Source organism: Myxine glutinosa, chromosome 3 (assembly GCF_964187855.1).
Source record: "Myxine glutinosa chromosome 3, kmMyxGlut1.1, whole genome shotgun sequence".
Classification (NCBI taxonomy): domain Eukaryota; kingdom Metazoa; phylum Chordata; class Myxini; order Myxiniformes; family Myxinidae; genus Myxine; species Myxine glutinosa.
Genome location: NC_136263.1, coordinates 101,714,752 through 102,003,109, shown reverse-complemented (window position 1 = coordinate 102,003,109; position 288,358 = coordinate 101,714,752). Strand labels below are relative to the sequence as shown.

Sequence of the window (288,358 nt, the reverse complement as noted above, 5' to 3'; positions counted from 1 at the left end):
GCCTGTTCGTCTTCCAAAGTCATGTCAGGGAAGGGAATTATTTAATGTTGCAATAAAGAGCCTAACTAAGTGTCTAAATGGGTGCATTGCCAAAAGGGACAAAGGTTTGGCTACCAGGTGTGACATACAGGGGCTTTATCTTTTAATCCCTATACTACTTAACACCCGAACATCCTGGTATGTTCACAGGTATACGTAGTGTGTTCAAAAAGTATCCGACCTTTATTTTTCGTGCGTAAAAAAAAAAGAAGCTAGGGAGGCATTGATTGGTGCACGTATGTAGGCGATCCTAATGCACACGCGTGAATTTTTTCCCACCTGCAGAAGCTGTCATTCGACGGCAGACCGCCGATGAGTGAGGACATGTAAGTGAGCGCCGTCGGATTTTCGTTTTTGACAAAATGATGGAAAAACTTGAACAACGCTACTGCATCAAATTTTTTGTTTTTTGGCCTCGGGGATGTTGGATGCTTCCATTGTGATGACTGCAACTTGGTTTCTGGGTCGTACCCATAAACCCAGGACTCATCGCCAGTGATCACTGTGTTGAGGAAGCTGGGATCGCTGTTCACAGTCTCCAGCATGTCCTGTGCGATCTCCAAATGGAGTTGCTTCTGCTCAATCGTTAGCAGCTTTGGTACGAACTTCGCTGAGATTCTCCTGAAGCCCAAATCCTCCTACATAATGGAATGAACGGTGTTGAATCTTGCGGATCGTTTCCACTTGGGAATCGCCAAGCTTTACACAAAATTTGATGCAGTAGCGTTGTTCAAGTTTTTCCGTCATTTTGTCAAAAACGAAAATCCGATGGCGCTCACTTACATGTCCTCACTCATCGGCGGTCTGCCGTCGAATGACAGCTTCTGCAGGTGGGAAAAAATTCACGCGTGTGCATTAGGATCGCCTACATATGTGCACCAATCAACGCCTCCCTAGCTTCTTTTTTTTTACGCACGAAAAATAAAGGTCGGATACTTTTTGAACACAATAGTACTCTTACCCGACAAAACGCCTACACATGAAACTTATTACAGGGCAGATTCCTTACCGCGACAGATGAAGCACGTTACCTATTCAGATCTAGCTGGCTCTACATATCACTACCCCACCCGACATAACAATATCTTATTCCCCATGGGGAGTGGTTGACAATAATAAGCCAGGTTTCAATTTTTTTCCATGTAGTGATTTCAGATAGAGGTGTGAAGTTTTTCCAAGATGGTGCCTGTACCACGTGACCTATGACGTCATAATTATCATTAAAAGATTCTACAGGATGTGGCGCTCCTATGGTGAAAATTTAGTATCAATCGGACCAAGAATTGTAGAGAAAAAAAAAATTCATGCTGATCGAATCAAGCGTTGTGCTTGTCGAATTATGACGTCATAATTAAGGTACCGATGACATCATTAACATATCTTATTCACCAAGGGGAGTACTTGACAATGAGCCATGTTTCAAGTTTCCCATGAGGGGTTTTGGAGATACAGAGGTGCAACCTTTTTCGATTTTTTCCAAGATGGCACCTGTACCACGTGACCTATGACGTCATAATTATCAATTTTAAAATTCTGCAGGAGGAGCCGCTCATATTCTGAAAATTTCGTGTCCATCGGATTAACAGGAGCAGAGGGAAAAAAAATTTTATACTGATCAGATCAAGCATTGTACTTGTCAAATTATGATGTCATACTGAAGACACTTCCCCTAGCCGCTAGCCCAACACCAGGGATGGTTTTTACTGAAGACACCAATGACATCATCATCAACATATCATATTCCCCATGGTGAGTACTTGACAATGAGCCATGTTTCAATTATTTTCATTGAGCCATTTGGGAGATATAGAGGTGTAACCTTTTTCCAAGATGGCGAACATACCACGTGACCTATGACGTCATAATTATGAATAAAAAAATTTACACAGGCGGAGGCGCTCCTATGGTAAAATTTCGTTTCAATCGGACCAATGGTTGCCGAGGAAATGAATTTTAAAAATGCAGACACATGTTCGCCACACCTACACACGTACGCAACCCAATGCCTAACCCTGCTTTTCACTTTGCGAGCGCAGGGTAAAAATCTATACGATAAGAGAGCCGGTTGTGTGTCTGTCTGTCGCCTTTTTATGCCTCCGCCGACAAAGTCGCCGGAGGCATGTTTTCGAGTTGTCTGTCCGTCCGTCCGGGCTAAACCTCGTTTTTCTCAGCAACCATATCTGATTGAGGTGAAACTTTCAGGGTAGGAGTGACACCCATGCAGAATGTTTTTTTTGATAATCGTGACATCACATATCACGTGGTATGGCAGCCATCTTTGATTAAAAGCAAATAATTAAAAATATTTCTCTGAAACTGCTGAATGGAGAAATTTGAAACTTGGCACATTGTCAAGTACTCCCAATGGGGAACAAAAGTATGATAATGATGACATCATTGGTGAAGTGGTATACCAGCCAAAAATGTTTTAATCAAATTCCTTGTCCTAAAAATCTGAAATTGCCTGCACATGATCTATGACCCATTTGTGTTGAAATATTAAATTTATGACATCATAGGTCACATGGTTTGGCAGCCATATTGGATTGAAAGAAAATATTAAATAATTATATCTCTGAAACCGCTCACCCTATCGATGCTAAATTTTACAAATATCATCTCACAGCACTGTTGCATATAGTTTGAAAATGATGATGGCATAGGTCACGTAGTTTGGCAGCCATCTTGGATAGAAAAACGAACCTTACCCGATCAACACGAAACTTCACAAACGTGATCCCCTACCCATACATATGCAGAATGATGGCATCTACCCGTTGTGGGACTATGAGGAGGCATATTGGCGACACAGTCGCATTGTTCTAGTTTCTCATATGGTCAGACAGATCTTGGTCAAGCTTTCAGAGGTTCATCAGTGAGTGTCGGGCAGTGTTTTAGGCAAAACAAATAATAATAATAAAATTTTAAAATGTTTTTTGGAGATTTTTTTAAAAATCGCTCGATAGTGCCTAAGCCTTTGTAAATATGTCAAAGATAATATTAAATGATCCCCAACCCCATTCATTAATGGGTGTAGGGAAGTGCTTTAGGCCCTCACAAAAACAAATATATATATTGATTTCTTCAAAATGCCAACAAGATTAGAACACCACCGGGCACCGCTGGGTACCCCTGCTCGTGTTTAATAAATCGCAGTTTGAGTTTCTTCTTCCAAGTGACAATATTGGGTAACCTATTGTCGGGCATGCTGATATCGCTCCGTACTTATTCTCATCCTTGTCACGGAAGTTGTTGGTGAACCGTTACTGTTTGACATTCAGTTTAGCTTCTTGCATCAGGAACCACACTTAAGACGTTTGCATTCAGTTTCCTCGGCAACCACAATATGCTGTCTCGCGCTCCACATTGTTCTTCTTGCCCTTGGGCGTTGCTGCTTTTCTCCAGATCATCTCAGCACTAGATGCATGCGTTTATTTTTGCCTCTTTTTTTTGCCTATGCCTCTTGGGTTGTTCAAGCTTGAATCAGAGGCCATCTTGGCTTCCTTCCCATGTGACTGCTGTTGCTCAGTCTGAAGAGTCGGCAAGCTATCGCCGGCATCATGGCCAAATTCCATCATGGCCAAATTCCATCATGGCCAAATTCCATCATGGCCAAATTCCATCATGGCCAAATTCCATCATGGCCAAGTTCCATCATGGCCAAGTTCCATCATGGCTAATACAAGAGGTTAACTGTTCAGCCTACTGCAGGTAAGTGCTCTATCGAGTGCCGTTCTCGTGTAGCTGTTGTTTGCATTTTCAGGTGTTTTCCAGTTTGAATGATAACATCCTGAAACATCTCCAGCGTCCAAAAGGTTGACGAGATCGATCAGTTTTGAGAATCCGATTGATCCCATCACGACGAAGGACTCGTTCTTTTAAGGTGACCGGGGGAGGTTTTTGGCCCAAGGCTTTTACGAACCGGATGGCCAGGCTTGACGTTCGACGAAGTATTAAGGCAGGAATTTGTGATTGTTCATGGTGTTGGCGATAGCTCGTCTACTCTTCAGGAAGGACACCGTGAGGTCTTTCGTGTACACAAACTAATGCTGGAAGACCAGTTTAATGTCTGTCCGGACTCTGGAGGACAGCGCTTGCATTTTCTTTGCGCCGCATCTCATGATTGTAGAGACAGAATGATTAGGCCATGCTCCCTGACAGAATTCCTCCGCAGCTCAACAACAGGAGGTCCAAGTTACCTTCAATCAGTTTTGGAAGGATAACTATGGGAAGTCTGAGAAAAGTAACAGAAAATACAGTTGCAAAGACGCTTGTGTCTTGAGAATGGAAGAGGAGAACTTGCTGCACTAGATGAAGATGCGAATGTTGAGTGGGTTCATTGGGATTCCTTTGAGGGAAAGAAAGGCCTCATAGGATAACCAAGAAGTAGGCAAACCTCATCCCAGTGTTTCGCAGGCAGGATGATTCATCAATGGGTGTGTCGTCCTTCGGATGGATGTTAAACTGGGCGTCCCGTCTGTCAGCATTAGTTGTTGGACGTTAAAGATCTCACGGTGTCCTTCGCTAAGAGTCGGCGATCTGTCTTGAACAAATTCCTGCCCTGACTACTGCTCGACAGGCAACGGAAAACCACCCATTACAACTCTTGCCAGGTACTGAACCTGCCTTCTGGCAGAGCAGGAGAAGGAATGAAGGGTAATGAGGATATCAGGAGGTGGGCATCAGGTAAGGGACATTAGTGAAAAGGCAAGGGAAGGATATCTGCATTATTTAGGAATTGGGTGCTGACGAAGGAGGACAATGTTGTTAGGCAGGTGTTTGATATGCATGCAGCTTACAGGACGATAAGAGGCTGGGCAATATTGAGTTGGTGGAGACGTAGAAAGAGGATGCTCGGGATAGAGAGGTGTGGAGAGGAAAGACTTGTGTGACCGACCCCACAAGAAGGTGGGATCAATTTAGGGAGTATTGAGAGTATCTTTTTAACATATCAATAGAGGAAGGTTTTACGGTAGCAGCTCCTTTGTCACAATTTATTTTTCCGTTGAAACTTCCAGGATTCTTATCCCAACATCCTTTTGACAGCACAACCAAAATATTCAATCAAGGAAGGAGGAGAGAGGCTGTTTTTGCTCATCAATGCGGTGCTCTGTATTCTCAATTATTTATGTTTCCCCCAATAATTTCCTTCCCCACTAACTCATTTTAACATTTACAGCAGGAGTGAAGTTATAACTTCACCGGCTTTATTAGGTTGTGTTTGTGACGAGGAAGATTCGATTCGATTTTGGTGAAGATCTGAATATGGATTCGGATATGAGAATTATTTAATTTTTTAAGTGATTCTTCACCATTGGGAGATAGGGCCAACCAGGTGGAGGTATGCTCTCCACTGAGTGCCGTTCTAGTTACCTATGCAGTATCAGAAGGGCAACCACAGCACACCATGGCTAATTAGTTTTGAGAGATATACCATGAGATATTTCACATCCACAACCTAAAATGCAAACGATACAGACGCAACTGGATTTAAGTCAACGACTGATGGAGACTCCACGACGTAACGCTATAAATCATCAGATTCCACTGAATGGGAGAGAAACTTCATGTATGACAAGTGTACATGTACAATCATCAGATCCCCACACCTCCTCCCCCCAAGCCCTCTCCCTTCCACACATCTCCCTGCTCTCAAATGTTGTGTATGTGTGCTTCCCCTTCTCTCCCCATCTTGTCTTCCGCTCCCTCTTTTTATATATTTTGTTTGTCCGGTTGATTTGTTTGTGAAGTAAATGTTAGCTCTTTCACGAGCCTCGATTCTGTATACAAAAAAAAAAAAAAAAAAAAAAAAAAAAAGTGCTCTGAAGTGAGCACACTACACTAACGGAGCTGCCTGCTCTCCTCCTGTATGCGCAACACAAAGTCTTCCATAGAGGTATTTGACCACAAACTGGGGCTCGACTCTGCTCTGCTTATTTTTGCAAAATAAAAAAGCACAAAAAAGTGATAAAGCATCAGGATCTAGAGTGGGAACGAGGGCGGTTTGGGAGCTATTGTGAAAGAAGATGCACGAGGCGTGCACAGAGGCGTGACTCCCACAAAGGCAACTATAAGCACCGATGCCAGGCAAGGCAGCCATCAACTGGTCTGGTGGAGGGGCTAAAGGTGCTCAGAACGAGACCATCACTCCTGTGGCTTAAAGAAAAAGGTACGGTGCTTTATATCGATGGTATGCATTGTGTGCTGGAAAGACGTAATTTCATCATACCTGCATACCTGTAATATATATTTGCTAGGCAATGTATTTTTTTTATGGAATGTTGTGTTTGTGGTGTCTCATATCATATCCATTTCTGAGTGAGAACTTCTTGGTGGAGGGTGAGACACTTGTTGATGAAATAAAATGATTTAGATGAATCTACCTACAATTGCACTCACAAAATAACTTTGTTGGTGTCGTTGTAATTTAGCTTCTTTCCGCAAGTTTAAAAAAAAAAACTTTTGTCTTGCTGATGAAGCCCAGAAAAGAGAAACGGGTGCTGTCCAGCACTGGTATTTCTACAAACTCGTGGAAATACACAAAACCACTGCGGATTTGATAACGGTTAGAGTACGCAATGGCCTATGAAGATGACCCCTTTACATATCATTGCACGGACATCACCACAGCTCTTGACTAGCAATGCTGCAAACAAAGGAGAGGGAAACAATCATTTGGAGTTCATGCAAAATTGTACCGTCCAGAAGACCAGGTAGTTTTGAGATCCTTTTAGTCCATAAGCCAGCAAAAAGCAGACTCCGAGCGCATTGAACCGCACCTCAGCAAAGGATGGCGTATGTACTTGGGGCATTTAAAATGTTCTCAGAATGAGATGAAATGTCGTTTTTATTTTTCAATATGCAGTATATGTACATGCGTAATGCGTAATAGTAAGGCTTGATGCTGAGCATGGACAAACAATGCTGGGAAGGCAATGGCAAACCACCCAGAATAACCCTTACAATTATTTATATATATATATATATACACATATAGATGTGCAGTATACAAAGTGTGGCCGAAAAATCTGGAGCCAAAGGATTAATTATAAACCTTGGAATCTGTGAACATCTCTTTCCGAGAACTTCTTATTGAACTCCCATTGATTGATATAATGTCTTTGTTTGTGAACTATTTTGACTTGTGAATTATTTGGTTTAAGAAATGTATTTGTTCTGTTTTCTCACTTAGAAATTGACAACATATGCGAGAACACCACCATTTGTCATTACTTCTGCCACCAAAGGTGCCTGGAGGTTATTTTCACCCCCGTCTGTTTGTTTGTCTGTTGATTTGTTTGTTTGTGAACAAGATATCTCAAAAAGTTGTGGACGAATTCGGGCTAAACTTGGTGGACAGGTTGTGTGTGTGACAAGGACGAATCGATTCGATTTTGGTGAAGATCGGAATCTGTATCCGGATAAAATAATTATTTAATTTTAACGTTCTTTTTCACCATGGAGTGTTCGGCCAAAAACTATATATAGCATATTTCAAAAAGTTGTGGACGATTTATGACAACTTGGTGGACGAGTTGATTCGGTGACAAGAACGGGCCGATCAGATTTTGGTTCAGGTCCGAATCCAGATCTGACCTATCAATGGCGGACGTATGCTCGCTACCAGGTTTCATTCTTGTTTTGTGCCAGTTTTCAAATCAAGGGAATACTTACGGCTTATGGACAAATCGATTCTGTGAATACTTTTTCTTCTTCGATCAAATCAACCAATGATTTGTTTTTCAAAACTCTTCAACTATATTTTTTCTTCCTTTCTGCAAATAGACTTTTCTCTTCTTCAATTCTCTTTTCACTCTCCAAAGAATACATAAAAATTAAATAAAGAAGAAATTCTGGCAGTATATCAGAAAATACAAATCACTTTTGCCTGTTTGCCTGTTTGCGGTCTTTTCTCTGTTATCCATTCAGTTTGTCACGTATCATTTCAGGTACGTTATGTCCTGGGTTTCTACCTGATATTGTCAGCATTTTCTTGTTTTTCTAGTGTTTTTAAATGGCCTCCACTACAGTGTGCTATACCAGAATGCACATTACTGCCGGTGATAAAAAATAGTATTATTTCCGTGGAATGTGCTTGCTGTAATGACTTACATTTGCAAGTGACATTCTGCACTGAGAGTGGTCCCATGAAACAAGACTCGACTGAAAGTTCCAGTCAACACAAAGTTCAGGATAATATTTTCGAGCTCATTATATTCTATGTTGCCTATAATGCCACAAAGGCAGTAATTGTGCCACACCGCTGACATGCCACGTATGAAAGAGGTTAGAGATGGTGCAAGCCTGATTTTCTTAAACCTAAGCTGGGAAAAGTTTCAAACAAGTAAAACCAAGCTAGTGTTTCTTCCCGGTAAATCGTTTCTTGGGAATTCCTGGAAAATTGGTTTGGGATTCCTGCCTTTTGCCGGTTTTTTCGGTTCGGCCATCAAATCCATCTGCCAACCAAGTTGATTAAATAATAAATGTGTGCAATAATAAAAGCTATCTTCATACAAAGTTACATGTTGATTGGATGGAAATGCGGCTAACATTCCAAAAAATCCCTTTTTTGCAGGCATGGGTTCCAGGGTAATTCATGGAGCAGGAACGTTTCTTCTCTCGCTTTTTTTCCTTCCGCCCTCACTTTTTCACCTTTATTCTCTCCACAACTGATTGAGCGATTGACACAACGCTTTCAACGTAGGAGTGCCTACCCATGGAGATTTTTTAAAAACAAAGTTACATGAAGATTGGATGGAAAACGTGGTCGGCGTTCCAAAAAGTCTGTTTTCTACAGGCACGGGTTGCAGTGTTTTACATACCAGGAATAAACGATTGTGATTTGGTCTTGTCATTTATATGTTGACTGCTATTGGCATTTCACATGATACATGTTTGGTGCCGGTGGTGTGCATTTCTGTCTACGCTGTCGCTGATGATTTGCCAATAAGTGATGAAACTGGTCCGGCGGCTGAGAGAGGCGTGTAGCATTGACATTCTCATGTGTGTACTACCTATGAAGTCTGCAGATGTAGAGGAACCCAGATAAGGTTTGAAACAGCAAAGGGCTTACCTTGTGTAGCTTTTCTTAGACGTTGCTTTTTTTTTTGGCTCAAAGAGCATTGGCGTCAATTTATATAATCCTTAATATTTATATTCTTGCAATGCACATGATGCTGTAAACATTGTCAAATGGTTTAAAATTCGCTTTAACATTTTGATTTGAATAGATGCATCACCTTTTCTGCCATAATAATTGCTACATTGCCTTCAGAAAGTATTCACACCCCTCGACTTTTTCACATTTTGTTGTTACAGCCTGGATTTAAAATGGGTTACATTGAGATTTTTATTCACTCATCTACACACAATACCCCCAAAATGTCAAAGCGGAATTTTTTTCCGAAATTTTTACAAAAAAATTTAAAATGAAATACAGAAATATCTAATTCGCATAAGTATTCAACCCCGAGTCAATACTTCGTACAGGCGCCTTCGACAGCGATTATAGCTTAAAGTCTTCTTGGGTATGTCTGTATCAGCTTTGCACATTTGGATTTGGGGAGTTTCTCCCATTCTTCCTTGCAGATTTGATCAAACTCTGTGAAGTTGGATGGGGAGCGTTGGTGAACAGCAATCTTCAAGTCTTTCCACAGATTCTCAATGGGATTCAAGTCTGAGCTTTGGCTGGGCCACACAATGACTTTCACGTTCTTGTTCTGAAGCCATTCCAGTGTTGCTTTGGCTGTATGCTTGGGATCACTGTCCTGTTGGAACATAAATCGTCGCCACAGTCTAAGGTCTTTTGCACTCTGAAGCAGGTTTTCCTCAAGGAATTGCCTATATTTGGCTCCATTCATAGTCTCCCAGTCCCTGCCGCTGAAAGGTATCCCCATAGCATAATGCTGCCACCACCATGCTTCATGGTACGGATGGTGTTAGATGGGCGATGAGCTGTGCTCGGTTTCTGACATATGTAGCTCTTTGCTTTCAGGCCAGAGTTCAATTTTCGTCTCATCAGACCACAGAATATTTTACCTCATGCTCTCAGTCTTTCACGTGCCTTTTTGTAAACTCCAGGTGTGCTGTCATGTGCGTTTTTCTCCTGAATGGTTTCCGTCTGGCCACTCTCCCATAAAGCCTAGATTTGTGAAGTCCTGTAGAGACTGTTGTCCTTCCGGCAGGTTCTCCCATCTCAGCCAAGGGACTCTCTAGTATGTCATAGTGGTCATTGGGTTATTGGTCACCTGCCTCACCAAGGTTCTTCTTGCCTGTTGCTTAGTTTGGTCAGACCGCCAGCTCGATGAAGAGTCTGGGTTGTTCCCTATTCTTTCCATTTCCTAATGATGGAGCTCAGTGCTCTTCAGACCTTTCAACACTCTATAAATGGTTTAATTGCCTTCCCCAGATCTATGCCTCCTCACAATTATATCTCTGAGTTAGTTATATGGACAATTCCTTGGACTTCATGGTAGAGTTTCTGCTCTGACATTGACTGTCATCTGTGGTACCTAATACCTTATATAGAAAGGTGTGTGTCTTTCTAAATCCTGTCCAATCAATTTCATTGGCCGACACAAATCAAGTTGCAGAGACATCTCAAGGATGAACAAAGGAAATTTGATGCACCTGAGCTGAATTTGGAGTGTCATAGCTAAGGGGTTGAATACTTATTGACTCAAAACATTTCAGCTTTTCATTTCTAATCATTTTGTAAAAAATTCCACTTTGACATTATGGTATATTATGGTTTACTTGGGAGGTACCCGTGCTAGGGGAGGCCAGAAGCAAACAGACAATGCAGAAACGGCGAATGCTAAAGCATGAAACCAATAAATTCCACATTCCTGTAGCACCTTCAGTCGCACGTCAGACATGGACAGCAAGTTCGTGAATGACTTCCATTTAAAACGTACCCGTTCACAAACAAACAGGTACATGTGTTCCATTCCCAGTCAATGGTAAATCTGCATATGGCGATCCGCGAATATCACGCTTAGAACGTAGAAACCATCACGGCATTCCGTCATTCACTTGAACTCGATATCTCTTTTTTCATTCCAAACAGCATAACTCCAATCACAAATTAACTAACATTACTATGAATTCTTATTTAATTTAATTATCTTAAAATTTATTTAATTTAACTCTTAAATCCTGGTGTTGGCTTAGCGGTTAGGGTGCCGGCTTGGGATCCTAGGATCCTGGGTTCGAATCCCGGTCAATCGCTAAATTAATGCCAGGGGGGTTGACTCAGCCTGTCATCCTTCCGAGTTCGGCAAATTGAGTACCAGCTTGCTGGGATGAATGATCACAGTGTGTACCCCGATTTAGAATAGGTACACCGTATCCCTGCGCATCGTAAGAGCGTGACCAAAGGTTGGCGTCAGGAAGGGCATCCGGCCATAAAAACATTGCCTCGAACAGGGAACCATGATTGTCATGGGTCCGCAAGGCTAACCCCCGCTGTAGCGGGGAACATGGCCTTAAAACGATCATTCATTCATTCATTTTCACTATGAAAAATGAACTTTTAACATTCCTCCCCTTCCCCCCCCCCTTCCCCTCCCCCCTCTCCCTCCCTCCCCCTCCCCTCCCCCCTCTCCCTCCCCCTCCCCTCCCCCCCTCCCTCCTCCCCCCCTCCCCCCTCCTCTCCCCCCTCCATCCTCCCCTTCCCCCCTTCCCTTCCCCCTCCACCCTCCCCTCCCCCACCTCCATCCTCCCCTTCCCCCGACAACATTCCTGACATAAACAAATATTTAAATACTGATGTGAAGTTCCATATGTTTGGGTGAACACAATTACGAATTCAAAATCGTAATTGTATTCACTCAATTCCAATCATCAATTGATACTTTAACAAAACGATTAACGTTTAACGATTTAACATTACGATTGAATGGCGGTTGTATCGAGATATTATAAAACCCGCACATTGCCGTCATCTGTCTACTTCCGCATTCGCAGCAGGTTCATAATTCTCATCAAAATCCAAACAGTATTTGTAGAATTTAAATAAAAGCCACATCACTGTTCATATCTGTAAATATTATTCCATCGTGTTTGGAAAAACTGGAAAATTGGAAAAATTGGAAAAACAATATCCCCTATTTTACTCCAGGGAGTCCCAGGATTACCCACACAAAATGTTGTTGCGATCGGTTCAGCCGTTTTTGCGGTACCTGGGAACGGACAAACAGACAGACAGACGGACATTTGGTGAATTAATTATAGTAAGATATCAGTGGTAAAAAAAAATCTCGATTGAACCCATTTCAAATTCAGACTGCAACACAACAAAATGTGAAAAAAGTCAAGGGGTGTGAATACTTTCTGAATACTGTATCAGTGATGATGATGACCATTCCTTTTTGCACCCTGACGATGCATAGGGCTGCCGAAGCAGTTTCCTTGGCTATGGCGCACAGTCCTGGACGGGTCGCCACTCCGACGCAGACAATGTATCAATAGTATACATTTATCACACATAATGTAACTTTTAAATAACTGTACTCGTACAAATATTGGCTTTTTATAATGCACAAATTAATAATCTTAATTTAGTGTATTGATATAAAACTAATTTAGCTGAATAAAATCACGTCACGTTATTTGTAATTCATGTTGGAGTAAGGTTGTGAAGAACAACAACACCTAATGACAACTTTATGAAGTTAGCCTATCTGCATCAGTCTTGTTCTGAATACCGTTGTTGAAAATTATATTATTCAAAGTTGAAATGTTGTTGTGTCTATCGAGTTGTTGTTGAAATTGAATTGAATTGAATTTTTTTTAAATTGAAAGTTGTTGAAAAATCAAAGTTGAGAATGTCTATCGAGAAACTCCTTTTAACACTATAATGTAATATCAAAAGAAAGCTAGTAAGACAATGCAGTACCTGCCCAACTTTACAGATGGTCCATAATTTGTAGGCAATACTTCTGTTAGAATTCAGGTGTTTTATCAGGACTTCATATAAAACCGAGTTTTCATATAAAACCTCATATAAAACCGAGTTGTACTGTGACCACGGTGTTTATAGTTGAAGATGAATATTCTATTTCATTGCAAAAATTTCATTTTGCTTTTTAGGTTTTTTAGGACAGATGTATGAATGAAAAAATAGGGTATTTGTGTTTGAATATTTTTACACTTATGGGACAGTTAACAACAATTCAAAGGTGCACTTGAAGCTGACCAAAACGGGACAAAGGGGTGGAAAGCCTAGATTTGGAGAAATTGACAAGAAGTTGGTGAGTTGACAGCAGTTTGTCAAATTAAGAATGAATAACAAGATTTGAATAAGAAAGTCATATATTATACTCTTCACAAAGAAATTAAGCAACAGCTTTTTTTTTCTTTTTGTATACAGAGTCGAGGCTCGTGAAAGAGCTAACATTTATCAAACAAACAAAACAAGCAAACAAAGTATATAAAAAGGGGAGCGGTCGACAAGATGGGGAGAGAAGGGGAGGAAGCACACAAACACAACATTTGAGAGCAGGGACATCGGGAGATGTTTTTGGAGGGAGAGGGCCTGGGGGGGGGGGGGCAGGATAGGTATAAAACGCAAGGAATTCACTTGATTTCACTCAAATGACAAAATTTTAAACATTCAAATAAAACCATTGGTACTCAGTTCAGAATTTTCTTCGGCACGTGTGTGCAACACTTGAGTATTGAAAAAAATTAACCCAATCAGGACGAGTCAATATGCAATACGCATATTGAAAAAAATTAACCCAATCAGGACGAGTCCATATGCAATACGCATATTGAAAAAAATTAACCCAATCAGGACGAGTCCATATGCAATACGCATATTGAAAAAAATTAACCCAATCAGGACGAGTCCATATGCAATACGCATATTGAAAAAAATTAACCCAATCAGGACGAGTCAATATGCAATACGCATATTGAAAAAAATTAACCCAATCAGGACGAGTCCATATGCAATACGCATATTGAAAAAAATTAACCCAATCAGGACGAGTCAATATGCAATACGCATATTGAAAAAAATTAACCCAATCAGGACGAGTCAATATGCAATACGCATATTGAAAAAAATTAACCCAATCAGGACGAGTCAATATGCAATACGCATATTGAAAAAAATTAACCCAATCAGGACGAGTCCATATGCAATACGCATATTGAAAAAAATTAACCCAATCAGGACGCATATTGAAAATACGCATATTGAAATACGCATATTGAAAAAAATTAACCCAATCAGGACGAGTCCATATGCAATACGCATATTGAAAAAAATTAACCCAATCAGGACGAGTCAATATGCAATACGCATATTGAAAAGAATTAACCCAATCAGGACGAGTCAATATGCAATATGCAACACGAGTAAAAAGCCCGTCAAAAATGACGGGGTGGAACAGTTTATTCGACTGTGCAGCTTCGTGAGCGTGCCAAATCTGAAGCCTCGGCCTAATGTCAGGTGTGCTTAATTATATCCTTTATTTATTCGACATCCTACAGGTGTAAATGAACAGTCGTTTTACTTGTGCACATTGCACATCACGTGCAGCGAATTTCACCTCCCTGTGCCTTGTATTTATTGTTATTTTTAAAACGCTTCTGTACACCACCCTTGAGGCTCGGTTTGCAAGCCACCATCTACAATTCCAATAGAAGAGACATAATTGCTCTTTTATTATGGAAAATGTTTTTCGAGCTTGTTTTATCCTCAAAAATAGGCCATTGTGAACACAAATTCGTGTTAAAAGATTGGCCTCCAAATCCTACCATCTGTAAATCTGTACAAACAGAAGGGGGACAGACATCTGTACAAACACACAAACTAAATGTGTTTTATATGGTCGATTACAATAATTATCAATTACCTTCCCCTTAACTGATTCATTCTGGAAATCAACATGGAAAATACGTCGACCACAACATCTAGGAATATATCTGCACATGGCCCATCCAGGTTGTGTAAGTCGATTTATGAATGTTTCGCATTATTTAGCACAAAATGAGTTGCCTCACGCCATCGGAATGGTTCAAAGAAGAAGACTCAAACAGCCATTGCTTCCCAGCACAATGTTCATCAAGATGTCATTTCTGGGGACCACCTATCTGAAAAGTTCAGTGAGAGATCTCTTTCAGGTCACTCAAGGATTACAACCCCTCATGAGGATTGTTATCTTGTTATTCGGAAATAGCCAGAATTGTCCAAGATGAGTGTTGACTAAAAGTTTTCACCCTTGGATGCAGTGATTGGGCCTCGGAGGCCCACAAGGTTTTTTTTTTGTTGCAAAAACTATGCTGTACAATTGTTTTGGGGAATGAGCCTCATTTTCATCGACTTTCATGTTGTTACACAAAATTCAGTGACATTAAAAAAAAAATCAATTCAGGCTCGTGGGAAAATCTTCATTCTTCACTTATAACCCGAAAATCTGACATGAATGCAGGCCTGGGGCCTTCGAGGCCCTGCATAAATGTTGTACGACTATGTTATATCATTATTTTCTTGATATGAGCCTCATTATATGCTCCTATACGTTGGTTACAAATAATTCAGTGACAAAAATATGAAAATTTCATTCAGGTTATTGGGAAAATCTTCATTCTTCACTCATAACACGAACGCAGGCCAGGGGCTTAGAGACCAGGCATAAATGTTGTTCTACTATGTTATATCATTATTTTCTTATGAGCCTCATTATATGCTCTGATAACTTGGTTACAAATAATTCAGTGACAGAAATTTGAAAATTTAAAAACTTTACACGAATACATTCGTGGGGCCTCCGAGGCCCAATGGCTGCATTGGTGTAGGATTTTTGACAGTTGTGGACATATACATTCGAAATAAAAGGATTAGTGAATCATATTTTTTGAGCAAATAATCCTCCATGACCCTCAACTTTTTAGAGAGAAAAAGTTGAAAAACCAAGAATTTTTTTTTTTGCCAAAAAAAAAAAAAAGATTCATTACTTGTATGGGATTCTTCCAACTAATAGGATCAATGATTCACATTTTCTGAACAAATACACATCCATGAGCATTGACTTGGATTGAAAAACGATATGAAAGAAAAAAATCTATAAAAAAGAAAAAGATGAAAAAAACATTACACGAATACATCCGTTGGGCCTCCGAGGCCCAATGGCTGCGTTTATGTAGGATTTTTGACGCCTGCATCTCAGAGTTAAACACATTTTAAAAAAAATTAGAAACGGAAATGCACAACAATGCAAGACACCAACAACGGTATTTAGTGTACCCTACTCTATTGAGCTATGGGTAAAGGTCTTGTAGGCTGTTGTGATAAAGAAGCAAGGGGTTGGCACAATGTTGGATGCCACGTCTTCGGCTGACTTTGAAAGCCAAGTAAAAGACATTAGCTCTGATATATGGTCTACCCAGAAGTTGTAGCTGGTAGTGAGGGCCCACTAGTTTAAGAGACTGAACTCCAGTGTTTGATTGAGGAAATAGATAGCTTTGGATAAAACCCACAAGAAACAACTGGTTTTCAGGACTAATATAGTGGTGGGAATTAAATCCAAGGGGCCATCGATTAACTACGTACATGCAAATGGAGCCCCCCCCCCCCCCCCCCGACACCACTGTAATTCATTGATGGTTCCCCATAATGAACTCTCACCCTCTTTTTTTTTTTTTTTTAAGCTCTTACACGAGCCTCGATCTTGTACACAAAAGAAAAATGAACTTTCTCACCCGATAATACCGGTCAAGAATGTGCAGCTACAAATCACATTATAAGGTGTGGTTTATTGATTGTTATTGACTTATCAAACGTTTATTTGTCAATTTAAAGGGTGGTGAGAACGCAGAAGGTTTACTCACCACCATCTCCATGAATAAAACCACCGTATGTCACGTGTTGCTCTTGTATCACTCCTCTACCAATAGTCCATTGCCAGGTAAACAAAAAGTTATTGTTGCCTTCGCCAATGAAGGTGTTGCAGAGGTTATGTTTTCACCCCTGTTTGTCTGTCTGTTTGTGAACGGGATATCTCAAAAACTTGTGGACAGATTCGAACACAATTTGGTGGAGAGGTAGTGTATGTGACAAGGACGAAATTATTAGATTTTGGTGAAGATTTGAATCTGGATCCGGCTAGTAGAATTTTTAAAGTGATTCTTCACTTTTGGAGATAGGGCTAAAACCGATATGCAACAACAACAACAGGCATTTTAAGGCCATTTTCCCTGCGAGAGCGGGGGTTAGCCTTGCGGTCCCCATGACAATCTTCTCCATTTTATCCTATTTTCTGCATCTCCCCTTGTCAACCCCCTTGCCCGCATTTCTTCTTCCACCATCTTTAGCTAAGTCTTTCTCAGTCTTCCCCGTTCTCTACTTCCTTCTACATTCATTTCCATCACTCTTCTCAACCAGCCACTTTCATCCTTCCTCAACACATGACCAAACCATCTCAACCTGTTTCTCTTCACAGTATCAATCACAGGCTCTATTCCCATCATCTTTCGCAATTCATCATTTGTCTTCCTCTCTCTCAATGATACTCCGCACATCCACCGAACCATTCGCATTTCCACCCTTTCCAGCCTTCGTTGCTGCTCTACGTTCATTACCCATGTCTCGCTCCCATAAATCAGAACAAGTAGAGAAAGCAGACTTTTGTGAAAGTATTTCCAGGTTGTCAGTATCGGATGCAGAGATTGAAAACCAGTCTTATTTGTCAGAGGGCAGATTTCAGTCCCTGCCAGTCAGCCTGCCAAAACAGTCAGCTGGACATTGCGGTACTGCGGCAGTTCTCTAACTACAGTACAGTCAAAGGCATTTAGGCATTACCAAGAACATGGGAAGAAAAACCAAGTGGTCATGAAAGGAGGAACAGGAGAGATGGGAGGGAGGGAATGTTAGTCATTACCAGGTCCAGGAGGAATGATTTACCCTTTAAAGGGACATCTGCATTGGGAAGTACATAGATGGGATCAGATACATATGCTTCAATCTAGACGTAATAACATCCAGTATTGTGGTAGTGTTTCAAATTGTGCTAGATTATTAAAATAACAACCCAATGAAAACAGCCCCCTCTACCCCTCCTCCGTACTTCCTCTGTCTCGGTCTCTCCCCGTGCCTGACGAGTAATCTTTTGGACATAAAGGAATTATTGAACAGTAATTTCTCTCTCCTTCTCCCTCTTTCCTCTTATCCTTCAAGCGAAGCATACCCAAATTAATGGTAACCATAGGTAGTTTTCGTAAGGCAAGCAACTCTACAATATTCCCATCTTTAGGTGAATTATGAAATATAATCTGGATTATGATAAGGATGATCTCTCCAACAAGTCCTCCTCCAAAACCACCCACAGATATATATATATATATATATATATACAGACTTGGCATTTAATATGGAATATTTTTATTGTGGGGGTGAACGTACTTTTCAAGATGTCTTAGAACCAAAAGTTCATTGGAATTATGTTGAAATTATTCTAGATTTTGTTAATGTGACCTTTAAAAGAAACAAAAACCACATTTGACATTTCGAAACAAATAAATTGATCCTTGAAAGTGATGTAAACTGATATCGAACTCAATTCATGGACAGTACTGTGTTAAACTTCTGTACGTTTTCCAGAAGTATCTCTTTGTTTTGCCCATTAGCCAAAATTTTTTTTAACAAAAACAAAAGTTAAATTACGACCGTGATTACGGACAGTAAAATTACAGTTCAGTACTTCGTGTAACCCCCACGAGCATTCAGGAGAGCACGTACATGTTGAGGCATGCTGTTCACGAGATTTGCCAAGGTTTGGACAGGAATCGCTTGCCATGCAGTGACAATAGTCGGCTGCAATTCACGCACAGAGGTAGGCTGCTGGTCCAAGTGGTCGATTTGATGCATTAATTCTGCCCACAAGTTCTCTATCAGATTCATATCCGGGAACATGGCAGGCCACTCCATATGCTCTACCCCACGGTCAGCAAGAAAGTGTTGGATCATGCGAGCACGATGAGGCCGTGCATTGTCATCTTGGAAGACAAAGTTTCCTCGAAAGGCTGCACGAGCAAATGGAAGCAATGTTTCTTCCAGAATGGCCCTGTACTTGAACTTGTTCAGGTTTCCATTCAGAACAACAAGGTCAGTTTTGCCCCCTGCATGAAAAGCAGCCCAAACGGTCACCCCACCACCTCCAGCTTGGACTCTTGGCACTATACAATCTTTGTTGTAGGCTTCATGCACTTGTCTGCGCACTCGGACGCAGCCATCTTGACGATAGACCAGAAATCTAGACTCCTCACTGAAGGTCACGTGATTCCAGTGTCCTGGCTGCCATTGACGGTGCTCTCTGGCCCACTGCAATCAGTGCTGGCGGTGTTGTCTGGTCAGGCGTGGCTTTCTCAGGGGACGCCTGGCACGATAGCCTGCTTGAACCAGTCGTTGGTTGACTAGCCTTCTGGATACAGGCACATTTGTCAGTTGCTGCCACTCAGCCCTAAGCCGATTAGCTGACTTGGTACGGCCATTGTGGACTAACCGGTGCAGCTGGCGATCATCCCTCCTTGTGGTTCTGCGGGGACGTCCTGGCCTCTGTATTGGAGTAGGGACACCCCTCTGAGCATTTCGTTTCAGGATCTTTGACACCTGACCTTGAGTGATGCCATACTGCCGAGCAATAGCACGCTGTTTCATGCCGTAATTTCATAAAGCCACCACTAAATGACAAACAGCATTGTCGAGTTGACGGACCATCTCCAGAGGAAGCGGCAATAACTTTTGGAGACGTGCAGCAGTTGTTTTCCACTAATACAGAACGCAACAACCCTTGTATACCCGAATGTGAAGCCAATCATGAAATGCACCTGTCCGTACATTTTGCCATGCTCCCTGTGATATAATCCTGTTGTTGACTTCTTGCTGCGACAGACAATCAGTGACATGGTTCTTTTAACAAATAAATCACCAAAGTGTAAAAGAAACTCACCAGATTGTTATACTGAGTAAAGAAAGTAAACCCAAGTCAAGAAAAAAAAATATTCCATATTAAATGCCAAGTCTGTATATATATATATATATATATATATATATATATATATACAGACTTGGCATTTAATATGAAATAATATTTTCATATTGTGTTGTGTGTTGCTTGGCATTTGGCATTTAATATGTCTTGTGTTGTGTTGTGTTGTCACTGAACTACTTTCTCAAACTTTTGTGAAATCGTACCAAACTTCTGGTATGCACATATCTCTCCCGTCGGTATGTCCTAAGGGTATTTTTTTTTTTAAACAATTGCATTTATTTTTTTTGTTTTTTTGGGAATTTCTTTGGGAAATATTTTTTTTTTCAACTTCAATTGTTTATAAAATGTGATATCACGTATATTACAAATATATTTGTGCAAAATAATTGTTTGAATTATGATTGGTTTAAACCGTGACAAAACGGCAACTCGGGTACAGTCATTTATCTATATATCTACACATCTGGGCAGTGTCTGTGTTGTCACTTAACGACTCCCTCAGACTTTTGTTTCCGTGGTTGTGAAATGTTTTTAATAACGTTGTGGTGGTTTTGAATCACGTGGTGGTGAGGTGTTTTGAATTACGTGGTGGTATGTAATCGTCCCAAATTTCCAGTCTGCACCTACCCCTCCCCGATGTATGTGCTGAGGGGTTCTTTCTTTAAAAAAAAACATTCAACCTAAATCTTCAACCTAAATTGCCTATAAAAATGTAATATCACAAACACAGCAAATAAATTTGTGCAAAATAATTGTTTGTATTATGATTCGTGTAAATCATGACAACACAGCAACTCAGGTACAGTCATTATCCTCAGCTAAAATAAGCCCGTTCCTCAGTGACGACGCTTGGTGAGGCGAGTGCAGCGAGCCTCACCAAGCTAGTATATATATATATATGTATATATATATATATATATATATATATATATATATATACAGTATATATATATATATATATATATATATATATATATATATATATATATATATATATATTTATATATCTATATATATCTCTATATATATATATATATATCTCTATATATATATATATATATATATATATATATATATATATATATATATATCTCTCTATATATATATATATATATATATATATATATATATATATATATATATATATATATATATATATATATATATATCTCTATATATAAAGGAGGAGTGTCTGTGTGTGTGTGTGTGTGTCTGTCTGGATGTCCGCTTATAACTCAAGAACTACACATCGGAGAAAAGTTTTAGACACAGATTCGGAATCAGCATAAAATCCCGGTGGTTTTAGGCTACGCTTTATTTTAATATCCATGGTTTTAAAAAAACCGCGCCAGCTACTAGCTGGCGCTAGACATTCGGGATGTATTGCAATGGTTTGTCGGGTTTGGCTGTGGGTCCAGAATAGCTCCCATTTCCTTATGTTCTGCCACTTTTATTTTGATTCTTCTGTTACAACGTCTTCCTTATCTACCTTATATCCCCCCGACGAGGCCTCTACATAATTTCATGCAGCAGAATTTCGTGCATTTTGAGTGAAAGAAGTGAGACGAAGTTGTAGGAGGAAGAAGAGGCGCGGTCACTGTGGAGGCCTCGATCGTGAGTGGAAATGGCGAATTGCGTTTGTATCGCAAAGTAAAGGATCTGCATTCATTTCTGAACTTGCATTGGTGGATTGTTATACATCTGCATTATTTTTCATTAAAAAATTTTATGTTGAACTTGAAGGCTCCAAGCACGGACTATATATATAGCCCTCATTAAGGTAAAAATAAAAGTAAAAAGCCTGCTATCGCTTGCCAAGCTAGCCGTTCCCCCCTCCCCCTGCCCCCTCTCCCTCCCCTCCCCCCTCTCCCTCCCTTCCCCCCTCCCACTCCCCTCCTCCCTCCCCCTCCCTCCTCTCCCTCCCCCCTCCCCCTCCCCCTCCCCTCCCCCCTCCCCCTCACCTCCCCCTCCCCTCCCCCCTCCCCCTCACCTCCCCTCCCCCTCCCCCTCCACTCCCCCTCCCCTCTCCCCCCTCACCTCCCCCCCTCCCCTCCTCCCCCTCCCTCCTCTTCTCCCCTCTCCTCCTCCCCCTCCCTCCTCCCCTCCCTCCTCCCCTCCCTCCTCTTCTCCCCTCCCCCCCTCTTCTCCCCTCCCCCCTCTTCTCCCCTCCCCCACTCTTCTCCCCTCCCCACCCGTTCCCCTCCCCTCCCCTCCCCCACTCTTCTCCCCTCCCCACCCGTTCCCCTCCCCTCCCCTCCCCACCCGTTCCCCTCCCCTCCCCACCCGTTCCCCTCCCCTCCCCTTCCTCCTCCCCTCCCTTCCCCTGCCCGGCAATGCTGGGTACTTCCCATGGCCAGCTGTACGTGGGCTGCTCGAGGGTTGGAAAACCAAGCAATCTTTATGTCTTGGCACCAAGTAAGAAAACCAGAAATGTTATATACCCAGAGGTTTTGAGAAATTGAAAATTGACAAAATGTCATGTAGGAAATGTACTGTGATATTGGTCTAAAATATACATGTTCTTTTCATCATATATTTGTATTAATCTTATTCAACCCAGGCGAAGCCGGGTACCTCAGCTAGTATATATATATATATGTCGGATCGGGACTTAGAACTTGGGACTCAGAAGACTCAGAGAAAGGAGCAACGGATATATTTATTAGAACTCGATACACAAGCTTGCGGAGAAGCGGAAGTTGCAGGAAGCTCACATGAAATGACCAACACTACAACAAGATGCTCTGAAATAATTCGATTTAAACTTGCTTTATATAAGGAATATCGGGTGTGGTTTTAGCTCACAAGATACAGAGACAGAATGGGCTCATTGGCCCTCCCACCATAGTCCCATCCTGTTGTTCAGTTAGTTAGAGGAAGCTCATCAAGGCCACTCATAGGTTAACTCAGATAAGGAGATGGTCAGCCATATGTGGCAACATGTTTACAACTTTCTGTATAGAAACCTTGGTTGGGAAAGTACAAAAGGAGGGGGCACTCGTAAATGTGTCAGCCCACAGGATATTGGCAAAGTCTAGAGGGAGGCTGAGAGATAACAGCTGCAACCAAGGCCAGGGAAGGGGAACAAGAGATTGTGCCCACACAGGCCAAGAGCTCACAAGCACAGAACTCCTTATTAGGATATTACACATCCTCAATGCACAAGAAAGGACTAAGTATTATAAAAGAGTACAGCAATCAGTCAAAACAAAACATATAATTGGTTATACTTGGTAATTGGTAAAGCAGCAAGGATATACAAAGGGGGAGGGGCATTACAGCTCCCTATATATATATATATATATATATATATATATATATATATATATATATATATATATATATATATACAGTGAACCCTCGTTTATCGCGGGGGTTACGTTCCAGAACCCCCCGCGATAAACGAAAATCCGCGAAGTAGCGACCATATTATTTTATTTTTTTTATATATATTTTAAAGCATTATGAACTCCCCACACTCTTATTAACCTTTCCCATACTCTTATAAACACTTCCTATACTCTTAAACACTTTTTACACTCTTAAACATACGTAATTTTAACAACATATAAAATTCTAATGGGTACTCACCATTGAAGATACTGTAGCTACCCATGGGTTCCCCAAGCAAGACCAGCATCAGAATCTCCTTGCTCCAGCCGGTGACGTCACCGGCGGGGATTCCCGGCGCGAGAGTGGCTGGTCACGTGACCGCTAAAGCGTGCCGCGCTTTGCGGGTATAATCAGCTACACCTGTTGATCACGTGACCACCGATTCACCGAAGCACGCCACGCTTGAGAGGCGTGGCTTTCGGTTTCTGGTTGTGCTTTATAATGCAGCCCGATAAATGGGCTTTTCAGTGTTCCCGAGTTGGTTTTGAGAATAAATATCTTCTCGGACGAGTTTGTGTCTTGCCCGTCATTTCGTCCGTATCAAGCAAGAGCCCCGGCTCTTCAATACTACAACTTGCGTGATGAAGATGATGATGAATTAGCTGTGCAGTACTGATGACGATGAAGGTGATGACGATGATGAATGTACTGGCGTTTTCCATACGCACGACTCTTTGTCTACCCTTCTACTGTACACTATGTACAGTATTTTATTTCTTGTAATATGTTTTAAATACTGTATTTTTCTTATTTCTTTACGTTATTTAATTTTTTAGGCTAGAAAATGCTTATTTTACCACAAAAATATTTAAAATAATAGTATATAAAAATACATTTATACCGCAAAATCCCGCGATATAGCGAAAAATCCGCGATATAATTTTACATATACTAGCGAGAAAAAACCGCGATGTACCGAATCCGCAAAAAGTGAACCGCGATATAGCGAGGGATGACTGTATATATATATACAGACTTGGCATTTAATATGGAATCATTTTTTTTTCTTGAATTGGGTTTACTTTCTTAACTCATTATATCAATCTGGTGAGTTTCTTTTACACTTTGGTGATTTATTTGTTAAAAGAACCATGTCACTGATTGTCTGTCGCAGCAAGAAGTCAACAACAGGATTATATCACAGGTGGCATGGCAAAATGTACGGACAGGTGCATTTGATGATTGGCTTCACATTCGGGTATACAAGGGTTGTTGCATTCTGTATTAGTGTAAAACAACTGCTGCATGTCTCCAAAAGTTATTGCCGCATCCTCTGGAGATGGTCCGTCAAGTCGATAATGCTGTTTGTCATGGAGTGGTGGCTTTACGAAATTACGGCATGAAACAGCGTGCTATTGCTCGGCAGTATGGCATCACTCAAGGTCAGGTGCCAAAGATCCTGAAACGAAATGCTCAGAGAGGTGTCCCTACTCCAATAACGAGGCCAGGGCGTCCCCGCAGAACCACAAGGAGGGATGATCGCCAGCTGCACCGGTTAGTCCGCAATGGCCGTACCAAGTCAGCTAATCGGCTTAGGGCTGAGTGGCAACAACTGACAAATGTGCCTGTATCCAGAAGGCTAGTCAACCAACGACTGGTTCAAGCAGGCTATCGTGCCAGGCGTCCCCTGAGAAAGCCACGCCTGACCAGACGACACAGCCAGCGCCGATTGCAGTGGGCCAGAGAGCACCGTCATTGGCAGCCAGGACACTGGAATCACGTGACCTTCAGTGACGAGTCTAGATTTCTGGTCTATCGTCAAGATGGCCGCGTCCGAGTGCGCAGACAAGTGCACGAAGCCTACAACGAAGATTGTATAGTGCCAAGAGTCCAAGCTGGAGGTGGTGGGGTGACCGTTTGGGCTGCTTTTCATGCAGGGGGCAAAACTGACCTGGTTGTTCTGAATGGAAACCTGAACCAGTTCAAGTACAGGGCCATTCTGGAAGAAACATTGCTTCCATTTGCTCATGCAGCCTTTCGAGGAAACTTTGTCTTCCAAGATGACAATGCACGGCCTCATCGTGCTCGCATGATCCAACACTTTCTTGCGGACCGTGGTGTAGTGTACATGGAGTGGCCTGCCATGTCCCCGGATATGAATCCGATAGAGAACTTGTGGGCAGAATTAACGCGTCAAATCGACCACTTGGACCAGCAGCCGACCTCTGTGCGTGAACTGCAGCAGGCTATTGTCACTGCATGGCAAGCGATTCCTGTCCAAACCTTGGCAAATCTCGCGAACAGCATGCCTCAACGTGTACGTGCTCTCCTGAATGCTCGTGGGAGTTACACGAAGTACTGAACTGTAATTTTACTGTCCGTAATCCCAGTCGTATTTTAACTTTTGTTTTTGTTAAAAAAAAATTTGGCTAATGTGCAAAATAAAGAGAGACTTCTGGAAAACGTACAGAAGTTTAACACAGTACTGTCCATGAATTGAGTTCGATATCAGTTTACATCACTTTCAAGCATCAATTTATTTGTTTCGAAATGTCAAATGTGGTTTTTGTTTCTTTTAAAGGTCACATGAACAAAATCTAGAATAATTTCAACATAATTCCAATGAACTTTTGGTTCTAAGACATCTTGAAAAGTAAGTTCACCCCCACAAAAAAATATTCCATATTAAATGCCAAGTCTGTATATATATATATATATATATATATATATATATATATATATATATATATATATATATATATATATATATATATATATATATACACACACACACACACACACACACACACACACACACACACACACACACATACAGTCATGTGAAAAAGTAAATACACCCCATGTAAAGTTTTGACTTTTTCAACATATTTCAACATACAGCTATTTGATCTTCATTTCAACAATATTGACAGATAAAGGTGATATCATAAAACAAATATCATGAAACATTTACATTTTGTAGTCCATTGTATAATTTAAATAAACATAAATGCAAATTTCGCATGTGGAAAAAGTAAGTACACCCCATGAAGTTTTATTTATCTTTTTAACATATGTGGACAGATCAATATTTGATCTTCATTTAAACAGTGTCTATAGATAAAGGTGATCTAATTGAACAAACAACAATGAAAAATTGATTTTGCAAGAATTTATTCAACAAAAAATTGTTGCACAGCATGCACAATTGCATGCACAGCTCGTTTCAAATCGCCCCACAACATCTCGATGGGATTTAGATCCGGGCTTTGACTTGGCCATTCCAGAACCCTCCATTTCTTTATATTCAGCCATTCCTTGGTGGGTTTACTGGTATGTTTAGGGTCATTGTCATGTTGCAATGTCCACCCTCGGTTGAGCTTCAACTTTCCGACAGATGGCTTCACATTATCCTCAAGCACCCTCTGGTACAATGAAGAATTCATAGTGGATTCTCTGATGGTGAGCTGCCCAGGCCCTGATGCAGCAAAGCTGCCCCAAACCATAATATTTCCACCACCATGCTTTACAGTTGGTATCAGGTTCTTGTGGTCAAATGCTGTCTTTGGTTTTCACCAAACATGTCTTCTGGTGCTGTGGCCAAATAGCTCTAGACTCATCTGTCCAGAGCACATTGTTCCAGAAGTGCTGGTCTTTGCCTTGGTGTTCATTGGCAAACTTTTGTCTTGCCCTGATGTTCTTTCTGGACAGCAAAGGTTTCCTCCTGGCACACCTCCCATGTAGATCAAATTTGTGCAGCCTCTTTCTCATGGTAGACTCGTGCACTTTGACATCAACAGTGGCAAGAGCTACCTGTAGGTCCCGTGATGACATTCTGGGGTTCTCAGAGACTTCTTTCAGCATCTTGCGGTCTGCTCTCGGGCTGATCTTGCTGGGGCGGCCTGGCCTTAACAAGTTGGCAGTTGTTTGGAATCTTCTCCACTTGTAGATGATCTTCCGGACAGTCGAATGATTGATTTCGAATTGTTTGAAGATCTTTTTAAATCCCTTCCCAGACTCGTAGGCATCTATAACCTTCTTTCTGAAGGCCTCAGAGAGCTCTTTTGTTCTCGGCATGGTGACACTGCACACTTCAACAACAAAGAGCAAACCAAACTAAATGTCTGAGGTTTAAATAAGACAGGTTCATCCAAGATCCTCTCTAACAATGTTCTAATCATTTGCACCTGAGCTGGTGCACCTGATTCTAATTTTAGGTATTTGAAGTAGTGATAAATGTAGGGGTGTATTTACTTTTTCCACATGCGAAATTTGCATTGATGTTTATTTAAATTATACAATGGACTATAAAATGTAAATGTTTCATGATATTTGTTATATTATATCACCTTTATCTATCAATATTGCTGAAATGAAGATCAAATAGCTGTATGTTGAAATATGTTGAAAAAGTCAAAACTTTACATGGGGTGTACTTACTTTTTCACGTGACTGTATGGATGATTTAAAACACTTTGCACCAAACGACAAAAAAATGTCAGAACAACTCAAATTAATGAAACAGTACTCCACCAACATTCAAATGGAATTTGGCCTGGATAAGTGTGCCAAGTGCACATTCATACAAGGTAGACCAACAAAAACAGACAGCATAAAATTGATGCAAAGTGAACAATACAGTAGCTAGATGACGGAGCATCATATAAATACCTTGGAGTCGCAGAGGGCCACCAAATATGTCACAAATAAATACGCGAAGCAATTACCAAAGAATACCTGGTAAAACGAGGCTGATCCTGAAAACATACCTTTCTTCAAGGAACAAAATCAAAGCCATAAACCATCTCGCAATATCAGTATTACAGTAGAGCTGCGGGATAATATACTCGCCACAATCAGAAATCAATAAACAGGATATCAAAATAAGGAAACTCCTCCACAAAATATTTTACAAAAATCAATGTATCCTGGGAATGTACCTGCCGGGACGAGAAGAAGGTAGCAGCCTGATTGAGATCAACCAAGTGCACAGAATAACAACTGCAGGATTGGCAGGATATATACAAAGTGCAACAGACTACTGAATCCAATTTGTAAGCAAACACAAAATCAACAAACCAGAGAAGGTATCCCTAACCCACCCAGCAAAATTTTTCCAAAGACAGATGCAAATGGAAAGTGTGTGATACAAGCAACCGAAACAACGAGTACAGCCCCAAGAATTGCAAAAAAGAAGAAAGGAAAATATAAAACGAAATATCAACAGATGCACACTTACAGACGTTCTGTCGAACGATTTGCAGTTATGAACATTGTCCACATTTGACTGAATGTGTATCAATTTGTTATGGCCCTAAAACACACCAGCTACACAACCAAACACAACGTACAAACACACCTCCACTGTCGATCTGCGAATGTAAGCATCACTGTTCCAATGTGTTTTCATTCTGTAATGGTACTTACTGGAAGCTGTTTTGAGATTTTCACCTTCCCCTCCCTGTTCCTTGCAGGTCGTTGTTTGCTGAACAGCATGACGTGCAGCACCACAATGCGACTTGTCGAGTTGTGTGCACTCGCAATCTTATTGTGGCTGCTACAAACGGCCGTGGCTAAGACAGACGAGCCACGACACCCTCAAGAGAGTCCGGCACGGCACATCACAGGACAGAGCGTCGTCAAAACAAGGGGCTCCTTCCGTGGGCGCGGACACGACCGATGCCGCTGGAGAGCAAAAGGTGCGCGGAAGGTTTCGCTCCGGGTGATGTGCAGTGGACGCGATGGTGCATACTGGTGCGAGTACACGGCAAGGCCAAGAAAGTGCACTTCCTACAGGCAGAAGATGGAGAGGTTTTGGTACCAGGTGGTCAGGAGGCTGAAGTACAAGTTGAACGCATGTCGAGGCCGGAATGTGCTGTACGCTGGTGTGTGCAGGGATGCACCGCAAAAGGTTCACTTCACACGCACATCTGAAATGACCACACAAGCGAAGTCGTCAATAAACACTCGAGAACGTGAGGCCAAGCAGGGTCGGGCACAGGGCAATGCCAACGGTGAGGGTAACAAAAGAAGAAAGGGCAAAGAAGAGAAAAATTTGATTTTGAAGAAGTCTAAGAAGAACAGTAAAAAGATCAATGTTCCAGACGCTGTGAAATCAGTCGCTTCCAGCTCCAGCAGCTCCTTATCGACAATTTCAACCACCATGACTCCACTTATCACAGAACGCGACTTGACCCCTGAAGAGCTGGCAAGGAAAAATTGCCAGGAGTCGTGGCAGGTCTTCTGTACTTTCCTCGCCGCTGCTTGGGAAGGATAGGTGCCTGGGGTGAAGAGTATGAACCCCATGAGTGGAGCACAAGCTATATCCATGAAGTCCATACTCTCTCGCCAAATCAAGGACTCAATAACCTCTCACGCTCAATACTAACTTGATTGAATTATTGTTAACGACTCCTAATATTTGCCTCTCATAATGTTGCAGTTACACTTACAAGTGCATTTGGTTTGACCAGACTCGTCTGTTCTTTTATCTGACCCGTGCCCATTATTGTAGGAGAAAGTGCTTACACGGGTCCTCGCTTACTCGAGTGTTTTCTTTTCTACCTGCTCCCTGTTCATCCTGAAGGTCTACGTCCTTTTATTTTAATCGTTTTAAACAAACATAGATGCAATTTGTGAAGGGCAATTTATATAATCAACAGGTGCAGCATTCGCTGATGCAGCCGACATCCAAGAATGAACAATATTGGACACTTGATGTAAAATATTTCTGAAACAATAATATAAAAGTGGTCAGCTGTTCGTTTTGTGAACAATGCTGAGTAATAGTGAAATTGGCAGTTTATATGTAGCTCGAAAAGCACATGTCAACATTCATAGTCTCTGTTTTCATGAAACCTCTAATGTGCGTTTATTAACACAAGAAACATCTTCTCACTTCGGGAGCAGCCTGGGGATGCGGATGGGGGATAGAAAGGGAGATGGGATAAATATATTTCGTGCCGTGATTAATGATCCCCCCCCTGTCTGCAACAGGGGTCAGTAAACCACTTGCATTGTGGCACGTGCATAGGCCAAAATCATAGGTGGTCTCCCTCCTCCCTCCTCTCTCCTCTCACGGGGGAGGAAATAAGATTTTTTTTGTGCCCATGACCTGACCCTGGGTACTACCAACATGGATGTACACTTTGGTGGAAATCGCCTAGCCCTGTTTTCTTTCTATGATTTTCAAACGTACACACACACACACACTCACTTGATTTATTCAATATAATAGGATATAGGGGGGGGGGGGGGCTGTGAGCAGCCGGACGATTCAGCAAACTGTCTCTGTTAGTGTTTGTTTGTCTTCCTGTTTAGGGTGTGCACCACCGACTTATCTACTATATAAGAGAGCCATTGGTCTGTCACCATTTTTCTCAGAGATGGCTGAAGCTTTCAGAGGTTCATCAGTGAATGCTTGGGAGTGTATTCGGCAAAAAAAAAAGTTCAGGTTTTTTGGATTTAAAAAAGAAATCGCTCTATAGTGCCTAAGCCTTTTTGATTAATGACAGTTATATACAAGTACACATTCGCATAAATATAGGCAAAACAATTACCAGACATTTGAACACGAATAATAAAACAATTCCAGAAGCGGTCAAAGTTTGTGGTAAGGCTTCTTCTTCTTCTTCCTGAACGTCATCATACTTAACTCAGAAACGTGATCAATGGCACATTCACCAGCATATATTCAACGAAAAGGTAAAATGATGATTTGACATTTGTGATGGATTCTGATTTGGATGTAATTGCTTTTCCATTATATTTTCCCTCATTTCAAATATGTTAATGTTTCTTTTTCGCTTGAGCAATGCCGGGTACTCCAGCTATAAACGCTTTTATACTTTACTCGGGGTACAAATACAAATACAACTTTATCTGGGGGGTAACATAGGCGATGTGGCCGTGACCTCATTTGGGGGCTTGGGGGACTGGGGGAGGGACGTAAATGCTCTATGTTATACCCCGTTCTCACTTGAACGATTTTCTACGCGAATGCTGTGCGACTACCAAATCGCACAGGGCGTACGGGAGTCGCACGGCAGTCTGTTGATTATTCGCACAGCTTGCAGGGGTGTCGTGTGTAATCACTGGTAATTCGGATGGGTCGCATGCCCGTGCGAGTTTTTTCAACTGTTGAAAATTTCCATACGGCTGTCGCACGTTTCGCATTGGTCGCATCCATTTTATGCGATTCGCGCGGATCGAACGGCGCTTGTACGGCGGACGCACGGCTCTCTGATTGGTTGTACGGCGGTTGTACCGCATGCGCACAGGTCGCACGCGACTTGAACAAAAATCGCACGGCGCTTGCGCGGGACTCGTTGAGGTTGTACGGCAGTCGCACGGCAGTCACACACAACTTGAACCGAAACAGTCGCACAAGAGTTTAACGGCAGTCGCACGGCAGTTGTACAAGTGAGACTGCGTGGGAAAAAAACGGAAATTCGTACGGAAATCGCATGGCTGTACGATTTTTTAGTCGCACCGCAGTTGTACAAAAAAATCGTTCAAGTGAGAACGGGCCTTAAATGTGTACCGTGTAGCGCCACCTGGTGATGGTGGCAGAGGGTATTACAATTTCGTTTTTTACCTAGGCAACACTGAGGTTAAAGCAATCCCTGCAGTGGTAAATTTTTCCTCCTTCCCTTCCTCCCCTCCCCCAAAACAGAGGGGCCTGTCAAAGCCACCCCCCCCCCCACCCCCAAAAGATATATATGTCGTATATCTTTCCTCTCCCTCTCCCCTCTCCCAAAACGGAGGGGCCACCGTCCCCCCATCCCCACCCCAAAAGATGTATATGTAGTACATCTTTGCCGTCCCTCTCCCCTCACCTTCCCCTCCCCTTCCCCACCCCTCCCACTCTCCCCACTCCCTGCCTCAATCCTCCATCTCCCCCCCCCCCTCCCCCCAGCAACGCCGGGTACTCCTGCTAGTGTGAAATACATAAACAGAATTCCGAAAATGGCAATTGAACGGAACAAGGGACCTTTCACATATTATAAGTTTTTGATTTCCTTTTTGATTTTGATTTCCTGTTCCGGGTCTGTTCCGGTTTCACACATTATAATTATTTGATTTCCTGTTATGGGTCCCGAGATGTCTCCTTTGGGCCATGCGTGCTCTGCATACACGATCCCACTTGTCCCGTGGTACGCAAAGAGATACCAGAGCTCCCAGACTCCCGAGTATCTCAAACCCCATTTATCCCATAAGTTTCACAGTCCCTTCTTTCCACCTCCAACAGACCTTTCTCCTTTTCCCCTGAACTCCCGACCTTTTGTTACCTCCACCACCGAAGGTGGACGAACATTATGTTTTCACCCCCTGTCTGTTTGTTTGTGAACAGGATATCTCAAAACGTTGTGGACGGATTCGGGCGAAATTTGGTGGAGAGGTTGGGTACGTGACAAGGATGAAATGGTTAGATTTTGGTGAAGATCCGGATCTGGATCTGAGAATTTTAAAGTGATTTTTCACCATTGAGAGATAGGACCAAAGAAAAGAACAAGCCATTAGATTTTGGTTCAGGTCCAAATCCAGTTCTGGCCTCATTATCAGTGGGATACAAAACGTAGACTGTTCAGCCTGGCGGAGGTATGCGCCCTTCCGAGTGTCATTCTAGTTACCCTCACCAAGTTACCCTCACCATACGTCTGTCTGTCTGTTTGTCCGTACAGAATAAATATGATTTTTTCTGCAACTGTTGATCTGATTGATAGGAATTTTTCACCATATGTGCACCTACCTCCTCCTGCATAATGTTTAATGATAATTATGACGTCATAGGCACGTGGTAGAGCGCCATCTTGGAAAAACCGAAAAACTTTGCACCTCTATATCTCCGAAAGCGCTGCATAAAAAAAAGAGACATGGCTCATTGTAAATAACTCTCCATGGGGAATAACATATGTTAATGATGATGTCATAGTTGCCTCCATTATGACGTCATAATTTAACAAGTACAAAACTTCATCCGATCAAGATGAAATTTATTGAGCATAATCTAGGAATAAATTAGTTTAGAAAACAAATAATGATGACGTCATCAGTCACGTGGTTTGGCCGCCATATTTGTTTTGACACAAAAACCACTAAAAACACATCCTGGTGAGGGTCTGCAATCTCTGATTGCTCTTTTGTGTTTTTTCTGTTTTCTGTTTCTCAATTTACTCCTCTCCTTCCCCCCTTCATTCCTTATCCATAAAAGATGGGCAGCATAGCATATTTTAATGAGATATTAACACATCTAAAGTAAGTGTTTCAGAACTTATATCATGTAATGAAATGTGCATGATGATTTTTGTGAAAGTTGAGTTGGACAAAATAAACATGAACATCCAAGGACTTGGTGCATGGATATAAATGTGTTTAATGAAAGTTTTTCTTCCCATATGTATGAAATATGAAATGTATATGTCGAAATGTCTGGGAAGATTGAAATGTCGAGCAGCTGGCTTGGAGAGATACGTGCAGTTGATTTGTACATCGAGCAAGTGCTCTTGGGGGCCTTTCCTTCCAGTGCATCAGTGTTGCTGAATCACTCACTATGCATAGAATACTCAGGTTCGTTTGCTCTTGCCCAGTGTGAAAGATATTGCCCAGTGTGAAAAAATTGAAATTTGGCCCTTAAAGATTTACAATCTTTGGAATGCTAATATGAGATATTTAACCTTCCCCACCAAATGATATCAGTGGGATACAAAGCGTAAACAGTTTCAGCCTGGTGGAGGTATTGTGCTCCTCTACCTATATATCCCCTTGGCACAGTTGTTAAAGGGAAATCCAAACGTTCATACCACCTGAACAGCCATCGCTCAAAACTGTAAGACCATCCAGCACCAACCACTCCCCTCTTCTCAATCCCATATCAACTGTCACCTTATTTAGCTAACAATACTCACGTCCACCCCACACCTGCCCTCCACCATACACTCACAACCCCTCCATCCACTGGGGCACGGAACATCAACACGGCACGACCACAGACACAAATGGCTCTTCTGGGAATGTATGAAACCCTATAGAACCCTTTAGAATTACCCCATAGAACCAATTACAATTACCCTTTAGAACCCTTTAGAATTACCCTATATAACCCATTACAACTGTCCTTTAGAACCCATTACATTTACCCTATAGAACCCATTACAATTACCCTATAAACCCATTACATTTACCCTTTAGAACCCATTACATTTACCCTATAGAACCCATTACATTTACTCTATATAACTCATTGCATTTACCCTATAGAATCTATTACATTTACCCTTTATAACCCATTACAATTACCCTTTAGAACCCTTTAGAATTACCCTATAGAACCCATTACAACAACTGCCCTTTAGAACCCAATAGAATTACCCTTTAAAACCCATTAGAATTACTCTTTAGAACCCATTAGAATTACCCTATATAATCCATTACAATTACCCTATAGAACCCATTACATTTACCGTTTAGAACCCATTACATTTACCCTTTAGAACCCATTATATTTACCCGATATAACCCTTTAGAATTACCCCATAGAACCCATTACAATTACTCTTTAGAACCATTTAGAATTACCCTATAGAACCCATTACAAATGCCCTTTAGAACCCATTACATTTACCCTTTATAACCCATTACATTTACCCTTTAGAACCCATTATATTTAACCTATAGAACCCTTTAAAATTACCCCATATAACCCATTACAATTGCCCTTTATAACCCTTTAGAATTACCCTGTAGAACCCATTACAACTGCCCTTTAGAACCCATTATATTTACCCTTTATAACCCATTACATTTACCCTATATAATCCATTACAATTACCCTATAGAACCCATTACATTTACCGTTTAGAACCCATTACATTTACCCTTTAGAACCCATTATATTTACCCGATATAACCCTTTAGAATTACCCCATAGAACCCATTACAATTACTCTTTAGAACCATTTAGAATTACCGTATAGAACCCATTACAAATGCCCTTTAGAACCCATTACATTTACCCTTTATAACCCATTACATTTACCCTTTAGAACCCATTATATTTAACCTATAGAACCCTTTAAAATTACCCCATATAACCCATTACAATTGCCCTTTATAACCCTTTAGAATTACCCTGTAGAACCCATTACAACTGCCCTTTAGAACCCATTATATTTACCCTTTATAACCCATTACATTTACCCGATATAACCCATTGCATTTACCCTAAATAACCCATTACATTTACCCTTTAGAACCCATTACATTTACCCGATAGAACCCATTACATTTACCCTTTAGAACCCATTAGAATTACCCTCTAGAACCCATTATAATCCTGGTGGTCCAGGGTGGATGGAGGGGACATCATAAAAGTTTGGGAATTATCCCGCGTCCATCGGGTCATTCGATCAAATAGATAATTATCAGCACCATATGTACATGTTATACTTGGTGTCACATTTCTGACAATAGTTGTTGGACGTTAAAGATTCCACGGTGTCCTTCGCCAAGAGTACGTGAGTTGTCTTCCCACCCTGAACAAATTCCAAAACGCTGCCCGAACCAGGACATTGTGACAATGGCGCAGTTTGTAAAATGATCAGAGGTATAAAAAATGAATAATTTATCCGAGCTGATAAACAACTTGGTAACAGCTCGGTGGTTATAGCAAATAAATCACAATGTGTTTGGAACAAACTTGATACAAATGGGGGTCAAACCGACATTAATTCCTTGTATATGTAGTTACCCTGCGCTCGCGAAGCGAAAAGCAGGGTTAGGCATTCGTCTGAGTCCGTGCGTGTGGTGTACCTACGTACCTGTCTGCATTTTAAAAATTCATCTTCTCGGCAACCGTTGGTCCGATTGACACGAAAGTTTACCATAGGAGCGCCTCCGCCTGTAGAATTTATAAAATTCATAATTATGTCGTCATAGGTCACGTGGTAAGGACGCCATCTCGGAAAAATTTACACCTCTATGTCTCCCAAACCACTCAATGGAAAAAATTAAAACATGGCTCATTGTCATGTACTCTCCATGGGGAATAAGATATGTTGATGGTGATGTCATCGTGGCCTTCATTATGACTTCATAATTGGACAAGTACAACGCCTGAACTGATCAGTATGAAAAAAAAAAAATTCCTCCAACTATTAGTCCGATGGACACGACATTTTCAGAATATGAGCGGATGCTCCTGGAGAATTTTTCAAATGATAAATTGTAATGTCAGGTCACGTGGTACAGGCGCCATCTTGGAAAAATTGAAAAAGGTTGCACCTCTATATCTCCGAAACCGCTCCATGGAATTTTTTTTAAACATGGCTCATTGTCAAGTACTCCCCTTGGGAGATAAGATATGTTAATGATGATGTCATCGGTACATGAATTATGACGTCATAATTCGACAAGTACAATGCTTGATTCGATCAGGATGAATTTTTTTTTCTCTGCAATTCTTGGTCAGATTGACACGAAATTTTCACCATAGGAGTGCCACCTCCTGTAGAATCTTGAAATGATAATTATGACGTCATATGTCACGTGGTACAGGCACCATCTTGGAAAAACGTCACACCTCTATCTGAAACCACTCCATGGAAAAAACATTAAGACCTGGCTTATTATTGTCAACTACTCCCCATGGGGAATAAGATATGTTAATGATGATGTCATGGGTGCCTTCATTATGACATCATTATTCGACAAGTAAAACACTTATCCCATCATTATGAATTTTATTTTCTCAGCAACTGTTGGTCTGATGGACACGAAATTTTCACCATATGAGCGCCTCCTCCTGTAGAATATTGTCATGATTATGACGTCATAGGTCACGTGGTATGGGGGCTGTCTTGGAAAACCGAAAACGTTTGCACCTCTATATCTCCAAAACCGCTCCATGGAAAAAATTTAAACGTGGCTCATTGTGAAGAACTCCATATAGGGAATAGGTGTTGTTAACGATGACGTCATTGGTGTCGTAATGATGACGTCATAATTCAACAGGGGTAACACTTAGTCTGATCAGTTTGAAATTTATTGAGCGTGATCTAAGCAACAATTATATTCGAGAATATAAATTTATGATGTCATCGCTCACGTGGTCTGGCAGCCATATTGGATCAAAGGGGAAAAAAACGTTCAAAAACAGAAGAGTTGTCTCGCACCATGTTGACTGTGCAGGGTAAGTATTCTATGAATACCATCTAGTTTCTTAATAGTTCAATGTTTCAGACACAAGGGTAACCTACCAATTTGTGAATTTGTCTGTCCTTTCTTATAATGTCCCTTTTTCTGAATGGTAATTATTACGCAATTTAATTATCTTACAATGTACTACGTTGCAGCCAAGCCTGATGTTGGCTTAGCGGTTAGGGTGCTGGCTTGGGATCCTAGGACCTTCCGAGGTCAGCAAATTGAGTACCAGCTTGCTGGGATGAATGATCCCGGTGTGTACCCCAATCTAGAATAGGTACACCGTATCCCTGCGCATTGTAAGAGGCGAGGAAGGGCTGGCATCAGGAAGGGCATCTGGCCATAAAAACATTGCCTCAAACAGGGAACCATGATTGTCATGGGGCCCGCAAGGCTAACCCCCGCTCTAGTGGGGAAAAATAGCCCTAAAACGATCATTCATTCATTCATTCATTAATTCGTACTATTTTGCAGCCATTTCTGTTTTCCCTGTTTAAACGATTATGTTGGTTGAATAAAACCTTTACTACCACTACTACTAGTACAGCTTAGAAAGACTATTACTGACTGATACAGTGGTGCCCTCAGCCAATGATGTTACCCCGCAGCCTCGTGCTGCATACAAAAGAAGAAGAAGAATCTGAGCATCAAGCAAGAAGCAGCAGGTGGCAAGTACCATTTTAAAAGTCTTTGGAATGACTCGGCTGGGGCTATGAACCACCGACCTCCAGACTCAGAGCAAACACTCCAACCATTACACCAGTTAATGGTGAAACAAAATAACTTCAACAAGAGGGACAATTGCTTAGCAACACATGGCCGCTACCTGTCGCAATAAATGTTCTTGTTTCAAGCAAAAATGGCATAACTCCGTGAATAATTGGCGAAACGCCCCAAAACTCGAACTTCTTCTCTAACTTATCATAATAAAGGCATGGATCAAGTTTCAGTTGCATATGTTACAAGGTATGGGGAAAAATGCGGAAAAGCACAGGTGGGGCGGACGGAAGGACGCACAGCAAACTTATAGACCCTCCAGGTAGGGGACTAATAAGGTTGCCATCTCAAATGAGTGACCCATTTAAAACAGTTCACACCATCGATACACATTATTATTTTTTCTGTGTTGCAGGTTCGTGGAATAAAATGCTAAGTAATTTTAATAGCACGTGCTTTCCGCAATCTGGAGAAAAATTAAGTTGAATATTCGTTTGTAGCGTTTTCTTCAAGCGAAGTTGAAAAAGTCTCAAAAACCAGGGTCGGTGCATGCACAATATATTAGGAGAGAAAGTAGAAGTTTGCATGAAGTTCCGCGTCTATTTGTCATTTTACTCTTTTTTTTATACAATGATCTCCCGCACACTCATATCGTGGGAACTTTCACGCCTCGCGGTTGCCACGGTCTTGTCATCGTCAGGACAATCTGTGTTTTTTATCCTCATTGGCTCCGGACAAAACAGCCGAGCCGCCGCTGTGCGTACCATTGATGCTCATTTAGAAAGTTTGCTTTTGAGCCATGCAAGTTGTCACATTGCTTGTAAAGGCAGAGTCGTTGCGATAAAAGAGCCATTTTAATACATACTGTTGCTGCAACAAAGCACTTTTGTTTCAGAAAAGTGTAAAAAGCAGTGTTTTTTTTTTCACCTTCACATCATGCGTGCGTTGACAAATGTCGCATCGAAACCGAGAACCTGCACACTGTTCATCCAGCAGATAATTCATCTCGTTTTTCATGAAGCTCGCCCGTCAGCCTCAGTTTCTTTGGAATCCCCAATAAAAGTATCCTGAATCCTCGGTCACACTGCAGCGAAATCACTAGAAATTGACAATATATCCTTTTGTCGTGATCGCACTTGACCTATTTAAAATAGGTGACCATATATACCAACATAGGGGCAATACCCCTGGGCGCTCACCTGGTAGAATAAACGGTATACTGCACTGACTAAAGGTATTTTACACCAATTTCAATGGTTGCTAGAAGACAGGACAGCATGTAGAATCATACTAACATAATCATAAGACTTTAATAATAATAATAATAATTCATTTATTTTGTATAGCGCTTTTCCAGAAGCCCAAAGGCGCTTTGACAGAGTGGCAAACATAATGCATAACAATACATGAAAACAACAATTGCAAAAAGACAAGAATCAATAGGGAAATATTTAAAGCAAAAGGAGGGAGAAGGAGAAGAGATAGTCAGGGGTTAAATGCTGTGGGTTGAATGTTGAATGCAGTGTTGAACAGGTGGGTCTTTAGTGATGTTTTGAATGTGGTGAGTGAGGAGGAGTCTCTGATGGTGTGAGGTAGTGAGTTCCAGAGGGTGGGAGCAGCGATGGAGAAGGCCCTGTCCCCCCAGGATCTGAATTTGGTCCAGATGGAGGGGGTCAGGAGGTTGGTACCAGCAGAGCGGAGGTTGCGGGTGGGAGTGTGTCTGGAGAGGAGGTCAGCCAGGTAGGATGGGGCCAGGTTATGGAGGGCTTTGTATGTCAAGAGGAGGATTTTGTACTGGATTCTCTGGGGGATGGGGAGCCAGTGAAGCTTGTAAAGGACGGGGGTGATGTGGTCACGGGTCCGGGAATGGGTGAGTAGACGGGCAGCGGAGTTCTGAATGTATTGGAGTTTATTGGTGATTTTTGAGGGTGAACCATAGAGGAGGCTATTGCAGTAGTCCAGACGGGAGGTGATGAAGGCGTGGATGAGGGTTTCTGCAGCCATGGAGGAGAGGGATGAGCGGAGACGGGCAATCTTTTTCAGGTGAAAGAAGGCTGACTTTGTGATCTGTTAAGTGTATTTGTCGAAGGAGAGGGTTTGGTCAAAGATGACGCCAAGATTCCGGATGTGAGGGGAGGTGGATACTGGGATACCGTCGATGTTGAGGGCAAAGTTATGGGTGGATTTTGTGAGCGTTTTTGGGCCAATGATGATTATTTCAGATTTATCACAGTTAAGCTTGAGGAAGTTGATTTGAAGCCAGGATTTTATTTCAGTGATGCAGTTTGTCAGGATAGAGTGGGTGGCGGTGGAGATGGACTTGGTGGAGATGAAAAGCTGGATGTCATCGGCGAAGCAGTGGAATTGGAGACCATGACGGCGGATTAAGTGACCGAGCGGGGACAGGTAAAGGATGAAGAGGAGGGGGCCAAGAACTGAACCTTGGGGGACACCTTGGGGGAGGGGAGCAGTGGGGGATTTGCAGTTATTGATGGAGATGAACTGGCATCTGTCAGAGAGGTATGATTTAATCCAAGAGAGGGCAGTGCCGGTAACGTTAAAGGTGGATTCAAGTCGGGTGAGGAGGATAGTGTGATCGATGGTGTCAAAGGCAGCGCTGAGGTCGAGACTTGGTGGAGATGTTTAAACAAACAAAGAAAAAAATACCTATTTTGGGGGGCAACCCCCTCACTCCCAACCACATATACCTCCTAAGACCCCAATTTTTCTAATGCCTTGAACAAACATTGGCACATAATGGGTGATTAAGGTTGTGGTGAAAGTTTCATCGAAATTGTGTATTTAGTTTCTGAGAAGAAGGCAAATGTCTATTTTGGGGGGAATCCCCCCAGTATACCCCTCACGGCCCGATTTTGTTTCTGCTGTGAACAAACTTTGGTACAACACGAGTGATTAAGGTTGTGGTCAAGTTTCATCAGAATTGCGTGTGTATATTCTGAGAAAAAAGCAAATACCTATTTTGGGGGACAACCCCCTCAGGTTCGATTCTATCGGAATGACAGGACAACCCCCACAGTTCAAAAGCAAATATCGATTTTGGGGGGTCAAACCAGGACCCACTTTGACAAATTTCAGTACGTCACAGGAACTTCAGTAAAGAACAAACTTCAGAACATCACGGGTGATGAAGGTTGTGGTGAAGTTTCATCGAAATATTGTGTGTAGTTTCAGAGAAAAAAGCAAATACCTATTTTGGGGGGTCAAACCTGGATCCACTTTGACCCCCGGACCCCTTAGACCTCAATTTTTTTTAATGCTGTGAATAAACTTTAGTCACAACACAACAAATATCATTTGTGCCAAATTTGGTCACAATCCCATCAGCGGTTTCGGAGAAGAAGTTCCAAGTGTTTTCAGACGGACTGATGGATGGACGGACAGACTGACAGACTGACCATCGCATAAGCACCCCTGAACTTCATTCCAGGTGAGCTAAAAAGATAACACATTAAGCGAAGACATTAGGAGACTAATTCTGGTCACGGTTGGGGGAATTCAACACGCCCCCCAAGTGAAATGATTCTGAATGTATTTGTAAAGTTTGCCAGATTTATCAGAAAACATCTTTCGTTGCTTTGTATCAAAATATGTGCCTGGTCGTGACGTCACGGCCTCAGCGATAATTGGTTAAAAACATTTATCTCGTCGAATCAGTAGCAAAATTCACTCTGGGAGCGATTAGACCATTTGATGTCGTTCATGATAACCTTATTGGTGAAGTGTGACCAGGGCTCACATCAACCAGGTACATTCAAGTTCATCTGCTAACCTCCTATGTGGCACTGAGCAGACACTTTTCGCCTTAAATTATGAAATTCCATGTAGAACAAGAGAGATGACTTTTGAATGTTAATTTGTATCATAATGATAATCAGATAGTCATTATTTTCTGATTGAGTAATGATCAAAATAATTTTTTAAAATATATTATAGATAAACATCCAGGTCTACCTATATCATTTCAGGTGAGTGAATGAGTTTTTCTTTAAAATTGCACAAAGAAGATGACATAACATAATTACTGTTTCTCAAATTATTGTATGAACAGCGAAGTTAATGCCGTCCTTACGGTCGGAATCATTCCCCCAGAATTATGGGCAAGTGAATTTTCCCAAAATCGTGGATGGGTTAATTCCCCCAAATTTACCGATAGATTAATTTCCCAGGTATTACGGGTGGATTAATGCACCCAGAATTACGGACAGTTTGATTTCACTCACTCACCGCAGGCAGGTTGGTGGTCTTTCTGTCTTCTACCGACTCCTCTCCAGCCTTGCTCCCCCAGCTCTATCTGGTCTCTGTCCCCCAAATATTCCTACAGGTCGCACAAGACCTGCCAGCAATCCTCTTTGGTGAAACTGCCAAAATCAAGACTCTCTGTTCACCTTCACTCTTTCATCCCTCTTTTCCCCCGCCTCTGGAACAAACTCCCTCACTCTCTTCAATTGCACTCCTCCCTCCAGGTCTTTAAAACAGCTGTTCACCACCATCTCTTATCTTCCCCCATCCAAAACCTTGATCTTTTCTACCCCCGTCAATTCACCCCAAATCCACTTTCTTGAAATACCAACCTCTTTCCTTGAAGTCCGAGCAGTGTCCATGTGTTTTATACTTCTCCCACCCCCCCTCCCCCTTCCCATGCCTCCCCCCCAATCCCTCTCCCTTCCACAGATCTCCCGATGTCCCTGCTCTCAAATGTTGTACTTGTGTGCTTCCCCCTCTCTCCCCATATTGTCTACCGCTCCCCTTATTATATGCTTTATGTGTCCATTTGTTTATTTGTGATTAATGTTAGCTCTTACACGAGCCTCGATGTTGTATACCAAAAAAAAAAAAAATTCTCCCATAATTACGGACAGGATAATTCCCCAAGGATTTTTTTTGTTTGTTTTTTTGTTTACTGAATCGAGGCTCGTGAAAGAGCTAAAAAGATGAATTCCCCCAAAATTACAGATGTGTTAATTCCCCTAAGAATTACCAATATATGAATTTCCCTAAAATTATGGATAGATTACCTTCAAAATTACAGATGGTTAATTCTCCCAGAATTATGGATGGATTAATTTCCACCAAATTTACAGACGGGTTAATTACCCGGCAAGAGGGAGTCGCACCGTGGGAGGGATGTCCAAAAAGGAAGTCATCCTCAGTGGGAGGGTCAAGGTACACAAACCTGCATGACTAAGCTGCGTCCCAAATGCATGTCGATCAGCGCATCATCGGACGCAACGTGCACGGCGCTCAGGTGTGTGTGCGTGTGTGTGTGTGTGTGTGTGTGTGTGTGTGTGTTTGTCTTCGTCTATATATTTTCACTTTAAAAATGTATCTCTGCAACTGCTTGTCTGATCCATGCAAAACTCTAAACGCAGGAGGGACTCCACATGGTATGGAGAAAGCGCTGAGGACTGTCGTGATTACAGAGGGCTCGCTGGCAATGGGATTCCAAAGCATGACATTGGAGAGGGGGCGTTTGGCGCGAGTAGTGCACAAAGTACGTACGCAGTATACCAGCTCCCCCCCCCCACCCCCCCCCCCCATCATTATAAGTGTCCGCTCGCGTTACGCTATACGAAGAGCTGCCTGCCGGGTTTTCCATCACCTGGACCGGAGCCGGACTGGAGCCTGGACGTGCTGGTGACCTTCCACCCGACCATCTGCAATCCCCGTGTGAGTGTCTGTATGTGAGACGGGCCTGTTTGTCCAGGGAATAAGATAAGACTGTAATTAAGGCTGCCCTGTGTGCTTTTCCTTCCTCTTTCTTTCATGTACATTTCTTTCGTTTCCTCTTCTTTCTTTGTACATAATTAATGAACCCATCTGTTCTTCCTATTTTCCTGGTTTCCTCTCCATCCGATCGCATCAGTCTTTTCTCTAATTGGGTAAGCGTGGCACGATTCAGAACCGCTACAATCGGGTCTAGTCACTGGTTAACAGCTCGGATCGCGGATTGCTATCCGCTCGGCATGTCCTATCAATATCCGTGGTTCGAGCGGGAGTTATTCCCTTGCTTTACGGTCGGTGGTAGTAATTAGGTAATAGGACTAAAAATCGACCAACAACCCTATTTACCACCGACCGGAAGGAACGTTATAACTTCCAGGAATCGCGTCGGCCAGATAAAAGGACAAGGGGATTGACCCCCCTTGGTAAGAGGAGAGCCGACGTCGGAGATCCGTAACAATATTATATTGATAACTCCGACATCATAGGTCACATGGTATGGTAGCCATATTGGATTAAAGGAAAAAAATTGGACATATTCTCTGAAACCACTCAACGAAAAAACAAGTTAAAATCGTATCCATGTCCGAAGGAAGCGGTTCATTTTTCCATTTTAATATGAAATAGGCAGAGCCTAGAAACACACAAAACCCATTAGAATTACCCTTTAAACCCTATAGCATTACCCTTGAGAACTGTTTAGAATTACCCTTTAGAATGATCCTTTAAACCCCTTTAGAATTACCCTTTACAATCCTTTATAATTACTATTTAGAACCCTTTATTTTTACCCTTTACAACCCTTTAGAACTCATTACAATTACCCTCTAGAACCCCTTTGAATTACCCTTTAGAACCTTTTAGAATTACCCTTCATGATTTCCCTTTAGAACCCTTTAAAATTACCCTTGAGAACCAATTAGAATTACCCTTTAGAACCTTTTACAATTACCCTTTAGAACCCTTTACAATTACCCTTTAGAAACTTTTACAATTACTCTTTAGAACCCTTTACAATTACTCTTTAGAAACCGTTACAATGACTCTTTAGAACCCTTTGCAATTACTCTTTGGAACCCTCTATAATTACCCTTTAGAACCTTTTTGAATTCCACTTTATAACCCTTTAGTTTTAAACACGGTGGGTTAGCAAGGTTCTTCTTCATTTTTAGCTCACCTGGAACGAAGTTCTGGGGAACTTATGTGATAGTGCATTGTCCGTCCGTCAGTCAATCCATAAACACTTGAAACTTCTTCTCCGAAACTGCTGAGGGGATTGCGACCAAATTTGGCAAAAATAATATTTGTTGTGTTGTGACTAGAGTTTGTTCACGGCATTAAAAAAATTGGGGTTTAAAGGGGTCTACCAGGGGTCAAAGTGGATATCTAGGATTGACCCCCAAAATAGGTATTTGCTTTTTTTCTTAGAATCTACACAAGCAATTCTGATAAAACTTGACCACAACCTTAATCACTCGTGTTGTACCAATGTTTGTTCAAGGCATTTTAAAAAAAATCGGGCCGTGAGGGGGTCTACTGGTTGGTTGCCCCCAAAAATAGGTATTTGCTTTCTTCTAAGAAACTACACATACAATTCCGATTAGACTTGACCACAACGTTCCGTTCATTAGCAGTGATGTACCAACGTTTGTTGCCGGCATTAAAAATATCGGGGTCTAAGGCGGTCTATGGGGGGAGGGCATGTTGCCCCCCCCCCCCCCCAAAGTAGGTATTTGCTCTTTTCTCTGAAACTACATATAGTGGGTGGGGGTAATATGGACCCCGGGGGAATATGGACCCTACTGAATTTCCCATGATGCACTGCATCAAGCCTCATCTCCATATCACGGGATAAACAAGTATGGCCGACCAGCAAGTGAACAACTGCAGTTGATTCAAACTCTTTAATGACGGTAAGTGCAAACCTCCAAAAGTTTTCATCTCAAATTTTACAATTCATAAGCATGCAGTACTGTGTATGTACATGTAGTCACTAGCTTGTTTGATGAGTGGTGTCCCTGGCTGAGTGCACGTGAGAGCTGTCTCCAGCACCACTGTGTGTAGAAAACTCCATCCCAGCCCATATGTACTGGGCATGCTGACATGATCGAGAGGCATGGTGTGGGGAATATGGACCCTTTGGTCGTGTCTAATATGGACCCATGTCCATATTCCCCGCGGTCGATGTCCATATTCCCCACACAGGAAGCTTATCGAATAAGTCCACAAAACAGCATGTTCTCTGTCAAAATTTGAATCAAATAAATTTTTCTGCACCGAAATATGTGACTAAGCAAAACTAGGTATGGTCCAAGTAGCCGTCAAGTATCGGCTGTTTGTTAACAGCCGATAACATGTACACTTGATTCTGTATAAAAATCCGACAGTGACTATGACTGTCGGAGATTTAACTCGCCCCGAAAAAGCGTAATCATCACATCCTCTCCTTATGAAAGACGTTTGATTGTGGAACATCAAGAACAAGAGAGAAGGGCATTGAATAAAGGGCCAACACGCGAGAAGCAGAATCCTATATCCCCAACTAATTTGAAAGCGAAAAAAGGCAACAGACCACGAACAAAGCGCGGTCCTCCAGTTCAAAAGCAGGTTACCAAGTCTGCAAAGCAACACAGAAAAGGTAATTTCTACTGCATATATTGCAATGAGTTATTTGTTGATCCACCTGAATTTTCTTGGATCCAATGCAGTGAATGCAAGCAATGGGCCCACGAAAACGAAACTGACTCTGAGGGTAAAGGTGCTTTCGTCTGTGACGAGTGTCGCGAAGGTTGTTGTTCACTGAAAAATCGGAAAGCAACATTTGTCCAAGGGAACATTTGACGAAAAGAAACTGGACTTACCCCATTGAGGGATATGGACCCGAGGTCCATATTACCCCATAGGGGGGGGGGGGTCCATATTCCCCACGTTGTTTGGAATATGGACACTGATGGCATATTTTTATTTGTCCCCTCAATCATATGTCTTTGATTTTATTCAACCCAAACTGCATGGGGATGTAGTCTGTCTGGTTGTCTAAATAAACCATTATTTGGAAATTTTCCTTGTCTATTTGTATAGCCTCTATCGGGACTTTGGCTTAGGGGGTCCATATTACCCCCACCTACCCTATAGCACGATATATCAAAAAGAGGTGCATGGATGCGGACGAAACTTGGTGTACAGGTTGGGTGTGTGACAAGAACAATTTGATTAGATTTTGTTGAAACTCCAAATCCGGATCCAGATATGAGAAATTTTAAATCATTAAAATGATTATATTCACCATTGAGGGAAGGGTTCCAAAACGATATATAGCACGATATTTCCAGTAGTTCATCTTCTTCAATGACGTCCGCATTTTCATCCTCTTCAGTGCCGTCCTCATTTTCATCCTCTTCAGTGCCGTCCTCATTTTCATCCTCTTCAGTGCCGTCCGCATTTTCATCCTCTTCAGTGCCGTCCTCATTTTCATCCTCTTCAGTGCCGACCGCATTTTCATCCTCTTCAGTGCCGTCCACATTTTCATCCTCTTCAGTGCCGTCCGCATTTTCATCCTCTTCAGTGCCGTCCTCATTTTCATCCTCTTCAGTGCCGTCTGCATTTTCATCCTCTTCAGTGCCGTCCTCATTTTCATCCTCTTCAGTGCCGTCCACATTTTCATTCTCTTCAGTGCCGTCCTCATATTCATCCTCTTCAGTGCCGTTCTCATTTTCATCCTCTTCAGTGCCGTCCTCATTTTCATCCTCTTCAGTGCGGTCCTCATTTTCATCCTCTTCAGTGCCGACCGCATTTTCATCCTCTTCAGTGCCGACCGCATTTTCATCCTCTTCAGTGCCGACCGCATTTTCATCCTCTTCAGTGCCGACCGCATTTTCATCCTCTTCAGTGCCGTCCTCATTTTCATCCTCTTCAGTGCCGTCCGTGTTTTCATCCTCTTCAGTGCCGTCCGCATTTTCATTCTCTTCAGTGCCATGCCGTCCGTTTCTAAAATCCTCAATTTTCATCCGATTCACTTGAAATTTGAATAGGATTTGCATATCAGCTTACTGAAACCAACCACTAACTATTTTTGAGATCAACATAGGCCAAAAAGTCAACATATGCCAAAGGTCAACCACTTTTCATCAAATTTCTAAAATCCTCAATTTTCGTCTGATGGACTTGAAATTTGAATGGGATTTTCATATCAGCTAACTGAATTCAACCACCAACTATTTTTGAGATCAGCATCAGCCAAAAGGTCAACATAGGCCAAACGTCAAACATTTGGTGTCCACAGAGAAAACTGAATAATTCTCACCTTCGACTGTGGTAGCACCTGATGTGCTGTTGGTTAAATGAAGCATGCGATCAGTTGGCTCTGCGTTGTCATTGTCGACATCGACATGGTGAGTGGAAGAGGTGGGTCTGGGACATCGGGCTTGCAGATTCCCCCTCCTCCCACAGGTGTGGCACGTGAATTGTTTATAACAACATTGAATGCACTTTGTCCACCACCGCAACGCCAGCAGGTCATGCCGCCAGTCTTCTTGGGACGGTACATCTCGCGGGCAGTTGGAGGTGGAGAAATCCGACACTTCTTTTTGTAAGTTGTGACTTAACTCTATGCACGTCCAGCGTTGACCTTGTGATGACCTGTAGACTCTTATCAGCTTGCATACACGCAGTGGCAATGTCGGTAACCTCCTTGAGGCCTGGATCTGTCTCCAAGAGCAGTTTACGCAAGATGGAATCGCTGTTAATTCCAATCACAAAAAAGTCTCTCAGCATCTCGTCCAGTCTTGCGCCAAACTCACAGTGTTGAGCCAGACGTCTGAGATCGGCTACAAACTCACTCGCCGATTGGCCCTCACTTCTTTGGTGTGTATAAAACTTGTACCTTGACACGATTTTCCCCTGCTTGGGTTTGTAGTGTCTCTGCACCAACTCAACCAGTGCAACGTATGACTTGTCGCGGGGTTTTTCGGGTGATAGGAGATCCTTCATCAACCTGCAGGTCTGGGATCCGCACACAGTCAGCAATATAGCACGACGTTGAGGTGCATAAGCAGTGCCATCAATTCCGTTGGCAACAAAATACTCGTCCAGTCTCTCGCAAAAATCAACCCAGTCATCTGAGCTCAGATTTCATTCACTCAAAATCCTTATCCCGGCGACTGCCATCGTGAAAATAAAACACCACACGTGAGCTCGAACACACAGTCCAGCTCCTCGTCACTACTGTAAAGTCCTTACAAGATTGATGGCATCACAAATCGAGGGATTCAGGGACACAAGGCAAGTGTCCAAACAGCAGTTTATTTCCGTAAGTGATGACAGTTGACACCGGAAAAAGCCCTCGGGGCGCCCAACAAGTGGCGGAGCCCGGAAGAGAATATGACATCACAGTATGTTACACCCCTTAAAAATTCCCCCCCCCCCCCTCAGGGGAGAATTACCCAAACCCCTCCCCCAGGGGAGAATTCTACCACCCCTCCACTTCCCCCACCCCCCCCCCCTGCTTGGGAACATCAGGTCTAAAGGGTCGAGGGGTGGAAAGGGTGTATGGAGATATAAAATGTCTTAAAAGGTCCAGAGGGTCTTAAAGGTATGAAATGGTCTACATAGGTCTAAATCGTTTAAGGAGTCGTGGTCAGGTTAGCCATCCAGGAAGAGAATGCAAGTTGTTTCAGAGCAACTGCCTCACCACAGGACTCGGTATACCATGGGGATGTCGTGTTGTGATCCCGGAAAATCTCCGTTCCAGGGTCATGGATGAAATCCATGACTGTCACCCCGGGATTGTGAGGATGAAGTCTCTCGCTAGAAACTATGTGTGGTGGCCGAATCTTGATGCTGATATCGAACATCATGTTCCACATTGTTACCCCTGCCAGAGCACCCGGAATACACCTGCGAAAGCGCCACTGCATCCCTGGGAACGGCCCAGCGAACCGTGGCATCGCCTACATCTCGATTATGCCAGGCCTATTAACGGCAGCATGACTCTCATCATCACGGACGCGCACACAAAATGGATCGACGCCTATGTGACCGGGAGGCAAGAGTTTTTTGAGGTGTGCAATGAAGTCTGCGATCGACTGACCTTGCTGCTGTCTGCACATGTAAAAATTAAACCGACACAGGATGACTGAAGGAGATGGGTTGCAATGTTCCTTCAAAGCGGCCTTGAGCTCTGCATACGTGAGCTCCAGGATTGTCCGAGGACGAATCAGGTTTTTAACGAGTGTGAACGTCTCACCTCCGCAAACGGACAGGAAGACGGCCTTCATCCGGAAACGGAAATAAACCCGCGGTCACGGTGTCCGGATAAAACGGGCAATATTTGCACCTTCATACATGACAGGCTGGAAGACGGGTTGGATAATTTAAGACGAGATGGGATGAATCTGTGCATGAGAGAGATAGAGCAGGTTTCTGGTGGAAGAATTCCCAGGTTGAGTACATGCTTTGGACCTTTTGAGTACATCAGGGGCAGTAGATAATGTGGGAGACCAATCCTGAGGAGACATGTCTCCTTGCAATCCCTGCCAATCTGCCTAGGTGCACTGCCTGACCCGCTGGCATTGAAGCGGCTCTCTGAGAATAGCCAGAGAGATGTTGACTTTCACGAGCATATGATCAATGATGAGATGAACCAGAAGACATTTGAGGAAAAGCAGGAGCAGGAAAAGCAGGTGCAGAGGAAAAGCAGAAGCAGGAAAAGCAGGAAAAGCAGGTGCAGAGGAAAAGCAGGAGCAGGAAAAGCAGGTGCAGAGGAAAAGCAGGAGCAGGAAAAGCAGGAAAAGCAGGTGCAGAGGAAAAGCAGGAGCAGGAAAAGCAGGAAAAGCAGGTGCAGAGGAAAAGCAGGAAAAGCAGGAAAGCAGGTGCAGAGGAAAAGCAGGAGCAGGAAAAGCAGGAAAAGCAGGTGCAGAGGAAAAGCAGGAGCAGGAAAAGCAGGAAAAGCAGGTGCAGAGGAAAAGCAGGAGCAGGAAAAGCAGGTGCAGAGGAAAAGCAGGAAAAGCAGGTGCAGAGGAAAAGCAGGTGCAGAGGAAAAGCAGGAGCAGAAAAAGCAGGAAAAGCAGGTGCAGAGGAAAAGCAGGAGCAGGAAAAGCAGGAAAAGCAGGTGCAGAGGAAAAGCAGGAGCAGGAAAAGCAGGAAAAGCAGGTGCAGAGGAAAAGCAGGAAAAGCAGGAAAGCAGGTGCAGAGGAAAAGCAGGAGCAGGAAAAGCAGGAAAAGCAGGTGCAGAGGAAAAGCAGGAGCAGGAAAAGCAGGAAAAGCAGGTGCAGAGGAAAAGCAGGAGCAGGAAAAGCAGGTGCAGAGGAAAAGCAGGAAAAGCAGGTGCAGAGGAAAAGCAGGAAAAGCAGGTGCAGAGGAAAAGCAGGAGACATTTGCGGGAAAGTTAGTCATCTCTAAGTCCAGAAGGGAGGATTTGCCATTGGGAGTAATCCGAATTGGAAAATTCACGGATTGAGTCAGTCGCATGGGGTCACAGAAGACTTTTGCCGAAGTGCCATGGCTGGTGAGAGTCACTAACATCCAATGAATTTGCATGCTTGAAAATTTTGACAATTGAAATCACCACATATGAGGTAGAGAGAGTTAGGAAGAGTTGTTAAATGTTTGTCCATGTTGGCTGAGCGATGTCGATGGCGTTGTCACTGTTGCGAGGATGGTACAACACACAGGCAAACAAGAAGTGGGAGCGGAGGGGAAGTCGTAGCCAGAGGTACTCCTGGGGAATGGGAGGTGTAAGATTAGTATATGGAGAGTGAGAAATTGAGTTATTGATGGAAAGTGCAACTCTGCTAGCAGACATGGTTCAGGCCTATCAAATCGGAGGAGGCAATAACCGGGGAGCTTATGTATGGGGAAATTACATTTTGGGGATGAAATGTGACACGAGATTGTCATCACATGATCCATAACGTTTTGTCCAATTTGCATCAAATTGGTATCAAAAAATGTGCAAAACTCCAAAGAAAAAGCCATGAAACAGTATTTGGCCATTCGTGCGGGTAACGGAGAAATTCCAGGATTCTTTAGAGGGCAGCGTCATTTTGACCTCAACCTCCCTTGCCCTACCCTCCCCCCACCCCCGCCTCCCCCACAGCCTCAATGGTGTTGTGTTTTTGATCTTTCAAAGTAATTATTTCATTTTACTTGATTCAGTTATTTTGGATGCGTGTTTGTTGAAACCCCTATATGCTATACGCAGTACTTATCTGCTGCTTAAAATGGATGTAATCGATATATAAATTAACTTTCTCCCCACAAATTTAATAACATAAGGGCAGGTCATGTGTTCAAGGCTCTCATGCCCATGCCTTGTTAACCTTATCTTACCTCATTAGGGTTAGGGTTAGGGTTAGGGTTAGGGTTAGGGTTAGGGTTAGGGTTGTATTAGGAAAACACATCACATGGTCACATGGGGAAAGACCTCATTAACCTTATCTATCAGTTTAAACGTTATCTATGTGAGGGTCATTCTGTAAAAAGTTGCCAATTCCCTTGTAATTCAATCATCTGAGACCTGCATTGCACAAAGAAGTCCAGATATTCTGAACGATGCCATCCTCCTCCATGAGCCATGACAAATCCGTGCTGTATGCAAAATGCAACTTCTACCAGCTGCTTCAGAGTGGGCAGTCATCCCTCACTTAAGCAGCCAATTTCACAGGGTGTAATTCCAAGCGTCTTCCACTTATTTTCCAGGTTAACACAGCCACGTCCAATGCGTTAAGGACAATTCCAAAGGAAGGTTTCTGTGCTGGGATGCAAAGGTTGGTTGGTCGTCGGATGAAATGCATTTGAAGAGGACGGAGATTATGTAGAGTAATATGTGACATGAACAAACATGGTCATTAGTATCGAAGTCTATTACATACATAGGTTTAGAGTACAACATTGGTCTTCTCTTTCTCAACTCTGAGAAGGAGCTGAGAAAGAGAAAACAAAGGTGGTTTTGGGCATGTGGCGAGAAGGAGAGAATCTGAGTTTGACAAGAAAGTCACGAGTTTAGTAGTTGAGGGGAAAAGACCAATAGGTAGACAGAAAAAGAACAAGAGGTAGACAGAAAAAGACCAAGAGGTAGACAAAAGGACCAAGAGGTAGACAGAAAAAGACCCAGACGTGGACAGAAAAAGACCAAGACGTGGACAGAAAAAGACCAAGGTGTAGACCGAAAAAGAACAAGAGGTAGACAGAAAAATACCAAGATGTAGACAGAAAAAGACCAAGAGGTAGACAGAAAAAGACTACGAGGTAGACAGAAAAAGACCACGGGGTAGACAGAAAAAGACTAAAGTGTAGACAGAAAAAGAACAAGAGGCACACAGAAAAAGAACAAGAGGTACACAGAAAAAGACCAAGGTGTAGACAGAAAAATACCAAGAGGTAGACCCAAAAACACCAGGAGGTTGACACAAAAAGACCAAGAGGTAGACAGAAAAAGAACAAGAGGTAGACAGAAAAAGAACAAGAGGTAGCCAGAAAAAGAATAAGAGGTAGACAGAAAAAGACCAAGGTGTAGACAGAAAAAGACCAAGAGGTAAGACAGAAAAAGACCAAGACATAGACAGAAATAGAACAAGAGGTAGACAGAAAAAGACCAAGATGTAGACAGAAAAAGACCAAGGTGTAGACAGAAAAAGACCAAGAGGTAGACCCAAAAACACCAGGAGGTTGACACAAAAAGACCAAGAAGTAGACAGAAAAAGAACAAGAGGTAGACAGAAAAAGAACAAGAGGTAGACAGAAAAAGAACAAGAGGTAGACAGAAAAAGAACAAGAGGTAGACAGAAAAAGAACAAGAGGTAGACAGAAAAAGAATAAGAGGTAGACAGAAAAAGACCAAGAAGTAGACAGAAAAAGAACAAGAGGTAGACAGAAAAAGAACAAGAGGTAGACAGAAAAAGAACAAGAGGTAGACAGAAAAAGACCAAGAAGTAGACAGAAAAAGAACAAGAGGTAGACAGAAAAAGAACAAGAGGTAGACAGAAAAAGAACAAGGTGTAGACCGAAAAAGAACAAGAGGTAGACAGAAAAATACCAGGATGTAGACAGAAAAAGAACAAGAGGCACACAGAAAAAGAACAAGAGGTACACAGAAAAAGACCAAGGTGTAGACAGAAAAATACCAAGAGGTAGACCCAAAAACACCAGGAGGTTGACACAAAAAGACCAAGAGGTAGACAGAAAAAGAACAAGAGGTAGACAGAAAAAGAACAAGAGGTAGCCAGAAAAAGAATAAGAGGTAGACAGAAAAAGACCAAGGTGTAGACAGAAAAAGACCAAGAGGTAGACCCAAAAACACCAGGAGGTTGACACAAAAAGACCAAGAAGTAGACAGAAAAAGAACAAGAGGTAGACAGAAAAAGAACAAGAGGTAGACAGAAAAAGAACAAGAGGTAGACAGAAAAAGAACAAGACGTAGACAGAAATAGACCAAGAGGTAAGATAGAAAAAGACCAAGACATAGACAGAAATAAAACAAGAGGTAGACAGAAAAAGACCAAGAGGTAGACAGAAAAAGACCAATGTGTAGACAGAAAAAGACCTAGAGGTAGACCAAAAAAGACCAGGAGGTAGACAGAAAAAGACCAAGAGGTAGACAGAAAAAGAACAAGAGGTAGCCAGAAAAAGAATAAGAGGTAGACAGAAAAAGACCAAGGTGTAGACAGAAAAAGACCAAGAGGTAAGACAGAAAAAGACCAAGACATAGACAGAAATAGAACAAGAGGTAGACAGAAAAAGACCAAGATGTAGACAGAAAAAGACCAAGGTGTAGACAGAAAAAGACCAAGAGGTAGACCCAAAAACACCAGGAGGTTGACACAAAAAGACCAAGAAGTAGACAGAAAAAGAACAAGAGGTAGACAGAAAAAGAACAAGAGGTAGACAGAAAAAGAACAAGAGGTAGACAGAAAAAGAACAAGAGGTAGACAGAAAAAGAACAAGAGGTAGACAGAAAAAGAATAAGAGGTAGACAGAAAAAGACCAAGAAGTAGACAGAAAAAGAACAAGAGGTAGACAGAAAAAGAACAAGAGGTAGACAGAAAAAGAACAAGAGGTAGACAGAAAAAGACCAAGAAGTAGACAGAAAAAGAACAAGAGGTAGACAGAAAAAGAACAAGAGGTAGACAGAAAAAGAACAAGGTGTAGACCGAAAAAGAACAAGAGGTAGACAGAAAAATACCAGGATGTAGACAGAAAAAGAACAAGAGGCACACAGAAAAAGAACAAGAGGTACACAGAAAAAGACCAAGGTGTAGACAGAAAAATACCAAGAGGTAGACCCAAAAACACCAGGAGGTTGACACAAAAAGACCAAGAGGTAGACAGAAAAAGAACAAGAGGTAGACAGAAAAAGAACAAGAGGTAGCCAGAAAAAGAATAAGAGGTAGACAGAAAAAGACCAAGGTGTAGACAGAAAAAGACCAAGAGGTAGACCCAAAAACACCAGGAGGTTGACACAAAAAGACCAAGAAGTAGACAGAAAAAGAACAAGAGGTAGACAGAAAAAGAACAAGAGGTAGACAGAAAAAGAACAAGAGGTAGACAGAAAAAGAACAAGACGTAGACAGAAATAGACCAAGAGGTAAGATAGAAAAAGACCAAGACATAGACAGAAATAAAACAAGAGGTAGACAGAAAAAGACCAAGAGGTAGACAGAAAAAGACCAATGTGTAGACAGAAAAAGACCTAGAGGTAGACCAAAAAAGACCAGGAGGTAGACAGAAAAAGACCAAGAGGTAGACAGAAAAAGAACAAGAGGTAGCCAGAAAAAGAATAAGAGGTAGACAGAAAAAGAACAAGAGGTAGACAGAAATAGACCAAGAGGTAAGACAGAAAAAGACCAAGACATAGACAGAAATAGAACAAGAGGTAGACAGAAAAAGACCAAGAGGTAGACAGAAAAAGACCAATGTGTAGACAGAAAAAGACCTAGAGGTAGACCAAAAAAGACCAGGAGGTAGACAGAAAAAGACCAAGAGGTAGACAGAAAAAGACCAAAGTGTAGACAGAAAAAGACCAAGAGGTAGACCAAAAAAGACCAGGAGGTAGACAGAAAAAGAACAAGAGGTAGACAGAAAAAGACCAAGAGGTAAACAGAAAAAGACCAAGAGGTAGACAGAAAAAGAACAAGAGGTATACAGAAAAAGAACAAGAGGTAGACAGAAAAAAACCAAGACGTGGACAGAAAAAGACCAAGGTGTAGACAGATAAAGACCAAGAGGTAGACAGATAAAGACCAAGAGGTAGACAGAAAAAGACCAAGAGGTAGACAGAAAAAGACCAAGAGGTAGACAGAAAAAGACCAAGAGATAAAAAGACAAGTTATGTGTTCACATGAAACAAGTATACCAACCAGAAGGGCACTCGGTAGAGCGCTCACCTCCGCCAGGTTGAACAGTTTTATATCCTACTGATAGGCCGGATTTGGATTCGGACCTGAACCAAAATCGAATTTGTTTGTTCTGGTCACCGAACCAACTCATCCACCAAGTTTTGTCACAATCTGTCCACAACTTTTTGAGATATCCTGTTCACAAACAGACAGGTGTGAAAACAATCTCCATCCAGCTTCAGTGGCGGAGGTAATCATGATTAATTTGGCTTCCCTTTTTATTTTTTTGCGAATGTTTCATTATTTCGTATTTTTCTTCTTCTTCAATGAATGCTTAAAACAAGTTTTAAAGGTTATTTTTCGAGAAAAGAAAAGAAAACGTATCTTCGACCGTTTTGGAGAATTCAACACACGTCTCCTGTTTTGCTGCTGCTGCTGCTGCTGACAATTTTCGGTTAACCATGTAATGGAATGCTGCAAAGAGTGACTCGTGATGGAAAAATGAATTGGCAATATGGAATGATGCCGATGACGAAGTGACAGCGAAAATGCGGATATCTGGGCAAACATAGCGAAGAGGTTGAATAACATTGAGAGATTAATGTCATGGAGAGAGCATGAGGGAGGCATCCGCTTAGAAGCACGACAGATTATTTATTTATTAAAATGCAATACAATCCAATTTTTAAAATCCCACAAGATAGGAATCAGGATGGTAGAACTTCATTTCGTTTTGGGCTCTGTAATGGTAATCTTACGCCAAAGAAGAGTCCACGCGGTGAATCGTGTGGAACTCATCAGGAATAATTTACAGCACTCAAACCGGAGGCAGTAAAACAGAATGGAATCCTGCAAAACAATTAGCGGTGGTATTGAGCAAATTTGTTAAATGGACTGTCACATGACTGCAAGAGCTGAGTGCTGCCGACTTATCGTCGTGGGAAGGGGCTGGCAAGCTAAGGCTGGTGGTGCATTCTTTCCGACACACCAGTAGTTCCTGGCAACTGGGGTGGGATCCAGGGGTGAAAGAGAAGGAAAAGGGGTGGGAACTTGGCTTGCTTCCCAACATCTCACTCAGGGATAGTCATTTTCAATCATGGAATCTGGGTGTGGGCACCGCCAATCTGATCATTGGTATTTAGCCTGTGTGGATGGGCACCTCGGTACTCTTTATCAGCTCTGTTGCTCGCCATTATTTATTTAAAACTTGGCACTTTGTTTATCTTCAGTTAATGAACATCCTGGAACACACGCACATTTGAAAGGGTGCTGTCTGGATAATGGCTTCACTCAGGTCAGTTGAAAAGTCATTTCTCCGTTTCAGTGGAATACTGGTTTCTCTGAAAGATATTGTCACTCTATTTGCTGACAACATGAAAAAATGACTTAAACTTTGCCAAATGCTGCCTGACATTTGTCATCTCGCACACATTTTTCCTTTTTCTTGAGCAGATTAGTCAAAGGGACAACAACATCAGAGAAATGCTTGCAAAATGTCTGCGACCATCTAGCCATACCTAGGAGTCTCACGAGCTCCTTGTTACCTTCAGGTGCTGTCAAGGCATCAATTGCTCTGACTTTTACGGGTTGAACCTGACCTTGACCCACAACATAACCTAAAAACACAACTTGTGGTTTAGAAAATTCAGATTTTACCACATTCATGCTCAGTTTGGCAATAGTAAGTCTCATAAAGAAAGCAGGAATTTCGCTAAAGTTGATCGTTCCAGGTCAGGGAGTGGACGATGACATCATCAACGTATGTCTCTACCCACTCAAGATTCATGGTAAGATCATTGATGAGGCGTTGAAGGGTAGCGGGGCCGTTCTTTAGGCCGAAAAGAATAACTTTATGCTTCTAAGTCCAATCGGTGTAACCAAAGCAGAGATTTTCTTTGCTCGTTCAGTAAGAGGAATCTGCCAGTAACCCTTAAAACAACTCAAACGTGCTCATCGATTTGGCTTGACCAATCCTGTCGATGCAATCATCAAACCTTGGGATTGGATAAGACTCCGTTCTTGTCTCTGCATTGACCCATTTTAAATCGGTGCAACAAGGGAAACTGCCATCTGGCTTGGGTGTCAGGACGCAGAGAGAACTTCACTCACTGTGATTACTGTTACGGATTCGTCACTTCCGTTGTTGTGGTTTTCATCCACTATAAACATTTTGGATTCCATGTACTATTATTGTTGTCGTTTAAGGGAGATAGAGATTACTATTTTCAAAAGGTAAAAAAGTTAATGTTTTAAATGAAACCGGAACCGGACGACGACGAAGAGAAGGAGGAGGAGGAGAAGGCGGAGCGAGTGAGTCGGACAAGAAGCCGAGCTGCTTCGAGGTCTGGAGCGAACGATTGGCGAACGAGGGTCATGAGTGAACTTTGGGTTTCCCGGGAAAGGAATTCCTGCGACAGAGTTGTTATCGCTGTGACAGATCAACCTGCGTGTCAGGTTTTGCGGTCGATTCCGAAGAGAATCATTGGAGTGCCGTTACGCCACGAGAACGGGCCGGCGGCCATTTTGACTCGCGCGCTTTGCGCATCGCTCAAGGTTTTTCACTTCGTTTCAACCATTTTCGCCGCATTCAGACGTTAATCTGGTGTGCGTGTGTCATGTGACTTTTGAGTGGGAAATCTGCTGTTCACCGATTTGGAGCCGTGGAAATCCATACCCAAGGGTGTGATTTCCCAGTCGCCTTGAGGGCACCTTTGCGCAGCTTTGGCAGCGGGACTGTGACTGTCATCTGAACGGGATTCTGGTCTCGATTGGACATCGTTCTGACGATCGCTGGAGCGGATCGACTTTGGCTTGATGCCGGAATAGACATTGGGGAATGTTCTTCTTTTCGCTCACTTGGAGCACAGTGAGTTATATTGTACGAACCTGATGGTACCATCATAGGAAATATATATTGGTTGTACAATTGATTACTATTGTTGTTGTACTGTTATTCTTGTGTGATCTTAATACAATATTTGTTTGTTGGTAACAATTGGTGTGGCTTCACCATTGATCTTTGACATACAGAATAACACATCTTTCTGCCGTGACTCCTCTCGGGGCTCGGAGGTACACCATGACCGGGGTTTGGGGAGGAGCACATAACAGAAATTGGGGGCTCGTCTTTGCTGACAAAAATATCGTCCGGGATAGAATTCCCTAACATTCCCAAAATTCCCAAATTTGGAATTTTTCTAACATTCCCCCCCAAAAAAAAAAAAAAAATTGAACATTTTTGTGTGAAGGTTAACAGGTGCTAACTAATAGTCACCATGGTGTTTGACGCAGAAAAGTTTGCGGCGTCCCCTAATGAGGCACAGTTCCATGCGTTAAAAAGATTGGAACTCTTGATATTGGCCAAATATTTTAACTTGGAGGTCCGAGTTAATATGAAGAAAGCAGAGATGCAGACATTGGTGGTAGAATCTCTGGTGGGACAAGGACCATGGAAAGAGGTAGCCTTGGATTGGTTACCCGAGGAAAAAGAAAATGTGGAGCTCCGGAAAATGGAGATGCAACTGCAGAGCCAGGAAAGGTTAAAAGCAGAGGAAAGGAGAGCTGAAAAAGAACTCGAGGAGAGAAGAGCAGAGGAAAGGAGAGCTGAAGAAGAAAGAAGAGCAGAGGAAAGAGCAGAGGAAAGGAGAGCTGAAAAAGAACTCGAGGAGAGAAGAGCAGAGGAAAGGAGAGCTGAAAAGGAACTCGAAGAAAGAAGAGCAGAACAGGAACGAGAACTCGAGGAGAGAAGAGCAGAGGAAAGGAGAGCTGAAGAAGAAAGAAGAGCAGAGGAAAGAGCAGAGGAAAGGAGAGCCGAAAGGGAGTTAAAGGAACGTGATATTGAGTATCAGAAGGAACTTAAACTCAAGGAGTTGGAATTAATGGGAGAACGGAGAGAAGTAGTATCCATGTTGGCTAGTTCGACAACTAGTCAGAACACTTGGGATGTTGGTAGACATGTGAGGCTGGATCCACCTTTCAATGAAAAGGAGGTAGCTAAGTTTTTTTTACACTTTGAGAAAGTGGCTCAAATGCTAAAATGGCCTGTGGGGTCCTGGACTATGTTAGTGCAAAGTGGTCTGGTGGGTAAAGCTCAAGATATCTATTCGGCTTTACCGATTGACCAATGTGCAGATTATGAGATAGTAAAGAAAACCATTCTCAAAGCCTATGAATTGGTCCCTGAAGCTTACCGGCAAAAATTCAGGAATGCCAGGAAGATGGAGAGTGAGACCCATGTGGAGTTTGCCAGAATGAAGGAAACCATGTTTGATCGGTGGTGTGACTCGAAGGGGATTGGGAAAGACTTCAACCTGTTGCGACAATTGATCTTGGTGGAGGAATTCAAACATTGTGTCCACGCGGACCTTAAAGTACATCTGGATGAAAAGAAAGTACGAGAGTTGTATGAGGCAGCAGCCGTGGCAGATGACTATGCCTTGACACACAGGATGGGGTTCCACAAACCTAACTTCCCGCCTCGAGTTAGCCAGGGGAGTTATGGGAAATCAGGTGCGGAGAACAAATATTCATGGAGGCGGCCTAGAGATGACTATGGGGACAAATCTGATAGCGCGACTTTTAGGGATCAGAGGACTACAGTTCCAAGACAGACTTATCTTCCGGGGGGCCCAAGGCAGACCTCGAGTTTTTCCTATGGGCCTACTTGCGCTTTTTGCAAGAAACCTGGGCATTTGATGTCCCAATGTTATGCCCTGAAAAGGAAAAATCAGGAGTGGAGTCAGACTAGTACAACTCCGAATGCATTGGCAAATGCGAGAAATCGTCCTTGGAGGACAGTGCCTTGTGAAGGTTCCCATGCCAAAGTGACAGCATCACAGAATGACCTTGTTCAAGAGGGTTACAAACCTTTTATTTCAGAGGGGGTTGTGTCACTGGATGGAGACTTAACGAACCAGAGACCTGTTCGGGTATTGATGGACACAGGAGCACATCAATCTTTGATGCTTGAGGGCATTTTGCCATTGTCAGAGAAGACGGCAACTGGTGTTAGTGTTCTGTTACAGGGGGTTGGTGGCTTTGTTAAAGCTCCACTTCATGTCATCCATTTGAAGTCTGATTTGGTGTCAGGACTGGTCACCGTAGGTTTACAAGCCACTCTTCCTGTAGAGGGAATCTCTTTTATTATCGGGAATGATTTGGCCGGTGGTCGAGTTTCTGGTAATCCAATGTTGGTTGAAAAGCCCAGTGTGGAAAATAACACCGCACAGTTAGAACAGGAGATTCCGGGTGTCTTTCCATCCTGTGCAGTGACTCGTGCTATGGGTAGGAAGCGCTCTGAAGAGAAGGAGAAGAGAGGCGATGTGGATTTGGGTTCCTTAGAGGTATTGGAGGAAAATTCTGAAAGAGGTAATAGTAGTGTAATAATGTTGCTTCTGGGACACCTCCGTTTAACATGGGAAATCCCTATCTAATGTCATTTACCCCCTTGTCTTTTTCAAAAATCATAAACACCTCTATTTCTCCCACCCTCATCTTTATGAACCTTTTGTCTGTAGTACCTATCCTTAATGTTGTTCATTAGACCACTCAAACACTACAAATATTTGTTTTCTCTTATAGACCTATCATCCTTCTTCTACATATCATCTGGCAGATTAATCTTTGACCCATTCACTTCCATATTGACCCTAAACACCTATATTTCTCTCACCCTGTTCTTTACGAACCTTCTAACCTTTTGACATGTTATCCTTATTCATTAGACCACTTAAACACCTGTGATCCTTCTGACCTTATGGACCTTTTAACCTTTTACTCTTAATATCATCTGGTGAATATAACCCACTCAAATATCGACCCTACAAATATTTGTTTATGTGTGGGAAATAATTTAATTCTCCTACAACTCTCTTCACCATCTAATATATTAACAAAAAATATGTTTGAGTTTGGTTCTTTATTAAGATATTTTAACTGAGCTAAGATAAAATGGTAAACCTCCCTCAATGTTCTTGTTTGAGCGCCTCCAGTGCCACATACCATTTTAAAATTAAAGTATATATTTTCCTGACAACCATCAAAGTTTTCCGTCCACTCAAAAATATTTCCATCTTTTTTACCCAATTCACCGGTATTTAAATTAATTCTCTTATTTGTTTTGTGAACTTTTTTACCAGTTGCCTTTTCAATTATACCTATTTGATATTTTTCACATTCATTATGTTTTCCATTTATATACCAAGATTGATTACACCTCCACTCTTTAGTCTGGTTGATACTTGGTTCTATCATTTATATAATAGTAAAAAAGGCGGCGGTAGCCCGTTAAAATCCCCAACCCCCCCTTTTTAACTTATCACTTATATATATCCTATCACTTATATATATCTTATCACTTATATACTTATATAACCATAAGGGAGACTATCAATTCCATTTTCTAAAATAAACCTCTTATCATCAAAGGCCCCCAATGCTTTCTTATTTATCTCTTCTGAATATAATTTATGTTTATAACTTCTTATTCCATTAATCTTTCTAAACTCTTCTTTCTTTGTTGTTAAACAGTTATAATAATCCTTAAAGTTTATTGTTTCTTTAATAACATTTTTCTTTACACCTTTTAACTTCTTATCAGTCTTTTCAACGTTATTCACAATGTATTTATAAGCATAAGCCTTTGACCTCAATCCCACAAATTCACTCATAACATTTCCTCCTAATTCATCCTTGAACTTTCCAATCACCTTTTTATTTTTAGAAGAGAACAACTCACTCTCTGGACTGTAATTACTCGTGTCATAGATATTAATGTCTCTTTTCATGTCTGAATAAACATCGTTGGTATTAATTTTCAAAATAAAACTATCTGTATCCATATAAAGTAGATTAACATCATTTTGATATTTCTTCCTCAAGTTATTATAAAAGTAATCATACATTAATGACTTTGATAAATCAAGAATTGTTGTCCCAATATAAATAGGTTTGTTCATTTCAATACTCTCTTTAATCAAATGGATCGCACAAAAGTTCTCAGTAAAGACCTCAGCTCGAGTAAAACTCGGTCTATTAATTAATTTTGATGCTTGTTCCCAAGATGTTGATAGTCTGATATTTTGTCTTTTCCTCACATTCTCCATAGTCTTACCAAAGACCGCATTATTCATCAATTTATAAAAGTCTTTCTCAAAATCTGTTTTTGACTCTGTTCTTCTTTGTGTATTAAAATCAATGTACCCCTTTAACCAATGACTTTGATTGAACTTTAGAACCCTATGGATCTTCTCTACTCTTAGACCTTTTGATAAATATTGTCGCAAATTTCTTTGGTGTAGAACATAATTTTTCTTGTTATATAATGTAGTAAGTAATTTTTCTGTTGATTCACCTATATCAAACGATCGTTGATAATCACTCAACCATTCTTTCTTTGGACTTTCTTTCTCACAAGCAAATGGGAGATCTTTGTGTAGGTTATGGAGTTCCTCTGGATATTTTAAATCAATTTCAAAATAATAACCAACTTTTTCTTCATCCAATTCTTTTTGTGTAGAGATACATACATCTTGTAAAACGTTTTTGTAGTCTTTTTCCTTTACCCATCTAAGTTTTCCATAAGGAAGAGCCTGAGACATTGCCCAGCCATACAGGTTGTTCGCGTCATAGTACATCAAGTAAGAACTCTCTTTCGTTGGATCATAATTTGGAAGATATTTGTTATTTGCTTTTGCGTATCTACTCGAGCAGACTTGTGAAATTCCACCTCTTTTTGCCTTTTCAATCATCAAAAGCATATCAACATCGGTTATCAAATCCAAATCTTGTTTTGTCATTTTCAACATCGCACTCCAGGCCAATCCAGGTGCTGTGTAGTAGTGAGCAGGATCCAATCCATATCCAGTGCGACAAACAGATCTAAAGGCTTCAAATACATCGGCCAATAAAAGCACATCAGTTTTGAGATACAAATCGTGATACTCGCCAAGATTCTTGATGTTATATTTTTCCCAAACATTTTGTGCGTGTACATAATCTTTATCAGATATATGACTATTATTTAATTTGTTATAGAAATTTTCTTTTGAAGGAAGTTGTGTTTCATTGAATCTCTCAAATGAGTCCATATAGTCATAGGGGTAAATTCCCTTTTGTGTTAGAAAATCTTTATCTAAAAAATACTCTGAAAGACATGGAAACTCTTTTAGATTTTGAACCAAGTTAACCAATGGACTTGCCATGAATTTAAATGTATCAAGAAATCTGATATGAGTAATAGGAGATGTGTGAATTGTTTTTGTGAATGAAATGTATTTCTGATCCGTGTTTGGAATTGCTGAGATACTTCCAGAAGTCTTTGAGAGTTCCTTGATAAATAGTGGGGGGGCCAATGTAGCAGATTGAAATGCCCGGTGAAATTGCTTGTTAATTTTTGGACACTGGTTGGGCTGTCTTTAGGGATGATATAAGTTCTAGAAAAAATATGTCTCCAATTGTTTCAAGTTCTTTATGGCGGCCATTTTGGATTTTCAAAATGGCGGATGTCGAAAACGTAAAATTCCATTATCTTGGCTTCTAAATGACCTAGAGTTTCGATTCTGGTGTCCAGTTGTACATTTTTGGGGATAGAGAATTGAATGAAACCTTCTTTAATAACCTACAAGGGATAAAAATAGGTTTTTATGGCACAGCCGAACCAGTGTCCAAAATCTAACTTAATGCACATCTATCTTAATTGTTATTTGTTATTTGTATGTTCCAGATTCGTGACCCTGAGCTATGATGGAGCCAAAAAGCAAGAAAACCAAGAAAGAAACTGATTTCACACTTTGCATTCAGTGCCAGGATCCCCAAGGTGCACTAGTGACTGAGCCAGCACTGGGCTCATATGCAAAGTTTCTCCAGTTCATCCAGGAGAGGGCACGATATGGTGATGCCGACTTCAAACAGATCAGCGAACGATTAAGCTGTTTCACTGCCACTGACTTGAGGAACAATAAAGCAAAGTGGCACCGGGCATGTTATGGATCTACATGCAACACTGCTCACCTGGAGCGTGCTAGAGTTCGCCACCAGAAAGCCTGCGAACATGGCGACACCCAGCATCTTCATAAGAGGTGTGGACGTCCTTCTTCTGCACCTGCCGCTGCAAGTACCTCAGGTTCTACGCAAGACGAGACTCTTCGCTTCACACGTTCATCATCAACTCCATTCAACAGAGACCTTTGTTTCTTCTGTCAAGAGGTCACTAAGGAAAGTGTACATGTTGTATGCACGTTCAACGCAGGTAAACAGCTGAAGAAAGCTGTTGAAGAAGGCAGCAACCACAAGTGGAAAGTTCAGCTGAGTGCTGCCATCAGTGCACATGATGCTCATGCGATCGACGTCAAGTATCATCTCCCATGCTGGGTGCAGAATGTCCAACGTGCTCCCAAGAGTGGGACATCAAGTGATGACAAAGAACACATACTGCAAGAAACTAATGTTATCAAAATAGCCGCAGACATTGAGTTTGTCAGCCTTGTTCGCTCTCTACTCCAAGCTGGTGAAATTCTCAACATGTCTGACCTGAAGTCGGTTTACTCCAGGATTCTTGACAATAATGGTGTGCACAATGTCCCATCACCTACTACCCAAGGCATGAAGGAGAAAATCAACTCTCACATTGATGACGTTCACTTCATGAAACCAAAACGTCGAAACGAGTCAGACTGTGTATTCTCCACTGCCGTGCGTGATGCAGCTGTCGAAGATGCAATGACGAAGACAAATGAAAAAAACATCGAACAACTGTTTGAGAGTGCCTCTGTTCTCCGCAGTGCCATTGCTTGTCAGAACAAGCACCCATGGCAATTTGAAGGAGAAATGAACACTGATGATGCTGAAAAGCATGTACCCAAAGTACTCTATGCTTTCCTCCGCTGGCTACTGGAAGGACCAGCCACGAGCATTGAGCCAGAGACTATGCGCTCAGCCACTATTCATCGAGATGTTATAACCATCAGTCAGAACATCATGTACGGCTACAAGTCAAAACGCCAAGTCACGTACAAGCCCAAAGAGCCAGATGCACCATTCCGCCATCGCTTAGAATGGCCACAGCAGCTTGCCGTTGCCATTGTAGTCCATCAGTCCACCAGAAACAAGAAGCTTCTGGATTTCCTGCATGGGTTCGGTCTGTCTGTTGATTATAGTCGGATCTTGCGGTTGGAGACACAGCTGGCCAACTCAGTCATAGAGTCTACGACAGAACAGGGTGTATACTTTCCAAGAACCATGCGCATAGGGACGTTTGTCTTCTTTGCAGTGGACAACAGTGACTTCAATGAAGACACACCTGATGGGAAGCGGACACTCCATGCTACAGCCTGGGCACTCTACCAACGACGGGAACATGCACCCTCCACAGATGAACATAGAACACTGACACTACATGACCGAAAGGCCAGACACCGCTCACTCAAGGTTCTGACTGCTCCAGACTTTGTTCCTTGCCAAGCACCAAACAAACAATCTGCCACAGGTACCACGTATAGCTTGAAGACACGGTCAAACCCAGATGTCACCAAGCCGTACTCTGCGACGGACACAGTGTGGCTACTTTCACGCACAATCATGCGAACAGCTGAAGCTGAGGACGTACAAGACGACATCATCCCACCAGATGACCAGCTGCAAGCTGCAGAACCCCAGCATGCTGACCCTGTTGGGTCACTCGTCCACGATCCAAAACAACCACCTGGCAGTAGGATCAAGCATCACGATATCCCAACTTGGACAGCCTACAACTCACTGCTCTCCTCTTCGAAGCCTCTGACAGAGGTCAACGCCCTGCCATTGGTAGCAGCACCAGCCCATGAATGGCAAACACTGATAACAGTCTTGAAACAGACACAGCAAATCAACTGCATGGTCATGGGTCCCGATAGGAAGACAGTGATCACCTTAGACATGGCCCTGTATGAGCGAGCCAAACAGCTGGAGATGACCAGAGATGACTGCAAAGGCAAGTGGGTACTGCGACTAGGGGAGATGCACACTGTGATGGCTGCACTGAGGGCTGCTGGGAATGCCATAGAGGACAGTGGTCTTGACGAGGCTTGGTCTGAGGCTGATATCTATGGCCCAACAACGACCAGACAAATACTGGAAGCCAAGCACATGAAGAGGGCTTTGGAGGCCCACATCACCACTGTCCAAGCCCTCTTCGACCTCTATGTGGACGAATTCTTCCAAGAGCATCCCCATCTGAGGGGCCCATGTACCCAGTCAGCACAACAGGTTGCCCAGAGCTGTCATCTACACAACCGAGAGGAGATGACAAGCGCGCAGAACAACATGCTAGCTGTCCTCGAGTCAAACGAAGTCCTGGAGGCCATGGCAAAGTTTGATGAGAGGAAAGAAGCCAAGAGTCCACTGTTCAAGTTTGTGCGACGCTACATGCGGATGATAATGCTGATATACACATTCATCCGTGCCACCCGTGATGGACAATTTGAGCTTCACCTGTCTTCACTGGATGAGATGTGCATATACTTCTTTGCACATGACAAACAGAAATATGCCAGGCTGACTCCCCGGTACCTTGCAGAGATGAAGGCCCTGAAGATGACAGATCCAGGGATCTACCAAGAGTTCATGGATGGGAACTTCAGTGTCCATAAGAATGAAATCCCCTTCTGTGCTGTAGGTGTGGACCATGCACTGGAGCACATCAACAGGATCATGAAGGTGACAGGGGGTATTGTGGGCATTACCCAGAATGCCAGTGCCCGCGAAAGGTTCTTTCTGACAGCACCAGAGCTGAGTAGGCTTGCTGAAGAAGCCCGTCAGATGGCTGGCTCACAATCAGCTACACGCAAGGAGCACCACGACCTATCAACCACAGTCTGGGCTCGGCAGGAAGACAGCATTCGTCGACTGAAGAATGTGATCAGAGAGTCCATGAATCCCATGACGCATGAGGGTGAAGACCTGACGACTATCATCACCAAGGTGGTGATGCCAGCTGAAGTACAGAAGGATGTGTTGGCATAAGTGCGTGAAAATCCAAGATGGCTGCCATAAGAACCCTTTTGATCATATGTAGGTGTATAAATGTGTGTTTATTGGATTAAGTATCCGCAAATATGTACATTTGGACACCAAAATTAACACTCTAGGTCATTTAGAAGCCAAGATAATGACAATTTCGGTTTTCAACAAACGCCATTTTGATAATCCAAAATGGCCGCTATAAAGAACTTGAAAAAAATGGAGACATATTTTTTCTACAACTTCTATCATCCCTAAAGACAACCCAACCAGTGTCCACAAATTAACATTTGAATTCAACGGGAAAACATTGGCCCCCCCACTAAAATAGATGTGTATCATAATGAGCGTTGTTATGAAGAAAGACAGGAATGAAAGAGGGGAGTTGATAATTAATATTACAACTTTGATGAGCCGGACCTCTATATTTACCAGTGAGATGACAATGGTCTCTAACCTTTAGACCTTTACCAATTTTCTCCTCACAAATATGACAGACATTGTTTTTTATAAATTCCCTTTTTTCTTTACTTGTTAAGGACATTGGTTTATTGGTTTCTCTCATTATCTTGGTTAATCGAACACAGTCTTTTTCTAGTCGTTTCACAAACTCCTCTGGGGTATTTGAGCCTCTATACATCTCTAACTTGTTATATTTATCACCAACGGATGATTTGATATAATAACAAAAACCACAAGGAGTATGTTTTTGATATTTATTTGTGTATGATTCTTTTGGATCTTGAGAAGCAGTATCAATTTTTTCTAAAATACTTTCAAAATCAGCATATATAACAAATGGATGTTTGATCTTTTTATTTTCATCTTTGAATGTGATCTTTGAGCCTTCTTTAGGCATATTGATTACCGTTGATTTATGTTCGCCACAATAATTTGAATGTTTATCTAATCTTTCTTGTGAATTGAAGAAGTTAAGACAACGCAAACAAATATATATTTTATTTGTTCTCTTACAGACTTGTGGTTTTATTAATTTAGCAATATCTTTGATGTATGTATAATGTGAATTTTCGTCTGAATTAAAATATAGAAGATTAATATGAGTTTGTTTACAATTGTCAGAAAGCTTTAAAACCTGAATGTTGTTTGTTTCTGTTAGACCATAAACATTAACTGATAAATTATTCATCTTTTCAAATTTAGGAATATCATTTAAAGTCATCGGAAACTTTAGATCTTTCGTATTTAATGTATTCTCATATTTTTTATAATGAGATACTCTTTCATCATGAAAATGTGGAGGATGTAAGTGTGCTAAAATAGACCAGAGAAAACATTTATTGTCTTTATTTTTGATATTGATAACTGCTTTTCTATTTTTGATAACACTGGGTAAATCAATGTAAGAAGAAGCTTTTAGAGGATCTGATTTAAGAATATGAATGTCTATGTAAATAATTTTTCCTATATTGAATCCACTTCCTACGATTGAATTATCCACATCTTGCTCTTGTTTAATAAGTTCATCATAGACTCCTGATGTTTTAAAATCTTGATATGAAGATATAAAGTGTGGCTCAGTTCTCATGTATGGTGCATCTATAACTCCTTCATCCTTTGTCATTTCTAATTTTACTCCCATATAAAATTTAAGTGGTTTCATTTCCTTTAGTGTTTTTTCAATCAACGTTTGAACAGCAGGTTTAACTATTTCTACAGCATCAACTATAGACTCTGGTTCAGGAGGTTTGAAGTTAAAGACTCTTATTTTAATATGTCCTTTGAATGCTCCATCAGAGTTTTTAGTTGTGATAAAATTTGATAAATGTAGATTTGTTTTAAGATGTATTTTGAAGCCTTTCTTGAGGATATTTTTATTACATGTAGAACAGTGTTTTGTTTCAGGTGGAAGAGGGGAAAGTTTGTTTAAAATGTTGTATGTATGTTTTGCGGTGAGAATATGTTGTTTATAATATTTTACTTCCTTCTCGCAAGTATCACAATAAACCATATTTATAGCGTGAGAAAACGTGGTGTTTTATATATATCACTGTGCTTAAAATAAAACACTTTTGAGCTTTACAGCTCCGTTTTATATATATCACTGTGCTTAAACTAAAACACTTTTTCACTCAGAATCATCTAAGTCATAACTATCACATGAATACTCAGAATCATACTCAGAGTCATCAATAAAGCTACTCTCATAACTATCATTTGAGCACAAACTATTAGTATCATAACTATCATCTGTGTTCAATGAAATACTATCATCACCATCGTCCAAGTTCAATGAAATACTATCATCACTATCGTCCGAGTTCAATGAAATAGTAAAATCTTCACTGCTGTATTGACTCATATTTAATTAGCAAGAAAAATATTCCCATCAATATCTATATACTTTCTTTCATTAACAGATTCAATCTCTACAATTTTTATATCAAAAGTTATCTTTAAATAATCTCTAACTATCATAGAACGAAATGACATTTCACCAGAAATATTAACATCATTCATTTTACTTAGATCTACACCCTTTGGATTATTAAAGAAAATACAAATGTCTCCTCTAGAATTATTAATGGTCTTATCATTCTTTTTCAAAGTATCGTGGTCAATCACTTTTTCAAGCTTTGAATAAATTGCCAGGAGTAGAGGAGAAACTTTTGTTAGATTTACTTTAATGGATGTCTTTCCAGGTATAGTTAGAGCTCTTCCTTTAAATGAAATAGAGGGGCTCATGTTATTTTCCATAACTGGTTTTACCCAAAAATTTCCATATTTATCTTTGTTCAATTTAACATCTTTGACATATTTTTCTATATCTTCCACCGAAGTAGAGATTGATTGAAATTTGTCTTTTGTGCTTTGAAACATTGTATTTATTAATGAATAAACTTGCGTTTAGTTTAAGTAAAAATTTACCACATAAATATGATAAGTTCTGAAGGATATTTAGAATTTCCAGACTCTCCATATGATAAATTAGAGAATTGTCCGGCTTGTGATAGAGTGGGGCTTAATGATGAGGATTCATATAAACAATGTTTATTCTGTGATTATATTCTAATTAATGATAATAAGAAATATAAACAAACATATAACTCTTTTAAATTAGAACCAAAAATGAATTACTTTACAAGATTAATAAGAGAGATGAATGTTAAGCATTATGGTGATAATACACCATTTCTTACAAGGAAAGAGACTCTTTGTATTGAGGAAATGTATAAGGGTTTAATGATATTTATTATTCAAAATAATTTTAATGGAAATGTTAATACAAGATACTACATAAATAAAATAATGAATTATTTTGAAATTAAACCCGAACTCAGGATAAAATATAGAGTTTCTAAAATAGCTCAAAAAAAGTTGGATGACTTGTTTTCCAAATATATAAATGAATGATTTTTTACCCGTTTGGGAAAATAAGATAAAATTTAATAACCATAAAAACATTCCAAATTCATTGAGATGTCTAATAGTTGGTTCAAGCGGATGTGGGAAAACCTGTTTACTTTTAAAGATGCTCCTTGGTCCTAATTTTTTAGATTATGATAATTTAATAATTTTTACAAAGTCAAGTTTTCAACCCGAGTATCAACTACTCTCACAGGGTTTTAATGCAGGTCTTAAAAAGGAAGACATTATCGGTTTATTTAAACTTCAAAACAAACTGAATGATTATAATATTGAAGATATAATACAATTATTTTGTGATACACAGAAATCAAAATCGAAACCCATAACTTGTATTCTCAGTGATAATACGGATGATATACCTTCACCTCAAGATTTAGATAAATCAAAAAAGAACCTCGTCATCTTTGATGATTGTGTTAATGAGAGAAACCAAACAGTAATGGATAGCTACTATACAAGAGGGAGACATTCTTCTTGTAATTGTATATATCTTAGTCAATCATATTTTCAACTCCCTCGACGCTCAATAAGAAACAATGCCAATACTTTTATTTTATTTAAGTTAAATTCAATAGATGTAAATAATTTTTGGAGAGATAATTGCTCTACGTTATGTAGTAAAAAAGAATTTGAAAATTATATGAAACACACGATTGGAAAATATAAATATATTGTTGTGAAACAAGATGAGATACTAAATGATATTTTTCAATAAATAAATACAGAAAATGAATACCGAAGAAAGAGAAAGAAAGTTTAAGGAACATCAACAATTAGTTTCAAAAGTTGTTAAACAACAGGAAGAGATAAAGAAGAAACGGAGACAGAAACTAACTGGTGAAGAAGCCTTTGAAAGAAAACAAGAGAAATTCTTTAAACCACTTTTGAAAACTCAACACTCACCTACAGTTCCCACGGTAGAATTTACTCCGAAAAAACTTCAAATGCTCAAAGATTTTAGTCAGATAACAAAACAAGAACTTGGTGAATTAGAATATGATGACGAGGGATTATTTCGGAAACTTGAGGAGGTAAATCAACCCCCTAATTATGTTGTGGAAGCTCTTCAAAACAATGAATATTCGGCGGGTTCAAAAACCAGAGCAGGTCTCATTCCAACAGAAGAACCAGCAGTGTTTCATCTTGTGGAAGAAAAGGTATTGATATTTAATGATGAATTGATGTTCTTGAGTTCTACTCAACCAAATGTTAAATTAACTCCAAGATTAATGTTTCTTCTAACAAACCCCGGATTCAGCGGTTCAAAATATTTTGAGGAACCACTTGATATGGAAAGAGAGGAAGATAGGGTATATATTGAGTTGCTAAATGCACTTGATTATGGAGTTTCTGTTGCTGGTAAAAGTAAGAAGAATGAGAAGGAGAAACATATTATTGATGCTTTAAGTAAGCTTGGTTCGGGTGTTAGTTTTCTTCCAAATGACCCATCACAATTAGTTAATAGGCTATTATTGTTGTTAGGTAGTAAGAAGGCTGGAAACAACAATTGTTTTAATGAATCCTCAGCCATTTTAGATCAGTTGATGAACATGAAAATAATTAATAAATGTCAATACAAAGATATTTTATTAGATATTAAATAAGATGAGAAGCACAATTCTTAGTTTTAATTTCACAACGAGCGATTACACAGCTTCATTCCCTTACCCACTACAACTTGACCCCCTTACCTCATATGAGGCATCTTTGTTGTCAATGGAAACTTACAATACCCTTTTTAATATCACAGAGAAAAACAACAAGTTTAGTTATAATCCAGGAAGTGGATATAAAACTATAACCGTTTCACCTGGAGCTTACGAGATTTCTCAAATATCTTCAGAAGTCTCTCGCCTTATGAAAGAAAAAGGTGATGAACCAAAAAATATTGTAATAGATATTCAAAAACACACTTCAAAATCAACTATTAAACTTAAAAATAATTATAAAGTTGATTTCACGATTGAAAATTCGTTTAGAGAGCTATTGGGTTTCTCTTCAAAAAAGATTGAAAATAACGGGACGTTTTACAGTGATAATGTTATCCAAATATCCTCCGGTATAAATTCAGTATTAATTCATTGTGATTTGATTGATGGTGCTTATAACGATGGAATAAGAACAAATACAATATTTTCATTCAGTGCATACTCAACCCCGATTGGTTATAAATTTAATATGGAACCAAAAAATCTTGTCTATTTACCTGTGTCAGGAAAAACCATATACAGAGTAAATTTTAGGATAACCGACCAAGATAATCGTATGATATCCTTTAATGATGAAATTATATCCATCAGAATTCACCTACGTGAAGTTTTTCAATAAATAAATAATGGTTATTGTGAGAAAACACGAGTTGGGAAAATATAAAATAATTACAGGGGAGGGCATGTTCCTTTCACCAGACTATACAAGGTATGTGGGTAGAGGATACTATAAACCTAAGAGACAACGAGGTGTAGGTCATCAATTTCGAAATAAAGGAGATGGGATAATTGATACTCTAATGGGTATTGGTTCAACCATCCTTAAACATAAAGACCTAATTGGTTCAACTGCTTCTGCCGTGGGCTCCGTTGCGGGTGCTATAAAGAGTATAAAAGATGCTCAAAAGGAGTCTCATAAATTACAAGCAATCAAAGAAATAAAAAAAGGTAAAACTCAACTATCTTCACAAGAACGACAAAAAATCATTAAAATACTTGGGTCAGGGTTTCAACAATTTTAATGCTATATAAATACAAGTATGGAAGCGATTGATAGTATCTATGATTTGGATGATACGATTATCATTTCAAACTCCACTAAAAAGGAAGACTATTTTAAGGTAAATGCTATAACAGGAACAGACTGGAATTCAAACGGAACAAAAAGTTTTGAAATAAATAATCAACAAACTTACTTGAATATAGCTGATAGTTTCTTGCTGTGTAAATTTAAATTCACTAAGGCTGCGAATAATACTAATGCTACACTCGTAAATGATTTCTTCTGGAAAATGTTTGACAGTGTCCGCCTGTATATTGGAACACAAGAGGTTGAAGCGGTTGATTTATGTCTCTGCTACATCTGAAATGATGAAATTTACACTATATTCGTTTAGTGATAGAATGGGTAAGGGAGCTGTTGAGGGTTTTATTCCTGATATGTCAACGGGTACAAACGCAGACCCTGGTTATAGTCAAAGGAAGTCAATGTATAATGATGACGCAAAAGCTGAGAATAGTTTTACCGTAGCAGTACCTCTGAAAGGTATATTTGGATTTTGTGATTATGATAAAGTTTTGTATGGGCTTAAAATTAGATTTCAACTACAAAGGAATGATAATGTAAATAGATTGCTTTTTGGGGATGAAAATGCTTTTGGAGAAAATAATAAATTTGTTATTAATGATTTGTGTTGGTATATCAGTGAATATACTCCTAATCTTAAAACGGAAGAGATGTTAAATAGAAGACTTAACTCAAAGAAACCGCTAAATGTATCATACCTTAAAAGAAGATGTCAACACGTTAAACTGGAACACACTACCTACACTTGGAATTTAGGTGTTCTTCAAGGAAAGCCACGATACCTCTGGCTCATTTTTAAAAAACCAGATGGAGAGGACGGTACTAATAAGAATAATGCCCTGAGTGATAATGCAAAGGTGAAACAACTTCGGGTTTCTCTTGATGGCACATTTTATCCGCGAGATAGATTGGAAATTGATTGGGAAAAAAATGATTATGCGGAAGCCTACAAGTCCTACCAAAAGGTGTGTGAAAGTAATGGTAATAATGATCCTATTTTGGATATGGTTGCGTTTCAAAAACTTTATACAATCTACGCAATTGACCTGAGTTCTCAAAAGGAAACTATAAAGTCTAATCGAGTGGATACTTCTCTATACATTGAAAGAGGGGAGAGTGAAGAGGTTAATGCATATTGTTTGCTTTTGGAGGAAACAGAATTACAGATTAATACAGATAATGGTGTTATGATTAATATCACATAGGTTTTTTCTCATAAATAAATGGTTGGGGTATATGTTAATCAAATCAATCTTAATAAATTAACATCTTGTATTCAAAATCAAAAGCCTTGTATTATTAATGTTAATACAATTCAAAGAAAAGGAGCTGTAAGAATTGATGTTTTACTCACACACACACAAGTAAAAACACTAAATGATGTTGGATCACTTAAAATTAAAATGACGAAACCTATGTTAAAGAAATATTCAATAGACGAGTCAAGAGGAGGATTTCTCCCGTTTCTAATTCCTTTATTTGCTGGTTTAAGTGCGGCGGGAGCATTGACTGGTGGTATTTCAGCAGCGGTAAAAACTGCTAACGAAAGGAAGGCACAACTAAAAGCTCAAAAAGAATTGGAAAGACATAACAAGGAGTTGGAGAAACAAATTAGTGGAAGTGGTGTAATTGTAGATTTTGCTCAAAAACTTGAAAGTCTACCTGATAAAGCTAGATTGTTGGTTGGAGATATGCTTTCCTCTATCGCTCAAGCGGGTGTTAAACTAACTAAACGGGGTAATGGATTGTATCTTTCTCATAAATAAATGGATAAATGGTTTAAACAATTTGGAAAGAATACAACGTCAAATATAGAACTAGCTAAGTATTGTAAAACACTAAAAATTGATAATGTGGTTATTTGTATGAGAGATGAATTAACACATATAAATAAGAATACAAAGAATATTATTATGAATTTAGACACACAGAATGGTTCTCATTGGGTTTGTATTCATAATAGTCAGGATAAATATTATTTTGATAGTTATGGTATGCCACCACCTGTTGAAGTAATACAATTCTTACAGAATGGTGTTTATCAAACATTCCAAGTTCAAGAAATTAATTCTAAATGTTGTGGCCAATTATGTTTATATGTATTATTTCAACTCAACAATAATGAAAATTTTTATGATATCATTTTTTATCTAATATAAATGACCTATGTTGGAAAAGATGGTTCTATCTTTGGAAAATCCTCTCAGGATATTGATTTATCAAATTATTATACAAAGGCACAGGCTGAACGACAAAAATATAGTGTAAGTAAAAATATTAATATGAAGAATACTTATAAATTAATCAATTATCCAAACCCTACAGATGCGAATGACTTGATTAGATTCAGTGATTTATCACAATATATATCTTTAAAGAAAACAGCACGTTTTGTGAAACAAGTAAAATTTACAACCACAACACCTGGTTATACTGACCATACACCTTTCCTCATTGAATTTAACTACCTGCTTACAATTAAATTTTATAAAGAAGGACATTTAGTTAATATGCGAATTAATAAATGGGGGTATGATATGCCTGATTTAGGGTATAATTGGTCTTTTTCAATAAACATAGAAGACCTACATGATTTAAATCAGTCTCGTAAAGAAGAATATTATCCACTTGGTGAAGATAAGGATTTATGTGGAAGTACAATTAGTAAACAACAAATACGTGATTTTAAGAAAATAAAAATATATGATAGTATAGCGATGGTTCGCATGACAAAGAAGGAAGGTAATGAGATAAGGATAGAAAGCCGAGGAATACAAACCGATTTGGTAGTGGGAAGATGGGGTGGTATTACCTGTCATAATATTAATCTCACATATATTTCTGATACATAAATGGCAGGAAGAAGACTACAAGAGAATTATAATTTTTGTATTCAAGGATACCTACAAGAAAAGGGTGCTCGGTATTACATACCTTATGATTTGGAGCATATACATGGGAATTTTGTCATAAAAAACTGGCCTTATACTGATATTGTTAAACCCACAAATAGAGACTTGTTTAAAATATTAAATAAAAATGAACTTCTCAAAGTTATGAAATATAAAACTCTTTTAGAAATCGTCAACAAATCTTATTGGTATCCTATTATGAGAAAAATAATTATAGATACAAGAATATCTCAAAATCCAGATGAGTATATGTATAATATTCTTTGGGGTTCAAACTCAAGGGTAGCAAGGGATGAGGAAGGAGTTGAAGAAGAGAAGGAGGAAAGAGAGAAAAAGGAGAAGGAGGAAAGGGAGAGGGAGGAGAAGGAGGAGAGGGAGAAAAAGGAGGAGAAGGAGGAGAGGGAGAAAAAGGAGAAGGAGGAAAGGGAGAAAAGGGAGAAAAAGGAGAAGGAGGAGAGGGAGAAAATGGAGGAGGAGGAGAGGGAGAAAATGGAGGAGGAGGAGAGGGAGAAAATGGAGGAGGAGGAGAGGGAGCAAAGAGAGAGGGAGGAAAAATATAAAAAGATGGAAATCATTGAGATTCATAAAAGATTGAGTGTATTAAAGCAAATAAATCAATCTCAACGCACCGAAGAGGAAATTAAAGAATTAACAACTCTTATGAAGATAATGGTTTCAAAAATAAGAACGTCAATGTCTTCAATTTCAGGGAGGAGATTTAAACGAGAAAGTGGTGAAGAAGAAGAAGAAGAAGAAGGAAAAGATTATGTGATTGATGATGTTGGTGTCATTGACTTTAGTTAGTTTTTATTTGTAAATAAATGGAGGAGAGAGTGAAGGCATTCCTTAGGATTCTTTATGTTTTAAAAATAAAGATTGAAATGTATATGTTGAAAACCAAAAAGGTTTTGATACTCTGTCGGAATTTTTCTGATAAATAAATATGAGTTATTGTCTCAAATGTAAAAAGAAAACTAAATCTAAAAATATCTCTTATGTTAAAGCTAAAAATAATAGAGTTTATCAAAAAGGAATATGTCAAGTATGTGGCTCTAAAAAGTGCCAATTCATCTCTCCTAAAAGAGGAGGAGACATACAAAAGTTTCTGTCAGGAAGTAAATTTACAACAACTGGAATTCCAGGGGAATTACACCTTCCAGGGTATTCTTTCTGTGGTCCAGGAACAAACTTGGATAAAAGATTAGATGAGGCTGACAATCCTAAACCTTGGTCTAAACCTACAAATAGGGTTGACGAAGTGTGTATGAAGCATGATATTGCTTATGGGAAAACCACTACGTTGACTGAAAAACATAAAGCCGACAGCGAAATGTTGTATAATTTGTCTTTGATACAAAATCCAACGTTGAGAGAGAAAGTTGATAGGTTTATTGTGAGAAATTTGATAAATGCTAAATTGAAACTTGGTCTTGGTTATTCCTCAAAAAACTATTAGGCTCTAATGATGTCATCAAGACTGAGGAGCTTTTGGCTGAAGAATTACACAAACCTATAATCACAAAGTTTAAAAGAAGGAAGGTTTATTCTAAATACACCGACCACATATGGTCCGCTGATTTAATTGAATTGAATAATGACAGGGGATACAGGTATGCTTTAACCGTTATTGATTTGAGGAGTAGATTTGCCTGGGTTGTCCCTTTAAAAAATAAAAGGGGTGATACTTTAATGTTAGCCTTTAAGCTAATATTTGATCGGGATAAAAGGAAACCAAAGAAGTTATGGACTGATGAGGGAACAGAGTTCTATAACAAAATATTCATGAAATTTCTTAAGGGGAAGGGTATTAAATTATACAGCACCTTTAATGAAGGAAAGGCAGTTGTTATTGAGCGTTTTAATCGTACTTTGAAAGAGAAATTATATAAAAAATTCACACAACTCGGTTCTCAAAAATGGGTGTATTTAATTCAGGATATTGTAGATAATTACAATAATACAGTTCATTCATCAACAAAATCAAAACCATCAGAAACATTTACAAAATTAGAATATGAAAAGGAGATTAATTTGAGAAAGCCCAAGTTCAAAGTTGGTGATATGGTAAGGATATACAAATGGAAAAGCCATTTTGAGAAAGGTTATACACAAAAATGGACTCGTGAATTATTTAAAATCATTGATGTAATGGATACAGTCCCTTGGACCTACAAATTATATGATTTAAATGGAGAAGAAATCTTGGGTTCATTTTACTCACAAGAATTACAAAAAACACAAGTAAGCAGATAATACCCTTGAAAATAATAAATAAATAAATAAAATGTAATGGGGATACGTTTTTAAATCTGTGAACCCCAAACACAGAATCCCACAACTTTTTAGTTGGGGCTTAACTTTTGTGTGTGTATAATGGGGATACGTTTTTAAATCTGTGAACCCCAAACACAGAATCCAACAACTTTTTAGTTGGGGCTTAACTTTTGTGTGTGTATAATGGGGATACGTTTTTAAATCTGTGAACCCCAAACACAGAATCCCACAACTTTTTAGTTGGGGCTTAACTTTTGTGTGTGTATAATGGGGATACGTTTTTAAATCTGTGAACCCCAAACACAGAATCCCACAACTTTTTAGTTGGGGCTTAACTTTTGTGTGTGTGTGTATGTGCGAGTGAGTCATAATAATATACAAACCCTAACCCAACCCAAGCCCTAACCCAACCCCATCCCTAACCCAAACCCATCCCTAACCCAACCCATCCCTAACCCAACCCCATCCCTAACCCAACCCCATCCCTAACCCAACCCCATCCCTAACCCAACCCCATCCCTAACCCAACCCCATCCCTAACCCAACCCCAACCCTAACCCAACCCCATCCCTAACCCAACCCCATCCCTAACCCAACCCATCCCTAACCCTCACATTCAAAATCCCAACCCTAACCCAATCCCATCCCTAACCCAACCCCAACCCTAACCCTCACATTCAAAATCCCAACCCTAACCCAACCCATCCCTAACCCAACCCCATCCCTAACCCAACCCCATCCCTAACCCAACCCCAACCCTAACCCTCACATTCAAAATCCCAACCCTAACCCAACCCCATCCCTAACCCTCACATTCAAAATCCCACCCAAACCCTAACATAATCTTTCTTTTCTTCTTTTTTAAATACGTATTTCTTTTTTTTTTTTTCCTCTTCCTCCAATTCTGTCTTTCAAGGCTTTTAAGTTTGAAGAAGTAGAAATGGGAAGAAAGAATTTTCCAGCATTTTCTTCCTCGAACTTTCTTGATATTGCTTAAATCAAGCGTCATTAAATAAAGAACATTGTTCATTGCTTTAGAATCCAAAGAGTCTCCAAGAGGAACCCCACAGGTAGAGTCTCCAAAATAAAACCAACTTTCCAAGTTCCCAAGGTATAACCACATTCCTGTTGAGCCTCCAAGATAGGTATCACATTCCGAGTCATCAAAACAAAACCCCCATTCCGAGTCTCCAAAAATATAACCATCTTTCCAAGTCCCCAAGGTAAAACCACAATTTTCAGAAATATTGGGGGTTTCCGTGATAAGTCTCACATAGTATAACTGCGGACCATCAGGGAAAACTTCCCTTTCCCAATTTTTTAGGGTTTCTATGATGTGTCTCACATAGTATAACTGCGGACCATCAGGGAGAATTCCCATTTCACAATTTTTTAGGGTTTCTATGATGTGTCTCACATAGTATAACTGCGGACCATCAGGGAGAACTCTCCTTGCCCAATTTTTTAGGGTTTCTATGATGTGTCTCACATAGTATAACTGCGGACCATCAGGGAGAACTCTCCTTGCCCAATTTTTTAGGGTTTCTATGATGTGTCTCACATAGTATAACTGCGGACCATCAGGGAGAACTCTCCTTGCCCAATTTTTTAGGGTTTCTATGATGTGTCTCACATAGTATAACTGCGGACCATCAGGGAGAACTCTCCTTGCCCAATTTTTTAGGGTTTCTATGATGTGTCTCACATAGTATAACTGCGGACCATCAGGGAGAACTCTCCTTTCCCAATTTTCAGAAATTTGTGGGTCTCCAATGTATGACTTGTATTCTGGCTCATCAAGGTAGAACTTGTTCAGTGGGTTTTGTTTTGATAACTCACAACAAGTATCATCATGGTAAAACTCTTTTTCAGGATTTTGTGGATCTCCAAGGTATAACTCTTTGGCTGGGTCATCAAGGTAGAACTCGTTCTGGGGGTCTTGGTTGTTCAAAATGTCTTCAAACAAAAAAATAACTTCATCCCAAGTTGTGTTAAAAGCAGAATTTTCATTTCGTATCTCAGATACAATTTCCTGTGAAAGAAAATAACAATGTATTAATTTAATACAATATTTTTTATTTGTATAAATCAAGCTCTATGAATATTAAAATAAACTTTGTTAACTCTTACACGAGTCTCATCTTAAAAAAAAAAAAAAAAAAAAAAAAAAAAAAATTAAATAAATAAATAAATAAATAAACAAACTTACCTCCATTGATAAGAGGTTCGAGTCCAGTTCATCAATCTGAAGGTTGAGTTCTACACAGGTAGTAGGACTCCATGGAATAGCAAAGTTATCCCATTCCATTTCGGCATAGTAGTCCATTCTCAAGTGAAGCAGAAAGCGTGTTTGAAAAAGCCTGTGTGGTCGGTGCCTTTTATAAGGACTGGGTGTGTCTTCCTGTGGAAATTCCCTGGGCGTGTCTTAACTGGAAATGATGTGATGGAAATTCCCTGAAAATGATGTAATGTATTACCTGGAAATGATACAATGCTGAAGAGTTTATAAAGTGGGTGGGACTTAGCAAAAGTGGGCGGGGCTTAGTAAAAAGTGGGCGTGGCTTAACAAAAAGTGGGCGGGGCTTAGTAAAAAATGGGCGTGGTTTACCAAAAAGTGGGCGGAGCTTACCAAAAAATGGTATGTGGCACTGGAGGCGCTCAAACAAGAACATTGAGGGAGGTTTACCATTTTATCTTAGCTCAGTTAAAATATCTTAATAAAGAACCAAACTCAAACATATTTTTTGTTAATGTATTAGACGGTGAGGAGAGTTGTAGGAGAATTAAATTATTTCCCACACATAAACAAATATTTGTAGGGTCGTTGTTTGAGTGGGTTATATTCACCAGATGATATTAAGAGTAAAAGGTTAAAAGGTTCATAAGGTCAGAAGGATCACAGGTGTTTAAGTGGTCTAATGAATAAGGATAACATGTCAAAAGGTTAGAAGGTTCGTAAAGAACAGGGTGAGAGAAATAGAGGTCTTTAGGGGCAATATGGAAGTGAATGGGTCAAAGATTAATCTGCCAGATGATATGTAGAAGAAGGATGATAGGTCTATAAGAGAAAACAAATATTTGTAGTGTTTGAGTGGTCTAATGAACAACATTAAGGATAGGTACTACAGACAAAAGGTTCATAAAGATGAGGGTGGGAGAAATAGAGGTGTTTATGATTTTTGAAAAAGACAAGGGGGTAAATGACATTAGATAGGGATTTCCCATGTTAAACGGAGGTGTCCCAGAAGCAACATTATTACACTACTGGTAATAGGAAAGGGGTGACATCAAGGAACTTAAGGAAAAGGTGGCATCTGGAACCAAAGAGGAAATAGGAGTGTCCGTCGGAGACATCTGGGAACGAGGTTGAGCAAACGGTGCTGGTCCGAAAGAGACTTGTTGAAGAACAACACGGAGATTCGGAGAGCCGGAGTTTAATTGGTAAAGCTGTCACAGAGGAAGAGGCTATGAAGATACCTGTTGGTTACTTCATGAAAGGGGAAATACTCATGAGGAAATGGAGACCACCGGAGGTGCCAGCAAACGATGAGTGGAAAGTTCATTACCAAATTGTGGTGCCACCGCCGTACCGGAAGGAGATATTGAGTTTGGCGCATGAGACACCTTTTCCCGGGCACCTTGGAGTGAACAAGACCTGTGACAGAATATTGGTACATTTTTTCTGGCCAGGATTGCGACGTGATGTAGTGGATTTCTGTAAATCTTGCCATTCTTGCCAGTTGTTGGGAAAACCTTATCAGAAAGTCCCATCTGCACCTTTAAAACCCATTCTAGCATTTGAAGAGCCATTCAGCCGTGTCATTATTGACTGTGTAGGCCCTTTCCCTAAAACTAAGGCTGGACATCAGTATTTGTTGACCATCATGTGCGCTTCCACAAGGTTCCCAGAGGCAGTACCTCTTAGAAAAATTACTGCGGCAGTTATTGCGAAGGCCTTGATTAAATTTTTCACTTTGGTTGGCCTACCTAAGGTCATCCAGTCTGATCAGGGTTCCAATTTCATGTCAACACTTTTTCAGCAAGTGGTACACCTGTTGGGAGTGGAGCAAGTAAGATCAAATACTTACCATCCCGAGAGCCAAGGGGCCTTGGAAAGGTTTCGCCAGACATTGACGAATATGATCAGAACGTATTGTTTTGAATGTGACAAGGATTGGGATGAAGGAATACCCTTATTGTTGTTTGCTACGAGGGAATCTGTTCAGGAGTCATTGGGGTTCAGTCCTTTTGAACTTGTGTTTGGACACGCAGTGCAAGGACAGTTGAAATTGGTGAAAGAACAGTGGCTACAGGAGGAGTCACAGCCAACAGTGGTAGAGTATGTGTCAACGGTTAGGCACAGATTGGCAAAGGCTTGTGAAGTTGCGAGAAGGAACTTGAAAGTGGCACAGGATAAAATGACAGTGAGACATGACAAGAAATCTCAGATAAGAAATTTCAGTCCTGAGGACCGAGTGTTAGTGTTGCTTCCTGTTCCAGGTCAGCTACTACAGGCTAGATATTTTGGTCCCTATGCAATCGAAAGGAGGGTTAATGAAACAGATTACGTGGTGACAACTCCCGACCGACGGAAAAAGCGTCAGCTTTGTCATGTCAACCGACTGAAGAAATATTATGAGAGGAAGTCTGTGGAAGAAAGGGTTCCTGTCTCACCTGTCGTGCCTGAAGTCGGGGTGCAAGAGAATCCAGAGGTTGACGCCGGTGTGAAGTTTGATAACTTTGATGACCAGGCTTGTCCCAGATTGACGAACACAGAAGTGTTGAGTCATTTAGATGAGAAATTAGGTCATTTGACGAGGGAACAACAAGGACAACTATCCAGCCTAATTTTTGAGTTTGCACATTTGTTCACAGATGTACCTGGTCGTACTGACCTGGTATATCATGATATTGAGGTGGGGGAAGCCACTCCTGTGAAACAACTCCCCTATCGGATGAACCCTGTGAAGATGGAGTATCTTCGGAAGGAGGTTCAGTATATGTTGGAGAATGACATCATCGAACCAAGCAGCAGTGAATGGAGCTCACCATGTGTGTTGGTTCCAAAACCCGATTGCAGTTTCCGCTGTTGTACGGATTTAAAACCGGTTAATGCAGTGACCAAGACCGACTCATATCCCATCCCGAGGATTTATGACTGTATTGATAGAATAGGCCCAGCTAAATTTCTAACTAAGTTTGACTTGCTGAAAGGGTATTGGCAGATTCCTCTTACTGATAGAGCCAAGGAAATCTCGGCTTTAGTCACACCAAATGGGTTGTATCAGTACAAGGTTCTTCCCTTTGGATTGAAAAACGGGCCTGCTACATTTCAACGGCTGATTAATAAGCTTATTGCAGACCTTGAGGGGGTGGAGGCTTATCTGGATGATGTCATCATCCACACTATGACCATGGAAGATCATATTAAACAGATTCAGGCATTTTTCAAGAAACTGACCGAGGCAGGGTTGACCATCAACTTGTCTAAGAGTGAGTTTGTAAAGGCACAGGTGGTGTTCCTAGGCCATGTAGTAGGTCATGGTCAGGTGCAACCGGTGACAGCCAAGATAGAAGCCGTTGATCGCTTCCAAGTTCCAAAAGGGAAGAAGGAGCTTATGAGATTCTTGGGTATGGCTGGTTGGTACCGGCGGTTCTGCAGGAAAATTTTTGATGTGGTGGCCCCTTTAACAAATTTGCTGAGCAAAGAGACCAAGTTTGTTTGGGATGACAAATGTCAGGCTGCCTTTGCCCACGTCAAAGCAATATTAATGAGCTCTCCTGTCCTTGCAGCCCCGGATTTTCAAGCACCTTTCAAATTGGCCATTGATGCAAGTGATGTGGGGGCTGGGGCAGTTCTATTACAGGAAGATGAGGATGGAGTGGATCACCCGGTGTGCTACTACTCCAAAAAGTTTAACAAACATCAGGCAAACTATGCCACTGTAGAAAAAGAGACCCTTGCTCTCCTGCAAGCGCTTCAGCATTATGAGGTGTACCTGGGAACTACTACCTTTCCTATAAAAGTCTTCACTGATCACAACCCCTTAACCTTCATTCAAAAAATGAAAAATAAAAACCAAAGGTTGATGAGATGGAGTTTGGCTTTGCAGGAGTTCAACTTGGAAATTGAGCATGTAAAGGGCAGGGACAATGTCGTTGCTGATGCTTTGTCCAGAGTGAACTAACTTTGGAAATTCCTGTCGGTGGTTTGGAAGTTTTGTTGCTTTATTTTGGGGAATATTAATTATTGTTGTTCACGTGAATTGATTATTTGGGTGTGCGTTTTACTTTTGTTTGTTAAAAGAGTTTTTGCCTGCAAAGAAAGTTTTCACGATGTTCAAACTTTCTTTCTTGAGGGGGGGAAGTGTTACGGATTCGTCACTTCCGTTGTTGTGGTTTTCATCCACTGTAAACATTTTTGAATCCATGTACTATTATTGTTGTCGTTTAAGGGAGATAGAGATTACTATTTTCAAAAGGTAAAAAAGTTAATGTTTTAAATGAAACCGGAACTGGACGACGACGAAGAGGAGGAGGAGGAGGAGAAGGCAGAGCGAGTGAGTCGGACAAGAAGCCGAGCTGCTTCGAGGTCTGGAGCGAACGATTGGCGAACGAGGGTCATGAGTGAACTTTGGGTTTCCAGGGAAAGGGATTCCTGCGACAGAGTTGTTATCGCTGTGACAGATCAACCTGCATGTCAGGTTTTGCGGTCGATTCCGTAGAGAATCGTTGGAGTGCCGTTACGCCACGAGAATGGGCCGTCAGCCATTTTGACTCACGCGCTTTGCGCATCGCTCAAGGTTTTTCACTTAGTTTCAACCATTTTCACCGCATTCAGACGTTAATCTGGTGTGCGTGTGTCACGTGACTTTTGAGTGGGAAATCTGCGGTTCGCCGATTTGGAGCCGTGGAACGTCCATACCCGAAGGTGTGATTTCCCAGTCGCATCTTGAGGACACCTTTGCCCATCTTTGGCAGTGTGACTGTCAACCGAACGGGATTCTGGTCTCGATTGGACATCGTTCTGACGATCGCTGGAGCGGATCGACTTTGGCTTGATGCCGGAATAGAGACATTGGGGAATGTTCTTCTTTTCGCTCACTTGGAGCACAGTGAGTTATATTGTACGAACCTGATGGTACCATCATATGAAATATATATTGGTTGTACAATTGATTACTATTGTTGTTGTACTGTTATTCTTGTGTGATCTTAATACAATATTTGTTTGTTGGTAACAATTGGTGTGGCTACACCATTGATCTTTGACATGCAGAATAACACATCTTTCTGCCGTGACTCCTCTCGGGGCTCGGAGGTACACCGTGACTGGGGTTTGGGGAGGATCACGTAACACTACGTTCGATGATGAAATTCTCAAGCATGTATTCAACCTCCTCATGAAGATGTTCCAACTTGACAGGGTTCATCCTGTACGCGTGCTGTTTTACTGACATGGCTTGACCTGCCTCTGCAGCATGATTCACTAAGTTGGTAAGGCCAGGACCATCCGTAAACAAGTGGGCAAGCTCATACATTAGGTCTGACACTTGACCCTGCTGCTCTGACGCAAAATTACCTAATTTCTGATCTAAATGTACTAACACCTCAGAATTGGTCAGTTGTCACTAAGATGGTCAAGTTTCACCTCGTCACAAATACCGTTTTGCTCCTGTGCACCAAGTACAGGCAAATCAGGTGAGACTGAGACCACACTTTCTGGTTGCTTTCTGTGATGATATTATTTCATCATTGATGTGACACATTAGTCTCCGTTTGCGTCGACCAGGAGTTTGGACCATGAAGTCGGTTTTACTGACTTTTCCTTCCATGAATTAAGAGCCTGGAATGGCTGATCAGGAATTGGAAGCAATACTAAAATCTTTTCACCAGGACCGAATTCCCTGCCCTTGGACCGAATTCCCTACCGATCAAGCCGAGCTTTAATTACTCCCGCCAGGGAGTAATGCATTCGATCGTGTCTGTGTGTGTGTGTGTGTGTGTGTGTGTGTGTGTGTGTGTGTGTGTGTGTGTGTGTGTGTGTGTGTGTGTGTGTGTGCGTGTGTGTTCGTGTGTTTGTGAACAAGATATCTGGAAAAGTTCTGAACGGATTTGGATGAAAGTTGGTGGGATGATTGCCCGTGGGATAAGGGAGAATTGATTAGTTTTTGGTGAAGCTCAGGATATTATTCCGGATCCAGGAATTTTTTGAAGGATTTTTTTACCATTGGAAGATAGGGCTCATTTTTTTTAACATTATCTTCTATATATTCTATATTTAACATTGTGATATGAAAATAGTTTTCATATTTGTTATAAATTTAGTTTAAACTCGTGGTTATGCGTTAGAGCGGTGTATTTTGTTAGCAGTATCGTCTTCAAGGTTTTTTTTTTTCTTTCTAATAAAGACATATTCTGTCATTTTAAAACCACAACGTGTGTATTAGGTTTCCCCGTTTCATAAAATGTATCGTTTGATACGTATAATGCTTTAAAACTGTTTTTGTTTTTTTTGTTTTTTTAACCTCAGAAGAGATATCAACATTTACCTCAATGAATGTCAATCGCGGTGTCAGTATTTGATGAACCTATAAAGACTAAGGTGAGTTATAAGTGTGACAAGCATGTGCACGGGATTCTTCCCAGAAGAATGAGTGGTCGTATTAGCTTGTACCACTTAAAATGAACGAGTTTTGTTTTCACGTTTGGGCCTGTTTTACATGTTGATGTTGTATCCCTACGGAATGAAACGAACGTTTTTCCTTGCTTACAATAATTTTATTTGAAGTCACACATGCCTCAAAAGAGGCCTTACAGTCAAACATGCCTTACAGTCACCTACAGTCACATCTCAAAAGAGGCCTTAAAGTCACACATGCCTTACAGTCACACATCCCACTGAAGGAGCTGCGCTCCAACGCGAATCGAAAGAATTGCCACGACCAAAGACGGAATTCGTCCGAGTTGCTTTATTGAAACAAAACAGCTCAGGTATTCTGACAAGCCCGTTTATCGGGCAGCAATATATATACACATTTATGCCCGGGCGTTTGCCCGGGAAAACCGAGACCGGGCATGCCCGGGTGTCAAGGGCGAGTCCTGGAAAGGCGAGTCTGGACATGCCCGGGCGTCCTGGACGCGGCCTGGCAAGTCGAGGCTGGGCGTGCCCGAGCGCTCTGGGCGAGCCCTGGAAAGGCGAGAGCGGGCATGCCCGGACGCTCTGGGCGAGCCCTGGAAAGGCGAGTCTGGACATGCCCGGGCGTCCTGGACGCGGCCTGGCAAGTCGAGGCTGGGCGTGCCCGGGCGCTCTGGGCGAGCCCTGGAAAGGCGAGAGCGGGCATGCCCAGGAAAGACGAGACCGGGCATGCCCGGGAGGTTCGGGCGTGCCCGGGAACAGCGAGTCCGGGCATGCCCAGGAGAGGCGCGTCTGGGCCCGTCCGGACGAGCCCGGCATGGTGATCGCGCCCTGGCCGCGTCCTTGCAGGTGCAAGGCGATTGTGTACATTCAGCGGGAACCGCTACACACGCCCCTCCAGAATCGACCTGCACCGGCAGGGTCAATTTAAGGGGGGTCCGGATGACCCGGCCGAAGCGACCCCTGGAGGGTCGTGGGGGGGGGGGGGGGGTCCGGTCCGGTGGTGGGTGGTAGAGCGGGGGGAACTGTAGACGGGGGGCGGCCTCGCCACGGAGGAAGGGCCAACCGTGGTGGTCGGTCGACGTCCACATGCGCAGGTTTGAGGCGGTCCACAGAGATCCGGTCCGACCGGCCGCCGACGTCGACGACGAAGGACTTGTCGCCCCGTCGCAGGACCTGGAAGGGCCCATCGTACGGCGGCCGGAGTGGCCCCCGGTGCGCCTCATGACGCACAAAGACGTACTCCGCTGTGCGAAACGCCGGGGGGACGGAGGACTGGGGGCCACCGTGGCGGGACGTTGGCACGGGGGCAAATCGGCGGGCGGCCTCCTGGAGGTCAGAGCGCTGGTGTGCGGCGGACCAGGGACTGGTAGCGTCGGGCACGAACTCGCCCGGGACGTGGAGCGGCTGGCCGTAGACGAGCTCGGCGCCGGACGCCCGGAAGTCCTCCTTGGGGGCCGTGCGGAGGCCCAAAAGGACCCACGGCAGCCGGTCGGTCCAACCGTCGTCCTGTAGGCCGGCCATGAGTGCGGCCTTCATGGAGCGGTGAAACCGCTCGCACAACCCGTTGGCTTGGGGGTGGTAGGCCGTGGTGCGGTGCAGCGTGACCCCCAACGAGCGGGCGACCGCACCCCAAAGTTCGGACATGAACTGTGGGCCGCGGTCGGACGAGATGTCCGCCGGTGCGCCGAAGCGCGCGACCCAGGTGGCGATGAACGCCTGCGCCACGTCGGCGGTGGTGGTGGAGGTGAGGGGCACGGCCTCCGGCCACCTGGTGGTCCTGTCCACCATGGTGAGCAGGTGGGTGAACCCCCGCGATGGGGGCAGGGGACCCACCAGGTCCACGTGGACATTGGTCGAAACGCCGTGCAGGCACGGTGAAAGGTGCTAGCGGGGCCTGGATGTGGCGGTGGACCTTGGCCCGCTGGCAGGCCGTGCAGGCGTTGGCCCAGTCGCGGACGTTCCGTCGAAGGCCGTGCCAGACGAAACGCGCCGACACCAGCTTCTGAGAAGCTTTCCGGCCCGGGTGAGAAAGGCCGTGGATGGAGGCGAAGATGCGGCGCTGCCAGGAAACGGGCACGATGGGGCGAGGTTGGCCCTGGGAGACGTCGCAGAGCAGGACGGTGCCCGCGAAGGGGATGTCGGCCAGGCGGAGGCCCATGTCCGCCGCCCGGAGGGCCTGCACCGAGGTGTCGGTGGTCTGGTCGGCCGCCATGAGCGCGAAGTCCACACCGAGGTGGACCGCGTTCGCGCTGGCCCGAGAAAGACAGTCGGCCACGGCGTTGTCTTTGCCGGCGACGTGCCGGATGTCCGTGGTGAATTCCGACACGGCGGAGAGGTGGCGCTGCTGGCGGGCCGACCACTGCTCCGTGACTTTGGCCATTGCGTAGACCAACGGCTTGTGGTCGACGAAAGCCGTGAACGGGCGGCCCTCCAGGAGGTGTCGGAAATGGCGAACGGCCAGGAATAGACCGCGCAGCTCGCGGTCGAACATGCTGTATTTTAACTCGTTCGGCCGGAGCTGCAGGCTGAAAAAAGCGAGTGGCTGCCAAACCCCGTCCACCCATTGTTCATGGACGGCGCCCACCGCGTAGTTGGAGGCGTCCATAGTGAGGGCGATGGGCGCGTTGAGCACCGGGTGAGCCAGCAGCGTTGCGTCGGCGAGGGCCCGTTTTGCGCTCGCGAAGGCCGCGTCCATGGCCGCGGACCAAACGATGTCATGCTTGGCCGGCTTGCCCCGGAGGGCCTCGTAAAGGGGCCGCATGAGCTGAGCAGCGCGGGGCACGAATCGGTGATAAAAATTCACCATGCCGAGGAACTCTTGTCGGGCCTTGATGGAATGGGGATGCGGGAACGTGGTGATGGCCTCGACCTTGGTCGGCAGCGGCACGGCCCCGGTCTTGGTGATGCGGTGGCCCAAAAAGTCAACGGTCGTCGTGCCGAAGTGGCATTTGGCCGGGTTGACAATTAAGCCGTGCTCGCTGAGGCGACCGAACAGTGTTCGGAGGTGGAGGAGGTGCTCGGCGCGGGACGTGCTGGCGACGAGGATGTCGTCCAGATAGACGAAAAGAAATGGCAGGTCGCGCAGCACGCCGTCCATTCAGCGCTGGAATGCCTGGGCCGTGTTCTTGAGGCCAAACGGCATCCTCAAAAATTCGAACAGGCCGAACGGCGTGATGACGGCCGTCTTCGGGACGTCGGCCGCCCGGACAGGTACCTGGTGGTATCCCCGTATCAGGTCAATTTTGGAAAATATGACCCGTCCCGTCAAACGGGCGGAAAAGTCCTGGATGTGCGGGATCGGGTACCTGTCGGGGGTGGTAGCGTCGTTGAGGCGGCGGTAGTCGCCACACGGGCGCCATCTGCCCCCCGGCTTTGGCACGATGTGCAGTGGTGAGGCCGCGCTATTGGAGCGCCGCACGATGCCGAGGTGCTCCAACGCGTCGAACTCGGCCTTTGCCACGGCGAGCTTGGCCAGGTCGAGGCGGCGGGCCCTGGCGTAGACCGGCGGGCCCGTAGTGGGTATGTGGTGCTCGTTCCCATGCCGCACTGCGACGGCCGAAAACGTCGGCCGCGTGAGGGCCGGGAATTCCGCGAGCAGGCGAGCGAACTCGTTTGCCGTCGGGAGGGCGCACGCCAGTTCGGTCGGCGCGGAGCTGCTCATCGTGCACGCCAGGGAGCTGAAGGTCTCGGCGTTGACAAGGCGACGACGTTTGACGTCGACCAGCAGCCCGTGCGCGCAGAGGAAGTCGGCGCCCAGCAAAGCCATGGGGACGCAGGCGGTCACAAAGGTCCACTGAAAGCGCTGGCTGCCGAAGCAGAGGGTGACGTCGCGCGGGCCGAAAGTGCGTATGGCCGAGCCATTAGCAGCGACCAAAGAGGGGCCGCAAACGGCGTCCCGCCTGTCCTGCTCGGAGGCGGGTATGACGCTCAGTTGGGCGCCGGTGTCACAAAGGAAACGCCGCCCGGACGCTTTGTCCCGAATAAAAAGCAAGTTGCCCGAGTGGCCGGCGCTCATGGCTGGGAATGAACGCCGGCCCGGCCGTTTCCCGACTTGCCGAAAGTGCACGGGGGTCGGCACGTCCGAGCCTCGTGTCCGAACCTGGCATGGTAATAACACCACGCCTGGTCAGGTGGAGGCCCCGGCCGTCGTGTCAGAACTGGTCGGCGCGGCGTGGCGGCCGCCAGTTGCACCGGCAGTTCGGCCTCCAACCGCGCAGGGCGTCGTGGGCGTCACCTCGGACGGCGGCAGGCTCCAGGTAGCCGCACCGATGTGTTGGCCCGCCGAGGAGATCTTATCGGCTTCCCTGGCGAGGGCGCGGGGATCGGTGATCGACATGCCAGCCAGGGCAAGGCGTACCGGGTGAGGCAGCTGGCGAAGGAACAGCTCGCGTAACAGAAAATCCGGAGAGTGCTCACCGAGCAACGAGAGCATATAGTCCATGCGCTCGGACGGGCGCGTGTCGCCGAGCTCGGGCAGGTCGAGCAGGCGCCGTGCGCGTGCCGCCGGTGAGAGGGCGAAAGCGTCGAAGAGGAGCGTCTTCAGCGCGTCATACTTGTCGGCAGCCGGCGGGTGCTCGAGGAGGCTCAGGGCGCGGGCCGCGGTGGCGGAACCGAGCGCTGCCACGACGTGGTGGAAGCGGGTGTCGTCCGCGGTGATGCCTCGCAGGGCGAACTGGGAGTCCGCCTGGGCGAACCAAACAGCCGCGTGAGCCTCCCAGAAGGTAGTAGTCAGAGAGCCTACTACACTCTATTTCAACCCATAGCATACAAAAGGTTTGACCCCCTAGAGTTGTTGGGGGTATCAAGCTGAGTAAAAAAAAGTATGTAAGATTGACCCCCCCTGCTGGAACTAGTCACCAGACCCCCCTAAAATGACCCCAATAATGGGTTATTTCAACCCATCTCATACATGGACCAAATTTGGTTACAATATAGTGTCATGTTAGGACATTACAAAAACATCAAATCTAACAACTTACCCTGCTGGAAAGGTGATGTTAGACCCCCCGCAAAGTACCCCCCAAAATGGGTTATTTCAACCCATCTCATACATGGACCAAATTTGGTCACAATATAGTGTCATGTTAGGACATTACAAAAACATCAAATCTAACAACTTACCCTGCTGGAAAGGTGATGTTAGACCCCCCGCAAAGTGCCCCCCCCTAAAAACGGGTTATTTCAACCCATCTCATACATGGACCAAATTTGGTCACAATATAGTGTCATGTCAGGACATTGCAAAAACATCAAATCTAACAACTTACCCTGCTGGGTAGGTGATGTTAGACCCCCCCCCCCCCCCGGCCCCAAAGTACCCCTGTTTCAAGCCATCGTTTACATGAACCAACTTCGGTCACAATCATGTCATCAGGATATTACAAATTATCAAATGTAACAACTTAACAGCTTAAGACATGTCTGTACATTGACATACATCATCATTTAATGCCCCTAGTTTAGTAAAAGTATGCAAATGACCTTGCTAGGCCCTCCTTGGTAATATTTTTTGTAAACTACGGAAGCCAATAGAGGACAACCAATAAAATATTGTTGATGCACTTATAATAGCATGACATGATCAAATATAATATAATAATAGAAGCCTGAATGAAACCAATCAGAGATGATTGACTTGTAGGCATACTATCCTAAATTTCATGAGCATTATATGGTCAAATAGCAAATACATTTTGTATTTAACTTTCACAGATACTGAACGAGCCCCTCCTTGAGGAACTGCATATTCTAGATTTTCCAGTTTTTAAGCAACATGCTTTCATATAGTAAGTATGGAAACTTAATCTGAAGAATTTATGTTTTCCTCTTGACATTCCCCTCTTCTTTTGGTTAATAATGATAACAAAGTTGATATTTGTTCCACATTAGAGGATATTAAAATGTTTAACAATCAAACATTATTTGAAATGCATTGGTTTGATAATTTAAAATGTTTAATCTTATTACAAAGATTAACTAATAAAGCTCAGAAGCCTCTTACAATGGAGATTAATAGTTAAATCAAACTTCTATACTTGTAGTTGTAACTTGTAGTGTGTATGCTGATTTCATTAACCAACACTTGTAGTGTATGCTGACTTTATTTGATTTGTGATATTAATTTTCAGATACAGATGGACTCTGACAGAGATACCACAATGGATTGTGGTATAATATATATATAATTGTGTGTAGATTGTTTTGAGGAAGGGTCTAACATCACCCACCTTTTCCAGAAGGGTAACGTTAGATTTGTTATATTTGTACATCGTGACCAAATTTGGTTCGTATATGCAATAGGAGATTGCGGGGGGTCTAACATCACCTACCCAGCAGGGTAAGTTGTTAGATTTGATGTTTGTGTAATGTCCTGACATGACACTATATTGTAACCAAATTTGGTCCATGTATGAGATGGGTTGAAATAACCCGTTTTTAGGGGGGGGGGGCACTTTGCAGGGGGTCTAACATCACCTTTCCAGCAGGGTAAGTTGTTAGATTTGATGTTTTTGTAATGTCCTAACATGACACTATATTGTGACCAAATTTGGTCCATGTATGAGATGGGTTGAAATAACCCATTTTGGGGGGTACTTTGCGGGGGGTCTAACATCACCTTTCCAGCAGGGTAAGTTGTTAGATTTGACATTTTTGTAATGTCCTGACATGACACTATATTGTAACCAAATTTGGTCCATGTATGAGATGGGTTGAAATAACCCATTATTGGGGTCATTTTAGGGGGGTCTGGTGACTAGTTCCAGCAGGGGGGGTCAATCTTACATACTTTTTTTTACTCAGCTTGATACCCCCAACAACTCTAGGGGGTCAAACCTTTTGTATGCTATGGGTTGAAATAGAGTGTAGTAGGCTCTCTGACTATAGGCAGTTTAAGAGTCACTGCCGTGTCCATGTCGGTAGGTCACCAGTGAAGGAGCTGCGCTCCAACGCGAGTCGAAAGAATTGACGCGACCAAAGACGGAATTCGTCCGAGTTGCTTTATTGAAACAAAACAGCTCAGGTATTCTGACAAGCCCGTTTATCGGGCAGCAATATATATACACATTTTTGCCCGGGCGTTTGCCCGGGAAAACCGAGACCGGGCATGCCCGGGTGTCAAGGGCGAGTCCTGGAAAGGCGAGTCTGGACATGCCCGGGCGTCCTGGACGTGGCCTGGCAAGTCGAGGCTGGGCGTGCCCGAGCGCTCTGGGCGAGCCCTGGAAAGGCGAGAGCGGGCATGCCCGGACGCTCTGGGCGAGCCCTGGAAAGGCGAGTCTGGACGTGCCCGGGCATCCTGGACGCAGCCTGGCAAGTCGAGGCTGGGCGTGCCCGGGCACTCTGGGCGAGCCCTGGAAAGGCGAGAGCGGGCATGCCCAGGAAAGGCCAGACCGGGCGTGCCCGGGAGGTTCGGGCGTGCCCGGGAACAGCGAGTCCGGGCATGCCCAGGAGAGGCGCGTTTGGGCCCGTCCGGACGAGCCCGGCATGGCGATCGCGCCCTGGCCGCGTCCTGGCAGGTGCAAGGCGATTGTGTACATTCAGCGGGAACCGCTACACCACTCACATATTGAATTGAACGCTGAATCCGAAAATGTAAGTGAAATTGCCTTGTTTTTTTTAACATTATCTTCTATATATTCTAAATACTAGGGCATTGCCCGTACTATATCTATATCTAAAATTATATCCCCCCCCTCTATTTACATGAAATGGTTTGGTCCAAAGCGAACGGCTTGCGAGTACGGTGACAATCCCCCCCCTCTATTTACATGCAATGGTTTGGTCCAAAGCGAACGGCTTCCGGAGTTTGGTAAAGAAATCGCCATCGCGTGCACAAACGCGCAGGAAAGCGAATGAATCGCAAATTCGGTTTTATTAGTTTTAAAACATAGTTTAACGCCAACATAGTTTGCAAACGTGAAATAAATGAATACGCTCTCAAATGTGCCATCCGAGGCAGAGTGTGTCCTCCACGTTCGGCACACGCGATCGTTCGCTGCTCTCTGATTGGTTGAATCGTTTTTTGGACATAGCTCGGTAAGTAATTGTCCGATTAATATGAAACCTTGAAAAGGCACATCCTCGGGTCCCCAGCAATATACCTGGCAAGTTAAAAGTATATCGGACCCGTGGTTGTCGAGAAACAGCGGTCACAGACAAACAGACGTACAGACGTACAAACGTACAGAGATTACTGGAATTATAGATAGATATATCTGTGCAGTGTCTGTCTTGAGTTGTCTTGTCTTGTGTTGTCACTGAACTACTCCCTCAAACTTTTGTGAAATCGTACTATTCCAACTTGACCCACGGCGGGAGTATGCGCTCTACTGAGTGGCGGTCTAGTTTTGTCCTGTGATACTTTAAAGTTCTCTCTTGCTATGCCACATGCCTTTCCAGCCAATATCTGAAATCAGACACACAATCCAGCAAATTTAACTGTGACTTCTCATTGAGCCACTTTTCCTTCAAAAGCTTCAATTGTCCTCGCACAGTGTGTCCAAAACCTAGTTCAAAGGGACTGAATCCCAATGACCCCTGAACTGACTCCCTGGTGGCAAACAACACTGAGTGTACACCTTCATCCCAATCCTTGCGACACCCTGAACAGTAAGTTCTGATCATGTTTTTTCAAAGTCTGGTGGAACCTATCTAAGGCACCTTGTGATTCAGGATGGTATAAGCACTTGAATTAACCTTCCACCTCAACTGATGCACAATGAGTTGAAAAAGTTTTTACGTGAAATTTGATCCCTGATCATATGGTATGAGCTGAGGTAGGTCACAAGGGTGAAATAAAATATTCACAAGGGTGAATAACTTGTCTAACACATTGGTAATGTTTGGGGTGACAATTTTCCTGAAAGGTGTCGTCTCTGGGAATCTGGTGAAGGCACCCATAATAGTCAACATGTATTGCTTGCATACCTTAGTCTTGGGCAAGGGGCCTACACAATCAATAATATAATAACCCAACTGAAGGGTTAAAAAAAAGCCAGAATGGGTTTTAACGGTGTTGAAGGAATATTTTGATTGGGTTTCCCTACCATCTGGCATGAGCGTCAGGATTTACAAAACTCTGCAACATCACTTCACAAACATTTTGTCACAAAAAATGGTGTCAACATTTTGTCAAATGTTTTGTTCACCCCTAGGTGACCGACCCATGGTGTCGCATGCACCAAACTCAAGATCTCTTTCCGTTGAGGTTGCGTAACAACAACTTGATAATGTGCCTTCCAGTCATTATCCGTTGGTACATCAAGCCAAGTACAGGTCCTCATTAAGACACCATATTTCTAAAATTAACAAACTGGGACTTTGGTAACATCCTCCTCTGTGAGGACTCAATTAACTACAACTCTGAGCTCAGCATCTTTCCATTGATCTTCTACAAGTCTCGCTTGTGTGAGGTCAGACTGTTGTAATGCCTTCCCAGACTTTTCTGATTGGTTACCAGATTTGTCTTCTGGTCTCGGAAGATGACTATCATCATTAGTTTCACTTGTGTCAAAGTCATGACTGACCTGGCCCATAAAGGTATTCTCTAAAGTGCACTTGCGTTCTGAGTCCAAATCCTTTTTCACTCTACTCTCTTCAGCATGCTTACTAGACTTGGATGGAGTCACTCCACATGATGGAAAAAAATATCAGGAATATCCTGCTCTAGCTGCTCTGTGTTACACTGAACACTCAGTTTTTCCATGAACTGTGGGTTAACCAAGACTCGACCACCTGCAAAGTCATTTCCGATAATAAAAGAAACTCCAACAGGAAGAGTAGACTAGTCTATAAGCCTACAGTAACAGGTCCTGATGTGCATTAACAAAGCCACCAACACCTTGTAACTACACTGGCACCTGGCAATGTCTTCTCAGATAGTGGCAAGATGCCCTCTAGCATCAAAGACCCGTGTCTCTCAATATTTTAACAGTTTGCTGATTGGGGGTGTCGCCTACAGCTGATACAAAACCCTCTGTAATGAAAGGTTTGTATCCCTCATTAATAATGTCTAAATCTGGCATCACATCCTTTTTGGGTGACCAAAAGCCACTGCCCACAAAGGGCATTTTTGAATATTCCCCAGCTCGAGACATCTCCAGTCGTTGGCACTTTAACCACCAAGATGCAAGCAAGCACTGTTGTTTTGGAACCTAGTAAAGTGACTATGGAAGAGTTAGTTGATAAAAACTTGTTGGAACTCGGGAACAACGAGCCCAAGGAAACAGCAGCAGATATGAATGAGATTTTGTCAGCAGCCCACCTGGACTTAAAGTAAGGCGTTAAGGTCCCCAATCCGTGAGTATCAAGCTGATTTTACATACCATGTTGTCAATTTGTCATCACATTGAACTTGATGCTAAATATCCTGTTTGGTCAAAGCAGGTTGCAGTACCGTACAGTGTTAGGGAGCTTGTACAAGGAAGTACAAGAGATGAACAATGGGGATTATTCTGCAATCAAATCCTCAGTATGCATCACCATATGTTGTAGTTCATAAGAAGGGAGGGACAAAATGTGTTGACTACCGCAAGCTTAATAAGATTCCAATATTTAATCTGGAGGCAAAAGTTACACTTTATGATGCTTAGTGGAGGGGTGAGAGCGGGACAGGTATTTTACCAAGGCTGACCTGAGTAAGTGATATTGGCAGGTAGCGTTGGTTAATTTTGAAGATGCCTTTCAGGATGGTAGTCAGGGGCTAGGATGGAAGATGTTACCATTTTATTACATTGGTGGCATTCGTATTCATACCTGTAATGAGCACGTCGGCCGAGGTCATCACTCTTGTTTTCTTCTGCCCTCATTTTTCCACCCTTATTCACTTCTAAATTCGTTTTTTCTGCAACCACGTGGAACGATTGACACAAAACATTCAACACATGAGCGCCTACCCATGGAGAATTGTTTTTAACAAAGTTCCATGATCATTTCATGGAAAATGTGGCCGGCGTTCCAAAAAGTCTGTTTTCTGTAGGTATGCATGTGTTACAGGGTGCTTCACATATCAAGAATGAACGGTGTCTACCTCGCTTCGCTCGGCCATGACCGAGTTATTTTGTATATAAACTAAGGTGAGACCCATTGAAGAGCTAGAGCACAGTAGGAAGTCGGGGGAAACATACCATCAGCAAGGTAGTGGGACACTTGGAGAAAGAATGAGTGAGGGGTCAGACTAAGTAGACAGGGGGAAGAAAGAGGGTGAACAAGCTCAAGATAAAGTAAGGGGCTGAAAGAAGAGTGAGGCAAATCCGGGGATGAAACTGCAATATAATAAACAGGCACACACAGCAAATTACATCAAACAGACTCGTCTGAACAGCACCGGGGACCATGTACAAACTGCAATGGAGCGCCCCCTAATGGCCACAGGTGGAGACACCAAAGAGAGCAATCCAACAGGCAGCGATTTAACACTGATCATGGATTTTATTCCCCATTTTAGGGTTTATTGTTGTTTTTAAAAGTAACATTTGTACTCCCTGTGGATGGATTGCGTGTGCCACATTCCATTCCACAATAACACAATTTATTTTCCTCCAAAGAGTTTTTAACTGATGAAAGGTCTGTTCTGTCAATAATTAGGTTCTTTGTAAAGCTCACATAGTTATTTTGTCTTGGATTATTCCAAGTTTATTAGCCAGTCCGCTGCGCAGCAGGAGACGTAGTTTTGTACTCACGTGTGTGTGTGTGTGTGTGTGTGTGTGTGTGTGTGTGTGTGTGTGTGTGTGTGTGTGTGTGTGTGTGTGTGTGTGTGTGTGTGTGTAAAAAAAATATTAAAAATCCCCTTTTCAGGCCATTTTCCCTGCTAGAGCGGGGGTTCACCTTGTGGGCCCCATGACAATCATCATGGTTCCCTTTTTGAGGCAATGTTTTTATGGCCGGATGCCCTTTCTGACGCCAACCCTTTAGTCACCTCTTATGACATGAAGGGATACGGTGTACCTATTCTAAACCGGGGCACACACGGGCACATTCATCCCAGAAAGCTGGTACTCAATTTGCCGACCTCGGAAGGATGACAGGCTGAGTTAACCCCCATGGCGTTAATTCAACGATCACCAGGATTCAAACTCAGGATCCTAGGATCCCATGCCGGGTCCCTAACGGCTAAGCCAACACCCGGCTACTGTGTATGTGTATGTGTATTTGTATTGTCTGTGCCGTAACTTTTTTAACCATTTAAGTTATTGTCATCAAATTTTCACCAAATCTTTATTATGTTAATATGGAGAAGACAAATTAATAATTTTGTTGAAAGGTCAAAAGGTTAAAGGTCAGCATCACCTAAAGTCATCAATTTTCATCCAATTGACCTGAAAATAAAAATCTACCATTTGAGTTTTTCATCAAATTTTCAACAAAGCTTCATTATGAGAATATGGAGAAGGCAAATTAATAATTTGGTCAAAAGTTCAAAGGTCAAAAGGTCTAACATTCACATCCCTTGACTTTTTTCACATTTTGTTGTTTTTTTTCACATTTTTCACATTTCACATTTCACATTTTGCCTGAACTTTTCCACTGATCTAAACAAAATACCCCATAATATCAAAGTGGATTTTTTTATTTTTTTTTCACAAAATAATAAAAAATAAAATACAGAAATATCTAATTTACATAAGTCTGAATCCGTCCACAACTTTTGATATATCGTGCTATATATCGTTTATTGCCCTATCTCTCAGTGGTGAAGAATCACTTTTAGTAAGGGCATTTTATGAGATATTTCACAAATCTGTTAACTAAATTGTTACCAAAAAATTTCTTCACCAATATGTTTGTAAAGGTGTGTAATAACATGTGTTAAAATGTTGAAGTTCAACTCCCGTGGGAAACCCAGAAAAAAAGCTGTTGAATTCGGGTACCGAAAAATTATTTTCGAGAATTTTTATTTTTTAAAATCGGCCCTTAAGTAACTTATGAGGGGTCAAATAAGGGTTTTTCATGATTCTGAGTTGATTGTTAACATTTATATTTTCACTTTTACATTTACACACAAAGTTGCTTTTATTTCACATACATATATAATACTCAAGAGTTATTTCTCATTCACAATGTCAGAAGTTTCAACAGTCATTGTCTATGTCTTCTTCAGACTCAACAACATCATGACTGCAGTTTCTGCATGTAATGCCATTGCAGACTCCACAGGCCGAGATGCACGTGACCCCATTCTTCTTGCAGCTGCATCGCCGGTTGCTGCAATCTCCATGACAATTACAGCTCGTGAACTGCAATAGCTCCTCAGGAGCCGTGGGGTCCAGTGTTGGAACTGGCTCATACCCATGCACACCTATTGTCCATCCATAGTCACTGGGGTTCAGAGACATGCTCTGTAGAAGGCAGGCCTTTGTAAGCAGGCAAAGTTTCTAGTTCCTTCATGAGTTGACAGTACAGCCGTGCGCCCTTGGCATACTGATGATGGCCTGCAGCGGCAAAGATGTGAAGCATCTTGGTAACAATGCAGGACAGATGCCCATTGTGGTCTGCAAGTCGCTCGGTTCTGATAAAGACCTTGATCACATCTACCATGTGGTGGTACTCCACCCAGAGTGCAGGTGTTCTTCCTCCTTTTGCGAGTCATTTGAAGGTTTCTTCAAACCTTTGCTCAAACACTGGCACTACTGGGTCTGAGTGTCTGGCTCCCATCTTCCCATCAGCCACCTTCTCCATGAAGGTCTTCATGTCACCACGCTCCTCCTCAGTGAAGGCAAGTTTCATGATGTGTTGATAGATGGCTGCATCGATGAGGAGGTGAACACGGATTGCCTTGTCAAAACATCCTCCATCCATGATGTGGTTGGCTGTCGTACTTCCAGGATAGATCAACTGGATCACATCTAGTAGTCCAGAATCTTCCATGATGTTACCCATTGATCCAAGATAAGACTTCAGCAGGTGAAAACCACCCAACCTTGGAATGACGGGTAGATTTGCCTGCTTTATTATATTCACAGCCTTCAGCCAAATCGGAAGATCAAAGGTCACTATAGCGACCCCAGCGCGCCGTATGCACTCTTTCAGAGTGGTGAAGATGGTGTTGAGGTCATTAGGGTCTCCTTCAATAACTGGGAGGAACTCGATCTGTGTGCTCTGCTTTGCATCATTAGCATGGATTCTCTTCATCCAGCCATTCCAGTTGGAGTGTGGGAACTCAGGATCGTTGGCTTTGATCACCCACCCCGCTGCCCAGAGTGTGTCACCTGGAGTGAGGAGTGGCTGATCATGAGCCAGGGAGGAGGAAAGCTCAGCGAGGGGGAGAAACATGATCGCGTTCGTTCCTATCTGTTTCCTGTTCGTAAATGGAATAATCTCTACTTCAGTTCCTCTCAGGATCTTAGCTTTGTCGAGTGCCTTCAACTTCACCCGGGGGAAAGCTGCTGTTGTCTGTGGATCTGGCAAAGGTGGTGCCGGAGAGGTGACTTCGATCCAACCCATTGAGTGAAAGGGAGTGTTTCCGTGAATAGAGACAATGTTTAAATCTATATTGTCTCCAACAAACTGAGTGACTGCATTGTTTGTTTCCCCAACCTCCATAAAGACCACCTGATCATTACTTGACAATTCACTTTCACTGGCTGGCACTTTGGCTGTCATCACTGATTGATCCTCAAGCGCAGCATCAACCGCAACCTCATCATTGATCTGTTCATCGGTTTCCTCCACAATGGTGTCAAGAGTGCCAGAAGTATCTGGAACATCATCTCCACTCCTACTATTAAGGAAGCAGTATTTGTAGTTTTGTGTCTCCGTGTAAGACTCAGTGTATCCCAGCCGGTGGAACTTGTTGAGCATCCATTTTGACCCAAATCTATGATCAAGTTGTATGGCAAGCCCCATTTGGTGTGGCAATACTCCAGACCGAGGTCGACAGGCCTTAATAAAATTCTGCCCCCAAACGGCAACTCTTTCGTCTGTCTTGACAATCGGTCTTAAGAACATCTGAAGGCTTGCAGGAACAAGTGTCAGCTGACTATCGATGTCAGTCATACTGTGTGTGGTGGGGTATGACTTTGGACCTAAATCAATCAAGGCAATATCATTGGATATGAACTTGAGTGCCGTCTTTATGATCTGAGTCTTCTCATCTCCATGGTCAAGATTAGCATGATGCTCTCGCAGAATATTGTCGGTGCCATCTTTGAGACAGAGTACATCTGCCCTTCTTTCCTGTGTTGTGAAATACAAGGTGTCTTCGTATTTCTCTAGAAGTTTTATCTTTAGCCAATGCTTTGAATAAGAAAGGCTCTTCTCTGGTGACTGATCAAACTCCTGCAGCTTTTCATGGACTTGGTCCATGTTCATTACCCCATGCTCTAATTCTGAGTCTAACCATTCGCAGAATTCAATAAAAACTGCCTCTCGCTCCTCATCAATACTCCTCTGTCCTCTCTTCCTTTTTCCTTCCTCATCAGTCTTGGACAAACTGTCACCTCTCGCAAACATAAGTTTGCATCGCAAATGGTACAGTGTTTCTTCTGCTACCAAGTCGTTGATCCCTTCCAGGCGTCCAGTGACTTCAGTGCCCCAGTCATCCCCGTGACTCCGTGCTGTCTTCAGCAAGCTTGCCTTCAGTGTATCTGCAGTCAAATTATCTGGCACTCTGTATTTCTTTCTAGCTTGTGCTGGATTATTTTTGTAGAGCTGGGCTGGTTGGTTGCAAAGAATGCATACATCCTTATACAGGAGGTCAACTGACTGTGATCTTCTAGAACTGCAGCCAGTTGATGAACTGAACTCACAAGTAGTGCGTCTTCTCTTCAACTTTGATGACTCTTTCTCTGCCTTTGATGCTTGAGCTGACTTCTTGGTGGTTGCAACAAAGTTGTTGTACAGATCATTTTTACACTTCTGGTGGTACCTCAGTTTTCCTTCCTTTTGAGCCTCCTTCATACGTTCCACAACAGTAACATTTTCGACAGTTTCTGCTTGTTTCAATAAAGTTGAGTATCCCTTTGGAGTTGCCTGTATGAGCCTTTCAGCTGGTGTATCCGAGCGTGCACAGATGAAGCAATTGAGCACAGGTGGAGTAACGTCTTCATCCATATTGCTAGACTCCATGTCCTGCAAAGTAGAAAATGAGATATATTTAGAAATTATTTTTCCACAAAGGAGTGTCTGTGGTGAAATATAAATGTTAACAATCAACTCAGAATCATGAAAAACCCTTATTTGACCCCTCATAAGTTACTTAAGGGCCGATTAAAAAAAATACAAATTCTCGAAAATAATTTTTCGGTACCCGAATTCAACAGCTTTTTTCTGGGTTTCCCACGGGAGTTGACCTTCAACATTTTAACACATGTTATTACACACCTTTACAAACATATTGGTGAAGAAATTTTTTGGTAACAATTTAGTTAACAGATTTTCATATGTTTCCCTTACTATTTACAAATTTTCAGATACACATCTGGATCCAGATCTTCACCAACATCTAATCATTTCATCCTTGTCACATACCCAAACTATCCACGATATTTCAGCCAAATCCATCCACAACTTTATGAGATGACCTGTTCACAGACAGACAGACAGACAGACAGACAGACAAACAGACAAACAGACAAACAGACAAACAGGGGTGAAAACAAAACCTCCATCCACTTTCGCTGGTGGAGGTAAAAATAATGTGTAGCCAACTGTGAAATTATTATTTATTTATTAATTGTTCCTTGCTATGCATTTCAGAAAAGCAGATCACTCAGAAATAACCATGTGTACGTCATATGAATTATAATGTATGTTTATTAATAATCTCTATCATGAACATCAATGTTGCATTATAACAACAATTTACAGAAACACTGCCACAGAATTATATTTGGCATTCAAACAGATCATATCACGCAAGCAGGACCATAGTAGTGAGGAAGGATATCGCTGCCATCGAGAGGGTGCAGCATTGAGCTATTATATTGATTCCAGGCGTAGCTAGATTAAGCTATGAGGAACGGTTTAAAGAGACAGGACTCGATACATTAGGAGGTGATTATTAGGAGGCTTGATACATACACCTGAAAGGAGGTGATTATGAGGGGATTTCATCGAAAGGTTCAAAATAATGAAGGATGTGGACAAGATGGGTAGGCCTACATTGGAGATTTTCAGCAGAGTGGACAGTGTTAGGACCAGGGGCCATATAGTTTGAGGTTGAAGAAGATGAGCCTTAGGACAGTCTTAAAGGAGGGTCTTTCAGATGGAGAGGGGTTCATGCTTGAAATAGTCTCCCCAGAAAGGGAGCGACAGTGGAGGGTGCGGATAGATCTAAATGTGAACTTGATAGGTACCTGAATGCATTCGAGATAGGGGGTTAGGAGGATGTTAGCAGGGCTTGTAGATAGCTTGTGTGTGGATGGGCGATAGGTTCTGGGATTGGTGTAGCACACTCATGATGGGCAAAATGGCCTCCTCATGTGCCAAATTCCTTGTGTTTATCTTTATGTGTAAAGCTAATAATCACCAACTCACAAAAAAAATCCTGTTCAGCTGGAAGTTGTTTAAAACTTTTCAACTGAAAAAGTACACTTGCTCTCTAAAAAACAAAAAACAAAAAACAAAAAAAACACTGAACAACTTACAGTTTACAAATATTGAGTCATATTCATGCATCAATCCCACTGGAAATTATTGTTATTTGCCAAATGTTATGCCATATGTTTGGCCTTTTGACTATGGGTGTTTATTTGGCTTTTTCTTTTCAAGTGCATTGTGGCACATCCATTCCAGGACTCCAACTATGAAACCCAATATGAGGCCAATGCACAGCAGGTAGAAGATACCCTCGGTATCCCTGACCTCAACAGCCTTCTCGCTGTCTGTGTCGCCACCTTCGCAACGCGACGAGTCGATCTCCAACCAATGGTTTTCCAGCTCCTCCAGACGCCCAGTGACTTGCAGTTTTTGCAACATCGCAGAGATCTCATCCACATAAACAGAGCCCCGGGGAAACATCAGGGCTGTCCTTGACTTAAAAAATATCTCTCCAACCACCTGAAGAGGTAATGCGTAAATTGGAGAATGATCCACACAAATTTTGTTTTTAGAAATTACTTGGAAGAAACAACAAGCTCAAGTTCTGAAAAGTGAATAAACAGATTTAGACAAATTTGGTGCATTTGGTTAGTGTTTCTTGCACTATTACTTGCATTGATGACCTACAAAAAAACAGAAATGGTCAATTTGTTATCATGAGTAATATATGAATTTTTCGCACTGGTTGAGCAAATAAAAAAAGGACTTACTGTTAGGTTGCAGACTTTGGATTTAACGTCGAAAACCTTTGCACTAGATGCAAGGAACACAAAGTTGTTCGTGCTAGCTTGGTCAAGGCCCGATATTTCAGAGGTGACCAGGCGTTTATCAATTTCCTTCTCAATGTGCTCCCAGATGTCCTGAAAAGGTCCCACACTGGATGCTTTCAGGAACTTAACGAGTGGGTATTCCTTATACGTGCCATACACGTACTCATTTTGGTCGACGAGGTCTGATAAAGATTCCAGCTTCAGTGAGTTCTGCGACTGGAAGATTGCCGCAAGGTTGGCAGTGTACGTGGAGATGGTCACCAAGACGAAAAACCACCAGGAGAACGCCACGATCTTGCCCGAGTAGGAGAGCGGGAGCACGCTTACTCCCTGCTGAACCATGCTCACAAGTGTGAAGCCCAAGCAATTTAGGAGGTCCATGCTGTTACCTTCTTCACGTGAGACTTTCCCTCGCTTTGCCAAATTCTTCCATTCGTATGGGTGCATGCGGTTGATGGTGGAGAGGATGAAGGCGACAACGATGCAAGCAAGCAGGATGGACAGCCAGACACTGACGTGGAATGGATGCAAGAACTCAAAGACACCGTCAATCCCACGTTCTTGTTTCCGCACAATCATTTGGTAGCCACGGTCCATTAGTGGGAAGGAAAATTCAACATACTTGTTGTTGTGGTTTCCATGCAGGGAGCAGAGGCACAGTGCGAAATCTGCCTGCGGAAGAGACAGTGGTGGATGGCACTTCTACAAACCTTACAACATCGAATGCTTGGATTTTAAAATGTTCTATTCACTCGAATTACAGTTGGTGTCATTCCTGTAATTATTGCTTTTATAAATGTAGCAATTGTTATTATATCAGTTGTTGTTCTTTCATAAGCAGCCTATGGCTGCTGGTTGCATCATTTTTTCTGGAAGCTGTGCCACTGTTACCAGTAAGCTGGTACTCATTTTGCCAACCTCGGAAGGTTGACGGGCTTAGTCAACCCACTTCAAACTCAAGACCCTAAGACCATAAGCCAGCCACCTTAACAGTTAAACCAACACCAGGCTTGTTATATCAGTAGCATGGTCACTATATTGATTATACATTTATTTTATTTGGTGTCATATAGATTGGTCTATAGATTATATAGATTACTGTAGCGGTTGCTGCTGAACATACACAATCGCCTTACACCTGCCGAGGACGCAACCACGGAGCGATCGCTGTGCCGGGCTCGCCCAGACCGCCCGGAGACGCTCAGTCTCGCCTTTCCCGGGCATGCCCGGACTCGCCTTTCCCGGGCTCGCCCGGCCCGTCCGGCGACACCCAGTCTTGCCGTTTCCGGGCATGTCCAGGCACGCCCGGCCCGTCCGGCGACGCGACACTCAGTCTTGCCGTTCCCGGGCATGTCCAGGCACGCCCGGCCCGTCCGGCGACGCGACACCCAGTCTTGCCGTTCCCGGGCATGTCCAGGCTCGCCCGGCCCGTCCGGCGACACCCAGTCGCGCCTTTTAAGGGCAAACGCTCCGGCATGAGATATTCGAGTGCTTGTATATAATGCTGCCCGATAAACGGGCTTTTCAGAGTACCCGAGTTGATTTGATGCAATAAAGAAACTCGGACGAATTCCAGCTTTTTGTCGCGTCCATTCTTTCGATTCGAGTTGGAGCACAGCTCCTTCATTACTATAGTTTACTATCTATACTACAGTATATTATCTATAGTATAATATATCTATAGTATATCTATAGTATTTATAGTATATAGATTACTATAGATTATATAGATTGTTATATAGATTGGTGATTATATAGATTGTTACTAACATGCCATCTGTAAACTCCCAACTTTAAAAAAAAAGTCTTTATTTTCAGGTTTACCATCTCACCTTTTGATTTGCTTGTAGAAATTACAGACCCCAAGGTAATTTTATAACAAAGGCACCATTTATTGTCAATCCTCTTGTAAACGACCAAAATATTATTGGGGTTGATTTGATGCTTTTGGCTAGATTTAGTAAATGCACTTTTTCAATTAACATGGATTAAAGAATACACAAATGTGACTGAAATGCAAATGTTAAAATTGTGTGCTGGTTACATAATTATTTCTGCACATACAGTGGGCACTTGCACATACAGTGCATTCAGAAAGTATTCAGACCCCTTCACTTTTTTCACATTTTGTTATGTTGCAGCCTTATGCTGAAATCGTTTAAATCCATTTTTCCCCCCCCTCATCAATCTACACTCGATACCCCATAATGACAAAGAGAAAACAGGATTTTAGAAAGTTTTGCAAATTTATTAAAAAGAAAAAACTGAAATATCACATTGACATAAGTATTCGTACCCTTTGCAGGATTTGAAATTTAGCTCAGGTGCCTGGCCACTCTGCCATAAAGCCCAGATCGGTGGAGTGTTGCAGTAATGGTTGTCCTTCTGGAAGTTTCTCCCATCTCCACACAGGATCTTTGGAGCTCAGCCAGAGTGACCATCGGGTTCTTGGTCACCTCTGACGAAGGCCCTTCTCCCCCGATTGCTCAGTTTGGCCGGGCGGCCAGCTCTAGGAAGAGTCCTGGTTGTTCCCAACTTCTTCCATTTAAGAATTATGGAGGCCACTGTGCTCTTGGAAACCTTCACTGCAGCAGACATTTTTTGTAGGCTTCCCCAGATCTGTGCCTCGACATAATCCTGTCTCTGAGTTCTGCAGGCAGTTCCTTCGACCTCATGGCTTGGTTTTTGCTCTGATATGCATCGTCAGCTGTGAGACCTTATATAGACAGGTGTGTGCCTTTCCAAATCATGTCCAATCAATTGAATTTAACACAGGTGTACTCCATTCAAGGTGTAGAAACATCTCAAAGATGATCAAGAGAAATGGGAGGCACCTGAGGTAAATTTCAAGTGTCATAGCAAAGGGTCTGAATACTTATGTAAATGTGATATTTCAGTTTTTTCTTTTTAATAAATTTGCAAAACTTTCTAAAATCCTGTTTTCTCTTTGTCATTATGGGGGTATCGAGTGTAGATTGATGAGGGGGAAAAAAAAGAATTTAAACGATTTCAGCATAAGGCTGCAACATAACAAAATGTGAAAAAAGTGAAGGGGTCTGAATACTTTCTGAATGCACTGTATGCCTCCGCCAACGATTCAGTGACCCATGGCTGTGCGGGTCACTATAGAGTATAGACATTTAAGAAATACAAAATTTGGGCAGAATATCTGTCCCAAGGCCTAAATTTTTTGAGAAGCACCATAAGATATTTCATATCAATAAGTGAAACAATAACTCAGCTGGTCCTTATAATGTACTTAGGATGGCATGCATACATGTGTTTCATTTATATGATGCAGTGCCTCAATATTGAGGTTTTAAATAAACAAGGGCAATAACAAAAAAAGAAACAAGTGGTTTTAAAGAAATAAGTGATTCAAATAACTGACAACACCAAGCAACCCTCACCCAACCTCCATAAAAATAAAATATTTAAATATTTATATCCTGCAGCTCAGATTCAATTGTCCTGCAGCTCAGATTCAATTGTCCTGCAGCTCAGATTCAATTGTCCTGCAGCTCAGATTCAATTGTCCTGCAGCTCAGATTCAATTGTCCTGCAGCTCAGATTCAATTGTCCTGCAGCTCAGATTCAATTGTCCTGCAGCTCAGATTCAATTGTCCTGCAGCTCAGATTCAATGGTCCTGCAGCTCAGATTCAATGGTCCTGCAGCTCAGATTCAATTGTCCTGAAGCTCAGATTCAATGGTCCTGCAGCTCAGATTCAATTGTCCTGCAGCTCAGATGCAATTGTCCTGAAGCTCAGATTCAATGGTCCTGCAGCTCAGATTCAATTGTCCTGAAGCTCAGATTCAATGGTCCTGCAGCTCAGATTCAATTGTCCTGCAGCTCAGATTCAATTGTCCTGCAGCTCAGATTCAATTGTCCTGAAGCTCAGATTCAATGGTCCTGCAGCTCAGATTCAATTGTCCTGAAGCTCAGATTCAATTGTCCTGAAGCTCAGATTCAATGGTCCTGCAGCTCAGATTCAATTGTCCTAAAGCTCAGATTCAATGGTCCTGCAGCTCAGATTCAATTGTTCTGAAGCTCAGATTCAATTGTCCTGCAGCTCAGATTCAATTGTCCTGCAGCTCAGATTAAATAGAGTGATTAATTGTTAAATTTTACCTTCCCATTATACCTCATTATTGCCGAGACTCTGCTGTACATCAAGAATCCGAGATCTGTCTGTGATGTTCACCACAGTGTAGTTGAAGTGTAGGTTCATTGCCAGCTCTTGAAGCACATCGTACAAGAAGCCTGAGAAATTATTACATTCTGATGTGCATCCTTCACTGCAATTGCACATGAAAAGTGGTTCCTCCTGCAGAATAATAATTTACCTTCATCAACAGCTTTATCCATAAAAATGCTTCATTTGTAATTACAAACGTGGTTCAAGGTCAACCCGAAAATTTTGCCTCGTACGTTATTTGCCCAAATACAGTATATGTTAAACATTTGTTTTTTTAACATTTCACTGCATGGTTGTTTGAGGTTTTGCAGAAAAAACTCAGTATCACCGTTGGAAGTGTGGAAACCATCATCCATTTAATACTCTAATGCTTGGCCATCGTTTCTGGTAGTTAAGATGTGTTACTATATGTGATTCCCAGCTCTTTGGACTACTCAAGGAGCATTCGAGTGGCATCACCAAGATGCTCCTTCAAAGTTGGATGTGAAATGTGAAAACAGATGTCCTGAAAAGGATGTATACCTGTCCTAAAGGTTGTCCTGAAAAGAATGCATACCTGTCCTAAAGGATGTCCTGAAAAGGATGAATACCTGTCCTACAGGATGTCCTGAAAAGGATGCATACCTGTCTTAAAGGATGTCCTGAAAAGGATGTATACCTGTCCTAAAGGATACCTGAAAAGGATGCATACATGTCCTAAAGGAAGTCCTGAAAAGGATGCATACCTGTCCTAAAGGATGTCCTGAAAAGGATGCATACCTGTCCTAAAGGATGCATACCTGTCCTAAAGGATGCCTGAAAAGGCTGCATACCTGTCCTAAAGGATGTCCTGAAAAGGATGCATACCTGTCCTAAAGGATGTCCTGAAAAGGATGCATACCTGTCCTAAAGGATGCATACCTGTCCTAAAGGATGCCTGAAAAGGCTGCATACCTGTCCTAAAGGATGTCCTGAAAAGGATGCATACCTGTCCTAAAGGAAGTCCTGAAAAGGATGCATACCTGTCCTAAAGGAAGTCCTGAAAAGGATGCATACCTGTCATAAAGGATGTCCTGAAAAGGATGCATACCTGTCCTAAAGGATGCATACCTGTCCTAAAGGATGTCCTGAAAAGGCTGCATACCTGTCTGAAAGGATGTCATGAAAAGGATGCATACCTGTCCTAAAGGATGTCCTGAAAAGGCTGCATACCTGTCCTAAAGGATGTCCTGAAAAGGATGCATACCTGTCCTAAAGGATGTCCTGGAAAGGATGCATACCTGTCCTAAAGGATGTCCTGAAAAGGATGTATACTTGTCCTAAAGGATGTCCTGAAAAGGATGCATACCTGTCCTAAAGGATGTCCTGAAAAGGATGCATACCTGTCCTAAAGGATGTCCTGAAAAGGATGCATACCTGTCCGAAAGGATGTCCTGAAAAGGATGCATACCTGTCCAAAAGAATGTCCTGAAAAGGCTGCATACCTGTCCTAAAGGATGCATACCTGTCCTAAAGGATGCATACCTGTCCTAAAGGTTGCATACCTGTCCTAAAGGATGCCTGGAAAGGCTGCATACCTGTCCTAAAGGATGCATACCTGTCCTAAAGGATGTCCTGAAAAGGCTGCATACCTGTCCTAAAGGATGCATACCTGTCCTAAAGGATGCATACCTGTCCTAAAGGATGCCCGAAAAGGATGCATACCTGTCCTAAAGGATGTCCTGAAAAGGCTGCATACCTGTTCTAAAGGCTGCATACCTGTTCTAAAGGCTGCATACCTGTTCTAAAGGCTGCATACCTGTCCTAAAGAAGCAGCTGTAAAAGGCTACATTTCTGTTCTGTACTGCCATAAAGGCTACAATGATGGGGGAAATGCATGCGTGGAGGGTGAAGGCCTTGAAATATAATAAATATGAAACTTTAATTTACTGTATTTAACTTTAAAATTTGAGAAATAGGGCAGGTTAACCTTGAACCATCCATCATTTAATGTACTTACATCTGCATGTCATTAATGAATGAATGAATGAATGCTCGTTTTAAGGCCATTTTCCCCGCTAAAGCGGGGGTTAGCTAAAGCGGGGATATTAATATAATATCAAAATCTTTTTTCAATGTTAAAAGCAAACTACTTAATGAGTATTAGTTAAAATTGATAAAGCCTTCCATTCAGAAAAATTTCATTCAAATGACCATTGTGTCCAACAAATTCTGAGTTCTAAAATTCAAGCTACAGCTGTATCACAGCAACTTTGCTACTAACTTGAGATTTGCAAGTTTGTGCTTCTGACAAATTCAATGGCATAAATTTCAATTTTCTTTTAAATTTTCATGACAAATTTAGCTTTGACCATTATTTGTTTTTCGGAATATCCACTTTTAATTGGAGCGTATAATTACTACAAAGTGCAATTCCAAAGTACCAAAGTATAATTGAGAGATTTTAAATGAATTTTGGTATTATTTAATATCGATATTTAATATTTAAATATTTCAATTTAAATTTTATTTAAATAATATTTAAATGAATAGTACCATCGACATTTGGTATTATTTAAGGAGGCATGATGAATCATTTTTTTGAGCTGAGCAAACTTCACATTTTTAATCATCATAATCAATGTGCCATTCTCTTTACAGATGAACGGAGCGGGTGCTGCCGAAGCAATTCCTGGGCAAGGGTTATGCCGAGTCCTTTACCATTGCCTTCCCACGAGTCAGTTAGGGCAGGAATCTGGAACTCGGCCAAAGTATTGGCAATAATTCACTTACTCTTCACGAAGGACACCGTGAATTTTGAATAGCCATCAACTAATGCTTGCAGATGGGACACCCAGTTTGACATCCATCCAAGGTATGACACACACATTGATATTGCTGATTTGGAGAAACACCAGGGCGACAGATTTAGGTGGGTTGAGATTTAAATCCAGGTTAGACAGCTCAGGAGCATGTGCATACACTTCTCGGCTATCCTGCCAGGCAACATTTTCAATAAAGTTCAGATGGGTGAACGAAGGAGTGGAGAACATTGTGACAGGCATAGGTGTGTGTGTGTGTGTGTGCATACTTTGAGTACCTAGTTATTATGTTACCTGTACTGCGATGATTTTAATTCTCTTGCCTGCAATGGCTGACCATTTATTTTTTGGGGATTCCTGTAAAGACACATTTATATGCTTGTAAAACGTTATTGCAAAAAAATTGCTGCTCTGATTTTCACCAGGTATAAAACTAATTGATGTGATTCCTCATCATAATAACCTCAGCATCATCCGTAAGTAATGACCAGCAGACATAAAGGCTTAATAAAACAAGAAGTAAAATGTTTACCTGATCTTTTTGCCCAGTAAAGATAGACTTGGTTATAAAGTTGAATTTCCTCCGAAATCCATCTGATCTGTATTTCAGTGGGCCAGACAAGCCATACAGCTGGCTCTAATAGATATGCAAGCAAAAATGTTAAATAAATACAAAATATTCATTTAAAGCATCAATATCTATGAATAATAAATAAATAAAAATGAAATGAAAAAAAATGAAAAAAAATGAAAAAATGAAATGAAAATGAAATGAAAAATGAAATGAAAAAATGAAAAATGAAAATGAAATGAAAATGAAAAAAATGAAATGAAAAATGAAATGAAAAAATGAATGAATGAATGAAATGAAATGAAAATGAAATGAATGAAAAAATGAAAAATGAAAAATGAAATGAAAAAAAATGAAAAAATGAAATGAAATGAAAATGAAATGAAAATGAAATGAAATGAAAATGAAATGAAAAAATGAAATGAAAATGAAATGAAAAAAAAAAAAATCTATGAATAAGGATTCATAATGTCATTTCAAAAAATTGCAATAAGCTGATCAGAGAAAACACTTTAACAAGCACCAAAGTTTCTTAGTTTGTTAAAAACGACAAAAGGCTCAGGCTCAGCTATAAAGTTTCATCCAAAAGGTAGCTTTCATTAGGGACTATGCAAACCATGTGTATGCAATATCACGCAAAAATGACAGAGGGACTATGAATTACAATAATCTTCAAAACTCACAAAATACTTTGCACAATCCTGAAAAGACATTGAACAAGGTTGGAGAAATTGCAAACAATATCTATTAAAGACTTAGACAAAGCAATACTGCACGAAGAAAGCATATAGGAAAAGAAATTTATTGCCAGTTTCAGAGACATCCTACCGAATAACCTCAAATATTCACGCCATAAAAACCCAAAACCAAATGGGCCCAATCTCTGGTCTCATAATATCTAAATATCTATAAAGCTCAGTTGACTTTTTGCTCCACCAAATAACAGCGAAACGGAGTTGAGTAAAAGGGTGAAAATTCTACAGATGCTGTGATAAATAACTACCTCTGTCGGTTTGAATGTTTGAAAGAGAATAGACGTCTGGATCAATTATTGAATTAAATTTAAATCCCGATTTGTATATGTATATATACACAAAGAATTAAGTTAAGCACCCCCCCCGTTTTTTTACAACCTCGCACATTACAAGTTTGTTGTCGTCAAAACAGTGTAATATACCCATGATATTGCTATATTTTCTGGAGAAGTGATATTATGGTCACATAAAAACATAACAATCATGCCGTTTTCAATATTTTATTCTGAATAATTTAAGGTGAAATTTTTTGGGAATTTTAGGCATATTTTCACCTCAATTTAAGTATGGAGCTATAGGTCCATCACGGACAGTGTGGATGACGTTTATGTTTTCTAACGTACAGTCATTGTTCTGAGAAGACCTCTAGCGATCTTTGCGTCAATAACGTGTGTAGGACCCACGTGGTCGGATCACTGACTCAACCAATCACTTTTTTTCACTTTGATCACTCAATTTCATCAATGGATAATTGCTAATGTCATACCAATCATTATTTGATCTCACATACCTTAGAATATATGCCAATGTATACATATACACAAAGAATATATATTAGGGGGTGCTTACCTTAATTCGTTGTGTAGGGGTGCTTAACTTAATTCTTTGTGTATATATAAACGCGAGTTGTCTGTGTGTGTGTCCGCGTTTTATTCAGAGATCGCTGAACGGATCTTCATCAAACTTTCAGAGGTTCATCAGTGAGTGCCTGGGAGTGTTTTAGGCAAAAAAAAAATGTGAAAAAAAAAAGTTCGTTTTTTTGGAGTTAAAAAAAAAAAATCGCTCGAAAGTGCCGAAGCCTTTTTAAATGAAGACAGTTATACACAAGTGCACATTCGCATAAATAAATACAAAACAATTACCAGACATTTGAATACAAATAAATCAAACAATTCCGGAAGTGTACGAATTTGGTAGTATGGCTTCTTCTTCTTCTTCCTGATCGGCATCACACTTAACTCAGAAACGTGAGCCACATTCACTCAGAAACGTGAGCCACATTCACTCAAACGTGAGCCACTCCCCTTCCTCTCCTGCCTCCCTCCTCCCCTCCACTTCCCACCTCCTCCCCCCTCTCTCCCCCTTCCCTCCTCCTTCCCCCTCCCCCTCCCCCTCCGATTTAGTTTATCGTGTGATATTGCGTGATTTAGTTTGATATCGCGTGATTTCATTTCTCGTGTGATATCGCGTGATTTAGTTTATCGTGTGATATTGCGTGATTTAGTTTGATATCGTGTGATTTCGTTTATCACGTGATATCATGTAATTTCTTTCGATATCGCGTGATTTCATTTATTGTATGATATCATCTGATTTAGTTTGATATCGCAGGATTTAATTTATATTGTGATATCACGTGATTTAGTTTGATATCATGTGATTTCGTTAGTTATCATATGATATCATGTGATTTAGTTTGATATTGCGTGATTTTGTTTGTTATCATGTGATTTCGTTTGTTATCATGTGATATCATGTGATTTAGTTTGATATCGTGTGATTTTGTTTGCTATTGTGTGATATCATATGATTTTGTTTGATATTGCGTGATTTCGTTTATCATGTGATATCACGTGATTTCGTTTGTTATGGTGTGATATCAGGTGATTTAGTTTGATACCACATTATTTAGTTTATTTTGATGATATCGCGTGATTTATTTTGATATTGTGTGATTTTGTTTGCTATCGTGTTATATCATGTGATTTAGTTTGATATAGTGTGATTTCGTTTGTTATCGTGTGATATCATGTGATTTAGTTTTATATATGTGTGATTTCGTTTGTTATAGTGTGATATCATGTGATTTAGTTTGATATTGTGTGATTTTGTTTGCTATCATGTAATATCATGTGATTTAGTTTTATATCGCATGATTTTGTTTGATATCGTGATTTCGTTTGATATCGCGTGATTTCGGTTATTGTCTGGTATCATGCGATTTCGTTTGTTATAGTGTGATATTATGTTATTTCGTTTGATATCGTGTGATTTCATTTATAATGTGATATCGCATGATTTAGTTTTATATCGTGTGATTTTGTGTGCTATCGTGTGATATCATGTGATTTAGTTTGATATGGCGTGATTTATTTTGATATCGTGTGATTTTGTTTGTTATGCGATATCATGTGATTTAGTTTATTATCATGTGATATCGTGTGATTTAGTTTGATATCGCGTGATTTAGTTTATCGTGTGATATCGCGTGATTTTGTTTGATATCACGTGATTTAGCTTATCGTGTGATATCATGTGATTTAGTTTGATATCACGTGATGTAATTTAGCGTGTGATATCGTGTGATTTAGTTTATAATGTGATATCGCAGGATTTCGTTTTATATCATGTGATTTTATGTGCTATCGTGTGATATCATGTGATTTAGTTTGATATCACGTGATTTAGCTTGTTATCATGTGATATCATGTGATTTAGTTTGATATCACGTGATTTAACTTGTTATCGTGTGATATGTGATTTAGTTTGATATCACGTGATTTAGTTTATCGTGTGATTTAGTTTGATATCGCGTGATTTAACTTGTTATCGTGTGATATCATGTGATTTAGTTTGATATCACGTGATTTAGTTTATCATGTGATATCGTGTGATTTAGTTTGATATCACGTGATTTAACTTGTTATCGTGTGATATCATGTGATTTAGTTTGATATCACGTGATTTCGTTGATCGTGTGATATCATGTGATTTAGTTTGATAGCACGTGATTTAGTTTATCGTGTGATATCATGTGATTTAGTTTAATATCACATGATTTAACTTGTTATCGTGTGATATCATGTGATTTAGTTTGATATCACGTGATTTAGCTTGTTATCGTGTGATATCATGTGATTTCGTTTGATATCACGTGATTTAGTTTATCGTGTGATATCGTGTGATTTAGTTTATAATGTGATATCGCATGATTTAGTTTTATATCGTGTGATTTTATGTGCTATCGTGTGATATCATGTGATTTAGTTTGATATCACGTGATTTAGCTTGTTATCGTGTGATATCATGTGATTTAGTTTGATATCACGTGATTTAGCTTGTTATCGTGTGATATCATGTGATTTAGTTTGATATCACGTGATTTAGCTTGTTATCGTGTGATATCATGTGATTTAGTTTGATATCACGTGATTTAGTTTATCGTGTGATATCATGTGATTTAGTTTGATATCACGTGATTTAGCTTGTTATCGTGTGATATCATGTGATTTAGTTTGATATCACGTGATTTAACTTGTTATCGTGTGATATCATGTGATTTAGTTTGATATCACGTGATTTAGCTTGTTATCGTGTGATATGTGATTTAGTTTGATATCACGTGATTTAGTTTATCGTGTGATATCGTGTGATTTAGTTTGATATCGCGTGATTTATTTTGTTATCATGTCATATCGCGTGATTTAGTTTGATACCACTTGATTTAGTTTGTTATCGTGTGATATTGCATGATTTACTTTTCGCCAGACTTTTAATTGCATTATGTCTACTAAGCATGATTCAGATGCTGGTGAAATGCCTGAGAAAAAAAGGCAAAGGAAAGTGATGTCACTTTTAGAGAAAGGGGACATGTTGGACAAGTTGGCAGGCAGCATGAATGCTGCTGTGGTCAGATCTCATTATGGCGTTAACGAATCGTTACATTTTGAAACTACAAAGGCACTCAGTAGAGAGCATACCTCTGCCTGGTTGGCCATATCGCTCAATGGTGAAGAATCACTTAAAAATTAAATAATTCTCATATCCGAATCCATATTCATATCTTCACCAAAATCGAATCGATTCTTCCTTGTCACACACACAACCTCTCCACCACGTTTCGTCAAAATCCATCCTAACTTTTTGAGATGTCCTGCTATGTATTTGTCAGGTTCACTATGTTAACAAATATAATTTCGTTCAAAATTTTGGTAGATTAGCAAAACTATACATTTTTGGAATATTCAGAGCATGAGGAATCCAAAAATTAATGTTTACATTTGCGTAGACACCTTTGCGAAAATGACACTCAGGACAGTGATGAAGATAGTCAGGTTCACTATGTTAACAAATATAATTTCTTTCAAAATTTTGGGATTAGCAAACCTGTACATTTTTGGAATCTTCAGAGCATGGAGAATCTGAAAATCAATGTTGGCATTTGCACAGACACCTGCATGGCCGCCATTTTGGATTTTGAAAATGGCCGCCATAAAATACATATTTTGCGCGATCTCGGCTTCTAGTCAACCTAGAGACTTAATTAACTATGCTAATCCTATGTTTTCTGGGTCAAGGAATCCAATAAAGGCCTCAAAATAGTGCTCAGGATTATAGAAAACAACAAACAAAGGTAATTGAAAACCATTGTCTTTATATTTGTGATATAACTGTATTACATAATACATGATATTGCAAGTCCTTTGAAGTTATAGGTTGTTATAAGAAGTTATAGGTAGTATCAGATTGAACTATAAGTCCTATACACAGGATCTACGAGGTCTATACCGTTCAGGAATATGCTTTTACAGATCTTCATCACTGTCCTGAGTGTCATTTTCGCAAAGGTGTCTACGCAAATGTAAACATTAATTTTTGGATTCCTCATGCTCTGAATATTCCAAAAATGTCTAGTTTTGCTAATCTACCAAAATTTTGAACGAAAAAACATAGTGAACCTGACTATATCGTTTTTGGCCCTATTTCCCAATGGTGAAGAATCACTTACAAACTAAAATAATTCTCATATCCGAATCCATATTCAGATCTTCACCAAAATCGACTCTATTTGTCCTTGTCGGACACCCAACCTCTCCACCAAGTTTCGGCCAAATCTGTCTGCACCTTTTTGAGATATCCTGCTATGTATAGTTTTTGGCCCTATTTCCCAATGGTAAAGAATCACTAACAAAATTATAGTAGCCGAATCCGAATCCGGATTTTCACCAAAACCTAATCATTTCGTCCGTGTCACGTGCGCTACATCTCTGCCAAATTTCGTCCCAATCCGTCCACAACTTTTTGAGATATTTTGTTCACAAACAAACAGACAGAAAACAGACATGGGTGAGTGAGTGAAAGAGTTAGTGAAAACATAACCTCCATCCACCTTTGGTGGCGGAGGTAACAATATGTCTTCTGCCTTTCACTACATCAGTATTTTCACCTGCATTTCTTACAATGAAGTAAACGTGAAAAGAAGCATGAATGCAAATCCCATTAAGACAAAAAGATCATAAAATACCTTTATAAAATAATACCCGAATATAGAAATGGAGTAAATCAAAGTTTGCAATAAAAATATTTATATCTTTCAGAGATTAGACTGTGCCTATTACTGTTCCTGTAGTAATAAAAAGCACCCATATTATTATTTTGGTGCAGCTGGAGAGCTTGAAAGAAACTTTTATATCGAGAACAAAAAATAGTCATCCCACCTTGCTAGAAGAAGGAACAGAACAATTCTTCATGACTTTCTGGAGGAATATGTTCAGATCATGGAGAAGGATACACGTTATGGTGCAGTTACCATATACGTGTTGTATGTATGGTTGGATTGCACTCAACACAAACAATGAGAAATGTGCACAGCTTGATTGTGGTAGCAACTGCTCAAAGTGCTGTGTTTCAGAGTGCTGCAACATATCGACAGACAACACATGCTTGGTTGAGCTCCCTTTGCCATCTGGCTCATTGGAAACCAGTTTAACTTTTAATAACTGACACTGAATGAAATTTTATTTCATTTAATTTCCATTTAATTATGCTCAAGACTCTGCAAAGACTTTTGGAATATAATTATATGAAGATATTTTAATAAAACGTTTTGTATAGAAAACATTGGTTGCATAAACTTTTTCTTAATCTCAATTTCACAAAACATTTTAAACTTTCTTATTCCGAGGTTTATGTAGTTACCTCTTATCTTTATTTACAATTTTATCCTCTAATTTAGTTGAAATTCTTTATGATTTGCAAGGAGTCATAAAATAATTTATTCCTTCAATCTAGAATATGCAGTATCACCACCCAAACGTGAGAACACTTTTGTATCAATTCTATCATAAGACACGCATGTATATTTGTACCGGCGAAACAAACACAACAACCAAATATCTCAATTAATGCTCTTCAAGTATTTTTACGGCCTAGCCCATCGAGTCAGGTTCACTATGTTAACAAATATAATTTCTTTCAAAATTTGGGATTAGCAAACCTGTACATTTTTGGAATCTTCAGAGCATGGAGAATCTGAAAATCAATGTTGGCATTTGCACAGACACCTGCATGGCCGCCATTTTGGATTTTGAAAATGGCCGCCATAAAATACATATTTTGCGCGATCTCGGCTTCTAGTCAACCTAGAGACTTAATTAAATATGCTAATCCTATGTTTTCTGGGTCAAGGAATCCAATAAAGGCCTCAAAATAGTGCTCAGGATTATAGAAAAGCAACAAACAAAGGTAATTGAAAACCATTGTCTTTATATTTGTGATATAACTGTATTACATAATACATGATATTGCAAGTCCTTTGAAGTTATAGGAAGTTATAGGTAGTATCAGATTGAACTATAAGTCCTATACACAGGATCTACGAGGTCTATACCATTCAGGAATATGCTTTTACACATCTTCATCACTGTCCTGAGTGTCATTTTCGCAAAGGTGTCTACGCAAATGTAAACATTAATTTTTGGATTCCTCATGCTCTGAATATTCCAAAAATGTATAGTTTTGCTAATCTACCAAAATTTTGAACGAAAAAACATAGTGAACCTGACTAATCGGGCGAAGCCGTCCAGAACATTGTTTATCTGTCCGTATGTATATCCCCTCAAACATATACCAATCAGAGCTGAGGATCACATGGCAGGGTGATGTGATTACGTCTGATGTCATTACTGCGTAGTGCATACGCGGCTGACTCTCCACACTCTGCCATTTTGATTTATATGCCGTTCATGCCGAACATATCGTCGAACCTGTCACATATCACAATCGCCATGCTCTACCATAACGTTTTTCATTCAGTGTGAAACACAAACAAACCGATTGTTAAAATGACCATCACATATCGAAAGCATCGGCGTTACGGCTCTTCCAACAATACGGTACGTATAGGCCTTATATTAGGCATTATGACTCATCTTCGGACCGCTTTGGACAAATTAAGCCCAGGTTTCTTAATACAGTAGTGTATCGTTTCAGTAGTATCGTTTTCGTAATAATAATATTAATATAGTTAATATGACCATAACACTTTAATCCCAATGTCGTAAATGGAAAGTTAATGGATTGAAGCGGTGTATGGTTCATTATCAATGAAGAGCGGTGCTCGCCACTAATATTAATAACCGAGGAAGTAGGGAATTAGCCGTAGGTTTTTTATGGTAATATAATTTTCGAAATAATGATAATGTAACGTTAATATTACAGTAAATCTAATCGTAACACTAATCCCTTAGTAGTGACTGCAAACGTACAGGAAGTTAAAATATATCAGTTTTGTGTCCGTTACGTCATTACGTGTATGATGTCATTACGACGGCTGAGTCCACCGACCAACATTTGAATTTACAAGTATACCCGCTCACTACGGGAGGGGCAGGAAGTGTCATTCCTCTTCGGCGTATATAGATTACAGCTGATCTATAGATGGGTCTCAAGAACATTGGGTGTGTGTTCATTTCCCAAGTTTCTTGTGGAGAGATCGCCAAGTGGTTTCAACATTCGAGCAAGCACTCCATTCAAAACCCTTAAGGAACTGTTGGCTTGGCAAGCACTAGCTAGCTGCTTGGTAAATGAGCACACCTCCAACCTTTGTGGGGTATATCGATTACAGTAGATCTTTGCTCAGTTCTGTAAGTAAAACTTACCTCATGGATGTCGGGATTCCTCCAAATTTCTTTTTTTAATGTTATGAGCTGCATTACCGACTGTTTAAAAAGCTAATCATACGTGTTTGTGGTTTATCATATTTTACAAGCCTGGCTACGCCGCTGTTAGACTTTTGGTCTTGTTTTTAATATATAGTGAGGAAGAGGATAGCTCTTGCAGTAACTTTCTTTCGTTGATCCAGAATGGAACTTTCTTTTCTTCTCCTCATTTCTTTCTTTTCATGGGTATGTTATGAAACTGATTTTCATCTTATATCTCCCCAGTGACCTGCTATCTTAGGTGGGCCTATTAGGAGCATATGTCCCTGCTAGAATAGCTCTCTGGGTCACCGATAATGGATAGGTAATGAACTCTAATTCTGTATACATAAAACATGTAGATCACTCGACGAGTACGTGAAAATTAATAGGTCTTTCCATTCTGAATGGTAAGGCATATCTATGTTATTTGGAATACTATTATTATTATTATTATTATTATTATTATTATTATTCCAAGGCATTTTGTGTCACAACAACATGAAAATATCTATAGCACAAGTACGAAATCTGGCAACTAGATAATGAATGGACTGAAGTTAATCCAAAATGTCTTCATTTTTGACCTTGACTTTTAATTCAAGAGTTATTGCCCTTTAAGTATTCTCATCGATTTTTCTTTGAACACCGATTATTTATCGGTGTCGCAAGTGCGCAATCAATAAATAATTAGAATATATTAATGAAATAAATTAGAATGAATAAAATTTGGTGCAGTATTTAACTCAGCACAGTTTTTATGTTCTATTTTACACATTCCTGTTATGCAATAAAGCATAGCTCATTGATCCATACATGTGCTCATTTGGGGAGCAAGAGGAAGAAGATTCACGTCCTGGTGTTGAGCACACAATGCTGATTCTTTGGTTTATAACACATTTTACAGTTCTTGGCCTCCAGATAATAATCTCTCATTATCATTAAAAAATAATACTTTAAAGCGCGGCGTTACGCGCGCTGCTTGCGAGCAAGGAGGAAGCGGACAAGCGGTAACTTATAAGCGTCTTTATTTCAGGAGCTCACTGTAACACTGGCCCGCTCCGGGCTGCGCGCCCGGTGTATATCATGAGGCCACGCCTACCCCTCAGGTGTGGCCACCGCCCACTTGGTGCGCGGAATGATGTCACCACGCCAGTGGGCTTTTGTGTCCGCCACACGCGCCCCCCCAGAATTCCCGCGCACCTGGAGGGCCAGTTTGCGGGGCAGACGAATGACCCGGCCGAAGCGCCCCCTGGCGATCGGCGGCGTCCGGGGTGCAGGGATGCCAGGTGGGATGCCCCTGGCTGCCCCTGGGATGGGTGCAGGACCGGGGGGCGGTGTGGCGGCGGGGCTGGGCGGTGCCGGGGGTCCGCCCGCAGGGGGGCGGCCCCGACGTGGGGGTCGGGCCACTGGCGGTGGATGGTCCACGTCGAGGTGGGCCGGCTTGAGGCGGTCCAACGAAACGCGGTCAGGAGTACCGCCGATGTCCAGGGTGAAGTGCTTCGCCCCGGTCTCCAGCACGCGGAAAGGCCCGTCGTACGGGGGCCGCAGTGGTGTCCGGTGGGCATCGTGGCGGACGAAGACGTACTCCGCCGTGCGAAGCTCCGGGGCGACGTGCGTCGGTGGGTGCCCGTGGCATGCCGTTGGCACCGGGGCGAACCTCTGGGCGGTCTCTTGCAGAGTGGAGCGCTGCTGTGCCGCGGACCATGGTGCCGTGGAGTCGGGGAAGAACTCGCCCGGCACCCGCAGCGGTTGCCCGAAGACCAACTCCACCGCGGATGCGTGCAGGTCCTCCTTGGGCGCCGTCCGGAGGCCCAGCAGGACCCAGGGGAGCCTGTCGACCCAGCCGCCGTCGCGGAGGGTGGCCCGGAGCGCGGCCTTCAATGAGCGGTGAAATCGCTCACACAGTCCGTCAGCCTGGGGGTGGTAGGCCGTGGTTCGGTGCAGCCAGACCCCGAGCCCCTGCGCGACCGCCCCCCAGAGCTCCGAGGTGAACTGGGGGCCGCGGTCGGACGAGATGTCTGAGGGGGCACCGAACCGGGCGACCCAGGTGGCGATGAAAGCCTGCGCGACATCGGCCGCCGTTGTCGACGCCAAGGGCACGGCCTCCGGCCACCGGGTGGTGCGGTCCACCATGGTGAGGACGTAGGTGAAACCCCGCGAGGGGGGCAGAGGTCCCACCAGGTCCATGTGGACGTGGTCAAACCGGCGTTCCGGCACCGTGAACGGGGCCAACGGGGCCTGGGTGTGCCGGTGCACCTTGGCGCGCTGGCACGCGAGGCACGTCCTGGCCCAGCCGCGGACGGCCTTCCGGAGGCCATGCCAGACGAACTTGTCGGCGATCAGCCTTTGGGAGGCCCTCGCGCCCGGGTGGGACAGGCCGTGGATGGCGTCAAACACCTGGCGCTGCCAGCCCGCGGGCACGATGGGGCGAGGACGCCCGAGGGAGACGTCGCACAAGAGGGCCGCGCCCGCGCCGTCGAACGGCACCTCGGTGACGCGGAGGCCCGTGACGGCGGTCCGCAAGGCCTGGACGTCGGGGTCAGCGGCCTGGTCTCGGTCCATCTGCTCGGTCCAAACAACGTCACCTTTGCCCGGCTTCCCCCGGAGGGCCTCGTGCAGGGGGTGCAGAAGCTGGGCGACGCGGGGCAGGAAATGGTGGTAAAAGTTTACCATGCCCAGGAACTCCTGGAGTCCCCTGATCGTGCGGGGGTGCGGAAACCCCTTGACCGCCTCCACCTTTGCCGGCAAGGGGGTGGCCCCGTGCCTGGTGATGCGGTGCCCCAAAAAGTCGATTTCGGCGACGCCGAACCAGCACTTGGCGGGGTTTACGATCAGGCCATGCTGGCCCAGGCATTCGAAGAGCGTGCGGAGGTGGCGGAGGTGCTCTTCACTGGACGCGCTTGCGATGAGGATGTCGTCCAGGTAGACGTACACGCAATCCAAGTCACGCAAGACGCTGTCCATCAATCGTTGGAACGCCTGAGCCGCATTCTTCAAACCGAAGGGCATCCGAAGAAACTCGAAGAGGCCGATGGTGTAATGACAGCCGTCTTCGGTACGTCCTCCGGCCTGACGGGGACCTGGTGGTACCCGCGGATGAGGTCCACCTTAGAAAAGAAGGACATTTTCGCCAACCGAGCGGCAAAGTCCTGAATGTGAGGGACTGGGTAGCGGTCGGGGGTGGTGGCATCGTTGAGGCGGCGGTAGTCCCCGCACGGCCGCCATCCCCCGCCGGGCTTCGGCACGATGTGCAGTGGCGACGCCCAAGCGCTCTTGGAGCGCCGTACGATGCCCAGCCGCTCCAGCGTAGCGAACTCCGCCTTTGCCACCGCGAGCTTCGTCGGCTCGAGGCGGCATGCCCGGGCATAGACCAGTGGCCCGACGGTGGGGATGTGATGTTCCACCCCGTGCTTGACGGCCACCACCGAGAAGGTGGGCCACATGAGGGCCGGGAAGCTGGCGAGGAGGCGGGTGAACTCGTCCGCTGCCGGAAGCGTACAGACCAACCTCGCCGGGATCGAACCGCTCAGCAAGCTGCTTGGCGAGCCGCTCGGTGAGCCGCTCAGGGAGCTGCCCAACAAACTGCTCAGTGTGCAAGCAAGCGAGCTGAACATTTCCACCTGGACGAGGCGTCTGTTCTTCACATCCACCAACAGCCCATTCGCACATAGGAAATCCGCACCGAGCAATGCCATGGGCACACTGGCGGTGACGAACGTCCATTGAAAGCGTTTCCCTCCGAACCGCAGGGAGAGGCAGCGCTTCCCGAATGTGCGTATGGGTGTACCGTTGGCTGCAAGCAACGCGGGGCCCCACCCGTGGTTCGCTTGTCGGACGTGGAGGCGGGGATAACGCTCACCTGTGCGCCTGTGTCGCAGAGGAAGCGACACCCGGACAAGGTGTCCGTGACAAAAAGGAGGCTGCCGGAATGGCCGACGCTCAGGGCCGCTACCGAGCGCCGGCTTGGTAGTTTCCCGACTTGCCAAACGAGCACGGCGGGCAACAATTCCTAGCCTTGTGGCCAAACCTGGCGTGGAAACGGCACCAGGCTTGCGGCGAAGGCGGAGGCCGCGGTTTTCGCGGTGGTGGTGGGCGGGGCGTGGCGGTGGCCACGCGGTGTGCATCGGCATCAGCCTTGGGAACCACGAGGTGTGCATGCGCATCAGCCTCGAGATCCACGACGGCCGCACCGAAGCTCGCCCGCGTCTCACAAGCCTCGAAAAACTTGTCGGCCTCGACGGCCAGCGCGTGGGGTTCCTTTATTTTGGAACCGGCCAACGCAAGGCGTACCTGTGCCGGCAGCTGGTGTAGAAAGAGCGCCCGGAATAAAAAATCCGGGGCTTTGTCACCCAGTAGCGAAAGCATGTGGTCCATCCGGACCGATGGTCGTGTGTCGCCGAGTTCGGGAAGGTCCAGGAGGCGGTCGGCCCGCTCGCACTCCGTGAGGCTGAACGTGGCGATGAGGAGGCGCTTGAGCGCCTCGTACCTGTGGTCGGCCGGTGGGTTCCGCAGGACGGACATGACTCGGGCGGCTGTGCCGGGCCCGAGGGCGGCGATGACGTGGTAATACCGCATCTCATCTGCCGTTATGCCTCGAAGTCGGAACTGTGCCTCGGCCTGCACGAACCATACTTCGGCCTGAGCTTGCCAAAACTCGGGGAGCTTCACCGCTACCGCGTTGTTGGCCATGGCGCGTTCTGTTGGTCAGCGGCGGCTGAACCAGCGTCGAGGTCACCAGTGAAGTGCGGTGCTATGCGCACGACTTGTTAGCCAAGATGAGAAGCAACAACGCAGGTAACCAAAAAAGAGTCTTTATTACAAAGCTCAACTATAGCACTGAGGTGCTTGGGGCTGCGCGCCCCGTGTATATCCCGAGGCCACGCCTACCCCTCGGGCGTGGCCGACACCCTCTTGGTGCGCGGAATGATGTCACCGCGTCAGCGCCATCGTGTCCGCCACACTACTTATTAAATAAGGCAATTATATGTATGTATGTATATCTGAAAGATCATATTATTTTCATATCATATCTGAAATCTGAAATCATATCTGATTTCAGATATCATATCAGCATATCATATCATATCATAGATATCATATCATAGCATATCAGATCTGAAATCATATCTGATTTCAGATCATATCTGAAAGATCGGTTATGTATATCTGAAAGATCATAGAAAAAAAACAGGGCTGGTCAGATTTCCACCAAATTTTGCAAACGTGTTCGTAGTACCCAGGGTCAGGTCAAAGGCACAAGAGGGGGAAAATCACCCCCCCCCCTCCGCTGTGAGGGGGTGGGATGTGGAGTGGACTTCCGATTTTCACTCGATCTCCACCAAATTTTGCATACGTGTTGGTAGTACCCAAGGTCAGGTCATGGGTGCAACTCCCCCCACTCCCTACCTCGCGGGAAGGAGGGGGACGAGATTTGCCAATGCTCCTTAAAGGAGCGGGTGTTTCTCCTACTATTTACATCCTCTGATCATAAAGGTAATGTACATCAGAAAATAGCATTGACAAGCTACAAAGTAACAGTACCAGTCGTTATACGTGCTGCTGAAATAGTTTAGAAACCAAGTCGAAAAGAGCCCTTTCCATATGACAATGAAAAAAGGTATGATATTGTTGCGGTTTTAAGTTTGTACAATAAAGGTTAATTTTAAACCTCATAGTTTAGTCACATTACAACACGTACCCTCGCGATAGTTCAGTTATGTCTTAGTAAATGTAAGCATAGTCCTTTTCCTGTGTTAGTCTTGCGTTGAGTAGAAAAATGAGAATTAGGTCATTTCTTGTCTTACGCCACCTTATGCCGCTTTTGACTTTTGGCACAAATTAACATGAGGCAGGCCTGGCAAATCGAGGCAAGACCGAAGGCAGGGCGGAGAAGCTGACGGTAAGCGCGAGCCGCCAATCAGGGCTCGAAGGGAGTGGCTGCGGCACTGCGTCACAGGGTGTGGTTGGAACATTCGAGAGGGCTAAGGGTGTGGCAATAAAACCCATTGCGCGAAGCCCCCACGAGCAGTTTGGGGTGAGTTATGAGCTCGGGGTGAGCAGTTCTGCGGGGTGATGAGCTTGAGAAGTTGTGAGAAGGGCATGCGCTGGGTGTTGAGCTTGAGTTGTTCTGAGAGAAGACGCGCATGAACCAAGCTATAAGCGCTCTTACAAATTAAACGCTCGGTTGAGCTTGAGGCAGAGCCTCTATTGGGTTACGTGAGTGATAGCGCACTGGTAACTAAACGCGCTGTGGAAAACCGCCAAGCCGGCGAGAGATGCGTACATTTCCCTCCTGCCTGCTGTGCCCTTTGTTTGAGAGACGTGCTACAAGGATCCCTTCCACCGCCTGCTTGCCTTCATCACGGGACGTGCTGTGACCGGGGAGAGCCACGCCGGGCGGGGCCGTTTCTGGACGACCAAGGCAGCGCGTGATCATCCTACCTGCATTTCCCCTTTGTGAGTGTGATTGGGCCCGTGTCTGGGGAATAAGTATAAGACTGCTCTGTGTCCCTGTGCTTCTACCGATCATTGTACATAATAGTAATTAAACCTGTGTTCTTCCTTTATTCGACCGTCTCGTCCCTTCCATCATTGACTAAGCGTGGTACGAATAGAACCGCTCGAATCGGGTTCCAATACCAGAGGTAACTGCACGGACCCACGTGGTACGCAATCCGCTCGGTGTACTCAAATTACACGTGGCTCGTGCGAGGCTTGATGCCCCGCTTCCGTGGCGGCGCAGGTATTTGGGTACGTGCGAGAATTGTCCCGAAACCCTACCTTGCGTTTGCCCGGGAGGGGCGCTTCAAGTCTCTCAGTTGCGCCGGCCCAAAAATAACAAGGGGCTTAATCTCCCCTTGGTAAGGGCAGGAAGGACGGCGAAAGCCGTAACAATATTAATACTTCAAAGGTTCATATTTTAGGCCTAATCTTGAAATACATCATAGCTCGGTTCAAATGAAAAAAAAACTTTTTTGAGATAATTACACCTCGCACATTTATTATATTACAAATAAAAGAATGTGTGAGGTATAATTATCTCAAGAAGCTGAAAATTACCTCCACTCTTCATGTTAAATTACATGATAGTTATGTTACATGACATGGTCAAAAATATGTAAATGTTGCAAGATGATCATTAGCTTGTGCAAATCAAGCATGAGCATTATATTATATTATAAATCTGACATTGTAAACCAACTCTCATGGATTGCATAGTTTGAGCAAGAATAGGGGGTAAAAGCACACATAAAAATTAAGAAGTGACCTACCAGTGTAGGGATGATCCAGTGGTACACCTTGCTGAGCAAGCCATGCTTTTCTGACTGTCATACCAGATGCAGATGCATGTTAGGAAGATGTTTTTTCCAACCGAAAATCATAAAATTTATCAATTTCGTTATGTTCCATAAAGTAAGGACACCAACCTCATTAAATACCGTCTTCAGCCATGACCCACGGCATTTCAGGATGATGTTTCGTACCTGTAATAAAATGTAGCTACAATTACCATTTACTTTATAACACCAACAAAAACGTTTAATTCTTTACACTCAAAATTCATACGCGCGTCCTTTGAATATCGAGAAGAACAATATCTTCACCTTTTCTTGGCGGATCCGCTTGAGAATAAACCACAGTGCAGTCTCGTTTATTTTCCCATTTGCTTGACCCTTCAACTTCACTGCAATCACCTTCATCCTCTTCTGTAGGTTGTCCAAGAAATCTACATCTATATTCTTACCTGTCAAGATCTCACAGTGGATAATGAAAGCATGTTTTTTATTTACGATATTTAATTGGCTAAGGATACCAATTATCATTTTTCGAAAATGAAAGCTTTTTTTTTTAAGGTAACAGGTATGGTTGCAATGCATGATCTAACGTGTTTTTGTCAGGTAGTAAAAATTTTGTGACATCATTTATTTCATTTTAACAGTTGACTATGCAAGAAATGTCATAAACACAACCGTGGTCATAGAGGTAAACTGCTGCGGTCCAGTTGTACTGCTCAACGGCTAGATGTCTCGCAGTGTCAAATAAGTGTGATGCATTGGGCATCAACTGTTGGCCTTGATGTGACACGTCACGGAATGAGTTCTGGTTCACATAGAACACAGGTGGGGCATTCAGAGGCAGTCTTGGCAGCAATGGCTCCTCGGTACCATCTACAATCAGTATGGGTTGTTCCTGCGGCCAAAAAACTGAGAGAAGAGACTTTCTATGCAAGAGTTGCTATTAAAAAAAATGAAGGTTTTGAAGATTATGCTATTTATTTGCAGTTGCTGTACCTGGAAACTGTACCTCTCCATGGGTGATTGTGACAGGTATGAAACGTAGTTCACAGCAAAGTAGAAGGTGCGTCATTTTGTATTCATCAACCGGCTGTGTGTTCAGGAATGCAACGCCTGCACAGGTGGTACACACATAATGCAAAAATGGTTGATATGTATGTAACGCTGAAGGCAAAGTACTCTTTCTTAATCAGAAGCTAAGTAACTTTATGCAGCAAGTTCGTGAGTGATATGAAAAAGTTAATTAACTTAAAGTAGCATCTTGAGAAAAAGGCAAACTTTTGCCCATTCCGTTTATTTGAACAATAGATTATGCTTTATAGAATTTCCTTTGTGTGCTCCTGTGTAAACTTATTAGCCTGCGCTCGCGAAGCGAAAAGCGGGGTTAAGCATTTCATGTGCGTACATGTGCCGTACGTGTCTGCATTAAAAAAATTCATTTTCTCGGCAATCGTTGGTCCGATTGACACGAAATTTTCACCACAGAAGCGCCTCCTCCTGTAGAATATTTTAATGATTACTATGATGTCATAGGTCACGTGGTACAGGCGCCATCTTGGAAAAACGTCGCACCTCTATATCTCTGAAACCACTCCATGGAAAAATTGAGACCTGGCTCATTGTCAACTACTCCCCATGGGGAATAAGAGTTGTTAATGATGATGTCATCGGTGACATAATTATGACGTCATAATTCGACAGGGACAACGCTTAGTCCGATCAGTTTGAAATGTATTGAGCGTGATCTCTGCAACAATTATATTAGAGTAAAGTGCGGTGTTACGCGCGCTGCTTGTAAGCAAGGAGGAAGTGGACAACGCGGTAATTTGTAAGAGTCTTTATTCAAGAGCTCACTGTAACACTGAGCTGCTCAGGGCTGCGCGCCCCGTGTATATCGTGAGGCCACGCCTCTCTCCCGGGCGTGGCCCACCCCCACTTGGTGTGCGGGGTGATGTCACCACGTCAGTGCTTTCGTGTCCGCCACACGCGCCCCCCCAGAATCCCCGCGCACCTGAAGGGACAGTTTGCGGGGCAAACGGATGACCCGGCCGAAGCGCCCCCTGGCGACTGGCGGCGTCTGGGATGCAGGGATGCCATCTGGGATGCCTCCGGCTGCCCCTGGGATGGGTGCAGGACCGGGGGGCGGCGGGGCTGGGCGGTGCCGGGTGTCCGCCCGCAGGGGGGCGGCCCCGCCGCGGGGGTCGGGCCACTGGCGGTGGATGGTCCACGTCGAGGTGGGCCGGCTTGAGGCGGTCCACAGAAACGCGGTCAGGAGTACCGCCGATGTCCAGGGTGAAGTGCTTCACCCCGGTCTCCAGCACGCCGAAAGGCCCGTCGTACGGGGGCCGCAGTGGTGTCCGGTGGGCATCGTGGCGGACGAAGACGTACTCCGCCGTGCGAAGCTCCGGGGCGACGTGCGTCGGTGGGTGCCCGTGGCGTGCCGTTGGCACCGGGGCGAACCTCTGGGCGGTCTCCTGCAGAGCGGAGCGCTGCTGTGCCCCGGACCATGGTGCCGTGGAGTCGGGGAGGAACTCGCCCGGCACCCGCAGTGGTTGCCCGAAGACCAACTCCGCCGCGGATGCGCGCAGGTCCTCCATGGGCGCCGTCCGGAGGCCCAGCAGGACCCAGGGGAGCCTGTCGACCCAGCCGCCGTCGCGGAGGGTGGCCCGGAGCGCGGCCTTCAATGAGCGGTGAAATCGCTCACACAGGCCGTTAGCCTGGGGGTGGTAGGCCGTGGTTCGGTGCAGCCGGACCCCGAGCCCCTGCACAACCGCCCCCCAGAGCTCCGAGGTGAACTGGGGGCCGCGGTCGGACGAGATGTCTGAGGGGGCGCCGAACCGGGCGACCCAGGTGGCGATGAAAGCCTGCGCGATGTCCGCCGCCATCGTCGACGCCAAGGGCACGGCCTCCGGCCACCGGGTGGTGCGGTCCACCATGGTGAGGACGTGGGTGAAACCCCGCAAGGGGGGCAGAGGTTCCACCAGGTCCACGTGGACGTGGTCAAACCGGCGTTCCGGCACCATAAACGGGGCCAACGGGGCCTGGGTGTGCCGGTGCACCTTGGCGCGCTAGCACGCGAGGCACGTCCTGGCCCAGCCGCGGACGGCCTTCCGGAGGCCATGCCAGACGAATTTGTCGGCGATCAACCTTTGGGAGGCCCTCGCGCCCGGGTGGGACAGGCCGTGGATGGCGTCAAACACCTGGCGCTGCCAGCCCGCGGGCACGATGGGGCGAGGCCGCCCGAGGGAGACGTCGCACAAGAGGGCCGCGCCCGCGCCGTCGAACGGCACCTCGGTGATGCGGAGGCCCGTGACGGCGGTCCGCAAGGCCTGGACGTCGGGGTCAGCGGCCTGGTCCGCTGCCATCCGGGCATAGTCGATGCCGAGGTGGACTGCGTGGGCGACGGCCCGGGAAAGGCAATCCGCCACCGGGTTGTCCTTCCCCGCGACATGCCGGATGTCCGTCGTGTACTCGGACATGGCCGAGAGGTGATGCTGCTGCCGGGCCGACCACGGCTCGGTGACCTTGCCGATCGTGAAGATCAGCGGCTTGTGGTCGACGAAGGCCGTGAACGCACGGCCCTCGAGCAGATGGCGGAAGTGCCTGACCGCCAAGTGAAGCCCGAGCAACTCGCGGTCGAAGGTACTGTAACGGCGTTCGGGCGGGCGAAGCTGCCGGCTAAAGAACGCCAGCGGTTGCCAAGCTCCACGCACCCATTGCTCGTGCACCGCGCCCACCGCGTAGTCTGAGGCATCGGTGGTGAGGGCGATCGGTGCATCGGGCGCCGGGTGCGCGAGCATGGTGGCGTTAGCCAAGACGAGCTTCGCGCCCGTGAACACCGCGTCCATCTGCTCGGTCCAAGTAACGTCGCCTTTGCCCGGCTTACCTCGGAGAGCTTCGTGCAGGGGGCGCAGGAGCTGGGCAATACGGGGCAGGAACCGATGGTAAAAGTTCACCATGCCCAGGAACTCCTGCAGCCCCCTGATCGTGCGGGGGCGCGGAAACCCCTTCACCGCCTCCAACTTGGCCGGCAGGGGGACGGCTCCGTGCCTGGTGACGCGGTGCCCCAGAAAATCGATTTCAGCGATGCCGAACCAGCACTTTGCGGGGTTCACAATCAGGCCATGCTGGCCCAGGCGTTCGAAGAGCATGCGGAGGTGGTGTAGGTGCTCTTCGCGGGACGTGCTGGCGACGAGGATATCGTCCAGGTAGACGTATACAAAATCCAAGTCGCGCAGGACGCTGTCCATCAGCCGCTGGAACGCCTGAGCCGCATTCTTCAGACCGAAGGGCATCCGCAGGAATTCGAAGAGTCCGAACGGCGTGATGACCGCCGTCTTCGGGACGTCCTCCGGCCTGACGGGGACCTGATGGTAGCCGCGTATGAGGTCCACCTTCGAGAAGAAGGACATGCCCGCCAAACGGGCGGAAAAGTCCTGAATGTGGGGGACGGGGTAGCGGTCGGGGGTGGTGGTGTCATTGAGACGGCGATAGTCCCCGCACGGTCGCCATCCCCCGCCGGGCTTCGGCACGATGTGCAGCGGCGACGCCCAAGCACTCTCCGAGCACCGAACGATGCCGAGTCGCTCCAGGGTAGCGAACACCACTTTTGCTACCGCCAGCTTTGTCGGCTCGAGGCGGCGTGCCCGGGCGTAGACCGGTTGCCCGACGGTGGGGATGTGATGGGCCACCCCGTGCTTGACGGCCCCCGCCGAGAAGGTGGGCCGTGTGAGGGCCGGGAAGCCGGTGAGGAGGCGGGTGAATTCGTCCGCTGCCGGAAGCGTACAGATCAACGTGGCCGGAACCGAACCGTTCGGCAAGCCGCTTGGTGAGCCGCTCAGTGAGCTGCTCGACGAGCTGGGCAGCGCACAAGCGAGCGAGCTGAACGTCTCGGCCTGGACAAGACGTCTGTGCTTTACGTTGACCAGGAGCCCATTGGCGCACAGGAAGTCCGCGCCAAGCAATGCCATGGGCACGTCGGCCGTGACGAACGACCATCGGAAAACCTGCCCTCCGAACCGCAGAGAGAGGCAGCGTTTTCCGTACGTACGGATGGGCGTCCCGTTCGCGGCAAGCAGCGCGGGGCCCCCGCCGGCGGCGTGCTTCTCCGACGTACCGGCAGGAACGACCCTCACCTGCGCTCCCGTGTCACACAGGTAACGGCACCCGGATAAGGTGTCCGTTATGAACAGTAGGCTGCTCGAACGGCCGGCGCTCATTGCCACTATCGAGCGCCGGCCCGGGCGTTTCCCGACCTGTTGAAGGAGCATGGCGGATGACACTGTCGAGCCTCGTGGCCGAACTTGGCGTGGAACCAGCACCAGGTGGTGGAGCTGGAGGAGTGCAGCTGGCTCCGCCAGGCCGGTGGAGCCGGCGGCTTTCCCGCGGTGGCGGTTTTCGCTGCGGCGGTGGGCGGGGCGTGGCGGCGGCCACGAGGTGCGTATCAGCATGCTGCGTATGCTGTGTAAGCTGATGCTGTGAATCAGCATCAGCCTCGGGATCCACGAGGTGGGCAGCAGCATCAGCCTCGAGGTCCGCGACGGCCGCACCGACTCTCGCCCGCGTGTCCGAAGCCGCTAAGTACCTGTCCGCCTCGGCGGCCAATGCTCGGGGTTCCGTTAGCACGGTCCCGGCCAACGCGAGGCATACCTGTGCTGGAAGTTGGCGACGGGAAAGCGCCCGGAATAGAGAACCAGGGGCTTCGTCGCCCAACAGCGACAGCATATGGTCCATTCAGACCGACGGGCGCGTGTCGCCGAGCTCGGGGAGATCCAGGAGGCGGTCGGCCCGTACGTCCTCCGTGAGGCCGAACGTGGCTAGGCGCAGCCGCTTGAGTGCCTCGTACTTGTGGCCGTCCGGTGGGTGGCGAAGGACGGACACAACTCGAGCGGCCATGCCGGGCCCGAGGGAGGCGACGACGTGGCAGTAGCGCCTGTCATTGCCGGTGAGGCGCCGAAGCTGAAACTGGGCTTCGGCTTGGACGAACCAAACTTCGGCCTGGTCCTCCCAAAATTCGGGAAGTTTAACCGACATCGCGTTGTTGGCCATGGCAATGGCGTCGTGTTTGGAAGGATCGCTACGGCAGATCCAACGTCGAGGTCACCAGTAAAGCGCGGTGTTACGCGCGCTGCTTGTAAGCAAGGAGGAAGCGGACAACGCGGTAATTTGTAAGAGTCTTTATTCAAGAGCTCACTGTAACACTGAGCTGCTCAGGGTTGCGCGCCCCGTGTATATCGTGAGGCCACGCTTCTCTCCCGGGCGTGGCCCACCCCCACTTGGTGTGCGGGGTGATGTCACCACGTCAGTGCTTTCGTGTCCGCCACAAGAGAATATAAATTTATGATGTCATCGCTCACCTGGTCTGGCAACCATATTGGATCAAAGAAAAAAAATGTTCAAAAACAGAAGAGTTGGCTCGCAACAAGTTGACTGTGCAGGGAAAGTATTCTATGAATACCATCGAGTTTGGTATGTATTGTCTTTCACCTGCATCTTACCATTGAGAAACTAAAAGAGAATATATATGATGCAGCACTGCATTCAATATTTCCTTACAAAGTACATGTCGAACTGATTTTAAGCCTCCGCTCCGAAGGTGGCCGGAGGCATTATGTTTTCGGGTTGTCGGGCCATCCATCCGTCTGTCAATACATATGTCCGTACGGGCTAAACGTCAGTCGTTTTGCTCAGCAACAGCAACCACATGTCCGATTGAGAAGAAACTTTCAGGGTAGGAGCGACACACATGTAGAATGTTTTTGTGATCATTGTGACGTCATGGGTCACGTGGTATGGCAGCCATCTTGGATTAAACACAAATAATTTTAAAAATATTTCTCGGAAACCGCTGAATGGAAAAATTTGAAACTTGGCATATTGTCAAGCACTCCAACTGGGGGAACAAATGCATTATAATGATGACATCATTGGTGAAGTAGTATACCAGCCATAAATGTTTTAATTGAATGCTTTATCCTAAAAATCTGAAATTGCATGCACATGATCTGTGACCCATTTGTATTGAAATATTAAATTTATGACATCATAGGTTGCATGGTTTGGCAGCCATATTGGATTCAACATAAACCCTTGAAAAAACATCTTCTCCCAAACCATCGAATCGATTGACTCAAAACTTTACATGTGTCATTGACTAGGTATGGCAATTATAAGTTGATCACGAAAACATCATTGGTCACATGGTGTGGCAGCCATATTGTATTGAAGGAAAATATTAAATAATTCTATCTCAGAAACCGCTTACCCTATCGATGCGAGATTTTTAAAATGTCAGCTACACGATTGCTGCATATAGTTTGAAAATGATGTCGTAGGTCACGTGGTTTAGCAGCCATCTTGGATAGAAAAGCAAACCTTATCCCATCAACACGAAACTTCACAAACGTAATCCCCTACTCATACATATGCAGAGTGTACATTTTTGATGTCATATGTCATGTTTTTTGGCTGCCATATTAGCTTGAAAGCCGATATTTAAAAAAAATCCCTTCTCCGAAACAGATTCACCAATCGATGTAAAACCTGTCCTGTCTGGTAAAAATGTGATGCTTGAAAACAGCTGAAGGGATTTAAATCAAACTTGTTTATTTTTAGGACAGTGAATGAGGGCATCTACCTATTGTCACACGTGCAGGGACTACGCAGAAGCATATTGATGACTCAGTCGCATTACTCGAGTTTTTTCTTCAAAGTGGAGCCTCTTAGGACTTGTCTTTAGCGGCATGGAATGGCCAGGCAGAAAATGTGATGCAATGCTCTGGAAAATTCTGGCAATGTGGAAACTTCTGATTGGCTGATTTATTTTAAAAGAGAGTCTCCACAATAGAGATCTTGGGTAGTGGGAAGGACAGAGCTACAGTGAGCTACATCACAAAGCAGTCTGGTTCAAAATGAGCTACAGTGAGCTGGACGTGGTTGAGAGTAAGCACAGGTGTGACCCTAGTAACTCGAAAGCTGACTCAGGCAGTCATGGACATAGACAATGACATCATGTAACAAATGTGTTGCCTTTGCACTATAGGTATAACAGAAAAGTATGCATGGGCCAGCGCAGAAAATGAAAATGAAACTATGTTTCGTCAAGGAAACTGTGAGCTGTCATTCCTCACTCTTCCTCCCATCCCCTTCCTTCCCAATGGCTATGACCTCGTTGCATAAACCATCCTTAAGGACAGATTTGAGGATTCACTAAAGTATTTCCTTAACTTTTCCCTTAAGGACATCCTTAAGTTGAGGATGGTTACATATATGAATATCCTTACGTTTTTCCTTAAAGATAAGGGGGCCCCCTCCCCACCCTCCGTCAACGGCTTTTCTCCACCAATTAGAAGCAAGCCTTCATAAGTTATCGGGGTATTATACATTGTAAGAAAGGTCATGATTTGCTGTTTGAAATGACGTCAGTTTAAACTCATTTGCATACACGTATCGACCATGATTGTGGCTCGACGCGCTTGATGGGTTAAAGAAAGTTTTACCTGAAGGTAGTTTTTTTTTTTACCTCAGCTAGGCATTTCCTTTAGAGGTCAAGGAAATCCTTAGGAGCCATTGCTATTCCAGGCAACCAATCAGATTAGAGATAGGATGCCTCGTCCGAAAGCAAGAACACGGAATGAACACGTGGTTTTAAATTATGCTTGTTATATGTTGCATGGGGAACACATGCTTGCAGATGAAGGAGGAATAAAATAATTCGTGCGTAAAATTCATTCGATTCGCATTGAGAATTTTATTGTAAATGTGTTAATGTGTGCAGTAAATGTTTGGAAACCTTCCAGGAATGATGACAGTATGAAATTATGAAAGCGAAATATGGGTGCGAAACTACCAGGAAAATATTCTGGATGTCATGAAAGCGTGAAAATTGTGGAAGCATTGTTATATCGATCTCTGGCATTGCGCTGCAATAATCGACCTCTTCGTGACCAACTTCCATGAGGAGCGCCTTTTGGAAACTCAAAGGTTAGTGGTTAAGTATGGGTAGGGGCTCCCTTTACTTTAAGGAAGGATTCAAGGAAAACCTTAATAATTATTCGTATATGCAACCATCCTCAACTTAAGGATGTCCTCAAGGGAAAGGTTAGGGAAATCCTCAAATGTGTCCTGAAGGATGCAATTATGCAAATGAACCCACAACCTCCACCTGCCTTCGGTGGAAGAAGTAATAAAACGCTTTCATAAGTTACTAAGCTGTATTATTCTGCTTTCAAAAATGCTATATTATTCTGCTCTCATAAATGCTGTATTATTCTGCCTTCATAAATGCTGTATTATTCTGCTTTCATAAATGCTGTATTATTCTGCTTTTGTAGCGGTTACCGCTGGATGCACACAATCGCCTTGCACCGGCCAGAACACGGCCAGACGCGCCTCTCCCGGGCATGCCTGGATTCACTGTTCCCGGGCACGCCCGAACCTCCCGGGCACGCCCGGTCTCGTCTTTCCCGGGCATGCCCGCTCTCGCCTTTCCAGGGCTCGCCCAGAGCGTCCGGGCATGCCCGCTATCGCCTTTCCAGGGCTCGCCCAGAGCGTCCGGGCATGCCCGCTATCGCCTTTCCAGGGCTCGCCCAGAGCGTCCGGGCATGCCCGCTATCGCCTTTCCAGGGCTCGCCCAGAGCGTCCGGGCATGCCCGCTATCGCCTTTTCAGGGCTCGCCCAGAGCATCCGGGCATGCCCGCTATCGCCTTTCCAGGGCTCGTCCAGAGCGCCCGGGCACGCCCAGCCTCGACTTGCCAGGCCGCAGCCAAACACGCCCGGGCAGGTCCAGACTCGCCTTTCCAAGGCTCGCCCTTGACACCCGGGCATGCCCGGTATAGCTTTTGCCGGGCAAACTTCCCGACATAAATGTGTATATATATTGCTGCCCGATAAACGGGCTTGTCAGAATACCTGAGCTGTTTTGTTTCAATAAAGCAACTCGGACGAATTCCGTCTTTGGTCGCGTCAATTCTTTCGACTCGCGTTGGAGCGCAGTTCCTTCACTTTCATAAATTCTGTATTATTCTGCTTTCATAAATGCTGTATTATTCTGCTTTCATAAATGCTGTATTATTCTGCTTTCATAAAAGCTGTATTATTCTGCCTTCATAAATGCTGTATTATTCTGCTTTCATAAATGCTGTATTATTCTGCCTTCATAAATGCTGTATTATTCTGCTTTCATAAATTCTGTATTATTCTGCTTTCATAAATGCGATATTATTCTGCTTTCATAAATGCTGTATTATTCGGCTTTCATAAAAGCTGTATTATTCTGCTTTCATAAATGCTGTATTATTCTGCTTTCATAAATGCTGTATTATTCTGCTTTCATAAATGCGGTATTATTCTGCTTTCATAAATGCTGTATTATTCTGCTTTCATAAATGCGGTATTATTCTGCTTTCATAAATGCTGTATTATTCTGCCTTCATAAATGCTGTATTATTCTGCTTTCATAAATGCTGTATTATTCTGCTTTCATAAATGCTGTATTATTCTGCTTTCATAAATGCTGTATTATTCTGCTTTCATAAATGCTGTATTATTCTGCTTTCATAAATGCTGTATTATTCTGCTTTCTTAAATGCTGTATTATTCTGCTTTTATAAATGCTGTATTATTCTGCCTTCATAAATGCTGTATTATTCTGCTTTCATAAATGCTGTATTATTCTGCTTTCATAAATGCTGTATTATTCTGCTTTCATAAATGCTGTATTATTCTGCTTTCATAAATGCAATATTATTCTGCTTTCATAAATGCTGTATTATTCTGCCTTCATAAATGCAATATTATTCTGCCTTCATAAATGCTGTATTATTCTGCCTTCATAAATGCTGTATTATTCTGCTTTCATAAATGCTGTATTATTCTGCTTTCATAAATGCTGCATTATTCTGCCTTCATAAATGCAATATTGTTCTGCCTTCATAAATGCTGCATTATTCTGCCTTCATAAATGCTGTATTATTCTGCTTTCATAAATGCTGTATTATTCTGCCTTCATAAATGCTGTATTATTCTGCCTTCATAAATGCTGTATTATTCTGCCTTCATAAATGCTGTATTATTCTGCTTTCATAAATGCTGTATTATTCTGCTTTCATAAATTCTGTATTATTCTGCTTTCATAAATGCTGTATTATTCTGCTTTCATAAATGCTGTATTATTCTGCTTTCATAAATGCTGTATTATTCTGCTTTCATAAATGCTGTATTATTCTGCTTTCATAAATGCTGTATTATTCTGCTTTCATAAATGCTGTATTATTCTGCTTTCATAAACGCTGTATTATTCTGCTTTCATAAACGCTGTATTATTCTGCTTTCATAAATGCTGTATTATTCTGCCTTCATAAATGCTGTATTATTCTGCCTTCATAAATGCTGTATTATTCTGCTTTCATAAATGCTGTATTATTCTGCTTTCATAAATGCTGTATTATTCTGCTTTCATAAATGCTGTATTATTCTGCTTTCATAAATGCTGTATTATTCTGCTTTCATAAATGCTGTATTATTCTGCTTTCATAAATGCTGTATTATTCTGCTTTCATAAATGCTGTATTATTCTGCTTTCATAAACGCTGTATTATTCTGCTTTCATAAATGCTGTATTATTCTGCTTTCATAAATGCTGTATTATTCTGCTTTCATAAATGCTGTATTATTCTGCTTTCATAAATGCTGTATTATTCTGCTTTCATAAAAGCTGTATTATTCTGCCTTCATAAATGCTGTATTATTCTGCTTTCATAAATGCTGTATTATTCTGCCTTCATAAATGCTGTATTATTCTGCTTTCATAAATTCTGTATTATTCTGCTTTCATAAATGCGATATTATTCTGCTTTCATAAATGCTGTATTATTCTGCTTTCATAAAAGCTGTATTATTCTGCTTTCATAAACGCTGTATTATTCTGCTTTCATAAATGCTGTATTATTCTGCTTTCATAAATGCTGTATTATTCTGCTTTCATAAATGCGGTATTATTCTGCTTTCATAAATGCTGTATTATTCTGCCTTCATAAATGCTGTATTATTCTGCTTTCATAAATGCTGTATTATTCTGCTTTCATAAATGCTGTATTATTCTGCTTTCATAAATGCTGTATTATTCTGCTTTCATAAATGCTGTATTATTCTGCTTTCATAAATGCTGTATTATTCTGCTTTCTTAAATGCTGTATTATTCTGCTTTTATAAATGCTGTATTATTCTGCCTTCATAAATGCTGTATTATTCTGCTTTCATAAATGCTGTATTATTCTGCTTTCATAAATGCTGTATTATTCTGCTTTCATAAATGCTGTATTATTCTGCTTTCATAAATGCAATATTATTCTGCTTTCATAAATGCTGTATTATTCTGCCTTCATAAATGCAATATTATTCTGCCTTCATAAATGCTGTATTATTCTGCTTTCATAAATGCTGTATTATTCTGCTTTCATAAATGCTGCATTATTCTGCCTTCATAAATGCTGCATTATTCTGCCTTCATAAATGCTGCATTATTCTGCCTTCATAAATGCTGTATTATTCTGCTTTCATAAATGCTGTATTTTTCGGCCTTCATAAATGCTGTATTATTCTGCCTTCATAAATGCTGTATTATTCTGCCTTCATAAATGCTGTATTATTCTGCTTTCATAAATGCTGTATTATTCTGCTTTCATAAATTCTGTATTATTCTGCTTTCATAAATGCTGTATTATTCTGCTTTCATAAATGCTGTATTATTCTGCTTTCATAAATGCTGTATTATTCTGCTTTCATAAATGCTGTATTATTCTGCCTTCATAAATGCTGTATTATTCTGCCTTCATAAATGCTGTATTATTCTGCTTTCATAAATGCTGTATTATTCTGCTTTCATAAATGCTGTATTATTCTGCTTTCATAAATGCTGTATTATTCTACTTTCATAAATGCTGTATTATTCTGCTTTCATAAATGCTGTATTATTCTGCTTTCATAAATGCTGTATTATTCTGCTTTCATAAATGCTGTATTATTCTGCTTTCATAAACGCTGTATTATTCTGCTTTCATAAATGCTGTATTATTCTGCTTTCATAAATGCTGTATTATTCTGCTTTCATAAATGCTGTATTATTCTGCTTTCATAAATGCTATATTATTCTGCTTTCATAAATGCTGTATTATTCTGCTTTCATAAATGCTGTATTATTCTGCTTTCATAAATGCTGTATTATTCTGCTTTCATAAATGCTGTATTATTCTGCCTTCATAAATGCTGTATTATTCTGCTTTCATAAACGCTGTATTATTCTGCTTTCATAAATGCTGTATTATTCTGCTTTCATAAATGCTGTATTATTCTGCTTTCATAAATGCTGTATTATTCTGCTTTCATAAATGCTGTATTATTCTGCTTTCATAAATGCTGTATTATTCTGCTTTCATAAATGCTGTATTATTCTGCTTTCATAAATGCTGTATTATTCTGCTTTCATAAACGCTGTATTATTCTGCTTTCATAAATGCTGTATTATTCTGCTTTCATAAATGCTGTATTATTCTGCTTTCATAAATGCTATATTATTCTGCTTTCATAAATGCTGTATTATTCTGCTTTCATAAATGCTGTATTATTCTGCTTTCATAAATTCTGTATTATTCTGCTTTCATAAATGCTGTATTATTCTGCTTTCATAAATGCTGTATTATTCTGCTTTCATAAATGCTATATTATTCTGCTTTCATAAATGCTGTATTATTCTGCTTTCATAAATGCTGTATTATTCTGCTTTCATAAATGCTGTATTATTCTGCTTTCATAAATGCTGTATTATTCTGCTTTCATAAATGCTATATTATTCTGCTTTCATAAATGCTGTATTATTCTGCTTTCATAAATGCTGTATTATTCTGCTTTCATAAATGCTGTATTATTCTGCTTTCATAAATGCTGTATTATTCTGCTTTCATAAATGCTATATTATTCTGCTTTCATAAATGCTGTATTATTCTGCTTTCATAAATGCTGTATTATTCTGCTTTCATAAATGCTATATTATTCTGCTTTCATAAATGCTATATTATTCTGCTTTCATAAATGCTATATTATTCTGCTTTCATAAATGCTGTATTATTCTGCTTTCATAAATGCTGTATTATTCTGCTTTCATAAATGCTGTATTATTCTGCTTCCATAAATGCTGTATTATTCTGCTTTCATAAATGCTGTATTATTCTGCTTTCATAAATGCTATATTATTCTGCTTTCATAAATGCTGTATTATTCTGCTTTCATAAATGCTGTATTATTCTGCTTTCATAAATGCTGTATTATTCTGCTTTCATAAATGCTATATTATTCTGCTTTCATAAATGCTGTATTATTCTGCTTTCATAAATGCTATATTATTCTGCCTTCATAAATGCTGTATTATTCTGCATTCATAAATGCTGTAATGTTCTGCTTTCATAAATGCTGTATTATTCTGCTTTCATAAATGCTGTATTATTCTGCTTTCATAAATGCTGTATTATTCTGCATTCATAAATGCTGTATTATTCTGCTTTCATAAATGCTGTATTATTCTGCTTTCATAAATGCTGTATTATTCTGCTTTCATAAATGCTGTATTATTCTGCTTTCATAAATGCTGTATTATTCTGCCTTCATAAATGCTGTATTATTCTGCCTTCATAAATGCTGTATTATTCTGCTTTCATAAATGCTGTATTATTCTGCTTTCATAAATGCTGTATTATTCTGTGCAGAGATATAATTTTTTTTTTGTTGTCGGCTTCCCCAGATCTGTGCCTCGACACAATCCTTTCTCTGAGCTCTGCAGGCAATTCCTTCGACCTCATGGCTTGGTTTTTGCTCTGATATGCATTGTCAGCTGTGAGACCTTATATAGACAGGTGTGAGCCTTTCCAAATCATGTCCAATCAATTGAATTTACCACAGGTGGACTCCATTCAAGGTGTGACATCAAAGATGAGACATCTCAAAGATGATCAAGAGAAATGGGAGGCACCTGAGCTAAATTTCAAGTGTCATAGCAAAGGGTCTGAATACTTATGTAAATGTGATATTTCAGATTTTTCTTTTTAATTAATTTGCAAAACTTTCTAAAATCCGGTTTTCTCTTTGTCATTATGGGGTATTGGGTGTAGATTGATGAGGGAAAAAATGAATTTAAACGATTTCTGCATAAGGCTGCAACATAACAAAATGTGAAAAAAGTGAAGGGGTCTGAATACTTTCTGAATGCACTGTGTAAGAGATTGTGTTGAGATCTGAGCCAAATTTCAGGGTTTTTTTTGTTGTTTTTTTGCGTCACCGAGCTTCACTCTCCCAAAATCAAGACTCAGCAGGCTTGATTTAACCAACCTGAAACAAGTCTCACCTGGTTAGCTTCATTCAAACAAGCCAATAAGACCATCGGCTAGTTTTATTTAACCAAACCTCAGCTAGCTTCATTCAATGAAGCCGAGCCCAGGCACAGCAAATTTCATTGAACGATGGTCTCGGTTCAGCAAGATTCATTTAACCAAGCCAAGCTTCATTTGAACAAATAGAGCAGAGCTTCATCTGGCTGGCCAAATTTAACAAAGCCAAGCTTCATTGAAACAAATAGAGCAGAGCTTCATCTGGCTGGCCAAATTTAACAAAGCCAAGCTTCATTTAAACAAAAAGAGCAGAGCTTCATCTGGCTGGCCAAATTTAACAAAGCCAAGCTTCATTTAAACAAAAAGAGCAGAGCTTCATCTGGCTGGCCAAATTTAACAAAGCCAAGCTTCATTTAAACAAATAGAGCAGAGCTTCATCTGGATGGCTGAAATTAAACAAGCCAAGCTTCATTTGAACAAATAGAGCAGAGCTTCATCTGGCTGGCCAAATTTAACAAAGCCAAGCTTCATTGAAACAAATAGAGCAGAGCTTCATCTGGCTGGCCAAATTTAACAAAGCCAAGCTTCATTTAAACAAAAAGAGCAGAGCTTCATCTGGCTGGCCAAATTTAACAAATCCAAGCTTCATTTAAACAAATAGAGCAGAGCGTCATCTGGATGGCCAAATTTAACAAAGCCAAGCTTCATTGAAACAAATAGAGCAGAGCTTCATCTGGCTGGCCAAATTTAACAAAGCCAAGCTTCATTGAAACAAATAGAGCAGAGCGTCATCTGGATGGCCAAATTTAACAAAGCCAAGCTTCATTTAAACAAATAGAGCAGAGCGTCATCTGGATGGCCAAATTTAACAAAGCCAAGCTTCATTTAAACAAAAAGAGCAGAGCTTCATCTGGCTGGCCAAATTTAACAAAGCCAAGCTTCATTTAAACAAATAGAGCAGAGCGTCATCTGGATGGCCAAATTTAACAAAGCCAAGCTTCATTTAAACAAATAGAGCAGAGCGTCATCTGGATGGCTGAAATCAAACAAGCCAAGCTTCATTTGAACAAATAGAGCAGAGCTTCATTTGGCTGGCCAAACCTAAACAAGCCAAGCTTCATTTGAACAAATAGAGCAGAGCTTCATCTGGCTGGCCAAACTTAAACAAGCCAAGCTTCATTTAAACAAATAGAGCAGAGCTTCATCTGGCTGGCCAAACTTAAACAAGCCAAGCTTCATTAAAACAAATAGAGCAGAGTGTCATCTGGCTGGCCAAACTTAATCAAGCCAAGCTTCATTTAAACAAATAGAGCAGAGCTTCATCTGGCTGGCCAAACTTAAACAAGCCAAGCTTCATTTAAACAAATAGAGCAGAGCTTCATCTGGCTGGCCAAACTTAAACAAGCCAAGCTTCATTTAAACAAATAGAGCAGAGTGTCATCTGGCTGGCCAAACTTAATCAAGCCAAGCTTCATCTATCTATAATTCCAGCAATCTCTGTGTGTCTGTCTGTGTGTCTGTGTGTCTGTGTGTCTGTGTGTTTGTCTGTGACCGCTGTTTCTCGACAACCACGGGTCCGATATACTTGAAACTTGCCAGGTATATTGCTGGGGACCCGAGGATGTGCCTTTTCAAGGTTTGTAATTAATCGGACAAGTACCTACCGAGCTATGTCCAAAAAACGCTTCAACCAATCAGAGAGCAGCGAGCTATCACGTGTGCCGAACCGTTAATGCAATGCAAGCGTTAATGCGTTAATGCAAGGCTTTTCTTTTTTTCCCTCTTCTCTTTCTACTTTTCCTTGCGATTAAATTGCAAACAGCCAAAATACGTTGGCGCTAATTGAATAATTGGCCATTAACACTAAAATAATCGTAACTGCGATATGCCAACTTCCGGACAGTGCAGCCTTCCATGCTGTTGTTGTTTGCAGCAGCTGTTTGCAGCAAGGCAAGGCTTTTCTTTTTTTCCCTCTTCTCTTTCTACTTTGCCTTGCGATTAAATTGCAAACAGCCAAAATACGTTGGCGATAATTGAATAATTGGGCATTATGTTTTACAACTAATAAAAACGAATTTGCGATTCATTCGCTTTCCTGCGCGTTTGTGTACGCGATGGCGATTTCTTTACCAAACTCCGGAAGCCGTTCGCTTTGGACCGAACCATTGCATGTAAATAGAGGGGGGGGATTGTCACCACTCGCAAGCCGTTCGCTTTGGACCAAACCATTTCATGTAAATAGGGGGGGGGATATAATTTTAGATATATATATAGTACGGGCATGCCCTAGTTTAAACAAATAGAGCAGAGCTTCATCTGGCTGGCCAAACTTAAACAAGCCAAGCTTCATTTAAACAAATAGAGCAGAGCTTCATCTGGCTGGCCAAACTTAAACAAGCCAAGCTTCATTCAAACAAATAGAGCAGAGTGTCATCTGGCTGGCCAAACTTAAACAAGCCAAGCTTCATTCAAACAAAAAGAGCAGAGCTTCATCTGGCTGGCCAAACTTATACAAGCCAAGCTTCATTTAAACAAATATAGCAGAGCTTCATCTGGCTGGCCAAACTTAAACAAGCCAAGCTTCATTTAAACAAATAGAGCAGAGTGTCATCTGGCTGGCCAAACTTAAACAAGCCAAGCTTCATTCAAACAAAAAGAGCAGAGCTTCATCTGGCTGGCCAAACTTAAACAAGCCAAGCTTCATTTAAACAAATATAGCAGAGCTTCATCTGGCTGGCCAAACTTAAACAAGCCAAGCTTCATTTAAACAAATAGAGCAGAGCGTAATCTGGCTGGCCAAACTTAAACAAGCCAAGCTTCATTCAAACAAAAAGAGCAAAGCTTCATCTGGCTGGCCAAACTTAAACAAGCCAAGCTTCATTTAAACAAATATAGCAGAGCTTCATCTGGCTGGCCAAATTTAAACAAGCCAAGCTTCATTTAAACAAATATATCAGAGCTTCATCTGGCTGGCCAAACTTAAACAAGCCAAGCTTCATTTAAACAAATATAGCAGAGCGTAATCTGGCTGGCCAAACTTAAACAAGCCAAGCTTCATTCAAACAAAAAGAGCAAAGCTTCATCTGGCTGGCCAAACTTAAACAAGCCAAGCTTCATTTAAACAAATATAGCAGAGCTTCATCTGGCTGGCCAAATTTAAACAAGCCAAGCTTCATTCAAACAAAAAGAGCAGAGCTTTATCTGGCTGGCCAAACTTAAACAAGCCAAGCTTCATTCAAACAAATAGAGCAGAGCTTCATCTGGCTGGCCAAACTTAAACAAGCCAAGCTTCATTCAAACAAACTAGGGCATGCCCGTACTATATATATATCTAAAATTATATCCCCCCCCCCCTATTTACATGAAATGGTTTGGTCCAAAGCGAACGGCTTGCGAGTGGTGACAATCCCCCCCCTCTATTTACATGCAATGGTTCGGTCCAAAGCGAACGGCTTCCGGAGTTTGGTAAAGAAATCGCCATCGCGTACACAAACGCGCAGGAAAGCGAATGAATCGCAAATTCGTTTTTATTAGTTGTAAAACATAATGCCCAATTATTCAATTAGCGCCAACGTATTTTGGCTGTTTGCAATTTAATCGCAAGGCAAAGTAGAAAGAGAAGAGGGAAAAAAAGAAAAGCCTTGCCTTGCTGCAAACAGCTGCTGCAAACAACAACAACATGGAAGGCTGCACTGTCCGGAAGTTGGCATATCGCAGTTACGATTATTTTAGTGTTAATGGCCAATTATTCAATTAGCGCCAACGTATTTTGGCTGTTTGCAATTTAATCGCAAGGAAAAGTAGAAAGAGAAGAGGGAAAAAAAGAAAAGCCTTGCATTAACGCATTAACGCTTGCATTGCATTAACGGTTCGGCACACGTGATAGCTCGCTGCTCTCTGATTGGTTGAAGCGTTTTTTGGACATAGCTCGGTAGGTACTTGTCCGATTAATTACAAACCTTGAAAAGGCACATCCTCGGGTCCCCAGCAATATACCTGGCAAGTTTCAAGTATATCGGACCCGTGGTTGTCGAGAAACAGCGGTCACAGACAAACACACAGACACACAGACACACAGACACACAGACACACAGACACACAGACACACAGACACACAGACACACAGAGATTGCTGGAATTATAGATAGATAGAGCAGAGCTTCATCTGGCTGGCCAAAGCTAAACAAGCGAAGCTTCATTTAAACAAATAGAGCAGAGCTTCATATGGCTGGCCAAACTTAAACAAGCGAAGCTTCATTGAAACAAATAGAGCAGAGCTTCGTATGGCTGGCCAAACTTAAACAAGCCAAGCTTCATTTAAACAAATAGAGCAGAGCTTCATCTGGCTGGCCAAACTTAAACAAGCCAAGTGTAGAAGTTGTGCTCCAACGTAAATCGGAAGAATGGACGCGACAAAAAGCTGGAATTCGTCCGAGTTTCTTTATTTTGTCAAATCAACTCGGGTACTCTGAAAAGCCCGTTTATCGGGCAGCAATATATATACACATTATCCCGGAGCGTTTGCCCGGGAAAGGCGAGACCGGGCGTGCCCGGGCGTCGTGGGCGAACCCTGGAAAGGCGAGTCTGGACGTGCCCGGGCGTCCTGGACGAGGCCTGGCAAGTCGAGAGCGGGCATGCCCGGGCGTCCTGGACGAGCCCTGGAAAGGCGAGGCTGGGCGTGCCCGGGCGTCCTGGGCGAACCCTGGAAAGGCGAGGCTGGGCGTGCCCGGGCGTCCTGGGCGAGCCCGGCATGGTGATCGCTCCGCGTCCTCGGTAGGTGCAAGGCGATTGTGTATACCCAGCGGTAGCCGCTACACACGTCCCCCCAGAATCGACTTGCACCGGCAGGGTCAATTTAAGGGGGGTCCTGATGACCCGGCCGAAGCGACCCCTGGCGGGTCGTGGGGGGGGGGGGGGGGGTCCGGTGTGGTGGGGGGCGGTCGAGTGGGGGGCACCGTGGATGGGGGCCGGCCTCGCCGTGGCGGAAGGGCCAACCGTGGCGGTTGGTCGATGTCCACGTGCGCCGGCTTGAGGCGGTCCACCGCAATCCGGTCCGACCTGCCGCCGATGTCGATGACGAACGACTTGTCGTCCCATCGCAGGACCCGGAAGGGCCCGTCGTACGGCGGCCGGAGTGGCCCCCGATGTGCGTCATGACGCACAAAAACGTACTCCGCTGTGCGAAGCGCTGGGGGGACGTAGGACTGGGGGTCACCGTGGTGGGACGTTGGCACGGGGGCAAACCGTCGGGCGGTCTCCTGGAGGTCCGAGCGCTGGTGAGCTGCGGACCAGGGACTGGTAGCGTCGGGCACGAATTCGCCTGGGACGCGTAATGCCTGGCCGTAGACAAGCTCGGCGGTGGACGCCCGGAGGTCCTCCTTGGGGGCCGTGCAGAGGCCCAAAAGGACCCACTGCAGCCGGTCGGCCCAACCGCCGTCATGAAGGCCGGCCATGAGCGCGGCCTTCATGGAGCGGTGGAACCGCTCGCACAACCCGTTGGCTTGGGGGTGGTAGGCCATAGTACGGTGGAGCTTGACCCCCAGGTTGCGGGTGACCGCGCCCCACAGCTCGGAGGTGAACTGCGGTCCGCGGTCCGACGAGATGTCCGCCGGTGCGCCGAAGCGGGCGACCCAGGTGGCGATGAAAGCCTGCGCCACGTCGGCGGTGGTGGTGGAGACGATGGGAACGGCCTCCGGCCACCTGGTGGTCCTGTCCACCATGGTGAGCAGGTGTGTGAAACCCCGTGATGGGGGGAGGGGGCCCACCAGGTCCACGTTGACGTGGTCGAAACGTCGTTCGGGCACGGTGAAAGGTGCCAGCAGGGCCTGGGTGTGTCGGTGGACCTTGGCCTGTTGGCAGGCTGTGCAGGTGCTGGTCCAATCGCGGACGTCCCGTCGAAGGCCGCGCCAGACGAATCGCGCCGACACCAGCTTCTGGGAAGCTTTCCGGCCCGGGTGAGAAAGGCCGTGGAGGGAGGCGAAGATGCGGCGTTGCCAGGTAACGGGCACGATGGGGCGAGGCTGGCCTTGGGAGACGTCGCATAGCAGGACAGTGTCCGCGAAGGGGATGTCGGCCAGGCGGAGGCCCGTGTCCGCCGCCCGGAGGGCTTGCACCGTGGTGTCGGTGGTTTGGTCAGCCGCCATAAGCGCGAAGTCCACGCCGAGGTGGACCGCGTTCGCGCTGGCCCGAGAAAGACAGTCGGCCACGGCGTTGTCTTTGCCGGCGACGTGCCGGATGTCCGTGGTAAATTCCGACACGGCGGAGAGGTGGTGCTGTTGGCGGGCCGACCACGGCTCCATGACCTTGGCCATTGCGTAAACCAACGGCTTGTGGTCGACGAACGCCGTGAAGGGTCGGCCCTCCAGGAGGTGGCGGAAATGGCGAACTGCCAGGTGTAGACCGAGGAGCTCACGGTCAAACGTGCTATATTTGAGCTCGTTCGGCCGGAGTTGCCGGCTGAAAAAAGCAAGTGGCTGCCAAACCCCGTTCACCCATTGCTCATGTACGGCGCCCACCGCGTAGTCGGAGGCATCCGTGGTGAGGGCGATGGGAGCGTTGAGCACCGGGTGAGCGAGCAGTGTTGCGTCGGCGAGGGCCCGCTTCGAGTTTTTAAAGGCCGCGTCCATGGCTGCGGACCAGACGACGTCGTGCTTGGCCGGCTTGCCCCGGAGGGCTTCGTAGAGGGGCCGCATGAGTTGAGCAGCGCGGGGCACGAAGCGGTGATAGAAATTCACCATTCCAAGGAATTCTTGCAGGGCCTTTATGGAGCGGGGACGCGGAAACGTGGTGATGGCCTCGACCTTGGTTGGCAGCGGCACGGCCCCGTTCTTGGTGATGTGGTGGCCCAAAAAATCAACGGCCGTCGTGCCGAAGTGGCATTTGGCCGGGTTGACGATGAGGCCGTGCTCGCTGAGGCGCCCGAACAGTGTTCGGAGGTGGAGGAGGTGCTCGGCCCGGGACGTGCTGGCGACGAGGATGTCGTCCAGGTAAACGAAGAGGAACGGCAGGTCGCGCAGCTCGCCGTCCATCAAGCGCTGGAACGCCTGAGCCGCGTTCTTGAGGCCAAACGGCATTCACAGGAATTCGAATAGGCCGAACGGCATGATGACGGCCGTTTTTGGGACGTCGGCCGCCCTGACAGGTACCTGGTGGTATCCCCGTATTAATTTGATCTTCGAAAAAATGACCCGTCCTGCCAAACGGGCGGAGAAGTCTTGGATGTGCGGGATCGGATACCTGTCGGGGGTGGTAGCGTCGTTAAGGCGGCAGTAGTCGCCACATGGGCGCCAGCCGCCCCCTGGTTTTGGGACGATGTGTAGTGGCGAAGCCCACGCGCTATCGGAGCGCCGCACGATGCCGAGGTGTTCCAAAGCGTCGAACTCGGCTTTGGCCACGGCGAGCTTGGCTGGGTCGAGGCGGCGGGCTCTGGCGTAGACCGGCGGGCCCGTAGTTGGTATGTGGAGCTCGATCCGATGTCGTACTGCGACGGCCGAAAACGTCGGCCACGTGAAGGCCGGGAACTCCGTGAGCAGGCGAGCAAACTCGTTCGCCGCCGGGAGGGCGCATGCCAGCTCGGTCGGAGCGGAGCTGCTCAATGTGCATGCCAGGGAGCTGAAGGTCTCGGCGTTGACGAGGTGACGCCGTTTGACATCAACCAGCAGTCCATGTGCGCAGAGGAAGTCGGCGCCTAGCAAGCCATGGGCACGCTTGCGGTTACAAAAGTCCAATTAAAGTGTTGGCTGCCGAAGCAGAGGGTGACGTTGCGTGGGCCGAAGGTGCGGATGGCCGATCCGTTGGCCGCCACCAAGGAGGGGCCACAAACCGCGGACTGCCTGCCCTGATCGGAGGCGGGTATGACGCTCAGTTGGGCGCCGGTGTCACACAGGAAGCGCCGTCCGGACGCTTTGTCCCTGATGAAAAGTAAGTTGCCCATGTGGCCGGCGCTCATGGCTGGTAATGAATGCCGGCCCGGCCGTTTCCCGGCTTGCCGAAGGTGCACTGGGGTTGGCATGTCCGGGCCTTCTGTCCGAACCTGGCATGATAATAACACCACGCCTGGTCAGGTGGAGGCCCCGGTCGTCGTGCTGGAGGTGGTCGGTGCGGCGTAGCGGCCGCCAATTGCGTCGGCAGTTCGGTCGTCGACCGTGCCGGGTGCTCGGGCGCCATGGGCGTTGCTTCGGACGGCGGTGGGCTCCAGGTCGCTGCTCCAATGCGTTGGCCTGCCGCGGAGATCTTGTCGGCTTCCCTGGCGAGGGCGCGGGGATCCGTGATCGTCGTGCTTGCCAGGGCGAGGCGTACCTGGCTAGGCAGCTGACGGAGGAACAGCTCCCGGAACAGGAAAGCTGGAGAGTGCTCGCCGAGCAATGAGAGCATGTAGTCCATTCGCTCGGACGGGCGCGTGTCGCCGAGCTCGGGCAGGTCGAGCAGGCGCCGTGCACGTTCCGCCGATGAGAGGGCGAAAGCGTCGAGGAGGAGCTTTTTAATCGCGTCGTATTTGTCAGCGGCTGGCGGGCTCTCGAGGAGGCTCAGGGCGCGGGCCGCAGTGGCTGAGCCGAGTGCTGCTACCACATGGTGGAAGTGGGTGTCGTCAGCCGTGATGCCTCGCAGGGCGAACAGGGAGTCCGCCTGGGCGGACCAAACCGCCGCATGAGCCTCCCAGAAGGTAGGCAGTTTGAGGGCAACTGCCGTGTCCATGTCGGGTCACCAATGTAGGAGCTGTGCTCCAACGCAAATCGGAAGAATGTACGCGACAAAAAGCTGGAATTCGTCCGAGTTTCTTTATTGTGTCAAATCAACTCAGGTACTCTGAAAAGCCCATTTATCGGGCAGCAATATATATACACATTATCCTGGAGCGTTTGCCTGGGAAAGGCGAGACCGGGCGTGCTCGGGCGTCCTGGGCGAACCCTGGAAAGGCGAGTCTGGACGTGCCCGGGCGTCCTGGACGAGGCCTGGCAAGTCGAGAGCGGGCATGCCCGGGCGTCCTGGACGAGCCCTGGAAAGGCGAGGCTGGGCGTGCCCGGGCGTCCTGGGCGAACCCTGGAAAGGCGAGTCTGGACGTGCCCGGGCGTCCTGGACAAGGCCTGGCAAGTCGAGAGCGGGCATGCCCGGGCGTCCTGGACGAGCCCTGGAAAGGCGAGGCTGGGCGTGCCCGGGCGTCCTGGGCGAACCCGGCATGGTGATCGCTCCGCGTCCTCGGTAGGTGCAAGGCGATTGTGTATACCCAGCGGTAGCCGCTACACAAGCTTCATTTAAACAAATAGAGCAGAGCTTCATCTGGCTGGCCAAACTTAAACAAGCCAAGCCTCATTTAAACAAATAGAGCAAAGCTTCATCTGACTGGCCAAAATTCACCAAGCCAAGCTTCATCATACTAAAATATGCAATTTGGTGTCTGTCTGTCTCATGATTTTTGACCGTGATACATTCCGTCGTTGCATATCCAATCTCAATGAAACTTGACAGGATGACTAAGGGTTACATAATGAAGGTTGTCGCACATTAATTTGCCCCCCTCCCCAAGGGGGTTTTCTCCACCAAACGGGTGTTCCCCACCATTGCCGCCAATGGGGATGTGTGTTGAGGAGTATATCCATCTTAAGTTAGCTTTATCGTGTCGTTTTTCCAAGGCCGCTTCAAATAACAAAACTAATGATAATAGCATAATATTAATGTTATTACAAAATAATATAATACTAATAATATCCCACCTCCACAAGTGCTTTCTCCTGCCATGTTCACGTGTATAAATAGCTCATCGTGCCGTTTTTGTGGGAGCAACAGCCTCGACAGGAAGTCAAAATTATTATGAACCACAAACACATTTGATTACCTTTATAAATAGTCGATAATGCTGTTTAACCAAGAACTGAAATAAATTTGGAGAAATCCGGAAATTAGTCCATGCTTATCACGTTGAAGACTGCGCCTGATCGTAGATCTACTGCAGTCTATATACCCCCAAAAGGGTTAATAACACGACCCTTGCTGCCACTTCCGTGGAGTTCTTCCAAAGGATGTTTGTGTTTCATTAATCCGTCCTTTTGTACATCCTCAGTATCTGTTCCCTCCCCTCCTTCTACTTGCCCCAATCCAACAAACCATATCCCATCCCAGCATCCCCACTCCATGTCCCCTTCATCTACTCCTTCTTACGCCAATTCCTTCACGACCTCTCCCCCTATCCCCCGTTCAAAACTCCCGCCTCGCCCTCCCCTTCAAAACTCCCTCCCCCCTCATCCCTCCCTTCAAATCTCCCTCCCCTTCAAATCTCCCCCCTCACCCCCCCCCCCCCCCCCCGCCCCCCGTTCAAAACTAATCTCTTCGGGATTTGATTATGACTAACTTCCCTGCAAATGTCTGCTGCTCTTCTTCTGCTTCAATCGGTTCATCTGATCATGTGCTGGTTAAAGTGGACATCTCTCTGGCCAATCCCAGACAGCCTCCTCAATGTCGATGAGTCTGGCATTTCACTCAGGCCGATTGGCACGGTCTGCAAGCAGCCATCAATCATCTGGACTGGTCTCCAATTTCTACTGTCTCCGACATCAACTCATCCTGGGAATTATTCGAAAGAAATATGCTCTCTCTCATACACATATTTATCCCATGTCATCTTCAGTTGTCATACGTCATACCACAACTTCAGACCAATCAGCCTGCTCCCAATCAGCAGCAAGGTCATAGAATCCATCATCGCTTCCGACATTAAATCCTTCCTCTTCTCGAATGGCTTGATCTCAGATCATCAATTTGGCTTCAGACCAGGTCACTCCACTCTGGACATGCTGCTTCTGCTTCCTCAACAATGCATGGAGGTCCTCAATGCCAAACAGGAGATCAGAGCCGTCTCCCTTGACATATCTCATGCCTTCGATACGGTCTGGCACCCCATTCTGCTCACCAAACTCTCCTCTTATGGTATCCATGGAAATCTCCACACATGGCTTGCGGACTTCCTCTCCGGTCGCAGTCAACATGTGGCTCAAGATGGAATTCTCTAATCTCCTCTTCCTGTCCAGGCTGGAGTTCCTCAAGGCAGTGTTCTGGGCCCAGTGCTTTTTCTAATCTTGATCTCTCTGACTCTCTGGAAAATCCGATATCTTTTTGCTGATGACTCCACCGTCTGCCGCTCCATCTCTCATCCCTCCGATCGGCACGCGGCAGCCTCTTCACTCTCTGCAGACCTGGATTAAATTACAAACTGGTCAAGCAAGTGGAACATGTCTTTCAATCCTGACAAATCTCACACTCTTACCTATCTCTCCAAAATAAACGTATGGAAAACCCTTCCATCTACTTTGTCAACAATCCTCTCGAAGAAGTTCTGTCACTCAAGCTTTTGGATCTCACTATCTGCCGTGATCTTTCCTGGGAAAACCACATTTCCAAAGTGGCCTCCAAAGCCAGTCGCCGACTGGGCATCCTCCATCGTGTGAAGTTCTTTCTTAGCACTACTGAGCTCCTCACCACATACAAGGCTTTTATCCGCAGTTCAATGGAATACTGCTCTCCCCTCTGGGCCGGTGCTCCTGCCTCACACCTAATTTGGCTCCACGCTGTAGAAACCAAGGATTTTAGAATCATTGGAATCTCCTGCGATTAAGCTGATTCTGAGGGCCTTTCACTCTCTCACCGCAGGCAAGTTGGTGGTCTTTGTCTTCTACCGACTCCTCTCTGGCCTTGCAGCACCTGCTCTGTCTGTGCTTTGTCCCCAAAATATTCCTACAGGATGCACAAGGTCTGCCAGCAACTCTCTTCTGGTGAAACTGCGAAATCAAGACTCACTGCTCACCTTCGCTGTGTCATTCCTCTTTTTCCACCTCTGGAACAAATTCCCACATTCTCTTCAATCCCACGACTCCCTCCAGATCTTCAAAACAGCTGTTCACCACTATCTCTTATCTTTCCTCATCCAAAACCTTGATCTTCTCCACCCGTTAATCCACCCTAAATCCACCTCCTTCAAATTGTGTTTTCTTTCCTGAAAGCCCTTGTAGTGTGCATTTGTTTATCCCGTGTATCCACCCCAGCCCTCTCTCTGCCACAGATCTCCCGATGTCCCTGTTCTCCACTGTTGTGCTTCCCTCTCTCTCTCCCCCTTGTCTCCCGCTCCCTTTATTATATGTTCTCTGTGCTAGCTCTTACATGAGCCTCGACTTAGTATATAAAAATAGAGCAGAGCTTCATCTGGTTGGCTGAATTTAACCAAGCCAAGTCACGGTTCACTTAACTTCATTTAATGGAGCCAATCGATGCCAATCCTCAGGGAGGAAAATTAATTTCATGAAGCATGCAGAGCCAGACTCAGCTGGGCCAAGCGTGACCATCTGTCATTTTCGCGTCACAAAGTGAATTCTCTATCTGCCCATTCACGCCCTAATCATAACACATAACACACACACACACACACACACACAACACTCACAACACACACAGACACACAACAGACACACAACACACACACAACACACACACAACACACACATCACACACAACACACACACAACACACACACACAACACACACAACACTCACAACACACACAGACACACAACACTCACAATACTCACAATACTCACAACACACACACAACACACACACACACAACACACACAACACACAAAACACTCACAACACACACACACACACAACACACACAACACTCACAATACTCACAACACACACACAACACACACACACAACACTCACAATACTCACAACACACACACAACACACACACACAACACACACACACAAACACACAATTTTTATTTATTTATCAGGATTGGCCCCAGGTACGTTTTTGTTTTTGAAGAGGTAGTTGATGTACCTTAAGCTGAAAACATCTTTATATGCATCTCCATATATTTATCTCTGTATAATATATGACATGAAAAATGTTGTTACGAAACGATATAGCAATCCCATTTGCCTTCATGCCGAAAGCCTGGGCGAGGTTATAATTCAAACTTGACACTAGACTGAGCAATACAACCGAGCGTCCGTCCGCCTTTACGTACCCAAAGTAGAATTCCTGCAATGACCGCCGCCCGGGGAAGCATATAGGTGCAAAATAAGCAGATGCAGCAGAGCAGTGCAACCTGTGCGTCCCATAAGTCCCATAATTGCTTCAAATTCACGGTTTAGCAGGCTGATAACGAGCAGTGGCAAGAGCAAGGGAATTCAATTCAGTCCCTGCGTCAGGTTAGTGCTCACCCTAAGTACACGTCACTGTCCATCCGCCCATGATAATCAATATCCGATGAAGAGCAATACTCCATACAGCCAGTGCTCAGGCAGTATTGCACTTAATTGTAGCTTGTCAGTGTCCCTCTCATTACAACGGGTTTGCAAGGAAAATACGATTTGCTCAAAATATCCCTACACACTGTGTACACAGGTTGCAGCAGAGCTTGAACAAAGATGTCTCCTTCACGAGAATGATCCATCGTCTACAAGCCTCCCTCACAAACAATAGCAAATGGCACCACTTAGCAGAAGATCAAGCACCATTGTCTGTGGGATATACGTATATATGTATACACAAAGAATTAAGTTAAGCACCCCCCCCCGTTTTTTTACAACCTCGCACATTACAAGTTTGTTGTCGTCAAAACAGTGTAATATACCCATGATATTGCTATATTTTCTGGAGAAGTGATATTATGGTCACATAAAAACATAACAATCATGCCGTTTTCAATATTTTATTCTGAATAATTTAAGGTGAAATTTTTTGGGAATTTTAGGCATATTTTCACCTCAATTTAAGTATGGAGCTATAGGTCCATCACGGACAGTGTGGATGACGTTTATGTTTTCTAACGTACAGTCATTGTTCTGAGAAGACCTCTAGCGATCTTTGCGTCAATAACGTGTGTAGGACCCACGTGATCGGATCACTGACTCAACCCTACGTCTCATAGACCCTGTAAGCCGTCGTATGCGTTGCTGTGGCAGGTTGTTCCATTCCCGATGTAATGCACGTTCCAATTCATCCAGATTGGCTATTGGAGGGACCATCTTCGCAATTTGTCGTCCCAACATGTCCCAAACGTGCTCGAGGGGGTTCAGGTTCAGGACAGGATTAGGGGGTGCTTAACTTAATTCTTTGTGTATATATGTATATATACATAGAATATAAAAATGATATATATATATATATGTATGTATATAAATAACATATATATGTGTAAAAAAAATTATATGTATATATAATATATATATATACTAGCTTGGCTTGGCTCGCTGCGCTCGCCTCACCACGCGACGATACTGAGGAACGGGCTTATTTTAGCTGAGGATAATGACTGTACCTGAGTTGCTGTGTTGTCATGATTTACACCAATCATAATACAAACAATTATTTTGCACAAATGTATTTGTTGTGTTTGTGATATTACATTTTTATAGGCAATTTATGTTGAAGAAAGCGGGAATGGTGGATGTATTGGTTGAATGTTTTTTTTTCAAGAAAGAACCCCTCAGCACACACATCCGGGAGGGGTAGGTGCAGACTGGAAATTTGGAACGATTACACCTCACCACCACGTAATTCAAAACACCTCACCACCACGTAATTCAAAACACCTCACCACCACGTAATTCAAAACACCTCACCACCACGTAATTCAAAACACCTCACCACCACATAATTCAAAACACCTCTCCACCACGTAATTCAAAACACCTCACCACCACATAATTCAAAACACCTCTCCACCACGTAATTCAAAACACCTCTCCACCACATAATTCAAAACACCTCACCACCAAGTAATTCAAAACACCTCACCACCACATAATTCAAAACACCTCACCACCAAGTAATTTAAAACACCTCCCCACCACATAATTCAAAACACCTCACCACCAAGTAATTTAAAACACCTCACAGCCATAAAACACGGAATAAAAACACCTCACCACCACGAAATGAAAAACACCTCACCACCACGACATTAAAAACACCTCACAGCCATAAAACACGTAATAAAAATACCTCACCACCACAAAATTAAAAACACCCCACAGCCATAAAACACATACTAAAAACACCTCACAACCACGAAATTAAAAACACCTCACCACCACATAATTAAAACACCTCACCACCGTAATTATAAATACCTCACCACCACATAATTCAAAACACCTCACCACCATGTGATTTAAAACACCTCACCACCACGTAATTCAAAACACCTCACCACCACGTAATTCAAAACACCTCACCACCACGTAATTCAAAACACCTCACCACCACGTAATTCAAAACACCTCACCACCACATAATTCAAAACACCTCACCACCAAGTAATTTAAAACACCTCACAGCCATAAAACACGAAATAAAAACACCTCACAGCCATAAAACACATAATAAAAACACCTCACCACCACGAAATTAAAAACACCTCACAACCACGAAATTAAAAACACCTCACCACCACATAATTAAAACACCTCACCACCGTAATTATAAATACCTCACCACCACATAATTCAAAACACCTCACCACCATGTGATTTAAAACACCTCACCACCACGTAATTCAAAACACCTCACCACCACGTAATTCCAAACACCTCACCACCACGTAATTCCAAACACCTCACCACCACGTAATTCAAAACACCTCACCACCACGTAATTCAAAACACCTCACCACCACATAATTCAAAACACCTCACCACCAAGTAATTTAAAACACCTCACAGCCATAAAACACGAAATAAAAACACCTCACAGCCATAAAACACATAATAAAAACACCTCACCACCACGAAATTAAAAACACCTCACCACCACGAAATAAAAACACCTCACCACCATGACATTAAAAACACCTCACAGCCATAAAACACGTAATAAAAACACCTCACCACCATTAAATTAAAAACACCTCAGCCATAAAACACGTACTAAAAACACCTCACAGCCACGAAATTAAAAACACCTCACCACCACATAATTAAAACACCTCACCACCATAATTATAAATACCTCACCACCACATAATTCAAAACACCTCACCACCATGTGATTTAAAAACACCTCACCACCACGTAATTATAAATACCTCATCACCATGTAATTATAAATACCTCACCACCACGTAATTCAAAACACCTCACCATGACGTAATTCAAAACACCTCACCACCATTTGATTTAAAAACACCTCGCCACCACGTCATTTAAAAACACTGCACCACCACATAATTCAAAATACCTCACCACCACGTGATTCAAAACCACCACAACGTTATTAAAAACACTCCACAACCACGGAAACAAAAGTTTGAGGGAGTCGTTAAGTGACAACACAGACACTGCCCAGATGTGTAGATATATAGATAAATGACTGTACCCAAGTTGCCGTTTTGTCATGGTTTAAAGCAATCATAATTCAAACAATTATTTTGCACAGATGTAGTTGTAATATACATGATATCACATTTTATAAACCATTGAAGTTGAAGACAAGTTGAAAAAAAAAATTTTTCCCGACAAAATTCCAACAACAAAAAATATATATATATTGGGAAATTTTTCAAAAAAATACCCTTAGGACATACCGACGGGAGAGATATGTGCATACCAGAAGTTTGGGTAGATTTCACAAAAGTTTGAGAAAGTTAGTTCAGTGACTAGACAAGACAAGACAAGACAACACAAATATACATATTGTTGTGGATATGAGAATGGTTTTTTTTTTTTGTTGTTGTAGTGCAAATTGTTGTAAAGATCACCCTTTGTAAATGTCATGATCCTTGTAAATACCTCCATAGTGTAAAGGTCAAAGGGCGTCTCGGTAGTTATTCCATAAACACCACATTGCAGGACACGATAAAACCCTTGTTCAGTAGCTTATATCTTATTATGTGTCTTAGGGTAAGGCTGTGTCTCCCATTAATTTAAATACTCCATTGCACCAAGTGAAATAAGAGTAGATCCCCTTTCATTTCATTTCAATGGCCAACTGCATTTTGGGCGGTTTTCTTCAACCACCATTGGCCACGAGGCAGGGTTGGTGAAGAAAGGCGTGTCTCCACCTCGTCATAGAGGGGAGGAGTGAGCCAGCCCCGAACAACCAACCGAGCACGAGGGGTTTGGTTTGAGAGGGCGGAGGAAGAGCGATCGGGGAGGTTCGCAAAGGTTCAAGGGTGGGGCTATATATAACCCATGAGAGACGCCCCCAGGAGAGATGCGCTTTTACTGAGACAAGGAGATGAGTCTGAAAAGAGAGGTCCATGACAAGAGCTGAGTTGATCGTCAGGGGTGGTCAGTGGTTGCGTTGAGTGGTTGCGTTGGAGAAAGAGTGGTTGGACAAAAGAAAGAGAGAGGAGAGAACCCGTCATGCCAGACCCCCCCACCAGCGCGTCGGCTCCGACCGTGATCCGACCCGTGATCCCGCGCACACGACAGGATCGGTGGCATCAGCGGCCGTCGAGGTCCAGCCCGACGTCCCGTGCGGGATCAAGCTCCAGCCAGCTCCGTGCCGTCCTCCCCCTCCAGCCACACACCTCCTTCCAGCCAATCCACTCTGCAATTCCCCGTGTGAGTCATCTTTGTTTGTTCTGTCCTGGGTAGTAACTAAGTCTGTATAAGCTAGTAATTTTCACTGTGTCACCTGCGTCTCATGTCCCCTGTAAATAATCGTGACTGCTCTTTTTGCTTATGTGTGTAAATAGTAATAAATCCCGTTACTCTTCTGTACGTCTTCTTCCTCTTTGCATTCGGTTGCTTTAGAGTTTTCCAGATTGAGTAGCTGTGGCGCGATACGGCCAACGTTGGGTGAATCGGGTTTAGTGGGGAACAACTGTTCGGCCGCGGTTATACCTCCGCTCGGTAAAATAACATCTAATCCGCGGACCGTAACAATATATTGTTGGGGTTTTGAGAACCCTGCACTGTGTAACTTGTTGTAAATATACCCCTTTGTAAATAATTATATTTGTAAATACCTCCATTTCTTGTAAAGGTCAAAGGTCGTCCCCTAGTTAGTCCACATCGCAACACGTAGCGAACCATAGGCCCTCTTCATAGTTATTTCATTATTATGTGTTTCAGGTAAGGCTGTGTTTCCAATAGTTTGACTCTTCGTTGCATTAATCAAATAAGATAGGTCCCTTTCTTTCCCTTCAAAAGCAGTACGAATGGTTTTCTATCCCGCAAGATGCCATTGCCCATGTGCTCATCTCGGAGAAGAAGGGGGAAGGAGCTGCCAAATCACGGGCGTGGCGCGTGTCATGATCGGAGGTGGAGTCAGCGAGCCCTTACCGACCAACCAGCACCGAGGTGAGCCAACTGGTAGGCGTGTCATCGGAGCTAGCGGCTTGATTTCGGAGAGGGCAATAAAAGCAACTGAAAGGGACTGCTTGTAGGAGTCGGTGAGAAGGCACGAGAAGGAGAGGAGTGATCCAGCCGAACCAGAGAAGAGAGAGAGAGACGAGAGGGGGTGCTCGTATTGCGGCAATAGACCGAGACCCTCTAGGGCCCTATTGTCGCCGGCTGTTGAGACGCGGAGCTGCCGGCTGCTGTTGGCTTCGAGCCCGGAGCGTGAACCTCAACGCTTACCCTGCCTGGACCCTTCTCTCCCTGGCGCACCCTTACCATCGGCCTGAACCATCCTCTCCCTGGCGCATCCCTGCCTGCAATTTCCCCTTTGTCGTGTAAGTCCGTGGTCTGTCCTGTGTGTTGTCTGGGATTTCAATAATTAAGACTGTTTAAGGCTGCCCTGTGTATCTTCTTCTTCTTCACTGTAAATTACTTTCGTTTCTCTTTCTTTGGTTTTGTGTAAATCTATATATAAAGTAGGAGTGTCTGTGTGTGTGTGTGTGTGTGTGTGTGTGTCTGTCTGGATGTCCGCTTATAACTCAAGAACTACACATCGGAGAAAAGTTTTAGACACAGATTCGGAATCAGCATAAAATCCCGGTGGTTTTAGGCTACGTTTTATTTTAATATCAATGGTTTAAAAAAACCGCGCCAGCTGCAATTCCATGGTGTAGTTTGTGGCGGCGCTAGACGTTCGGGGTGTATTGCAATGGTTTGTCGGGTTTGGCTGTGGGTCCAGAATAGCTCCCATTTCCTTATGTTCCTCCACTTTTATTTTGATTCTTCTGTTACAACGCCTTCCTTATCTACCTTATATCCCCCCGACGAGGCCTCTACATAATTTCATGCGGCAGAATTTCGTGCATTTTGAGTGAAATAAGTGAGACGAAGTTCAAGGAGGAAGAAGAGGCACGGCCACTGTGGAGGCCTCGATCGTGAGTGGAAATGGCGGGAATTGCGTTTGTATCGCAAAGTAAAGGATCTGCATTCATTTCTGAACTTGCATTGGTGGATTGTTATACATCTGCATTATTTTTCATTAAAAAAACTTTATGTTGAACTTGAAGGCTCCAAGCACGGACTATATATATAGCCCTCATTGAGGTAAAAATAAAAGTAAAAAGCCTGCTATCGCTTGCCAAGCTAGCCGTTCCCCCCTCCCCTCCCCCCTCCCTCCTCCCCCCTCACCTCCCCCCTCCCCCTCCCTCCTCTCCCTCACCCCCTCCCCCTCCCCCCTCACCTCCCCTCCACCCCTCCCCCTCCCCTCCACCCAGCCCCTCCCCTCCCCCTCCCCCCTCCACTCCCCCTCCCCTCCCCCCTCACCTCCCCCACTCCCCCCTCCCCTCTCCTCCTCCCCCTCCCTCTTCTTCTCCCCTCTCCTCCTCCCCCTCCGTCCTCTTCTCCCCTCCCCCCCTCTTCTCCCCTCCCCCCCTCTTCTCCCCTCCCCACCCTCTCCTCCCCCCCCCCCCCATTCCCCTCCCCTACCCCTTCCTCCTCCCCTCCCTTCCCCCGCCCGGCAATGCCGGGTACTTCCCATGGCCAGCTGTACGTGGGCTGCTCAAGGGTTGGAAAACCAAGCAATCTTTATGTCTTGGCACCAAGTAAGAAAACCAGAAATGTTGTATACCAAGAGGTTTTGAGAAATAAAAAATTGACAAAACGTCATATAGGAAATGTACTGTGATATTGCTCTAAAATATACATGTTCTTTTCATCATATATTTGTATTATTCTTATTCAACCCGGGCGAAGCCGGGTACCTCAGCTAGTAGTTAATAAATACCTGTTCCTCCTTATTCTTTGGTTTCATTCTCGTCCGATCGCTTTCGTGATTTCTGTCAATTGAGTACCTGTGGCGCGATTTTGGCTGAACCGCTTTTAATCGGGTTTAGTCCATTGATAACGTCTCGAACCGTGGATTGCTAAACCGCTCGGCAAATACCATCTTGTCCGTGGTTCGAGCGGTACTTGTCTCCCTGTTTTGCGGAGGGATTGATAAAGGTATTCGGGATAATACCTGGACCAATAACCCTGATCAATCCCACCCTGCAAAAGAGCGTTACAAGTACCAGGACCGGTCGGACGGCCAGCTTAACAGGACAAGGGGATTAACCCCCCCTTGCTAACGGGAGTGCCGTCCCCCGGATCCGTAACAATATATACACATATATATATATATATATATATATATATATATATATATATATATATATATATATATATATATATGTATATATCTATCTATAATTCCAGCAATCTCTGTGTGTATGTCTGTGTGTCTGTGTGTCTGTGTGTCTGTGTGTCTGTGTGTTTGTCTGTGACCGCTGTTTCTCGACAACCACGGGTCCGATATACTTGAAACTTGCCAGGTATATTGCTGGGGACCCGAGGATGTGCCTTTTCAAGGTTTGTAATTAATCGGACAAGTACCTACCGAGCTATGTCCAAAAAACGCTTCAACCAATCAGAGAGCAGCGAGCTATCACGTGTGCCGAACCGTTAATGCAATGCAAGCGTTAATGCGTTAATGCAAGGCTTTTCTTTTTTTCCCTCTTCTCTTTCTACTTTTCCTTGCGATTAAATTGCAAACAGCCAAAATACGTTGGCGCTAATTGAATAATTGGCCATTAACACTAAAATAATCGTAACTGCGATATGCCAACTTCCGGACAGTGCAGCCTTCCATGTTGTTGTTGTTTGCAGCAGCTGTTTGCAGCAAGGCAAGGCTTTTCTTTTTTTCCCTCTTCTCTTTCTACTTTGCCTTGCGATTAAATTGCAAACAGCCAAAATACGTTGGCGCTAATTGAATAATTGGGCATTATGTTTTACAACTAATAAAAACGAATTTGCGATTCATTCGCTTTCCTGCGCGTTTGTGTACGCGATGGCGATTTCTTTACCAAACTCCGGAAGCCGTTCGCTTTGGACCGAACCATTGCATGTAAATAGAGGGGGGGGATTGTCACCACTCGCAAGCCGTTCGCTTTGGACCAAACCATTTCATGTAAATAGGGGGGGGGATATAATTTTAGATATATATATAGTACGGGCATGCCCTAGTATATATAATGAGAAGTGTTATGATTTATGGGAGTGAGACATGGGTAATGAACGCAGCGCAGCAAGCAAGGCTGGAAAGGGTGGAAATGCGAATGGTTCGGTGGATGTGTGGAGTATCGTTGAGAGAGAGGAAGACAAATGATGAATTGCGAAAGATGATGGGAATAGAGCCTGTGATGGATGCTGCGAAGGGAAACAGGTTGAGATGGTTTGGTCATGTGTTGAGGGAGGATTAAAGTGACTGGTTGAGAAGAGTGATGGAAATGAATGTAGAAGGAAGTAGAGGACGGGGAAGACCGAGAAAGATGGTGGAAGAAGAAATGTGGGCAATGGGGTTATCAAGGGGAGATGCAGAATATCGGTCAAAATGGAGAAGATTGTCATGGGTACCGCAAGGCTAACCCCCACTCTGGCAGGGAAAATGGCCTTAAAATGCCTGTTGTTGTATATATATATGTATATAGATAATATATACACATGTAAAAAAAATTATATATATATATATGTATATATACATATATATACAGTATATATATGTATATAAATAATATATACATATGTAAAAAAAAAAAAAAAAAAAAAATTGCGGTTTTGAGAATAAAGAATGACCCCCCTTGTACGTAGTTGCACCACAACATGTAGCCTCGCTTTAGTTCAGTTATGTTTTATTAAATGTAAGCATAGTCTCCTTAACTGTGTTAGTATGCGTTGAGCAGGCCAGTGAGTTAGGTGTTCTTTGGGCTAGAATGCCACGTGCTAGGCCTGGAACAAGTCTGGCAGGCCGAAGGGAGGAGCTGCAGGGGAGTGGCCGGTAAGCGGTGAGCAGCCAATCGGAGCTCAAGGGGAGTGGCTAACAACGGCAGCGAGAGGAAGGGCTTGGAACATTCGGGTAAGGCTGGGGAGGGGCTATATATAACCGTGCCCCGGTGACCCAGCGGAGAGAGTTGGTTCGTGGTTGGTTCGCGTTGTGAGAGAGTGCAACAGTGACCAAGTCCCAGTGAGAAAGAGACGATGTAGCCATGAGTGAATTCAGTTGCTTGTTATAAGCCCTCTCTTTACATGAACTCTCCCTGTGCCCTGCCCTCTGCGGCTGTGAATAACGCGCTTGTGAAGACGATCCATCCCGGGCCACCGACGCACGATCTCCCTGCCTGTGCTCCCAGCACACGTGCCGCGAACATCCGAGGGCCACGCCCGGCAAGCTGTCCGGGAGCGACCGGCGCCAAGGCGCGTTTGGAGCGCGAACTTGTCCTTCCTTCCTTTCCCTGCGCGAGTGAGTGGGCCCTTGTCTGGGGGATAAGTTAAGACTGATTAAGCATCTGCTCTGTGTCCCTTCGCTTTATCCTGTTCCTTGTATAGTTATAAATAAACCTGTGTTCTTCCTTCTATTTGATCGTGCCCGTCATTTCACCATTGGCCTAGCATCGCACGAATAAAACCGTTCAATCGGGTTCAATAAAAGTAACGGCACAAGTCACATGACACGCAAACCGCTCGGCGTATCCGATTAGCGTGGCTTGTGCGAGGTCCAGTCCCCATTCTCGTGGCGGCATGGGTACCGAAGGTACGTGTGGAGTCGACCCGATACCCTTCCGCATGCTCGCTACAGGAGTGGCGGCTCGGCCTCGTGGACTCGAAGGGCCGAGGGGGAAAAGGGAATAATCCCCCCTCTGTACGTCGACGGGCTCCGGCAGATCCGCAACAATATATATATCTATAAATAAATAAATATATATATATATATATATATATATATATATACTGAAACGCAAAAGAAACTTACCACCTTTGAAACCTTTAAATATCAACAATAACACTGCGTGTAGTAAATGTGTGAACTTATTTGTGGACAATAGTGTCCTCACTGTCAGACAAAATGGTCACGGATGGTCACTTGAACCTTCAATGGTCACTTCATAGCACAGCTGTTGAACAGCCGTTTTGACTGTCAGTGATTAGCCAAGGGGTACGGGATGATTTTAATGAGCTGCACGTGATGTCTTGATATTGGCTTTAAAAAGGCCAGTGCAAAATGGGCATTTTGACCGAAAAATTTGACCATTTTGACCAACTTCAAAAAGACCGAAAACGCAAAAGAAACTTACCACCTTTGAAACCTTTAAATATCAACAATAACACTGCGTGTAGAAAATGTGTGAACTTATTTGTGGACAATAGTGTCCTCACTGTCAGACAAAACGGTCACGGATGGTCACTTGAACCTTCAATGGTCACTTCATAGCACAGCTGTTGAACAGCCGTTTTGACTGTCAGTGATTAGCCAAGGGGTACGGGATGATTTTAATGAGCTGCACGTGATGTCTTGATATTGGCTTTAAAAAGGCCAGTGCAAAATGGGCATTTCAATCAACATGCCACGATTGTCAAGGGATAAACGGCAGCGTGCCCTGGGCATGCTGCAAGGCGGACTGAGCTACCGTGAGGTGGCACGTCGCCTTGGCTGTTCACACCAGACGATATCGGCCCTGGTGGACAGAGACACCCTCCACAACTCTGCAGATGACAGACCTCGATCAGGGAGACCAAGAGTCACCACTGCAAGGCAGGACAGGCAGATGGTCTGAAGTCACCTGCGGGATCGATTCCGTCCAGCATCCCGCACTGCGGCAGAAACTCCGGGGCATGCAAACCACGGATCTCCAATGATACTGCACGAAGACGACTGCATGACTATGGTCTGACTGCCAGAAGACCATACAGAGGCCCCGTGATGATGGCTGCCCATCGCCGCAACCGACAGAGATGGTGCCAGCAGCATCAGCGGTGGACCTTGGCGCAGTGGAACGAGGTCGCTTTCAGCGATGAGTCAAGGTTCTGTGTGGACAGTCCTGATTGGAGTGAGCGTGTCTGGAGAAGAACTGGCGAGCGATATGCCGATTGTTGCGTGCGTCAAGCCAACAGGTGGGGTGGCCCAAGTGTGATGGTGTGGGCCGCCATATCAGGCCGGTACAGGACGCCACTGGTGGTTGTGGATGGGAATCTTAACACCCAGCGGTATGTGGATAGCATCCTGCGACCTCATCTGCTGCCATTCCTGCTAGACCACCCAGAACTGAGAACCTTTCAGCATGACAACGCTCGTCCCCATGCTGCTCGCTTTACCACTGCATTTCTCCAAGGCGAGAACATCAACACCATGCAGTGGCCTGCATTCTCCCCTGACCTGAATCCCATAGAGCACCTGTGGGATGAGCTTGGGAGACACGTAGTTGGCAGGGCTAGGACATGGGCAGAGCTGCTTCAGACATTGAGGACTGAGTGGGACAGAATCCAGCAGCAATCCATCCAAAGACTGGTAGGCAGTATACGCCGACGATGCACTGCCTGTATCCAAAACAATGGTGGCCACACACGCTATTGAAAGGGGACTGACATTGCACCCTGTGCTGTTCTGTACTGTAGAACAAACTGATGAAATGGTGTATCTTGGTCAAAAACTTGACATGTCATCAATAAAATGCCAATGTTTCAATTAGCAATTGTTGGTTTGTTTTATTTTGAACTGTTACAATTTTATTACATTACAAACAAGTGATAAGTTTCTTTTGCGTTTTCGGTCTTTTTGAAGTTGGTCAAAATGGTCAAATGTTTTGGTCAAAATGCCCATTTTGCACTGGCCTTTTTAAAGCCAATATCAAGACATCACGTGCAGCTCATTAAAATCATCCCGTACCCCTTGGCTAATCACTGACCGTCAAAACGGCTGTTCAACAGCTGTGCTATGAAGTGACCATTGAAGGTTCAAGTGACCATCCATGACCGTTTTGTCTGACAGTGAGGACACTATTGTCCACAAATAAGTTCACACATTTACTACACGCAGTGTTATTGTTGATATTTAAAGGTTTCAAAGGTGGTAAGTTTCTTTTGCGTTTCAGTATATATATACATACATACATACATACATACATACATACATACATACATACATACATACATACATACATACATACATACATACATACATATATATATATATACAGGGTGAATCAAAAGTAGCGCGCGCATCCGATTTCTGTTTTTTCGGCTGTCAGATTCTTTCTGGGATGTCATTTTGTTAATAATTGTCTTGCAGATTATTAATTTTCTTCATTTATTTATTTTTGTTTTTGTTTTGCAGGTTATTGCTGAGAGTTTGGAAAGTTACTGAATTTGCACCAAATTGAACCATGAATTACCTTTAAATGAATCAATGCATTGCGGCCGTGAAACATTACTCTGCCGCTCCATTCCTCTTCCCTCAGATCGGCAGTCTGCAGCCTCCTCACTCTCTGAAGACCTGGACAAAATCACAGACTGGTCAAACAAGTGGAACATGTCTTTCAATCCTGACAAATCTCACACTCTTACTATGTCTCTCCGAAAAGATCGACTGGACAACCCTCCCATCTACTTTCTCAACAATCCTCTCCAAGAAGTTCTGTCGCTCAAGCTTTTGGGTCTCACTATCTGCCATGATCTTTCTTGGGAAAACCACATTTCCAAGCTGGCCTCCAAAGCCAGTCGCCGACTGGGCATCCTCCGTCGTGCGAAGTCCTTCCTAGGCACACCTGAGCTCCTCACCACATACAAGGCTTTCATCCGCAGCTCAATGGAATACTGTTCTCCCCTATGGGCTGGTGCTCCTGCCTCACACCTGGCTCGGCTTCACGCTGTTGAATCCAAAGCTTTCAGAATCATTGGAATCTCCCGCAATGAAGCTATCTCTGAGGGCCTTTCACTCACTCACAGCAGGCAGGTAGGTGGTCTTTCTGTCTTCTACCGACTCCTCTCCGGCCTTGCTCCCCCAGCTCTCTCTGTGCTCTGTCCCCCAAATATTCCTACAGGTCGCACAAGATCTGCCAGCCACCCTCTGATGGTTAAACTGCCGAAATCTCGGCTCTCTGCTCACCTTCACTCATTCATTCCTCTTTTCTCCCGCCTCTGGAACAAACTCCCACACTCACTTCAATCACACTCCTCCCTCCAGTTCTTTAAAACAGCTGTACACCACCATCTCTTATCTTCCCCCATCCAAAACCTTGATCTTTTCTACCCCCACTAATTCACCCCAGATCCACCTTGTTTGAAATTCCAACTTCTTTCCTGGAAGTCCTGGCAGTGTCCATATGTTTTATACCTCTCCCACCCCCCCCCTTCCCATGCCTCCCCCCCCAAAGCCCTCTCCCTCCCACAGTTCTCTCGATGTCTCCATGTCTCTCGGTCCCTGCTCTCAAATGTTGTGTTTGTGTCCTTCCCCCTCTCTCCCCATCTTGTCTACCGCTCCCGATGTTATTTGTTTTATGTGTCTGTCTTTCTGTGTGATTAATGTTCGCTCTTTGACGAGCCTCGATCTTGTATACAAAAAAAAAAAAAAAAAAAAAAAATGTAATGAACAACCAACGATGGCGGCACGCCGTTTGGCACAGGAATTCGATATTAACCCACCCCAGGGAAGAAACATACAGTTTTGAGAATTGATTGTCGAGAAATTTGAAGCAACAGGGTCGGTAGCCACTGCAAAGAAGTCCGGTCGTCCGAAAACGGCAACGAATGTAGCTAAGGCTGAAGAAGCCATCCGGAGACTGGAACAAAGTCCGCAAAAGTCAACTCGCCGTTTATCTGCAGAGTTGGAAGTGAGCCAATCAAGTTTTATCCGTATCCTTCACCAGAAAAACTGGAAACCTTACATTCCACGCTTACTGCATGCCCTTCATGATGGAGATGACGACCGGCGTCTTCAATTTTGCGAAAAGTTCTTAGCTAAACTTGATGAAGAGGACACAATGCTAGACAACATCTGGTGGTCAGATGAGGCATGTTTTAAGCTTAACGGCACAATTAACAGACAGAATTATGTCTACTGGGCTGTGGAGAACCCAAGAGTGACAGTTGAGAAGGAGGTAAATTTACCTGGCGTGACAGTTTGGGCAGCCATATCTCCATTAGGGATAATTGGACCCTTTTTCTTTGAGGGATCTGTCACTGCAGAAATTTACCTGGATATGCTGCAAACCTTCTTTTGGCCCAGGGTACAAGATCAGGACTGTTATTTCCAGCAAGATGGAGCTCCACCTCATTATGGACGTCATGTTCGTCAGTGGCTTGATGAAAACTTTGTTTTTGCTCAAAATAGAGAGATAGAGAGATAAAGAGATAGAGAAGAGAGAGAGAAGAATGGAGAAGGAGACCAATGGGGGAGAGGTGTTGTTTGTCAAAGAGGGCCAAGTGGTAAGAGGTGGAAAGAGGAGGAGGTGGAAAGCAAGAGGGCTGTCAGATGCTTGTGATTGGCAGGTGGTGGCAGACCTAAAGCCACAATTGGTATTCCCAGAGGAGATCTGTGTGACAAGGTTGCGGCCTAACATTGTCATCTGGCCAGGTGCAACAAAACAGGTCATCTTAGAGGAGTTGTCTGAACCTTGGGAAGAGAACATGGAGGAGGTGCACGAGAGGAAGAGAGGAAAGTACAGTGAACTGGAGGCAGAGTGTCGGGAGAAGGGTTGGCGAGTTTCATGTCAGCCATTTGAGGTGGGGTATAGATGATGTTGAGTACATGATTGACAATTCATTTTCCGCATTTCTTGCTCGGCTTGGAGTGTGTGGGACAGAAAGAAGGAGGATGTGTGACAGAGTGGCCCAGGTTGCCTTGAAAGGCTCACTTTTGTATTTGGAGGAAGTTTATGGAGGCACGTCGAACGGTGTAGGTTGAGGTTGTGGGTGGTGGTTCATTTCATCCTAAAAGAGTAGTGACTGAGCGTGGAAGAAAAATGGAGATGTGTGAATGGTGTGAATGGTGTGTGTGGTGTGTGCATGTGTGCGTGTTGCAGAAGTGGGTGTGGTTTTGCATGAATGTTGAATGTGTTCTTGTTTGAGTGGTGCATGTTGTAAGGGTAGGTGGTCGGTTGGTTAGGTGTGGATTTTTGGTGTGAGTGAGTGGGTGAGGGGCTGTGGATTCTGGGAGTGGAGGGGGTTTTGTTGTTGGAGTCTGTGTTCGCACTGGCTGGGCGTGGGGGTATGTACGCATCCAGGTGTAGCTGCTGCATGTGGAGACGTATGTGCCCCTGCTGGCCCACCTTAGCTGACCGTATCGAGGTTGAAGGGCCGAAACGGGATGATGCTGAGGACCTTAACTGAGCACCCGGTCAGTAAGGCATACTTGTGACCAGGTGCGTTTTGAAATTATATATAAATATATATTTATATATATACAGTACTAATAAGAAGCCCATCAAATATGACTGGTTGGAACAATTTATTTGACGGTACAGCTTCGTGAGCGTGCCAAGTCTGAAGCCTTAGCTTTTCACCATGTGTGCTTTTATCTTCCTTATTTATTAGACATCCTACGGACATAAATGAACACTCGTTTTACTCTGCTCACGTTGCACATCACGTGCAGCTAATTTCACTTCCATGGGCCTTGTATTTATTGTTATTTTAAAAAAAGCTTCTGTACACCGCCCTTGAGGCTCAGTTTGTAAGCCACAATCTACAATTCCAATATAAAAGACAGAATTACTTTTTTATGGAAAATGATTTCGAGTTTGTTTTGTCCTCAAAAAATAGATCGTAGTGAACATATATTCGTGTTAAAAGATTGGCCTTTAAAACCAGCCAGACATCTGTACAAACACACAAACTGATTATTGGGTTTTATAATTTGTTCGATATATCTCTCGATCAGACCACATGACTATAGTGGTTACCAGGAAGCAAGTGCCACACCTGCTATGTCTGCATGCATCCTGACCAACATGAAATGCCTACCATACATTAATTGGTTTGTGGTACACAAACTTAAAGGCCCTTAATCTAAATTTGAAAGGCTCTAAATCCATCTAAACAGTTGCATAGACCCCACCTATTAGGCATGAGCTGAGCAGAGCTACAGTACCCTACATCCCTGTAGGATTGTGCCGCAGCCAACACCTGGAAGAGAATTGAATTCTCAATTTTATAGACCAGTCTACCCCACTGATCTAAATATAACTGGATCACTGGTTTGCTGAAAAAACTGAAGCCACCGACCACCATATTGGTACTCAGGACAATATGAAAAAGCCATTAAAAAAAAAAAAAAACTCGGTTAATTTTAAAACCTGCAAATCTGTGATTTTTTTCCACGTTGTTTACTATGGAACTTTTAGTCGGTAGGAAATCTAAATATGGCGGCCGCATGGCCTCATTGGCAAACACACTCTCATCGGGCAGTTGTTCCTCCATATTATAGAGCTCAGTGGTCCAACCATAAGGAACATCCAGACATGGGTTTCGGGCTTGTTGGCCCTCGTCAGTGTGGAGCAGACACTGAAGAGGGCCAACAAGTGTGTTTCGCAAAGAGTAGGTGAGCTAGCGCCGTCCGCATGGCCAAATTCTAAATTGCAGCCCGAACCAACAGGGGGCACTGCATCAGCAATGCAGCCTCGCCCTCAGCCAATGAAGCTACCCCGCAGCTTTATGCTGCATACGAAAGAAGAATGATAAGTATCAGTCTGCATTCAAACTTTCTTCACTCCTTCTTGGATATGGCATTATATGACGCAGGGCAAATCGAAGGTCTCTTGAATATTTCTATTGATGGTTATGAAAATTAGATGCACCTGTGGAGACTTCTCTCAACTGGAAAAGTTAGGTGGAGGCTCATGATATTTGCAAGTAAATATTGCCAGATCGTAATTAAGACAAAATGAAGCCTTTTCCAGTGCTGTAGCCTGTCGGCCATGTGTTCTTTATTGCCTTCAGTTAATGTTTCAGTCCCATGTTTACACCGGGTAGACTGATGGTAATAACCTGAAAGATCAGAGGTACCGTCTAGCATGTACGGTGTACTCACCTTTGAGCTGTTGAGCCTGGGTTTGTTGCCTGGCTCGAGTTGAAAATTTTGTTTTATTGCTTCAAAAGCAAGGCCTTGTATATACACACACACACACACACACACACACACACACACACACACACACACACACACACACACACACACACACACACACACACACACACACACACACACACACACACACACACACACACACACACACACACACACACACACACACACACACACACACACACACACACTTCTCTCCTCTAATTACGTGTATAATCTCCCAAACCTCTTTCCTGTCCCCCATACTCCTCAACCCTCCACCATTCCGTTCTCCATGTTATTTCATCTAACTTATTTTCATTTTCCACTTTTTATCGATCACCTTACCTTCCCCTCCCTCCTCCCCCACCCCCCCCCCCTTCCGTGTTGTTGCGTACATAATAAATAAATGCCCTTTTGCATGTTTCTTTCCATTTAAAACCCCTGTTCTACTTGTCCTCTCTACTTTCACCGCTTCTCCTCTATTCCTTTTCATAAGGAACAATATAAAACTCGACTGCTCATGCGAATGGAGGCGACATGACACTTTCCCCACAAAACGGTCTCATATGGTCTCCGGAACTTTCGGTCACCCTCGACCCCCTGGGGGTCTCCACGATGTTTGAAACACATTGATCCACTCTGAGGAATGAACGCATTTTCCCTCACTCGCCCATCCTCGTCGCTTTCCTCCATTTTACCTGCATTAACCTCCCTTAACCCCTCCTTCCCTCCTCCCCTCTCTCCTCACGCCACCACCCCACCCTCCTCTCTCAGCAAGAGTTGACCCAGCTTTACCTGCTTGTCCTGCGTGGCACCGGGTTTAGCGTCCTCGCCATGACCCTGACTGGCCTCTCCTTGGCCCTCCATGTATACGCCTTCATCATTTGTCTGCTCCTCGTGTTCCTTTTGCTGCCGTCTGTTCTTGGCGTCTCCGTGGGTCTGAGGGAACTCTACGTGCGAACTTTACTCAGGATATTTCAGGTGCTTTCTTCATATGTGCATGTGTTTCTTCTTCTTCTTCTTCTTTTCGGACTCATTGATTCCTCTTCTTGGAAAACAAATGTATTTTGATGTCATTATTCGTAGGAATGCTGTTCGAGTCCTGGTTTTCAGTGAAATGCTGGAGAACGATTATAATTCGATCCGCGATTGGTTCTTGTTATTTATTTAAATAATCTTGACACCTTGATGTCAATGATATTCATTGTTTAAATCTTGAACAGGTGCAAACTTTTCGCCGAGTTATGTGACTTTTTGTTTTTAATTTCTGCGCTTTTCCGCTACAACCGCTCCTTGTACTTTGTCCGCTGCGTGCAAAGTCCGCCACATGTGGTGCAATATCAGTCCATGATGTACAGTTTATGTCTGCCGTGTGTACTTTCGTGCAGTGGGCGACAGGCAGCATCGAGCGAGGCAGTCAGGAGACCAAGCAACCACTTTACAAGTCAACCACTTATGGTGAATTGATTTGTACATGCACAAACGGCACGGTTTGTACCTTCCAAATCCGGGCTGTTGCTGCAGTTATGACGTCATTTTGTTTCACATGGATGTGGTGGCCGAGATAAAAGTAAAAATACATATTCCATCAACTGTGATAAAACAAGTTTTATTTTATTTTATTTTATTTTACGTTGCCTTGCGCTTGAAAATGCTTTGCACAGATGTTTTTTTTCTTCTTTTTTTGGTGAACAATGGTCAAGTCATCAAAGGACAATAACACAGACATTACTTAGAGTGGGGTAAGAGTTAGAGCGACCACTCTGAGTCTGGGAGGTCATTGGTTCCAATCCCAGTAAGGTCTTGCCAAAAGCTTTTAAAACGGTATTTGCCGCTTCCTTCCTTGATGCTCAACATTAAAATCTTAAAAGGATAGAGCATGGACAAACATTGCTGGGAAAGCAATGGCAAACCACCCAGTATACGTTTTACCAAGAAACTGCTTCCTCAGCACCAACACTGTAAAGAGTATGATATATCCAATCAAATAAAAAATCCATCTATTTATTACGTATACACTGGAGGATGGAGGAGGTGGTCTTGTGTGTAAAGGAGAGAGATATGCATGGGGGATATACATTTTCATTAATATATATATAATACTATAATATATATATATATATATAATAATATATATAATATATAATATATATATATATATATATATAATATAATATATATATATATAATATAATATATAATATATATATATATATATAATATATATATATAATAATATAATATATAATTAATATATATAATATATATATACCTCCCATATTATATTATCCCCATATTATATACATACAGTCACGTGAAAAAGTAAGTACACCCCATGTAAAGTTTTCACTTTTCCAACATATTTCAACATACAGCTATTTGATCTTCATTTCAACGATATTGATAGATAAAAGTGATATAATCTATCTATAATTCCAGTAATCTCTGTATGTCTGTGTGTATGTCTGTGTGTATGTCTGTGTGTCTGTGACCGCTGTTTCTCGACAACCACGGGTCCGATATACTTTAAACTTGCCAGGTATATTGCTGGGGACCTGAGGATGTGCCTTTTCAAGGTTTCATATTAATCGGAGAAGTAGTTACCGAGCTATGTCCAAAAAACGATTCAACCAATCAGAGAGCAGCGAGCTATCACGTGTGCCGAACGTGCCGAACAGACTCTGCCTCGGACGGCACATTTGAGAGCGTATTCATTTATTTCACGTTGGCAAACTATGTTGCCGCTATGTTGGCGTTAAACTATGTTTTAAAACTAATTAAAACTAATTTGCGATTCTTTCGCTTTCCTGCGCGTTTGTGCACGCTATGGCGATTTCTTTACCAAACTCCGCAAGCCGTTCGCTTTGGACCAAACCATTTCATGTAAATAGAGGGGGGGGGATTGTCACCGTACTCGCAAGCCGTTCGCTTTGGACCAAACCATTTCATGTAAATAGAGGGGGGGGATTGTCACCGTACTCGCAAGCCGTTCGCTTTGGACCAAACCATTTCATGTAAATAGAGGGGGGGGATTGTCACCGTACTCGCAAGCCGTTCGCTTTGGCTTTGCGAATGGACCAAACCATTTCATGTAAATAGAGGGGGGGGGGATATAATTTTAGATATATATAGTACGGGCATGCCCTAGTATAACAAATATCATGAAACATTTACATTTTGGAGTCCATTGTATAATTTAAATAAACATAAATGCAAATTTCGCATGTGGAAAAAGTAAGTACACCCTTGGCTCTAATACGTGGTATTGCCCCATTTGGCAGAAACAACCTCAAGTAGGCATTTCTTATAACTGTCAACCAGTCTCTGACATCGACTGGGAGAAAATTTTGCCCACTCCTCCATGCAGAATTCTTTCAGCTGTGCGATGTTTGAGGGGTTTCTTGCATGCACAGCTCGTTTCACATCCCCCCACAACATCTCCATGGGATTTAGATCCGGGCTTTGACTTGGCCATTCCAGAACCCTCCATTTCTTTCTTTTCAGCCATTCCTTGGTGGATTTACTGGTATGCTTAGGGTCATTGTCATGTTGCAAGGTACACCTTCACTTGAGCTTCAACTTTCTGACAGATGGCCTTACATTATCCTCAAGCACCCTCTGGTGCATTGAAGAATTCATAGTGGATTCTATGATGGTGAGCTGCCCAGGCCCTGATGCAGCAAAGCTGCCCCAAACCATAATATTTCCACCACCATGCTTTACAGTTGGTATCAGGTTCTTGTGGTCAAATGCTGTCTTTGGTTTTCACCAAACATGTCTTCTGGTACTGTGGCCAAGTAGCTCTACCTTTGACTCATCTGTCCAGAGCACATTGTTCCAGAAGTGCTGGTCTTTGCCAAGGTGTTCATTGGCAAACTTTAGTCTTGCTCTGATGTTCTTTCTGGACAGCAAAGGTTTCCTCCTGGCACACCTCCCATGTAGATCAAATTTGTGCAGCCTCTTTCCAATGGTAGACTCGTGCACTTTGACATCAACAGTGGCAAGAGCTACATGTAGGTCCCGTGATGACTTTCTGGGGATCTTAGAGACTTCTTTCAGCATCTTGCGGTCTGCTCTCGGGCTGAACTTGCTGGGGCGGCCTGGCCTGAACAAGTTGGCAGTTGTTTGGAATCTTCTCCACTTGTAGATGATCTTCCGGACAGTCGAATGATTGATTTCAAATTGTTTGGAGATCTTTTTAAATCTCTTCACAGACTCGTAGGCATCTATAACCTTGTTTCTGAAGGCCTCAGAGAGCTCTTTTTATCTAGGCATGATGATGCTGCACACTTCAACAACAAAGAGCAAACCAAACTAAATGTCTGAGGTTTAAATAAGACAGGTTCCTCCAAGATCCTCTCTAACAATGTTCTAATCATTTGCACCTGAGCTGGTGCACCTGATTCTAATTTTAGGTATTTGAAGTCGTGATAAATGTAGGGGTGTGGGAGTTGCGGATGGCGAGAGAACGAGACAGATCTCAGCTGTTCAAAGCTCCTTTATTCCAACAGCACTGAACTCGTGACTGGAACTCATACAGCTTTTATAACGCCAAAACCCTCTTCGGAGGGCTTGGCTCCAACAACCGCGCGCACGCCACGCCCACACCATCAAAAGCCCCACTGGCCCGTGTCCGTGGATTATGTCCCAATAAGGTACACACTGCATGCGCCCCCCCAGAATGCACTCGCACCAGCAATGTGAGTTTTCGGGGGGCCTTAACCACCCTGCCGAAACGACTGATGACCCGAGCAGGGACTGTGAGCGGCTTGGCGGTGGGCGGGCCAACCGGGGACTTACCCGATGGGGGACGGCCCTGCCGTGGGGGTTGAGCCAACCGAGGGGGCTGGTCAAGGCCTCAGGAGGCTGCTGAGGTTCCTCACGGGCCCCCCGAGGATGCTGAGGTTCCTCACAGGCCTCCCAAGGCTGCTGAGGTTCCTCACGGGCCTCTCGAGGCTGCTGAGGTTCCTCACGGGCCTCTCGATGCTGCTGAGGTCCTCACGGGCATCCCGGGGCTGTTGAGATTCCTCACGGGCCTCCCGAGGCTGTTGAGGTTCCTCACGGCCCTCTTCAGTAAAGCCCGATGGTGTCCGCCAGCGGCGGAAGCTCGACGGGGCCGGTGTCCCATGCGGCCGCACCACATTGCTGTCTGGCGGAGAAATACTTGTCTGCTTCTCTGGCCAGGGCGCGGCAATCCTCAACAGCCGAGTTGGCCAGGGCTGACCGTACCAGTCCTGGCAGCTGTTGCAGGCACAGTTCTTTGAAGAGGAAACATGGTCGGTGGCTGCCCAGGAGAGACAACATGTGGTCCATAGGCTCCGACGGCTTGGAATCGCTCAGCCCGGGTAGAGAAAGTAGTTCGCGGGCGCGCTCGGCCTCAGTGCGCTTGACGGTTACGAGCAGCAGCGCTTTTAGCGTCTCGTACATGTGGTCCTTGTCGTTCCCAAAACTCCGGCAGTTTAATCAAAACTGCGCTTTTCGCCATGTTCGTTTGAAGCTCCAAAACGTCGAGAGCAAGACGGGGTCACCAATGTAGGAGTTGCGGATGATGAGAGGACGAGACACATCTCAGCTGTTCAAAACTCCTTTATTCCAACAGCACTGAACTCACGACCGGAACTCATACAGCTTTTATAATGCCAAAACCCTCCTCGGAGGGCGTGGCTCCAACAACCGCGCGCACGCCATGCCCACACCATCAAAAGCCCCACTGGCCCGTGCCCGTGGATTAGGTCCCAATAAGGTAACCGCTACAGGGGTGTACTTACTTTTTCCACATGCGAAATTTGCATTTATGTTTATTTAAATTATACAATGGACTACAAAATGTAAATGTTTCATGATATTTGTTATATTATATCACCTTTATCTATCAATATTGTTGAAATGAAGATAAAATAGCTGTATGGTGATATATATATATCATGTATATCATTACCCTGCGCTCGTGAAGTGAAATTCGGGATTAGGCATTCGGTTGCGTACGTGAGGCGTATGTGTGTGTCTGCATTTTAAAAATTATTGCCTCGGCAACCGTAGGTCCAATTGATAGAAAATTTTACCATAGGAGCGCTTCCTCATGTATAATTTTTTTAAAATGATAATTATGATGTCGTAGGTCATGTGCTACAGGCACCATCTTGGAAAAACGTTGCACCTTTATATCTCCAAAACCGCTCCATGCACAAACCAACGGTTGCAGAGAAAATCATATTTCTACTGTGTGGACAAACAGACAAACAAACAGAAAAACAGACTCAAATGCAATACCCTCTCCTCTGGCGAGGGTAACAAGATTGGAGAATTTTGTTCAGCGGAAAGAAAGAATTGCTTATTTTCTGTAGATTCCGCTACATTCCTCATCCCTCAGATCGGCAGTCTGCAGCCTCCTCACTCTCTGCAGACCTGGACAAAATCATAGACTGGTCAAACAAGTGGAACATGTCTTTCAATCCTGACAAATCTCACACTCTTACTATGTCTCTCCGAAAAGACCGACTGGACAACCCTCCCATCTACTTTCTGAACAATCCTCTCCAAGAAGTTCTGTCACTCAAGCTTTTGGCTCTCACTATCTGCCATAATCTTTCCTGGGAAAACCACATTTCCAATCTGGCCTCCAAAGCCAGTCGCCGACTGGGCATCCTCCGTCGTGCAAAGTCCATCCTTGGCACACCTGAGGTCCTCAACACATACAAGGCTTTCATCCGCAGCTCAATGGAATACTGTTCTCCCCTCTGGGCCGGTGCTCCTGCCTCACACCTAGCTAGGCTTCACGCTGTTGAAACCAAAGCTTTCAGAATCATTGGAATCTCCCGCGATGAAGCTAACTCCGAGGGCCTTTCACTCACTCACCGCAGGCAGGTTGGTGGTCTTTCTGTCTTCTACTGACTCCTCTCCGGCCTTGCTCCCCCAGCTCTCTCTGGGCTCTGTCCCCCAAATATTCCTACAGGTCGCACAAGATCTGCCTGCAACCCTCTTATGGTTAAACTGCCCAAATTCAAGACTCTCTGCTCACCTTCACTCTTTCATTCCTCTTTTCTCCCACCTCTGGAACCAACTCCCTCACTCTCTTCAATCCCACTCCTCCCTCCAGGTCTTTAAAACAGCTGTTCACCACCATCTCTTATCTTCCCCCATCTAAAACCTTGATCTTTTCTACCACCGTTAATTCACCCAGATCCACTTTTTTGAAATACCAACTTCTTTCCTGGAAGTCCTTGCTGTGTCCTTGTATTTTATACTTCTCCCACCCCCCCTCCCCCTTCCCACGCCTCCTCCCCCCAAGCCCTCTCCCTCTCACAGATCTGCCGATGTCCCTGCTCTCAAATGTTGTGTTTGTGCTTCTCCTTCTCTCCACATCTTGTCTACCGCTACCCTGATTATATGTTTTGTGTGTCTGTTTGATTTTTTTGTGTGATAAATGTTAGCTCTTTCACGAGTCTCAATCCTGGACCAAAAAAAATAAAAATTGGTGGTACAGCATAATACACTATATAAAGTAGTCTTCACATGCATACATATGTCTCTGACTGTTTCATAACATGAATTGCAGATAAATGACCACAGCAGTGACTTTTAGAAGTAACGCACACAACACACGAACAAGGTTGTGAATTTGCTTTTGTTACTTTTACTTCTTGTAAGTTGAAGCAACTTTTTTGCAGGTCTTATTAAGCGTAAGGAAAACTGCAGCCTCCAATATTCAAAGGGTGGACTGCGTGCCGAGCCCTGTCTGCTTGTGGATATATTCATGAACATACGTTGTGGTGTGGAAAGCATAGTAGAAGACGAGGTTACCACAAGGTTCTCTGCCGAGGAGCTTGAGTCATGGAACTTGCTGACACGCACCAACTGCAACTTTCATCATTTGAATTTCCGCCTCACTATTGTTTGGTTCTTGGGTGTTTGTGTGCGTTATGTCATCCTGCTGCCTTTCAGGTAAACCTTAAACTTGTGTTAAAGGTGGAATTTGTTTGATATGTTTTTTGTTTTTAAGAGGAGCTTTGGCAGCTTTGGAAGTTTTAAGAGGAGCTTCTTAAGGTTGTCACACTTTTTGATTATTGGAAATTTCCATTTCAAAGTTCAGGTTTTCTGCTCATCTTCGCTCTTCTCTCTTTTTACCCTCACCATAAGAGAGGGTATTGCATTTGGGCCTGTTTGGCTGTCTGTCAGTATGTTCCTACTTAATGTGCTAACATAGGCCACAAATGCCACCTTGTGGTAGCCAGTATTACACATCTTTTTTCAACCGAGTACCTCTATAAAGTAGGTACAATTAAAATGTGAGTATGTTTATAAAGTACGTACTACAAAGACCACACAAAATTCCTGTCGAGGGTCTGCAAGTTCTGATTTTTCTTTTTAATTTTTTAATGTGAAAACACTTCCCCATGACTATCTAATCCCATGATACCCTCAATAATTTACAGGTAACAGCTCACTAATTGTCCTTCGTTCTATCTTTGCAGCAAGTTGCTTTGGTGAAAGAAACCTTCTCTTCCCTTCATCCAATATAACTCCTATATGTGAGATACCCTCAGAAACCAGTTTTCCCCCAATCTGAAATTAAACTAGAAAGCATCTGAAAATGCAAAGCCCGTCCATGTCCCCTTTGTATTCAGACTTCTTCTTCTGTGTGCTAAATATGACGAAAACAGTTTTTAAAATACCAAATAAATTGACGATTTTACGTGACTTTGACCTTTTGACCTTAAAACCAATATGCTTCAGTGACCCAATATGCAAACCCTACTCAAATTTCAAGTTGATCGGATGAAAATTGACGATTTTTATGCAAACCTGACCTTTGACCTTTTGATCTAAAAACAAACAAACAATAGGCTTCCAGCTTTTGATTGGGAAATTCTTTAAATTTCAGGTCAATTGGATGAAAATGGATGATTCTAGGTCATGCTGACCTTTGACCTTTTGACAAAATTATTAATGTCTTCTTCATACTATCATATCATCATAATAAAGCTTTTTTGAAAATTTGATGACAATAGCTCACATGGTAAAAAAAAATTACGACCCAGACACACACACACACACACGCACACATGCACACACACACACACACACGCACACATGCACACACACACACACACACACACACACACATTAATGGAGCTGGATACTTTGAGACCCAGGAGATCTCCATTCCATCTCCTGAGGCCCACCCACATGGCACGATAGCAGGCAAAAACAACCAACGATACACACACTCACACACACACACACATACACACACACACACGCACACATGCACACACACACACACACACACACACACATACACACACGCACACACATGCACACACATACACACACACACACACACACACACACACATACACACACGCACACACATGCACACACATACACACACTCATACATACACACACACGAAGGCATCGACACCTGGGAGGGCTCCATTCCACCTACTGAAACCTGCATTTGGAGACAACAACCAACGATACACACACTCACACACACAGACACACAGAAGTGATTGCAAAACCCTGTCTCTCGCTGAGCAGGGGACAGGTAAATAAATAACAAAAACAATGATAACATTGTAACAAAACGTATATTAATCAATGCTAATAATGTTAACAACAATCATAATAGCGAATGTATAATCCCCCTCTCCACCCCAACCCCCCACACTGGGCCAACCCCCCACTTGGTGAAAGGCAAGCTAATGCGCAAGCAGTACAGCAGACAGGTATGCGACAAGGCCGTGAAGACCAATGAAAATTTGCTCCATTGGATGAACGATTTAAAACAACTGGACCAACTCAGTCCAGAAACCCAAAGTAAAATAATAGTAGTAGTCGTAGTAGTAGTAGTAGTAGTAGTAGTAGTAGTAGTAGTAGTAGTAGTAGTAGTCGTAGTAGTAGTAGTAGTAATAGATGATAATCTCACCTTAATTTATCAGTATGTTGCCCTTGATGATGATGATTTTTAAGATTTCTGATAAGTTTCCATTTGTATCTGAAAACAAGAAAAACTTCAGGGGAAAATAAGCTTTTCAAACTCTGCAGCAATATTTAAAGCAGAAAGATGTTGTTATTGATTTGTTATGTAACATTTCATGAGCAATATTTTATTTTTGTAACGCAGCTCAATTATTAGAATGCTTTCTTTTATAACATGTCAAATGCATTTATATCCTCCACAGAATTTTCTTTGCTGTACTGGGAATGAGTTGGCTGGTGATTGGTGCCAGCCTTGTAGGATTTCTGCCAGGCGGAACGTGAGTTCACAACTTTATATGACACACCACGTTAAAATCAGGTTAAACAGCTTTCTTGCTTTAAATTCATTGACTCATCTCTTAACTACTCCTTTATATTGGCATTTCTAGCCAAAGTATTACCCAAATGAATTTGTAATACCATGATGGCTTTCTTTATCAACTATTTGTAAACATGTGAACTTCAGAATTTTCCCTTTATATTTTGCTTACCAACCCGTCGGGCCACGGAGTTATCTGTGGCTTGCGGCTTCAGGGTCAGAGGTCGAGTGGCGGGTCAGAGCAACCCCCTCGTGAACCCCGTGTGCTCGCCCTGAAACCCGTAACGATATATTACATGCAGGACAATTATAGAAGGAGACGTTGGTGTACTTTATGTGAATTATATAGACAATAAGAGACAATAGGTAAATCAAGAAAGTATATGTGATTTTAACCTGATGTAGTAGCATTATGAACCAAGTACTCATTTGATCATGACAACCCACAAGTCAACCCAAGTGGTCAACCCAAGTGCTTCTCAATTTTATCATGAAAAAATATCATTTGTTCTCACATTGTTATTCAGTAGAGTCCCAAAACAATTCAGTAGAGGTACAGTCGTAGCGAAAAATATTGGCACCCTTGCACTTTTTTCAAATAACTCACAATTTTCTCCAAAAATAAGCTGAAATTGACAAAAGTATTTGGTCTCCACAATTCTTTATTTCACTGTTAACATTACAGAACCTTTGTTTTTGATTCAGAACTTAATATGTCCTTTTAAATCAGAAAATAAAAAGAAATGGTATTGACAACATTATTGACACCCGAGACTTAATATTTGGTAGCACGGCCTTTGGACAAAATAACTGCAGTCAAGCGCTTCCTATAGCCATGAATGAGCTTCCTACACCTCTCTACTGGCAGTTTGGCCCATTCTTCTTGTGCAAACTGCTCGAGTTCTCCCAGATTTGAAGGATGCTTTCTCCCAACTGCCGTTTTCAGATCTCCCCACAGGTGTTCAATGTGATTTAGATCTGAACTCATTGCTGCCCACCTCAGAACAGTCCAGCGTTTTGTTTTGAACCATTCCTGGGTGCTTTTTGAAGTGTGTTTGGGATCATTGTCCTGCTGCAAGACCCATGACCTTCAATGGAGAACCAGCTTTCTGACACTGGGTTGAACATTGTGCTCCAAGCCTTAGTAATCTCCTGATTTCATGATGCCATGCACACCTTCAAGGCACACAATGCCAGAGGCAGTACAGCAACCCCAAAACATCACTGAACCTCCTCCATGTTTGACTGTAGGGAAGGTGTTCTTTTCATTGAAGGCTTAATTTTGTTTGCTGTAAACATAGAGATGATGTGCTTTACCAAAAAGCTCTAATTCGGTCTCATCTGTTCACAGGACATTCTCCCAGAAGGATTTTGGCTTGTTCAGGTGTGTTATGGAAAACTCCAGTCGGGCTTTCTCAGCAGTGGGGGGTCCTCCTTTCATTTCAGAACCCCCTTTCATTCAGTTGGCGACGTATGGTGCGAGTTGGAACTGTCGTACCTTGTGTCTGAAGGTCAGCTGGAATCTGTTTGGCAGTTGATCGAGGTGCTTTCTCCAACATTCAAACAATCCTTTGCTGCAATCTTCGATCAAGTTTTCTCTTGCGGCCACATCCAGGGAGGTTGGCTACAGTGCCATTGGTCTTAAACTTCCTGATAACATTGCTTACAGCGGCCACAGATATATCAAGGTCTGAGATGGACTTGTAGCCTTGAGATTGTCCATGCTTGGCTACAATCTTGTGTCTGACCTCCTCAGATAATTCTCTGGTTTTCTTTCTTTTCTCCATGCTCATTGTAGTACACAGTGACACAAAAGAGCAGAATGACTTCTTTACTCCATACAAACTGGTTGAATGAGTGATTTTTTTATATTGCAGGCACTTGCAACTCACCACAGGTGAGTTCAATTCCAAAGTAAAGGAGAATCACCTGCTTGAAATCTAATTATTTCAAACAAGTTCTTGGAGGTGCCAATAATATTGTCCAGGCCATTTCAGGAGTTATGTGTGGAATAAGCTAAGATGTAGTATTTTTTTCAGCTTTTTTTTGTTTTCCACGGCAAACCAAAGAAATACATATGTGGATACCAAAAGATGTTTTAATTTCAACAATTTTCTGGAAGAAATGGTGCATTATTTGAAAAAAGTGTAAGGGTGCCAATATTTTTGGCCACGACTGTACATCAAATTTGGTATGATGAAGAACCATTATAGTGAGTCGTTATGTCATAACAACCAATAACAATGTCATAACAATGTGACCATTTGTTCAGTGAACAGCAAAATAGTATTTATCCAATATATAAAGCTCAATTAGTGTTTGTTTGTTTGTACAGTATATGCTTCAAGAACTAAAAAAAACTACCGAACCAAATTCAATCAAATTTTACATGTTGCCTCAGGGTACCCCCAAGTATGGTTTATGTTGGGGGTAGCATATCTGGGGGAGGGAGTTCAGGGTAGGGGGAAGAACCCAATTCTCTATGTTAATGTACATGGTAGAGCACAACCCGATGGTATCTGGTATTACAAATCATCTTCTTACATAAAGAAAATTGAAACAACTTGATAATATGCATTACGGTGGGTGATGTTGAAATCTGAGTGAGAACAATTCGGAATTTTCAAAATGTTTAGTTTCTCTCATTTTAAGTGGAGGTCCAAACCAAAGCATCCAACACTGAGCTTCATGGCGAAGCGGAAGTGATTTTTGCTAGCGCCATACACCACCGGTCATAAGTCTTAGAACACCTCAGTTTATCGAGTTTTCATTGAAATTTACGCAGTTTAATGTCTCAATGTACTCTGAAATTAAGCATAGAACAAATAAACAATTGGAGATGAAAAAGAAATCATAGAATCATTTTGTTTAACAAAATTTAATTAAAATATTTGACTCAGCGAAGTAGCCACCTTTTGCAGATATAACCGCCGAACACACTCGTGGCATTCTTTCGACAATGGAAATCAAATATTGTTTGGGAAGTTCTTCCCAACACTGTTGCAGAAGTTCCCACAAATGTGTTGCACTTGTAGGTTGCTTTGCTTTCACCCTTCTGTCCAGTTCATTCCAAATCAGCTCAATGGGGTTTAAGTCTGGAGACTGTGCTGGCCATTCCATGATTTTAAGCCTACCGCCTTGTTCTTTTCCTTAAAGGTAGTTTTGACATAGCCTGGAGGTGTGTTTAGGGTCATTATCTTGCTGTAGGATGAAACCCTGACCAACTAGGCGTATAACAGAGGGTATTGCATGCCGCTGCAAAATGCTGTGGTAGCCCTTTTGGTTCAGGGTGCCAGTCACTCTGTGCAAGTCGCCGACTCTGGATCCAGCAAAAGAGCCCCAGACCATCACGCTTCCTCCTCCATGTTTGACAGTTGGTGTTACACACTGAGGAACCATCCTTTCACCTACTCGATGGAGTACAAAAACCCTACGTGATGAACCAAAGATTTCAAATTTTGATTCATCAGTCCATTAGACCTTCTTCCAGTCTTCAGTCGTCCACTGGCGGTGCTTCATGGCCCAAGCAAGCCTCTTTTTCTGATTTTGCCATCTTAGCAATGGCTTTCTTACTGCCACTCAACCTGTCAAACCTGCAGCTCGAAGTCTTCTCTTCACAGTTGAAAACTGAGACTTGCTTACTTCAACCAGTGTTAAGCTGTGCTTGAAGCTGTTGTCCTGTGAGCCGCCTATCACGCAAGCTGTTGACTCCCAGAAACTTGTCTTCTGATTCTGTTGTGGCTTTGGGTCTGCCAGACATCTTCCTGTCAGAGTTTCCTCCAGTTTCCAAGTGCCTTTTCATGGTGTAGGAAACTGTACTCACTGACACCTTGGCTTTCTTTGCAATTTCTCTAAAGGAAAGACCTACACTTTTAAGGGTTATAATGGTCTGTCTATCTTCCTTTGTTAATTGCCTTTTTCTCGCCATTATGATGGCAATATACTACTTCCTGCAGTGCAATATTGTCCAAATAATGCTTCAGAGGGTGTAATAACAGTCTGTTCCAATACTGCTTTTATACAGACAGGGGGTTTGTAATCCAGTAATCAGCAGAGGTTGGGACACCTGTAGGAATCTTTGCATCAACTTTCAAGGCTTAATTTACTTATATTGCTGCAGAACAGCTGTAAGTTGTTAACCCATTACTTGTTCCCTGAAGAAGGCCTTTTTTTTATTTATAATATAACTGCAATTTACATTATTTTCCCGTTTTTGCTAACTTAAACCTTTTTTTTAACCTCGAGCAATTTATTGCTTACCTATGTACCATTTCAGGTTATTCACTGGACTTGAATTGCTTAAATTTCAATAAAAACTGGAAAAATTGAGGCGTTCTAAAACTTTTGACTGGTAGTGTATATAAGCAGCAAAAGTCGGGTGATGAATATGATGTTAGCTGACTTCCATGCAGATGGAAGATGTCCTCAGGCAAATTATCGAGTGAATAGAGCAGGATGTTTGTGAAGTACTACATGTTACCTTTTGATTAAATCTGGCAGCAAAGCATTGGTTACTTTTGCTAGTCATACTATAATTTGAAAAGGGTGTGTTTGTTTGTTTGACTTCTATGCACTCCTTAACTGCTGCAAGGAATGAGTTGAAAACTGCTCGTGGTGCTCAGGGTGTGCACAGCAACGTTTTAGGTGGTAAAACAAATCCTAGTCCTGCGAGTTCAGGTTGTAGGGGAGCACCCCAATTTTCTCCATGTAAATATGTATGGCATAACACCGCTCCAGCTGGTCATACTAAAATACCCCAATTCTAGGGAAATTAACCTGTCTGTAAGGACAAGTTCTTTAATTATATGTAAAAATAAAAACAGCACGAACTGAATGAACAATTCCCACATGGCTTTTGGTATTACAAAACATTATTGTATATAATTTTAAGTTGGCCTCGCATGTCGCAAAGCCGGTGCAAAGTTAAATAACCGCACACCCATGCACACCCAACCCATGCATTCATTTTATACACCATAAAGCCAATGCTGACAATTCCATGACTACAAATGCAGTAACATGTAGACAAATCAAATGTCCATGAAAAGTTCACCTTTCCCTCCACAAGATCACATCTATCATTATACAGCTTGAAATAAAAAGAAATAAGAAATATTCCATACGTGGAAACGGATCCAAGAACCATCATACTAAAATACGCCATTTGTGTCTGTCTGTTTGATGAATTTTTGACACCAATACATTCTGTCGTTACTTATCCAATCTCAACCAAACTTGACAGGATGACGAAGGGTTACACAATGAAGGTTGTAGCGCATTCATTTGCCCCCCACCCCAAGGGGGTTTTCTCCCCTCGAGCGAGTTTGCCCACCATTGCCATCAATGGGGTTGCATGTTGAGGTGTATATACATGTTAAATTAGCTTTATCGTGGCGTATTTCCAAAGAAGATTTATCGTGGCGTTTTTCCAAAGACGCTTTTCATAACAAAATTAATGATAATCGCATATTATTAATGTTCTTACAAAACAATATTAATACTAATAATGTCCCACTTCCCCAAGGCGTTTTTCCTGCAGTGATAACATCTATAAATAGCTTATAGTTATAATGACGTTTCCGTGGGAGCAACAGGAAGTAAAAAATATTATAAACCACAAACACGTATGCTTAGCTTTTTAAACAGTCACTAATCCTCTTTACTAGTACCCGACTGCAAAGCCGCAATGAGCCGGCGAAGCCAAAGCCCCTTGCCACTATTTTACCCATCGCTATGGCATCAGTAGGTTTGGTAGTAGGTAGGTGTAGTAGGTACCGTACCTAGTTCAAAATGACACCATTTGCATTCTGGATGAGATTAAAATTTATAAAATTTCCTTCTTGATTAATTAGGTGAATTCGGTCTCAATTTCGGATATTTCCGGCCGTGAAAAACTATCCCCTCCGGCCGCAAGAATTCTAAAAAACAATTCTTCGTCAATTTTAGAATATTTGACGCCGTTTTCAGCCTCCGAAACGCGGTCATAAGCTTTTTTGAAATATTTTTTCAAATGCTCGAATCTCATTGGTTCCGGTGTTTGGTGACGATTTTCGTTGAAGATAACCAGGGCCCATGTGGGCCCGGGGAACAAGGTTGGTCTTAAAGTATTTTAATTACAAATTAGAGGTGCATAAGATTCTGAATCAAACAAAGACGGGTGAAACAAACTCCTATTGAACTTTTTCGCAATTGTTTATGCATACTTCTGCATCCGCAAGATGACGGCCTCCATTGAGCGATTTGGTGCGTCAAAGCTTCGAAATTCTCAAGAGATCCAGCAAAATCTGGCTTTTCAACATAATACGTACGTGTTCATTCACAACACCGCTTCGCCAGCTATTATACTAAATGAAGAAATTTGTAGGAACACCGACATCCGTGAAGTAAGGTTTACTTGCAGAACTGAGCGAACATCTACCTTACTCTATATAACCCACAAATATTGGGTTAATAACATGGCCCTTTCTGCCGCTACCGTGGCATTTTTCGTAGCAAACTTTTGAAACTCGCTCCTGCTGTTTGATACGAAACTGAAAGGGAGAATCTTGGGTTGTGCTCCCTTACCAAGCAGCTAGCTAGCGCTTGCCATGCCAGCCGTTCCTTAATGGTTTTGAATGGAGTGCTTGCTCGAATGCTTAAACCACTTGGCGATCTCTCCACAAGAAACTTGGTAAATGAACACACACCCAATGTTCTTGAGACCAGACCATAGATCGACTGTAATCTATGTACCCCAAAGAGGAATGACCCTTTCTGCCCCTCCCGTAGTTAGCGGGTGTCCTAGTTTCTCAAACTCGGACTTGAAGCAAGGTCTTCTGACTGAGATGAATAAATGAAATAAATACATTGCCATGATATAGACTTGCGATTTGTACGCGGAAATACTTTCATGTGCTGTTTCTCAAACTCCGACTATAATCAAGACATTTTACACGATTACATGTCACAAGGCAGTACAAAGACTTCGTGGTCTAATGGTTAGAACAGCTCAGAGTCTGACAGATCAGTGGTTTGAACAAGGCCACAACACCAAAGATTTATGGTCACAACACCAAAGGTCACAACACCACAACACCAAGACAAGGCCACAACAAAGATTTTAGAAATGGTACACATCAAAGATAACAATTTTTCTTTTTCTTCTTAGTAAATCAGGCTTGCATTGCGGTTTTCCAGTTTTAAGAATAGTTCTTTTATTTGAAACTACTCATTATTTTATTGTGTTTTTTTATGGTGTATTCAGGATGAAGGACTGGCTGAGTGAGAGTGTGCACTTGACAAGTTGTCGAATATTAGCCAGAAGTCTAAGCGCTGTCATCCGCTATCACAACACGTGAGTTTATTCAAGCTTCTCATTCTCATCTGCCTCATTCTGCATTTGATAGCTCCTTCTCATCTCTGTAATCAGTTTGCTTTTTCATGCCTTCATCTTTAGATCCTTTGATAGAGCTCGGCCTTCTCTTTCCATCCTCCTGTAAAACTGGCAACCAAGACGTCTTGAAATAAAATATAGAACCATTATTCTTGTAAGCACAGCACTCATTATAACCAGAGAAATGGTTCTTACTTACCTTAAGAAGGAAGGATTTGAAGAAAGGAAACAAGTTTTTCGACGAAGTGTATCTCATACATACAAGCCTATCTAATGAGCTTCAAATTATCTTTCTTTTTCTCATCTATATTGTCATCTTTTCCCGTCCCAGTGAAAACCGACCACGTAAGGGTGGGATCTGTGTAGCAAACCACACATCCCCGATTGATGTAATCATCCTTGCTGCTGACAGATGTTATGCAATGGTGAGTTATTTTTTTCTTAATATTTGTTGAGCAAGGTTTAAGAAGATAATAGTAAGTTCTGAAGTCCATAGTGATAGATTTTGTGCTCATAATGAAGTGATCTTGTGTTTTGCTCAAGTAAAATGCGCATGCACAAATCATAGCAATTGTTTGTGAGACAAATTCTCATCCTACTATATTAGGTAAGGCAATTTGCTGTATTTATGTGTGTACATCTGAAAATTATAGAAAAAAACAGAGCTGGTTGGATCTCCACCCAATAATGCTTACGTATTGGTAGTACCCAGGGTCAGGTCATGGCCACAACCACCATCCATGCAAGTGGGAGAGGACGAGAGACTTCGGATTTTTGCTTGTACACGTGCCACAGTGCAAGTGGTTTATTGACCCCTGCTGCAGGCAGGGGAGATTAATAGCCACAGCACAAAACATATTTGCTCCATATCCCCACTATACACCCATCCTCCTTCTCCCCTTCTCCCTAGGCTGCTCCCAAAGGGAGCAGGTGTTTCTAGTCATCTAAAAAGTGATGTTTAATGTGTCAAGGTTTCCTAAAAGTGGCAAGATGTGGGTATCAAGAGCTGTTGAACAGTGCGTGAAGGGTCCTGGAGGAAAGTGCTCATGGATGATTAGCATAATAGTAAAGATCATGAAGTGAGTGCTGACCACCTGATGACTCAGTGGCATAATGGTTAGAGCATCTGCTCTGAGTCTGTGAGGTCGGTAGTTTGAACCCTGGCTAAATCCACGAACATTCATATTATTACCGACAAACATTTTTCAAATGGTACCTGGTGCTTCCTACTTGATGCTCAGCATTTACAGGATAGAGCACTGAAAATACCCCAAAGGCTGCCATCTATGTACGAGTAGGAAATTCCTCCTTGATTGTCCTACTGAGTGCAGTGAAAAAGCAACGTCATAAAGATGATGTCGGGGGTACCCAGAGTGTGCTGGGAAGTGACGTCACCTCCCCCAATATCAATGGCTGTTTGTGTGAAAGTAAAGTCTCATGTTGCCTTGTATATCTGTGTGCATGTATGTGTGTTTTGTGTTGCAGCTCCTCCATGATCCTTAAAGCCATTTTAAAAATCGCACCCGTGTCCAAAGGGAGCGGTAGAGTTTGGCATTTCAAATATGAAATAGGCAAAGCCTAGAAACTAACGAAACCCTTTACAATTACCCTTTAGAATCTTTTAGAATTACCCTTTATAACCCTTTAGAAGTATCCGTCAGAACCCTTTAGAATTCCACTTTAGAACCCTTTAGAATAAAACCCGGTGTGTTAGAAAGGTTCTTCTTCTTCATTGTTCATGCATGGATGGAATGAAGGGCATCGGCAAATATTGAAGTGGCTTCACTGCTTAAAAAGAAGGGGCAAGACCCTAAGATAGAGGTGTTGGAAAGGATCATTTGTTGCTTGCATGTGGCAGTAAAGTTCTGCTGTGCTGCAGAACAGTGCCTGCATCCAACCACTTACTGAAACCAGTGGGAAGATTCCATTAGTGGAGGGGAAGGTCGAGAGCTCTTGCACGCAGGTCTTCAGGGACACATGCTGTAGCTTTATGAAGAAAAAGTTGCTCAAGGACGATGAGTACCATGGGAAAATCAGTTACATGCTGTTGATTGACAATATGGTAGGGAGCATGCCAATACTCAAGACTGAGGTAGATACTCCTTACCTGACGAGTGCGGTTGAAGCCCAGTGCCTGCTGGATGCACTCTACAACCTGATTGTTGGTAACATACCAGGGGCTAAGGAACCGGACAACCCGGACATAGCATGGCAAGAGAACTGCATAGTGACCACTTATATCCAGACACAGAAGGGTAATCAACTGTCTCCTCTTGTATTACAGGCATCCAGATATTCCAATTAAAGTAGCTGAAGTTACAACAAAAAGACATTGAGGTGTCAAGGAAGAAATTCAATGTCATCTCGTGGTTTGACGATGAAGCGTTTATTACTCGGAGAGATCGATTGGCTTTAATACAAACAAAGGAGATACCAAAAGAAACACCAAAAGAAATACTGAAGTACAGAAATGACAGCACTCAGCCAATATATCTCTTTATTTCCCTTGTGAAAAAGCCCTTTAAATAGTATGTTGCGCTGGAAAGCACAGAGTAGGGAGAGTGGAAAAAGGGGGCCGAGAGACCTTGAGATAAGGTGTTTGGTGTAGAAATGTCTGATCCGCATTTTGTTCAATTAATGGTACCCAAAGTCTGGACAGCGACATCTTGAGAGAAGACAAAATATATGTCAAACATTGAGCGACAGGGGGCCCCCAAGAGGCATACAGCCTTTGAAGACAAAGTATCCATGTGCCCAGTGTAAATATTATATAAGCTGTCTATAACCATATGCTATTTCAGTCAAGGAACAAAAGGGTTGTCTCAGCTTTGGTGTCCTTCTCCCCTCCGTTGTCCCGATCAACTGGCGCCATGATATATTTAATTATTAACATGTAACTGCTGATGTAAATATTTTTTTATTCAAGTTTACATATAGAATATATGTGTGCTCAGGAACATATGTGCTTAATTCTAATAATGATAAGTCTTAATGAACTTCACTATATATATATATAGATTAAGTAAATGGGATTTTAATTCTCACTTTTAAAGCAACAACATCTGTTTCTCATTATGAACCGGTAGTGGTCACTCGGTGTGCATGAAAGGGAGTGTTTTCTCCATGTAGCATGTTGGTTTTTAACACTGGCTTCTTAAATGACCTTCAAAATCGGCTTCATGTACAGCCAAGTTTGAACACAAGTTTTGATAATTAGTGGATTTTATAATTTAATTTAATTTAAACTACCACAGAGGCAGTACACATATCTCCATGATAGAAATGGTGAGGGCTGCTGTCGTGGGGCTGAGTGAAGCAACAGTGTGGTCGACGATGAAAACCTGTCGGAGCTCAGAAACTGCAAGTACAGTCGGACCCTGCCATTCGTGGTACCGCTATTCGTGGGTTCTGCGTATTCGCGGTTGATAAAATGCGACCTGTTTCTCTATTCGTGGCCGTGTTCCGCAAATTCACGGGTTTTTTTCTATTCGTGGCCGTGTTCCGCAAATTCGCGGGTTTTTTTCTATTCACGGCCGTGTTCCGTGAAATCGCGGGGTTTTTTTCCCCTATCCATGGCCATGTTCCGCGAATTCGCAGTTTTTCGGGGGCGCAAAAAAAAAATTCACACTGCGCTAGCTTGACACATTTATAAAACCCATCTTTTACCAGCCATGCATAAAGCAGCTGGACATACGCAAAAAAACATCTTCTACGAGCCGCGAACATGATGGTGTGTTTTTTTTAGTTTCACGGTGTGGTATGGCTAAGCTGGTTAAGCACTTTTAATCAACTGTAAGTGCATTCCTTCAATTAATTGGAAATGGTACCTGGTGTTATCGTTTTTAAAAATTTGTAAGCATTTTTTATGAAACTGTAATCATGTGCATTTGCGGTCGAAAACATTTTAAACTTAAAAAAATTTCCTCTATGAATCAGGAACTGTCGGGAACCTATAACATATCCCCCTTTTCTCCATTGAAACAATGCCGTGGCATACATTCGTGGGACTTTCACCGACCTTTGCGGATTTCCGTTGACATTTCTGGATTATCGTCGACATTCGTGGGTTTTGTCTCGCCATTTCCAGGACTTTCATCAACCTTCGCGGATTATCGTCGACATTTTCAGGATTTGCCTCTATATTTGTGGATTTTCGCGACTGGAACCTATCCCCCCTTTTTCCATTGAAACAATGCCCCGCCATTTGCGGTTTCGCACTTCATGGCATTTTCCAGGAACATATCCCCCACGAATAGCGGGGTCCCAATGGTACAAATAAATGGTGCTTGATGTCAGCTGTTCTCAGCTGTTCTCAGAGCAAGGAAGTAATATCCTTTGTCAATGGTTATCAAGCGGTGTTTACCATTTCTTTTCCAAGGACAACGACCTTAATCAGTCACTACGTCAATTTGGCAAGTGAGTCTATTTGGTCAAAACTTTATCCAATAATGTAGTGTCGAGGCGTCCCTTCGTCAAAAAGTACAGGAGATTTGAAAATGGGGATAACTTGATGATATAATTCGTCATATGTATCACTAGAGGCGATTGTTCATATGGATGGGACAAACCTTGTGTGTGTTGATGACCATAATCTTAATAAGATCATGCACTGCACTTGTTGAAATGATCCCACCCGATTCTTTATCTGCACGAAGATATTCATTGAAGCAGTTGTTTCGAATTTAAATTTGAGATTGATAAATATCCTCACACCTAAATATCCTCACACCTGTTACTTTATTTATTGGTGTGTCTATCTGTATTGACCAAGTGATTACTCGGAGAGATAGATTTAAATCGACTCGGAGACTCGGAGAAATAGAGATAGACTCGGAGACACAAATATTGTGTGAGAATGATAAAAGAACAAGATGGGATAACTTCAACAAGTTTTTTGATAATACTGCAGCACCAGGTAAAATACTGCATTAACAATGTGGTATTCTAATTACTTTTGCATGTAGAAAAGCACCAAATGCCACTCGGTGTTAAGATACAGGAAAGCAATGAAAAAAAATTGCCTTATCATCAAAATATGAATGACGAAGTATATTCCTTAGTCACACAAGTAACAGTAACAAATAATTTGCATGTTGTTTGTGTATGCCAAGGCAGGTTGGTCAAGTGCAGGGAGGACTCTTGGGATTGCTGGAACGTTCCGTGAAGCGTGCTTGTTCCCATGTCTGGTTTGAACGATCAGAAATACGGGACCGTCATCTTGTCACAAAACGGTTAGATTGGAACAAATCTGTACAGAATATAACTGCAAAAGTATGATGATTTTTACCTGGAAGCAATGTATGTAAATATATATATATATATATATTAATATATTTTTTATATTTTATTTTATATTATGCTAGGTAAAGTCATATTGTTTGAGATCCGTCCTTTGGCTGGCCAAATGTGACCAAACTTAAAATTATGTTTTCATAATTTTTTCATGTTTTCACCCACCTCTCCGACATACCAACTTGAATTATATATTTATATATACTTTACCATCACCGTTACCAAAACACAACAGTAAATAATTAATTTACTAGTATAAAAGCCTGTAAAAAATGATGGGTTAGGCCTATATGGTATATGGACCATTTACAGGTGCTTGCGTCAAATGGCAAGCAAATATTCAAGACTGGAAGATATATAATGTTTCATAGCACAAGAAGCATTATTTTAAAACACGACATGTACAAATGTGACCCTATTTTCTTTATCTTCTGGAATATGAATGAATGAATATGAATATGAATGAATGAATGAATTTATTTATCTTCTGGGACGTTTCACTTTGACGGTGCAGCCACGTAAGCATGACAAAGTCTGAAGCCTCGGCCTAGATTCAGGTGTCCTTATATGTTCTTTTTTATGAGACATCCTATGGATTTAAATGAACGCGTTGCACATCACGTGCGGGGAACTTCACCTCCCTGCACCTTGTATTTTTTTTTTTTTAAACGCTTCTGTACACCGCCCTTGAGGCTCGGTTTGCAATCCACCGTCTACAATTCCAACAGAAGAGATAATTATTATTTTATGGAAAATATTTTTCAAGTTTTTTTAATCCTCAAAAATGGACCGTAGTGGACTCACAGTCATGTTAAAAGATTGGCCTTTAACCCGAACTGAACTGATTATTTTGACTTTCCCTTATTGGGGTGGAGGACCTCTAAGCCCCTCCATCAGATCTCGGCCGTCGATGGGCCGATAAACTTGAAAATTTGCACACACATAGATCATCACATAATGAACAAGATGGTAGGGTTTTTAATTTTAATAAAGAATGTATTAATTTGTCTTATCATTGCCTAACTAGTTATGCAATATCTACATAAACATATGCAACTAGAACGGCACTCATTAGAGAGCCTACCTCCACCAGGCTGAACAAATTATGTCTTGTATCCCATGGATTTAGATTCGAACCTGAATCAAAATCTAATCGGCTTGTTCTTGTCACTTATCAAACTCATCCACCAAGTCTTGTCACAAGTCGTCCACAATTTTGTGAAATGTCATGCTATATGTCGTTTTTGGCGATGAAATATCACTCAATGGTGAATAATCAATTAAAAGAATTGAACTGCCTGCAATTATATCAACTGACATTGAAAACTGAACGGCAACTGTGTCTTTGGAAGAGACTAGCCTAAATTAATGTCATGAAATTTGAACGGTCTTCATTTGTATCAGCCGACATTTATGTGAGACTGACGAGCCTTACTTTCATGCTGTTCTGTAGTTCTTGTGAATCTGATAGCTTTATGATGAAAAAGTTTCGAACTTTGCCTAAAATGCATTCAAACTAGAAAATGGGCAAAATTGACATATTTGAATAGGTAGTGAGCTAATAACTCCGAAAGTCTTGAGTGTACGAATTAGGTTTCAACATGGTATGGAGCATGCTAAACAAAAAGACAACAAAAAAGTCACAGTACCAATTCGGTTTCTCCATCTCTCCAAGCACATTTAGACATTACCTCCACCACCGAAGGTGCATGGAGGTTATGTTTTCACCCTTGTCTGTTTGTCTATCTGCCTGTGAACAGGATATCTCGAAAAGTTGTGGACAGATTTGGATGAAATTTGGTGGAGATGATACGACAAGGATGAAATGATTAGATTTTGGTGAAGATCCCCTGAGAATATTTAAATGTGATTCTTCACCATTGAGAGATAGGTCAAAATAAAGTATATATAGCACGATATCTCAAAAAGTTATGGACTGATTTAGCTGAAACTTGATGGGCAGGTTGTGTGTGTGTGACAAGGAAGAATTTATTCAATTCTGGTAAAGATCCGAATCCAGTTCTGGATACGAGAGTTTTTAAAAACTGCAAGTGTTTCTTCACCTTTGAGTGATTGGGCCAAAAACAACATATAGCATGATATTTCAAAAAGTTGTGGATGAGTTATGACAAAAGTTTTTTTTTTTTTTTCTTATTGTATACTGAATCGAGGGTTGGTGAATAAGTTGGGTAGGCGACAAGGACAAGCTGATTAGGTTTTGGTTCAGGTCTGGATCCAGATCTGACCCATCAGCGGGATGTTGTTGTTTCGTATGCAGCCTGTGGCTGGCTGCTGGTTGTATCATTTTTCTGGAAGCGCGTTTGGGCCGTTGATGCAGTGCCCCAATTACCAGTGATCTGGTACTCAATTTGCCAACCTCGGAAGGATTACACGCTCAGTCAACCCCAATGGCATTAATTCAAAGATTGACCGGGATTCATACTCAGGACCCTAGGATCCCAAGCCAGCACCCTAACCGTTAAGCCAACACCCGGCTCATCAGTGGGATACAAAACTTAAACTGTTGCCTGGTGGAGGTATGCTCTCTAGCGAGTGCTGTTCTTGTTGACCGCTGTATTGAATCCAACTCACCGTCAATAACTGCCCTTGCTTTCACAGTCTTTCATGCACCACACGCAACCACTTTAATAACCCCACACCTCACACAAACCACAATCCACAATCCAGAAAGAGAAAAGGAGCAGGAACCTTCTGCCTGTTTGAATGCGCTTGGTGGGAAAGGCCACCGGGCGAGAAAACCCCCTCAGAAAGAGAACAGTGTTGCGCATGGAAGAACTCCAGTGCGGGATGATTGACAGTGGAGGGAGGCGGTTCCTGGCGAGCACACCAATAGGAACACGCTGGGGTGGGTCAAACAACAAGCTATGACCTTTGCTCCCAGGGACTCCGCCTCCCATGAACTTTGATCCCTCGAGTCTCCACCCCTTGCAAGTAGCTTCAAAGACAGAACGGCGAGCCATTCACCACTGTTGAACCACATCAGGGACTCTGCTGTGACTCGTACTGGATACGACCTGCCTGCCCACTCGGACCAAAAGGAGAGCTGATACCGGGAATCTGCACTGGTCTCAACATCAGGGGCACTGAAGGCAGGTTGTCGTGAACCAGGGGCGCTGTGAGGATGGAGTGAGGAGGGTCCGGAGAGCGAGGGCGAGCAGGCAGGAGGTCCCTGGCACAGGGAGATAGCTACAGAACTGATATACGTGACTTTCTCTTGCGCTCCATCTGATTTACTTCTTATTCATCGACCTAGACTCATAAAGGGCTGTCAACTAGTGCAAAGAGCTATCAACAACTGGCCTTTTGACCCTTCTGGGCAAAGCTATACGTGCACACCTCACACCTTTCCTCTAGGTAAACACCGCATGCACTCGCACTTCTACATTCACACTATCTATTTTCATTACACCCCCCCCCCCCCCTTTTCTTCTTTACCTGTATCAGGATCGGCACATGTCTGTCAATCATGCCCACAGTGAGTGAAAGGGCCGCCAACATGCTCTGATCTGTAGCTCTCTTCTCCTCTTTCTTTCTAGCTTCCTCGGTATGGTCTGCTGGCATTCTGTCCCATGTATAGTTGTTAAGTAAGATTGTAGAACAGGATAAGCGTTGAGGGTAAGAACTGAATAAATGTGCCTTGTCTTTCATCATTGATAATTGTGCTTGAACAAATGTGTGTTTTTCACAATTGATTATTGTACATACAGTTGTGGCCAAAAATATTGGCACCCTTGCACTTTTTTCAAATAACTCACAATTTTCTCTAAAATAAGTTGAAATTGACAAAAGTATCTGGTCTCCACAATTCTTTATTTCACTGTTAATATTACAGAACCTTTGTTTTTCTTTCAGAACTTAATATATCCTTTTAAATCAGAAAATAAAAAGAAATGGCATTGACCAAATTATTGACACCCAAGACTTAATATTTGGTAGCACAGCCTTTGGACAAAATAACTGCAGACAAGCACTTCCTATAGCCATGAATGAGCTCCCTACACCTCTCTACTGGCAGTTTGGCCCATTCTTCTTGTGCAAACTGCTCCAGTTCTCCCAGATTTGAAGGATGCCTTCTCCCAACTGCTGTTTTCAGATCTTCCCACAGGTGTTCAATGGGATTTAGATCTGGACTCATTGCTGGCCACTTCAGAACAGTCCAGCGTTTTGTCCTGAACCATTCCTGGGTATTTTTTGAAGTGTATTTGGGGTCATTGTCCTGTTGCAAGACCCATGACCTATGACAGAGACCCAGCTTTTTGACATCGGGTTGAACACTGTGCTCCAAAATGCCTTGGTAATCTCCTGATTTCATGATGCCATGCACACATTCAAGGCACCCAGTGCCAGAGGCAGCACAGCAACCCCAAAACATCACTGAACTTCCTCCATGTTTGACTGTAGGGAAGGTGTCATTTTGTTTTCTGTAAACATGGAGATGATGTGCTTTACCAAAAAGCTCTAATTTTCTCTCATCTGTCCACAGTACATTCTCCCAGAAGGATTTTGGCTTGTTCAGGTGTGTTTTGGCAAACTCCAGTCAGGCTTTCTTAAATCTCTCTCTCAGCAGTGGGGTCCTTCTGGGTCTCCTACCAAAGAATCCCCTTTCATCGAGTTGGCGACGGATGGTGCGAGTTGAATCTGTCATACCTCGAGTCTGAAGGTCAGCTTGAATCTGTTTGGCAGTTGATCGAGGTGCTTTCTCCATCATTCAAACAATCCCTCGCTGCAATCTTCGATTAAGTTTTCTCTTGCGGCCACGTCCAGGGTGGTCGGCTACAGTGCCATGGGCCTTAAAACTCCCTTGATAACATTGCATACGGTGGACACAGGAACATCAAGGTCTCTGGAGATGGACTTGTAGCCTTGAGATTGTGCATGCTTGGCTACAATCTTGTGTCTGACCTCCTCAGACAATTCCCTGGTTTTCTTTCTTTTCTCCATGCTCATTGCGGTACACACAGTGACACAAAACAGCAGAATGACAAACTATTGTCATTCTCTATTCAAACTGGTTGAATGAGTGATTTTTATATTGCAGACACCTGCAACTCACCACAGGTGAGTTCAATTCCAAAGTAAAGGAGAATCACCTGCTTGAATCTAATCGTTTCTAACAACTTCTAAAGAGGTGCCAATAATATTGTCCAGGCCATTTTAGGATTTATGTGTGGAATAAGCTAAGATTTCGTAATTTTTTTTACCTTTCTTTGTTTTGTGCCACTGCAAACCAAAGAAATACATATGTGGATACCAAAAGAGTTTTAATTTCAACAATTTTCTGGAAGAAATGCTGCATTATTTGAAAAAGTGCAAGGGTGCCAATCTTTAACTATTGGCTTGATTAAGTGTGTTGTATTATAGTATAGATAGCCAGGAAGTTCTGCTCCACCGATTGGCTCCAGTACGTATTGGACGGCTTCCATCAAATTTGATAATATTTGAGGTGTGAGGTACGTGTTTGATAATTTTGATTGGCTCCGGTATGTGTTTGATAATTTAGCCGGTACGTATTTGACAGTTTCGCTTGGCCGTAGCTGAATAAATAGCCAAGTACGCACTGAGGGTATGTGCCCCAATTGACATTGCCAATCCACTGGAAAGGTAACATGTTTTGTGAAAGATTGAGGACCCTGCCAGGTTTGGCGGTATCAATCGGTGTCCGTGGTTGACTCGCAACCTGCCGGACCAGGGAATTATCCATGGCTGGTGGCCTCAGGGCCGGAGTTTGGGAGGAGTTGCACACTGGTGTGGATGGAGACATCTTTCGGAACGTCCTGCCCTGAGGGGGCAGCTCCTATTCAAAGTGTTCCGACCCTCTTCACGGCTCACCGCTTACTTTATGGCCTTGGCTTGCAAACTGCTAGCCAAACAGTTCACGATGGTGTCCGATGAAATGCACGTAACTCTGACAACCCAAATCCTCCAAAATCTGATTACCTTAGCCCTTTGTGCATATGCATTGGCCTTGTCTGAACAAGTGTTCTAAGATTACGATCACCGCACTGACAGCACGTATTACATACGACTTACCTCTGACAGATCCCCATTACAACAGTAAATCTAACCTACTCGAACAAACAGTCCATACAATATTCTTACCACAATCGATTTATGCCCACCTCACCCCACACCTTCCACATAACAATATATTGCAAATGTTTATTGCAGAAATAAAGATAACATAATTATTAATTCTGCTCTCATTTTAGTTCATTGGTTTCTCTTTTTTTAGGCTGCAAGAGCATATCGCTGATAAGAAGAAACTTCCAATATTAATATTTCCAGAAGGTATTTTTACTTTCTTTAGATATTGACTCCTTTATTTAGAGTGGTTTCTCGGTTGTTTTGTTTATTTGACTTTTATGCATTCCTGAACTGCTGGATGGAAGTAGTTGAAAACTGGTGGGTGTACCCAAGGTGTGCACAGGGAGGTGTTAGGCAATTTAAAAAAAAATCATAGCCCGGCCGTTCAGGGTGGTAGCAGGACCCTATAATGAGGAACCCAGGACCCTAATAGCAGGCCACTTAGCCGGGAGAACGAAGCTTGCTGGGACCCAACCTGTTGGAGCAGTCAAGGGAAGAGGTTCCGAAACAGAATTTTTTGGAAATCAAATTTATGTTTCACAGCAGCGATTTGTCTACACAATAAGCCATGCTTTTTTCATAATTTACAGGATAATCCACAATGATGTGTAACTTCTCAAACAGCTGTCATAATTTCACGAATGTGACCCTCTTTTGTCTTTTGAGGCCACCGAAAGAACAAGGTCTAAATGTTTTTCCATGGAAGTTTCAACCATGTTGAACAATTTCTCTGTGCCCCAGCGGACGCTCGTTTTAGGGACGTTTTCTGCGACGAAGTAAAATGCTTTACACAAAGGTAGTTTCATAGGGTCCATCCAAAATGCCGAATTCCACAATACAAAACCATCAAATGTATTGTTGAAAAGTTTAGAGACACTGGAAGTGTGAACGACTAAATTTAAGAACACAGTGGTCGAAAACCGTCATTGAGAACACCCGACCGACACACATAGAGGCTGTGAGAGAACATTTGCAGACCTCTCCAAAAACGTCAACACGCCGACATGCACAGCTGGTGGTGGCTTCTTGCAAGACCATTGGCAGAATCATTCACAATGATCCGAAACTCTATTCGTACAAGATACAGTTACTGCAGCACCAGACTGAAAGAAATAAGAGGGAGAAGTTCAAATTTTGCACCACCGCTATCCAGCAGATCGAAGAAGACCAGGATTTTCCAGACATGTCCTTTGGTGATGATGTCCACTTCCATCTCCATGGTGGCATGAACCAACAGAACATGCGATTTTGGGCAGAACATCAACCGCACGAACAAATGGAACAACCAGTTTCTGCAGTGAAAATAACGATTTGGTGTACTATTGAATGTAACGGTATAATAGGACCTTTCCTCTTTGAGAACAAAGCCGGACAAACAGTGACAGTCAACACAGATAGATATGAGGAAATGCTGCAGAGAAGATTCCTTCCAGCACTGAGAAGGAAAAAAGACATCGTTATGAATTCAGTCATCTTCCAGCAAGATGGTGCCTCACCGCATATGTCTCATGATGTTTTGGAGCTTTTGAAACGACATTTCCTGGGTGATCAACTCATTTCTCAACGAACGGCTAACCCATGGCCTCCATACTCCCCAGATCTGTCTCCTCCCAAATATTACTTCCTGTCATTTTCATTTCATTAGGCCTGGCCCGCAGAGGCATGGTGCTTGGATTGAGCACTTCAACTACTCGTGACATTGCCCCTTATTGCTTGTTGAAGCATTTTTTCGCTGTAATAAACAAAATCTTAGATAATCCTGTGTATTGTTAGGAAAAAAATAATAATCGAACAATAGTAAAAATAAATTACAGTTAAATAAAAAGATGCACATCATTATACATCCAATACTTATGCTTACCTAAAATGGGCAGACTGAATGTAAATAGAACTATTGTTCAACAATGGTAAAACATATAAGTATCAACATACCAATAAATAAAAGGTGACCTTCTGTACTCTTACCTCCTAATCATATTTTCATCTCAAATCCAAATTTATTGATTATATAGCAATAATAACAAAGCTGACATCACTGTTCCTATACTTATGGAGGGCAATGTGTGTGTGGGCATGTGTATATATATATATATATATATATATATATATATATATATATATATATATATATATATATATATATATATATATATATATTCAAACAACTCCATGGTAAGATATCCAACCTTTAATTGAACCAACAATAACTGAACGTTTCAGTTAACAATATGTGGAAAATCACATGCATCCGTTAACCTTCCTCAAGAGTGATAAAATAATCTCAAAACCCCCTTTATATACTCAAAGGTGGGGTTAGGCAAAGCTGGACAGCCAATCAAAACACATATCACATCGCTCTCGTGAACTCAGACCATTATCACCAATTAAAAAAATTAACAGCACCTTAACGGCTCAAAACCATAACGTAAATATAACTGGATTATAACCCAAATGTTTAGATACACTCCGGAACAATCGGTAAAATTTTTAACAAGTGATCATAAGTTCATGTAACCCTATTAGTTAGTGAGATGAAAGCACAAAATAACCTGTAATAGTATCAATATTGTTATGTCGGTGAGGGTAGTGATATGTAGAGCCAGATAGATCTGTGTAGGTAACGTGCTTCGTCTGTCGCGGTAAGGAATCTGCCCTGTAATAAGTTTCATGTGTAGGCGTTTTGTCGGGTAAGGAGTATACTTGTGAACCTACCAGGAGGTTCGTGTGTTAAGTAGAGTTAGCGATTAAAGAGTAGCACCCCTGTGTGTCTCACCTGGTCAGCCAAGCCTTTGTCCCTTATGGCAATGCAGACCTGTAGACACCATAGTTAGGTCCCTATCGCAACACTAAACGATTCCCTTCCCCTGACATGACTTCGGAAGGAAACAAGGCCAGGACACCGCCGACGATGGCCGCCGCCAATTACACCTCCGGCAGGCCTGTCCACCTCGAGTGTCACGCGCTGTGACCACGGAACAGGGGACGAGAGTTGGGGTGGGGCGGTAGGCGTGAACCTCCAGCCGGCGAGTCAGTGGAGGGCACTGATTGGGTAATGCGGTAAGGCTGACGTCACGGAGAAGGTTATTTAAGAGAGCGCCGAACGCCATTAGTTGGTGAGTCTTGCGCCATTTGAGTTAGTCTGGAGAGTCTCTTGCGGTTCGTGCTCTTGTTTGCGCAGCTAGCCTTTTTGGACATCCGGCGCTTTGTCTTGCACAGCCAGAGTTGAGTTGAGATATAGCCCGAGTGGAGTTCGCTTGTTTCTTGCACGTTCACTTCGGGAGAGCTGACTGGGACGTGGCAGGCCGATCGTGTGGGAAGATCGACCTCGCTTGGAGCAGCTAGCCTGCGTTGGACGCACGGTGCTTTTCCTGCTGTGGGACCTCGTGGTGCTTGGAGCGGTGCTTTTCCTGCTGTGGGACCTCGTGGTGCTTGGAGCGGTGCTTGTGCTTGGAGCAGTGCTCGGTGCTTTGTAGCTTGGTGCACGGACCTCGTGGGAGCGGCAAGAGGCTTGGAGTGAGGCCTTGTGGCGCTTGGAGCGAGGCCTTGTGGCGCTTGGAGCGAGGCCTGGTGGTGCTCGGAGACGGACGGAGAGGGCCGTGTGGGACGTCGGCGGACACGACTACATGACTGCAGACAGATAAGCTCGCACCCCACATTCCCCAATTACACGACGAACGTGTTCTTTTATTAATTCATAATCCCTCGTCTGTTTCTGATATTTGTGTGTGGGGACGTCCCGATTTAGGACATTTTATTACCGGCGCGTATTTTCCTGTCCCTGTCTTTATTGGTAATAAACCCTTGTATTATTTTTCATCCCCTGTTAAACCTGTGCCCGGTTGAATTAATTTCCTTGCAGGATCGAAGCTGCCGTCGTTTCACCAAGGTAAGCTTTTGCCACAGCCTTCCATTTTCCTTCATCCTCCCGCGTGACCATAGTAAAATCCGTATTGGTTGTTGCCTCCGCAATAAATCCATTCAGGCCTATCCGCGACCTTCTGTTGTGAACTGGAGTCGCACGACAATATCAACACATGGCCATATGCTATGGGTAAAGAGGTGGGGAGAAACAAAGGAGGGGGGGGGGGTGGTTTGGGGGATATTGTCCTGATAAAAACCTTGGATGACAACATGATGTGGAATCTCTATTTAAAGTCAGGGAATCCCCACTCTGGTTACACAAGAGTGGATCAAATGCTAACGGAAAGTCAATCATCTCCTGCGTGATCAACATAACAGTTTATTCCATGTGCCAAATCTCCAAGATACGTCTTCTTTTCTTTTCTTTTTTTTGTATACAAGATCGACGCTCGTTTAATAGTACAACTGCTAAGCACCTCAATTGTGCACTTTATGGTAAAAGCACCAAATTTTCCTCAGTGTTATTATTGACCATTTGTAACATTTTTCAGATATGGGCCAAATTGTACCTATTCCAACATGGCCGCCAGGGGTCAATGAACTTTTACCTCAAGTTTTCTTATTTTTGCATCATATAAAGCACCTTTTCTGTGAAGAAAGCTATGATACCTAAATATTTAATAGACCATTAATTTCAATATGTAGTTGGTACATAAGTAAAAAACAGTTTTGGTTAAATTTTACCTAAAAGTGGGTAAAACTTTCACATGAAGAACAACAAATAACAAAATCTGATATGTTACATTTTTGACTAATTTGTACTTCCTCCATCATGAAAGAAAGCTAATATTTAAGTGTGCATAGACTTGCTTTAATTTGCATGTAGACACAGCATAAATAGTCTTTATCTACTGAAATATACATCAGTTGTCTTAAAACCAAAGTGTATCTGCATGGCATTCACAGTCCCAAGTTGTACTACTCAGCGGAGATGAAGTTGATAGCTGCAACCTCTTCCGATCATACTCGGGCACGAGTATGCTACTTCTTAACTTGGTCAAGTTTCAAACTGTATTGACTATGTCTTCAAGTACTCGATGCACTGCAGCCCTTGTGTTCAAATGTACATTGCAGGAACACATTAGACTTCACATGGACAGGTACACAGATCAGTGCAAGCGATGGTCGCTTTTGTGCACTTGCAATTACCATGACACAAGACATTACAACCACACTTGATAAGTTCATAGCAGACTCTAGATGCCTCTGGAAGTTTGGTCCACAGGGGCTGCTACTCACCTGTATTTAGCTCCAACCCCAGTCTGATGGACTTGGAAGCTCTGGGTTCAGCGTCTGTGACTGGTTCCAACAGTTGTCTTGGTAGGCAGCTCGTTTGACATGTTCTGTGAGTGCTGCCTGGGTCGGAGGAATGTTCTCTAAAGCACGTGCCTTTTGAGCAAATAGCTGCTTTCTGGTGGCATTGACTTCAGTCAACTCACTTGTTCTGTGGTATAAGAGGACAACAAAGCGCTCAATGAGAGCCATAGATTTCTCACTGATGTCTACAGGCATCTGTGCAAGTTCATCAAATGCTTCAGTAACCTCGGGAAAGGAGTTCCATGTTGCCCATACCGTCTTCTTCCCAATTCCAGCAAATTGAGACACGGTATCGCACACTGTTAAAGCATGGAATAGGCCAAGAGTAGATGCTTTCCTGGGACCCAAGCCTACAACCATTTCGTGGATGGCTACATATCGAAAACTTGCGCCTGTGCCGAATGCAACCCAAAGTTCCTCAGGATTTATGGCATCGAAGCTACCGCCATTACGACAATATCGGTGTCTACTGTGCGAACACATACTTTTGAGTGGCCCTTACTGAAAGCATCGCTCCAGCTTTGTTAGACTGAACTTCGTATGACATGATCCATGCCACTTCGCACTGTGTGCCATCATAGTGAATTCCAAACCCGCTCCATCATCCAATCTGGATATCAGGTCTTCCGAAATGGAATCTATCTCTTGAAATTTGTACAGAATCTCTACAAGGCTTTTGTAACCACTTTTGGTTGCTTCTCGTGTTGATCTGACAGGACTACGCAGTGGCTCACCTGTGTCTTCTTGACAAATTATGCACAGTTCCCAATTGGTTAGTACAGCTGATTCTACCCTGGGTTGCTTAGATGTGCTTGGTTGATTGGGGTCTACAACAATGAAACGCTTACTAGTCATGTTAAAAGGAGGGAAATGTTTATGGCATAGGGTTAGATGATTTCTATTGTTAGATATCTATATGCTACTGTGCTACTTTCTACTTGATGGAAGGAGGGATTGCAGCTGCTTGAGAGGAAGACAGTGAGTATTACCTGCAATGTACAAAGGAAAGGTGGCAATAGGTTAAATACCAGTTAAGTTTCAATGAAAAATGAAGTGATCAGTTGAAGCTGACTAATGCAATTCAAAGTAAGACTAATTCACTGACACACTCTCATTTTTCCATTAATACTGCGGTATCTGCAACACAAAATACATGACGTAATTCAGAGTAGGTTTTTAGGTGATACTTTTACTTAAGAACAGATTTCATTTTAAGTAACATCTTTGCAATGTGCATGGTATTTGCTACACTTTGATACCAAACATGATATGTGTTTGACACAAACACCTTTGACACGATCAGTTATGCTTGCCTGATGCCTGACTAGATAATGTCCAGAGTAGGTCAAAGGTCACTAAATGACCTTAAGATGACATTAGGATGGTAAAATATCTACATTTAAGTTTAAATAACAAAACCTTGTGTAATTTTGCATTCAGGAATCAAACATGATGTTCATAGTATATCATCATTTTAGGCTGTATATGCATAATGTGTGCAAATTATAGGGCCAAAGGTCATTGACCTCTTACGGCCACCCTGGGCACTCGAGGAAGTGGCCCATATCTGAAAAGGTAATGTCTTGGTCCCTGTTACACATGTGGGAGATTTCATGCTTTTACCATTAAGTGCACAATTGAACCCATATAGAGAGCTTAGCAGCTGTACTATAAGAGCTAGCACATCAAACACATATTTGCACATAAAACACAAAAAAGATAAACGGACACGTAAAACAATAAGGGGAGGAGGAGACAAGATGGGGAGAAAGAGGGAGGCACACAAGCACAACAGTAGAGAACAGGGACATCGGGAGATCTTTGGGAGGGAGAGGGCTTGGGGGTGGGAGGGGGAGGGGGAGGGAAGGGGTACACGGTACAAAACAAATTGACACAACAAGGAATTTCAGGAATGAAGTCAGGGATTGAAAGATGTAGATTTTGGGTGTATTAGCGGGGGTAGAAAAGATCAAGGTTTTGGAATGGGGGAAGATAAGAGATGGTGGTGAACAGCTGTATTAAAGACCTGCAGCGAGGAGTGGGATTGAAGGGAGTCGGGGAGTTTGTTCCAGAGGCGGGTGAAAAGAGGAATGAAAGAGTGAAGGTGAGCAGAGAGTCTTGATTTTGGCAGTTACACCAGAAGAGGGGTGCTGGCAGATCTTGTGCTGGCAGATCTTGTTGATGTTACATTTTGGTCTTCTGGTCCTGTTAGGGGTAGAACCCAAAATATTAACCCTATCCCACAAAGGTGTGTGCCCTTCCTTAAGAACGTGTTTGGCAATAGCAGATCTGTTGGGATAATTACATTCAAATGCCTTGCGGTGTTCAGTAATACGATGACCTAAGGTCTCTCCCACATACTCGGCTCCACAAACACAGGGCACAGTGTACACCACCTGACATATCCTTCCTCGGAAGCCTCTCCTTGACCCTCATAAGAGCTTGTCTAAGGGTGAAAACCGGTTTGAAACTAACTCTCCCTCCTGCCGCTTTCAAATCTCTGCCGACCCTCTGTGAAACCCCCGGTATAAAGGGCAGAACACAAAACCCCCTTGGTTGTTCTTCCGGTCCCAGCCTGTTGTGTGGTGCAGCGATTATCGATGAGTCAATGCTGCAGCCATTATCGTTTTCCTGTTTGGTAACAAGCTGTCAGGGTAACCATTTGCCTTCAACACATTCTGAAGATGGTCTACTTCTCTCATCTTGTCTTCGAAGGTAGATGGTAGCTCACGTGCTCTTTTTGAGAAGGTGTGCACCACTGATCTTTTGTGTTCCATTGGATGGCGGGAATCAAAATCAAGGTAGCGATCGGTGTGAGTTGGTTTTCTGTAAACTGTTACATTTAGGGCTCCTTTGGGATCCCTCATTACGAGTGTATCCAAGAAGGGGAGGGTTCCATTTCTCTCTTCTTCAAGGGTGAAATTAATGGAGGGATAAGTTTTATTATGGCCTCATGTATGGTGTCCACTTTATCAGAGGGACAGGTGACAAATGTGCCATCCACGTAACTGAACCAAACACGTAGCTCAGAGGGACAGGTGACAAATGTGCCATCCACGTAACTGAACCAAACACGTGGCTGCTCTAGTAGGGATGGAATGGTGCGTTGCTCCAAATCCTCCATCACCTTGTTAGCAATCACGGCCGATACCGGGGAACCCATAGCGGTGCCAAATATCTGTTTATAATATACCCCATTAAACACAAAGTAGGTGGAAGAGAGGCGAGTAGAAAGCATGTCACATATACGTCCATAGGACTTAAGGCTCCCGCAGTCTGTTTCCAGCGATCATCTTCCATCAAACGTCGATTCGCCACCTCGATCGCCAGGGCTATGGGCACGTTGGTAAATAACGAGGCAACGTCAAACGATACCATGGATACCATGGATACCATGGTCTCGTGTGATTCCATTGTGAGATGCTTCACTCTTTCAGCAAAAGCGGTGCTTTTGTGTAAGGATCATTGTGTAAGGATCGCTCTGTTTTCCCTACCAAATGTTTCAGAATGTCGGCCAAAATTTTGGATAAAGCATATGATGGTCCATTAATACAAGAGACGATAAATCGTAATGGGACTCCTCGTTTGTGCACCTTTGGTAGCCCGTACACCCTGGGAGCCACTCCATTGCTGCCCTAAAGTCGTCGGTATACCACAGCCGACAGTCCTCCAGTCGCTTTAATTCTGGCAAGGAATGAGTTCAACCTTCATTCCTCCTTAGTTGGATCTGAGATTAATCGCACATAAGTAGTTGGATCCGCCAACATATCTTGCATTTTATTCGTGTATATCCATGAGCACCGTTGCACGTCCTTATTGGTGTATACGCACTTTTCATGCTGCAATTTCAATCTGGACCAGGAACAACGAAAAGCTTTACGAGAGCGCAGTATGGATGACGTGGTGTTCTTACCCGCGGACAAAGGACGTGCAACCTCACAGATGGTCGACAGAGTTTTGAAAGCGGCAGGAGGGAGGGTTAGTTTCAAACCGGTTTTCACCCTCAGACAAGCTCTTATGAGGGTCAATGAGAGGCTTCCGAGGAAGGACAGGTGTGGTGTACACTGTGCCCTGTGTTTGTGGAGCTGAGTATGTGGAAGAGACCTTAGGTCATCGTATTACTGAACACCGCAAGGCATTTGAATGTAACTATCCCAACAGAGCTGCTATTGCCAAACACGTTCTTAAGGAAGGGCACACACCTTTGTGGGATAGGGTTCATATTTTATGTTCTACCCCTAACTGGACCAGAAGACGTATTTTGGAGATTTGGCACATGGAATAAACTTATGTTGATCACGCAGGAGATGATTGACTTTCCGTTAGCATTTGATCCACTCTTGTGTAACCGGAGCGGGGATTCCCTGACTTTAAATAGAGATTCCACATCATGTTGTCATCCAAGGTTTTTAACAATCATCCCCCAAATCACCCCAACCCCCCCCCCCCCTCCTTTGTTTCTCCCCACCTCTTTACCCATAGCATATGGCCATGTGTTGATATTGATGCCATTACAGATTATTTTGTGCTTTCATCTCACTAACTAATAGGGTTACACTAACTTATGATCACTTGTTAAAAATTTTACCGATTGATCCAGAGTGCATCTAAACATTTGGGTTATAATCCAGTTTTATTACCCTCACCTGAGGAAAGGGTATTGCATTTGAGTCCGTTTGTCTGTCTGTGTGTCTGTGTGTCTGTTTGTCTGTTTGTCTGTTTGTTTGTTTGTCTATTTGTCAGCACAGAATAAATATGATTTTCTCTGCAACCGTCGGTCCAATTGACAGGAAATTTTCACCATAGGTGCAACTCCACCTGTAGAAATTTTTAAATGATAATTATGACATCATTGGTCACGTGGTTCGGCCGCCATCTTGAAAAAAAAACAAAAAAATTGCACCTCTATGTCTCCGAAAGTGCTGAATAGTGCTGAATTGTGCTGCACTATTCCGAAAGTGCTGAATTTTTTAATGATAATTATGACGTCATTGGTCACATGGTTCGGCCGCCATCTTGGAAAACCCGAAAAAATTTGCACCTCTATATCTCCGAAAGTGCTGAATATAAGTTCAATTTCGGAATAGTGCAGATTTGGCACATGGAATAAACTGTTATGTTGATCACGCAGGAGATGATTGACTTTCCGTTAGCATTTGATCCACTCTTGTGTAACCGGAGCGGGGATTCCCTGACTTTAAATAGAGCTTCCACATCATGTTGTCACCCAAGGTTTTTAACAATCATCCCCCAAACCACCCTACCCCCCCCCCCCCCTCCTTTGTTTCTCGCCACCTCTTTACCCATAGCATATGCCCATATGGCCATGTGTTGATATTGATGCCATTACAGGTTATTTTGTGCTTTCATCTCACTAACTAATAGGGTTACACTAACTTATGATCACTTGTTAAAAATGTTACCAATTGTTCCAGAGTGTGCTTAAACATTTGGGTTATAATCCAGTTTTATTACCCTCGCCTGAGGAGAGGGTATTGCATTTGAGTCTGTTTGTCTGTCTGTTTGTCTGTTTGTTTGTTTGTCTATTTGTCAGCACAGAATAAATATGATTTTCTCTGCAACCGTTGGTCCGATTGACAAGAAATTTTCACCATCGGTGCAACTCCACCTGTAGAAATTTTTTAATGATAATTATGATGTCATTGGTCACGTGGTTCGGCCGCCATCTTGGAAAAACCGAAAAAACTTTGCACCTCTATATCTCCGAAAGTGCTGAATAGAAAAAATTGAGACATTGTTCATTGTAAAGAACTCTCCATAGGGAATAAAATATGTTATTGATTATGTCATAGGTGCCTCCATTATGACGTCATAATTCGACAAGTACAAAACTTCATCCTATCAAGATGAAATTTATTGAGCATAATCTAGGAATAAATTAGTTTAGAAAAGAAAATAATGATGTCATCGGTCACGTGGTTCGGCCGCTATATTTGTTTTAACACAAAAGCCTTAAAAAACCATTGAAAATACATCCTGGCGAGGGTTTGCAATCTCTGATTGCTCTTTCTTGTTTACGTTATGGTTTTGAGCCGTCAATGTGCTGTTAATTTTTTAATTTGGTGATAACGGTCTGCGTTCACGAGAGCAATGTGATTTGTGTTTTGATTGGCTGTCCAGCTTTGCCCACCCCCACCTTTGAGTATATAAAGGGGGTTTTGAGATGATTTTATCACTCTTGAGGAAGGTTAACGGATGCATGTGATTTTTCACATGTTAACCCAAACGTTGTCATTGTTGGTTCAATTAAAGGTTGGAGATCTTACCATGGAGTTCTTTGAATATATATATATATATATATATATATATATATATATATATATATATATATATATATACACACATGTTTTGACTGCCTCAGTTGTTTGTTGCAATGTGACATCCAAAAAATGACTCGTATATCATCAACCGTATACTGTATTCAACAGAAATTCTGTGCACAACTCTGTTGATCTTTATTCCAACAGGCACCTGCATCAACAACACATCTGTCATGATGTTTAAAAAGGGTAGCTTTGAGATCGGAGGTGTCATCTACCCTGTGGCTATCAAGGTATCATTTATCACATACATCATATTTTGCTCTTGATTTTCCATTAGTGTTACAATAGTTAATATACACAAAGAATTAAGTTAAGCACCCCCCCGTTTTTTTACAACCTCGCACATTACAAGTTTGTTGTCGTCAAAACAGTGTAATATACCCATGATATTGCTATATTTTCTGGAGAAGTGATATTATGGTCACATAAAAACATAACAATCATGCCGTTTTCAATATTTTATTCTGAATAATTTAAGGTGAAATTTTTGGGAATTTTAGGCATATTTTCACCTCAATTTAAGTATGGAGCTATAGGTCCATCACGGACAGTGTGGATGACGTTTATGTTTTCTAACGTACAGTCATTGTTCTGAGAAGACCTCTAGCGATCTTTGCGTCAATAACGTGTGTAGGACCCACGTGATCGGATCACTGACTCAACCCTACGTCTCATAGACCCTGTAAGCCGTCGTATGCGTTGCTGTGGCAGGTTGTTCCATTCCCGATGTAATGCACGTTCCAATTCATCCAGATTGGCTATTGGAGGGACCATCTTCGCAATTTGTCGTCCCAACATGTCCCAAACGTGCTCGAGGGGGTTCAGGTCAGGACTGTACGCAGGCCAGGGGATGGTTGTCACAGCACCTTGCTCCATCCGATCACGTGGGTCCTACACACGTTATTGACGCAAAGATCGCTAGAGGTCTTCTCAGAACAATGACTGTACGTTAGAAAACATAAACGTCATCCACACTGTCCGTGATGGACCTATAGCTCCATACTTAAATTGAGGTGAAAATATGCCTAAAATTCCCAAAAAATTTCACCTTAAATTATTCAGAATAAAATATTGAAAACGGCATGATTGTTATGTTTTTATGTGACCATAATATCACTTCTCCAGAAAATATAGCAATATCATGGGTATATTACACTGTTTTGACGACAACAACCTTGTAATGTGCGAGGTTGTAAAAAAACGGGGGGGTGCTTAACTTAATTCTTTGTGTATATAAGGTAACGTATTGGCTTAACCAAAGTCAGAGGCAACATGAAAGCTCATTTTTCACTGGTTTCCAGTCTTTGGGTAGGAGAACAAGCCACTGCTGTCATCAGATCGAATGTTATTGATCCCTTACCCTCAGTGAGCTGGTACTCATTTTGCCGATGCCAAAAGGATGGCAGGCTAAGTCGACCCATCTGGTGTTGTATTCGCACAACTGGGATTTTAACTCAGGACACAAAGATTCCAAGCCAACTAACTTAACTATTAAGCCACCACCAGGCATATAATGGTGAATATAACTTAGAATATACATTTCAATTATCCTGCATCGGAGTAGCCACCCATCCAGGATGGTGCCCCCTAACCAATGAAATTGCCTCGGCAGCTCTATACACCTGACTGCGTGAGGAAGACCATCCATATATTGCAGTATGCCAAAGTGTTGACTTTGTGCATCTTCTGTATCTCCATTGGCAAGCTTCTTATTCTTAATTTCCTCTTTTTATTCTTTCCTATACAGCACATGGCTGTGGGCAGCATCAATTTCTAGGTGCGTGGCTGTGCCACGAATGCAATGCTCCCTGAAGGTTATTTGGCACGCTGCTGTGTACATGTCCTTTGGTAGTCTCCTTGGCTTTGTGGCAAGTTTCTCTTTTGCCATCAATGGTTTTGAAACTTCCTCAACTTGAGTTAGGTTGGTTTTTAAAGCAAAACGTGTCTTTTTCACCTGGTGCATGCTATCATCTTCCTGTATCAAAGAAGGGTGGGGGAAAGAAAGAGGGGGTAAATAAAGGGGGAAGGGAGAGGAGAAGGGAAAGGATCAGAAGGAAAGAGAGAAGGGAAAAGAAGTGAAGAGGTTATGGGAAAGAAGGAAGGGAGCAAGAGAGAGGGACTGCGAATGGGAATGGGTTTAGAGGGGAGGAGAAGTTGAAAATGTGACAGATACTCTATGATTACACAATGTGCAAGTAACATGTCTGTATCAGGCAAGTTGACATCAGTTTTGAATCAATATGGCCTAAAAGTTGAGGTTTTAAATTCCACAGGTTTGAGGGTGGGAAGGTGGGAAGAGGCTCTAGGTGGGAAGGGGCCCGAGGTGGAAAGAGGGAAGAGAGGACTAACAAAGCAAGATCAAGAAGAAGACAGAAGACTGATAGATACAAGGTTGACATCAGAATAGCATGGAAAGTTACAAAATATTTTAAATAAAGAAGCATTCTGAGTATTGCGCTGCAATACATGTCCACTACCGGCAGTCTGTCGTCCGGAAAACTGTTGGGGAAATTACCAAAGTTCAAAGGGCCATAACTTTGTCAAAAATTATCGAAACGTCGTGAATTTCGAACTTGATCTGTAACTTATCATGAGGAAACCATGTACCAAGTTTGAAATCAATAGCATTAAGAGTTTAGATAAAAAGTCCGGAAAACTGTTCTTTGCGTGATGGACTGACAGACGGACAGACTGACAGATGGAGGGACGGAGTGCAAACCTATAGTCCCCTCCGGTGTACACCGGTAGGGGACTAATAAGACACAACATAATAATCACAATATTACATGAACACTAATAACAAATACACTGAATATGCAACTCAGATGGGATAAAAAAAAAAGAAAAAAAATCATGTTAAAACAAATGTAAAGGCACCAAGATCACAAGCTAAATTAATACACAATTCAAACAAATTTTCTACATGTAATTGATATGTACACCTACTGTATATAACAGAATTTAGCATTTTGGTCAAAAAAGGAATTGTTGAATTTTTGTACCTTTGAGTTTTACACTGAGGTAGGTCAAGATGCTGAGCATTCCTGAGTTGAATATTATATCGAGACACATCGTCAGGTAGAAGGAAGAATATAATGGTGATTATCAGACTTTAGAAGACCAAGTCAAAAATGCGAGAAGTTCATTCCTGCGTCCATTCAACAATAGTATATCAAAAATGACTAAGTTGTTGCTCATAGGACTGAATAGATGGGTATGCAATAACATGGAGCTCACACTTCTGGAGTCATTCAATCTCATCACTCTGAGACTTTGTGATGTCAGAACCCCACATGGGCACACCAAACTCCAGCAAAGGGATTTCTTAGACCCCTGGGAGTACTAAACCACCATTTGCTTTTGTTTTATATTTTTCTTTTTTTATTCCTGCACTCCTAATTTCCGAAATATCCGAGCTGTATCTCGGAACCGGCTAGGACTTTTGGAATGAAAGTTTGCATCAATAATGTAAATAAAAGTAGGTGGGGTTGACATATTTTTGACCTTGACATAATTTTCAACTTCATGACCTAATTATAGACATTTAAAAAATTTCACCATAACTTGACTAAGGATTGTCCGATCGGAATGAAATTGCCCTCTATAGATAGCCTCGAGGAAGGTACATTTACACTAATTTACATCATGCCCTTCAGAGTTAAAGTTCAAGGTCCAATGGTGGTGTGAAAAAAATAATGCGGTCAAGGTCAAATGGTGGTCGGAAAAAAATTAATGCGGTCAAGGCCAAATGGTGGTCTGAAAATATAAACCGCGTAATTATCATTGCTTCATTTTGCCAATGTGAAATCTCAAAGACTGCTTGGCCTTCCAAATATTTTTGTTGCAATAGCAGACTATCCTTGAAATTGTGCACCTGGTACTTGATTAGTGTCCTTGATTAGATTACTTTTTTCGGATTGTGACATAATTAACCAAAAACACTTTTTTCTTTATAATTTGAATAATATTCAACTGATTTTCATGATGTTGAGTTTTATAGATAAAGTTTGGATGGGGACAAATTTTCTAAATTTACACTCTATCCCTAAATGTTGAAGGTCAATGTCATATGGTGGTCCGAATAAAATACGGCATCATTGGATCGCATGCCTAGGGAAGGTTGGGGCGATCGCCAAGTGTAAGCCGGGGAGGCTTACCCTTGGTAATCTTTTTGTGGTCACAGATATCGAGTTAAACATTTTGCTAAAATGAGTTAGAGCATATACTGTACTTCACAAATATACCTAGAGTGCAATATTAGTTGCTATAAAGTATAGACTTTTGTTCCTCACACTTCAGAACTGATTTATACAAGATATCCATTTTGTGACGTGCATCCATGTGACAGTTTGAGATGACTCTAAGGTGGAGCTCTTATAATTGTGAGCCCAAATGGCTGAGTGGGTTGGGTGCATTCTGTTCTCTCAATTTCTCAAATGGCTTCATTTGGGGTATAATTGCACCAAAGAAGTAAACAAGCAATATCTACATGGCCAAATAACACAATATTTACATCCTTAATGTAAGAAAATGACATAAGCAATGCATTACGTAATTTAAACAAGTGCAGTCACGTGAAAAAGTAAGTACACCCCATGTAAAATTTTGACTTTTTCAACATATTTCAACATACAGCTATATATTTTTATTTTTTTATTTTTTTTGTATACTGAATCGAGGCTCGTGAAAGAGCTAACATTTACTTCACAAACAAATCAACCAGACAAACAAAATATATAAAAAGAGGGAGCGGAAAACAAGATGGGGAGAGAAGGGGAAGCACACAAACACAACATTTGAGAGCAGGGAGATGTGTGGAAGGGAGAGGGCTTGGGGGGAGGAGGCATGGGAAGGGGGGGGGGGTCTTAATCTTATTGGGTCTTAGGGTCTTATTTGTCTTATTTGAAGGGTCTTATTTGATCTTAATTTCAACAATATTGATAGATAAAAGTGATATAATATAACAAATATCATGAAACATTTACATTTTGTAGTCCATTGTATAATTTAAAGAAACATAAATGCAAATTTCGAATGTGGAAAAAGTAATTGCACCCTTGGATCTAATAGGTGGTATTGCCCCTTTGGCAGAAACAACCTCAAGTAGGCGTTTCTTATACCTGTCTACCAGTCTCTGACATTGACTGGGAGAAATTTTTTGTCCATTCCTCCATGCAGAATTCTTTCAGCTGTGCGATGTTTGAGGGGTTTCTTGCATGCACAGCTCGTTTCAAATCGCCCCACAACTTCTTGATGGGATTTAGATCCGGGCTTTGACTTGGCCATTCCAGAACCCTCCATTTCTTTCTTTTCAGCCTTTCCTTGGTGGATTTACTGGTATGTTTAGGGTCAATGTCATGTTGCAAGGTCCACCTTCGGTTGAGCTTCAACTTTCCGACAGATGGCCTCACATTATCCTCAAGCACCCTCTGGTACAATGAAGAATTCATAGTGGATTCTACGATGGTGAGCTGCCCAGGCCCTGATGCAGCTAAGCTGCCCCAAACCATAATATTTCCACCACCATGCTTTACAGTTGGTATCAGGTTCTTGTGGTCAAATGCTGTCTTTGGTTTTCGCCAAACATGTCTTCTGGTACTGTGGCCAAAGAACTCTACCTTTGACTCATCTGTCTCGAGCACATTGTTCCAGAAGTGCTGGTCTTTGCCTTGGTGTTCGTTGGCAAACTTTAGTCTTGCCCTGATGTTCTTTCTGGACAGCAAAGGTTTCCTCCTGGCACACCTCCCATGTAGATCAAATTTGTGCAGCCTCTTTCTAATGGTAGACTCGTGCACTTTGACATTAACAGTGGCAAGAGCTACCTGTAGGTCCCGTGATGACATTCTGGGGTTCTTAGAGACTTCTTTCAGCATCCTGCGGTCTGCTCTCGGGCTGAACTTGCTGGGGCGGCCTGGCCTGAACAAGTTGGCAGTTGTTTGGAATCTTCTCCACTTGTCGATGATCTTCCGGACAGTCGAATGATTGATTTCAAATTGTTTGGAGATCTTTTTAAATCCCTTCCCAGACTCGTAGGCATCTATAACCTTCTTTCTGAAGGCCTCAGAGAGCTCTTTTTATCTAGGCATGGTGATGCCGCACACTTCAACAACAAAGAGCAAACCAAACGAAATGTCTGAGGTTTAAATAAGGCAGGCTCCTCCAAGATCCTCTCTATTGATGTTCTAATCATTTGAACCTTAGCTGGTGCACCTGATTCTAATTTTAGGTATTTGAAGTAGTGATAAATGTCGGGGTGTACTTACTTTTTCCACATGCGAAATTTGCATTTATGTTTATTTAAATTATACCATGGACTACAAAATGTAAATGTTACATGATATTTGTTATATTATATCACCTTTATCTATCAATATTGTTGAAATGAAGATCAAATAGCTGTATGTTGAAATATGTTGAAAAAGTCAAAACTATACATGGGGTGTACTTACTTTTTCACGTGACTGTATATACATGAAAATCAATCTTTTCGGAACACTATATATCGTAGTAATTAATACTTCCTACAACTTTATTTTATCTCTCACTTAGTATGACCCACAGTTTGGTGATGCCTTTTGGAACAGCAGCCAATATGGGATCGTGACATACCTGCTAAGGATGATGAGCAGTTGGGCCATCGTATGTGATGTCTGGTACCTACCCCCAGTTACCAATCAGGTAAGGGCAGTTGTTAGATGCTTGTCATCACTCAAAAAGTGGGGAAAATAATATTTTGGTTTTGTTCTTAATCAAGGCACGGCCCTCACAACAAATTGTATTGCTTACAAACATGTATGGACATATATATTTTAGAAGTAAATTGCTTAATTGTAGTTTTTATGTCCATGCAGAATTATTGTAGAGATTGCTATTAATGATATGCACTTAAGTGGATGCATAATATTTGGTGTTTTGTAATTGTCCACTGCTCCTTTCCTATTCCATCTCTCGGCGCTGCATGACGTCAACGCCGGGCGCCACAAGGGCCCGGCGATGATGCGCGCAGAAAAGGAGTACTCAGTTTTCACTCCGTTTGTTTGTTTTATTGTTTTCGTGTTTGTTTGTCCAGGCAATATCTCAGCCCTCCTTTGAGCTAAGAAGCTGAAATGTGACAGGTTCCATATCTACAGTCAAATTATATATTCATCTATAATGATAGGAATAACGATGGATGTAATCACAGAACTACGTGTACATATAGATTATTCTGTTCAACAGACAAATATACGCTGTAGATCCACAGTAGCCAATGCTTTATTTCAATTCAAAGTCATTGAGAAAGCTATTTTCTGAAGACTCCATGTGAACTCCATTTTAAATTTACCCTTGATGCTTTTGTACACATCGGCTCAAGATATGCCAAATATAGCCGAGTATCATGTTAAAAACTTTTTCCCATCAACTGTTCCCCTTTAAAAGTTAAAGGGGGAAAAAACGTTATTTTGGCATATTTGACCCCACATTAATTTTGTGACCTAATAATGATCTTAAGATCAAGTGTAAGACTGGCATCTGGTTGCACCTCGATCACAACCCCATCAAGAACAGATTACCCATGGATTCCAACTATTAACACAAAATGCCGTCATCACGATTTTTAACGATTTAACGATTTTTCATTTGCCTGGCTGGTCTACTGTAATTTTTATTTTTGTATGCAGAGTTAGAGCTCGTGGAAGAAGCGCATACACTGAACGGATCAGGATGTAACAGGACAAAATGAACAGTAGAAAGGGGGTGAGGGAGGAGGGGATACCAACAGTGGAGTTGAAGGGGAAGATTTGGACAAATAATGGTTGTGGGAAAGAAAGTGGGGCAGGAACGGACACATGGGCTGTGGTGTGGTATAATATTGTGTGTATAATAATTGTGTATAATAATGTGTACAAGATGGATACAGAAGGAAAATTATTCATGGGTTATTCATAACTTATTGATAAGAGCATAAAATTGTAAATTACTTATTGATAAGAGCATAAATGTTTCTTAGATGATTCTTCCTTGTTATTTTGAGATACCACATGTTTGTTTGTTACACAAAGCAAAGTTGGTGTCCTTTACCAACCCTTCTTATTTCACACTCAAATCTGCTAAAAAGCATAGTAGAACTATCAATATATTCGACAAAGATAAATTGTATTTAAAGTTAGATAATGTTTAGGTTTATCACAATAACTCGGAAATGTTAAGTCACTTGACACATCAAACCCTATAATTATTTGTGATGGGAGACATGTTGTTGTTTTCGTCTGTTTCTTTCTTTCTTCTTTCCAACAAATACAATCGCTCACCATTCCTTCATCTCTGAGCCTTTCCTCTTCAAGTTTGGCATGGACCTTTGGTCTTGGTCCAATGCACCATTTTCTTTCAATTGTGGCCCCCACTCTGCTTTTAAGGGGAAAAAGTGAAAAACAAAAAAAAATCACACATATTGCGAACAATAAATCTTGCCATTAGACAAAAAATAATTTAAAGGCTTTTTATCATTTTTCAAAGGTCTTTGCAAAATTACAAAACCTACGAGTACCTACATCTTTTTTATTCACTTAGAGTACATGATTAAAATTATTTGGAATAATATATGATTAAGAAATATTTTAAAGCATTGTACGTATAAACAGTGAAAAGTTTAGTTTTGTATTTCATTGCCAAAATTATCTGGATGAATGTAAGTATATTGTGTACCCAACCCTTGTCCAGAGTATGGAAATATACCTTGGAAATCTTGGAAGTATGTGCTTCCTTATTATTCCCACTTGTGATATAGAGCAAGAAAAGGGGACATCACACATATGTTTGGCTGTGTTTTGGAGATGACTTAATAAACATTTTTGTGTTTTTTTCAAGGAAGGGCAGGATGCAATTCAATTTGCAAACAAAGTGAAGGCAGACATTGCCTGTCAAGGTGGACTGGTTGACCTCATCTGGTATGTTTTTAGAACTTGCCTTGGTTTGGGAAGGACAAAACAGTGGATATGAACTAGTGGAGGTAAAGGATTCTGGTGTAGTTCTGTGCCAGGAAGTAACTATGTTTATCTGCAGGGATGGAGGGTTGAAGCGTGCACGAGTGAAGGAGAGCTTTCGAGAACAGCAACAGCATGAATACAGCCTCCTTCTTGCTGCAGGATCTCACTCTGCAGCACCATCAATCTGAGAGGGAAGTTTTGGAATAATCAAGTGGATGGGGAGTGGAATAAAGAAAGACAGAGAGGACGGACGCTATGGTGTTCAACCATCTCTGTGTGCTACCATGTGCTCTCCACTTGCACTCGTATGTGGTTGGCTGTATTGTCTTTCAAACAAATGTTGCAGGGTTGATATGATTTTAGAAAAGTAATTTAGGGACCAATTGTGTTTCTCATGATTTCTATCTTTCCTTTATACATTGTGTCTAAGTTTACTTGCAAGTTGTATTATTATAGACATATCTTAATGTTTAACAACTCTCAAACCTGAGACTTCCTTCTCAAAGACCTGATTGTACCTTATGAAGTCTCTCTCTGAAGTATGGTCCCCCTCCATCTTCCAAATATTGTGTACCGAAACACTCGCTTCCTATATCTCCCCTATCATACTCAACTGCTCCTGAATGCTCTTTCGCACTTGAAAAGGTGGATTGGTTTCTGGTAAACCTCGACTCAGATTATACGACAGGGCCAGACGACATCAGTGCATGTGTCCTAAAAACCTGCTCTGCTGCTCTTGCTCATCCTCATCCTCTTTTTGCTCTGGTTATGTTTTCACTCCTGTTTGTTTGTGTCTTTGTATGTTTGTGAGCTGGATATCTAAAACTGTTATGGACGAATTTGGATGAAACTTGGTGGACAGGTTGGTGTATGTTGTTGTTCTTCTCATCTTTCCTTTAAAATGGTGAGGTCCAATGGCACCAAGCTCCTGCCCTGCCTTGACCATGATACTTCACCACTCTGCTCTGTCCTCAGCCAACTCTCTCCACTTTCCAACCACCCCCACCTTACTGATATCCCTCTTCACACAAACCTCCCATCTCAACGTTGGTTTACCTCTTTTCCTCCTACCTTGTTCCCTCAACCTATCCGCTTTCCATATTCTCTGTCCCCCCCCATCCACAACAAGTGTCCAGCCCATCTCAGCCAGCATTTCACCAATCTTCACGTCAAGTTCATCTGCACACCAATCTCCTCCCTCAGTTCATCCATTCTCCTTCTATCTGCCATCTTCACTCCTGCCATCCTCTGGACCTGCCATCCTCTGGAATTCATCCATTATCCTATCCACCCTCCTCACTTCCACAATCCTTTTAACCTCTGTTGTGGTTCTCGCAAACCTGCAGCCTCTGTTGTGGTCTCTCTCTGTCAGTGCCACTGTCTCCAGACCATAAAGGTACACCGGCGTTACCTAAGACATCAGAACCTTTCCTTTCAACCTCCTTGAACATTGTAAAAAATGTATGATAAGGACGAATCGATTCGGTTTTGGTGAAGATCTGGATAATCCAATCTGGATAACCCCCGGACGATATCTCAAAATGTTGTGAACGGATTCGGACAAAACTTGGTGGATGTGTTAGGTAAGTGGCAATAACAAGCCGATTAGATGTTGGTGAAGGTCCGGTTGCAAATCCAGCTATCAGTGGATACAAATGTAAACTGTTCAGTCTGGTGGTGGTATGCTGTCCACCGAGTGCCGTGCTAGTTCTCTCTGGGTCAGTTTCCCTTTGCCTGGAAGATAGCCAACATCACTGCGATACACAAACATGGTGCAAAAATGGATGCTCTTAATTACAGGTCCATTAGCTTGTTTCTATTTATTAACAAAGTCATGGATTCTATCATTGCAGGTGATATCAAATACCTCCTTTTCTCCAACGGCCTGATCCCAGATCATCAGTTCAGTTTCAGACCCTAGTCATTCTACCTGGGCCATGCTGCTTCTTCTCTCCCAACAACAGATGTAAGCCCTCAATCTCTGACATGAGATCATGGCCATCTCTCCGGACATATCTTAAATATCTTGGCCATGATACATATGGCCATCTCCGGATCATGGCCATCTCCGGACATACATATCTTAATCCTTCATTACAGCATAGCACCATGCTTTTATCTCCAAACTCTCTGCTCATGGCATCCAATGCCACCTCCTCTCATGGCTCACTGACATCCTCCACGCCTGTAATTGCAATGTGTAGCTCTTAATGGGATTCATATAATCTCCTCTTTCTGTGAAGGCTGGAGTGCCCTAAGGCAGTGTCTTGGGCCCTGTCTTGTTCTTCATCTTCTTCTGTAATCTTTCTGATACTTTGTAAAATCCTGCCTCTCCCTTTGCTGATGGTTCCACCATCTGCTGTATAATTTGTCATCTTTCAGCCAGGCAGGGAGCAGCCTTTTCCCTCGATACAGACATTGATAGAATCAAGAGATGATCCAATACTTGGAATGTCTTTCAACCCTGACAAATCCCACACACTCACCCTGTCTCTCCAAAAGGACCGTCTGACAAACAGAATCAAGAGATGGTCCAACACTTGGTTAAGTTACTCAAAGTTTTGGGCATCACCATCAGCCATGATCTTCCTTGAGCAGTCCATATTTCCAAGATGGCATCCAAAGCCAGCCTCCGACTGGACATGCTTTGTCGTGCAAGGTCTTTCCTTGGCCAATCTCAACTTTGGACAACCTACAAGGCCTTCATTTGCAGCTTGATGGAGTACTGCCCTTCCATTTGGGCTGAATCTCCAGCCTCCCATCATGCCTTTCTTGACGCCATGGAAAGCAAGCCCCTCAAAATCATTGGGATGACCCGCAACGAAGCTTAATGTTTACAGGTCCACAGACACAGATATTTTTTGATGTAATGAACTGAACATGGTTTTAAATTGTAATAGTTTTTTGAGGTATTGCATTTAAAAAAGCAAACTTGTCGGGTACCGCCTGTAAAAATCGCGATGGTAATGATGTCATCTGTGTGATGTAATCAAAGACAATGTTGTCTCAGCCCGCAACGGATAATGGCTGCACAACTCGCTTCAGACTCGTTAGAAAGCGAATTTTATGAAGATGTGTCTGATCAAGAATCCTCTGGTAGTCAACATCCTTATCCCACAGCAAACTATCCTCGAGATGACGTCGTGGGTCGCGTGGATAATTAAATCGCCATTTTTGGGGGGCGGGGCCAGTTGAGCATTAAAGGACATCCAAAAACATTAATATCTTAAACCCAGCATGTTTTTCAGTGTCTGTGGCCTTTTAAGCCTGTTCCTCTCACATTGCTGACGGGTTGTGGCCTCTGTATTCTACCACCTCCTTTTTGGTCTTGCTCCCTCTGCCTTCTCTGGGCTTTGTCCCTCCCAGGTTTCTGCAGGTTGACCATGGTTTGCCAGGAACCCTCTTCTTGTTGATCTCACAAAATCAGACTCACTGTTCACCTCCATTCATTTGTTCCTCATTTGTCTCACCTGTGAAACAACTTCCCTAATCTTTTCTGTCCTATTCTTCCATCCAGGGCTTCAAGATGGTTGTTCCCCACTATCGCATGCCATGCCCCATCAATACTCATGATCTCTTTTACCATAAATGCCCCCATGACCAAACACTCCCTTTTTCCATGTTAAATTAAATTTTCATGTTAATTTCCATTTCCCCCTTCTCTCTCACCTCTTTTCGTTTGTTAGTTTGTGGTTGGTTTGTTTATTTTCTGTTTCATCCCCACTTTCCCCTTCCTCTTCTTGCAATATTTCATTCAGCTTGTGTTCACCCCTTTCTCCTTCTCCCCCTCACCTTCATCTCACTCTCACTTCGACTCTGCTGTTGTTGTTCTCCCCCTTCCCATTTTGTTCCCTTCCATTCTGCTGTAGCTCTTCCATGAGCCTTGATAATGTAGACAAAAAAACCCTATAATTTTGCTTATTTTTATTGCGATATTCGTCTTTTTGAACATTCATAATAAATGTAATGTTTCAACATCTATACACACCCATCATTAAAAAAAAAAACGATCCTTTTATCCATCTGAATTAGGGGAAAACATGCTGTGGTGGTAATGATTGTGATGTCTATCCAGGAGCTTTGCAGATATTCCCGATTATACTCTATCTCGATATTGGAGAAAAAAAAGAAAAGTTTGTCAAGCAGTTGTCAACCCGTTGCAGATGTTTGCATCAAATTCTTTGGCATCAAAAATTATTGGTAGGTGGTGGAGTCACTAACTTGAAGGATTATTTCTGTGATTTACACAATGTGCAAGTAACATGTGACCTTAACAGGAACGTTGATATAACTTTTCAATTGTCATGATTCGAAAACCATTTGACAGATATAAAATTCTGCAACGTTTAAAAGAAGTTTTTTTCCCATTACAATTCGTTAAAAAGATCAGCCGTGTAGTAAAGGGCCTATCTCATTGGCGGAGACGTCGCCGCGACTGCCGCGACTGATGAGTCGCGGCAACTCGGGCAACTCGGGCGACTCGGGAGACCAAAAAATGGCTTGCGCTCTCACCAAGGCGACGCCAGGGCGACGTCTACGCCAGGGCGATGATATTCATCACTACTCCTTTCGCTACATTTTTTACATTTTTTTGCATGTATTTATTTTAATGCAATTAAATATAAATTCAATGCAATTTAAATATACACTCACATGTAGGTAGGGGCTTCTTGATCTCCTCGAAGATGTTCTGCATATCAACAAGGAAGGTTTCAACCGCTGCTTTCTTGTATTGGTTATCTTTGTATCTTGCATACGATTTATCGTAAAATTCCGGATGATCCTCCCAGAAGTCAGCCATTGCCTCTTGATGCCCCTCTTTCCAATCATATTGTTTTCTAATCGGATCGCCGCTGGAACCATGTTCCTCATCTTCTCTAGCATCAACTGCTGCCTCAGCATCCACAAACTGCGCTGATGCTGCTACAACTGCTTCATCCTCCTTCTTCTTGCCCTTCCGGCCCCCACTGCCCTTGGGTGGCATGGTGGAAGGACAGTACTACTCTGGAGTTGGAGCTGTCCCCTGGCAAGACAAGATGGTGGGGCCTCTTCCAAGGCAGTACAAGGAGCAGCAGCAGTAGCAGGAACAAGTACCAAATGATGAAGACCTTGACCGGATCCTGTACCTGACTTGGACCAGGAGTGAAGGCGTCTCGATGATGCCAGCACGCGCTCAGTCACGTGGTCTCTAAAGTGGGTCAAGCAGCGTCAAGCAGCGTCGCGGAGACGTCGCCGCATCGTCGCCGCAACGTCGCCGCAACGTCTCCTCAGTCTCCTTGGTCTCCAGCAGGTCGCGGAGACGTCGCGGAGACGTCTCCCCAGTCGTGGACAAAATTAGTCTCCGCGACGTCGCCGAAAAATCGAACATGTTTGAATTTCCCGCGACTTCCCGGAGACCCGGCTAGTCTCCAGGAGACGTCGCGGAGACGTCTCCGCAACTAGCGGAGACTCGAGTCGCCACCAGGTCGCCACCTAGTCTCCAGGCCAATGAGATAGGCCCTTAACAAACAAAACCACCAACCTTTAGGCATACATAGGTCATGGAACGTACCGTGAAGTTTGCTTCCTTCTTGTAACAACATGAGGGATTACTTGATTCTTTCACAGTAATTCACACAAATATACTACTATTCCGAATATTGTCATCCCCACTGAAAATACACTACATGGCCAAAAGTATGTGGACACCCAAACATCACACCCATATGTGTTCGTCGAACATATCCTTCCAAAATCATGGGCATTAATATGGAGTTGGTCCCCCCCTTTGCTGCTATAACAGCCTCCACTCTTCTGGGAAGGCTTTCCACTAGATGTTGGAACATTGCTGTGGGGATTTGCTTCCATTCAGCCACAAGAGCATTAGTGAGGCTCGGGACTGATGTTGGGCGATTAGGCCTGGCTCGCAGTCGGCATTCCAATTCATCCCAAAGGTGTTCGATGGGGTTGAGGTCAGGGCTCTGTGCAGGCCAGTCAAGTTCTTCCACACCGATCTCGACAAACCATTTCTGTATGGACTTCGCTTTGTGCATGAGGGCATTGTCATGCTGAAACAGGAAAGGGCCTTCCCCAAACTGTTGCCACGTTGGAAACACACAATCGTCGAGAATGTCATTGTATACTGTAGCGTTGAGATTTCCCTTCACTGGAACTAAGGGGCCTAGCCCGAACCATGATAAACAGCCCAGACCATTATTCCTCCTCCATCAAACTTTACAGTTGGCACTATGCATTCGGGCAGGTAGTGTTCTCCTGGCATCCGCCAAAACCAGATTCAGCCGTCGGATTGCCAGATGGTGAAGCGTGATTCATCACTCCAGAGAACGCGTTTCCACTGCTTTACACCACTCCAGCCGATGCTTGGCATTGCGCATGGTGCTCTTAGGCTTGTGTGCGGCTGCTCGGCCATGGAAACCCATTTCATGAAGCTCCGGAAGAACCGTTTTTGTGCTGACGTTGCTTCCAGAGGCAGTTTGGAACTCGGTAGTGAGTGTTGTAACCGAGGACAGCGGATTTTTATGCGCTGTGTGCTTCAGCACTCAGCGGTCTCGTTCTGTGAGCTTGTGTGGCCTACCACTTCACGGCTGAGCTGTTGTTGCTCCTAGACATTTCCAGTTCACAATAACAGCACTTACAGTTGACCGGGGCAGCAGAAATTTGACGAACTGACTTGTTGAAAAGGTGGCACCCTATGACAGTGCCACGTTGAAAGTCACTGAGCTCTTCAGTATGGCCAATTCCACTGCCAATGTTTGTCTATGGAGATTGCACGGCTGTGTGCTTGATTATATATAACTGTCAGCAATGGGTGTGGCTGAAACAGCCGAATCCACTAATTAGAAGTGGTGTCCGCATACTTTTGGCCATGTCGTGTATTTGCTCGCTAAACTGACAAAACAGGAACAATTGCGATAAAAAACCTATCGTGAACTAGCCTGGCCACAACCCAGATCTAGCCAATCGGCAAGATCGTCACAAAATTCCAAGAAATTGATAAAGTAGTTTCCCGTAAATGACCAATCATGAGCATCATATAATATTTGGGAAAGCAAGATGGCAGCACCCATGTCGCCAGACACGGAGTAGAACGCTGTCTCGTTTTCGTCAAAATTTTGCGTAATGCACGTCGTTCTTTCGGCAAAGACTAACTTTATTTCATTCTCAAATGATTCCTGGGAACATTTTATCACACTGGCGACTGAATGGAAGAAATACGACTGCAAAGAAAGCGATGTTGTAGCAGACACTGGGGTCAAACTTGGACTTAATTTAACCAATCAAGCGTGTACTGCCGCTCAAGTTCCTCAACCAGCAAGTGCTAATGTAGGCTACCATTACGACTGTTACAAGCGCTTCTGGGACATCAGTAAAGTGAGGAGAAAGGAGAAATCTCATACAAAGAAATCCAGCACTCAAGGTGGGTTTGTAAAGTAATTATTAGCATACTACTACGATACGCTATAGTCTAAAAGTCATTTACAATGCGCACGCTCCTTTATATATAAAACGCATCCATATTATTTTCCCTCCCTTTTTATTATTTGTCCCTCCAATCTCTCCTCTTCTTCAAGTAATGCAAGCTTACAATGCTAACATAAGTGCACAGATGCTATGGTCAAACAACACCAGGAACACTATACTGTACCTACCATTAAAGGGTTATTACTGGCCCTTGACTTTTGAATTAAGCTTGGTTCATACACTTTGATGCACTGTCAGTGGCTGTGGTAAAGTATACAAACAAAACATTTGTATGTTTTACCACTGTTTACCCTTGTTTTACCACCGTTTGTTACTGACTGTAATTGTACTTGGGTGAAGGATATATTGGCTGTTAAATTCCCTGTTAAGTCACAACAACAACAACAACGACAACAAAAACAACAACACGAGTTATATTATAAGGCACCACAGTTTGCGAAAGGGAGGAGAAGGAATGGCGTAGACGAGGAAGAGAAGGTAATGACACTTTTCCTGAGCTGTCACGCTCGTTTTCAAGCGGTGAAAATCAATTTAAAAACCGACATACCCAGTGAAGGAGGAATTAGGGGTCTTCTGTATGCGAATCAGGGAGGATTCAGCGACTTACCTATTCCCTGGCCATAACGGGCCAACTTCAACCCACTGTGAGTTGGTTTAGGGAGATTCAGCTTAGCTTCTTATATCATACACAGTGAGGTATTATTTGCTGAACTCATTCTACTCGCCTAATCTACTTGTCGGAGTTATCTCGGTGATGATTTCAAAGCTTTGTATACCCTCAGCGCCATTTTCGAGAAGGCACAAAGCTGATTGACCCTTGCATCACCATAAGCTTATTCGTCCCTCCAATCTCTCCTCTTCTTCAAGTAACACATTGTCCAACAGCTTGGAGTTCCTGTCTTCAACGTCTCTCCTACAACTTTATCTGTGGGTTCGGGTTCTTCTCCATGCTTCGATGATGCAGGATTTCACCTTCTGAGGACTTGTAAGAAGTGACTGTGCAGTCAGCTTCATCTTGTGCGTACCCTCCGGACTATATCCTTTCAACCATGCCCACCGCCGACCTTTCACCCATTTATAACCCGCTGGGGTTTACTGTACAAACTGCTTGCTTGAGATAAGTTGCCACATCGAGTCATGAGTTAACTTATAGCTGCATTGTTGTCTGCGATGTTTGTACGTATTTAATTTGGAGATTCTTGGGAAAGTCATTCAGTGTTACATTTAATTAATATTATCGTGCTTAATGTAGACAGTAGGGATTAATAAATATTCTTCATAAAGTTATCTGTCTCCTGTCATATGTTGGTTTCACCCTAAAAACAATACTAAGGGCACAGCAGTGTCTTTATTTTCTTTTCTGCAGTGACACCCTCCATGTTATTGGTGCAATCACTGCGGTGCCCTGAGGTCAACATGTAACACTGACAATTTCTCAAATAGCGATTTTACCACGTTGATTGGTAAAAAATAAATAAAATAAAACCCGCTTTTGAATCCTACTAACCTGCTTTTCATCGCCCCCAACATGCCATGTATGCAGTCAAACACAAATTTGAAAATAATTCCAAACAGGGAACTTACTATTTTTAAGGACATTATAAAGGACACAAACAACAGGCACAAATAACTCATGTAATGTGTTAGATAGGGTGATGTAATAGACACTGTGTCAATGACGGTAAAACCAGAAATTAATTTATTTATACGCCTTTAAACCATTATTTAAATTAAATTATATACTTGAACACTGTAGAACACAAATTGCATTCATACTTCCAAGAACCATGCTATATAACGATATATAGCATGAGAGGGCATGGCATGTGAGAGGCTGCATATCGGAGTGAGGAAGAGGCCGCCAAATGGCTATGTATGATGCTGATTCATGCTGTGTTCTATGGTGATCAATAAACCTCCATCTCCTTAACTACGACGCAACGTCTTCTTATTACATTGTACAATGGTGATGTGTAAGACTGCCTCAGTAGTGCTAAACTTCTGGATTTTGAAAAAGTGATTAAAAAAATTATTATTTCATTAAAATTTAAGGACTGTACCGTATATACTTTAACACTGCGTGGGGTATCATGTTCTATGCACTCGCTAGGTTAAAATGTCTTTTTAGCCACGTCGCAAGACGCTGGTCATAGAGTGCCCTCTGCTGTTGTTGTTGTTGTTCTTCTTGTTCTTCTTCTTCTTGTTGTTCTTGCAGAGAAGACAAAACCTCAAAGCTCCACCCATTCTGGGAACTATAGCTCCACCCATTGTGGGAGAGGCTTCATATAAACAAATATCCACCATTTTATTAACTCGCATAGCTTTGAGGCCTGTTTTGTAGGCCCATGGTGTCTTCCTCTCTCACACAGTTTTATTTCAAATCAAATTCGATATATCATTTCATTTTTCACAGTCGCTAACATAGTTTTAGACTCGGTTGAAAAAAAAACGGGAAGAAAATCCGATGAAAGTTGCCCTTTATAGAACGAAATGCATTCTCAAAGGCCTGTAACTTCAAGTCCATTGAGATATATTTTTTTTAAATCGCGGCATGGTCAGTCATACACCGCCCGAAATAACAGATGGGAAAATGCCGAGATATATTAAAAATTCGTCCATTTGATGACAATCGTCACAATGAAATATTTAATTTATACGTCGTCACAATAATGTGGAGAGAGGAGCATAGCTTCGTTCACGTATCGCCACATACGGGAAATTGCCGAGATATATTTTTTTTAAATCGCGGCATGGTCAGTCATACACCGCCTGAAATAACAGACGGGAAAATGCCGAGATATATTAAAAATTCGTCCATTTGATGACAATCGTCACGATGAAATATTTAATTTATACGTCGTCACAATAATGTGGAGAGAGGAGCATAGCTTCGTTCACGTGTCGCCACACACGGGAAATTGCCGAGATATATATTTTTTAAATCGCGGCATGGTCAGTCATACACCGCCTGAAATAACAGACGGGAAAATGCCGAGATATATTAAAAATTCGTCGCCACACACGGGAAATTGCCGAGATATATTTTCACTTTGCACAAAAATAACATCAAGTAATCGAATCAATAGGAATGTCCTGTGCCTATAACATCGACGTTATAGGCACAGCTGCATCTAGGCATTGTGTAACATCGACATGGCTTTTGTTTTAATTAAAACTTTTTGTACTTGTTATTACTTATTTAAACCAGGGATGCCCAAACATTTGAGCTTGGAGGGACATTTTCAAATCTCAGCAGTGAGCAATGGGACAAAAAATAATTTTTAAAAAACAAATAAAATAAACAAAATAAGATAAATAATTCACGCAATGAAATTACTAAAAACCATGGTTATATTGCTCTTATTATTACTAACAGAGTACCCACCCTGCAGGCGATCTTGCAACACGTTCTTCAGATACACCTTTATTTTGGCGGTGTGTAGGCTACTGACAGCTGCCTCAATCGCTTCCAAAAGGAAAGAAAATAACCCGTGTTTTGTGCATGAGACAAAAACATCCTTCTCCTCACCCCCGGGCCAATCTGCCAATGGGAGATGTGAAACTGATTCTTGGATCGCAAGAGTTTGTTCACATCCGGCTGCAGCTTGCTGAGAGGCAAAACACATATTGTAAGTGGGGGGGTCACCGAGGTTTCCTCACAGCCTGTTTTTGGTCAAGTTATTCTCGATGAAAGTCTGTTCATAAACGTAGGTGCATCCGAAGAGGGAGAGCAATCTCTGGGAATTTTTCCTGATTCCTGAATATTTTTCTGCTCAGAAGTATTTGTAGAACTCCTGGAAGGCAACTGCTCCGTATCTCTCAACAGAGTCACACTGAAATCCAATAAGCTGCATCTACAACTCCTCAGGTGCAGTGCCCACATTAGAAAGCAAAGGGGTATGCAAACAAAGAGAGTTCATTTTTGTTGACCTCAAAATCTTTGAAATGACAGTAGATCTGTGATGTATTCTCCATACTCAGCTACTTTGCTTGTGGCAGTGCTTTGTGTGCAGTTCACTTAATTTAGGTTGGGGAAGTGAACGCATAGCAAGGTTACCAGCTGTTAGGTGGCATTTTAGTAGCTGAAGTTTCATTTGAAATGTATTGATGCTGTCACACAGCTCATGGTTGAGTCACCTTTTTCCTTGCAGTTGCAAATTCAGATTATTGAGCTGAGTAGCAATGTTCACAAGAAAAGCAAGGTCAGAGAGCCATTTCTGATTTTGGAAAACGTTGCACGTCACCCAGTTTGTTTGCTAGGAAATATTCTACTTCTCTCGGAAGTCCCTCCCTCGGAAGTCTCGGAAGTCTCGGATACCTGGTGTTGAGCTAGCGGCTAGGGTGCCGGCTTAGGATCCAAGGATCCTGGGTTCGAATCCCGGTCGATCGCTGAATTAACGCCAGGGGGGTTGACTCAGCCTGTCATACCTACCGAGGTCGGCTAATTGAGTACCAGTTCACTGGTAATTCCCTGTTTGTCGTTAAAGGCGGCAAAAAGGGTTGGCGTCAGGAAGGGCATCCGGCCGTAAAACATTGCTTCAAATAGGGGACCGATAAAACAACAACAACCACGGTTCCCGAAAAAGGCCAACCCCCGCTTTGCGGGGAAAAATGGCCTCTAAAGGTGGTTTTTTTTTCTTTTTCTCGGAGATATTAAAAAAAAATAGATGTGCTTTTCCGCTAGCCCCAGGCAACGAATCTCCTGGTGGTACAACACAACTCCATATTCTGCATCCATTTCTTCCAACATGGATCTGAAGTCTGAACTGCTGATGATTAGGTGCTTTTAATCAAATCAAGTTTACCCTTTTAATGACGTCTTGCATCGCCTCTCTTTTATGGACTTTGCAGTGCTATTTTACAACTTTCCCAACAGTGTTCTCCACTTTATGACTGACTCAATAGTCAGTGCTGTGTGCTTGTGCTTGTACGTACTGTCGCCAGCCCGTTTCTGCAGACAACCATTGCTGGTGCCCCATCGGTTGTAATTTCTGCCATTTTCACCCAAGGTAGCCCATACTGAATTGACACCGTAGTTAAACATTCAAACAGACTTGCTCAGAAATGTCCCAACCCAGGTCGAAAATACCATAAATATCCCGTAGGAAATTGGACCAGTAGGAATCTACTGGTTTCAATAAAGAAAGTGAAATACTGGACCAGTAGAAAATACCAATAAAAAAAACCAGTAAGTCAATGGGACCAGTAGGAGACCAATAGAATACCAATATATAAATGAAAAGGATTGACAATAACCAATCAACATATGTGGGAAAAGTACTTGTCCAGACTGTTAATTGAAACCAGGTCCTCTGGTGAATTGTACTAGTGCTCTGCATTATCTATATTATAAGAGAGCCGTTTGTCTGTCTGTATGTGCGTCGCCATTTTTCTCAGTGATGGCTGAACGGATATTCATCAAACTTTCAGAGGTTCATCAGTGAGTACCAGGGAGTGTTTAGGTAAAATATATATATTTAAATACTGAAAGAAAAAAAGTTAGTTTTTTTTGGATAAAAAAAAAAACGCTTAATAGTGCCTGAACCTTTGTAGCTATATGAAAGGTAACATTGAATTATCCCCGATTAGTGTGTGTGTGGAGGTGGGGGGGGGGGGGGGGCAGGGGGAGGGATAATATTAAATATAAATTTTCCTTATTGGGTGTAAGTAGGGGAATAGCAATATATATTGTTATTACTATATTCAATATTCAATAGCAATATATATTAGCGGTTTGGCGTCAGGAAGGGCATCCGGCCATAAAAAACATTGCCTCAAAAAGAGAACCATGACAATTACAACTACATATGGGCAGGGTACAGCCCGAAGTGGAGATCGGTTTCTGAGGTTTGGGACATGGAATGTAGGGACAATGACAGGGAGATCAGGAGAAGTGGTGGAAGTATTGGTCAGAAGAAGAGTGGACATATGTTGTGTGCAAGAGACGAGATGGAAGGGAAGTGGTGTGAGAATGGTGAAGGGTAGGCAGGGACAGAAATACAAGTTTGTGTGGCACGGGTGCCCGGAGGGCGTGAATGGTGTTGGTGTCCTGTTTTCTGAGGAGTTTGTAGACAGTGTGGTGAGTGTGACTAGAGTGAGTGATAGGTTGATGATGGTGAAAATGATGATTGGAAAGCTCTTGGTGAACGTCATCTCGGGATATGCTCCGCAGGTTGGTCGAAGCGATGAAGAGAGGACAAGTTCTGGTGTGCGATAGAGAAGCTGATGGAAAACGTGAAAGATGAGGAAGTTGTTGTGGTAGGAGGAGACCTAAATGGACATGTGGGAAGGAGTATGGATGGTTTTGAGGGAGTTCATGGGGGTTACGGATATGGTGTGAGAAATGGAGAAGGTGAAAGGATTTTGGAATTTGCTGATGGAGCTGATTTGTTGATTTGTAATATAGTCCGGCAGCTAAGCTAAATATAGCATAACAATTGTGCATTTTGTGAGAAAAGCACCAAATTTGGCACACTAGTAGACTATCATATTATGAAAAGATCTGGATATTGGGCCATCTCAGATTCAGAGATTTGATTTTTGCAAGATTTGCAGATTTTGCAGATTTGCAAGCTGAGATTGCAACGCCAGGGACGGCCGGCTCCTTCCTGCGAGCTGCCCACGTCATCCGCACAAGAAGAGCTCATCAAATCACTGCAGCGGCACTGCACATCCTGCAACACCGTGCGTATGAACGCCACTGTATGACATATGCTGATGATGCAGAAGACCTGCCTGAGTTCGAAGACTGTGTCACCAGAGAGGAGGAGACATTCCCAACTTTCAGTACTGGGCAACTGTGCTGGAACTAGAGATGTTGGTACTGGTCTACGTGCGTTCTCTGCGGCAGGCTTCATTCACGATGTACTTTGATGCCCTGACGGAACTGGTCCCATGGTTCCATGCCTTAGACCACAAACACTATGCCAGGTGGGTCCCTGTTCACCTGAGGGACATGGTTGCACTCCCAATGAAGCACCCAGATGTAGCCAGAGAATTCAGGGCTGGCAACTTCACTGTACAGAAGACGAAGAAGGTGTTCTCTTCGATCCCAATCGAATCGAAATCTTGCAAAAATCAAATCTCTGAATCTGAGATGGCCCAATATCCAGATCTTTTCATAATATGATAGTCTACTAGTGTGCCAAATTTGGTGCTTTCCTCACAAAATGCACAATTGTTATGCTAAGTTGCCCCACTAATACTCAGTTCCAGAAAGAGGATAATAAGCTTGTTACATACACATCAGGTGGGTCGACGACAACCGTTGACTACCTGATGGTGCGTAGGCGAGATAGGGGGCACCTCCGGGACACAAAGGTGATCCCGGGGGAGGAGGCTGTTTCACAACACCACTTGGTTGTCTGCGACATAAGGGTGAAAGGTGCGAGGAGAGCTCGGCGGGTGAAGTACCAACCGAGAATGAAGGTGTGGAGGTTGAAAGAGGTGACAGTAAGGGAGGCATTAAAAGAGAGGCTGAGTAGGGTCGAGGATGATGTGGTTGAGCTTGAAAGTGGTTGGATGTCAATGAAAGCTAGTCTGTTGGGAGCCGTTGGTGAGGTATGTGGATGGACAAAAGGACCACCGAGGCACTCGGAAACATGGTGGTGGGATGATGAAGTTGGAAAGAGGATTGACGAGAAGAGGAAGAAGTTCAAGGAGTGGCAGAAGGCGAAGGGTACGGAGCAGAAACAGCAGAGCATGAAAGTTATAAGGCAGCCAGGAAGGCTGCAAAGAAAGAGGTAGCAAAGGCACAGGAGGCATGGAGGAAAATGTTCGGAGAACGCTTGGATTCGGAAGAGAGTCAGAAAGCAGTATTCAGGATTGCAAAGCAGATAGCGAAAGATAGGTGTGATGTGATGGGGGTGAGTTGCTTGAAGGATGAAGTGGGACAAATCGTTGTCGGCCCAGATGGAATTAAAGGAAGATGGAAAAGATATATGGAAATATATCTACTGACTAGATATAGTAGTATATATATAAATATATATATATAAAAGATATATAAAAGATATATAAATATATACTAGTCTACCGACTCCTCTCTGGCCTTGCCCCCCCAGCTCTCTCTGGGCTCTGTCCCCCAAATATTCCGACAGGTCGCACAAGATCTGCCTGCAACCCTCTTGTGGTTAAACTGCCAAAATCAAGACTTTCTGCTCACCTTCACTCCTTCATTACTCTTTTCTCCCGCCTCTGGAACAAACTCCCTCACTCTCTTCAATCCCACTCCACCCTCCAGGTCTTTAAAACAGCTGTTCACCACCATCTCTTATCTTCCCCCATCCAAAACCTTGATCTTTTCTACCCCCGCTAATTTCACCCCAAATCCTACACTTTTTTGAAATACCAACTTCTGTCCTGGAAGTCCTTGGTCTCCTTGTGTTTCACACCTCTCCCCCCCCCCCCCCCCCACCTTCCCACGCCTCCTCCCCCCAGGCCCTCTCCCTCCCGTGCTTCTCCCTGCTCTCGGGTTTTATGTTTGTGTGCTTCCCCTCCTCTCACCATCTTGTCTTCCGCTCCCTCTTTTTGTATGTTTTGTTTGTCTGGTTCATTTGTTTGTGAAATAAATGTTAGCTCTTTCACGAGCCTCGATTCAGTGTACAAAAAAAAAAAAAAAAAAATGCTGTTGAATACAGAGAATGAATGGGATGGCAACATGGAGAGTAACCCAGTTTTAGGACTGGAAGAGAAGATAACTGAGAAGGAAGTTGAGGAAGCGATAAAAGCAATGAAGGGTAGAAAAGCGGGAGGGCCGACGGGAGTTGTGGGAGATATGTTGATGGCAGAAGGAAGTTGGGGTGTTAAGAGAATGACAGAGATCTGTAATCTGGTGGTGAAAGAAGGCCGCATTCCAGTGGTTTGGGAACTGAGTACCCTCGTCCCTCTATACAAGGGGAAAGGTGACCCTCTGGAGTGTGGCTCGTACCGAGCGATAAAGTTATTGGAGCATGGAATGAAGGTATTGGAAAGGGTGTTGGAGAGGAGGATAAGGAAGAAAGTGAAGATCGACGAAATGCAGTTTGGATTTATGCCAGGAAGAGGAACGACAGACGCGCTTTTCATTGTGAAGCAGTTGCAGGAGAAGTACATGGAGAAGAGGAAGAAGTTGTTTCTTGGGTTTGTTGATCTGGAGAAAGCATTCGATAGGGTTCCACGCAAAGTATTGACATGGGCATTGAGGAAGTTAGGAGTGGAGGAATGGTTGATCAGAGTAGTGATAGCAATGTACAAAAGAGCGCGCACAGCTGTAAGGACGTAGGACGGGAACAGAGGTGAGTTTGAGGTGAAGGTGGGAGTGCATCAGGGGTCGGTACTAAGTCCACTACTATTTGTAGCTGTGATGGAGGTGCTGGCTCAGAACGTAAAGGAGGGTTTACCGTGGGAGTTGTATGCAGATGATCTGGTGTTGATTGCGGAAAGTATGGATGGACTGAAGGAAAAGATGAACACGTGGAAGGAATGTATGGAGACAAAAGGTCTGAAGGTGAATATCGGAAAGACGAAGGTGATAGAAAGTGGTAAAGCATGTGGTGAGGTGGAAAAAACTGGGAAGTGGCCCTGTGCTGTGTGTAGGAAGGGTGTCGGAGTGAACTCCATTCAATGTACAATGTGCGCTGAGTGGGTTCATCAAAAATGTAGTGGTCTGAGAGTGTCATTAACCAGTGTGGCAGCTTCATTCAAATGTGAGGTGTGCACAGCGGGAGCTGCAGATGGAGGAAATGTAGAAGGTGGAGAAGGTGGATCAGTCTCGGCAACGGTTGCTAGAGTGAGATGTGCATGGAAGAAGTTTCGGGACCTGAGTGGCGTGCTGCTGATGAGGGGAGTGTCGTTGAAGCTGAATGGAAAGGTGTATGCTGCATTTGTGAGAAGTGTTATGATTTATGGGAGCGAGACATGGGTAATGAACGTAGAGCAACAACGAAGGTTGGAAAGGGTGGAAATGCGAATGGTTCGACGGATGTGCAGAGTATCATTGAGAGAGAGGAAGACAAATGATGAATTGCGAAAGATGATGGGAATCGAGCCTGTGATTGATGCTGTGAAGAGGAACAGGTTGAGATGGTTTGGTCATGTGTTGAGGAAGGATGAAAGTGACTGGTTGAGAAGAGTGATGGAAATGAATGTAGAAGGAAGTAGAGGACGGGGAAGACCGAGAAAGACTTGGCTAAAGATGGTGGAAGAAGAAATGTGGGCAAGGGATTTAACAAGGAGAGATGCAGAAAATAGGGCAAAATGGAGAAGATTGTCATGGGGACCGCAAGGCTAACCCCCGCTCTCGTAGGGAAAATGGCCTTTAAAATGCATGTTGTTGTATATATATACAGTATATATATAATTATATATCTATCTATCTATCTATATATATATACTGTATATATATATATATATATATACATATATATATATATATATATATTGATTTATTCAAAATGTCAACAGGATTATAACATCCCGTAGGAAATTGGCTAGGAATAGAGCCTGGTGTTGGCTTAGCGGTTTGGGTGCTGGCTTGGGATCCTAGTGTCCTGGGTTCGAATCCCTGTCGATTGCTGCATTAACGCCAAGGGGTTGACTCAGCCTGTCATCCTTCTGAGGTCGGCAAATTGAGTACCAGCTTGCTGGGATGAATGATCCGGTGTGTACCCCGATTTAGAATAGGTACACCGTATCCCTGCGCATCGTAAGAGGCGACCAAGGGTTGGCGCCAGGAAGGGCATCCGGCCATAAAAACATTGCCTCAAACAGGGAACCATGATTGTCATGGGGCCCGCTAGGCTAACCCCCACTCTCGCGGGGAAAATGGCCTTAAAACGACCATTCATTCATTCATTCATTATAACATCACCGGGCAACGCCAGGTACTCCTGCTGGTCTCTTTGAACCACCTTTAGAGGCCATTTTTCCTTGCAGAGCAGGGGTTGGCCTTTTTCGGGCACCACCAATCTCTTTAAACCCAAAAAATTTAAAGTATTTATTTGGTGTACGGGTTTTCAGACCAGTTAACTCTAATAGTTTCTGCAAGACCAGTTGAACGTAAAGGTTCCTAATGATGTATATGGGTTTCAGACCAGTTAACTCTAATAGTTTCTGCAAGACCAGTTGAACGTAAAGGTTCCTAATGATGTATATGGGTTTCAGACCAGTTAACTCTAATAGTTTCTGCAAGACCAGTTGAACGTAAAGGTTCCTATTGATGTATATGGGTTTCAGACCAGTTGCAACTAATGGTTTATTATTGGTTTAAACCGAATCTGGTTAGGTTTCTACTGCAAACTCTACTGCTTCCTGTAGAAACCGATATAAATCATGATTCCCAATAGAGACCCATGTAAATGTCCGACTGGTCTCTATTGGTTTCCACGTCTTCAATGTGATGTGTTATTGTATGGAGAACAGATCCTTTGTTGCAAGGCATACATTTTGGGCAGCCATTGTTATAAGCACTTTGCTTTGTCAAAACTTCAGCAGCAAATGGTTTTCCACTTTTGCAGATGAGTTCTGTGGCTTCGTTGCTCACTTGTGTGACACCTTATTGAACAGTAGAGCTGGGTACAGCGATTTGGCCTTTTCTTTTTGTGCATCTCCTGTGTATTTGGAGTTTGAGGTTGCATTTTCAGTTTCATAATGCCATCTGATATTGTACTCCTTCATTACTGCAACAGATTCCCAGCAGATAAGATGTACTGCTTTGTCTTTCACATCTGTTAAAAAGTAAGTTTCCATACATTTTCCTCGAAATTGAGGTTTATCTTTTCTGCCTCTATTTTCTCATTATTACACAAAATGTTTTTCTCATTATTACACAAGTACACAAAATGGTGACGGGATGAGAAGGCAAGTGTCAATCACAGTCTCTACTGATATGTGCCTACTGTGGTGCATTGCCAGTAGTCCTAATCCTGTCAGACAATTTCTCCCATATTTGAGGCAAGGAGGGGGCTCGAGTCCCCTAAGCCCCCCTACATAGTTGCACCAATACCCTCCTCCATTCCGAGGGCCAAACCAAAGGGGGGCCACGGCCCATTGTTTGGGCGTCCCAGATTTAAGGCCAAGTAAAATTAATTATTAGTTTCTTGTCTGGGCTTATCAAAAAAAAGGAAGGGCCTTACTATTTTATGTTTTCCAGATTTTTGACATTTGTTTCAAGATGGCCACCACATAGTGAAGTTTACCAGACCAAAGACTAGCAATACCACCAACAGTCCAACACACATCCGATTACGATTTACAATGACGTTGGTCAACATCTACTGCAGCAGTGGCACTGTCTGCTGTACTGTGTTCTTGTACGTACTGAACCGGTACTAGATATATGTACGTGCTATGGCTTCAAAAACTTTCTGCCAGCCTTCCGGATTCATACACAAATGAAGACCATTTTCAGACCAAGGTCTACTGGACTTCAGCAGTATCTCAATTTAAGCTACTGAGAAAGTTTGTTTTTGAGATTGATTAATGCGCCCTAATGCTAGAGATAGCTAGCTAACTTAACTGTACACATTACGTACGTACATGTACATGTCTCAAAAATCACATTCACTGAGCGTGCTGAGCGGTGCATCGTGAGCAAGCAAACTAACAGACGAGATCGATTTCATTTGCACGGGCACTTGGCCTATAGGGACTGCAAAATAATTATTGGTCTGGGCTCCAGACTCCCGCGACAAAAATAAAAGAATAATTTTATATTTAAGATCTGGACAGAAAACAGTAAATATCAAAAAAAAGAAGGAAAAAAAAGGAAGTGGCCGTCAAAAAGGAAGCGGTGGGGACGAGAAATGAATAATTTATTTTATTTGGCCTAAAGAATAACATCTGTTCCATTTACCTTGATTTCAAAATTTCTGCTGACCTCAAATCAGATAAACAAGGTTATGAGATCCTCAGCTCTATCTCATGGACACTTAATTTGACTATTAACTTTTTGTTCTTTTTATCTCATTATTTTTTGTCTTCTTCTCTTTATATTGAATATGGCTGATGGTAATTGTTCCCCATGACAGGGGAACATAAAACACAATTTTAGTGTGCAAATTGTCTTCAAAATGTCAAGTCAATCGGATGAAAATTGACGATTTTAGAAATGCAGCCTATATGTTGACCTTTAGGCCTCAAAAATAATTGGTGGTTGAATTAAGTTGATGTGCAAATCCTGTTTCAATTCAATCAATGAAAATTGAGGATTTTAGAAATTTTACCAAAGGTGTTGACCTTTAGCTTATATTGATCTTTTGGCTAAAGTAGACCTCAAAAATGATTGGTGGTTGAATTAAGTGACCTGATATGTAAATCCTCTTCGGATTTCAAGTCAATTGGATAAAAATTGAGGATTTTAGAAATATCACCTAAGTTGTTGACCTTTGGCCTATCTTGACCTTCTGACCAAAATTGACCTCAAAATAATTGGCAGTTGAATTCCATGACCTGATGTGCAAATCCTCTTCAGATTTCAAGTAAATTGGATGAAAATGGGCAATTTTAGAAATCTGGCCTATGTTGAACTTTTCGCATGTGTTGGCCTCAAAAAATAATTGTTGGTTGAATTCAGTTACCTGATATGAAAGTCATCTTCAAATTTCAAATAAATCAGATGGAAATTCAGGATTTTAAAAATTTGACAAAGTTGTTGACCTTTGGCCTATATTGACCTTTTGACCCTTTGACCTCAAAATAAATAGGCTTCTTGCTTATGATGAACTCTACCATTTGGTGAAATTTCGTGAAGATCGGTTTTAAAATTGTGACCTGTAGGCGACTGACATGCAGATAGACAGAACAACAAACAAGAACGGCACTCAGTAGAGCGCATTGTCTATCTCCACCAGGTTGAACACTTTACCCTTTGTAGCCAGCTGCAGTCCGCACAGATGGTCCAGGCAAAATAAGGTTTCGCTTTGAACAAATTGCAACAGAAATTATTTCACCACAATGCATTTCTACAAGGTCCCGAGAACAACATACTAAAAGTCCCAAGCAATCCCAACATGGGAAATATGTCTAATTTGCATAATCCAATATGGCCGCCAATCTGCAATATTTCTCTCATATAACGAATGATGCTCTGTTTATTGGTGACAGATACACGAGTTTCATTACAAAATCACCATACTATGCTTATATAAAGATGTTCAGCTCGTGAAAATTGCTGTAGTGATTGCTGTAGGTATACAAAATGCTGGAACATCCAACTCAAACGATTAAACAGGTCTTTAAAACAGCTGTTCACCACCATCTCTTATCTTCCCCCATCCAAAACCTTGATCTTTTCTACCCCCGCTAATTCACCCCAGATCCACCTTGTTTGAAATTCCAACTTCTTTCCTGGAAGTCCTGGCAGTGTCCATATGTTTTATACCTCTCCCACCCCCCCCCCCCCCCTTCCCATGCCCCCCTCCCCAAAGCCCTCTCCCTCTCACAGATCTCTCGATGTATCCATGTCTCTCGGTCCCTGCTCTCAAATGTTGTGATCGTGTCCTTCCCCCTCTCTCCCCATCTTGTCTACCGCTCCCGATGTTATATGTTTTATGTGTCGGTTTGTCTTCTGTGTGATTAATGTTCGCTCTTTCACGAGCCTCGATCTTGTATACAAAAACAAACAAACAAAAAAAAAACAGTTTTGTCATCCTCCTCTTAGCTGGGCGGCTTAGCTAAAAAATTCGGATCGATTGTGCCTTTTCCCTTAAAAGCATGAAACTTGGCATATGGCTAGAATACCCGAAAAGAAGATTTTTAGTCCAGGGGGCATCTCCAATTTCACCCCCATATGGCGGCCATCTTGAAATTCAAGATGGCCATCATACAAGACCTGTTTTGATGAATATCTCCATAATTAGAACAGATATCAAAATGGTTGAAGTGCCTATACCTACATTTTTAGGGTCTAGGAATCCAATGGCAACATAAAATATTAAGCAGTATGTGGCGGCCATATGAAAATATTAATTTTGCATAGTACCACCTTGCTCGGGCAGCTGAAATCGTCCGCCGACAGTTGTTTGATAAGTGTAAGCCATTTGATGGTTCATTTAGTGAAACATGTCAGGAGGAATCTGTGCCTGATTTGCTGGTATCGCTAGTCAACATGATTCGAGAGGGTCCAAGTATTAAGGACCAGGCATTCCAACCTTCCAGTCCAGCTGCACTAAGCTTAGCACAGCTTCTTAAGTTCAATGCTGTAAAGCATGTCTGCAAGCAAAAGGATAAATCCACCTATGTAAGACACAGTCAGGAACGGGAAACCCCAGTGCCAATTTATGTTGGGTTGAAGTTGCATGCAGAAACTAGGAAAAGAGAGTTGGTCGAAAAGCTATCCCAACTTGGTGTTAGCATTTCGTATGATAGGGTTCTTCAGATATCTACCGAAATGGGGAATAGTGTTTGCCGGCTATACAGATTGGAACAGGTCGTGTGTCCACCTAAACTTAAGGGGAACCTGTCCACTACATCTGCCGTTGACAACATAGATGTCAATAAGAGCTCGACAACAGCAAAAGACCATTTCCATGGAACTGGCATCTCATTATTCCAGCATCCAAAGGAACATGATGAGGGTACTGATCGTGGAAGAGCCATACTTGGTGGTGCTGTCGGCATGAAGAAACTTGAACCTTTGCCAAATTACTACACGAACGTACCACCTATTCAGACGAGTGTAAAAGGATCTGTAGTTCCAGACATAGGTCTGAAGACCCTTGCACGGGAGAAACCGGATGAGAATGAGGACAAATGGCTCCAGAACGTAAGAGAACACATTGAAAACGACACTTCAACCTCCCGTGCAGAGAACATTTCCTGGGCTGCATACCATGCTCACAACCTGTCTCAGTCAACTCGACCAACATCTGTAACGGCTCTAATGCCGCTGTTTCATGAAAGTGCACACACTGTGGCCATGATAAAACACTCCATGGATGTCATTGGGAGTGCCGTGCAACATCTAAATCCAGGACAGACTCCTGTCATTGCCCTTGATCAACCATTATTTGCAATTGCAAAACAGATTCAATGGAAATGGCATGAGCAATATGGAGAGGACAGATTTGTTCTGCTATTCGGAGGATTGCACTTTGAAATGACTGCACTGAAGACATCGGGTGACTGGTTATCTGGAAGCGGCTGGGTAGAAGCATTGGTGCAAGCCAATATTGCCTCAGCGGGAAGTGCAGATTCTTTCCTGCGAGCTGCACATGTTTCACGCTCGCGCAATGCCCATCAGGTGACAGCTGCAGCCTTGCACATACTGCAGCATCGGGCATACAATGACTATGCAATAGAAGCTGAGACGAAACTTTCATTTACTGATTGGTGTGGCAAAATGACTAAGGAACACCCACAGTTCCAATACTGGAGTCTCACGATGGCATTGGAGAACAGCATCCTGACCTTTGTGCGCTCATTGAGGGAGGCTGACTTTGAAATGTACTTAGATGCTTTATGGGAGCTTCTTCCGTGGTTCTTTGCTCTTGGCCATACGCACTATGCAAGATGGGTCACAGTCCATTTGCGTGATATGATGGACTTGCACAAGACACACCCTAAAGTTCTGGATAATTTCCGAGCTGGCATGTTCACGGTACAAAAGACCCAACGCAAATTTTCTTCAATTGCTACAGATCATGCACATGAACAGAACAATGCACGTATCAAGGGAGATGGAGGAGCTGTGGGTCTGCTGGACAATGCCCATGCTCTGCAAAGATGGATGGTTGCAGGTCCAGAGGTCTCAAGGGTGATTGATGAGTTTGAGACTGCACAGGAGCAACATGAAAGCAAAGCGCCATCACTGCATCATGATCAGAATAAAAGCACCCAGATGACCTTTGACAAACATGTCAGTTCACTTGTATCAGTTATTGAGGAGCTAGGTAATCCATTTCTTGAAGAAACCGCTGACTTTTGGTCCTTGACACAAAGGATATAGCAAGTGCATCAGTCGTACAAAGTGTGAAAGACGTGCAGAAAGTGGGAAAGGAGGCTCTGGAGTCATTTGTGCAAGAGAGGCTGATTGAACGCTCAAAGCCTTTGAATGATGTCGTCCCGCGCAAAAAGTTACCTCTGTTTGGCAGCTCATCAGTAACAGACCAGCTGACAGATAAACACAAGGTAGCCTCATTGAAGAGTGATGTTCAACTGTTTTCTCGCCTCTATATTGCCTGTCAAACCCGCGAGGGAAACCTGGATGAATTTTTCCGTCATGAAAATCAATCTTTCCCTCCATCTCTGTCCAAGGATGGGAAGCTTCGACCTGGTACAAAGAGCGACCTTTTGGACTGCTTAGAGGAACTTTCACCATCAAGCACACAGATGCCAGAGGTGACATGTGTCATACTTGACGGGGCAGTAATTGTTCAAAAGCTAAAGCCCGATGTTGGCACAGTCAAAACATTTGGCGAATATGCCGAAAAGGTCTTCATCCCATTTGTTTTCTCACAGTACAAATCTGCAACCCGACTTGATCTGGTGTGGGACCGTTACCTACCCGACAGCCTTAAGAGCATGACCCGTGAAAAGCGTGGCAAGGGGGTTCGCCGACGTGTAGATACCTCAGTTGCAATTCCTGGACAGTGGCAGAACTTTCTTCGAGTTGATGAAAACAAGCGTGAACTCTTCAGCTTCCTTTCCAATGAAACAATTAAATCATTTGAAGACCAGCGCAAGGAGCTAGTTGTCACACTTGATACAGAGGTTCTTACTGCTCCACCACGCATTGATCTAGAATCACTCTCCCCGTGCACTCAGGAAGAGGCAGATGGTCGGATGTTCCTACATGCTGCTGATGCAACACAGAGAGGGCATAGTAAGGTCCTCATACAAACTGTGGACACAGATGTTGTCGTGCTTGCAGTTACAGCATCCCAGAAGCTTTCAGTGATGATATGGTTACAATTTGGGACAGGCAAGAACATGCGATTTATCTCTGCACATGATATAGCCACAGCTCTTGGCCCTGAGAAATCTAACGCCCTCCCCATGTTTCATGCACTAACAGGGTGTGACACTTCTTCAGCGTTTAATGGGCGTGGAAAGGTAACTGCATGGAATGTGTGGGAATCATTCCCTGAGCTCACAGAGGTACTAGCAGAAATTTGCCACCAGAGCACAGAGATAACTGAAACCTGCATGAACGTCATTGAGAGATTTGTTATTCTGTTGTATGATCGCACAAGTACTGCTACTGACATTAACATTGTACGAAAGAAACTGTTTGCAAAGAAGGGCAGACCTGTGGAATCAATTCCACCAACACATGATGCCCTTGTGCAGCACGTAAAGCGGGCAGTATACCAAGGCGCACTATGCTGGGGACAAGCATTGCATGCTAAGCCTGATCTACCAAGCCCCACTGAATGGGGTTGGCAAAAAACGTCTGCTGGCCAGTTCAAACCAATATGGACAACACTTCCAGAGGCTGCAAAGATCTGCAATAAACTTGTTAAGTGTGGGTGCAAAAAAGGATGTACTGGTCGTTGCCGGTGTAAGAAAGCTGCACTTCCCTGTACTTCTCTCTGCACATGTGATGGAGAATGCAGCAAAGACTAGAAAACCACAAGATGGCACAGTTACAGTCTGCGATGTCATAGACACTTTTAATCACTGAAGAATGCCAACCTGTTAAGAGTATTTATATGCATTCCCAGTATGCATGATACTATGCAAAATTAATATTTTCATATGACTGCTTAATATTTTATGTTACCATTGGATTCCTAGACCCTAAAAATGTAGGTGTAGGCACTGCAACCATTTAGATAGCTGTTCTAATTATGGAGATATTCATCAAAACAGGTCTGTTATGGCGGCCATCTTGGATTTCAAGATGGCTGCCATATACTATTGAATATTTTATGTTGCCATTGGATTCCTAGACCCTAAAAATGTAGGTATAGGCACTTCAACCATTTTGATATCTGTTCTAATTATGGAGATATTCATCAAAACAGGTCTTGTATGATGGCCATCTTGAATTTCAAGATGGCCGCCATATGGGGTGAAATTGGAGATGCCCCCTGGACTAAAAATCTTTCTTTTGGGGTATTCTAGCCATGTGCCAAGTTTCATGCTTTTAAGGGAAAAGGCACAATTCATCAGTTAAGCAGCCCCACTATCTGTGAAATCTGGCAGTTCTGCATTGGTACAACTTGTACCATGACATTCCCCACACACAGCACTGCATGTGAGACCATATTTTCTACAAGTACATCTTCGTGTATTGCAGTCCATTTTACAGTTGCAGCAGATGACGTCCAGGAGTGCTGATGGTGCTGCGGCGTGATCTGTCAGTATTGGTAGGCAATGTCCATCTACTATGTGCCATCCCCACTCCAGTGGATTTAGATCGATCCCTTTCCACTGCTGTATTTGGTGGTACACACGAAGGCTGTGGTATCTTGCAGCTGCAGAGCTGCATTGTGAAAGTCACAGGCAGGGTCTGTGACTCTACATAATATATATAAAAAAATAACCACCTTTAGAGGCCATTTTTCCCCACAAAGCGGGGGTTGGCCTTTTTCGGGAACCGTGGTTGTTGTTTTTTTTTGTTTTTTTTTGGTCCCCTTTTTGAAGCAATGTTTTACGGTCGGATGCCCTTCCTGACGCCAACCCTTTTTGCCGCCTTTAACGACAAACAGGGAATTACCAGTGAACTGGTACTCAATTAGCCGACCTCGGAAGGATGACAGGCTGAGTCAACCCCCCTGGCGTTAATTCAGCGATCGACCGGGATTCGAACCCAGGATCCTAGGATCCTAAGCCGGCACCCTAGCCGCTAGCCCAACACCAGGGCTGAAATGGTGACCATGGTTTCACACATGTGAAACATTATTGGTGACCTTCTCACAAAACCGCTTGTACCGTAAGGTGTCCAATCCTTCCTCCTCAGATCCTCCATACAACGACACTCGTGCATGTTCTCCTGCCTTGGCGGTAACCTTCTCCTCCATTTGATGTGTTTGACTGAAAACTTTAGCTTGAAGAAGGCATCGTTCATGATTTTTTTCAGTGCTAGACCATTTCCCAAACCAAACAGGCGAGAAGTTGTATCGCAACCAAGAATAGCATGTACGAACAGCATACAGTCACATACATCACTGCCAAGCAAATTCTTTGATTGCTTCATGTTCCAAATCCTGTTCTTTCTTGAAGTTTGCTTTGGTTCTGGTATCAGGAACAAGTCATGTGCGTCCATTTCAGCATGGTGAAAAAGAAGGATGAGTAAGTCCGTGTCATCTCCCACCAGGACAGTGTCTGTTGTTCGTGCAGAGGCGACAGCTGTTTGAACAATTAACAAATCAGCATCTTGCTTCGCATGAAATGTATTGCACCCAGCTGTCTCCAGTTTGTCACTCAGATAAGAAATGAAGCGCTGTTTGTTCCTCGCATTGTTCAAGAAATCCTCTTTTCTGGATTGAATCACCATTTCACCCGCGAAGTGAACTCACACCAGTACAGGCTCCTGTTCTTCTCATGTGTGTGGCATCTTTCGTTGATGGGTCATCATTGTAGCCATCAAAGACAACAGTAGCATCAGCATATTTCTGTACAACATAGTTGGTGTATAGATCACACACATAATCAAGGGTAGAACCTTTTGGCCAGGGTAGTCTGTGAAGTAGAGCACCATCATCAAGGATGTACTGGACATTTTCAGTAGGTTCTCGTTGTTTCTCTGGGATGACTTTCCAGATAGAATCAGCAAGAGTTGCCTTATTGGCCTGCAGTGGAAGGGAGGAACATTCGAACAATGCAGGAGGGTGACTACAGAGTTCATACTTGAACAGTGATGGAACATCTTCACAGCGTTCAGCGACAGTTATCAGCATCTGGAATATCAGCTGTGGATCCACCTTCACAGATTCGCCTTTGATTTTGACAGTTGATCTTGTACCGAGTGTCTTTGCTTGATCAGCTTTTCGGAAAACAAACTCATCGACAGATTTCCCAACCATTGACGCAAGAATCCGTTCACCAACCTCTCTTGATCTTTCAACATTGACTCCTTCCTGAGCTGTCATGCCATTTGCAATGTTGAGCAGTGTACTGTTATTAACAAATGGGTTTCTCTTTTCAAGATAACTGATAAGGTCAAGGGTGTCACTGACATCTCTAGCTTGTCTTGCTGATGATATGTCCTTGTGTTGGTCACTGGTTTCATATGACACACCACTGAGCTTTTGCATGGCATCATTGATGTTTGCACACGCTGGCATAGATAGGACCCACACCAAGCGCTGGGTTTCTGTCATCCCCTTTCCCCTTGTAAGTCCCCCACTTGTCTTAACACTTCTCATGAGCACTTGTTCAATAATGATATCGGTCGACAATCCTGACCAATATCTGTCGCTGCGTCTCACCACATGGTATCCCTGCTCAAATTTCTGGTTGACTTCTGGGTGTGTCTCTGGCAGATTTAACATCATTTGAAGATAGATATATGCAGACTTTGCATATAGTGTGTCCAGATGATGCAAAGTATGGTAACATTTCACGTACTGATTGGAGATGCATTTTCCAATTGCATGTGCGTTCAGCCTTGAGAAACCTCTGTAGAATGTCTACCATTTCCATATATTGTACCCAGAGTTCTGCGGTCCGCATTGTTGTCATTATATCCTTCTTTTCCTTCAGTTTGCTTTGAATTCTGGTCCAGACATCTGCCAAACACGTTTTCTACAGATGTTGTAGAGGAAACTGCATTGTCATATACTTCTGCTGCTATGGTCAAGTCGGTTGTGTCAGAATGTTGTTCGACATCATCACCTGCAGTGGAAGTGATGTTCCTTACGAAAACGAAACTGAATCACAACTCGCGAGATCTCGGAGACGGTGGGAGGGATTTTCGAAGCTCCACACGGTCTCCACGTTTTTCGAAGTTAAGTCTGTTCACAATTGTATTTTGTCGAAACTGTATTTATCTTTCGGTGTGTGAAGTTATTGTGTGCAACTTTGGTTGTTTCTCGGTGTTTATCTTTCATAAATTGATCGTCTGTTTGCCGTGTCGTGTCTTGAGGCCTTGTACAGTGTGCACTGTACAACCTTGAGGCTTTGTTTTTCTCTCAGCGGTCCGTCGTTTGTGATCCAATAACTTTCGTTCTCTGTATTCCCAGTCTTTTCACCCATAGCCTACTTCCTTGTGTAAATCTCAACTCAAAAAAAAAAAAAAAAAAAAAAAAAAAATTTCCTTCTCTGTTCTCATTCGTTTATTCATTCTTATTCGTTCGTTCGTTCTTCGACCACGTGTTTCTCCCCCATTTCCCCAGATAGTTTTCACTCATTAACCTTCAATGTTTACACTTTCCCCTCAAGTTATGTATTCCGTCATATTTTATAACACCTTTTTCTTCTTCTTCTTTAAAAGGCTGCTTTCGACTTTCTCACCAAATCAATTCATCCCAAAAAAAATATCCATCTCCTATAGTGCCTTTTTTCTACATTCCCTAAACTCTCCTGCACTCCATCCTCCATCCAGCGTCCTTAAACGTATTTTTAACTCGAAGGTCACAAGAAACTCATTTTGCAATAAATGTTCGTTTCCCATAAATCGTACACTTTCAAAAATCCAATCTCACCCCTCCCCTCCAAATCTTCCCCATAACCCCTCCCCTCCAAATCTTCCCCATCACCCCTCCCCTCCAAATCTTCCCCATCACCCATCCCTTTCAAATCTCCCCCCTTGCCCCCTCCCTCCTAAACTACCCCCTCACCCCTCCCCGCCAAGACGCCCCCTCGCCCCTCCCCTCCTAGACTCCTGCCTCACCCCTCCCCTCCAAATCTCCCCCATATCCCATCCCTTTCAAATCCCTCCCCTTGTCCCTTCCCTCCCAAACTCCCCCCTCACCCCTCCCCTTCAAATCTCCCCACCCTCATTGCTTCTCAATTTCCCCCCTCTCACTCCCCCTCCTCAAAGCGTCCTCCCCACTTCTTCCCCCTTCAAACTCTCACCTCCATCTCCCCCAACCTTCTGCCTCGCTCTTCCCCCTCCTCAAATAACACCTCATTGTGGCTCACCCAATCACCATCAAACCTTTTGTCCGCCCCATCCTTCCCTTTCTCCGAGCTATTCTGAAATCTCTGACACACCTTCAACAGCTCTCCCTATCTCTTCCACCTCTTCCACATCTTACCCTACCCCTCCTCCCCCCTGTTCTGTATCTGATGCTCCCCCTTCCTCTTCATTAACGGTATGGACCTCAAACATCCGGGGCCTTCGTTCAAACTTAACTGATCTCTCCATACAGGTTGCTTCTGTCAAACCAGACGTGATCTGCTTAACAGAAACTTTCCTCCTTTATGATGTCTCTGATTCCATAGTATCTCTCCCGGGCTACTCCCTCCTCCGGTATGATAGACCTGAGCCTCGTCCTGGAGGCGGGGTTGCTATCTTTATCAAAAACTCTCTTCCTCACTCGCCCTGCACTGCACTCTCTCCACCTCACCCCCAGGAATACCTCTGGCTACGGCTTCCCCTTCGCTCCCACCTCTTGTTCATATGTGTGTTGTACCGTCCACCAAACAGTGATGACTCCATCTACATCTCGCTGTCTGATGATATGGACCAACTTCTATCTACTCATCCCAACTCTCTCTTCCTCATATGTGGTGATTTCAATTGTCACCATGCCAGTTGGCTGGGTGTGGGTACCTCTCTCACCAGCCATGGCTCTTCAGCAAAGGACTTCTGCGACTCACTGGGACTGACATAATCTGTCAATTTCCCGACCCGGATCTCAGTCAACGGAACATCTTCTCTTCTGGACTTGGTTATGACTAACTTCCCTGAAAATGTCTGCTGCTCTTCTTCTGCTCCGATCGGATCATCTGATCATGTCCTTGTTAAAGTGGACATCTCTCTGACCATCCTCAGGGAGCCTGCTCAGCGTCGACGAGTCTGGCATTTCACTCAGGCCAACTGGCACGGTCTTCAAGCAGCCATCAATCATCTGGACTGGTCTCCCATCTCTACCACCTCTGACATCAACTCATCCTGGGAATTCTTCCAAAGTAAATTGCTCTCTCTCATGCACAGATTTATCCCATCTCGTCTTCAGTTGTCATACCCTTCCTCCCGTCCATGGTACACGGAATCTTGTGGTGAGGCTGTTGCCCAGAAACAACTTGCCTTCGTCTCCTGGAAAGCAAATCCAACGGAAGGAAATCTCATTTCCTTTCACAAAGCCCGAAACAAGTGTGTGTCCACCCTCAGGAGAGCCAGGAAACAATATCTCTCCATTCTCAAGACCGAACTCTCTTATCTGTCTCCCTCTTCCAAATCCTGGTGGCGTCTGGTCAAATCCGTTTCTGGTGTTTGTTCCCCCTCCATCCCCTCCCTTACCTCAAACGGCTACACAGCTGACTCCGCACGTGAAAAAGCTGAATGCCTCAACTCTGTGTTTGCCTCTAAATCTTGTGTCCCAAACCCATCCCTCTCTGTACCCACCATACCCAGTCGTACCCTGCTGCTCCTGGACTCCGTGTCCTTTCCTCCTGACAAGGTGGAAAAGTTTCTGTCAACCCTCGACTCTGATTCTGCAACTGGACCCGACGGCATCAGCCCACGGGTCCTAAAATCCTGCTCTGCTGCTCTATCTCACCCTCTCTCTGTTCTCTTCACCCTCTCTTTTGCTCAAGGTCAACTGCCATCTGCTTGGAAATCAGCCAACATCACCGCTTTGCACAAAAAAGGTGCAAAAACAGATCCTAGCAACTACAGACCAATCAGCCTTCTCCCAATTATCAGCAAAGTCATGGAATCCATCATTGCTTCGGATATGAAATCTTTCCTCTTCTCCAATGGCTTGATCTCTGATCATCAATTTGGTTTCAGACCAGGTCACTCTACTCTGGACATGCTGCTTCTGCTGTCTCAACAATGGATGGAGGTCCTCAATGCCAAACAGGAAATTAGAGCTGTCTCCCTCGACATATCACGTGCCTTCGACATGGTCTGGCACCCCGCTCTGCTCACCAAACTCTCCTCCTTTGGTATCCATGGAAATCTCCACGCATGGCTGGCGGACTTCCTCTCTAGTCGTCGTCAACGTGTGGCCCTGAATGGGTTTCTCTCATCTCCTCTTCCTGTTCAGGCTGGAGTTCCCCAAGGCAGTGTTCTGGGCCCCGTGCTTTTTCTGGTCTTCATCAATGATCTCTCTGACTCTCTCGAAAATCCTCTCTATCTCTTTGCTGATGACTCCACTCTCTGCCGCTCCATTCCTCTTCCCTCAGATCGGCAGTCTGCTGCCTCCTCACTCTCTGAAGACCTGGACAAAATCACAGACTGGTCAAACAAGTGGAACATGTCTTTCAATCCTGACAAATCTCACACTCTTACTATGTCTCTCCGAAAAGATCGACTGGACAACCCTCCCATCTACTTTCTCAACAATCCTCTCCAAGAAGTTCTGTCGCTCAAGATTTTGGGTCTCACTATCTGCAATGATCTTTCTTGGGAAAACCACATTTCCAAGCTGGCCTCCAAAGCCAGTCGCCGACTGGGCATCCTCCGTCGTGCGAAGTCCTTCCTCCGCACACCTGAGCTCCTCACCACATACAAGGCTTTCATCCACAGCTCAATGGAATACTGTTCTCCCCTATGGGCCGGTGCTCCTGCCTCACACCTAGCTCGGCTTCACGCTGTTGAAACCAAAGCTTTCAGAATTATTGGAATCTCCCGCGATGAAGCTATCTCTGAGGGCCTTTCACTCACTCACCGCAGGCAGGTAGGTGGTCTTTCTGTCTTCTACCGACTCCTCTCCGGCCTTGCACCCCCAGCTCTCTCTGTGCTCTGTCCCCCAAATATTCCTACAGGTCGCACAAGATCTGCCAGCAACCCTCTGATGGTTAAACTGCCGAAATCTCGGCTCTCTGCTCACCTTCACTCTTTCATTCCTCTTTTCTCCCGCCTCTGGAACAAACTCCCTCACTCCCTTCAATCCCACTCCTCCCTCCAAGTCTTTAAAACAGCTGTTCACCACCATCTCTTATCTTCCCCCATCCAAAACCTTGATCTTTTCTACCCCCGCTAATTCACCCCAGATCCACCTTGTTTGAAATTCCAACTTCTTTCCTGGAAGTCCTGGCAGTGTCCATATGTTTTATACCTCTCCCACCGCCCCCTTCCCATGCCCCCCCCCCCCCCAAAGCCCTCGCCCTCTCTCAGATCTCTCGATGTCTCCATGTCTCTCGGTCCCTGCTCTCAAATGTTGTGTTTGTGTCCTTCCCCCTCTCTCCCCATCTTGTCTACCGCTCCCGATGTTATATGTTTTATGTGTCGGTTTGTCTTTCTGTGTGATTAATGTTCGCTCTTTCACGAGCCTCGATCTTGTATACAAAAAAAAAAAAAAAAAAAAAAAAAAAAACCTGTCATAACTTCATCAGGGTCCTCTGCTTTCATTTTGGATGGCACTGGTACATTGTATGCGCTGGACAGAAGGATGGTGTTCAGTGCAGCATCTACTAGCATGTGACCACGGACTGCTCTGGACACATCCTTGCCAGTCAACATGTGGCTCACGGTGTTACTAGCGTACACAACCACAAGGACTTCTTCCAATCCGGAACCTGCCATCAGATGCCCGATGCTACCCAGGAAACTCATTTCCATGTGAAACCCTCCCAGTTTGAGGACCATTCGCCGGAGATGACTGTCAACTGGTTGAGATCGAACAATTGATATAATGCATTCCAATACAAGGGTTGATCGAATGTGAGGACAGGAGTAACACCATGCCGCATGGCCTGAGCTGACACAAATTTTATGTGGAATAGATACAATTTGGATCACTAGGATTGAGATCAATCATTGGAAGGAATATCACAGAAGACTGTCCTGGATATTGGCCATGATGGAACATTTGCATCATACCAGACCATGCAGGTATTGGAGAGCGAAGAAGTAGGGAGGTTTTCCTTAGAATGTCAAGTTGAGATGTCGGATCATCCGCTGCCGTGTGTACAAGTGGCAGATAGGTGAGTGGTGGCATCATTGCAGGGATACGGAAGTACTCAATGTTTATCCGGCAAACTGCAGCAATGTCCGAAGCTGTAACAGACACTTTGGGGACAGGTCTTGAGGTCTTTATTTGTGGTGTAACAGTAGCTATAATGCCCATGCCATGAAATGTCCCGGTGCCATCTAGTGTTGCTTCGTTATGGTCAACATTGTCCGCAATATACTGGATGCATTGTTCTTGACTGCCGAACTGCCGCACTTCGTTCAAATTTTTTCACCTCGGCATAGGAGCATGAGAATCCATGTTCATGAAGTGTGTCTATCAGGAACCGTGACGCAAAATGATGGTGCATCTGTACCCCAAGACCAGGTTGAAGTGGTGCAAGTATGGATCTTAGTCGAATTGCCTGCATGATTGACTGCCCAATCGATGCAACTTTCACATCAACATTTTTACCAGAGAACAGTGTCCTCAAAAGTACTTCCATCGTCTTTGGAAGAAAATTCACAGCAGAGTCTGTATTGTCAACATCTTCATTCCCTGGATAAGTATCATTTTGGATATCCATTGATTTGACATCACTCTCAATGAGTTTAGCAGCAGTTTTGATGATGTTCAGTTTCTCGTCTTCAGTGTTGTCTGGTTTTGTTTGTTTATGAAAGGCATAAAGGATGCAACAAGCTGTGTCTCTCAATATAACCACACATTCTTTTGTCTTGAGCACTGTCATTACAACTCTGTCACCAAAATGTTGCTGTATTTTGGTTTTCATGTATTTGGCACTATACGCCTCATGGTCCGTGTTTTCAAGATAGTTAGTCATTTTCAAAACAAGTTCATTAATTGTTGTTTGTTGCTCTTCAGTTTCTTCCATGAAATGTACTACGTTGAGGAATGCTGCTGTTCTCTCATCTGCCTCAGGTCTTCCGGCTTTGAACTTCTTCGGAGTTTCCCCGCTACAGTCAAGCGATAGTTTCCTATGAATATCCTTCCCAGTCCTAAAATTACTATTGCACTGCTGATGATATAGTGCATCTGCTGCGTGCAAATCATTCACTGATGCCAGTCTTCCTGCTACAGTTTCAGACCACTTATCATTTCTAGAATGACAAATCTCAAGCACTGTGAATTGAAAGTCTTTTGTTCTCACTGGAAATACATCAATTTCCCTCCGTCTGTTATCACATTTGGCGGGTTGTCCACAGAACAAGCAGTGCTCTTGAAAATTGAAAGTGTTTTTGACTGAACGGAGATCAGGCCTACCCTCATCTGGTATCTTATTAACTTCATTCTCACGTGCAATATTTGCCGGTTTGCAACATATTCGACGGCATTCTACATGTACTCGGTCTCCTGCAACAGTCCTCAGGTCAAGGCCACGTTGCACACTTGCACGATTCACCCCATCACTGCCTTTTGTTTGCAGAACAACAGTTGGGTTTCCATCTGTGCTTGACTCAGAACAAAGGCAACACCTTTCCATTATTCAAGGTGTTACATCACCATCCTGAAAATACAAAAGTACATAATTAGAGTGTTATAATTATGATTTCATTGCTATTACTAACTTCTATAATTGCAGATTGGAGGCCATATTGGATTATGCAAATTAGACATATTTCCCATGTTGGGATTGGAACCCTGGTGTTGGGCTAGCGGCTCGGGTGCCGGCTTAGGATACCTAGGATCCTGGGTTCGTAATCCCGGTCAATTGTCGATTGCTGAATTAACGCCAGGGGGGTTGACTCAGCCTGTCATCCTTCCGAGGTCGGCAAATTGAGTACCAGTTCACTGGTAATTCCCTGTTTGTCGTTAAAGGCGGCAAAAAGGGTTGGCGTCAGGAAGGGCATCCGGCCGTAAAACATTGCTTCAAAAAGGGGACCAAAAAAAAAAAACAACAACAACCACGGTGCCCGAAAAAGGCCAACCCCCGCTTGCGGGGAAAAATGGCCTCTAAAGGTGGTTTTTTTTTTTTTCCCCATGTTGGGATTGCTTGGGACTTTTAGTATGTTGTTGTGGGGACCTTGTAGAAATGCATTGTGGCAAGAAAAAGTCTGTTACAATTTGTTCCAAGTTGAGTGAAAAAATGGGCTAGATTGCCTGGACTAAGACAGGTATCTGCATCAGGACCTGAACCAAAATGTACTCCATTGGTCCTTGTCACACACCCAACCCGTCCACCAAGCTTCGTCCGAATCCGTCGATAACTTTTTGAGATATCCTGGTCAAAGAGAGACAGACAAACAGGGGTGAAAACATCACCTATGTGATATGTCCACCCTCGTTGGCGGAGGTAACAAACAACGCTAACCGACGTTGAATAAACGTTGTACGGACGTCGCGAATTAATTTCAACCAAATTGATGTGATGAAACGACGAAGAGTCAGATTTCGTACATCGGGGGGGAAACCCCGATGGATTCGACACAGGCATGGCGGCCCAAATGGCTTGGCGTATCGACCAAGTAGTGGCAACGTTCAAACAACGAGGAATCTCTCAAAAGGGCTCGACCGTGTATCGGCTACGCTTGGCTAAAAATGTCAAGGTTTATTATCTTCTGGAAGCTCCGCCTACGAATGACGTCACTGCCTGCGTACGTGATGCGCGAGTGGAAACTCGGGGGGCGTGTTCTGTTCCGTTTTTACGACAATAAATAATCCATTCACGCTCCATTTGTCTAAGACTCTATTAATATCCCCGATGTGCATTTAAAAGGTGCATTTTTGAAAGACTACGAAACAGGTCGATCGAGTTTTTATTTAATACAAATTAAAACCCCGATATTTTCTTTGAACCGCGCCCGGCGATCTCCTCAGCACCGGCCACCGGGTCTCGTTAGGAAGCTCGCGCCAGGCATGGCAGCTAAGTGAGAGGAGGAGGAAGTCGTCGTGAGGGAGCTGCGTCCCGGCTTTGGGCTCAGCTTGGCGCGACCGGTGACCCCGAGCTCGGCCGTGCGTCGATGTGTCTTCAACGAGGATGTAAGCAACGCGAAGCGGAGTCAGTGAGTCCTTCCACTTGGAGCTCCGAGATCCCCCGGTAACCTTATTAGGATCGTCCAGTTCGTCCGAGCATGGCTGCAGCGCCCGGGCCTCGTGTTCTCTTTCTCACTGCCAATGTCAGCTCGATCTTCGACGACGTGAGTTTGTTCCCATTAAATTGATCCCGCGCATGTCGGCGCACCTGAGTTTGTTTGGTTTTAAACCCGCTTGGTGAATCGAGCGCTGTGGGACGAAGCGGACGTTTCTTGGATCGTGTAGGCTAATTGTGTCCATCATCAGGTAGTTAGACATGAGTGTTGAAGGACAAAATGATGAACGACTCATGCATGAGAGGTCCATGATTCTTTAACCTTTAACCTTTTAGGCTGTGATGCCAAAATTGTTTCGTTGGTGTTACAGTTGTACGTTCATCTGGGTTATTTCGTTGTGATTTAAAATGTGTTTTTTGAGCTTTCTTCTTGTGTGGATTATGGTCTGAACAAGCAGAAGTGTACCTGGTATCTTAAATTTACAAGCATTGGATATGTATGTCCATGTCTAGGATGTGACGCATTCCAAGATGTGACATTGTCCAAGATGTGATGTCCATGTCCAGGATGTAACATTGTCCAAGATGTGATGTCCATGGCTAGGATGTGACGTATTCCAAGATGTGATATCCATGTCCAGGATGTAACATTGTCCAAGATGTGATGTCCATGTCCAGGATGTGATGCATTCCAAGATGTGACGCATTCCAAGATGTGACGCATTCCAAGATGTGACGCATTCCAAGATGTGACGCATTCCAAGATGTGACGCATTCCAAGATGTGACGCATTCCAAGATGTGACGCATTCCAAGATGTGACGCATTCCAAGATGTGACGCATTCCAAGATGTGACGCATTCCAAGATGTGACGCATTCCAAGATGTGACGCATTCCAAGATGTGACGCATTCCAAGATGTGACGCATTCCAAGATGTGACGCATTCCAAGATGTGACGCATTCCAAGATGTGACGCATTCCAAGATGTGACGCATTCCAAGATGTGACGCATTCCAAGATGTGACGCATTCCAAGATGTGACGCATTCCAAGATGTGACGCATTCCAAGATGTGACGCATTCCAAGATGTGACGCATTCCAAGATGTGACGCATTCCAAGATGTGACGCATTCCAAGATGTGACGCATTCCAAGATGTGACGCATTCCAAGATGTGACGCATTCCAAGATGTGACGCATTCCAAGATGTGACGCATTCCAAGATGTGACGCATTCCAAGATGTGACGCATTCCAAGATGTGACGCATTCCAAGATGTGACGCATTCCAAGATGTGACGCATTCCAAGATGTGACGCATTCCAAGATGTGACGCATTCCAAGATGTGACGCATTCCAAGATGTGACGCATTCCAAGATGTGACGCATTCCAAGATGTGACGCATTCCAAGATGTGACGCATTCCAAGATGTGACGCATTCCAAGATGTGACGCATTCCAAGATGTGACGCATTCCAAGATGTGACGCATTCCAAGATGTGACGCATTCCAAGATGTGACGCATTCCAAGATGTGACGCATTCCAAGATGTGACGCATTCCAAGATGTGACGCATTCCAAGATGTGACGCATTCCAAGATGTGACGCATTCCAAGATGTGACGCATTCCAAGATGTGACGCATTCCAAGATGTGACGCATTCCAAGATGTGACGCATTCCAAGATGTGACGCATTCCAAGATGTGACGCATTCCAAGATGTGACGCATTCCAAGATGTGACGCATTCCAAGATGTGACGCATTCCAAGATGTGACGCATTCCAAGATGTGACGCATTCCAAGATGTGACGCATTCCAAGATGTGACGCATTCCAAGATGTGACGCATTCCAAGATGTGACGCATTCCAAGATGTGACGCATTCCAAGATGTGACGCATTCCAAGATGTGGCGCATTCCAAGATGTGACGCATTCCAAGATGTGACGCATTCCAAGATGTGACGCATTCCAAGATGTGACGCATTCCAAGATGTGACGCATTCCAAGATGTGACGCATTCCAAGATGTGACGCATTCCAAGATGTGACGCATTCCAAGATGTGACATTGTCCAAGATGTGATGTCCATGTCTAGGATGTGCCACACTCCAAGATGTCCAAGATTAGATGTGAATGTTCATGTCCAAGATGTGATGTGATGTGATGTGATGTCTATGTCCAAGATGTGACACTGTCCAACATGTCATGATGTCCATGTCCAAGGTGTGACACTTCAATTTTAGCAATCTATTCTGAGTCCCCCCCACCTCTGTAATTGTCATATTGCTCTTATGAAATCATCGTATTGCTTTCAATTCCACCCTTTGTGTCATTTGTCTGAGTTGTGAACACCATTCTGCTTTTGAACCACCACATGCAGTTTCACTGATGGACGTCGACAAACCAGTAGGTACCACCTGCCACATGGCAGGTCGTGCCGTAAGCATAAAACTAGTAGGTACCACCTGCCGGCGTGCCATCGGCATGAAGCAAGTAGGTACCACCTGCCACATAGCAGGTCGTGCTGTAGTCATGAAACCATTAGGCACCTGGAAACCAGATGCATGATTTCCATCGAAGCATTTACTCCCCCAAGAAGTTATTTTGTCATAAACCGCAATAGGGTCGGCTGTCGCTTAAACCCTGGAACGAAGTCACTGCAATTGATGATCCCTTCCTTTGCGAAGGATGTGATTGTGATTTTGGCCTTGGTGGTTTATTTTGTGAATGTCTGACGCCATTGTGAGTAACATTTATTGCTGTGCACACGTTCGCCGGTGGTTTGAGTAATTTTGGGTTGGTCCTCTGTGTTCACAGACCGGTTATTCCTCTATGCATGTCGGGACTCGTGGCACGGTGATCTGTTTGCTAATAGCACCGTCCTTTTTCATTTTGTGTCATTTTGCTTTATTCTGCCAAATGCCTTTAACTCTGTTTAGAAAAGCATTTTATTACCCATTGATCCAAACGTTTATTCCTCGAAAGTTGATTTCCTTTCATCTTCCTACTCTATTCCTTCCGATTTACGCATTTTTATTTGATGTTGGACAATGAAAAAACGACTTTTGTCTCCCGTTGTGTCTTGTTTTGTTGGTCATCTGTCACTGCTTTACCTCTTGATTTCAACATTGTTCTCCATCTCATCCCTCTTTGCAGCCAGAGCAACTACAGAAGAACTGGCTGCAAGAGTTTTTTGAGGTAAGCGATTGTCGCATACGCACATTTCTTTCGGCCACTTTGTTCCCCAAAGGAAGACGTCATCATTTCTCACCACCAGGTTTACATTTGACTTGGAGTGTACAAACAAAATAAGAAGTTGCACTTCGTAATATTGCTGTATTAATATAAGTGATGTGAAAATATCGAATGAAAGGTTGATTTTGAGTCGTCATCATTACCTCCGCCACCAAAAGTGGATAGAGGCTATGTTTTCACCCCTGTCTGTCTCTGTTTGTGAACAAGATATCTCAAAGGTTGTGGACGGATTCGGACGAAACTTGGCGAAGATGTTGCGTAAGAAGAGGTTGAAGATTGAATTGATTGAAATTGTGAAGATCTGAGTCTGGATCCGGATCAGAGAATTTTTTAAAGTGCCTTTTAATCATTGTGCGATAGGGCTAAAACCGATACATAGCACGATATCTCAAAGTTATGGACGGATTTAGACGAAACTTGGCGGACCAGTTGGGTGTGTGACGAGGACGAATTGATTCTATATTTGGTGAAGATCTGAATATTGATTCGGATCCGAGAATTATTTAAATTTTAAGTGATTCTTTACCATTGAGAGATCGGGCTAAAACCTATATACAGTGCATTCAGAAAGTGTTCAGACCCCTTCACTTTTTCACATTTTGTTATGTTGCAGCCTTATGGTGAAATCGTTTAAATTCATTTTTTTCCTCATCAATCTACACTCAACACCCCATAATGACGAAGAGAAAACAGGATTTTAGAAAGTTTTGCAAATTTATTGAAAAGAAAAAACTGAAATATCACATTTACATAAGTATTCAGACCCTTTGCTATGACACTTGAAATTTAGCTCAGGTGCCTCCCATTTCTCTTGATCATCTTTGAGATGTTTCTACACCTTGATTGGAGTCCACCTGTGGTAAATTCAATTGATTGGACATGATTTGGAAAGGCACACATCTGTCCTCACAGCTGACAATGCATATCAGAGCAAAAACCAAGCCATGAGGTCGAAGGAACTGCCTGTAGAGCTCAGACAGGATTGTGTCGAGGCACAGATCTGGGGAAGCCGACAAAAAAAAAAAATCTCTGCTGCATTGAAGGTTCCCAAGAGCACAGTGGCTTCCATAATTCTTAAATGGAAGAAGTTTGGAACAACCAGGACTCTTCCTAGAGCTGGCCGCCCGGCCAAACTGAGCAATCGGGGGAGAAGGGCCTTGGTCACCTCTGACCAAGGCCCTTCTCCCCCGATTGCTCAGTTTGGCTGGGCGGCCAGCTCTAGGAAGAGTCCTGGTTGTTCCAAACTTCTTCCATTTAAGAATTATGGAGGCCACTGTGCTCTTGGGAACCTTCAATGCAGCAGAGATATTTTTTTTGGCTTCCCTAGATCTGTGCCTTGACACAATCCTGTCTCTGAGCTCTGCAGGCAGTTCCTTCGACCTCATGGCTTGGTTTTTGCTCTGATATGCATTGTCAGCTGTGAGACCTTCTATAGACAGGTGTGTGCCTTTCCAAATCATATCCATTCAATTGAATTTACCACAGGTGGACTCCAATCAAGGTGTAGAAACATGTCAAAGATCAAGAGAAATGGGAGGCACCTGAGCTAAATTTCAATTGTCATAGCAAAGGGTCTGAATACTTATGTAAATGTGATATTTCAGTTTTTTCTTTTTAATAAATTTGCAAAACTTTCTAAAATCCTGTTTTCTCTTTGTCATTATGGGGTATTGAGTGTAGATCAAGGGGAAAAATGAATTTAAACGATTTCAGCATAAGGCTGCAACATAACAAAATGTGAAAAAAGTGAAGGGGTCTGAATACTTTCTGAATGCACTGTATAGCAGGATATCTCAAATAGTTATGGATGGATTTGGATGAAACTTGGTGGACGAGTTGGTTAGGTGACCAGAACAAGCCGATTAGATTTTGGTTCAGGTCCAAATCCAGATCCGGCATACTGTTCAGCCTGGTGGAGGTATGCGCTCTACCAAGTGCCGTTCTCGTATACTATCACAAGCAGGGTTTCCCATACATGTGAAAGTGAGTGTTTAATGGAAATTGTATAAGCCTTTGCTGTGTGTGACAAAACTGAATCGTCAGTCGAGGGTGCTGGAGGCCTGAAACGGCCCCGGAAACTCAAATTACTAAGATGCTGAGAAATGTATCGACAGCTTGGTCCACTTTGAAGGGGTGGGGGAGGGAGTAATAAATAATGAAAAACCCCTTCGATGAAAATAAATGTCGCTGCCTAGTGCATCCTGGTGGTGAACTCCCACACCTCATCTGGGAGCTCTTGGGGCAGTCTTGGGCATGTGTGTCGCACCAAGACCTCAACTGATGCCACTGGTCTCAGAAGCAGTGCCAATCTCCGCCACGTGCCAACTTACTGGTCTCCTTGCTCTTGATTCCACAACACCCACAAAGATCAGGCTTGTCTGTTCGCCAACTTGTTTTCTCGCCACCTCTCCTGCTCCCCTTGTGCTTGAAACCACAACACCCACAAAGATCAGACTCATCTGCTCTCCGACTCATCTGTCCATGTGATGTGCATGTTGGACAAGAATATGCCCTTGCGCAACCAAAAATGATTATCGCTGCGTGTGACTCCAGGGCAACTCAGAATAGCCTTGTTTTTAGCTCACCTGGAAAGTAGTGCCGGGGGAGCTTATGGGATGGTGCTGTGGGACGGCGGGTCATCTGTCCGTCCGTAAACACTTGCAACTTATCCGAAACTGATTATGGGATTGTGACCAAGCTTGGCTAAAATTATATTTGGTATGTTGGAACTCAAGTTTGTTCACAGCATTAAAAAGTCGGCATCTAAGGGGGTCAACTGGGGGTCAAAGTGGGTCCAGGTTTGCTGCCTCCCTCCCCCCCAACCACCCACACTCCCCCACCTACCAAAATAGGTATTTGCTTTCCTCTCTGAAAGTACATGCACAATTTTGATGAAACCTGACTGCAATCTTCCTGGCCCGTGATGTACCAAAGTTTGGTTTAGCCATTTAAATAAAAAGTCGGGATCTAAGGGGGGTATACAGAGGGCGGGAAGGGGGATTGCCCCGCAAAATATGGATTTGTTTTCTTCTCCAAAACTACACACACTATTTTAATGAAACTTGACAACAACCTTCATCACCCTCCTCAGTGTCATTCTTTTACCAGGTGAGCACCCAGGGGTATTGCTCATATTTTAAATAATATAATACAAGATTGGAAAGGGGGGAGGGTCAAGGGAAACTGGATCCGCAGCACACAGGGCATCTACTCTACATCCGTTGTAAAGTGACCCTTGTATGCTTGCCCTCAAAGCACTTGCACAAATATTGTCACGTCTGTGTAAGCACAAATACATAAGGGTATTGCCATTCCTTCCCATGCACTGTTCAATACAATTTTACCTCTGTCATTGAAGGTGGACGATGGTTGTGTTTTCACTCCTGTCTTGTCTTTGTGCTTGTCTGTGAGCAGGATATCACAAAACGTTATGGACGGATTCAAACTACATTCGGTGAACAGGTTGGGTGTGTGACACGGACGACTTGATTTGATTTTGGGGAAGATCCAGATGCGATAATTCTTTAGTGATGCTTCACCATTGAGAGATAGGGCCAAAAACTATGAAGACGGCCTCAGACGAATAGCCGAAACGAGCTTCAACTCCGAGGCATATTTCAAACCTTGGCAGGATTGTCTTTGGCGCATGCGGGAAAGGCCCGAAGCCTTATCTAATCGGGAACACACGGGGGTTAATCCGAACCCACAGAACAAATAAACGAAACAAGACAATAAATTTAGAGTCAACAAATAATTGTTTAATGAAAATAATGCAAGCAATTAAAATGAATGTGAGGTAAAAACTATTTCCTAATTTTAGATGTCTCTACTCACTCATATACAAACAAGGGGGAAAGATAAATTAAAATAACTTCCCTTCCTGTAGGGCTGACCCTCAGCACTGGCCCCAAAGTGTGGCGAGGGCGTGTTTGTTATTGCTGCTGGGTGTAGTCGCTTGTGCAGGACGCGCCCCGATAATGGCGCCGAACCCGCACACCACAAAACGCCCAAGCGTGAGCAGGCATTCAACTAGCCCTTCCTTGCTTCCACCGCCAAGCGCAACGTGGCCCCAGCTCCCCCAAAATACACCACAGTCCAAGAACACCCCCCTCCTCCAACGTTGCAAAAACTCAACAATGCTCCGAAGGTTCTCTGCACGAGAGGAGCGACCGGCCGTCACGCAACCGAGAGAGACAGACACAAAAAAAAAAAAAATAAAAAAGACAGATGGAGATGGTGAGATGGCGTCTTTTTCCCTTCCAGCTCTTGATTGTTCGACCGCTGACATCCAACTCTGTCCAATCAACGAGTGCTACTCAATCATCCCATCGTGCCTCCACCAATCACGAAGGCCGGGGCATGGCCTCTTCATTAGGAGTGGTCGGGGGGGCGGAGTCTAATCTCTGTTCTGGAATGTTAGGATGACATCGGGGTTTACTTGCCTATCGGCAAATGTGTTGGGTCTGTCGGACGTGGCGTCGTCATGAGCAAATGAGTCCATTGCCTAGCCGGCTGAGGTTTATAAGAACATGAGGGAAAAATCACAGGGAGGCAAGCACGTACAGGGGAATTTAACCTCAGACCCTTCCTAGATAGCACAACTCTACTCCTCCGTGTGGAGACATCTAAACACTTAACTGGACATTCGACCCTACTTGGATACATCAAGATGGCTTCTACTTCTCCGCGACACTCGGAGCATGCTAATTTATACGATTCTGACTTTTCTATGAGGTATTTCATGCCTACCCCCACAAACGTAGCTACATATACATATACATATACATCAAAAGGTGATGGACAGATTCGGACGAAACTTGTTGGATAGTTTGGGTGTCGAACAAGGACGAATTTATTCCATTTTGGTGAAGACCCGGATGCAGATCCGGCCTTTCAGTGGGATACAAAACATAATTTAAACTAAACAAAACAATGTTCAAAATTTAAACTTGCCACTGAAACAAAGAGGCACTGGCTTCAATGGAAACCTTTTACCTTGACATTGTAGAGAGGAAAAAGACTATAAAATATTTATTATCTTCAGAAGTGTTGAATGACATTAGCCACAGGGTTAGTGTTATGGGTGTGCTTTCTTTACTTGATGAACATTTTTGGTATGTAACATGCATTGGCCTTTGATGTACTTTTATTACTTAGCATTTAGGAGTTTTTCTTTTTAATATTTCATTTAATATTTTCCTATTTATTTGCTGTACTTTTACACACTTGTGACTCATGCCTGGTTATTTCTCATCTTCCCCAAGGTAGTACGGGTGCAGAAGCCATTATTTGTAGCTGTGCATTGCCAGGAAGTTGGAGGAAAGAATTTTCATGAGTCCAAACCGCATGTGGAAGCTTTTGTCAGGTTGGTGAATGAAGTCTGGGAATTGCTTTTTGTTTTCTTCAGAAATGATTTTTATTATATTTTAGAAGGTATGTTACATTTTTATTGCATCATGTTGTTCTATGCATGGCCACTGTTAAATCTATGGTGCTACTCTTCTCTGAGGATAGTGTTTTATATCATCAAGGACTTGTTGGGAGTGGATAAAACTCCCAAAATCCAAGCTTGCTGCTCATCTCCATTCCTTTGTTATTGTTCTCCTGCTTGGGAAATATACTTACTCAGCTTCTTGTCATACTTTTCCTTCCATGGCTTCAAATTGGCACACCACCAACTCAAGTTATGCGCTACGCCGACCCTTTATTTTTGCGATGCCCGCAACCCTCCTCTACCTCTCCCCATCTATTTTCACCAAGCAATATTTCCTTCCTTTCCTTATCCTTGTTCATTCTCCCCATTTTTGTGCTTGTATGTTGTCTCATTTCTCTACAGTAAGTGTTGTCTTTCACTCTCTCTCACTTCATTCTTTGTTCGTCCATGAGCCTGGATTTGAATAAAAACAAAAACTTTGGGGCTCCTGGTATCGAGGTTAATCCTTCTCCGAGATTCTAGAGTCGACCCTCTTAGTATAGTTATATTCACTGCGTTGAACGCCAATTAATAAATACAGTCACGTGAAAAAGTAAGTACACCCCATGTAAAGTTTTGACTTTTTCAACATATTTCAACATACAGCTATTTGATCTTCATTTCAACAATATTGATAGATAAAAGTGATATAACATAACAAATATCATGAAACATTTACAATTTGTAGTCCATTGTATAATTTAAATAAACATAAATGCAAATTTTGCATGTGGAAAAAGTAAGTACACCCCTGCATTTATCACTACTTCAAATACCTAAAATTAGAATCGGGTGCACCAGCTCAGGTGCAAATGATTCGAACATCGTTAGAGAGGGTCTTTCTTTTTTTTTTTTTTGGATACAAGATCGAGGCTTGTGAAAGCGCTAACATTAATCACACAGAAAGGCAAACCGACACATAAAACATATAACATGGGGAGCGGTAGACAAGATGGGGCGAGAGGGGGAGGAACACAAACACAACATCTGAGAGCAGGGACATCGAGAGATCTGTGGGAGGGAGAGGGCTTTGGGGGGTGGGGGTGGAGGCATGGGAAGGGGGGGTGGGAGAGGTATAAAACATATGGACACTGCCAGGACTTCCAGGAAAGAAGTTGGAATTTCAAACAAGGTGGATCTGGGGTGAATTAGTGGGGGTAGAAAAGATCAAGGTTTTGGATGGGGAAAGATAAGAGATGGTGGTGAACAGCTGTTTTAAAGACCTGGAGGGAGGAGTGGGATTGAAGGGAGTGTGGGAGTTTGTTCCAGAGGCGGGAGAAAAGAGGAATGAAAGAGTGAAGGTGAGCAGAGAGCCGAGATTTCGGCAGTTTAACCATCAGAGGGTTGCTGGCAGATCTTGTGCGACCTGTCAGAATATTTGGGGGACAAAGCACAGAGAGAGCTGGGGGTGCAAGGCCGGAGAGGAGTCGGTAGAAGACAGAAAGACCACCTACCTGTCTGCGGTGAGTGAGTGAAAGGCCCTCGGAGATAGCTTCATCACGGGAGATTCCAATGATTTTGAAAGCTTTGGTTTCAACAGCGTGAAGCCGAGCTAGGTGTGAGGCAGGAGCACCGGCCCATAGGGGAGAACAGTATTCGATTGAGCTGCGGATGAAAGCCTTGTATGTGGTGAGGAGCTCAGGATTGCCGAGGAAGGACTTCGCACGACGGAGGATGCCCAGTCGGCGACTGGCTTTGGAGGCCAGCTTGGAAATGTGGTTTTCCCAAGAAAGATCATGGCAGATATGAATGAATGAATGAATGATGAATGATCGTTTTAAGACCATTTTCCCCGCTAGAGCGCGGGTTAGCCTTGCGGGCCCCATGACAATCATGGTTCCCTGTTTGAGGCAATGTTTTTATGGCCGGATGCCCTTCCTGACGCCAACCCTTGGACATGCTCTTACGATGCGCGGGGATACGGTATAGCTATTCTGAATCCGGGTATACACCGTGTCCGTGATCATTCATCCCAGCAAGCTGGTACTCAATTTGCTGACCTCGGAAGGATGACGGGCTGAGTCAACCCCCCTGGCGTTAATTCAGCGATCGACCGGGATTCGAACCCAGGATCCGAGGATCCCAAGCCGGCACCCTAACCGCGAAGTCAACACCAGGCTGAGAGACCCAAAAGCTTGAGCGACAGAACTTCTTGGAGAGGATTGTTGAGAAAGTAGATGGGAGGGTTGTCCAGTCGATCTTTTCGGAGAGACATAGTAAGAGTGTGAGATTTGTCAGGATTGAAAGACATGTTCCACTTCTTTGACCAGTCTGTGATTTTGTCCAGGTCTTCAGAGAGTGAGGAGGCTGCAGACTGCCGATCTGAGGGAAGAGGAATGGAGCGGCAGAGAGTGGAGTCATCAGCAAAGAGATAGAGAGGATTTTCCAGAGAGTCGGAGAGATCATTGATAAAGACCAGAAAAAGCACAGTGCCCAGAACACTGCCTTGGGGAACTCCAGCCTGAACAGGAAGGGGAGATGAGAGAAATCCATTCAGGGCCACACGTTGTCTACGACCAGAGAGGAAGTCCGCAAGCCATGCATGGAGATTTCCATGGATACCATAGGAGGAGAGTTTGGTGAGCAGAGCTGGGTGCCAGACCGTATCGAAGGCACGTGATATGTCAAGGGAGACGGCTCTGATCTCCTGTTTGGCATTGAGGACCTCCATCCATTGTTGAGACAGCAGAAGCAGCATGTCCAGAGTAGAATGACGTGGTCTGAATCCAAATTGATGATCGGAGATCAAGCCATTGGAGAAGAGGAAGGATTTGATATCCGAAGCAATGATAGATTCCATGACTGCTGATAATTGGGAGCAGACTGATTGGTCTGTAGTTGCAAGGATCTGTTTTTGCACCTTTTTGTGTAAAACGGTAATGTTTGCTGATTTCCAGGATGCTGGCAGATGACCTTGAGCAAAAGAGAGGGTGAAAAGAACAGAGAGAGTGTGAGATAGTGCGGCAGAGCAGGATTTTAGGACCCGTGGGCTGATGCCGTCTGGTCCAGTTGCAGAATCAGAGTCGAGGTTTGACAAAAACTCCTCCACCTTGTCAGCAGAGAAGGACACAGAGTCCAGGAGCAGTTGGGTTCGACTGGGTAAGGTGGGAACAGAGAGAGATGAGTTTGGGACACAAGATTTTGAGGCAAACACAGAGTTGAGGCATTCGGCTTTGTCACGTGCGGTGTCAACTGTGTAGCCATTTGAGGTAAGGGAGCGGATGGAGGGGGAACAAACACCAGAAACGGATTTGACCAGACGCCACCAGGATTTGGAGGAAGGAGACAGGTTTGAGAGTTCAATCTTGAGTGTGGAGAGATAGTGCTTCCTGGTACTCCTGAGGGTAGACACACACTTGTCCCGAGCTTGGTGGAAGGAACTGAGATTGCCTTCAGTTGGATTAGCCTTCCAAGAGGCAAAGGCAAGTTGTTTCAGGGTAACTGCCTCACCACAAGATTCAGTGTACCATGGATGGGAGGAAGGGTAAGACAACTGAAGACAAGATGGGATAAATCTGTGCATGAGAGAGAGCAGTTTGCTTTCGAAGAATTCCCAGGATGAGTTGATGTCAGAAGCAGTGGAGATGGGAGACTTTGTTGTTGAAGTGTGTGGCGTCACCATGCCTAGATCAAAACAGCTCTCTGAGGCCTTCAGAAAGAAGGTTAGAGATGCCTACGAGTCTGGGAAGGGATTTAAAAAGATCTCCAAACAATTTGAAATCAATCATTCGACTGTCCGGAAGATAATCTACAAGTGGAGAAGATTCCAAACAACTGCCAACTTGTTCAGGCCAGGCTGCCCCAGCAAGTTCAGCCCGAGAGCAGACCGCAAGATGCTGAAAGAAGTCTAAGAACCCCAGAATGTCATCACGGGACCTCCAGGTAGCTCTTGCCACCGTTGATGTCAAAGTGCACGAGTCTAACATTAGAAAGAGGCTGCACAAACTTGATCTACATGGGAGGTGTGCCAGGAGGAAACCTTTGCTGTCCAGAAAGAACATCAGGGCAAGACTAAAGTTTGCCAATGAACACCTAGGCAAAGACCAGCACTTCTGGAACCATGTGCTCTGGACAGATGAGTCAAAGGTAGAGCTATTTGGCCATAGTACCAGAAGACATGTTTGGCGAAAACCAAAGACAGCATTTGACCTCAAGAACCTGATACCAACTGTAAAGCATGGTGGTGGAAATATTATGGTTTGGGGCAGCTTTGCTGCATCAGGGCCTGGGCAGCTCACCATCATATAATCCACTATGAATTCTTCATTGTAACAGAGGGTGCTTGAGGATAATGTGAAACCATCTGTCGGAAAGTTGAAGCTCAACCAAAGGTGGACCTTGCAACATGACAAGGACCCTAAACATGCCAGTAAATCCACCAAGGAATGGCTGAAAAGAAAAATTGAGGGTTCTGGAATGGCCAAGTCAAAGCCCGGATCTAAATCCCATCGAGATGTTGTTGGGGGTATTTGAAACGAGCTGTGCATGCAAGAAACCCCTCAAACATCGCACAGCTGAAAGAAGTCTGCATGGAGGAGTGGGCAAAAAAAATTTCTCCCAGTCGATGTCAGACTAGTAGACTTATAAGAAATGCCTACTTGAGGGTGTTTCTGCCAAAGGGGGCAATAACACCTATTAGAGCCAAGGGTGTACTTACTTTTTCCACATGCAAAATTTGCATTTATGTTTATTTAAATTATACAATGGACTACCAAATGTAAATGTTTCATGATATTTGTTATTTTATATCACCTTTGTCTATCAATATTGTTGAAATGAAGATCAAATAGCTGTATGTTGAAATATGTTGAAAAAGTCAAAACTTTACATGGGGTGTACTTACTTTTTCACGTGACTGTATATATCACTGGGAAGTACAGAACAAGATTGCTTTTATTTCTTCTCAGTATTGTAAGTAAATAGTCCACATCACAGAGGGAATTAGTCTGTGCATTGTTCTGTTTGTTCTATTATGCAAGTTATTGTGCGAATGTGAAGCTTCAGAAAGAAATTGCTATGCTTTCAAACAGTAGCATGTTTACCATTGTAAACTTAAAAGACCAGGAAAGAGGTGGTGGAAGTTATAGAGACCATCAACCTGTTTGCGATGGTGACGTGATGAGCCCATAGACTTGGCTTCATCGTGGGAGATTCTAATAATATTGAAGGCTTTGGTTTCTCTAGCGCTAAGCTCAGCAAAATGTGAAGCAGAGGGGAGAGCAGTACTCCATGAATAATTATAATAATAATAATAATAATATTGCATTTATTTTATATAGCGCTTTTCAGGGAGCCCAAAGATGCTTTGACAGAGTGCAAAACATAATGCATAGCAAAACATAAAAACAATTGCAAAAAAACAAGAATCAATAGGGAAATATTAAAAGCAAAAAGGAGGGAGAAGGAGAAGAGATAATCAGGGGTTAAATGCTGTGGGTTAAATGTTGAATGCAGTGTTGAACAGGTGGGTCTTGAGTGATGTTTTGAATGTGGTGAGTGAGGAGTAGTCTCTGATGGTGTGAGGTCATGAGTTCCAGAGGGTGGGAGCAGCGATGGAGAAGGCCCTGTCCCCCCAGGATCTGAATTTGGTCCAGATGGGGGGGGGGGGGGGGGGGGGGGGGTCAGGAGTTGGTACCAGCAGAGCGGAGGTTGTGGTTGGGAGTGTGTCTGGAGATGAGGTCAGCCAGGTAGGATGGGGCCAGGTTATGGAGGGCTTTGTAGGTCAAGAGGAGGATTTTGTACTGGATTTTCTGGGAGATAGGGAGCCAGTGAAGCTTGTAAAGGACGGGGGTGATGTGGTCACGGGTCCGGGAATGGGTGAGTAGACGGGCAGCGGAGTTCTGAATGTATTGGAGTTTATTGGTGATTGTTGAGGGTGAACCATAGAGGAGGCTATTGCAGTAGTCCAGATGGGAGGTGATGAAGGCGTGGATGAGGGTTTCTGCAGCCATGGAGGAGAGGAATGGGCGGAGACGGGCGATGTTTTTCAGGTGAAAGAAGGCTGTCTTTGTGATCTGTTTAGTGTATTTGTCGAAGGAGAGGGTGTGGTCAAAGATGATGCCAAGATTCCGGATGTGAGGGGAGGTGGATACTGGGATACCGTCGATGTTGAGGGCAGTTATTGGTAGATTTTATGAGCGTTTTTGGGCCAATGATGATTATTTCAGATTTATCATAGTTAAGTTTGAGGAAGTTAATTTGAAGCCAGGATTTTATTTCAGTGATGCAGTTTGTCAGGATAGAGTGGGTGGCGGTGGAGATGGACTTGGTGGAGATGAAAAGCTGGATGTCATCGGCGAAGCAGTGGAATTGGAGACCATGACGGCGGATTAAGTGACCGAGTGGGGACCTGGTAAAGGATGAAGAGGAGGGGGCCAAGAACTGAACCTTGGGGGACACCTTGGGGGAGGGGAGCAGTGGGGGATTTGCAGTTATTGATGGAGATGAACTGGCGTCTGTCAGAGAGGTATGATTTAATCCAAGAGAGGGCAGTGCCAGTAACGTTAAAGGTGGTTTCAAGTCAGGTGAGGAGGATGGTGTGATCGATGGTGTCAAAGGCGGCGCTGAGGTCGAAGAGGATGAGAATGTTGAGGGTGCCAGCGTCAGAGGAGAGGAGAAGGTCGTTGGTGATTTTGAGGAGAGCAGGTTCAGTACTGTGGTTGGAGCGGAATCCGGATTGGAATGTTTCATACAGGTTATTGGCAGAGAGGTGATGTTTGAGTTGAGCGGCTACAGCGCATTCCAAAACTTTCGACAGAAAGGGTAGGTTGGAGATGGGTCTGAAGTTGTTTAGGGTGTCAGGGTTTAGTCCAGGTTTTTTCAGAATGGGGGTAACAGCAGCAATTTTGAGGGATGGTGGGACGATGCCTGTAGACAGGGAGGAGTTTATTGTTGCAATGATAAGTGGAGAGAGAGCAGGAAGGGAGGCATTGACAAAGCTGGAGGGGATGGGGTCAAGAGTGCAGGTGGCAGTTTTCATTCCTATGAGGAGTTCAGAGAGGTCAGTAGGGGAGATTGGGGAGAATTGAGACAGGGGATGGCAGGATAAGGGGCGGCAGGTGGTTTGAGGGGGAGCGGGTGCGGCGGTGGTCAAGCTGTTGTAGATGTTTTCAACTTTGCGTTGGAAGAATGAAAGGAAGGAGATGCAGTTGTCTACTGTGAATGACTGGGTGGTGGTGTTCAGGGGGCTGAGGAGTTTGTTTATTGTAGAGAAGAGTGCTTTTGGGTTTCCGGAGCCAGAGTGGATAATTTGAGAGTAGTCGGCGGAGCGGGGGCGGGAGAGGGCATCTTTGTCGTGTTGTCGGTGGTCCTTGTAGGCTTGGGAGTGAATTGTGAGACCTGTTTTATTGCGGAGTCTTTCAAGTTGGCGAGCACGAGTTTTCATCAGGCGGAGTTCAGGGGTAAACCAGGGAGCAGAATGGGTGAAAGAAACCGTTTTGGTTTTTATGGGCGTAAGTTGGTCAAGGCAGGAGGAGAGAGTGTGGTTGTTGTAGTCAGTGAGATCAGAAGGGTTGTGGAGGTCAACGAAGGGAGAAGTGGACATTTTTTCAGAGAGGGTGGATGAGAATGAGGTCGGTGAAAGAGCGTTTAGCTTACGGAAGTTGATTGTGCGATAATGCCTTGGTGTTGGGGCGGGGATGTTGATGGTCATAGTGATGGCTAAGTGGTCAGAGAGGGTGAGGTCGGAGCCAGAGAGATGGTGCAAGATTAATCCAGTAGAGCAGACAAGGTCCAAAATGTGACCACGGTTATGGGTAGGAAAGTTGACATGTTGAGTGAGGTTAAAGCAGGTGAGTAAATCAGTGAAGTCAGTGGTTATCGTGGAGTCAGTGGAGTCCATGTGGATATTGAAATCGCCAAGGAGGAGGATTGAGGGGGAGAGGGAACATAGCTGGGTCAGAAAGTAGGAGAAGTCAGACAGGAATGATGGGTGTGGTTTGGGAGGGCGGTAGACAACAGCCTGTGTGTGACCAGAGAGTTTAAAAGCCAGGTGTTCAAATGATGGAGCAGATGAGATAGAGATGAGGCTGGTCCTGATGTCTTGTCAGTGAATAATGGCAATTCCACCACCTTGGCCCTCCGAGCATGGTTTATTGATGTAGGAATATCCATTGGGTGTGGTGAGGTTGAGTGCGAAGTAGTTCAGAGGTTGTTGCCAGGTTTCATGAAGGCCTTGTACGTGGATTGGAGTGCAGTAATCTTCATCCTGATGAAGTAGCACTTGCAAGGAAGGAAGCAGTTCAGGCGTGCCAAGGAAAGACTTTGAACAGCGGAGCGGCTGGCTTTGGATGCCAACTTTGAAATGTGGTTTGGGTCAGAACATCATGGCTGATAGTGAGACCCAGGAGTTTGAATGACTGAACTTCCTCAAGAGGATTGTTGTGAAAGTAGATTATGGGGATGGGATGAGACAGACAGAGAGCCAGCACCAGCCTGAGCCTGTCTGCCTGTCTGTCTGTCTGTGATTTGTCAGAATGGAAAGATCTTTCCAAGTTTATGACAATCTTTTGATTTTGTCAAGGTTGGAAGAAGGGAGATGCTGCACTCTGCCTGTCTGAAGGATGAGGAATGTTAAGGCACAGGGTGGAGTCATCAGTAAATATTTGAAGAGGATTTTCCAGAGAGATCATTGATGAAGATCAGGAATAGGACTGTCATCATTGCCAGCAGTTATAGTGGCAGTTCTTGTTATTTTTTTGTTGTTGTTGAAATAATGAAAGGAAATAGGATAATGTTGAGGAGGTCGAAGCAAAATACCTGGGAAGAATGAAACAAAATGAGGAACAAGGAGACAAATAATTTTCACACTTTTTATCCGTGGATAGGCGGTGTCGGGTTTTGAACGATGCTTTCAGAAAAAAAAGAAAAGAAAAACAAAAACCTTTCAGGTTTCGTGAAACAGCAAAGTTGGACCTCTTTTGAAACTAGCTTCAAATAATGAAGAATTTGTTTTTTACTTTTACTTGTGAATGCTGAAGTACAGTGCTGTAGTTGCGAACCGGGTCGACGTACATGTGCTGGCTAAGTTCATTGCTTGCTACTCACTATGGTGTGACTGGTAAACTATGAGAACAGCATGAACATTTTTTGTGTGATCTGGTACTGTAATCTTTCAGGGTCTAAGAAATCTACGGGGGGTTTGCAAATATATTCACGTGTTTTTAAATTTTTCACTTCTCTGTTTTAGCGTGACGTGTGGAATTTAATGGAATGTGAAAATATACACTTTTAGAGTGCTTAAATATCCAAATTATTTTGAGTTGACAGTCAAACCCGGCATGACTGCACGGAAGGGCAACTCGCCGAGTTTGTGTTTGGCAACTCTGTTCGGGTACAACCCCAATATTATGGAATATTGAGCCGAAATCTGAGAAATGCTTAGACAAAGTTAAATGAAGATATTATGAACACTGCTATGCAGTTTTATTAAGATGTCAAAATCATCAGGCAGATGCCTGGGGAGAAAAGACTTGGTTTGAGTGAGGGAATGAGTGGTGAGAAAATCCATAAGCACAGAAGCATCTTATCCAATGACGTCCCAGACAAATCAATGTCGTGTGAAGATTTGCTTCTCAAAATTTACAATGTTCCGCCTAAAAGAGTGCTGGATGATGCTGTCTGAATACTCAGTGTGCACATATCACTATTCGCCAAAGTTGAAGCTTTCTACGGAAGGAGTTGAAAAGAGAGAAGGAAATGGCATGTGTAAACTGACATAAACAATGCCTCGCCACAATGGTGTGCAATCTACCACTGCCTCATGTTATTTTGAAAGGTGTATACCCAACAGAAAACTCGCCTTTATGAAGACTGTCTATTTCAAAAGAAATATAATGACTGTGAAGTTTATTTTCTCAAACAAATGTTGGGACAGGTCTTCCAATAACAGTTAGTATACCCCTCAACATTTGGTTGAGGAAATTAATTGTCATTGAAAATCCCTTTTGACATTAAGCTATACGAATTCAGCTTATTATCGTCATGGAAGAAAGTTTCTATAACATTGGGACCTACCAATAATGGGTTTCTACCGATAGAGCCACCATTTATAATACAAAGTTTGCTGCTGACTTTCTCTTGATGAACCTTGTTAGAAACAGAATATTTGGAGGACACATATTTTACATCAAGGTAACAGGCAGACGTCCAGCAAAACGTAAATGAAACAAGTTCAGATACATTCAAAGTACACCTCCCCCATGCGAAATAAATATCCTCCAGTGCGTAGCATTGCATTGCCGGGACACTGTAATACTGCCGTGCAGCACATAGAGACAGTATTGGGAGGGAGAGGTGTACAATAATTGCTTGATTAATTGCTTAATTAAAATCAATAAATAATAATTGTAAAATAATTTCTTATTCAATTGGCTAATAGCATATCTCAACCACCAGTGTTTCATCCGAAGCTGTAACTTAAAAAAAAAATTAAATGGAATAATTAAATAATTGATCGATTAATTGATTAATCAATAAATCAAAAATACCCTTTACAGCCAAATCACTTGGTCATTGTGATTGTGGAAATATTGTGGAAATAGACACTTTCAAAATGGTACATGCTGTTTTGATTTGATTGGGGTCGGATTTGAACCGTGTGTGTGTGCGTGCGTGCGGGCGTGCCTGTCTTGGTGTGGGCTTGCCTCGGTGGGTCTGTTTGTGTTTGTAAGTTGTTTTTGCCTGACTATCCCCACGTGTGGGTGGGCCTCAAGAGATGGAATGGAGATCTAGCGGGTCTCAAAGTGTGTGTGTGTGTGTGTGTGTGTGTGTGTGTGTGTGTGTGTGTGTGTGTGTGTGTGTGTGTGTGTGTGTGTGTGTGTGTGTGTGTGTGTGTGTGTGTGTGTGTGTGTGTGTGTGTGTGTGTGTGTGTGTGTGTGTGTGTGTGTGTGTGTGTGTGTGTGTGTGTGTGTGTGTGTGTGTGTGTGTGTGTGTGTGTGTGTGAATTCATTTGGGAAACTCCAACCTTTTTGTATTAATTATTAAAACGATGTTTGGGCTATCACCGCAAAGCACACACATCGTGCACTCACTTTTGACAATTTGCCGTCAGAAAAAGAAAAAATATGTTCAAATCTAAAAAGCACCCACCACTCGATATATATATATATATATATATATATATATATATATATATACACACACACACACAGACTTGGCATTTAATATGGAATTTTTTTTTTTCCTTGACTTAGGTTTACTTTCTTAACTCAGTATATCAACCTGGTAAGTTTCTGTTCCACTTTGGTGATTTATTTGTTAAAAGAACCATGTCACTGATTGTCTGTCGCAGCAAGAAGTCACCAACAGGATTATATCACAGGTGGCGTGGCAAAATGTACGGACAGGTGCATTTGATGATTGGCTTCACAGTCGGGTATACAAGGGTTGTTGCGTTCTGTATTAGTGGAAAACAACTGCTGCACGTCTCCAAAAGTTATTGCCGCTTCCTCTGGAGATGGTCCGTCAACTCGACAATGCTGTTTGTCATGGAGTGGTGGCTTTACGAAATTACGGCATGAAACAGCGTGCTATTGCTCGGCAGTATGGCATCACTCAAGGTCAGGTGTCAAAGATCCTGAAACTAAATGCTCAGAGGGGTGTCCCGACTCCAATACCGAGGCCAGGACGTCCCCGCAGAACCACAAGGAGGGATGATCGCCAGCTGCACTGGTTAGTCCGCAATGGCCGTACCAAGTCAGCTAATCGGCTTAGGGCTGAGTGGCAGCAACTGACAAATGTGCCTGTATCCTGAAGGCTAGTCAACCAACGACTGGTTCAAGCAGGCTATCGTGCCAGGCGTCCCCTGAGAAAGCCACGCCTGACCAGACAACACCGCCAGCGCCGATTGCAGTGGGCCAGAGAGCACCGTCAATGGCAGCCAGGACACTGGAATCACGTGATCTTCAGTGACGAGTCTAGATTTCTGGTCCATCATCAAGATGGCCGCGTCCGAGTGCGCAGACAAGTGCATGAAGCCTACAACAAAGATTGTGTAGTGCCCAGAGTCAAAGCTGGAGGTGGTGGGGTGACCGTTTGGGCTGCTTTTCATGCAGGGGGCAAAACTGACCTGGTTGTTCTGAATGGAAACCTGAACCAGTTCAAGTACAGGGCCATTCTGGAAGAAACATTGCTTCCATTTGCTCGTGCAGCCTTTCGAGGAAACTTTGTCTTCCAAGATGACAATGCACGGCCTCATCGTGCTCGCATGATCCAACACTTTCTTGCTGACCGTGGTGTAGAGCATATGGAGTGGCCTGCCATGTCCCCGGATATGAATCCGATAGAGAACTTTTGGGCAGAATTAACACATCAAATCGACCACTTGGACCAGCAGCCGACCTCTGTGCGTGAATTGCAGCAGGCTATTGTCACTGCATGGCAAGCGATTCCTGTCCAAACCTTGGCAAATCTCGTGAACAGCATGCCTCAACGTGTACGTGCTCTCCTGAATGCTCGTGGGGGTTACACGAAGTACTGAACTGTAATTTTACTGTCCGTAATCCCAGTCGTAATTGAACTTTTGTTTTTGTTAAAAAAAATTTTGGCTAATGTGCAAAATAAAGAGATGCTTCTGGAAAATGTACAGAAGTTTAACACAGTACTGTCCATGAATTGAGTTCGATTTCAGTTTACATCACTTTCAAGGATCAATTTATTTGTTTCGAAATGTCAAATGTGGTTTTTGTTTCTTTTACAGGTCACATTAACAAAATCTAGAATAATTTCAACATAATTCCAATGAACTTTTGGTTCTAAGACATCTTGAAAAGTAAGTTCACCCCCACAAAAAAAAAAAAAATTCCATATTAAATGCCAAGTCTGTGTATGTATGTGTATATATATATATATATGTATGTATATATATATATATATATATATATATATATATATATATGTATATATATATATATATATATATGTATATATATATATATATATGTATATATATGTATATATATATATATATATATATATATGTATATATATATATATATATGTATATATATATGTATATATATATATATATATATATATATATGTATATGTATATATATATATATATATATATATATATATATATATATATATATATATATATATATATATATATATATATATATATATATATATATATATATATATATATATATGTATATGTATATATGTATATGTATATATATATATATATATATATATATATATGTATATGTATATATGTATATGTATATATATATATATATATATATATATATATGTATATGTATATATGTATATGTATATATATATATATATATATATATATATGTATATGTATGTATATGTATATGTATGTATATGTATATATATATATATATATATATATATATATATATATACATATATATATATATATATATATATATATATATATATATATATATATATATATACAGGGTGATTGAAAAGTAACTCCCTATTTTAAAATACTTATAATTTATTTCTTAACTATAATTTTTACAACAAATGGATATAAGAAGAAAGCGTATGGCATGATGTTTTATTTAAAATTCGATATGGGCACCAGAATTCGCCACCAGCTTCTCAAGCCGCCCGGGAACCGCGTCAACTGATTTCACCAGGAACTCTTGTGGGATGGAAGACATAACTTCTCGTATTCGCCCTTCAAGTTCTTCCAAAGTCGTTGGTTTGGTACAGTAGACTTCCTCTTTTACCCAACCCCAACGAAAAAAGTCACATGGTGTTAAGTCAGGGCTCCTGGCTGGCCACTCATACGGACCACGACGACCCATCCATCTCCCAGGGAAGTGGGCATTCAGCCATTCACGAACAACAATAGCAAAATGTGGAGGAGCACCATCTTGCATGAAAATCAAATCTTCAACATTCTCCGAAGCACTGATAATTGGCCAGATTTAGTCTTGCAGCATGGTGAGGTACCTTTTAGCATTCATGGTATCGCGAAGAATGAAGGGACCTACAATCCTTTCCGAAGTCATTCCACACCACACCGTTACCTTGGGCCGACATTGCGTTTTTTCAGAAATAACACGAGGATCTTCTCCTGCCCAGTAATAGCAGTTGTGACGGTTCACAAACCCACCGATGTGAAATACCGCTTCATCAGACCAGAGGATATTTTTAAAGAGATCAGACCAATCTTCATACCACTAGCTGGGCACCCTACTGCAGGGTAAGACGTCCAGCCATGTTTGTAGGGCTTCCGAATTTCAAACAAAAAATAATCTGACAAAAAACCAACACAGACTAAATTCTCATACATTGAGGAATAAACACTAAAAATTTGAGAAAAATATTTTAATCAATAAATAATTTCTAAATATTTTAAAATAGGGAGTTACTTTTCAATCACCCTGTATATATATATGTATCTATATATATATATATATATATATATATAAAAGTTGGGCGCTATTGATGATGCATCCATTGTGTTGGAAAGAGCTGGTGCTAACCAGGTGAATGTGGGGGGAAAAGGGTGGAATTGAATGTTGAGGACGTAGCTTATTGCCTCTAGTTTGCCTTAAATCGGAGTAAAACTTGTGGACCAAAATAATCATCTTGCCAAAAAAGTATGTTTTATAAAAAAGTACGTAAAGCAAAAACTCCCGTATGTAAAAGTCTGTAGCATGCACATGGGCTTTTTTGTGTTTTCAGACGAGTATAATCTCCAAATGAATTTCTCAGCGACATCGTTAGTTGTATAAGATGGTAATTTCACCTGTTTTAGTATGCATCCTTTGGCACTCTCGGTGAATCTGTGACTTGTTGTAAAATATGTCTTCAGAGCGCTTGTTGCTGGGGAGGAGATGCAGGGGTTCACTCGAGCCCGGATTTACATGGATCAGAACTCTGAATCTAAGGAGAACTTCACGGTATGATTACCTTCTTTTTTTCCATCTTCCCACCACCTTCCATCTGTTTGTCAGAAGAGATAAGAGACTGTCTCTACAATATTACCTATGATGCAAAAATACCTGAATTTTAGACCTCCACACCTCTGTCTCCTTTCCTTTTTTATTTGTTATGCCTCCGCCCCTGAAGGTGGTCGGAGGCATTATGTTTTCGGGTTGTCCGTCCGTCTGTACGGGCTAAACCTCGTTTTTCTCATCAACCACATGTCCAATTGAGACAACTTTCAGGGTAGGAGTGACACCCATGCAGAATGTTTTTATGATAATTGTGACGTCGTAGGTCATGTGGTATGGTAGCCATCTTGGGTTAAACACAAATACTTAGTTATTTCTCGGAAACCGCTGAATGGAAAAATTTGAAACTTGGCACATTGTCAAGTATTCCCAATGGGAAACGAAAGCATGGTAATGATATCATAGGTGAAGTGGTATACCAGCCAAAAATGTTTTGATCGAATTCCTTTTCCTAAAAATCTGAAATTGCATGCACATGATCTATGACCCATTTGTATTGAAATCGTGAATTTATGACATTATAGGTTGCATGGTTTGGCAGCCATATTTGACTTGACCTAAAACCTTTAAAAAAACATCTTCTCCCAAACCACCAAATCGATTGACTCAACTTTGTGTGTCGTTGACTAGTCATGGCAATTAAAAGATGATCACAAAAACATCATTGGTCACATGGTGTGGCAGCCATATTGGATTGAAGAAAAATATGAAATATATCTCTGAAACCGCTTACCCTATCATTGCGAAATTTTACAAATATCATCTAACACCACGGTTGCATATAGTTTGAGAATGATGTCGTCGGTCACGTGGTTTGGCAGCCATCTTGGTTAGAAAAACGAACCTTATCCGATCAACACGAAACTTCACAAACATGATCCTCTACCCATACATATGCAGAGTCTACATTTTTAAAGGACATATGTCATGTGACATGGCAGCCATATTATCTTGAAAGCCGACATTAAAAAAAAATCCCTTCTCTGAAAATGCTTCACCGATCGATGTTAAACCTGTCATGGCTGGTGAAAATATGATACTTGAAAACAGCTGAAGGGATTTAAATCAAACTTGTTTATTTTTAGGACAGTGAACGAGGGCATCTACCCGTTGTTGGACTATGCGGAGGCAAATTGGCGACAGTCGCATTGCTCTAGTTTCCTATTCCCCATCACACCTTTCTACCTGAACATCCCTCTAGTATGCTATGATGGGCTTTCAAAATGCTCTCGGAATTAGATGACATTCTAAAAGATGTGGTAACTTTTTATTTTTAAATATCATCATTATCAGTTTTTCAGCATCAAGATGTATGTTGGTAAAATACAAGTTTTCGGATTTTTCCTTGGGTCGTGTCTTGGTTACTTCAGTTATTTCCTCTTCATTGGCGGATCTGTAACTACGCAAGTGGGACTTCCAACGTCGAAACAGATTCCAGTCACTGTTTGCCATATCCATGCTGTACATTGGGTGGTCCAGCTCTCAAA

General features: G+C 43.3%; 3 protein-coding genes and 1 long non-coding RNA gene across 6 annotated transcripts in view; 3 read left to right on the top strand and 1 right to left on the bottom strand.

Annotated features, from left to right (window-relative positions):
- The first annotated feature begins 88,095 nt into the window (after positions 1–88,095).
- On the top strand, positions 88,096–139,863 carry LOC137423313 (uncharacterized). The gene is made up of 3 exons (XR_010983679.2): positions 88,096–88,333; positions 113,491–113,704; positions 139,806–139,863. It is a non-coding gene; the product is annotated as an uncharacterized LOC137423313 (long non-coding RNA).
- On the bottom strand, positions 105,050–177,121 carry LOC137423309 (glutamate receptor ionotropic, kainate 2-like). 2 transcript variants are annotated; one of them, XM_078774351.1, is made up of 12 exons: positions 176,917–177,121; positions 131,470–131,586; positions 131,149–131,382; positions 130,783–130,922; positions 130,606–130,662; positions 130,450–130,503; positions 120,695–120,892; positions 114,184–114,288; positions 113,946–114,008; positions 110,818–111,000; positions 106,615–107,346; positions 105,050–106,363 (listed from the first exon to the last, which is right to left on the bottom strand). In XM_078774351.1, exons 2-12 carry the CDS (start codon positions 131,543–131,545, stop codon positions 106,043–106,045), a joined length of 2,163 nt encoding a protein of 720 aa, XP_078630477.1. In that variant the 5' UTR covers positions 131,546–131,586; positions 176,917–177,121; the 3' UTR covers positions 105,050–106,042. The 2 variants fall into 2 exon arrangements, with proteins under 2 accessions (XP_078630477.1, XP_067966425.1); XM_068110324.2 differs by lacking the exon at positions 176,917–177,121 and adding an exon at positions 158,870–159,046.
- Positions 176,892–234,509, top strand: LOC137423311 (glycerol-3-phosphate acyltransferase 3-like). Of its 2 annotated transcripts, none has more exons than XR_010983677.2 (12): positions 176,892–177,102; positions 177,510–177,579; positions 183,789–184,062; positions 186,308–186,382; positions 193,667–193,756; positions 194,127–194,220; positions 198,911–199,026; positions 205,341–205,396; positions 216,919–217,004; positions 223,359–223,452; positions 225,622–225,701; positions 225,817–234,509. XR_010983677.2 is itself a non-coding variant. In XM_068110327.2 (12 exons), exons 1-12 carry the CDS (start codon positions 176,956–176,958, stop codon positions 225,926–225,928), a joined length of 1,329 nt encoding a protein of 442 aa, XP_067966428.2. In that variant the 5' UTR covers positions 176,892–176,955; the 3' UTR covers positions 225,929–234,509. The 2 variants fall into 2 exon arrangements, 1 of the variants encoding a protein (XP_067966428.2); XM_068110327.2 differs by having other exon boundaries at positions 223,324–223,452.
- Positions 234,510–262,811: 28,302 nt separating this feature from the next.
- INPP5A (inositol polyphosphate-5-phosphatase A) overlaps positions 262,812–288,358 on the top strand; it is a gene marked incomplete in the record, with an annotated part of 188,074 nt that continues 162,527 nt past the window's right edge. The window contains 4 exon segments of the mRNA XM_078774340.1: positions 262,812–263,307; positions 266,352–266,393; positions 271,715–271,815; positions 286,730–286,817. Of these exon segments, the coding sequence (XP_078630466.1) occupies positions 263,242–263,307; positions 266,352–266,393; positions 271,715–271,815; positions 286,730–286,817 (297 nt within the window).

Excerpts from the sequence above, each read along its gene's own strand:
- LOC137423309 (XM_068110324.2), bottom strand. The coding sequence starts at position 158,972 with ATGGGACTTATGGGACGCACAGGTTGCACTGCTCTGCTGCATCTGCTT. Across the intron at positions 131,383-131,469 it reads TGGAGAGGTACAGTTTCCAG|TTTTTTGGCCGCAGGAACAA; the intron begins GTACAGCAACTG and ends CTCTTCTCTCAG. Across the intron at positions 107,347-110,817 it reads AGAGTCTCGGCAATAATGAG|GCAGATTTCGCACTGTGCCT; the intron begins GTATAATGGGAA and ends TCTCTTCCGCAG.
- LOC137423311 (XM_068110327.2), top strand. The coding sequence starts at position 176,956 with ATGACCCTGACTGGCCTCTCCTTGGCCCTCCATGTATACGCCTTCATC. Across the intron at positions 177,580-183,788 it reads TTACAAGTCAACCACTTATG|GTCTTATTAAGCGTAAGGAA; the intron begins GTGAATTGATTT and ends ACTTTTTTGCAG. Across the intron at positions 184,063-186,307 it reads GTCATCCTGCTGCCTTTCAG|AATTTTCTTTGCTGTACTGG; the intron begins GTAAACCTTAAA and ends TATCCTCCACAG.